At 41.6% G+C, this 288,358-nt stretch overlaps 2 protein-coding genes across 7 annotated transcripts; both read left to right on the top strand.

Moving 5' to 3' along the window:
• The first annotated feature begins 44,771 nt into the window (after positions 1-44,771).
• RAB2A (RAB2A, member RAS oncogene family) lies at positions 44,772-86,192 on the top strand. Of its 2 annotated transcripts, none has more exons than XM_082754024.1 (8): positions 44,772-44,867; positions 53,904-53,975; positions 57,511-57,578; positions 67,850-67,932; positions 68,390-68,482; positions 71,650-71,761; positions 82,720-82,788; positions 85,017-86,192. In XM_082754024.1, the coding sequence occupies exons 1-8, from the start codon at positions 44,822-44,824 to the stop codon at positions 85,110-85,112; spliced, it is 639 nt and encodes a 212-aa protein (XP_082610150.1). In that variant the 5' UTR covers positions 44,772-44,821; the 3' UTR covers positions 85,113-86,192. The 2 variants fall into 2 exon arrangements, with proteins under 2 accessions (XP_082610150.1, XP_082610151.1); XM_082754025.1 differs by lacking the exon at positions 44,772-44,867 and adding an exon at positions 49,981-50,105.
• Positions 86,193-102,027: 15,835 nt separating this feature from the next.
• Positions 102,028-230,788, top strand: CHD7 (chromodomain helicase DNA binding protein 7). 5 transcript variants are annotated; one of them, XM_082754275.1, is made up of 39 exons: positions 102,028-102,484; positions 104,681-104,784; positions 142,544-144,401; positions 172,425-172,846; positions 181,076-181,214; positions 184,216-184,353; positions 185,409-185,474; positions 190,303-190,358; positions 191,775-191,889; positions 193,598-193,681; positions 194,488-194,625; positions 194,722-194,843; positions 195,081-195,324; positions 201,043-201,219; positions 202,712-202,855; positions 205,028-205,283; positions 209,757-209,967; positions 210,510-210,705; positions 210,924-211,091; positions 211,793-211,972; positions 212,256-212,366; positions 212,451-212,656; positions 213,588-213,787; positions 214,385-214,544; positions 217,909-217,998; positions 218,510-218,613; positions 220,046-220,175; positions 220,462-220,534; positions 220,752-220,806; positions 221,531-221,759; positions 221,926-222,134; positions 222,275-222,952; positions 223,365-223,525; positions 225,174-225,401; positions 225,647-226,090; positions 226,687-226,908; positions 227,306-227,446; positions 227,898-228,002; positions 228,778-230,788. In XM_082754275.1, exons 3-39 carry the CDS (start codon positions 142,719-142,721, stop codon positions 229,729-229,731), a joined length of 9,039 nt encoding a protein of 3,012 aa, XP_082610401.1. In that variant the 5' UTR covers positions 102,028-102,484; positions 104,681-104,784; positions 142,544-142,718; the 3' UTR covers positions 229,732-230,788. The 5 variants fall into 5 exon arrangements, with proteins under 5 accessions (XP_082610401.1, XP_082610403.1, XP_082610404.1 ...); XM_082754277.1 differs by having other exon boundaries at positions 227,309-227,446; XM_082754278.1 differs by having other exon boundaries at positions 227,339-227,446.
• The last annotated feature ends 57,570 nt before the right edge of the window (positions 230,789-288,358 follow it).

Here is a 288,358-nt window from a genome sequence, read left to right on the forward strand (position 1 = left end):
ACACAGTGAGAAAGGGCAGTCTTCATTAGCCCCACTGCTGATCGCTGTGTATTCTCAGATGTCTGAGGTGGAAAGGTTGCAGCCACAGATTTCAGAGCATCTCCACCATGGGTCAGTCTACAACCACCCTCAATTATCCAGGGTTAGGAGGAGAAGAGGTTCAATGCTTTTCTGTGAAGTCTGTGTTTTTCCTGCTAACATTACAAAAAGACTCCAGTTTAAATCAAATTGCAAAAAGTAAGAACAGAATTACTTTAATTCAAGGGATGATATCATATGGTAACAGCCCTTCTTTTCCTTGAATATTTGGGCTTATCATGATATGCCAGTTGATCTTAAGAAGTGTTGAAAATCCCTCTTTTAAACAGTATTGGTCACTCTCCTTTAATGGGATTCCCCACATCCACACACATGCACACACACACACACCTAACTTTTTTGTTATGCACCAAAAGGCTGTAATGGAGCCCCAAGTCACAGCATTGCTGAAATCAAATACATTGGCATTTTGTGGAAGCTATCTTGCAAATTCTGGCAGAACAGATGTGCAATCCCAATTCAAGGCAAGCTCCTTGCAACCTGCCAGCTCTGCATACAAATTGAGAGTCTGAATCATACACAGTCCTCCTCCTTTATTTTGTTCTGGCCTAAAACGGCTCTCTGAGATCAACCTCATCCATGCAAACGTCCCAAAGAGAAATGCTAGATTTAGCTGACAGATGCATAAAGTCTCCTGTTGTCACAGAATTCCCCAGTGTCTGCTCAGCACCAGATGTCAAAGAATGCAAATCTACAGCTGGCTCTGGTGTTCATTTGTACTCCAAATTCCCTCCTTCACAGCTGTTGTTTTCTACTTCCATGTACACAGAGCCAAATTTTCAGAAGTAGGAGACAGACCATGGATCTGTATATTGATGTGAATATACGTGTTTGTTTACTTGCCTGGAAAATGCCTGTTTGAGCTGAACAGTAAGTGTATTGGTGAGGGTATATTTGAGCATGCTCAGCTGCCAGTGTTGGAAGTGACCCTTGCTCATCCTTCAAACGTAATCTCTTTTCAACAGGTGCTCTGGAACCAGTGCTGTCTCTCTGACTCTCTCTTTGCAGTTAAACAACAGGATTCCCAGCCTGGCTTGGCCCTCCCAGGCACCGTGGAAATAATAATCATAACCTCAGCCAGACAAAACAAAAGACGTGTAATCGTGAGGAAGCGGAGAGCAGTGTTTCTTCATTTATCTGTGGGAGCCTTTGCTGGCCACCCTACAAGCCCCTCAGGAAATGACTTGGCAATGTAATTATGGTTTTAAACTTTTGTTCTCCCTTGTGTAGATATTACCAGCCTGCACAGCTTTTTAAATATAGTCAGTGAGTGCCACTAAAATAATATGTCTGCAAGATATGAACTTTTTCTTATTTTGTATTTACACGGGGGAAAAAATCTGAAACAGCTGGTAAGGATGATTACAACAGGACACATTTGTTTTCCTGGGCTTCCTTTAAATGAGTTCAGGTTTGCAATGTTCACTTCTAGTGGCCTCAATTATAGTTTAGATTTCGTTAAATGAAGATAGCATACATATGGAGACATTTCCTTCCTCTCACCTATGTAACAATCTTCAAATCACAGAGTTCTCAGTTGTATAGACAGTAATCATAATCTTACCAAATATTTGTTTAAATTAACCTCTGATTTTCAGCCAAATCACTAATTTATATTGTTAAAAGTTCATTTGACCTAATGTTGAGACACCTGACTGTGAGTTTAAAAGGGGTGAGTCCTCACAGGATGGCTGAGGCTGAAGAGGACCTCTGGAGCCATTTGCTCCAACCCCCTACCCAAGCAAGGCCACCTCCAGGTGGCTTTTTGAAGATCTCCAAGGAGGAGACTCCACAACCTCTCTGGGCAACCTGTGCCAGTGCTCCATCACCCACACAGCACAGAAGTGCTGCCTGATGTTCAGAGGGAGCCTCATGTGTGCCAGTTTGTGCCCATGGCCTCTTGTCCTGGCACTGGGCACTACTGAACAGAGCCTGGCTCCGTCCTCTTTGCACCTTCTCATCTTAAATGAGGGGAGGGGAAGTACTCAAAACACAGGTTTGAATTTGAATATAAAGTCCAGATTGGACAACCACATAAAGATACATGATTTCTAAGGATTTCTATAGCTTGCACTGTACCGATGCAGCATGACCTGTATCAGATTCAGAATGTTTATCTTTTCCCAAACTCTTTCTGTTGCCTTCAGCTAGATGGGGATACTTTTGTTTTCGCTTTATGCCCCTTAATATTTCAATGCCTGCACCAAATGCTGCTCACCAATTCACTAATTCATCTATTCACAACAGCACTGTCTCCCCAGCTTCACTGAGTCCTCAGATGGTAAACCCACGCTGCAAACAGCAGTATTGTACATATGTCTCATCCAGTACCTGTAACCAATACACACCAGCCTCATGAGGATTACCACACATTTTTTCAAGTCTGGGCTGGGCTTGCATGCAGCTCCCCCATCTCCGTCTAAAACTGCTACCCAACACTTCCAGTGCAGGCCTTAGGGCAAGCAGAGCACAGCTGAGTATCTGAATTTGATATATTAATACATTTTTAAATCTTTCAATTGCCAATAAGATTGAATCAGATAAATTAATCTGATATAAAATACTGAAAAGATGACTCCTTGTAACGTTGGATAAGCCAACACCAGAATCCTATTTTGTCATATTTTAACATAACTTTAATGCCAGCTATCAAATACAGAAATTAAGCAGAACAGAGGTGTAATGAGAAGCCCCAGCTATTTCTGCATGTGGCCATGAGACAGAGCAATGGCTATGAAAATGTTAAGTATTAAATGCACTTTGGGGCTGGCTGGCAGTGTTTATTTACTAATACCATTATACATATTACAGGTAGCCATTGTATCCAGTTCTCAACACAGACAATTGTATCAACTTCGGAAAGCAGTGATTTAAGATGAAAGAACAAGAGATATGTGCTGGTTTTACAATATGCAATAGCAAAGATATCCACCTATCAGATAAGAAGAAAGGAGGGAGAAGAGTTTAAAATACTTTGTTTGAAGTGATATGACCTGGAACAAATAGCCTTGGTGACATTTTAAGATCAAATAGCCCCAGCATCAAGTACCTGTATTTCATATCATCAAGGGAAGCTGTGACAAGTTCAGCCTGATCTGCCCAAGCAAATGAGCTAGTGCCTGCAATAACAAAGGCTTGCATTTCATTCTGAGCTCCTGAAGTTAATCCTGTTTTGTTGTTGGTTTGTTGTTGTTGTTGTTTTCTACAAGTATCACCAGATTATGTACTTATGTATTTGAGTTCAAGTTACTTCCTTATGACAATATCCTAATGAAGTGTTTTATACAGTAATTAGAAATGCTTCTACCTCTTTACATTTTCAGGTTGGTGACTCTTTTCCTGAAAGAATGGAAGGGAATTACTACTAAGGCAAAATTAAATATTTCTGAAATTGATGATGAAATACAAGTTCAGGGGGTTAAAAAGCTCTCGAGAGATGACATTTAAAAATGAGATATTTTTTTAAAGGAATATTGAAAATGTTGAACAAATATTGAAGAAAGCAAGTGTGAGAAAGGTAGGGAAGCCAGGGAGATTTTCAAATTGTTTGTGCCATCAAAATTATGTTGAATCTGAGTCTGCAGAATGTTGAGACACAAGGTGTGAGAAATCAGCAGGAAAACAAAGTGTTAATTTGGCCCAGAGTAAAGCACAAGAGGTGCATGAGGAGGGAATTTATAAACTACTTGCGGTTATGTTTGGAAATTTGGGGAGAACAAGTATAGGCAGCTATTGCATCAAAACTAACTGGAGGGAAAAGCAATATAAGGATCACTGGAAAGCAAGATTAGAAGTTTCTCCCACTGCAAAGCCTTTGTTGTGTAGGAAACAAATAAAGGACGTTTGTGCAGAAAGAGCAGTCTATCAACACCTGCCCCTTACCAAACTCCACTTCTGTTAAAAAGGGAAGCTATATTTTCTAACAGTATCACTCTCAGAGAGTAAATACATAGCTGGAGATTGCTGTCTCTGCTGACCATGGAAAGCCCTGCTGCAAAGGGGGGACCCAAGCCCCATGGTGATGCTTTGGAGTCAGGCCACTACCGTCACTGCTCATTCAATACACACTGTGCACAATTGGGTTCCTTTGGGTTAATTATACTGTATGTCTGCTTTATGTTCATTATCGTAGAGATTTATCTCAGAAGCAATGCCTTCTGCTTGGAAAAATAAATGTTTCTACTTTGCTTCATTGCCTAATAGCTGGAGGAGTCCATTATCCTGGGAAAACATTTTTTCCACTTAGACCGACTCTTAAATACTTTATGAACGTTTTCCTTTCTAGCTTTCACAGTAAATAAAACAAATACATGACAGACACAGGATGTTAAATAGTCACCAATATGTATAATTTAGCATATACAATGAATTCTCACATATTTTCATTTTCTGTATGTTGCACTGTACTATATTGTTTCCTTTGGTTATTTTCATTTACTTTACCCTGTCAGTGCTTAGTCTGACTACCATTCACTCTGTATATTACATGGACTTCACAGTGGCCTTTGGGAGGCACAGCTTTTAAGTGATGCAGCTCCTGGATTCAGATCCTAGAGTGTGAAAAAGCATTCGGTTATTACTTCTTTTCTGTGAGGGTTGCTGCTGTTGACATTTCAACTCAGTACCTCTGCTGCAAATGGTAGAAGATGGTAGAAGACTTTTAATTATTAAATGTCATACATTTTATAGCTCTGCACATAGAGCCAAAACAGCTCACACAGTCCAGCTACATTGGTAGAAAGCAAAGAGAAAGGGAGGACTCAAAGCCATCTTAGCAACACGCTGATTGAACCTGTCACTGAAAACTCACTCCTAGGTTCTGTTTCATTTTGCCTCCTCTCTGTTCCAGGAGCACTGATGGAGGAATGATGGCAGTAAAATCACCTGCTTTCATTTGCATGCATTGGCTGTGTAGAAACACTCAGGTGTGTACAGGGAGATTAAGCCAAGACCTTTGCATGTAAGATCTAACACAGGACCAGGTTCTGCACTCTGTCCTGAACCACTTCAAAACGCATTATTAGTAACAGGTGTACACAAAGCACAGTGTGTGTGCGTGGCACCACACAAGTAAAGGGATGGTCATTGCAATAAGCATAAATGCTATGTGTTCCATTAAATAATGCCAACATTTTGTAACATTGTAGGAAATATATGTCTAGGCTTATCGTGGTCTGTTAAATCTGGTTGCAAAATCTGGCTTGGTTTTATTGAGTCTCAAATTGGAGACACTTTGAAGAGACATACTTCTCACTTTCTCAAATGGAAAAAAAAGGTAGGTCCCTTCCGTATATTATATCTTCTCTACCAGGGACATAAAAATAATTAATTTCTCTGGAAAAGCTCAGTTCTATCTGTAAAATCTCTCTTTTTGTTTCACTGGTCTGAAACACATATTGATATTGAATATAATGTTTCAGGTAATCCTCCAGCCTTTTTGAAACAGTTAAATCAACCATGTGCAGAATATAAATGACATCAATTTTCAGAGGTCAGGATATGAAATATTATGTTATTACAACATGCTAACTGTACTGACCATCACCATCTGTACACCACAGGCTGGGCATCACAGCATTAGCACTTCTTCTCTGGAAAAAGAAAGACAGAGAGAGAAAGAGAGAGAGAGACAGTATTTCAGCAAGCTACTCTCTGACTCTCACAAGCTTTAGCAATTTGGTCTCTTTCCAAGGCCCTGCTACAAAAAAGGTGAGATTTAAGGCTGGCATCAGAGCTGGGCAAATAAGCTTTTGTGTAAAGTAAATGAACACTGGGGGGACTGGAAGTGGGGAACCTGGGATAACATGAGCACATAAATTCACCCAGAAACAGGGAGTGGGGCAAATAAAAAGGTCACAACATTTAAGTTTCACATTTTCCTTTTTAATTAAATTCCTTAATTTGAAAGCATTGGCCATTTTCTTATGATATCTTTTAAATAAAACATTCAATATAATGTTTTTAAACACCACACTTAACTACCGATTTTTAATTTCAGTAAATTAATCAAGAAGTTTTAGCCCGTAATCTTAAAAAAGCTTCAAATTATGTATTTTTTCCCAATTGTTTAGTTTCTCCTCTAAATAAAAATGCTTGTTCTTCAGATGACTTTCTCATGGTGAAGCATAGGGCATGCAATCTGCTGAGCTGTAGCTTGCGTTGCAATTGGATTTACTTTTTAGAGCATTTTCTGAAATATGCTTTAAAGATCATTCATTTGACCTAAATTTTACCTAAATCCCTGGGACTGTTGTCTCCTATTGGCCAGCCCAAGGCCTTCAGAGACATCTTGTTAATAGAGAGCACTGCTGCTCACAAATTTACCTGGAGGTTAATCTGTTTGAAGGTGGTCCTAGATTTACTGCAATTCCTTACACTGACCTTTCCAAAATATATATAGTACCTAATACAATACTTGATGTATGGGTGGGTGGGTTTTTTTTGGCTGTTCGTTTATGTTTTCACTAAGCGAAGAGGAATATTTACAGGAGTATTTTCTGACTCTTATTGATGGTGGTTTATTGAACCACCATACTGTACATCATAAGCACACATTTCTTAAGTCACACTGAGAGACTTGACAGTGATGCTATTATAAAGAGGAATAGAACATATCCAAAGTTAATATTCAGCAAATGTGACAGAATACTTTTTTATGTATTTATTTATTTACTTATTTTTGCAAGCTTGGATAGACAACTAACTCTGTTTATAATGCTAGAACTTAAGGTGTTTAGGGACATGGTTTAGTGGGTGATATTGGTAGTAGGCTGATGGTTGGACCAGATGATCTTGGAGGTCTTTTCCAACCTTAATGATTCTGTGATTCTAGCAAAGAGTGACAACTTGCTTTATGACCTACCATGTTTGCATGACAGCTAAGTGACTGTAAAGTGCAGCCCCTGTGTGCCAGTTGCACCACTTATCTACCACATCATCCAGAGATAACATACCTGCATTACCACAAGTTTTAGCTGCTGTAGCTTCTGTGGCTAATGTATATCAAAGGTTCACACAATATAACAGGCAAACTCTACCTTGCTAAGGCAGAGAAAAATCAATGGTTTCTGTGTCATGGTGGAAAGATCTGGGAAGAGACATTCTTTTTGCTGTTGAGCTGCTACATGGAAAACATTGCCACACTAATTCAGAGTGAGGCAGTGGAATTTGCCATAAACTCAGTGAAAAATCAGTCAAAGAAATAACCTCAAAGTGGTATAATTTCCTTCCAGGTATTTCTTTCAGTATATATCATTTGTTCTTATTTATAGGAATTAATATGAACCCTATCTATCAATTTAGACATCCAAAACTACTTTTATTACTCCTTTCATCCCATACCCAGTAATCCTGACACAAAGACCAACCCATACTTCATTCTTGCTTTCCATCACTTTCCATCATGGTCCTCTCAGCCTGAACTGCTCCATCTTTGCTACATGCCCTCAGAACCCAGATGACAAACAGTGCTGTTACAAACAGAAGAAAACTATCTTGGCATAGTACAAAAGTCCTCTGACAGAGGACTCATCAAGACCTCTCTGCAGAAAGCATTATCCTCACTCTTATTGCCTACAAAATTTTTCCAGAATCAGATTGGTGTCTGTTCTCATAGAGCACTTGAAACAGAGATGTGCAAATGGCTCCAACCAGAATCACTTGAGGCAGGTGAAACAAGATGAATATCACCAGCCCATTTCCCTTTCTCTTTACATTAGTTTTCCCAAGTCTCACAGCTGGAACCTGCTTCATTAGATAGATACAGTTGTCAGGGATTTACAGAAAATGCGTAAGCACTGCATGGCATCACGTAATCTATACCAATTCTCTTGACATTTTTCAAACGGGGCAGAAACTTAGCTCTACCTCAGCACTAAAAGTGGCCTTCAGCTTTTGCAAGACATGCTTGGAGTGCCTGTGTCATACCAGAGTCCCCAGAGAGCATTTTAACTCCTTTCATCCTGTGATTTCCAGCTGGTATTCACTGCAGTTTAGCTTGCTGGAATCCCACCTGTCCGAATGCAATGACTACACTCTGAGAGCTTCAACTTACTTGTTTTTCTGCCTACTGAACACAGCTGTCAGACCTCTGTGTTTTATGCAAACACAAATGCATAAAGCAAAGCGTGTGTTCAGCATTGGCTTTGTTTATTTTCTGTCACTGTTTCACTGTAAATTTAGGATCTGAACACTCCACTTGAATCCAGGCAGACAGATGCATGCACTTACACATTTTTTATTACTAAAAAAAAAGTATTTTCCAACACTTAGATCCACTTACTAATCTTACAAAGCCTTCCTATGTAAAAGGTGTTTATTTTTAAGCTAAATTGCATCTACTTAACATAGAACGATATATCGTAAACATTAAGGATAAATCTGACATAGCTTAAGATAACTGGCAAACAAAAACATGTTAGCCCTCCTCTCAGAAACATAGAAATGTATCAGCAGTATATGTTGGCTTGCATTAAGATACGTGCACTTGCATCATTCCTTGCTGCCTGGTCCCCATTCCCAGACAGGATTTTTACCCTAGTTTTGCTGCCTTCCAGCAGTTCTGTTACATCTCAGCTGTAACCTACTCTTAACAGCGTTTGTTCTTTCTTTACTCCTTTACTGTACTCCTTTAGCTCTATTCACAACTGTCTTTACCCTTATTTACCTTATTTACTTTATGATGAACATTAAGAGTAGAGGTTGCACAAGTTTCTCCCAGTTTCCCCTTTCATGTCTGTTTGAACTGTTTTTGTGTGTGTGTGTTGTGTTTTGTTGTTAGCTTGCTTGCTTTTTAATAGAGGAAATTGAATCCAAAAGATCAGTTTCTAGGAATACTTCCAATTGGTAAAACATCTCAAACGTCCATATATCTCAAATTCTTGATCTAACTGGTAGTCTGCACTGTTATTTCTTTGCCTTTATTCAATAAATAAATAAATGAATAAATAAATAAATGAAAATCTACTTCTGGCTAAGAAAAAAACTCTTCTTCCTTGAGCATCTCTCCAAGTATGGCACCATTCCTCATCTGATCCACTGGAAACATGACAATGTCATTTATCAAAATATGTAGCATGGCTGGGAATGCCTTTCAGTGCTATTAGCGATTCTTTTATCCCAAGATTCCCATCTCATTATTTTGTTCCACTCCTGTTTTGTGAAAACCACCTTGCCAAGAAATCCCAAGGCCATGGATTTGTCTCACCCTTATTCATGTGTGGTCTTTTCTTTCAAACCGCGGATAAGAGAAACTTCTGAGAGAATGAACAGGAAATTTGTACCAACAGAAGTGTCTGAACAGTCTAACTCTCCTGGTGAAGCTCAGACAGGGTTCATTATGCAGACAGTATCAGCTATTAAAGCAGAAAAACAAAATTAGCTCTTATATCATTCAACAGTGCCTGTGCCAAAACAAGAAGTAAATCACTGAAACTGTGTATTATGCATGAGATATACAGCATTGCTGAAAATTGATTATTTTTTTTTAGTGATAAAAGGGAACTTGCACCAGAATGAGATGTGATTTTAAATTCTTAGCCTAATATCATTGCTAATTTTAATTGCTATTAGAAGAACCTTGTTTTCCTCTAAGGCATTATGTAAAGAATCATTCTAGCGCAAATAGGCATGGGAAATGTTTAAGGGCCATTACAGAGCAAACAATGAACATGAAAGCAACAGCAGCAAACTAGCAAATATCCCTGGCTGTGATGCCAGGATTTGGCTGTTTAGCTGTCAAGCAGACATTAACAGATGACAGATAAGTAATTATCCGACAAAGTTGGATGAAAAATGCTTAAATGCATCCAAAAAATAATGCAAAATAAAATCTGAAATTTGATGAATAGGAAAAATTATACATAACATAACAGCATAATTTCTGTGTAATATTCTTAATTATGAAATATTAACATTTCAGCATGTGAGGCTTTAATGAGAGTCTGGAATCCTATTTCCAACACCGAGTGCTGCACAGTTACATACAACGGGATCTGTACAAAAGTCTCCAGCCTGTGCTGAGACCAGACTTTGACACCCTGTACCTTGGGGGACAGCAGCACAAAGGCAGTCACATCCCACACCTTGCCCAGGAACTTCTCTGCAGAGTTGTCCAGTGCAACAATAGCAGCAGTGGAAGGCCCTTATCACTTCGCAGGAGGTGACTGTGGCAGGAAGGCAGAAAGGGGCTTTAGTGGCACACCCTTTTCCTCCCCTGACCTCAGGAAAACTCTGCTCATTCCTAAAGGGAGAGAAATGACACTGGTAAAGGACATCACAAGGGATCCCGAAAACAGTGCCTGGAAAAGGCAGTGGCACATGGATGAAATGGAGCATTTGGCAATAGATGGGGATTTTAACATATCTAACTAAAACATCTGAACTTTAGACAAAAAGGAAATCTTTTAAGTAGCATGGGAGTAGGTGTGATTTGCTGATGAAAAATATATTACATGACCAAACTAGGACGGGCTGAACATGCAGCTAAAACCAGGGGAGGGAAGCAACCAGAAAGATGTACGTACATTAATATTGTCAAAGATGTAAGCAAATTCCACATTCACTGAAAAAAAAAAAAAAGAAAAGAAAAAAAAAAAAAAAAAAGAACAGCAAACCTAATTATCTAATTTCCTAAGCACAGGTAGCTTTCTCATAAGGATGGAAAATGGAATAAACCCATGCAGGTGAATAAATCCATTATCAAAATCTTGATCATGGTGATGGCACAGACTGGAATGCCTTCTTCATAAGTATCTACTGTGATGTGTCTTATTAAATGAGGGAACAAGGAAGCAAAAAAAAAAAAAGAGCACAACACAGAGTACAGCCCGATAGCCAAAGCACTTCACGTGCCATGTGCCATGTTTGTGCCATCCTCTAATATAAACTCACAGAGAAACATCCAAGTAGACAGATTTTAGGACAATTTGCAGATCAATTACTTTCTTTTTAACATGGTTGTGAAGAACACTTTGGACATTACACAAACATTTGCCCCAAACAAAAACCCGTTTGGGTTCAATAGCTGAGAAGTGCCTGTAGCCAAACAAACAGGCTGGCCATATGCAGAACAATTTCACAAAACAAATAACAGCACCAAGTCAATTTATAATCAGTTAATATGAAGTAAAACTGTAGCTTAAAATATCCCAGGAGACAGGAAGGTGCTAGAATAGCTGCTGTTGCTCTGTGTTCTAACTGGCAGGAACAATTTGGTAATAACAATTACATTTTAATTAGTAACAAAACAAGATGTTGTAAAAACTTGTACAAAAGACATAACGACAAATAAGAATGACAAATCCTGGCACCACAGTCTGAAAATAAATAAGTGAAAACCAGAAAGTATTAGTCATAGTTGTTACAACACTTAATTTGAAATATTTGAAGGAGTGAGAACAAGGCTGAATATTGGGACAAATGTGTGTTTTTTTTTTTTCCAATTGGACAACAAAAATCTTTTTGTGAATAATAGGATAGAAAAAATATTTAGACTGGAATGCAATATTCTTAGGTCACCAAGAAGTCTGATTTACATTTTTTGTCATAAAACATTATCTGTGTATAAATAAGGGTTGAGATTGGCCGTGGATGGAAAAGGAGCCTATATGCTAACTCACTCATTAACTGTATATGAAGTATTCAGTCAGAACTGTAGCTAAGTATTTCAGAATGGTGCTAATGAAAAGTTATTTCCATTGTTTGCTGTGGACAGGCATATTTTCTGCCATCCTTCATTGCTTAGTGCTTTGCATTTTTCATAGGAATATAAGATTGCCCCCCTCCCCCTTTAATCACTAAATACTTTCCCTGCTGACAAAGACAACCATGCGAACAGTTTGCTGTCATTCAGTTATTATTAGATACATTAGACAGCTTCCTTTTACTTTTTTTTTTTTTTTAATAATAATATTGTCCAAGGAAGCTCTGTAAGTCTCATTATGTTGGGTTCATTGCCAAGGCTCATCAACAAAGGGGAAAGACATACAATAAAAACAAAACTAGTTATCTTTTAACCACATGTGAATTCCTGGCATGAGTGAAGTTGATGGGTGCCTTGCCATTTGTTTGGGATTTCACCCTGCAATTGTAGAAAGGGGGTGTTCCCGCTCTTTAAGGTTTTTCTCATGGAGCCATCAGAAGCACAGGAACACAGGATGTTGATATAAACCTGGATTCATACAAAGGGTCTGGGGTTTACATATCGAATCTGAAACTCATCTGCCTGAAGCCCTCACTCAGCAGCTCCTTGCTCCAGAAAGGCATGAAAAATTCAGATACCTAATTTTTGCTTATAAAATGGTTGGGGCACACGCAGAATTTCTTATGCCCTCAAAGGGAATTCACAAGTGATGGAAGTACCGTTGTCTTTTCTTCCTTGTGAGGCCTTGTGAGACTGGTTTTCTTGGACAAAGGAAAAAAAAATGTGTTTCTTCTGCAAAATTAAGAAACAAAATAATATATATTTTGTCCTTACCTTCTGATGTCCTTATCATTTATTCAAAATTTAGAGTTTAAATCTACATATATGAGACTTAAGGTTAAATCTGAACATGAATTGAACAACCTTGCCCACTACCCAAGGGAATTTATTACTATGTCTCAAGTAAGTTAGAGATAAATTCTCTCAACTAGTCCTCTTAAATTGCCTCCACTTTGCCTATAGTAATTCAAGAGGAGTTCAAAGCCTGGAGTGATCTGAACAGTTCAAAGTCCATTCAACTAGTTCATACAGCATGCAAAAATGCAGTAGAAGAAACTACAAAATCCACACGCAACTCCCCCTGCTCCGCCACCTCCAAAGATGGAAGAAACAGGTTTGAATACAGCAGCGAATGCTTCAAAACACTGAATAAGTTGTATTGGTCTGCCTTTTGTCTGCTTTTGGGATTTCTGAGAAAGGGACTCCAATTTCAGGAGATAGCTGCTGAAGGTGGAGAGCTATAGCTTTTTTTTAATGAACGAGGTTTATGCTTACATGGGATTTCTTATTATCGTTGCATATTGACAAGTAGCTCCATAGACTCCACTCTTGCACACCTAACTCTACATATACCTTGCATGATTGCCTAACTATTGATGTCTCCAGACTGAAAAGATGATCCCTGAAAAGTCTTCAACTGATGGAGGATACAGGCACAGAGAAAAATAGAAAATAGAATTTCTTCCTGTGGCTCCTGAGCTCCAGAATTATGATCTCACTGATCTAACGGGATGTAATAATGCCAGTGTGAAACTGGGCTGTTCAAATATTTTCCTGGGAAAGTCATACTTCTGGGACTTGCACAAATGTTCTTGCATTCTCAAGAACATAGATTTGATGAAGTACTTTTGGACAGAAAACCAGTATTTCCCTTACACAGAATAAGTCATGCAGAGTGCATGACTTGTAATTGCAAAATAAGCAAAAAATGTCATCTTGGAAACATGTTTGAATTGACAAGTTAAGGTTAGAGATGCTTGAATTTGCTGTCTTCTGGACACAAAATAAGGCTTACAGTTTTACCTGAGCAGATACTGAATTTTCTTATGTCTCTGTGTTGTGCATTGGCATTGCTGAGATCACTTTTACACAGCTGCCTTATGGCAAGAGGAAGGAGCTCACAATCTTCCTCCTTGTGGATTTTCACTTGTTCTACAGATATAACACTTAAAAACAAAAATCTCCTTCATTACACCTGTACTTTGTGTCCCATGACTTTATCTCTGACTGCGGACATATTGGCTCTTGATCTTTTGTTTCTACCTTAATTAAATGGAAAACAATTACTCAGAGGATCCAGTTATCTGGAAGTTTTCCATACAGAGATCTGAAAGCAGGAAGCTTTTTCTCAGTCTGGCTCTCACTTGTGTTGCTTCAAAGCACAACTGAGATAAATTATTTTCTGTTCTCTGTCCATCACATCATACTTGAGAGTATGACAGCCTCCCGTGGCATCACCTGCACTGGCACATGCAGACTGTTACAATGGTTACAAGAGCTGGCAGAGCAAAACGCGTGGTGAAAAATTGTCAAGAATGGAGAACAAAGTGCTAGGAACCAAGCAATTCTCAACATAGCAAAAAAGTTTGTTTGTTTGTTTGTTTAAAAAAAAAAAAAAAAAAAGCTTAACACTCTTGGAATTAGAGGATCTTTTGCTTTCCTGATCAAGTAATCCTTCTCAATTCTGTATATTAAAAAAACGAAAAAAAAAAAAAAAAAGTTACAGTTATTGATTTATTAAATGATAAGTCTTGATAGACTATTCCTTCAAAAAAAACCAGATACTGTGATTGAGGTGACTCGTAAGATATAAATACAATAGCATTCCTTAAGCCTGTCACAATAATTGGTACACTGACCTATGCCTCATTTAAACAACTCTGAACACTTTTAAGCACTTATGAAAAGAAACAAGATATGTTTTCTCAAAAAGAAAAAAAAAAAAAAAAAAAAAAAAAAAAAAAAAAGCTGAAAGATTACATTTCATTATTGCCAAACCAGAAGGTACAAAACTGGTACAGTGCAGCAGCCAGAAAAGTTGTTGTGATCTTGCCATCTGAGAAGGAGTCTGTGCATACCAGACCCTGACATGGGTAGGCCTGGACCTTTTTCCTGTAGTACTGACACTCCTTCTCTCCCCTCCCCCCAAAAAAAAACAACACTTTTAAACTCAAAGTCATGTTTCCCTAGAAAACTGAATCCTGCACTTTTTATACCCAGGAAACTCAAAGTGATTCAAGCATGTAGAACAGAGATGTTAAAAAGTTTATAAACAACTCTCCATTTGCCTTATACACTGCACATATAGACCTCCTTGTATGCAGGCTTAGTGACAGCCAGCTTTCCGGACTGAAGAAAACTGCTGTTTCTCGTGGATCCTGGGAAATGTCTCATTTCTTACCTGCAGATGTTCCCTACCCCTCTTAAAAGTCTCTGCCTGAGACTCCTTGCTCTTCTCCCCCATGCTCCAGTTTCTGGAACTGTTGCGCTCCAGCTGTGCCCAGATGTTTCCCCAGGAAGGATCCATCTTCCTGCTCCTCCAGGAAGTCTCTCCGGTTCTGTCGCCCTTTTACCTTTTACCCAACATGCAAGCAGAGAACAAACAGAGCAGGCATGCCCTGTGCGTAGCGGTCCACTGCCCTCTGTCAATACTTTCCAACTTGTACCGGAAAAAGAGAGAAAAGCATTACAGGAAATAAGTCATTAAAGGATGTTACAAGCTAAAAAGATAGCTGAGTATTAAATGGCCATGGATGCCTATTCATTTATCTGGCAGAGGACAGAGATGTCAGCCCTCGACAGTTTTTGCAGTACCTCCTATTCTGTGAGCGTTGCAGGTCAAGTGAAACAAAAGCTGTCCTGTCACTGTACAGCATACACATTCATCTCTACACTAGCACCAGTCCTGTCAATCCACAGTTTTGATTTGTCTGTTTCTTGGAAAAGCTGTGAGGCCTTTAAGTCGGCAACCTCTGGTATGTCTGCACCACCTTTGTGGATTCACCAGCAGCAGAAGTTTGGCCACCAACACAATCTGAGCAGACTTCTTATCCTCTTCTCCTTATTTTTTCCCTTTAGCACTGTTTGGCCTGCACCTCCTTTGGCACAGATATTCGACCAACAAACATAAAACATAAATCCTTTTTTTGGTTTTGTTTTGTTTTTTCAGTTCAAAGTGTCCAGAGCAATGAGATGGATTTACTCACCAGTACAATACCAGTGTCATGATGTGTGTCCTAGAGAATGCAAATCTGGGAACACAAATGGGTGGTGGATACATGTTCTGGCAGACAAAGCCAAATTCAGGGCAGTCCTCTGCCAAACTCTCTGGAAGTTACCCTAAAGCAAATTATCAACTGTGCTTGGATTTACATTTGGGTAAAATAATTGCCAGCTTCAGAAGGGAGGTGAATGAGATGGCTGATCAATCTCAATCCCACTTCAGCTGTGGCCAGGGAATAAATCCATACTTCAGAAGTGAATACAAAACACCACTACCAAAGGCAAAGTTTAACTCACCAGCAGCTATTTCTTAACATTGCAGCACTCCAGACTTCATCAATAACCAGAAATTTGGATGCCCTGATTCCAAAACCCCAGCCCCAAACCAAGTCCTAGCTTTAATATTGGGCAGCTGATGAATTCTGAAAACAAAAGAACAAAATTGGGAATGGCCAATACTGACATGAGCACCCGCCCTAAATCTGAAGCATTAGAGAAGACAAGCTCGAGGCTTTTAAATCAGGGTTTTAAGCACCCAGACACTAACCCTAGCCATATCCCTGCTCATAATCTTAATTACACCTTTGGGACTGACAATAACAGAAAAAAATAAACTGGCCTCTATCCCTTCCAATGCTTCTTCTAACTCTCTGGTCAACATAAAGATCAGCAATAAACTGAGCTTTTAAGGCCAACAAACCCTTACCCTGACTCTGGCTTTAATTACTGGCAGGAGTTCCCTTTCATCACTGAAAGAAAGACAACATGTTGCGCCCCAGTGATAAATTCCCCATTTCTACCTCAAAGTGCTCTATAAGGTGCCATACCAAACTGGGCTCCTGAAATACTTGTACTGGGTCTGGCTGGGATATAACCACCACAATAATGGGTTTCCAAATTAAAACCCCAGCCCTAAATTCAATTTCAATTATGCTTAGTTGGATATGGCCTCTAATTCCAGTAATATCTTGTTTCAAATTGCCTTTTCCACTATTTGGTAGACCTTACTAAAGATGACTATATACTATACTGTACTTTTGAAGCTTTAGATTTCTAAGTTCTAAATTCAATTCCAACTTGAACCTAAACTTAACTCTTAGGAGGAGCCCCTTCTAGTAGAACAGAGAATATGAGGAATTTCCCCCTATATTATTTAATAATTTTGAAGGTCATTATTTGATAGTAATTATTAATATAAATAAATATTAATAAGTTTTATTTATTGTTGTCTTTGTAAGTCATATAAAGTGCACGTCCTAATGTAAAATCTAGTTATATGGATGAATCAAAGGAAATCCAGAAGTAAAAGATAATATAAAACGCTGGTCCATCCAGTTGTCTCCCTTATTCATAATCACCTAAATCCTATAGAATGCAAAAAAAAAAAAAAAAAAAAAAAAAAAAAAAAAAAGGAGGTTCCCTTAATATTAAACCTCAAACTTTAACCGTAGCTCCAACACTAATATTGATATCAACACCTGCAGTGGATACAGCAATTTAGTTTTAAAGGAAAGCAAATTATCATGGAGAAATACGTCATCCCTGTATTTCCCTCGTTTCTGGAGAATCCAACGGTAAACTGGAGGGAGTGAACTTCAGATTCCTGATTCCTAACACTAACCCTAGCCAGTACACCTGTAAAAATCTAGCTTCTGCAAAACAACATAGAACCTTTATCCTATCCAAAAACTGCCCATTTCCAAATTGTTAGGAATAATAACGTGCAGCAATGATCTGGGCTGTTAGGAAGGACTGACAATAGGAGAGCATGCCTCATAACCTGAAGCCTAATCTCAGACCTAAATTCAAAGCAAGGTAGAGCCTTAACCTCATGCACAGGCCACTGCTAGCCCTAATCTTAATTATGACACTGTGCATCCCAACAATAAAACACACAGCATTTGCCTTTACCAACTCTGGTTGTCTTGTATTCTGAGTTCAGCAAGCCACAGAGAATATATTAAAAGATGAAATCTTGGAAATCCATTTCCAAACCCTATCTCTGACCTTAATTATTCGCAGGGTTAACCACATAACAGGAGTACATCCCACTTCTACCCTGTCATCACTAGCCGTCTTCCTAATTTTGCCAGGCCAACAGAATAAATAAATCACAAATGTCTTGAAGACTTGAATTCATGAATCCCAGATCTAACACTTGCACTAATTTAGCATATGTAATGAGTAAAGGAGGGCATAGAGCATTCACCCCTTTCAGATGCTGCCCTCTTCCTGATTCTTCACTCCCTTCAGAAAACAATCACTTTGTTCTTACATTTCCAAATCCTAGCTCTAAATCCATGTTGAAGCTTAATGTTAGTTAGTACACCCCAACAAGCACTGGTCCTGTAAGAATTGTCCCCTTCTGGAGCTGTGGGTCCCGGAAATTTCACATTCTGACTCTTAAACAAACATTATACCTCTTTTCAATTATTTCTAACAGACAAACATGCAGATTGCAAATTCCTAGCAGATTGTTTCCACAGATTAATGCCACTAGATTAAGAAAAATTGGCCCCACTAATCTTCATTCTCCTCCCACCTATATGGAACCTACAGAATATTACAATACCTGTAGCTCCTGAATCTGCAGAAACACCAAAATTAAACCAAGTCATGATTATACTCAGATTTATATCAAATACAAAAAGACACCTTAAAATATGCTCTTTTGTCAGCATTTGTCCCCTTCCTACTTCTGAGGAACTTGATAACTTAATATTGGCCATGTTTACAAAATCAGGGAAAAAAAAATAAAGTAATCCTTTTCTGAAGTTACTGGGATCAAGTTAAATATGACTTTTATTTTTTTTTCAAATATTTTTCATAGATTATTCCTTTGGAGAGTCCATGCAGTAAATACCTCATTAGAATGATCTGGATAGTGAAAAAAAAAATTTTTAAACACGTCAACTTCACAGAAAAGTTGATAACCTTTCTTTACCTAAAATATCAAGAAATATATGATAATACACATTATTTTTAAACATAATTTAATATAATATTCTAAAACCTCACCTAATTTCTATGCCAAAAATTTAAAAATGCTCTTCATCAGAACTGATAGAAGGAAAGTATACAAAAACTACACAGTTGTTAGAAATTTAGTTTTTGCAGCAGCAACTATGATTTCAGTGCTAACAATTTAGTTACATACTTGATGCAAGTTCCCCACCTAGTGGAGTAATTTTTAATGCTCTAAAGGATCGCAATTCCTAATGTCATTTTTATTTCTGATTCATTTAAGGAGTATTTGTAATAGTCTCCATATATGATATTTTATAAATATTTAAGCTATACAGTTAATTCTTCGAAAATTAAAATTCATTTCACACAGTGACTGAAATATTTATAATAGCTTCAGGAAACAAAGGGCCAAGAGAACTACAGCAGAAAACTCAGTCACAGTAATCACTGTATCAACAACATAATTTGAAAAAAGCAGTCCCAGCTATTTTTTCACCTTGGTCTTGGTAGCTGGGCAAGGTTTATTTTTAGGAAATCCTATCTGCTTTACAAATGTTAACAATGATCACATATTAAAGAGCATTTTAGAGCAGGCAAAATATTTGCCCATATTTCTGACCACATACCTATGTACATCACACAGAGATTCCAGTGGAAGGGAAGGATCATTGCCATGCTGAAAGTCAAACTAGATGATCATAGGCATGCATGCTATTTAAATGTATGCATCATCATCATATTCCTCCCTGTGCCTGCAAAAATGCACAGGTCACATCCCGGACCTATTAAAGGTTAAGCTGGCCCCCAGCTCCTGAACTTGTAATCACACGTATAGCACATGGCGTGGAGAAATTAATGTCCCTGCAGGTCAGCTGGCCCTGAGCCACCCAGGGAGGCAAAGGTCAAGGCAGAGGACATGAATTTCCCCTCCGTTCTAGCTGGTGACCGGCGTGCTCCCAAGGCAATGGGTGTAATGCACGGCGGTCCCAGCGTGACAAGTCACTTCATCACTGCATGGCCGCCTTTCAGGGCACCTGCAGTTCACAGCAGTGTTCAGCTGTGACTCGACAGCAAGAGTGGGGTTACAGTGCTCCTGCACTTGAGATAATGAAGGTATAGATTATAGCAGTGCCCACATCAGACAAAGGAGGTCACACGTCCTGACTCGATACAGATCAACGTTATAAATGTGGTCTCTCATAACACAAGCTTCAGCAAGGTGCCTTGACTCGTTTGGTGCACTTACCAGAACTCATTTCGCCTGTATCAGAGATCAGATTCCCCCCTGATGATGAAAGCTGCAGTTTAACCTCCTGTGCCATGCCACCAAGCACGAGGCCCTGCAGATAGCAGTGGGCTGACCTGGGAGATGGAGCTCCCCACCAGAGCACGGTCGCAGAATCACAGGACGGCTGAGGTTGGAAGGGACCTCAGGAGGTCACCTCGCCTTGCTCCTTCTTGGAGGACAAACTAAAATACAGAGCCACACAGCCTGTAGTTGTACAGCTCCTTTTTTTCAAAGTACTGAAAAACAACCTCAGCAACTCCAGTACACTTTTTACATGATTCTAAACAGAAAAGGATTACACTACAGACCTCCTCCAGCAACCCCAAAATGGAACGTGTAAGGAATCAAGTTCATATCAAAGGCTCAGTGTGGAGCTAGCAGGCCCTAAATGACCCTGCTGAGTAAAGGCCTCACTTCTTCAAAGAACCTTTGCTGCAAACCCGTCACTGTCACTTTGTTTTCACCACTCACAGGGTGAGTGTTGCAAACCCTCATACCCATGGGGCTGTTCAGATGGCTGGGGTTTAACTCGCTCCACAACTGAGCCAGCTGCTGCAGGTGGCCTCAGCCAACCTTCCAGCCCTTGGCACAGGCCTGTAAGCATTTCATGGCTCAACAAGGGCTGCCAAATACCGGAGTGCAAAAACCCCAAGCACAATGACAAGGAAGGATCAGCCTTAATTATTAAGTTAGACCATGCAAGCAATCTGGTCCTGGCCATCCAGTCAGAAACAGGAGGGCAAAATTCATAAGCCCTCTTCACCATTCTCCTGCTTGTAAAGGTGCCTTACACTCTTCAGCTGGAGCTACACAGGCCTTTTGCTGACACACTGCTTTTCATGTTTTTCTTTTTCAGTGTCAATAGTCTACTGATTTCATCTGCTGCTCTGCTTATAAGATCCCTTTATTTCTTCCTGAGAATCAATAAATATTACTGTCCTTCAGAGGCAGGAAGATAGACTGGGTAATGATGTTCCCTGCTTGCTAGGTTCCATCCACTGAGATTGCAACAGCAAGGCTTCTGGTAATGAGCTAGAAAAACTCTGCAATATTCTTCCATCCTGCTGGCCACAAAGGAGGCAGCTCATGTGCTCTCAGTATATATTCAATTAGGTGCTAAATTTTTGTAGTCTGACTGAAATTAGTTTGTTACCTGAATGAAAACTGACCTTCTCTTCCTTGACAAAATGCCAATAACCAGAAAGGGAAAAAAAATATAGAATGCTCTTAATAGAGGAGTATGCCTTGATTTTTATACTTGTTCACACAAGGATTACTGAGAAATCCCTTGATACTGAGAAGCTAGCCTTTTATAAGGATGTAGCTATAAGGCACTGCTTCAAGAGTAAGAACTAATGTAAGTTCACAGCTCTGACTCTTTTTTTAATTTCCCTTATGGAATTGCATGAAGCTCTCAGTACTCCAGCAACGCAAACTGAAGAAATCAAAATGAATTTTGGAAGCACACTTCAGAATTCCCACCCAGCCAAATGTCACCTTATTTGCCACCTACTTCATTGGTGTTAGGATTGTAACAAATTTTAAAGTAAATTATTATGGGAAAAAACATTTTTCACTTGGCATGGTGAGACAGAGAGAGTGAGGGAGAGAGAGAGAAAGCTGAACTCTTCCTTGAAATTTGTGGAAAAAGAACAAAAAAAGAAAAAGAAAAAAAAAACTGTGTTTGAATTAGAAAATATAACAGTGGTAAATGGAAGTTTCTAGAAGTGATGAGCACATGGAAATACTGACTAACAAAGAAGATATTCACACATTGCTAGTCAGAATTGCAACTGTGGCACTGGAGTATGCAAGCTTGCTATGTACTTTAATTTGGAATAAGGTCACAACCATCTATAATTCACACTAGTGGCAGTGCTAGTGCCCTTTTGGGCTTTGTGGTAGGGTTGTTGGTTTTGTGTTTTGCTTTGTTTTTTGATTTTTTTTGATTTTTTTTTTTGAGTTATATTAAATTAAGCTGGCATCTGGTTGTTACTTTGGGCTGCCTGGTGCTTTCTAACAGTATGAGAGATTCTCCTTTCTTAATCACAGTTCATGAAAGGATCCCTTAAAAAAACTTGTGCTGTTGTGAGAACACAGCTCACTGTTCGGAAACATAGATTCATATATCTACAGCTGAAGGCAATTTTCTGCAGATTGCCACTGTGCAGCTACAGGAAGAGATGGAACATTTCTTCATTATATTATCATTATAATTAGGGTCACACTGGACACAGAGTAAGTATCCCATGGGATTGGGTAGTGATTCCAAATTCTTTTTTTTTTTTTTTCCTAAAGATGATAAATGCAAAACATTTTAAGTAGCTGTTGTCCCTTTTTTATGTAGGGTACATGGGCAAAATCTGTCACATTGTTCTTTTATGAATTGACCATTTACTAAGTGCTTCAGAAATTCTAAAATGCCATTCACAGTCAAACATTGTTTGTTAGGAAGGATGATATTCAGAGTTATGATTGTGAATACTGTGGGAGACATGTACTCTATGTGTATATGCCTTGTTTTGTCTTCCTCTGATCTGTACCACAATTCTTAACTGTGGGTTTACAAGAGAGGTTTTAGAAAACTGGAACTTTCAGCTTTTAGTATATAGCACCACAGATTCATCACTTATTACCTACTAAAACAAAGCCCAGGACACAAAGAGGATGAGTTCATACTGCCCAAGCTAAAAATCATGGCTCTATATATAGTTCATGCAGCAAGACAGGTCAAATCGCTGTCTGAAGGAGCTCTCTGAATTGCTTTCAGGAGATGTCTGTCTTTCTCCATTGACTGAAGAGGGAAGGTAGAATGGCTGATGACTAAACCTAGACAGGAAAAGTCTTAGATGTTTTGGGGGAAGATTTTGATGTAAATTAGGATAACCTCAAGGACGTAACTACATTAAACTCTGAGTTTGTTATTGGCTCAACAGCAGATAAACATTTCTGATTGCAAGGTTAAGATCATCTTTCTTATGAAAACACCAATGGAAAGCTTCATTGGGCAAGGATGTGGTTGCTGCTGTCATCACATAAAGGTTGCGATATGCAGATCTTTGAGAGCTTTTTCCATTCAGAGCTTCTGTCTTACAGTTAAGCAAAGTAGATTGCCACCCTGTCCTTTGAATTGGCCTTTCAAATCCTTGTGTTTTCCTGCCTGCCAAAGATAGGAAGAGATTAAGGGTGACTGACAGCAGAAAAAAATTATGCAGCCACATATACGTTAATCTTGCCATCTTTTCTACAGGATTTGGAAGGAGAAGGATATTTTTAACTGCTCCTTTGTCTTGCTTTTGGACTAGCCACTGATTTCCCAGCACCCTAGAAAACAATTCTAAAGATCTGTCACAGAAAAAATAATTCTTTCAAGACAACTAATCTCTCCATTCAAGGCATTCATATGAAAGCAATTCTACATTCTTCATATTGGCCAGCATATTTGGTCTTGAGTCTCAGGCCAGGAAAAGACAGAGAGACTGATAAACATTTCCTTTATCACAGTCTTAACTAACCAAATATAACATAACATTTGAAATTAAATCAGTATACTTTCACATGTTAGCAAACTAGATCTATCAGCCTGTTTCTGGTCACAGGCTGCAAAGGGTTTTTTTTTGACCTCATACAAAACCAAAATCTTATCCAAAGGTCTCCTTAAGGGCAGGGGCTCAGAATCTTGACTTATATGATCTGGCTACATAACTTATATTAATTCAAAAATGTTAACCCAGTTAGTATATAGAAGCTGAGATCCAAATTATTTTTAATAAGATCTATTCATTTCTCAAACAAACAAACAAACAATGAAAAAAATACTCTAATATTCGTTCTACTCTCTGTATTTTCAGCATCATTAGGTCATGCTTTTCCAGAGCTTAACCTCTGAACATTGTTACCACTGCACCTCAAACAGGTCCTTGTCTTTGACTATTCAAGGCATCATTAGGTATCAAACCAAAAAAGTAATCTGCTACATTTCCCTAACCACCATCATTTGTTATTACTATTTTTTTGGCCATATTGGATACCATGACAACATATTCTGGACAGTGAATGTCTGAATGACGATACTTATAAGGAACATAAATGAATGTACTTTGTTCACTTACAACTAAGTATGATCACTTCAATTTTTCATTTTATTAATATTTTACATACATAAAGATCCTTTTGTCCTAATGGATTCCAAAGCAAACCATTAAAAAAAAAGGAATTGGGGTGATTTAGATATTACTTCCCATAATTGGATTATATGTTCCTTGCTTCTGTGTTAAATTACTGTAGCAGTTCAGCCTACAGATGACCAAAGTCTCTGATTTCTCAGTTGAGAAACAGCCTTCTCTTTGAGCAACAGACTTGTAATTGTAGAACAGAATTTGTCAAAAGATCCATTCTATCCTCAGCTGAATTAAACTCATAAAAGATGCAAGAACACATTTGTGCTGCTGATAGTGACAGTACCAGCTCTGCAGATGTCACTGTTGCTGTCAGTTTGCCCTACATAACTCAGGCAATCTTGGATATCTTTCCAGAAATTAGCACAAAGCCTGATTCAGTCCTTTGCTTTTATGCTTGGCCTTTATAGTACAGGGAATTATAGCAAGCAGGAAAAGAAGGATGCCATGTGGATAGCAATTTCTATTTAATTTATATTTTCAGTATCTGAACTACAGTTTCAGCAAGCTATTGGTCACTAATTTGGCCCTTTGGGGTTAAGTCCCTGTAGGTCTCTGGCTTTTGGAACACATTTGTAAACCAGGCTGAACATGAAGGTCTAACTGGTGCAGAACAAGATCTTTTGAAGGACCAATATTCAATTATATTTTCGAAGTTCTGCATTGTAAGAGGTTAGTGGGATATCCACAGGCTATCTAAGGTTAAGCTAAATTACACTTATAAAAGATCTATTTATTTTAGGATTTGAATTAAAAAAAAAAAAAAAAAAAAAAAAAAAAAAAAGTAAAAGAGACGAATCACCTGATTGTAACAGTCATGTTTTGTTTGTTTTCCAGAAACTCAACAGATAAGACAGGTACCCATGCAAGTTATGGTTTGGAATTTTTACATTCCTAAATTTAAAAGATCCTTAGTGTTAAAATTGCCTCATGTGACATCTAACTGGCCTGGAAAAAGAAGTTAAACTGTTAAGAGTCTCGCTTACCTGATGTAGATTGCTGTAGGAAAAGTTGCCACAGAAGATTTATTTACTCACAAGTATTATTAAAGAATGGTTAAAAGATTTTTGTATTGGGATAGGAGGGCTTTTACACCAGCTAAAGAAGGGATACCTACGAGAAGTCTGTGAGCATTATCTGGGGGGAAATGGCATAAAAAAACAATGGCATAAAACAGCCAAAATCCATGAAGAGAATTAAATATTAAATTACTTAAAGAAGAAGAGCTAGAAAAATTAAAATGAACTACAACAAGGAAAAATAAAAAAAAATAAAAAAAAAAAAGAGAGAGAGAGAGAGAGAAGGAAGAAATCAGAAACAGTATAAAGAAAAACTAAAAATGACAAACTGTTCTAAGAAAAGATGAAGGAAATTACATGCCAGTAGAAAATCTGTCAACTGTTAGTGACTAAAACCAGCACAACTAAAATAAAACAGTTTAAAATCATATCTCCCTGTGAGCTATGATAGATAAGTCAGCTTTAACCATTTTGGTTTACCTTAATATAAGAGAGATTTGATCACAGTATCCTGGATAACTGAAAGAAAAAAAAAAAAAAAAAAAAGTGTTAATTCTGTGAATGGTAGTAAGTGGTACCAGTAACTGAGATATAGGATTACGGAGTACTATCATCCAGAGGGCCATGCAGAAGAATAACAAGGGAAGAGACACAAAGAAGAAAATACTGGCACCTAAAATACTGCAAATAAATTAGAATTACTAATTTAGTTGGAAAGAGATTAGGAGGTTTTAGTGGGATGATTTTCTAAGGATGTGCCTTAGAGTGTTTGAACGGTAAGATGACTGTGCCTGCCTGTCAGTGGACATAAATTTATTAGAAAGGATGGGGGGAAATCTTATTTTAATTAAACAAAAAGACTACTGAGTTAGTCATTGATTGTCTCCAACTGGACTGATCAGTGGCAACAATGTTCCTCAAATTATAGCGCAGTAGGTAAATATGGCTGCAATTCACTGGTGTGGCATCAGAACTTACCTTGCTAAGAGTGTGGAGTACTTTCTTCATCAGGCTGATACTTATGGACATTATTATATCCCTATAATGTAGGCAAAGGAAAGAGAATTAATCCTGAAAAGGAAAGAGAATTAATCTTCTCCACAGAGAAAGGCCCTAGTGTATCATGTTGCACTCATGTGGACCTGGCTATTGAAAAATTAACGGCAGTATTTTGGAGAAATACTACTGCTCAGTAACTCAAGAAGAGAAAATAAAAGACACTAACCTAAGTATTATAAAAGATCATATTGGCATTGTTTTAAAAAGGCAAGACAGGTGGTAAGTTTACAGATATAAAACTACAGTGGACACTCAGCGTGTATAGGTGGAATCTATCTGGTAAAAGAAAGGGTTTATGTCTTATGTGTTTATGTCCTAGCCAACACAGAGAACAGCTGCTATGAATCAGCAGGAAGCCACTTATCAGACATGTACAGGAAAATACCCTACAAAATACTCAAAGAAGAGTATTGATACCTCTTTGAAAGTTTAGACTGGATCCCTAGACAGCGTGCATAAATTAAGGAATATAACCAGTACCCTATAGACAAGTCTTACCACTGTCTTGTCTAATACACAGAATGATTCAGGAATAGAAAAAGAAAGACAAAATTTAGAGAACATCAGGCTCTGAGAAGCTGGAGAAAAACACGCTAGTGTACAACAGATCTGTGAAACTCGAGCCATTCAGCTGGTAAATCTCACTGTTCACTTTTAGAGCAAGAAAAAGCCTACCATTAAGGTCAAACAAAGTTGAACAAAGCACAGTCTCCTGCAGGCACAAAAATCCTATTTGGTTGACCAAATATACATGAAGCTTATAACACTGAAGAAACATATCATGTATAACTTCAAGTTATATATTCCGAATGTGGAATAGCCTTATTGCTGTCATATCCCTACTGAGGTGTAAGAAAAATGTTGCAGCTATCACAAGAGCATAGAATTCATCTGGAAGTTGATGAGCCTTCAAAGAAACCTTGTTGCTTGATTAAAACTGTGCTGAAATTCATCCTCCTGGAAGGGATTTAATGTTCATTGGGATACTATTGATGCAAGTTGCTAAATTTTCTCATCTGCTTCAAGAAGCATAGTTGAAACCCTTTTCAAGTAGTAATGCATACAAAAATGCAAAAGGAAGGAAGGGAGAGCAAGGCTATATACTATAAAAATAGTCACCTGTGCTGAAAAACTTCACTGAATTTTAAGCCAACATTACTGCATGCTGCAGCTAATCAGTCTTTTTTTTTTTTTTTTTTTTTTTTTTTTTTTACTCTTTTGACTTGTCAGTAAAGGAATTAAGTGATGACTTGTACCAAATTTTAGGAAGTAAGCTCAGTAAATGATAATGGACCACTTACTACAGCTAAAAGCAATAATTACTTCTTTTCATGAAAGTTGGACTCTCTGAATGAGGCTGTAATTGGCAAGTGTTGTAACCGTCCACAACACAAATTCCTTCATGAGCTACAGCGATGGCAGCTCTTTAACATGTGCCTTCAGTTCTACAAGGCTGAAATTCAGCATGCAGTCAGCCAGCTTAGAGGTTAAAAGGGGATATATATCTGTCTACCAACGAGACAAGTGCTTTCTCCAGATTGTCTCTGATTATGAGAAAATGACAAGAAGCTAAAAAAAATGCAAGAAGTGATGGCTCTGTTTTGCAGTAAGTAGACAAGCAAAGAGATGGGAAGGTATTTTGGTTAGATGTTATTAATCTCTTGACAGAAGAAAACTTTTGCCTGATTTAAAATGTGATGCATGAGGAAAAATTTCACCACTTAGAAGACAATAACTTTTTCATTATAAGACATATGGTCAAAAATACTGTGAGTTTAAAACATACACGTAGTATGGGAAAAAAATAATATGGTGGTTAGGTTGCTTGTGGCTCAGTAAGCTTTTAAAAATTTTAATTATATACAAGCATAATTAAGTGCTTGTTTTTCTGAGGTATCTAAATCATTTTATTTCCACATTATTTTATTACAATACATTAATGAGAACATACGACTTGGAAGCAAACAATTCTTGATTTTCTTTCTTTCTTGACGAAAGCTGTTAATTTTAGCCAGTAATGAAATTATTCTTTTTCCAATTATGGAAAAAGAACAAGTACTTCTCCAGGAACTACTGGCCAGTCAGACTCACCTTTGTGCTGGTCAAGATCATGGAGCAGATCCTCCTGGAAACAATGCTAAGGCACATGGAGAACAGAGAGGTGGATGATGACACCTAACATGGCTTCACTAAGGGCAGATCGTGCCTGACAAAACTGATGGCCTTCTACAAAGGGGTTACAGGATTGGTGGACAGGGGAAGGGCAAATGACATCATCTACCTGGACTTGTGCAAAGCATTTGACACTGTCCCACATTATATACTTGTCTCTAAATTGGAGAGACATGGATTTGATGGATGGTGGGTAAGGAATTGGCTGGATGGTCACACTCAAAGTGTTGCAGTCAACAGCTCAATGTCCAGGTGGAGACCAGTGACAAGTGGTGTTCCTCAGAGGTCAGTACTGGGAGCAACACTGTATAAAATCTTTGTCAGTGACATGAAGAGTGGGATTGAGTGTACCCTCAGCAAGTTTGACAATGACTGCAAGCTGTGTGGTGCAGTTGATGTGCTGGAAGAAAGGGATGCCATCCAGAAGAACCTGGATAAGGTGGGCCTGTGGGAGCATCATGAGGTTCAACAAGGCCAAGTGCAAGATCCTACACCTGGGCTGGGGCAAACACAAGCATGAGTACAGGCTGAGATTGTGAGTAGCTCTGAGAAGGACTTGTAGGTACCAGTGTATGAGAACCTCGACGTGAGCCAGCAATGTGTACTTGCAGCCCAGAAAGCTAACCATATTCTGGGCTGTATCAAAAGAAGCATAGCTAGCAGGTTGAGGGAGGTCATTCTCCCCTTCTACTCCACTCTCACGAGACCCCACCAGGAGTATTGCATTCAGCTTTTGGGCCCACAATATAAGAAAGCCATGGACCTGTTGGAGCAGGCCCAGAGGAGGGCCATGAAGGGGTGGAGCTCCTCTCCTATGAAGAAAAACTGAGAAAGTTGGTATTATTTCGCCTAGAATAAAGAAGGCTCTAGGAAGACTTAATAGTGGCCTTCCAATATTTAAAGGGGGCCTACAGAAATGATGGGGAGACATTCTTTATCAGGGAGTGTAGTGACAGGAAAAGGGATAACAGCATTATATTAAAGGAGAGTATGTTTAGATTAGGTACAAAAAAGAAATTCTTCACCATGAGGGGGTGAGACACTGGAAAAATTTGCCCAGAGAAGTTGTGGTTGCCCCATCCTTAGAAGTGTTCAAGGCCAGGTTGGACGGGGCTTTGAGCAACCTGATCTAGTGGAAGGTGTCCTTGCCATGTCAGAGGGTCGGATCTTTAAGGTCCGTTCCAACCCAAACCATTCTTTGACTCCATTATTCCTTAAAAATAATTCCTTTTTTAAATTACTCTCAGCAGTTTTTCAGCTCAAGAATTATTTTGCACAGAGGTTCTTTCTGGATAAAAGGCTGGTGTGGTGTCCTAAATTACTTGAGGAAGATACATTTAAACATTAACTCAAAATAATTAGTAATTACTTCTAAGTTGTTAGGTATTCATTACTTATAACAAGAGTGATAATGTTTTAGAGAGGATAAGCTTAGTCACTGTTTTAAGTGAAAGACAGAATTCAGGAATTCAGTTCTGTTAAAGAGTTTCTGGTTACATTTCATAGTAAATTCAGAAAAATTGCTAATGTAGCTGTATCCATATGTAGAGGGTATTTATACAGACCATCCCAATGTCTGAGAACATTTATATAAACAAGTAACATAACATCAGTCTCTGGGATAATATTCTACAACAGTATAGTAAGACGTCTTCCTGAAGACCTAAATGATCTTAAGTCATCTAACCATGATCAAAACACCATCTCTAACCTGGCCCAAATATAAACAGACACTTGGTCATTTCAGCTAGGGAATCATAGTAGATAAGGATGGCTTTATCCTTCTGTATACACAGTTATGGAAGTAAATGCTTTCTAATGCATTGTATATTTTCAGTTGGCTACATATCTAATATGCTTGCATTACTTCCATTATTGTCATATATGAGCTCTTCTGTTATTCTTGATCTTCACAGGACTTGTGCAGTGTAAGAAAACGTTAACCACAATTTTTACCAAGGCAACAGCAAATCAGTGGTAGACCAGTAAATTCAGGTCACAAGGTGATGTCCCAGTTCTTAAGCCAACTTTACATAATATTGCCAAAGTAAATATAAACTTTGCATCCTAAAAATATCCTGTGTCCTCTTTGAACTGAGGTTTTGGTGAGCAAAAAGCTGACAGTAATAACACTCTTGGCTATTTCTACATTATCTAACCAGAAAGATGTGACTGGGGGAACGGTAAAAGTAACCTTGAAACTTATTTGCAAAAGTAAATTTTGTAACATAGCCCTCTCAATTAACATAGAATATTGCAAAAGAAACACTGACTTCAATAACCTATGCTAGTCTAAATTATTTATTTTGACAGTCACTCAAGAAAGTGATGTTTCAGCTATGACTGCTGACCTTCCTCAAGGTTTCTTCCAAATGAGTCAAAGCAAACTCTCCAAATATCTAGAGGAAATGCAATGTCAAAACACTGATCTTCAGAATAACTGTCAACATGTATGACTAAATTAAATTAACCTGAACTGAAGATTAAATGTTATTGTTCTGAAATGCGTATCAATCTTTATATTCATTGAGGGAACTGTACCAAGATAACCTTGATAATTTCTGTGGATTTGGGGAGGAGGATACAAACACTTGGCTCCTTAAATTGAGTGATCAGCAGTCAGCGTTGACCTGTGGAAACAATGTACGTGAAATGCCAACAGTTTCATTTCTAATATTTCATATCTGAGGTATTGACAATGTTGGATGCAATAAATCATGCTTTGGGAAGAAGAAGTTGTATGTTCTCACATATCAAATCACAATAGTTATTTAACAGCAGTAGTGTTATAGGGGTTTTTAACGGTTATGGCAGAGTTTCTGCAGTCAGTGAGAGTATCCAAAGAGAGCTTGTATGAAACAACTGCAGTGCATTTAGATTTTAAAAGCCAATTATTCTATTCATATCACTTCCACTGGTAAGAAAATAATTACAGTAAAGCAAGGAATAAGCTCCACCAAAGACTAAACTACAAGGGTTACTATAGCTGCTATTTACAGAAGCAAAGCTTGGAAAGATTTTATGTAGCTATTAGTCATACATACGATCATCTCAAACATGTAGGCTTCCTTAAGGGAGCTGGCGTTGCACTGCTTAGCCCTCAGTTAGTTATTTAAATCTAAACTGTCTACTTCTCATCTCTTTGAATTTAAATTCCTGGCAGGGTAACTGTGAGAGTATATGTGTGCAATTTTTTTAATTTATTTAACTGAAAATAGAAGCCATTGCAAATTGGAAAAAAAAAAAAAAAAAAAAACACACACCTGGACCAGGGCTGTTAGTTGTGAGACAGTCGTCACTGCTTAGCACATGCCAAGTCAAAACTGTTTTTTTTTTTTTTTCCCTTGATATTCACAGATAAACTTCTTGTTATTTGAAAGCTCAGCAATTCTTCATTTAAAGCTCCTGTATCTCTTAACACGCCAGGAAAAGTACATGAGCCAAAATGTGCCTTTGGGGAGGTTTTACACTGCTCTGCACGGTTGGCTGTTCCTACATGGAGGAGTCTACAGTTATATCATTTGATTCTAGCTGACATTTAAACCTTCTGGATCTGTGAGGTTTTGAGGGCAAATTCAGTCCAGTTAAGAAAGACATTATTCAAAAATTTTAAATGGTTTCTTTCCTTTGTTTCACAGTAGAGGCTGCTATCATATAAACTACTCCTCAGCCTATTCTTAACCTTCCTGTAGTAACTGCAGCTCTAGGAAATATTTGTATGCATAATCCATGCAGTTGAAGGAGCTAAATTATTCAGTGAAGAATCTTTTCCATCCTTCAAATCTTGGCAAAGCCTGCTACTGGACTATCACACTCTGATTCCAGTAGCTTCTCCTTCCTACGGTTACTAGCAATTTGCTAAAAAACAAAAAAACAAAAAACAAAACAAAAAAAAAAAACCCTGCTTAAGTTTGCAATTTCTTATGAGCATATATGATTTCTAACATCTCTTTCCTTTCTTGTTCAAAAGAGGACTGAGAAAATCCTGCTGACCTTGTTCCACCATTGGAAGAGTGCTCTGTACTGTCCTTTTCCTCCTCCCTCCATCGCTTCCCAAAGGCAGCCTTCTCTGCTGAGGGTCTCTGTTTGCCCTTCTGCTGCCTGCCTCTCAGCAGTGGCTCCCTAGTCACGGTCAGATGCAAAGACCATATTGTTTTAACCTGTTCATTTCAAATAAAGTCAAAGAGCTTGTCTTGTTTTCACACCTGGGGAAATGAGCCAGGGATTACCTAATTTACTTTAATTGATTCAGATTCTTAGTTAGTGTTCCAAATTGAAGGCTCGCTTACACTGTGAGCCAAGTTCATCAGCTGTAACTGCAATTTAAGTCCTTGGGCTGGTGCTTCTTGGCTCTTATAAGGCTCTTCATTCAGAATGTGCTTGTTTTCTGTAAGATATTTTCTCTGATGTTCATTTTATCTTAGATGCACTGTTCACTATCTATTCCACGAAGAGGCAACAGTTTGTGAGATGTGTTAGGGTAATACTGAAAATGCTTGTTCTTGAATAGTATTGAAAGTTAAAAACAGGATAAAAAGAAATATCAGATACAGTTAACTGAGTAACTTCCAAAGAACACAATAAAGAATGTGTATTTTTTTCTTAAAAAAAAAAAAAATCATAAATAAAGGATATAATGAACATGACAGAATGACAAAATTATGTTAAGGATCCTTTACTGCAGACAGCTGTGTTTATTTCCTGAAAACCATGAAAGTGTTTTTAACAATATTTCCTAGTGCTTCACACACATAATTTGAAGTAGGTTTGGGGAATGATTAATGTATTTCTCTTTGTATCAATTTTAAGTGTACCAAACTTGTGAAATGATGTTGCCTATTTCCATTTATTCCCAATACATAACGTGTGTTTCCAAAGTGTTTTAGTGCCAGATACCTTTTCTATCTCTTCCAATATTTTTTATAATCATATACTCACATAATATCATGAGTTGAAAGGGACCCACAAGGATAATCAAGTCCAACCCCAGATCTGCACAGGAGCACCCAAAAAAGAAGCCATGTGTCTGTGAGCATTGTTCAAACACTTCTTGAACTCCAACAGGCTCAGTGTTGTAACCACTGCCCTGGGGAGCCTGTCCCAGTGCCCAACTCTGATCAAGATAATTACTTTAAAACAAGACTGAGCAAAGTAATATTCCTTCCTGGTCAGTTTCAGTTCAAGCCTGCATTTCTCAAGCTCAGCTGAGATCACATGCATTACTGAGCATCGGTTAGACCTCTAATTCTCCTGTGTGAAAAAGCCAGGGACTAAGCTATATATACAAAAATGCATGGAATTTACTCACCTCAGGACATAAGGTCAAACATCTGCTTACTTTAAGCACGGTATTTGAATCTACTTGATCTTTATCTGAGGTGTAGGATAAAATGTTTGCATGGGATAAGTATGTTTTTGTCTTTTAAGAGACAATCGTAAGTTCAGGACTCATAAAGATGAACCACTGAACTACTACAACCCACGGGACAATTCTGTGTTCCAAAGTCATTTATGTAAAGTCAAATAAATAGGCCTGTTGTCATTACAACAAAATTCTTTTATAAAAAGAAAAAAAAAAAAAAGTACAATGAAATCATCACTATTGTTTTCATAATTTAAATGCTGGTAACTGGCAAAAAAATCAACTTCTTATGATGAAATCTAAATGAATGAGCCACCGGATGGATGGAATGTGCCACAGTCCCATTCAGGCCCCACAAGGTCCCAATTACATGTTTTTTCATTTCTGTAAAAGTAAAAGAAAAAAAAAAGAAAAAAAAAGAAAAAAAGAAAAAAAGAAAAAAAGAAAAAAAAAAAGCAGGCTTAATTCAAACAGATAAGGGATGAATTAACTTGGAAATATTAATAAACCTCTGTATAGCACCCTTGTTTTAGACATCAGTCCACTTGCAATTTGTCTCTATCTATCCTGTTTTGTTTGTTTTGTTTTTCTTTCAGTGTTTCCTGTGATCAATATACTTTTCCAAAATTGGTTGTTTTTATACAAGGTATACTACTTAAACTAGATATTGCACTATTGCTTTCATTTTGATTGGACATAAACATTATAATTGTCATAAGGTATCCTCAATCCTCTGTCTTTGTCTCAACTGACACTAAAACCAGATGAACTAGAAATTATTTTCACTTGAGGGAACAGTTTTAATATAGGTCTTTGAGTCATTAGGATACAAATATTTGTTCTCTACTTATTCTAACATAAATTCATTTAGTGCTGCCACAGCTTTCTGGGAAGGTTGGCTGTTTAGTTTCTTTCTGTACCAGGACAAGTCGCATTCCCAATACATTACAGAATTGTATCATGTACCTTCAGCATAGTAAGTTGGATGCAGCATGCTAGCACCCTATTTACTGAGTAACTATAGCCTGATTAGCTCTATGACACACAGAGTATAAACAACTGAGAGGATGGCTGTGGCAGGACTGCTAATACAGAAAGAATTTACACACTGTTTTTGTCTGGGACAGCTCTGATGTTCCCCATCACGTGGCTGGTTCATGTGCATGGCAAGAAGATCTACAGATAATTTCCACATTTCTATTGCTCCCAGAAAAAAATGCATTCAGTCTCCTCCCCATACGCTCCTGCATTGCTGCTGTCAAAGAAGACTACTAGAAGTAGGGTCCTAGCTTCTACAGGGCATCAGTTAACCCACTTGTCTCTTGTCGGCCTTGGCCAGTTTTAATATGGACAAAGATCTCCTAGAAGGAGCAAGCTGTTATATGCTTGATGATTTCCTAAAAGGAGAAAGTCCAAGTTTTATTTGTGAAACACAAAATTGTTTTTCATGGTTTGTGGACCATTCTAGGCTCATACTGGGGAGTGCAATGTGTTGTCTTTTTTTCCCTACAGTACCAAGGAGTTCTGCAAAGAGACTGGTTGTTTTACCATTTAAAAACATTGGAACAAAATATCATGACTGAAGTTGTTACCTGAAAAGCCATTTTTCAATGGTCTTTTTTTTTTTATTCCTTCATAGAAGAAAAGAAGGCCATTCTGAAGAAAATACAAACAAGAGTGAGAAATCTAGTAGGAAAACAAATGCTAAGTATTAGAACACTCAGGAGAAGAGGACTGTTAACATACCACAGAGCAAGCCTTATGGTGATGAGAGTTCTGCACTGCCACGAATTGCAAGTATTGTGTATGCAAAATAATTATGATGAGGTGAAGGTTGCAATAGCTAAAAAGGTTCACAGTTAAAAAGATATGATTACAGTGTCTAGTGAAATCCTCTGAGCTTAAGTTTTATCAGATGAGTTTCATTAAGTCAAGATGTGATATAACCCTTCTTCACATCTTTGGACAAGAAAAAAAAGAATTGAAAAATCCCTTTTTAAAGCGGCATGAAAGTAAATTATAGAACTATAATGGAAGAGACTCTCCATTAAAGAGAAGCCTCATGAAAAATAAACTGGACGTTGGAGCCAGAAGAATTAATTTCCTTCTGTAGTTATTGCCATGAAACATGTCTAGGGTTCTAAGGCAGAAGCCTAGACATCCAAAATGTTGTCCTACTTGGTATCACATGATAACAAGATAAACATGTAGAAATTTGTTATAGAGCGGTGTCGTGCTCATGAATCAAAAATATCATATGTTGAACATCTAATAATTTGCCACCTGAAATGAATGCAAGCTGACTTTTTTATTTTTTTCTTTCTTTTTTTCTTTCTAGGCTATACTGTTTACCTTTCTCAGCCAGTGTATGAATGGTTGACAGACAGTCATACAAGAACCTTAATGAAGAGAAAAAATTTGACTCTTGCCCACCTTCTCATCTATGGAATTAGACTCCCTGCCTTACAATGTGAGGCTACTGCAGGGCTCATGTGAGCAATAAAAGCTTCTGTGTGACCTTCACAGTCTAAGACAAGTGAGGGATGCTATGCTGAAATGACCTTAAAACAGTTTGAATTCTGAAAGATAGACTCAATCAAATGAAGGAAAATACATGCAGAAGCACGTGCTGTCCTCTACATCAACAATGGCTGAATACAAAAGGAGCCTACATACGTATTTGTTAAAGGAAAACATCTAGCTTAAAGTACTGAAGATGAATTCTGCATTCAGCGCAGCAAATATGTCCTTAAAGCACAAACAAACCTATCTGCTATTCACACTATTTTGGCTCATTAAAGTTTTAAATTATTTCAGCAGGACTTAAAAGAATTTTAACATCATCATAACTATGGTTTGGCTACAAGTGTTTTAGATAAAATTACCAGACATTTTAATTGCATACCTCAGAGTAGGGTGGGTTATCTGCTAATATCTTGGTAGAAAACAATCATTTCTGTGACTCTGACCCCAGCATTTCCTCACCTCAATTTTTTCAGCAAGTGTGCTGACTTCCAGAATCTTAGACAGTTCTTTATTTTCCACAGACACCAAAGGATGTCAGTAGAGGTATCTGAAAAAGAAAATCAGTACTATTTTGAGAGACAGAGAGAAAAAAAAAAAAAAAAAAGAAAGAAAAAAAAAAAAAAAGCCTTCTTTATATGGCTTTCAGACCAAAATGCTTACAATTTGAAAATCAAAAATGTGACCAGACTTGCTCACTCCTGTTCCTTTTTAACGAAACTAATTCTCTTAGAGTTGTCTTACTTTTTGATATGAGTAAACAGGAAGTTTTTTGTTTTTCACTTCCTTTGAGCCTGTGCTCTCTTTATCACCTTCCACTTTCTCTTTATTTAACCATTGCCAAAACAATTTTAAAAAGAGATCAAAAAAAAAAAAAATTATGCCTCTAAAGCCATACGATCTTGAAAATTTGCCTTGATGTCAGTTCAAGTAGACTTCTGCATCAATCTGATATTGCCTGTGTAGCACTAATACTCCATGCCCTTGTGAGTTTTGTTATGTGCACACATTTTCTAAAGCTTCTGAGAATAGAATAGAAAAAAAAAAAAATCAGCATATCTTTTCTGTTTGTTAGCCATTTCAAGGTTATTTCAAGGATCCTTTTGTTTTCCTAGTTTTTATGGGAAAAGAGCTGTTTTATCAAACTGTTTATGTCAAGGCAGTAAAACACAAGGTTATTTGCAAGGAAAAACAGGGTGCAATGATAACAGTGGCAAAGGCCGTTAGTAAATAAACAGGGATTAAGCAGAGTTCATGTGAATATTTCCATGGGTGCAAAAACCTAAATTTTGAATACAGCTGGGAAATTCAAGACCTATACGTCTTATTGCACTAGCTAGAAAACGCAGTCTCAATATTATATTTTGAAGACAGAAAATGCTATTAAATGCTAGATAGAAATGCTATTAAATGCTAGATAGAAAATGCTATTAAAATTATTTTTTTCATTCTGAAATACTTTTTTTATCCATGTAGTTGATACAGAATAAAACATTCAATAGCTGAAGTCATTGGGGATGTATGGTGTCTTTCAGAATGAACTACCATTATTTAATGTGTTTAGCTAACAGCATTATCTAAAGATATTATTTAAATACCAAACTATTCTAAATAAAGGTTTGAAAAATTAAACCAATTTCCAAACATTTTTTCACCAGATCAAAAGCAACAACTTAGCTTGTGGGGTTTTTGTTTGTTTGGCTTGGTTTTGGTTTTGTTGTTTGTTTTCGTTTGTTTGTTTGTTTGTTTGTTTGTTTGAAACGATACAAATTGGCCTCCACTAGGATTGCTGTTATCTCTGAAAGCAAAACAGTGGCCACAGGCGAGGATGGGGAAGCCTCTGTGCAGATGTTCCAGCCATTAACTGTAATCCTAGCAAGTGCAGTCTGGACTCTCAGAGCCCAACCTGTGCCTGTATCCCTCAAAGGCACATTTTTCTATGTGCTCTACTCAAAAAGCCAGTCTGCACTTCCCCACTTCTCCACTCCAAAGTTTGCTATGTCCTGAGTTACATACCTAGCAAAACAGTCAGTGTAAATATCTGCATCATACAAATGTTAAGCCATGCTCGCTTCCTCAGAAGCAAAAATCAGAGAAGCGGTGGAAGATAAGTCCATATTCCAGCTGCACAAGTGAGGAAACTATTGTGAAACTCAAGGTATGGAGGACTGGGAATTAAGAGACTAATTTGTTTCATTCTTTCTCAGCAAACAAGGAGTTTGCACAAAGTTGCATATTCAAGATTTACAACAACCTGTCAGATTGACTTAACTAGAGGATCACAGATTTCTGTCTGCAGGAGCTGAAGAGACACATCTCAGCCCTTGCTGAAGCTTCTGCAAGAGCCTGTCATAAAATGAGACCAAATGGAAACAAGAAATGAGAAACTCTCACTACCAAAATCCGGTATCCCAAGTCTTGTGTCTTGAAGGAAAAATGGAGTTCTGGACTCAGCTACAAAGTCAAGGATGTGACTTGATTTCTGTGTGACTCGTGACTTCCGTGGAGTGATCCACGTGAAGAATCAGCAATGAGTGGACCAGAAACCAAGGTGATTTCAGAAAGATAACACCTTTCACCAAAAGCTTTTGATCTTAAAGATAAATAAAATAAAATAAAATAAAATAAAATAAAATAAAATAAAATAAAATAAAATAAAATAAAATAAAATAAAATAAAATAAAATAAAATACAACAAGTAAATTCAGCAGCTCTCTGGCTACAAATGAGAACTGTGCCCACATCTCAAGGACACACCTGAGCATAGAAGATCCTTGTATCACCAGACATAGCAAATTTTGCATGAGAGCTTCAAAATAAATGAAAATGTAAATAAATATGGAATAGTGTTTCATCTAATTCATATTAAGGACAAAATAATTTTAAAATCTAGCCTCAGTGGTTGTTGTGATAATCCACTATGAAACTAAGATGTTTATGATTTCACAACAGACAAGAAAAAAAGTCAGCAAATACCACTGCTTGATGCTGCACATCAGAGCCATTGCATTGGCTTCTACCGTGCCTTCAGTTTACAAACCGGGGACAGAGCAAAGTGTTATGAACCTAAAATACAGTACTAGATTCTTGAAATCCTAGATTGGAAGGAATAAATACTACACTGATCATCTGACAGATCTTTCTCCATGCCATTAATACAATGATAATTTTACAGGAGTTCCAAAGTATTTATCATAAGGCCAAATCACCCCTATAATCTCTAATCTTAATAATATCTGAAAGGGATTCTATGATACAACTTAAAGGACCTGAAAATATCCTAGATCATCTACAAATAAAGGGAAAAATATGATGTCTTACAAGCTGCTGTTCACTTTTAATGCTTAACAGGTTGAAAATGTTTCAAAGGCAAAACTTTATTGAAATTTCTACATATTTAACTGTCTTCCTGCAGGATCTGCTCTATATATTTCTGCAGGAGGTGTTGTCCTATTCTCAACATTTATAACAAAATATGCTATATATTGCCATGTTATATATTTAAAATACAAACCTAATCTTCTAAAAATTGATAAATAAAAATCACAAATAAGGTGAAAAGTAGTATGAGATTAAAGTTCAAAAAAGGTATACACAGACAAATGCTAGACACTAGAAAATAACATTTTCTACTCAGCATCTGCATAGCACAAAGGAATGATTAACAACAACAACAAAAAAGCTAAATTGAATAGCAGGTAGAAAATTACTTCTAAAAATTACATGACAGTACAATGCAAATTATAATTAAAGTGTGGTTCTATTGAAATGTTATGCTAGTGTTCTGCTTTTGTGTTTTAGTTTCCAAAAAAAAGTCTTTTCTGATGCTTTGCTCTGCAGATTGTCTAGAGCTTTAGATGCCTCCATGGCTCTTCCTAAATGGTACCACTAGCAGTAAAGATCCTTCAAACCCTAAGGCTTTGGTACAAACCCCAGGTGAGTTTGCACAGTGATAAATGTCAAAAGTTTAGTAGAAAATTGACAGAAAAAAAAAGGAGCAAACTCTAGATTTCTCAGTTGTATTAAAATTGCCAGAACATAATTCTGATGCTGTCATATTAGTAAAATATTTCATCAGATTTCTAAAGAGCACGTTGTATAAAATCAATAACAGATAATATGTATTATTCAAGAGAGCATTAAAAAAATAACAAAAGCAAAGTAACTCTCTGCAAGCCCTATGCTTCAATATGGAATAAGTACTGCTTCTATTGTATCTCTTGGCTAATATTTTTTGCAGTTAGTGAGAATGAGTCCATGGTGGCCTTCTATTAAAATATTCATGCTTAATAAAATATCTGTTTATATTGTAAACAGAAATTTAGACAGGAGAGAGGTAAAAAATAATAAAAAACGATACTTATTTACTTACATGCCTCTTAATAGTATTCAAACAAATGTATGGTAAACATAACTTGGAGGAAAATCAATTTTGCATTAATCTCTAGTTGGAGGCATCTGAGATTTGTAGTACAGCTGATAAAACCCAGTAATTTAGGCATATAGTCTTCTTGTCCAGCAGCAAAGCAGCCTGTATTTACCATGGGATAGCATAAGTAACAAAGTCTTGTTTGTTATCCTTACAAGCCTCTCCAAACTGTGGTTCCATCAATACCCCAACAGCAATTTCATTTCATGACTAGATCTAATTCAGCCACTTCAGGCCAGTTTTGCTTGCACCAAAGTCTAGAAGACTGCAGGAACAGGGAATTGAGCCATCCCATCAGTGAGGTACACCAGAAAATTACTACACTGGGATGCTGAGGAGAGATTGCTCAGGCTTGACCAGCCCTCTAAGTAACACTCTTTGGGGTTCAGCCATGTAGGAGTCCATCAAACTACCAAAAGAGACTTGGAGCATATCATGAGTGGCTCTGAAGGAGAGGGTGAAGGTCACACAAACCCGCGCAGGTCCCCTTAATCCTGACAGCTAATGGAGAGGCTCCTGTACAAGAGGACCCATGCTAAGAGTCAAAACCTGCCTGCATGGCTGATGTCCAGAAGGAGCTTTAGCCTTCCAACCAGAGGACACTCCATGAGGCAGGTGTGAGGACTGCTGGGTGGAGGTGGGCTCCACCTGACAATTCTGCCAACACCTTACTGTTTGCACGCCTGTGGGACCAAGAATGGAACTGCCCAAAAGCTAACACAGAAAAATTAAAGTTTATCCACTCCAGTTCCATGATTGAGCAGATGGCTTGAGTAGTGCCAGATCAGGACCCATCCAAGGGCAGGATAGTGGGTGGCACATGTTAGTGGGTTAGCGGGTTAGTCGATGGCACAGCTGCACCATCTTCATCAGCAGCAACCTTTATTTACACCGGATGAAGTCTTATCTGCTGGTTTCCTGCAGCTTTGTTTCCTGTGGTCAATGGTCACAAACCAGCAAGAAGAGCATGAAGAGCAGCTGATGTTCTCACTTAGAGGTAGAGAGAGCACTGGTGAGGATTTGTTTCAGTGTGAATTCTGTATCAGATGCAACAGCTGGCCCCGGCTGCAACTTTTCTTTCAGCCAAGGCACTCGCCTCCATCCAGACGCCAGTTTTCACAGCAATTATTAGGAAAGAGAATATAGATGCAGACCTCCTACACACATGGATATATGAAAACAGAAGCCTAATTTTCACACAGAATGAGGCAAAACTGTTTTTCTGAGAAAATTCATTCTGGATAGGAATTGTAAATGAAAAGTTTTATCAGAACTTCGCTTCCTATACATAAAATAATGGGGAAGTGGCTTTCTGGGGAGTCCTCCAAAAGAAATGGGAGTTTTTTCATGGTGTGTTGTTCATTTCATGTCCTCAGGTGAAAGCAGAGTGCCTGGATATCCAAGATGGCAAATGCTTTAGATTTGCTCAAAAGTGACTTGCTGGCTGAGGAAAGATGAGTTATGTGGTATGATTAGCTTCATTACAAAGAATAAAAGCTTAATGTATTAGGTTCAACAAGTTGTACAAAGTGGTAAATAGACAAGGTGGATTTCCCAAGAATAAACACTGATCAAAGCAACACTACTGCCTCCTCTGACAAGCTACATGGCTTGAAAGAAGAAGTCAGTGTGACACAGATTCACTTCAGGAAGCCTTTTGATACTCTTCTCCATAATATTCTTGAAAATAAATTAAGAAAAATACAACAAATGAAATTACTGTGACATACACATATGGCTAAAACAACAATTGTTTCACATGTGGCTCTCCAGCACTCTATCCAGTCCAGACAAGACCTGTTCAGTATTTTCACAAACAGTCTGTGTAACAAAATGGCTGGGACAGAATAAAAAAGTCAGATATATTTGACAAACTAAGTAGCCGTGATCAAAACTATTGAAATTTACCAAATGGAAAAAGAGTACGTAATAAGGAGATAGCAAATGTACATGTATAGCTGCATTTGGGTAGTAACTGGCCATAATAGGGATATAGGTTGAAAAATAAATTTAAATGCTGCTGCGATAGAAACAAACCAACCACTTTCAGAGAGGAGCAAGACAGGAAGTACTCATATGACTTTGGTTTGAGGTGATGAGGGTGATGTTACAGACACATGAGCGCTGCTATTTCAGGCTCCAAACTTTACCAGTAATGTTGAGAAACAGGGAGAAGTACAGAGGAAAAACAAACAAACACACAAGGAGAAAAACGACTGACAAAGGGACACAGAACACCTGAATTTTTCATGTGGAGAAGGTAGGTATAACTTTTATTGTATATGAAGGAGCTCTTTTCCCTTTACAGCAATCATTTCTTTTGTATATCCCCATGGAAGAAAAGAACAAAAATTATATATATATATATATAAATACCTAGTTTGGAGAGAAATCTTTATTAGGAAAGTCATAAAATATGGAGACAGGGTTTGGTATATTGTGCAATCGGCTTTATTTATGTTTTTTGAAGAGTAAGTTAGAAGCACGCCTCTCAGAACCGGCCTAAGTCACTGCTGTCTGACTTCCTGACCTGCCGCACCACAAAAAAAAATCTTTATAAGGTTAAAAGCTACCAGACTGGTACAGCCGGAAAAGTTGACCTGTGAGGCCATATGAAGAAAATGACAGTGGCTCTTCAACAACCCGCAGCCAACAACACGAATTGTCATCAGCCTTAGCACCTGAAGGTGTCGCACCCCTACACAGTGCTCCTTCCCGCAGCATCTGAGGCAGCCTCGCCGTGAGGCTGGCCCTGGAGCCAAATGATCTGTGTAGGCTCAAGGGTCAAAGGTCTGGGTGCAAAGGTGCCTCTGTGGACTTGGGAATACCTTGAAGTTCATTCCAAGTCATCAGTCCCTCGTGAACTCTAGCCCTTACACTGCAGCTGTGAGCTTGGGACACTGTGCAGGCTTGTGGCTTCAAGACTGATGAGAAAAGACAGAAAAGGAGGGGAAAAACTGTGTTTTCTAAGCCAGCACTGAGACTAGAGGGAGGCAAAAGGAAGGTGTAGGGAGCTGGGGGGCAGCCTCTTCTCACAGGGAAGAAGTGATAGGACTGGAAGGAATGGCCCCAAGTTGTGCTGAGGGATGTTCAGGGTGGCAATGAGGAGACATTTCTGCTCAGAAAGAGCAGTCAGGCACTGGGACGGGTTCGCCGGGGAGGTGGTGGCGTAACCGTCCCTGGCGGTGTTCAAGGAGAGGTTGGACGTGGTGCTTGGGGACATGGTTTGTGGGTGACACTGGTGGTAGGGGATGGTTGGACCAGGTGATCTTGGGGGGCTTTTCCAACCCTGATGATTCTGTGAGATAAAGGAACCCTGTGTGGGGCTGAACTATAGTGTTTGTGTTTGGGAGCTTCGCCAGCTCAGAGCAGCCTTACACCCGGCTATTTTTATTTTACATCATTCTATTTTTATTGTTTAAAGAATCAAACAGCGAGGCACTTCCACCCTGCTCCCTCCCTGAGGGGCGACAGCGGGGAACCGCCTCAGGGCGAGCCCCATGGGCCTACGAGGGGGGGGGGGGGGGTCTCCCATCAGCGGGGGGCGGGGCGATGACAGAGGGGGCGTGGCCACACATGGAACGGGCGTGGTTTCCGCATAGGGGGCGTGGTTACCTGCGATGTGGGCGTGGATTACACGTAATGGGCGTGGTTCCCAGCGAAGTGGGCGTGGTTATCCAGAAAAGTGGGCGTTGTTATCCACAAAGTGGGCGTGTCCCCGCGGCTCGCCCCGCCCCTCCCGCCCCGCCGGCGGGGCGGAGCCGGGCGGCGCCTCCCGCAGCCCTTCCGGGTCGGCGCGGGGGGGCGGGGCGCTGCGTGACGCTGCCGGAGGCTGCGGGCCGCGGGCCGCCTGTCATTGTTCTCGCGCTGCCCGGCGCCGCGGGGCCGTTGCGGCCGTTGCCCTTTCCAACCGCTCCCAGGCGGCGGTTGAGGGAGGAAGGAAAGGGAGAGAGGGAGGGAGGCGAGGGAGGGGCGGGCGGGGGGGGCAGCGAGCGAGAGGGCGAGGCGGCAGCTGGGCGGCCATGGCCTACGCGTACCTCTTCAAGTACATCATCATCGGGGACACGGGTGAGTGCGTGCGTGCGGCGGCGGGGAGCGGAGGGGACGGGGAGGGGATGGGGGGGGGGAAGGCAGCGGCACCGAGGGCCGGGCCCCGCGGCCGTTTCCGCAGTGCTGGCGGCGTCGACGTGGTGGCGGCTGCGCGCCAGGGAGGCGGCTCCTCGGCCTCCGCCCCCGCTCGGCCCCGCGCTGCTGCTGCTGCTCCTCCTCCTGCTGCTCGCCCCCTTGCTCGCCCCGGGACCCGCAGCCCAACCGGGAGGGGGCTTGGGGGGGTAACGGAGGGATTTGGGGGGGGTGGGGGGGAGCAGGGCAGGGCGGGCTGCGGCAGCGCGACATGGCGGCGGGGCGGGGGGAGGCGCCGGCACTGCGGGGCCCGCAGCCGGCAGCGCCCCGCCTCGGCCCCCCCGCCGCTGCCGGCCCGAGGAGGCGGCCCCGCTTCGGGGGGGGGGGGGAGGTGTTAAAACGGGGTGGTTGAAAGCCTCGGGTCCTCCCCGGTTTAATGAGGCATCGTTCGGCGTTTCTGCCGGAGGCGCCTGCGGTCTCTCCCCCTCCCTCACCCGTTTGCTCACCCCTTGTATGCCTCCCCCCCCCCTCCCCCGTTTGCACCACATAGCGATGCTCGCAGACACCAAACGCGTTGTCAGGGCCAGGTGACTGCCCCAGTGACCTGCGGTGCTCGGGGGTGCTGCATCCTTGGCGTTGTTTTCCTCCTAGCTGGACGAGGAAACCTTCCTCAGGAGGGTTGATGACAGCTGTCGTTTCACGTGCTGCTGTTCCAGGGTAACTCCGTAATTGCACTTCATACCTGTGAACCAAATCATGCTGGGGTGTAATTATACGCTGCAGTTGCGTTGCACGTGAGGTCATTAAATACACTGGGTGCAGCCACTGTTGTGTTTTTATTTTTTTTTAAACCTACATTTAAACTCTGAGAGCTTTTCTAGGCTGCTGCAGTAGAAGCTGTAGTACAAATAACTATTAAGAGGTATCACAGTCTTAATGAGCCCCTTGGAAACATTAGGCTTTAGATGACAACTAAAAATCCTGTTTGTTTTTTTTCTGAGATTTTAGGTGGGTGGCAGCTCACCAAACCACAGGACAGGGGATTCTACCTGAGCAGTCAGAAGTGCGTCTGCCCAGGGTGATGCAAAATGGTAGTGCAGAACTCGGAGCGACGCTGCTCTGGAACACGTGGCCAGTTCTGGTGCAGCTCCAAAAACTCTGATTGTTAAAGAGGTAGAGAGGGCAGCAAACGATCGCTTTGGTACATTGATCGTGTACTGATTAAATTTTTACAATGAAACATCCTCAGTGTAATGGTCCGTGGTGCACTTCAGCATTTCAGTTGCTCGAAATGTGAAATGCAGAAGGGATGTGTGTCACTGCTGAAGTTGATTCAGCTGCTTAAGAGCCAAATAGGGGAATAGTAAGGTAGAGAAGGGAAACACAGAGGGAAAACAGTTCACAAATTTGCTATTTTGGTTTATTTATTTATAGTTCCCGTAGTTTTTGCTCAGAGTTGCTGCAAGAAGCTAATTAAAACCAGTGCGACGATCGTTCTTGAAGCAAACTAAACCTGCCAACAGTGGAAAGTTGATTTTGCTTTCATTTTAATTTCCTGTGAGCCCTTAAGTATTCTAACACAGCTAGCACCGAAGAGCCAGCTGACGTTGTGCACCGCTGTTTGCTGCCAGAAAGTCTGTGCTGGTTTTGGTGTTACTGCTGCTCCTCAGCCTCAGAGAGCTGAACTCACAACACTGGTGGTGGAAATCAAGAATGGATGGGGGCTGTCCCCGCCTGCTCCAGCGGTGTTTTGCCACAGCATTGCAACCAGTAAGGATGTGCCAGCGGCCTTGCATGCCATGTAGTTTTTGTAGCAATGAAGACATCTCTATCTCTGGAGCTTGATTGAGAGCCTTTGGAAGTGGATCAACTGCTTGGTGACTCAGCAGTTAGTTGTAAACAAACTGGAGGAGAAGAGTAAGGCGGCAGCAACCGAGGGCAGATGTTAGCATTTAGCTCCTCTTCTTTCCCAGCACTACAAAGCAAAGTGGGTTATGCAAGCCAAAAACAAAACAAGAAAACTTGCAGTTATACAAGACACCTGCACGTGTCTTCTCTGTACTGTGATTCCAAATGCTTCCACCTGCTTAAACACGGGAACGCAGTATGGTCTCAGTTTCTTAAAAGGACAGCCCCAGAAACTGACTGTGCAACACTGCCTCTTGCCCAGGAGATCTTGTCCCCTCACTGCATCATTGCTCATCAACATTCAGTGGCTTTTTCTTTTGCTGGTACTTCAGGCACTGTGGCTTTATCAACACGGGACTGATCCTATTGTTGTTATATTTTTATATATATATCTGTAAGAGATGTAAATATTTTTCCCCTGTAGTTGGAGAAGTTTCTTTTGGTTATGGAAGAGACCTAAAATACTGTGACTGTTTTTCAGGTCCTCAAACAACCTGGTTATAAATCTGTATGATTTTTGCATTGTGTCAGTGGGGCAGCAGCTGTTGGTATCTTTAAGAGAAATATACAAGTACTAAGGAACACTGACTGCTGTTAATCCAGAACAGTCTTCTGGTCTGGATATTTCCAAAACATTATATGAGTTTGCAAATGCATTCAGGAGCGCACATGGGGCGTTCTGCTGAGGGGTTTTCTCATGAGACCTTTGCCTGGGTGGCTGATAACATCATTTTCAGTTTGGGTGCCTGTAGGAGTCATGCAGCAAAGATCTGATGAGCACGCCATCTACGCTTGGCCACCGATTGAAGTCGAGGTGGACTTTGATCTGAGCCAGGGCAAACAGAGCACACGAGTATTGCCAGGTTTTGCAGTTAGTGGCTGGAAGTTCTTCTATTTTTCTTACAAGTTTTTCTATATGGTGGTGAAATCTTTACGTTTCTATTACTGGTGATGGGAATAAATACCATATGGGAATAAACTCATACATAAGACCTCTCTAAATGCTAGGGATGGATTTTCTTCCCCAGAGTATTTAAAATACATTAAATAGGGTTTTCCGTTACTGGAGTATGTTTAGTTCTTCTCATCAGAGACTGTTACAAAACTTCAGCATGCCTGAAAGACCAGTTTTGCAATGGTTAGGCTTCTTGTCACCATCGTAACTTGCCAGTTGTACTCCATCTACATGTCTGCGTGTGATCAGTGTTACTGCATCTCCCACGAGCAGGTCTGTCTTCCTCTCTTCTTCGATGTGTTAGTTCAGCAATCCTCAGAGTTTCTTGGGTAACGAGCTTTTACCTGCCTTCTGATTACAGCAAATAGCTGCTGCCTATTTGGTTTCTCCAAGTGCTTTCTAGGGGAAGATGAGAGAAAGTAGGATTGCTGGATGATCTCACTCTCCTGACAGCTTACTTTGCTCGAGAAAGTCAGCCTAGGATATTCTGAAATGAAGTAATAGAATTGGCTTTGGTTTCTGTCCTTGTGAAATGTTTCCAGTGCCACTGCACTTTGTTCTGGGACAGCTGTTATTAGCTGGCAACATGCATGGCAAGAGCCTGTTGCCCTTCTTTTCTACAAGAGTATAATAATAGTTCTTAACTAAAAAAGTTTTCATCCCGCTGGAGCTGGAATTACTGATTCATGATAGTTTTGAGAACTTTTTTGTACAGGATCAGGACCTGTGCTACTTACCTCTTGCCTTGAGAAGCCATGGATGATGCTTTGATCCCTAAAAGTGCAGGTATTAGGTGCTGTATAAGTGCATCTTAGTTTCATTGTAGTTTGTTGTGATCATCCAGAGCACTAATAGATTTTCTACAGCCTTGTGTAGTTTAATTTTGTTTGGAAAGAAATTTTATTTGTTTTTAAAGCCTATAGAGTTAGCAGTTGGGTACTGTTACACTAAATGCAGAGTGGTAAAGCTGCAAGCTCCTTCCAGTTCGCAAATCTGCTGAGTTTTACATAGAAATGAGAAGTTGCATTATTGCCTTCAGATGCATTGTTGTAAATCATTTACAGCAGTGTTTGTTTATTTAAGCATTGAAGCTGAATCATCTTCAAAAGAGTTAAAAAGCCATTCTTGCAATGTTGCTGTTCCCAAAGACAAGTAGCCAGCTTGAACAATTTCAAAGGTTATTTTACCTTCTTGTCCCTGCTCATATTGATATGTGAAATCCCTTTGCTCTCTAAGTAGCAGTTTGGAGCTTTGTAGTCTCTCCTTCCTATTGATTTTAATAACTTTTTGTTTGTTTGATGTCAGGGTTGTGTCTGACGGACACAACTCAATATGTAGCTCAACTTCACTGAGTTGCGCAAAGACACAGCCTTTGGAAAGGAAGGAAAGGAGGAAGGAGCTGCGGCCTGTGCTACGACAGGGGCTCACCAAACATCTGGAAGCTATCTAGGACAGTGCAGGCCACCATAAAGAGCTAGAAGTAGCTCATAAGCCAGGTTAGAGATCTGTATCTTGTGACAGTTTTACTATTTAATTATCTGCTTTAAATCTGATTGAGTTTTAAAGTCTGTTATTTGAGACTTGCCTGTTGTTTGAGACAGTCTTTAGCCTATTAGAAGGTCTGTTTTTGTTTTCTTAAGGGAGGTAAGAGAAGCCAGAAGCTTGTTTCATCTCAGCTGCTATTGGGGCCTTGGTTACGTGGGCATCTGAACCAATAGAGGTGATTATGGGTGAGAGGAGGAGGTCTGGCTCTCCTTATCTTGTGGGTAATTTTCATACTCTACCATGAGCTGATTCAACTCACTCATGCAGTAGAAAAGTCCCTGCTTTTAGGGTTAACACTCTACTGGGTGGATGAATCAGCTGCGTTGGCCCAGAGAAGTGCCTACCAAAGTCTGGAGTACTCTCAAGGGAGAAAAATGGCTCTAGGAGGCTGGGTGAGATGCCAAAAGGGGAGTAGGACTTCGTCTCTGTGCATGGTGAGCTCATTGGTCACCCTCTCTTGTGAAGCAACAAGGGAAAAATAGTTGTGTGATGTGCCTGAGCTAATCCAGTGTTCAGCTGCTGCCAAAGTGGGCGGACCTGGTTGCCACTCCTTGTCCTGCCTACAGGCTGCTGCTGCTTCCGAGCTGTCAGCATCGGTACTTCTCCAGCCCTTCAGAGAGACAAATCGTCTTTGTGAGCTGAACCAAAACCACCCAAACGAAGCAAATAGCAGGTACGATCAGAGAAGTGTAAGAGCCATCCTGAGCGAAGAGGTGGAACTGCGTGGGAAGAAGTGAGCCTGCCCGTCAGAGGCAGCTGGCGGTTTCACTGAAGAGGTTTGCCTTCACAGTTCAGTTTTAGTACCCAAGCTGGGATGAGTGCTGCTGTACTTCTTTTCCTCTGCCACCTTTCTTGGCATACAGCAGTGCTTACGTGAACGACTAAGGAAGTGACCTTGGCCCTTCCCTTCCCTGCTTCTTTTTGGCATTGTTAGTTTTGAGACAGATTAGCTTTCCGAGACACTCAGCCAAATACCAGTGCTGCAGAATTGTATCACAGCACCCGGTTAGCTTGGTTTCAGTTGTTGAGGATCAGTCTCTTCTGGCTGTAAAATGAGTAAATGAGTTCAGTGGTAAGAAAAGTCTGGAAATGTCCCTTGTGTGACAGCAGCGCACCTCTGACTGCAGCTGAAAGATGATCAAGGAAAAATAAAAGTTTATTCCCTTTCTTTTCCATGTGTTACTCAAAACAGAGGGGATCACAGGAGCTGGAAGGGGAGAAGGAACCACGTCTGCTTCCTTGGCAAAAGCCATTTAACTGGTGTAGCTGCATCATCACCTGTGCTGTGGTTCTGGGGCTGCTTTTTGAGTTGCCACAAGCTCAGGATGCTTCTTTGAGAAGCAACCTTTCTCTTTGCTGTTTATTTTCTAGCCCTAGACTCATGCACATACTAGTATTTTGGGTGGCTGTGGCTTTCTGCTGGATCAGCTTCTTGATACAGCTCACTGCATAACCTTCTGAGTGAGGAGGGAGAGCTTAGCCCTGCCACTTGGCCGCTCTGGCTGCTCTACCCAGGCTGATGGTTTCAAATGATGGAGAGAGGTAAAGCAGTACTGCAGCACACCTTAGGACCTGGATGGTGGTGTAGAAGAAGTGCTGGAGTGACCCTGGAACAGGTACCCGCAAAGAAGAATGCTGCACCCTTCTGAGCACGTGATCTGTTGGTTTCATTTGCTCCTAAGCAAAAGCTTTTGTTTGTTGTGTGTGTTGGTGAAGCGTATCCAAGATCTGCTCGTTTCTTGTTTTAAGATGCTATGTTTTTTTCTTTTTTTCCTCCTGGGGAAGGTTTGTCTGAACCAACTGCTCTAATAAAATGGAGAATGAGTTAAAAGAGACAGATTCAGTTATTTATTGTGTTCTACAAGTATCGTAAGACATGTTCAACTTCTCTTCCTAGGGTGTCTGCTTCATTCCAGGCCTAAGACTCACAGTGCTGAGTGAGTGAGGTACCTGGTAAACAGCTCAAGAGTCAACCAGTGTAGTTAGTGTAAAGCACTTGTACGCAGTTTAATTAGCTGCCACACAACTGTGAATTGATCTTTGCAGCATCTTAATGTCACACAAGACAAGTAAACTGCTCAGGAGCTCCTGTACAGTTCCTGTTGCTGGCTGGCTGTGATAGCACAGCCTGCTCGAGCTGCAGGAGTGTGTGGGTCACAAGCTATTCTCATCAGAAACGCCCTGTAACAAATGTGCAGTGTGTTAAGACTGAAATGAATACAAATGTTACTATTAAATGTAGGCAATAAAATATTTATGAATGTTATCTAAAAATGGATTAAAGCATAAATTTAAGAGGCGCTGCGGCTTTATTTGCAACTCTTTGAAACTTTTTCAGCCATCAAGAGCACGACACTCACTGACTGCCAGGGATTTTTTTTTGCTGGAAGGTTCAGAAGTACCAGGAATGGCACTGAACAGAAGCTGGTGCATTTCTTTGGTTTCTGTTGTGTGAACCCATCGGTCTGCTCCTAAAAGCTGTGCTGTGAGAAACTACAGGTGCAGGCATCGTGGCCACGTTGTGCCAGCTTGAGGCTGTGCGTGTGTCAAAGAGCTGTGCTTGTCTGTCATCCGGGCTGGGCTGGCCCCAGTTCATCTGAACCAAGGAGCTGGTCGCCAGCCTTACAAAAAGCAGAAATAGCAGATTGCCACATGAGAGCTGGGGCTGGGACACCTAATCAAGTGTCATTTCGATTGAATTTTAAAATCTTTCCTGATGTTCGTAAGATTTTTCTCATAGGTAATATTTAATAGTGTTGAGGTTCGGTTTTCTCCACTGATGCTGAAATTGTTTTTTCAGGTTAATGGCAAAAGCTACTCTGCATTCTGTTTCTGCATTGATTTATAGGCGGTTGTTTTTTTGTAAGTGGGGTGGTGATTAAGTTCTGTGGCAGCTGTAATTCAGTGGTGGTGGCATAGAAGTTATCTCGGTATGTAAACAGTGCTGTGTGAGCACAATAACTGCTGTTATTGGAAGGTTCCTTGGAGATTTGTGTTCTCTGCCCTTCCAGCCCTGCTATTCTGCTTGGCTTTCTCCCTGTTATTTTCTTACCTCCAGCGCTCTTTCCTATTCTTCCACTTTCATGTCCACTGATTTTGGGGGGAGGCTGGATGCAGCGTAACCTATACAGGTTTTCCAGCCGCTTTTGTTGTGACAGCTTCCTATCATAAGCCAGAGAGCTCCAGAGAAGTCTGATAAGGCCAACACTGTAAACTTTGCCTTGGGCTGTAGTTCCGTGCCACTCTAAGCTGTTGATCTGCTGCCTGCTGCATTTCTCTTCCCTCGTTTGACCCAACTCCCATGCTTGTCTGCCCTGCGTTATGCCCGTTCTGTTTTGTCACTTTGTCCCTCTCCTGGTCAGGTGATGCTGTAGGGACTAGAGGAGGGGCAGCACCACTGGCTTGGCCTGCTGGAATTGCTGCCTCGCTTGGGTTATTAATGTCAGAGTGGGATCTGACAGGAGCAGGAGACTTGCATTTGATTGCATTGAAACTGGCCACTGTTCTTCACTTTTAAGTGCTGCCCACCTGTCAGGTTGGTCTCAGGAGTGTGTAGGCTTTGTTTCCTTCTGAAACCATACTAAAAAAACTTGGGAAATGTTGAAGTTAGTAGAGGCAAGATCAATGTCACCGTATGCAAACCTCTGGTATGCATACCTCGTGTCTTACAGTATGGGTCTTCTTTTTCTTGTCCCTTTTTTTTTTTTTTTTTTTTTCTGTTTTATTACTAGATACATCACTCCTGATCAACTGTTGCTGACCTTTAATATGTGGCTGAAACAGCCTTATCTTGCTGTGCAGATAAAGCACTGCGGGAATGTGGATGCTACAGTATTGTATGGTTTGTGATACAGTTTGGAGTCTGAACGTATGTAAGTCAAGTGTATGCCTGCTGTGCTGTAAAAGGCTAAAAATAGAAAATTTGACTGAGCAGGCCTGGAAGATGTTCTTTATCTGAGAAGAACTTGTCTCAGTCTGAAATCAGGATGTCTGAGGGGTCAGTGTGTGTGTGTTACCTGTCTGGTTGTACGTGAACCAAGTTGGTGCCAGTTCTCCCTGAGCTATTTGTTGGCCTATGGGGCACCAGTGGGTAGCAGCACGTAATGGTCATAAGCAGATAAGCAATGCCTGCTGTTGCCTCTCCTGATAAATTAGTGAGTGAGATGTTATTGAGGATTTAATTACCTTAGCAGAAAGTAAAAACCTCTGAGTTGGACATAGAGTTGTGAGGGGTAGGGAGCCGTGTAGTTACAGTGGTGAGGCGACGTGGAATGGTCCTTTGAAAGTCTGTTAGGACACTTTATCCACATAACTTTAAAGGCAGAACTACTTTTAAAAAAAAAAAAAAAATGTTCAGTGTTTAAATAAAACTGCTTCAGCTTTAATACTTCTGGAACTTCTAAAGCTGTTGTATTGTGGAAGTTGCATATACTTGGGTGAGTGAAATTTGGTGTTTTCAGCTTCTAGTAATGAATTTTAAACAATATATGACATTGACTGAAATTAATCTATGTCAGTTCTTGACAGATTTTTTAATGCACTTGCCTAAAACTTTTTCCTTTCTTTTTTTTTAGGTGTTGGGAAATCATGTTTATTGTTACAGTTCACAGACAAGCGATTTCAGCCAGTCCATGATCTCACTATTGGTAGGTCTCTTTGGTTCCCCACAATGCTAATGTGCTGTTTTAAAACATATTTAAGGTTGATTTGTTTTGCCTTTTTTTTTTTTTAATGGTGTTAAGCAGCTAGGGTATCTCAGCATGCTTTTATGAGTTTATGCTGAGTTAGTGTTGGATTTTTTTCTGTATTAATGCAGTAGCAAATCTTTAGATGATTAGTATTTGTTTGCAGAGAAAGCCAAACAGAGGCCTGCTTCTTACTAGGAAAATAATAGAGAATCTGAAACAGTTTTTAAAAATTCATAACTATCTCAATCGTCTCTTCAGAAAAGCCCGGAAAAACTGTGTATGGAAACAGAATTGGTCAAGCCTGAAATGCAGTGAAGGTGATGCAAACAGCAGGCTTTTCGCTAGGGACCAGACTGTTAGCCTAGCCACAGAACCTTGAACACAAGTAGTAGATAAAGCCAAAGGAAAGTTAATCTTAAAGATGAATAAACACATCTGCTATTTGGAAAGAGTAACTTCTGGATAGAGAAGGATTGATGTGCATTCCTTCTGCTGTTTGGAAGGGAAAAGTGTTTTGTTTTTTCACAATTTCTCAATTGAATCAGGACCGTTTGTGTTAGGTAAAATTTGATATTCATACCACGGGAAATGCAGAAATGCTGTCCAAATGCATTGCCTCTGATCTGACTACAGTAAATTATATGAACTTTTATATTTCCACATAAAGTATGAGGAATAGTGTGTAGGACTGTGGGCAGGCTTAGTCTTCAGATCAGTTTCAGTGTTAAGCATAACAGACTCTAGCCTCCAGTAAGTTTGCAGAACCTTTGAACTTCTTGACGTTATTTCAAGGAACCTATTAAACTATCCCTCTAATCGTGCTGAGCCTGGCACAAAATGTATCCCTAGTCTCTGCTTAGCTTGTGGAAATAGGTAGGCTTCCTGTGTTCAGGAGTACTAAAATAGACACTTCAGACGTAAATATTCTTCATGTAACAGAACATATCGGGTTGTTTGGTTATGGCTTCCTTTTCTCACTTGGCAGTTCTCCTGCACCATGTGTGTGGCTATCTGATACAATTCAAATTATAAGGTTAACATTGGTTTTCAAGTATTTCTGAGGTCTTGACAGCAGGTAGGCTGGCTGAATAAAGAGCCTGAATTCTTTTAAGGAGGTATGACTTATTATCATCTCTTCTTCTTTAGGCCTGCCAAATATATGACACCTTATATATCACTTATGCCTGTGGCAGTCTGTCACATATTCCTGCTCCTCAGCAACTTGATATGCTGTGGGAAACAGCTTCACCTCAGCAGGAGGGTTGTAGCATGAGTTCTTTGGCTGGCATCTAGCTAGCTAAAATCTGGGAGCAGATACTGAAGGTAGTGGGATGAGGAGGTGAACCTAGATAGCAGTGCAGCGAGTGGTGTAGGAACAAAGCAGGGAAGTGGCTGGGAAGGGAGAAGAAAAGGTCTTGCCTGGGAGCTTCCTTTCGCTTTGCTGATAGGGCACGTGTGTGTTTTGGCTAGAATACTTCTCTCGCCTAACCCAACGGATTTACGAGGACAGAGATAAAGAAAGAACATTGTTTCACAGTGATAGGAATGCCCATGAAGGGTGAGGTAGGATGGGCTAAGGTTAACTAATGTGCTTCCAGCTGATGATGTTTAAACTTCTGAGAATCTGTAGATTTAAAAAAAAAATAAAGTGTTACATAGACTAACTTTTATTGATATAGTAGAATGATTTTAACAGGTGGGAGTGCAGTTTCCATTCCTGCTGCCAGCAAGCAACTCAGAAAAAAGAGAATTGAAACTAAAATTTGACACAGAAAAGATACTTCAAGTGTGCAAAATTCAACCTAAAAGTTTAGTATAACTAGCCTAAAATTTTGTTAACTTCAGAGAGAGATATTACCTTTAATGAAAACAAAAATAAAAATGAGAGAAAAGTATCTGTTTCCTGTCTTTTAGCCCCATTCAGAATTGTGTGTAATTAATAGGAGACTCTTAAGAACTTCAACACAACAGCTATCTCTGTATAGTTGGGGAATGGAAGTAGCTGTTGTTAAAAGTGTTGGAGGAGAGAGAAGCTGCATGGTGCAGCTAAGAGACAAACAAAACAAAGCTAAACCATGATATTTGTGGACAGATAGAGGTCGCAAGAACACCTGTAAGCTTCTGTTTTCTGTGACCATTGTGCTCAGGACATACCCTTAACTGCAAAGCTCAACAGCTTCTGTTCCTTCTTGAAGAGAACAAACGTTCTTTTAATTTTTCTGTGAGGTTGGATGTAGAAACTAAATATTTAGGAAGATTGTTGGATTTAAATCAGCAGCTCTGTATCTGTGTTTTGGGACTGAATAATACCTGTGATGGTGGCACTTGTGGAAGGACCTTGGGCTGTCTCAGGTGTTGCAGTCAACACCAGAGCACTGCCATCCCCTTTCTCCGTCCGTTCTATGCCTGACCCTCCCTGCCTTTATTTTGCACATAATTTGGATGCTAAAGGGAGCAGAGTGTTCTTTGGCCCACAGCTTTTACTTGACTGCAGTAATCTGGGGGAGAACGATTTGAGGTTTCTCCCTGCTTCTCCCTTCCCCACTTCCAGAAGTCATTACTTCTGCAGAAAGCAACACTGCCCTCACAGTCTCCTCAACAAGCTTTTGAAGAGATGCTTGGAATACTTCAAAATCGGGGCTAACTAATTTGATTGAAGACTTCGGTCTAGGCAGTTACTAGTTTTAGACAAAACTTAAGCTACCAGATCTTTTTTGCTGAAATAATGGATATGTGAAGCATAGCTTAATGGAATCTATGTTAAGCCTTATAAATATGTCCACTACCTCTAGGCCTTTGCCAGATTTTAACTACTGTAGTAATAGCCTGGAAATTATGCTTAATTTACTGTTATTGATCATAAAATTGCTTTATAAAACAGATTAAAAAAAAAAAAAAAAGGCTGATTTTTCCACTGAAGAAATTCATTTTTTTGTTAGGAAGTTCTTTCAGTTATTAAATTTGATCTTTAGCGAGATTATTGGAAGCACTTATTTTTTTTCATAAGGGCAGATGAATTCTAATTAATACAGTCATAGAATTTATCTTGTAGGTGACATTTGTATGATCACTTAATATGCTACTGATAAAGAATTGTAGGTTTAATTTCTTGTAAACGGCCTTCAGCAAACTAACACTGGTAGAGTGTTAAAAATGATGATGACTCTGTTCAATTTCCTGTGAGTACCCAAGCAAAGGTTTTTTTTCCTCTAAGCTAGAACTGCTAAATCGTTTGGAAAGCTCTGTAGGAAATACCTCCTTTGCACTTTTTCTAATTAGCTTATTTGTAAAGCCGTTGAAAAGTTACAATCTTCTTTCTAGAAAACTTTTTAGCTCTTTAAAGCAGCTAGAAAATTAAAAGCAAATGGTAAAAGACTGTCGACTACCATGAAAGCAAGAACATGAGTTTAAGCTAGTTCAGTATTGTGCTTGTAGGAAACATTCTTCTTTCTGATACATGCTGATAACGTATCCTTTTGTAAAATCTATTTAGGTGTAGAATTTGGGGCTCGAATGATAACTATCGATGGAAAACAGATAAAGCTTCAGATATGGGATACGGTAAGTAATAAAACAAATTGTTTAAGCAACATGGCTCCACTAACTTTCTCTTCTGATGTTTTGCTTAAGCTCTCCGTGATCTGCACCCATGTGAGAATATGTATTTTTGCTTTGTCTTGCAGCTTTCTTTAGTTTCACTGAAGATCAAAAACTTGCTTAAAATCTTCCTTTTTTGATGCAATATACTCATCTAGCAGTGCAAATTTCTGTTGCTTACATGGTAACTCAACTTCCTGAAGTAATTCTTTGTCAGATTTATGACTGGAATTAATGCTACTTTACTTTGAAGGAAAAAAAAAAAGTTGTTACATTATTAAGAACTTACATTTTTCTGTGTAGCCTATCTCTGTGTTCATGCAAGGCCTGGTTAATATAACTTCCTGTTGGGGAATTGTGGTATGTCTACTAGTTTTAATCAAGAGCTCTCTTGAGGAGGTGTTTGCGTTTTTGGTGTAGGATAAAAGATGCTGCTCTCTCTTTTTGTAAAAGACGAACTCAAGTTTATTCAAATCATGAATATAGTCAATACTTGGACAATTAAAGGATTGGGAAAGGAATAAAGTTTCAGAAAGCCTTCCAAAAAAGCCCAAAGACTTTTACTTTTTGAGGGGTGCGGATTTAAGAATGCAAAGTCAGGTGTTTTCTTCTTGTAGGTTGCTCTTACCACAGAGCAGTCAGCCTTTGTCTGTGCTTGTTGTGGTGCAGCATCTCTACAGTGCCTGTACCAATAGCTTTGTCTTCCTAATACGCTTGACTGTTTCATAAGGCACAGTCCTGTTTCCTCTTCCTAAAGCATTTTAGGATACTTTTAGAAACAGACAGATAGAGAAACAGCTGTAGCCTCGTGCTTGTGCTGTTTGTGGTGTAGCAAGTCAATGAAGGGAGATACATTTGTACATACGTGTATGTATAAAAATGTAAACAAATGCAGTATTTCAGCTAACTTCATAGTCTAATGTGCCTTATTTATTTAACAAGTTCATAATTTGAAATGGCATCTAACGTCTGTGCCTCCTTGGAAGTTGTCCAAGGTATAAATGAGCATGGTCAGATTGTGCTTGCTTCAGGCTTTTTCTAAGCCCAGGCATTTTTACTAATACAGTTGCAGATTGCTAACTACCAAGGTAGCTGATAATTTATAAGTTCAAAAGACAAGCAAATCTCAACAAAAACAGAAGCCTCAGGAGCAGAATTTTAGTATGTAGCACAACCATGTGAGGGCAAATCTGTATTGATCCTTGTTTCCTAAAATTGACAGATTCTCTGCAGAAAAAGTTACTAATTTGACTGCCAATGCAGCTGCTGTATTTCCCTGTCTTTCAGACTGTTTTTGTTGATGTGCTATTATCTGTTCCCTGAATGTGAGTGAACTTCATATGTTTACGAGTAGATTGTGTTTTCCTTTGTGTTCTGATTCAGTAGCTCTTCACAGTTTGGCTCCTTGTGTGCATGCAAAGAGTCCAGTACCTAAAACTTCAATGAAGCTGGTCTTTATTATAAATTATAAATTATTTTAGGCCCGGACTTTATCTGGCTAGATTCTTAACTAATATCATACATACATTAAAAATACTCATTGAAAGCTTTCATATGCTCTTAGTAGATTGTGCACTTGTTGTTAATAATTTATAAGATGTAAGCCATGAGCGACTTAAAATTTTAACTACAGCCAGTATGCTAACTGTATGCAATCTGATTTCAAAAACACAGGGTAAATAGTTTAATCCAGTCTTGGATTGTAAGAACAGAATTGAGCCAGTGAAATTTAGATATGTGTAGGTGCAAAGGAGTTGATGAAATAGTAAGATCATGAAATATACCTCATTATATTTCTTAACATATTTTATATACAAGTGCTGAGGTACACAGATATGTCCATGATGACCAAGGTTGCTGTGTCTGTGTTGTTTATCCAGGTTGAGCATTTACTGGATTTTTTTTGTTAGCAAAAGCTACTAGCTGTTGCTGGTGTTATCTCCATATTTATTAAGATAAAACAATTTCTGTTTGATAAAATTCATTTTACACATACAGCCTGGCAAACGCTTGAAGCATTTATGTTTCTAGTTGGTACTTCTTGAGACGCAGCAACAGCAGCACATCTCTGATTTAGTCCTAATTTTATATACCTCCTTTTAAACCACTGCTGAATGGGAAGCACCTTGAGCAGAGGCATAAGAAATAGAGAGTTAGATTCAGTTTGTTTCCAATGGTTAGCAATGAATATGGATTTGCTTTTGTTAGAAAATCAAACATTTAAATTTTGATATTTTTTTTTGCCAGAGGTGTCAGTGCCAGGGTGATTGGTTTGTTGTCCTCAGCAGATCAGTACAAGACAAGGTGTTCATCTCAGTCATGGGAGTGTATGGAAGCTGCAGGATACCTCACTGAAGGTTAACTTAGAGAGGGGCAGCTGAAGTTAACGCTGTTGTGTGTCAGTGACATGTGTTTTTGTGTTCTTTTCATGTCATAACTCCAGAATATTTGACTCTTTCATTAGCATCTTAGTTTGATTCAGGAGTCGGGCTACAGAAAGCAAGCAGCTCTGCTTACTGCGCTCTGGATTTCATGTGGGAGTACACAAACTGAATTCCTTTTGGATGAGGCCAAACTGTAAGATATGCTCCAGGAATGCATGCGTGCCCATTAACAATTGTAGTCCAGTGTTTGTTCCTGTGGGCTGATAGTCTAGTAAAACTAGTCTGAAGTAAAATAAAAAATAAATAATGAAAAAAAAAAACTTGCATGAAAGATAATCAGCATGGGCATTGTGTACTTAGTGATAGCTGTTGTGGTACATCAGTACTACTCCTGTTCATATGTCTGGACCAGCAAAACACTGCGTCCCCTCATCGTCTCCCAGCTGTAGGCTGCTCTTGGACAGGCTCTCCCTCCCGCCAGGTCCTGCAAGCCGGCTGCTCTGTATGATGTGCTTAGGTCTGCGACTCCTTCGATTTCACTTCGCTTCTGGATGCTTTTAGGTCAGGCCAAGTGTAGTGCAGGTATTGGACCAAATGATTCGTTTGTCGTGTCTGTCGTAGCCTCTGGATTATGTTTGTTGTGATTTTTATCTTAGTAATGATTTTCTTTACTTGTGTAGACAGAGAAATACTTTTTCAGAAGTGGTTAATTGATAATTTCCTAGTATAAGTAGCTTAGCTTCTCTTTTGTCTGATATTTGAGCCGCTGTCAGTTGCCATCACCCTTCCTAGGGAACTAGAAGTCTGTAGAAGCTGGTAAGGATCAAAATAACCATTCTGGGAGCTATTAAGCTTTCTGGGTTTAAAGAAGCTGTGTAGGTAAAGGTTGTTTGTCTTGTGGCAGTAGAAGAAATATAAAAAAAATAAGAAATATAAAAAAAAAAAAAAATCACTTCTCCCCAGAAAAAACTTCTTTGTTGAAGAGTACTGGGCTTGTTACCAGGCTGAGTCAGTATCCTTCATTTAGTTGTTGAGGGGGCTGTTCTGTCTTGTATTTATTGTTACTAAAAAGTCATTGTTGACGAGCAAAAATAAACAGCAGTTGAAAGAGGGAATTGAAGTTCTCTGAGATGCTGCAGGGGAAGAGATCAGTGATGATACTGAGCAATACTATTTGTTTTCTAGACTAAATTGTCATGAATGAGTTTTTTTTTTTCCTATGTGTTTGTACTGAAATGTATCCTGTGATACATTCCAATATTTCTGTTTCATTTCATGGAAATCTGTCATCAGAAGTTTATTTTATTCACTCTTATGCTTTACTCTTGCATTTATATGGTGTATTAAAAATAAACTTTGTTCTTACAGTTTTCTTCTTGAGTTTTTACAGATGTGGGGGATAGCAGTTTTAGATAGTAAGTCAATGTTTAAATAAACAACAAGAACAACCTTGTCTTTATCATTTGTTAAAGAAATATCTGAAACCTTATAGGCTAATTTCAAATACTTTCTTTGTTTCCATACAAGTGATATCTCCAGCTAAATTGACTTTTTTTTTTTTTTTAAGTAAGTGAGAGCTTGCACAAGTGTGTTTATGCAAGATGGAAAGCATAATTGTTGAAGGCTTACTGACACTATGATATGACACCTCTATCTGCTTTCAGATATTCAGACCGTACCAATCCTTTTTGGAAAGTCAGTTATCCTTAATGTATTTGTGAATACCTTGGGTCTAGTAGAACCAAGTAAAGTTCTCTTAATGCACTAAATGAATATTCATTTCATCTTATTGAGACTGAAAATCGTCAGGGTTGAGCGCCTTTCTCCCCTGCTCCCACCCAGCTTGTCTTGTTAATGGTCTACCTTATGACATTTTCTACTCACTTTGGTAGTTAGAGCATGGGGGGAATTTGTCCATTTGGATGTCATTGCAGTTTGTGTAATTAGGGCCATCATCTGAACCTCAGTGCCAGTTGCTAAGTTATTGTTCACATCCGTGATAGCAATTCAGGAAACCAGGGTAATCTGATCTACCTTCTAGCTTAGTGATCCTAAACCTTTGTCTGTAATGTGCTTAAATGTATGTGGTTATTGAAATACTATATTGGTATTTTATTTTCTCACTTTTTCTTTCTGACTCCTCTGCAGCTTTCCACAATAACAGAGAAAGATCTTGCTTAGAATAATGCCTGAGATGGGAGAAGAGCTAATCCTTCCTTTTGTCTGCAATGAAACTTGAGTTCTAGTGAGGATAGTTACTTAAAGGTTTCAAATATATTTATAAACTGAAATAATTCATGAGGGTACTTCTAATAATGGAGGGCTGAAGCTTTCTGTTTCTGTTGGTGTATTGGGAATTGCTTTGGATGTCTAAATTGGATGCATTCAACAGCATCAGAAAGGAAAGGCGTATGTACAGACGATCTGCATTTGTATGTATGTACAGTTGCACCCTTGGGCATCTTTATTCCCCTTGAAATTTCAGTTCTTAATAGGTTGCTGACAGGGTTGTTCTGAAGCAACATGTAACTTGGCTGAATTCTCCATATAAACTATGACACTTTTAAAAGTTATGAATTCATCTTCATAAGTGTCTTTTAGTTCTGTCTCTTCTACAGGAGGATCTTCCTACGGAACATTTTTGCTGGAAGGCAGCAGGGTGGTGTTCTTGTTTTTATACTACCTTTGTGCCTATTTCTTGTACTAATGCTAGTAAGTGACTTGAAAATTCTTGTTCCAGAGTGAGACACATGACTTCAAGACATTATTGCATTTATATCAACAAGTTGCCATGTGACTAAAAGGCTATTAACTTATTTATAACTTTCAAAACTACACTCAAGAGTGTGTATTGCACTTCTCTCTTTCTGGAACATTTTGTTCCAGGGATCAACTTCTTGTAGCTGTTCCCAACTGGCAGTTGTCATAAGTAGTCTGACGCTTGTGTGAACTGCTTGTTTCTTAGATGTCCGTTTCCTGTACAGCTTAGGAAACCATAAACTAGTTTAAATGAGCAATAATTCTCAAAGTGAAAGAGACGTTCAGTCACTGGGTATGAACACACCACACAAACAAGCGACTTATAGCTAGTAGCTGCAGATACCTTTTATACAGTACATGGTAGTTTTTCATTTTTCATGCAGGCGTGTACTATAAGGTATACAATAAAAAACTATTAGTCTTCTCATACATTGAAGACGTTCTGGGATGTACTCAAAAATTTTGTTCTTAAAGAAACTTTCCAAATACTTCACCATTGGAAATGGCGAATTCAGTAAAATTGATGGCCTGTTTTCCAGGGAGACATGCTGGTGAGGATTCTGTTGCATTACCTACACACTTTTTCTACTGCATCATAGCTCTTCTTAATGTTTTCTCAGTTTATAGATTCAAAGATGTGCAATTCAGGATCTTTTAAGGAACGCTTTCTGATAGCAAAGGCGTGTCTGTACATTTTGCAACTGAACCCTACCTGATTACATTGCACCCTTGGAAATGCTATTGAAATGTCCTATAGAAAAAGTAACACTCAGAGTCTTTTCTCTGATGTGCTACAGATATGCCAACTGCAACATGGTTACATGGCTTAAAAGTTCGTGAAAGCTTTAGCACAGGCCCTGAATCTCTGTACCTTATGACCTAAGGCGATGGATGATGCTTTGTGTTCTGTTTACGTCATTGTTTAGGAGTTGCATTTTGATCTATACACAGAAGTGTATTTTGAGAAGAGCGCGGAATATATCCACAGAGTTGTACAGTTCATGCAAGGATGAAGATTTGTAGTACTGTTTTGAAGACTTTTAACTCCAACTATGACTATTTAAGTCTCCTTCAGGAAGTTTTTATTCATTAGCCAATATGCTGTGAATTCTAAAAGCTTATATGATGTGAATTCTAGAAGCTTATGGTCCAGAAGACAAATGGAGTGTTTTTTTAATGCTTAAAGCCCCACTTGTTTATCAGAGGCCCGCCTTTTCTCGTTTTTGGTGAACTACTCATGTCAGAACTAGCACCTGCCCCTGAAGAGAAAGGAGGCGTGTTCAGGCCTCTTCAGTATCTGAGCATTGGTCCCTGTAGGCTGCACCATCTGAGCTGAGGTGTTTACACGTGAAATAGTTGCTGTCTTCTAGCTGTTACCAAAAAGAATCTCCATCTTCCCACTTCCTCTGAAATTCTGTGTAACTCCAAAAGTGGGTATAACCTGACATGGCCTGAGACCAAAGGCTTGTGTTATCTCTATTAGATGTAATATTGCCTTGAGAAATAGCTTGTTTAGCTTTTATTTTGTGGCTACCGTCACTACTACTTTTCCCCTACACTCCCCCTGCCCCCAATCACTCCCTCATTCAAGTCTCTGGCATACGTTGCTGAATTTATTCCTGACACAGCTATTAAATTACTTAATTAGTGTTGCCAGCAGGTTGAAGGAGGTGATTCCTCCCTGCGGCACTGAGGAGGTCCCACCTGGAGTGCTCTGTCCTGTTCTGGGCCTCCATTGCAGGAGAGACCTGAGCATAGAGAAGAGATTCCAGTGAAGGGCCACAAGATGGTGAAGGGGCTGGAGCACCTCTCCTGTGAGGTGAGGCTGAGAGCTGGGACTGCTCAGCCTGGAGGAGAGAAGAGAAGGTGCCAGGGGATCTCACCAGTGTCTCTAGATACCTGAAGGAAGGTGCGAAGAGGACGGAGCCAGGCTCTGCTCAGTGGTGCAACTGTGTGACAACTTGCCACAAGTGGTTGTGGGCAACTTACTCTAAGTGTCCCTGCTTGAGCTGGGGGGGGGGGGGGAGCAGAGCAGATCACTGCCAGTGGTCCCTTCCCAGTTCAAACATTATGTGGGGAAAAAGGAGAAATCTGGAATTTCCTTTTAGTGTGGAAGTGAAAAAAAATGCTATATTTTAGGGGAGAGTGGAGAAGATAGATGCTGCACATACTGTTAATACCACTTCACAGCATATAGTGCTTTTCTCTAATATCAAACCTGGTTTTCATTTTATATTGAGCTTCCTCACTGCTAGTTGTATCCATTGCTGCTTGAGCAAGTAGCTAAACTTTATTTGGTCTCTGTTTCCAAGACCGACGAAGTACAACTGTAACATACTTGTACTGAAAAACAATTATTAAAGAAATAATAATTACTATGCTTTGAAGTAATAGTCTACACTTAAAATCATAGAATCACGGAATCATAGAATGGCTTGGGTTGGAAGGGACCTCAAAGATCATCTAGTTCCAGCCCCTCTGCCTTGGGCAGGGATGCCACCCACTGAATCAGGTTGGTGAAGGCCAAGGCCCCATCCTGCCTGGCCTGCAAAACACACGTCTGTGTTTTATATTTGCCTGCCTTGAAATACGGGGAGTAGTAGGAAAAAGAGCAAGCAGGTGTAAAGTTCAAGTAATAATGACATTAAAAAGAAAAAAGCAGGGAATCTCTTCTACAAGCCTAACCCAGCTATTCTGACCTTATAGTTCTCTCATTGAGATTGATATGTAACTTACTGTCTGTTTCAAAAATAAATGTTCTTATTATTTTATAAGTTACATCATAGAGTTTCTCTACTGAAACTGTTTTGTTCTGCTTAGAATGAAAGGGGCTTCAGTTTCTGTTGTCTTCATATACTAAACACAAATTCATTCTTGCTAAATGGAAAATTGTATCTTTTTTGGGGAAGACAGGGTAACGTTTTCCAACCTTTTCTCAGCCTTTCCTTCAGGAAGCAATGATACTTAGGAAACTCCATAATAGGCAAGTAAAAAACATTAAATAATATTACGGTATTTTCACATTATAGGTACCAAACTTTTGTAAGGAAGTTATTCTTCTAAGAGCTCAATTCTTACATTCTTCTAAGAACTGGTAGAACCTTTGGCGATTATGGTTGACTTGGAATTGTTTGCTGTGGAGAACAAACAAATTGATGTGATACAGTGTAATTTAAGAAGGTGAAATAGGCAATCTTAATGTGGTGGGCTATGTCCAAATAACACATGATTTTTGGCAATATGTAGAACGCATTGGTGATAGGAACTTACTTTCCTCTTAACTGGGTAATAAATGTCTCAGGCATCTACCATGCACTTGAGCTAGTCACCATGTCAAGACAAAAAGGTAGACCTTTTTGGAGCTCCTGGCTAGGAAACCCGGTATTGAGCTAAACACTAGGGGTTTTGTATGTTTTTGTTTGGTTATTCCTTGGTGTGCTTTAGTGGACTCTCTGTATTTTGTTACTTTAGTTTCTGTAAAAATGGGCTGGGACTTCTGGCCAAGTGCATGTGCAAGTGTGTTCTGATTGTCTTAGTCACTCCACTGAGAAAAGTTACAAATGACAGAAAATACGTTCAGCAGTTTCAATACAAAGTGCTTTCTTAAACTGGAGTAACAGGATGATTTCTGAAGACTGAGCACATAGAAATGTGTTGTGCCAGTGTTACTCTTCAGTAGCAGAATCTAGATCAAGTTCTTGAATTCAAGAGGACCTTATACTAAGAAAAGTACAGTGACTATGGGAAGAGAAAGTTCTCTGTACGCGAATTCTGTAGGTCTGGCTGAAACACAGCTTGTGTTTGATAAATATTTCATTCTTGTTTTTCATGGTTTTAAATTAGAGTAATTTCCTATAGCTGTGCAGATAACTATCTTACTGCATATGCTCTTTTTTCAGCATTATTATTTCTTAATCATGTACTGTTCTATCTTTGAATTCAGCTAAAGCTTCTGTTAGCACTAAAGTAAGCATTTATTCTAACAACTTTCAGGTGCTAGGTAGCACTTCTGAAAAACATGAGCATGAGGAACTCAAGATCTATAAAGATTAATACATTTTTTTCAGGGCTTTACTTTTTTTTTTTTTTTTTTAAATGGGAAGAAAGGGTTATACCTCTGCCCTTTAAGTGGTCTTTATCCACGTAAACTGTGTTCTAACTGCTCTCCCCAAAAGCATTTTTATAAATGCAAAAGTTTGTTTTGTTTTGATGTTGCATGTTAGTGAGAGATCTCTCTTCTGAGTTAAAGAAGACTCAAAACAGCTGTGGGTTGTTTGAAGGTGATTAAAGTGTAAGTTGATGAGCATGTTCTTTTAAGTGCTGAGATTTTTACGGAATATTTTCCTATAAGAACTGTCTAATTTATCTAATATATGAAGTTTTTCACCAGTGAATATGAAGATGACTCTTGCATCCTGTAGCTGTTTGACACACGTTATTTATCAAGTACAGGGGAAATTGATTAACTGTGGAGCAGAATTGTGTAAAATTGAATTCAGAACGGTTTTCTGTTTTTTCATAATAAAATGATTACTGAAAGAATTCCATCTGAAGACTGTTGAAAGCTGGCTGCAGTTTATGATATAACGGATAAAATCTGCATCCTTGGCCTTCCAACAACCTTTACACCAGCAGATGGTGGGCGTAAAGATGTCATTCATCATTTATTTACAATGGGCTTTATTTATTCTAGTGTCAACAGCTGCCCCAGGGAGCGGGTTATTGAATTCAAATGTGAAGCTCTGGGTTATTTGCTTCCTTTCAAATTTGTCTTCAGAGCTTAGTTGCTAGGAGTCCATTCTGTGCTCTAATAATGATTCATGTATTGTGAAGCCATTCAGTAAATTGGGTTGTCAGGGATTGCCAAAAAAGGTTTAGAGGTCTTGTTCCGATTTTTTTTTTAACAGCGCTGTGCTGTAGTTGGTGTCTTCTCATTATGTGCCTTCTTTTGCCCGTGTAAGAGACTTTGTCCCCAGTTGTCCCCGCTCTGATTTCCCCTCCGTACACCTTCTTGCCCTCTCAAAAGTAGTAAATTTTTAGCAACAAAACATAAATGTGAGACATGAAATAATGCAACTTTGTCTTCTACAGGCAGGACAGGAGTCCTTCCGTTCCATTACAAGGTCATACTACAGAGGGGCAGCAGGGGCTTTACTAGTGTATGACATAACAAGGTGAGAATGTGGAGGAAGTTATAACTGGTTTAAAATTGTCTTTTCTGTATATCACAGTACAGTTCTACAGTGTAAAAATGTCTAATTTAGCATTTTTATAAATAGGTGCAATCTAATGTTTTACCATGTTCATTATGTGCTCAAAATCAAGATACAGCCTATGTTTAGTATATAAATACTTCAAATTTTCTCAGTATAATGGTTGAGAAAAAGTATATGTAAACTCTTTGGAAGAATGAGTCAAAATATTTTTGTAAACTCTTTGACCATGAACCTCTGAATTACCTTTATTGAGAAAGACCTTAAAGTATTTCATGAATTCTTTTCTTGTGGTTTTATTACCACGAACTGTATTTTTTCTTTCACTGTAGCGAACTTTTTACTGAAGTACCAATCTGGAGAGGGAAAATAAATAAATAAATAAATGCTTTTAATTTTCATTCTCTTCCATACTCAGGAGGGACACTTTCAACCACTTGACAACCTGGTTAGAAGATGCTCGTCAACATTCCAATTCCAACATGGTTATAATGCTTATTGGAAATAAAAGGTAAAATTCAATCAGTCATGATTTTGTAGATACTACAGATTTAAAGCTTGTTTTTTTCATTACCTTTTTTCTTTCTAAATGGTGATTCCATAAGTTAGCACCTAGATCTGTCCCTTAAAAAGGGAGTATGGCTCCTAATTTACGTGTTCTAAAGTGGTTTGCATTTTTGGTTAAGAATGACAGCAGAGAAAGTGTCATTAAACAAAGTGAAGCCCATACTACTGGATTCACTTCAAAATGTTTACGAAATATAAAACTTGCATACCTCAATAATTACATGAGATGCTTCTGAACTTCAAGCCTACTTTATGTTCTGTCTGTTTCAGCTAGGAGTGTGGTCAGAGAATGGTTTTTAACCATTTCCTTGTGAGTTCAGGCAGCTCTTAGACACTAAGTGATACAACTTCAAAAGGTTTGGAAGTTTGTTACCAAACTTAGAAAGGATTATCTACTTGGCCTTTTCATCTGCTAGAGTGTCCAGAGTTCTAAAATAGTTCCCTATTGATGCTGAGACTTGTTTTTTTTGTTTTTTTTTTTTTTAATATCAAAAGCATCATCTCAGAACTTAATAACCCATTAGTTGTGAGCCTTTACCTGAATGACATTAGCTTGTCTCCATGAAATTCTTGAAGGTAAAGATGCCAGTTGAAGTAACAGTATGCTTGTCCCCTGAATTTTAAAGAACAGCTGGATCACTTTTAGATGCTGCTGAGAAATAGCCTTGTAGTAAATACAGTCTAGTTTGGCCTGTTCACCTCTTGTTTCATTCTTTTTTTTTCCCGTTCCTTCCACTTCTTTTCCCTGTATTTGCCGCCATCCTTCCTCCAAAAAATCCCATTAAGCAATAAATGATTATGAAGCTTACCCACATTTTTATTTAAAATATGGAAAATGACTAGCAGAGCTCTTTTTAGTAGAGGGATGTGATAAGCATAGTCTTCACAAATTGTTACAAAAGGTAATCTAATTTATTAAATGAAGATTTGGTAAGCCCATTAAAGCAATGACCAACATTTTTTTTATGCTTATGTGAGTAAAGAAGTGGCACAGAAATAACGTGCACTGGTTTTTGTTTTTGTTTTGTTTTTGTTTTTTTTTTCAGAAAATACTGTGTAAATTCGTATACTTAGTTAAGACATCTGTAATTATTCCTGATTATTCTTAGCTGTTAAAGCAAAGTAAATTTTGATGTCTTGCAGACTATATACCATGTGGTTGTATGTTATATAATATGCTACTTGCAGCAAGTTCAGTAATTATCCCAGTTAAACTAGGGTTTATTCACACAATAAATTTACTTAGATTATGTATTCTAAGTTGCAGATTGTGGTGCCACAGGAAGCAAAAGTTCTTTAAGAAGCTTTTTAAAGGGTATTCTTTTCAAGCCTCAAAGAGGAGAATGGGAAGGAAACTCCTTCGTTTGCACTGCATTATACCAAAAGAATGTTACTGGAGCTCTTACAGTAAAGTGTACTGCTCTAAAGACTTATAGAAGGAAGAACACATATACTAGCATAAGATTTTTTAAAGAATAAATTGTATAGGTCCCGAAAGTGCACTTACAATACAATTAATTGTACTACTAACTTAATACAAGATTTGAAGGGTATTGAGAAATTAAGCTGAAATATAATAGCTGTTTTTTGAAAACATTACGTATACTCGAATTGAAACATGACAAATACTATACTTGATCTCCTTTCCAGAACAAAGCATAGCTATATTGATCTAGTAAGACCAAATGCTTCGAATTATTGGAATGGGATGTATGGAGAGAGGAAGACAACTGTGGTTAGTAGAAGCAGTTAAAGCTCTTATATGGATAAGTTTAGATATCAGTAGTGAGTACTGAGTGGGTTATCATTGCAGTTTCCAATGCAGCTGCACTATTTCAAATAAAAAACATGTTTATTTCTATTTTATCATGGAGATAACACTGTAGTGAATCAAGCTTTAGATAAGATATTTTGGAGTGTAGCGTGGTAGTAGCAATGAAGTTCAAGTTCAAAAATACAACGTCAAACAGCTACCTTGGGGACATGAGAAAGAGCACCTTGTTTATGTTATCTTAAGTCTGAGACTGAGATACTGGGAATGCTTACATAAAATTAACATCAACTTATTTTTTTCTATGAGAAGACATTTTTTGTATCCTTATCTCAAATGCTCTATGTTCAAATGACGTACTGAATTATCTTGACTCTATTACTTATCTGAGTTAGCATATAGTTGTAAAAACAACAAAAACCTACTTTGCTGCAAAATAGATGCCAAGTGAGTATGATTTCTGTTTCATATGTGTGTAATTGCAAGAGTGGCAGCCCAGTATTTAATGTTTTACTAGCACTCTGGCTATAAATTAAACCTCTGTATTTGCATGCTGTTTATTTTGAATTTGTATATATGAAAGTGTGTGTTTACATGCGTAATTTAAATACAAATTATATATATAAAATTATATTAAAAAAATACAGCATTATATTGTTCAGAATGTAATATACTTAGAAGGACAGAAATTGTGTATCACTGTATTTTTAACAACTAAAGAAGTTCTAAAAAGTAGGAGTGAAATACTTATGAGTCCATATGACTTAGGAGTGGTTTTGTCTTTCGTTGTCCAATCCAAGAAGGTTTTCTATGTTCTATTTTTGTAATATTTAACTTTCTTACAGACTGGAAAGCAGGAAGCAAGAAAATGTGTTACAGTCACTTTAAGTTCTGCTGCTGTTAAAAGGCTAGGTCCTGCATGGAGTTTCAAAACCTAAATGCTAGGTCATCAGGAGGGAGCAGCTAATATAGTTGAAAATAACACTTTGGTTCATAGATAATGATACTAGAAAAATGATATTTATCTAAAATGAGAATGTCTAAAGTTAGCATTTGAGGAGTAGCTAGCTAAGTATATACCTATTCTGTTGAAAGGCATTTCATGAACTCTTTAAGATCTGTGTCAGCTAGAACTGATAACTCAGGTGTGATGACTGTGGCTACTCCATATGTTGCAAGTGCAAAGCTTATAGTAATTCTACTTTATGTAAAGGTTTGAATAGATCTTTGTATGTACATAAGTTGTAATGGGGACTGTTGGCTTTTAAGTACATCTCTGAAGAATGATATTTACCTGGACAGGTTAGACCACAGGAATAACTTTTTTTTTTCCATCTTAGTGATTTAGAATCTAGACGAGAAGTCAAGAAAGAGGAAGGTGAAGCATTTGCACGAGAGCATGGACTTATCTTTATGGAGACGTCTGCCAAAACTGCTTCCAACGTAGAGGAGGTAACTTTGCTTAACATTGTCACTTCAGTAAAAACAGTTGTTTTCAAATGCATTCTGTAGTTTGTACAGATGTTATTCCTCTAGATTTTGGCTTTCTCCACTTGAATCAGCTACTCTTTAATTTGTAGTATGAGAAAGATGTTGTCTAAATTTAATCTGATTGCACAGCACCAAAGATATTGTTGAGATTCCATTAACTACTATGCTTATTTTTAAAAATGCATAATCAGTGAAATGGGTACACCTGTTTTGTAATCTGAAATTTGAAACTGGAATAGATTTGCTAGTGCAAAGCAAGAAAAACAATCAGTGTCTTTGACAAATGTCAATCTAACCAGTTCTTAAAGACCTCTTATCTTTCACGTGCTCTTCAGAGCAAGCTATTGCAATACTTTGGTATCCCAACTGTAAACAGTTTTCATCTTTCTCCACCACCACCTAGCAGGAATCTTCTTTGCTGCAGTTCACACACACAATTTCTGTCCTCCAGAGAGCTGTCAAAGAGGTCATTATTTTGGTTACTGTAGTCTGTTATGTATTCACGTGTTATGCTTTTCAGTCTTCACTATTTTAAAGAACTTAATTCCCTTGAAATTTGCATATAGTTCCTGTTCCTGGGTATATGTGAGTTCTTACCTATGTCACCTTGGTCTGCTACACATCTTTCTTGAAGGATGGTTGTGGTGGGTTGATCTGAGTCAGCAATTCAAAATCTACCCAGTTGCACACTTACACCACTTGTCCAGTGGCGTGGGGTAGAGAATCAGAAGAGTCAAAGCGAGAAGGACTTGTGGATCAACATAAAGAAAGCTTAGTAAGTGAAGGGAAGGAGGGGGAGAGTGATGGTAAGGCAGTCACTCCCAACTTCCCATAAACAGATCGATTCCCAGACAGTCTCTGAGCAGCAGCTGTTTAGAAAGGCTACCTCTTGGTTTTTATTGCTGAGCATTATAATTGTATAATATGAAATATCCCTCTGGCCAAGTCAGGTCATCCGTCTGGTTGTGTCTTCTGCAACTTCTTGCCTACCCCAAGCCTAATTGCTGAGGGAGTCGAAGCAGGGGAAAAAAAACAAACAAACAAAAAAAAACTTGACATTGTGCATGCAATCTTTAGAAGCAGCTAAAACATTGTGTTATCAATGCGGTTTTAATCACAGATCCAAAGCACAGCACCATATATGCCTTTATAAAGAAAATTAACTCCATCCCAGCCAGACCCAATACAGTGGTGGACAAAGAGCTCCAGATGACACATTAGTGCTGTGTAAAACAGAAAGATCACTTCATTTCAATTTCACTGAAATTCTTCTCTCAGAGGGCAGTGAGGCACTGGCACAGGTTGCCCAGAGAAGCTGTGGATGCTCTATCCCTGGACGTGTTCAAGGCCAGGTTGGGTGGGGCGCTGGGCAACCTGATCTAGTAGGAGGTGTCTCTGCCCATGCCCATGGTTGGAACTAGGTGATCTTTATGGTCCTTTCCAACCCAAACCATTCTGTGACTTGTATTTCAGACCTGTACTCAGTTCCTGCATCCAAGCTTATTAGCTTTTTTAAGTAGCATGCCATAGTTCAGTTTCTCATACTACATAATCTGTTCTTAATCTTTTCTAAAATAGTCCTAAATTCAAGATGGTGGGCAACCAGTTAGACACTGCTTTAGTAGTAATGCTCTCTAGTTTTGAAATTTTGAGAAGTTATAGTAGGAATAGCATACAGCCTTCAGTTATTTCATTCTGTTTTATTACTGTGTGGTTTTAACATTGTCACCTATTTCTGTGACAAAAAGTGAGTTCTAGGGGATGACTTGTCTGGCGCCTAATGCACCTATGACTATCAGAGGGAACATCAGCAGAGAGTTCATTCTTAAATAAGTTCAAATAGAATCCTCTCTTCCTGGTTCTCTGAGTGAGTAATTGTACTAACTTTAACTCCGATGGAAAAGCTTGAGGATTTAATTCTTTGTAGCAACAGTCAAATGCATTCCTTAAGCGGTACTCTCAATCAATACTAAAAGAGGTAGCATGATCTACTCTAGTTACAGCTGAAAGAGCAAAATCTTAACTTTTGAGTTAATAAGTGAGGAGAAGTAGTAGGCACAGGAAATTAAAGTTTATGATTTCATGGACAATCAAAGAGGCCACATACATTTTTGTCATTCTGCTGATTCTGGATTGTTCAGTATCAGAAAAAATCGTGAGGGGAACGAGGGAAGAAATTGTGTGAAATGGGCAGCATTAGAAGAAAGATCAAGAGGTATGCAGAACTGAGGCAGATGTAGAAAGCCTTCAGCACATGGCTTCAGGACTGGAAAGAAATTACAGTTTTCTGACTGGCTGAGGATGTAAAAACTAAACAAAGAATAGCATTTGAGGTAATTCAGTGAAAATTAGATGAAATTTTAAGCAGAAGAAATCCGTGGCCATGTGTTCACAAATCTTACCTTATGCAGTAGCAATGCAAAACATTTTTTTTTGTTTTTTTTTTTGGGGGGGGGGGAGACTAAGAAATTGAAGTTTTTGACTAGAAAGAGTATGTGTTTATACTGTTGAATTTTTTCATTTAACAAATCAAAAATGGATTAAAAAAAAAAATAGATTGGAAATAAATCTAAAAGGCTGTGCTTCTGTTATTTTTACCCCTCAGTAGGAAATATCCTTCAAAAAGAGTGATTTGGAGAAAAGACGTTATTACTGTAAGACTCGTGAACATATGGAAATGCATAGATAGAGCAGGCCAGAGCATTCATACATAACAACCAGTGTCTTGTTTCCTCTTTCCGTTCTCAGAAGAGGGATTTTGCCTTGCTGAGACTTTATAATTGACTAATAAAGCCTTGGCCTACTGCTTTTGTCCCAGTGCTACATTTGCTTTAGTGGCTGCTATATAAAACAAAGTAGTAATGGAAGTGTAAAGTGATGACAAAGAAGCTGCACAGTATCCAATAATAAGGCTTTAACTATTCTTCCACCCATTTGAAAAAAAACAGATCGAATTTTGAGGTGTCTGTCTGAAGTAGAATTGGGAAGGAAATCCATTTTTCCTGGCCAGATATGCTTTGTAGCTGCAGAGCTGATGCTCTAACCGGTTTCTGAATCTGAGGTTCGTACTCATGGCAAAAGAAGACTGTCAAGGGTTTAGAAATAATCATCACGGATTGTTCATACGTGCCCTTCTCCAAACCATCTTAAAAACATGTAATGATTGCTGTAATTCTCTAGAGCCTTATCCTCAATATATGGAAGCTGTTTGTATCATTATGAACATGTACAGCTTTCATTCCACTAGTGTAAAGAAAGTATAACAAGTAGTTTTTATCCATTTTAGTTATTCTTGAGACACTATTTGCTCTACAGGTACTTGTATTCTCAGATCTTTTGGTATCTAACCATATTCCACATTTTATGAACATCTACTTCAGCAGGGCATGCCATTGTACACTGATCTGTTCTGTCCGATTAGACAGAATGGGACAGAAGCTTAGACTGTTTGCCACATGAGCATTTCTGCACATCTAGTTTAAGACCTGGCATATTTTTCTTAACTTTATCTCTGGTCCAGACTAATACCTGGCCCTGAGACAACAGGGCTAATAACAGTGTGGCTCTTCTATGCTGAATACCAAGTTCTTGTTGCTGGGGGATTCAGGAGGAGCAGAGTGGCAGTACAGGCTGGTGATGCTACATGGGTTAGCAGATCTTCATCATGAAGCATAAGCTGTTCAAGTCCTGTGGTCCTAGTCAGTGCCATGCAGTATACAGACTACCCACGTTTCATGAGGATGCATTACTGAAACACAGCAGTACATGGATGTGTCTGCTGTCTTGTACCCGAAGCAGTTAAATGGCCAGAGGAAACTTATCTCTAACAGATTCCTTTTATCACTCTAGTTGAAAATACATTGTTGTTACAGAGTGATGAGGCAAGCCACCAGATAACGTGATCAGTTCAACATTGTTTTTGACCCAACGTCATCTTAACATGCCTCATAAACAACTACAATAGAGATTTGTAAGATAATGGTAGTCTTTGGCTGTTTCTTTAAATGAACAAACCAGCTCCTGTTATTAGTGTTATTTTTGTTTCCCTTCTCAAAACGCAGTTTCTGCCACTGTGTAGTGCCTTAGTCAGTTCCTAGCTGTAGCAGTGCATTGTCCTGCTCAGGTCTTAAGACAGTTTTAAAACATTCATTCTGTTCTTCAGTATGATCTGTTAAGCTACATCTTGGATGGCAACGTTTGGCAGCAGAGAATATCCTGTTAGCTGTTCATGTAGAGCAAGGCTGTTAATGGGATGTTTATATCCTGTTTGCACAATAGGCAATTAATAGCTGGGAGCAGGAAGTAGATGTAGGCTCTTCCTTCAGAGCTTCCATGGAGGCGTGTAAGAATTCAGTGTGGCCACAGAGTTAAATCATCACGTGTAATGTGGAATGTGATGAGGATAGGAGAGTTTCTGAATCACTGGGAGGGTAAAAGGACTGGGCGGGGGGTTATTTGACTGGCTATCATTTGGCTGCTGTCGCAAGACCAGTTATACTGCCTCTTCAGCCATATCATACTTGTAGAAAGAGTTTTTTGTTGTTATCAACTTCCCTTTAGCTTCTGTCTAAAGCCATCAAAATAGATAGCCTACTATCAACAGCCAACTGACTTTTTTAGCATTTTTCTTCAGTGTTTTCTGAGCTGTGTCAACATCAGTTGCTTTTTCACCTTGTATTAAAACTACGTGTAATACTCAAGATTTGTTTTCTCTCATTTGCAAGAGATATTAACAACTGTATCACACTTTCCATTGGTGGTTCAACAACAGCACATGACTGTTAGTTGTAGTCCTATCTGAAATGTGCAGTTCAGAGCTTGCTGTGTGATTTCTGCTGGGGCAGTGTCTAACGTGCACAGGTAGAATAGGGTCATCTGCGTGAACCGTAAAGTCTTCTACAGCACTCGGTAGTTATCTTTGCATCCCTGGAATATCATTTGAATCCACTTACAGGCACTGATTGTAAAGAAGTAAAGATGCCTAGCTGTATCTGGAAAGCTGGAGTAACTTCATGCCTTCCTCTTGTGCTCCATACTGCTAGTTCAGTAATGCCTAACACGATCAACCTTAAGCAAAAGAGTTTTCTGGATCTGGTCAGACCAGCACCAGACACCACCGCTGTTCAGAAGCTGATCTCGCCGAGCTCTACTAGCATGTCACTGACTCCTGGTGTGGCAGTTGGTTTCAGTAAGTTGTTTCCCAAACTGATGGGATTATATAGCCCTATGCCCAGCTTTCGTTTTAGACTACTGTCTTTGTTGTTCCAAGTCGTCTGCACATAAATAGAATGCATTAATGCATTCATTGTTCAGGATTAAATCTGAATGGACTAACTGCTTCAACCCAGCGTTTGAACATACAGCTGGATGGTCAATCGACAGTTTTGTTTCACTTGTAACTTAATTTTCTCTTCAGGCAGTTTCTTTCGTACTTCTGTTTAAACAGAGAGTGGAGACTCAAAACCCCTGTAGTTTCAACAGGGCTCAGCCACAGATAATGGAAGGATGATAGCCTTTGTAATATCCTAAAGGGCAAAAATGAAAATCCCACAGAAAGATGAGATTCTTACCAGTTCCAAATTAGAACTGATATTTTCTAGAACTTGTTTTTTCCCTTCCTTTTACCCTCTTTAAACATGACTAACTGCTGGTACACAAACAGCTGCTTGACGTGGTGATCTATTTAGCAAGGATTTAGTTGATACAACTTGAAGATACAACTTGAAACTTCAAGGTGTTAGTAGCTTTAACAGTGAAGTGACATAAAATGTAATCTGACTAGAACTTCCAGAACAGTAGGATTACTTGTATGTGAAAGGTGTGGTTTTTAAATTTTATTTGGTTTGCCTTAAGTTGTATCAAAACCAGGATTCCTTCAAGTTCATTGAAATCAAAACGACCCTTTGAGCTGAAGCGACCCTTCAGCTGTGTGAAGCTGATCCATTTTCTCCCATGAGGAAATAGGTGTAGGAAATCTGTAGGGGAGAGAAGGGGCAAGACACCTGACTTCAGTGAAGATTCCCAGTTTTTATCTCCTTGTGGGAAATCCTTGGACAGCGCCCCAATTCTGCTGTAAGGAATAGTGACTCTGCCATTGTTCTTGGGGCTTCTGGGCATCCTGAGGTGTAATCATAATAAAATTCTCAGTTAAGGGTTCCAGTCTTTAAATGACAGCATGAAAAGCATCATATGGCTGTCTGCCTGAGCCATAGATTTTGCTCTATAAGTAGTTCATGAGTTACGTGTTTATCTTTTCCTCAGGTGCACCATCTCTTGTAACTATTCAGCAGCAGCTGCAGCACTTCTTGAGAAGCTTCAAGCTAGTAATGTGCTTCTTCCCAATAAGTTTGTCAAAAACAGCACAAGCCAATTACTTGCAAGTTCTGTTTTGGGCCTGTGCACCTTGCCTTTATATTTAAAGCCACAAATGTGTAAGGGCACTTCTTGGGGTGTGGGTTCGTTATACAGCACTTCCCTGCTGCTTGATAACTAACCCCTCTGTAAGCCCTTTGGTGACCTGGGCTTCTTTCTGAAGGATCATTTAATTATAAAAAACATTGTATTTCTGTGCATAAAACAGCTGCTCAGAGCTTTGGGATCCCCCTCTGTAAGTGACTATCCAGCACTACTTACGCTCTGGGATGTTGAATGCCCTACTGAATAAATCCATTTGTGGTCTGTATCGTTACTGTTTCCAAATGTGTCCTTGAGTACTAGAATAATGAACTAATCTTACTGCTGGAGCATAGCAAATTGGGAGGAAGACAAACTTCTAGGTGTTGGCTGACCACAGAGGTGAAGGCCATGCTTCAAAATTTGAGATACGTTACAGTTAAGTGTTCTTGAGTTAAGAGTAGGAAAGCATTCAGAAATAATGAACTCGAACCAATTTGTGTTTCAAAGCACTAAATTTAATATAGCCACCAGAGGGCAGCATGTTACACGAACTGGAAATGCAGAACATGATATATTTTGGTTTTGAGCAAAGATGGACTTGTAAAATCTGAGTTTTGAAAAGCATCAGTGATCCATTTACAAGTTTGTTATGCTCAGCTTGGAGCTAAGTCATCAAATACTCATCACGGCAATAGCTTTAGTGTCTGCAAGACCTGATTTGCACATTTTGTCACATCTGCCAAATCTAAATATAATTGTTCTATAGCTTGTGTTCTGGTGCCTTCAGCTTATTATTACTCTTACATACAACTTGCATGTGACAGAGGTAACAGGAGCTTACTCCTTTACTTCCTGCATTTTTTTTTCTAGTAACAGAATTCATTCTTCCTGGTTTTGTCTCTAGGGCAGTAAACCTGTTATTTGTTTACTTTGATAAAATAGATGTCAAATTGCTTTTGTTTTATAGTCAGTGGTTTTAGGATTAATTTGTCTTGAGTGCAGCATCTGTGCTTTTCGGTTGTTGTTCTTTTGGGTTTGCTTGTTTGTTTTCTGAGGTGGACATTTTGAGACTTTGTGATTTCTGTAAAGCAATGTGACCTAGGAAACCCCTTATGTAAATATCCGAAGTGATATTTTACTCAGATATCGTGACTCAAAACCCTCCTTCGTTTGCTTTCCACTAGGTGCAGGTGTGACACAGCAGGCAGATCGCATCTTACAAGACTCAGTTTCCCTGTTTGCACAGTAATGTCATTTTCCTCAGCAGGGTGTTGCCGTTATCAGTGTTGGCAAACCTAGTTATAAGGTGAACGCAGTAGAAGAAGGTTATATTGAAAGAAATCATTAAATCAATGCACAACTTCTGTAGATTTTTTTTTAAGTGCTGTGGTGATAGATGCATTCAGTAGTCTCTTAGGCGTAAAAGCATCAGTAACTTGTGATTCAGGAAGATTAAAACCAGGAGTTAAACGTGAAGTGTAGACATTCCTAAAGATGCAGTGATTTCTTTAATTTTCCTCAAATGTAGCCTAGAATTTGTATATTTGGAAGTCTACACATAAAAGGAAGAGAGTTTTTTTGCAGACTTACGTTAACGTAGGAGCTGTGTAGCAGGGGCTTGCCATCTTTCAGGTGACTGCTTGTAGAGCCAGGCAGAACCCAGTGCTGCCTGTCTGGAGTTGGTGAGAGTAAACTGGGCTGGACTTGAGTTGGTCGGGGGTGGAGAGGCATCAGTGTCTTTGTATTGTGGTTTAATAACAGCTGCGTTACCAGGATCCACAGGGCAACTGCAGCAGGCTTGGTAGGCAGCCAGCCTGGGTCCGCGTGGGCTTACTGGTTGAAGTCTTGTGTTGTGTGGAAGTGGCTGAGCTGCACCTGGATCCAAGTTGGCATGTGAAGTGCTACAGCTGTGTTCTTGCAGTCCCCTGCACGTGGGCTAATAAATGCAAACTGGATTTGAGGGGAAACAGCTCTGTCTCTTTGCATCCGTGGCTCGGTTAATCTGCAAACAGGATAAACTGCCCATAAATAATTGAGAGTTTATAGTATACTGCATGTTCCAGATAAGAGTTAGAACATGCAGTATAAAAAGAAATTTTTAGAAGAAGCCAATTACACAGAGTTCACCTTCTTGTCCTTGCTATAATTGGGGCACTAGCATACAATGCCAAAATCTGATACGATATTCTTAAAGTGACTAAAGTGCTGTTTTTAGTAAGGTTCTCAGGTGGGTATTTTAGGTCCACTTACACTTTGAGGCATAAGCTAACTTAAAATACATGGATGGAGGTCTTTAAACAAATGGAGGTCTTTAGGGATGCAATTCTCTTTCCATGGCTGAACAGTAGTAATTTTTCAGAATCTGTGCTAACTGAAGAAAGCAAGGCATAGTTGTTTTTTTTAGATGATGTATTCTTGTGAAACCAGTGTTTTCAAATAGGAATTATTTATATGTGACCCAGTATAGCCTGGCACTTTGCCATGCAGAATACCTGTATGTGCTGTCCTAACGCTGATATTTGGTGTACCAGAATCACAACAGAAATTTGGTAATCAGATTATATCTTCAGACAAGTGAAATGATAGAACTGAGATGAGTTGGAATATTTTGATTTTCCAGATCAAGAATTTCTCAGGAAATGTACTTAGTGTTAAAATACACCGTTTGTACTGAAGGCAGCATGCTTTTATGCTTTGTACATTACATATGTAATAACCCTGTTGAATAGGGGGGTGCATTTTGTCATTTTTGTGAGTATAGATACATTCTCACAGTGATCTCTTCCTGAAAGTAGCATCCAGAAGATAATTTGTTAGTTTGGAGTTGGTAGTCTGGCAAAATTCTAGGTGGTTGGTCTAAAGTAATTTTTATAGATGTAATTTAATTCTCATGAAATTAATTCCAAGAGCCTAAGCGTACTTAGCCAGCTCTAGTTCCAGAATTGTTGGAAGTGCCAATTGTTAAGTGCTTGTTTACATGAAGTTATCATAACACGTTTTTAAGACTTCAAGTTCTGCTTAGTGTCCTACTTAAATGGGAACGAGCAAGCATCCTCACAGATCCCAGCTGTGACTCTGCAAAGTTTTTTGGCTTTTACCTTTCAACAGTCCCACATACGAGCCTATTACAATAATTATGTGTTATCAGAAACCAAGATAAGTACGAATGCTTTTTCTTGTATTGAAAACTTCAATTTCTGAGGAATTTGAATCAATTCATAGTTGGCTGAAAGCCAATTTTTCTCCTCAACTCCAGCGCATGTTTGAAAAACGAACTCACTTCCTAAGTGCCTTGTGAATCTGCAATGATTAATTCTTCTCATTATTTTGCTGCAAATTCTCATGACCCTCTGTGATGATTCGATCACCCACTTAGAGTTTATGCATATTCATATCTTTCTGCTCCTGCTGCAGCCGTTCAAGTCTCCTTCACTGGCTGTGGTGTGTGCTTGGTGCAGTAATTGAGCTGCAGTAGATTGATTACTCTGGGGAGCTGTAAGGCCTTTAAAGGTGAAAACATATCAGTCCTGTTAATTAGGAAACAAAGCTCTGGTGGCAAGTTCAGCAGTCAAATGCTTCCAGTGTAGAAATGAGGAAAGGTATGATTTGTTCCTCTCCATGAACCCTGTTTACTTTTTTATATTTGAATTAGATCTGTATTTGCTGTAACGGGCTTGAGCAGAAGATAGCATATCTTGTATGATCGTGTGCTGATGGTGTTTTAAAATAAAAAGAGCCACATATTTGAGTATTGCTTGTAATTATTAGCTGCTGTTAATCACCTCTTAAATTATACATTGTCTTAGGCATTGTTTGACCTATGAAGTTAAATGAGAGATGAAAAATGGAACCAATGATTGTGAACTTTAACCAAAAATATTTATTTATATCATTCACTCTTTCAGACCTAGCATCAAAAAGTCTTTTCTCAGAATTAACACAACACAATTTGAGAAATCATAATAAAACGTGGAGTATCTCTTTTCTACCATTAAGATGTCTATTGCTCATCATGTGCAAGATTAATTAAAGAGAATACATTCTTAAAATTAGGTGAATATTAAATGATAGCATAAGGTTTCATCCAGCAGACAGCATCCTTACATCATCATTGTAAGTACCCTGTGGTTTTATGTTGCTAAGCACTCTAATCTAGAGTGGCCTATTACAAAGATATTAAGGGTAGGGGAAACCATCTGCCACACAATCTATCCATAAGGGTCAGAAATAAATAATTTAAAAGTAATTTATATATCTTAAAAACCACTTTTTTCCCCCTGTAATTACTGGACAGCAGATTGTAGAATATATTTATTAGGAAAATGCCTCTCTTTTCTGTAAATAGCATGTGATCCATTGCTACTTGAGGGTAGGTTGTAGGATGCTGTTGGCATACCTGTTCCTCCTGAGGTAGGAAAGTCTTGCTGGAAAATATACACCAACTGGAGCCCAAACTCATGTATATCTTACACCAAGTGATATCACATCCACTTGTTTACTATTGTTTTCCTCCCTTGTTTTAGGCATTTATTAACACTGCAAAGGAGATCTACGAGAAAATCCAGGAAGGAGTTTTTGACATTAATAATGAGGTAAGTTTTAGTACTCAAAACGCTTTCTTCTTTTTTGTCTCACTTTATGTGCCAAATCCACCCTCCCTAGAAAGCTGGACAGTAAAATATTTGTCTGTTACGTTTAGATGTAGAATTGTCTGCCATTGTGGTAAAAATGGATTAAAATAAGTGACCCTATCCATCCATGAAGCATCACAAAATAATATAAATCCCCAAAAGAGAAGAAAATCCACTTTCATCCACTTCTCCATATGGTGTCATCTGTTTTCAAAGATAATTTTCCACTATGTAAATGGAGGACCATGTTGATATGCCAGATGCACTCCATGAGCTGTCCAGTGTAGGGGAGGGATTGCTTTGAGAGTTACATAAAAGACTTTTGAAATGTTCCTGGGTTAGGTGGCTGGATTCTGCAGGGAATAAAAGATTAGCCATTTTGTCTATGCACATTACTGAAATTACAGATTATCAGGGCCAGTCTCTTCAGCTTGTTTTTGTGAGGTCTGGGGTGTGGAGCAGGGAGCACTTCTGTAAAAGAAGAGTCTAAAAAGACAGACCTGTAATCTCTTAAATTTTGGAAGGATTGTGCTGTTGAAAAACCTGAGCAGCTAGGAGGTAGGTTCATGGCTGTAGAAAAAGCAAATTCACATTCAGTGGTAGTAGATAGAAATATGTTAAGATCATACAAGTTCTCAGTTATTGCTTACGTTAGAGGTAACAGCCCATAGAACAGTTCAGCTGTGACAGTGCAAAGCAGTCAGTCGTCTCTGGTTCACAAGCTTTGTACCCCGCATCCCTAAATATTGCTGCTGAGGTCCTTAGTAAAGCCACGTGGAAATGAGTATTGCCATAACTCTGGCCAGGACTGTGAGCCTGACGCTCCTTTGAAGCGCGATAGCCCTTGCAGAAGTGTTCGAAGAGCAGGGAGGAAACTGGCAGGACTCAGACTCATCTCTTTCCCCGTAACACATCTCAACATAAGAAAATGTTGACTAATAAAAATATTGCTGTTCTGACTCTGCAGCGGAAGTAATGAGAAACTTCAGTAGTACGAGGAGTATTTGCATTAGGAGACTTGCAGCTAAATAAGAGTGCAGTAGTAATCATTCAGACACTGATTCTGACTGAAAAACGGGTGTGCATAGGTGGTGTTTTGGTGAAACACCTTTTCTGCTCAGTCTGGTGACAAAAGTTAAAATTTTCTGTAGCATATTTTCTAAAGAAACGCACGCAGTGCGGTATAAATTGGATGGTAATCGGCGTCTGGAAAAGCGTGCTCATTGTATCTGTCGGGTTTCATATAGTAGCTGACTGCTTTACTGTGCCTTACGGAGCTTTGATTGCAATATGCTGTCAAGAGCCAACAGTCCGTGCTATTTATTTGGCTTTGGGCCAAGTCTGGCTCCTTGATTCCTCAAGAAGTTGCTACCAGCCCAGAGGGGGCAAAACCAATGAGCCATAGGGCATGCTTTTTATTAAAGAGGAGTCAAAGAGCGAAAAGAAACCACATCAGCTGCTGTCAATACTGAGCTAGTGCCAGAAACCCCAAGGCTACTACTGTTGCAGAACAACTGCCAAGCACTATAAATCTGAGATTTACTGTGACGCAAAGTTTCCTTAAGAGCTTAATTTCTGAAGCTACTGTATTACTTTTCTCAAAGTGCTGTATTTTTAGGTAAAATCCACTTGAGGGAGTGAGGGTTAAGATATAAGTGTGATTTTGATGAATGAAAGAGCTACGCTGTGTGTGGGTTCTTGGCAAGTAGCCACGTCTTTCGGGATCATAGAAATTATTGATGACACAGAACACTCGTATGCCCTTAGCCTGTACAGCTGATTCAACACAGAAAGAAACGCTGTCTGGAGAGGAAAAGTTTTATACTAAACTATTAAACCAGTGGAGGCTTTGGTGAGAGGGGGAGGTTTTACATTCCTAGCAAATGCTTAAAGCCTTGTGCCAAGCAGTACTCCTCAAATGCGATTCTCGCTTGGTGTTTTCAGGTTAGGAGTTTAAGGTACAGGATTTAACATGCACGTAACATTTAAATAAGGAAAGCATCTTTCCTTAAATTATATTTAATTGCCAAGGATGTTTGCTTTTTTTGTTGTTTTTTTTTTTTCTTTTTCTTTAAAAAAAAAAAGCGTATGTTAGGAGAACTTACCATACGATTGTCTTTTTTTAAAAAGCTTTTTGAGTGTATTTAGTTTTCTACAATAATCATACTGTGTATTGAACTTCATTTCAGGCAAACGGCATAAAAATTGGCCCTCAACATGCTGCTACTAATGCAACACTTGCAGGCAATCAGGGAGGACAACAAGCTGGTGGAGGCTGCTGTTGAGCCTGTTTTTACTTTCTAGCTGCCTGGATGGGGCCTACTAACTTGTTTGTTCACCCTTCCCTCCCTCCCCCTGCCCCGCTCGCCTCCACTGCAATTCAACTGAGACATGAAACTTGTAAGTTGGTTTCCTGTTGCAGAAGAAGACTTTATCCTTCAAATTCTTGTATAACTTTGAATAAATGGTTAATGTTCACTTAAAGACAGATTTTGGAGATTGTATTCATATCTATTTACATTTGATTTCTAGGTCAATTGATGTGATTATTTTTGTTAAATGTTGTCTTGTGCCCTTGACTACGAACTGAATTGTATTAAACACTACAAAGTCATCTGAGTATTTTAATCAGTTTGTGTAGTTAGGTTTCCCAGTTCCTGCGGTTACCTAATGTTTAATATTGTAGAGCTGTCCTCAAGTTTTTTGTCAATTTTCAAGGCTATAAAGAGCAGCAGAAGGACTCTTTTAATTCTGTATTTATCACTTTCTGTATATATAGTTTAATAACCTGCTTGGGTGTACTTGCCAAGCTAGAATTCTTTAATGCATTTGCATAAATTCTATACTACTTAGAGCTTGAAAACTACAGGAGCATTAATAGAAATTGCTTGGACGCTAAATTTTAAGCCTTTTTGACATTGTTAGCATGTTCATCCTCCCCTGTCATTATCCTGAAGTCCAAGAAGAAATGCTTAATGTATATTACTAGAGGCTACATACGTGCTATCTATTTTAATGCCAAATGTTTGCTGTTTGTCCACAATTTCCACAGCACCTCTTCAGAAATGGATTAGCTGTTTGCCTTAACGAGTACTATAGGTGAAAACAGAGTATGAATGAAAAGCAGAGGAGGAGTTGAAAACATTAAAATGGCACATTATAAACGCGTTAATCTTTTCTTAATGTTTTTTCTTGTTTACCACTTGATTTCTAGGTATATTTTTCATGCAAGGACAGTTTTTCAACCTAAATGTACAGTGGTTGTGTAAAGCTTTCTTTTAGTGACAACTTGTAATCCTAAATATATGGTAAGCATCTTGTCTATTGTGAAGAGGGTGTGAAAATAAAATCTGCCAGTTTGGAAATCTTGATGAAAATCAAAACTAGAAATGCTTTGGTACTTTTTATGGTGGGGAGGTTTGGGGGGGGAAGTTTTGCCTCAAATGAAAGGGATGCAACAGTACAAAACAAAATCCTGTGTTTAAGTGTTTATTATTAAGTACAGAATGTCATGTCACTTTTCCTACAAATGAGGGAACAACAGAGTTTCCACCTCATCCTGTTTATATAACTTGCAGATAAAAGGGTGACATTAATGCTAGGCCATGCTTCACATATCTTAAAAGAAAAAAGAAAAAAAAAAAGACTGCAAACTTTTTGTCTTACTGGACCAATACTGACTGCACCACACCACGGGGGGACGTGGATCCTTGTATCATCCATTCTTATTGTCAAAACTTTAACATCGGAACTTAATAAACTTCAGTCTGACAGGTGTAACGTAGCAGTGGTTCTGAGATTAAATAAAGTTTTGAAAATGTGTGGAACTTCTTGTTTGTGTATTGGGGGAAGGGACAACTGATCAGGATAGCTGTTGGTTGCCGACTTCACCTCTTTCTTGCACGTTCAGGAGCACGATAAGCAATGTGTTCAACTACTTACATTTTTAAGAGGGCTCTCTATTTACGTGTTGTTAACTGTTTATTATGTATTTGCATTTATAAAACACCAACACTGCTTCAACTGAAGTCTGAAATTTGTGTTGCATGATGGTAAAGCCATAGGGCTGCTTTGCATGGATGCTGGGAGAAAAATGGCTTGTATTGAGGAGGTGCTCACAAGAAAGAACAAATGAATGAGAGTACTTGCTTGAGTTAACTGCTTGAAGATGTTTTGGAACTGGTACCATTACAGAACTCAACTGCTTGACAGGAGTTGGGAGAAGAGTGTGCCTTTCTATAGCAGCCTCAGCTGTGTTATAAATGGCAATAAATTTATCTTAGACATAAAAAAATGCCACAGTTAAGAAAGCAAAGTAGGGGAATTTGTACCCTAATTCTGACAAGAACAAAAATGCATGGTTTAAGTGATGATGACTTAAAGCTAGGATATTCTGCTAAAGCTTCTGGCATCCACTCATTTTCTGAAAGCGTGGAAGGCATAGAACTGACCAGGAACTTACTACAGTGATTTTTTTTTTTTTTTTTTTTCTGGGGTGGGAGGATGAGGTAGGGGACAGGGGCAATGTGGCGTGACTTATAGTCACAGGTGGATAGTGGTTGTGATCCTGCTGGTTGGTCCTGCCTTACGTGCTAGTCGTACACAGTGCGTTATCTCAAGAATCTGGTACTTCCAAAGAGAAACAAGAATAGAACAAGTTTCCTCACACTCTGGCTGGCGCTTTGTCATGAGCTTTATGCGCACACAGTCCTTTTGTTGCCTGTCAGAAATCTGCATATTTTTGTGGGTTTTGAGAAACCACTGATCCTATTTCATCCTACTAGAATTTGAAAATTATATGGTACAGAACCCAGCAGGATTTACTTGCACAGCATGTGCTTTACAAGGTTATTGTGTTACAGGTTTCAGTTTTACTTTTACACGAGTGACTGATAACTAGCTTTCATGTTGCATTCCAGTTGCTTTTATTGATTGCGTTTTCATAACCAAAGAATTAAAATATTTCATTATTCCCCAGCAACTTGTAAAGCTGTAATTTAAGACTACTATCAATAGTGAAAAATCATACCCCGGTGACAGTTTCCCTATAGTCCCAATTTACCAAATGGTATAAACCACAGTTAACTCATAAAAGAGTAAATTTGGAGTGACAAATCCTCCGAGCATGACTTAAGACTTGTCGCTCCTATTTCTGCTGAGGATGAGAAGCTCCAGGTATTTTGGCAGTCAGTTAAAACAGACTAAACTCCCTCTCAATCTTCTACCTGTGTGTTTCTGTAGACTACAATCATTCTGATTTATTCTTGTGCAAGATTAGATTCAGCATTGACTTAGGGTAAATGACTGCCAAAACGCTCGCTGATAAGTTAAAATAATGAGAGGCTGCCTGCAGCCCCTAGCCAGCACTGCTCCAGAGATGTCTCCTTTCTGTTACGTTACGCTTTTTGTAATACTTGGTTCATTGTTTTGCTCTCTAGTTGGAGAGCCTTCAACCACAGTATTTGTATAGTGTGGGATTTTATTTTTTTTTTTTTTAGGAGGCCAGAGATTAGGCTAACGGGCGTGTGCTTAACTTGGGAAAAATATTTCTGCCTTAAGAGTCTAATGCTGTGTGTTATGGCACTAAAACTGTTCTTGGGATGGGGTAAAATGTGAACTTACCAGGCTCTAAGTTACAATTAATACGTTTTTTCATTCAAAGTTAACTTAAAATTGTCTTCTGATTTCTCTTTTTTTGTGTTGAAGGTCTTAATTCTTCTAAGTGACAGCACCACGATGTGCCTGTGCTTCCCTTGGGTGTTACGAGAGGGCATTGCTTTTGCAAATGTTTGAACCCATGGTGGCAGTTCCCATCGAAGGGCTGTTCTTTTGGCATGGTTGATGGTCCTACAGCTTTCTCAGTCTTCTCCTCAGTCCGGTTTCTCTCGTGTATTATCTCCTTTTTGTCTTGTCTCTTCTGGCATTCTTTCATCCAAGTTGACATCCAGTGAGAAAGGTGCTGCTCCCTCCCCATGCTTACTGCTCCACGTCCCTTACACCTACGCTTATGGGAATTTGCTCTGGGGGAAGGGGCGGGGGTGAGGCGGGTGTGTTGTGTCCCTGCAGGACTTAAAATCACAAGGAAAGTGTTGCATGGGTTCAGTTACACGCTGCACATGTTACATGTGGACTGTTTGGGGGGGGTGGGGGGCATATAATTTGCCTATTCCTCTACTGAGTGGGAGGAGGAAGAGGAGAAAGGAAGACTGACTGGTTTTATTTGGGTATCTTCAATTTGTTTGCTGATACCGCGCTTCTCATTTGTATATTCTTAACGCTCCTTCCCCTAGCGCAGCCTGTTCTTTTTCTGCCCTATTACTGCATTGTAACTTTAACAGCGTACAGTGGTGATTTATTTTAATATGGTACTGAAATCTCCATTTGTAAATAATCTGGGCTGCTGCTGTGTAAGTAGCTGATGAAATGTCTTTACTGGGTCTGCTGCGTATGAAAGAAACCACAACATTAGGCAATAAAAACTACTAACAGAATGTTACAAAACCAAGACCATGACAAAAAAGCAGCATGTTGTGGATCTATCATTTTTATTCTTGGGACAGATTTTATTATTTTTGGAACTATTACAAGACCTATGTTAAATATTGTGGATGATAAGAGGAAACAGACTCTTGGCAAACATGGAAAACCAATTACAGCGTATTACCCTATTCCCCTTCCAATAAAGGAGGGGCTAAACCAAAAGTTTATTCTTCACTTAGCAGCTGGAGAGAACCAAAAAAAAAGTGTTCCAGCATTAGGGTTGGCTCGAGGAGGGAAGCTCTTAGTGTAGCAGGCTCACTGCAGGCAATCGGAGCTTGGCAAGGCAGAACCAGCACGCTCCCGGGCAGTTCTTTATCCCAGTCTAAAGAAGCACACTTGTCGTGGGAGCTCTGATTAAAGAAATAACCACTTATACTGTCAGGTGTGCTGCTCACTTCCACAAAAAAAAAATAAAAAGTTTTGGTTTTGGTTGCAACTTTCAATGCTGCGAATCTCCCCTATCATAGCAGTGAGTATTTCTGAAGGCTTGTGTCGAGAAATCAGCTGGAGCACGTTCCTGGTGCTCAGGTTTAACTGCTGAGTGACGTACGGGTGAAATAAGGTGCAGTGGAAATCCACTCGACGGTTTATTCAGAGGCCAGCCCATGACGGTGTATGTGCATCCACGTGAGCTCCCGTCCCAAATTACAGCTCTTGTAGAACTGTCCGCGACAGAGCGAATGTACATGTAAATGAGCCGGTGCGTCAGCACGCGCTGTTCTGTGCTTTCCCTCCGAGAGGTGTTTTCCCTATAATTTTTAAAATTCATAAATAGAAGCTTTTATATTGGGCACAATCTTGATGACTGGTGAGAGAGCAGATTTGGTGTAAAGTGTAGCATGATCTAATTAGCCTTTCCTAAGTGAAGCTCAATACCACGTATCAAATTAAGTGGAAAGTGATTATTTACTTTTCCTAGGCTTGGACACATGATACGGGAAGAAAAATAAATCTTCAAGTGAGAGGATGGTTCAGAAGAGACCAACACACCTGTAACGAGGGTTAATTTGGGGGTAATGCTGTCCCAGTTGATGTAGTTATGAAAACAATGCGTTTTCAGATCATGACTTGGGAGAATATTTTTAGATGCAGGAAATGGTTGAAATACTGTGACTTACAGGACAGTGAAGTGCCAAGGGTTCTCAGAAGGACAAAACATGTGGAGTTGCTCACCACTTCCCAATACCATAGTGCAGGGAGAGACTTCAGGGCCTGGCAGGTGTTACCCAGCAGCTGAGCACTGCCTCCTGTGTCTCAGAAGTGGTGCTGCTGCTGAATCAGAATCATTATGGTTGGAAAAGACCAAGATTATCTGGTCCAACCATCCCCCTACCACCAATGTCACCCACTAAACCATGTCCCCAAGCACCACGCTCCGCCTCTCCTTCAACACCCCCAGGGATGGTGACACCACCACCTCCCTGGGCAACCCTTTCCAATGCCTGACTGCTCTTTCTGAGAAGAAATGTCTCCTCATTTCCAACCTGAAAGCAAAGCACCAGGCTGACTGTGGCAATGCAACTCTGGCATGGACACCCAGGTGCGAGCCGTGCACAGGTGACAACACTGAAACCAGAGGGGAGGCAGCCCCCAGGATGTGAAGGGGGGTAAGTACAGCTTAAGGAGAAGAGATGGTAGCAGAAGTGGTGGCAGAGGACTTGGGGCAAGTTAACCTGTAAAGAGGCTGGGATTGTTGCGGAAAAACACAGCACAGCTTTGTCTTGAACGTGTCTGGAAGCAGAAGCATTTTTCCCTGGCTTTTCTATTGGTTTTGTAAGGATGGGCTGACCTGACTTGGCGGTTAGGTTCATGTCAAAAGTACTTGAAAGTGAATACTGGCACAAAAAAAAAAAAAAAAAAAAAAAAAAAAAAAAAAAAAAGAGAGAGAGAGAGAAAAAAAGACTCCAGGTTTCTGGTGTCCTCGAGAGCCAAGTGAGACAAACAATGACTTAAAAAACAACTGGCCCAAAAATCCAGTGGACAGGTTGTGCAGTTTCTCCTTGCCTCACGTTGCTCACTCACAAGGAAAATGTGCCTGCACAGAAATTGAAATGCTTCTGGTGTCTCCCGTGGCATCGCTATGAAGCAGAAATGATGTTCGTGAAGTAACTTCAGAGGAGATGGCACCCTCACCTATGAACAAAATCTTGTGTGGACAGCCATGTCACGATATGGCCTGCAGAACTGGCCACCATGCATCGTAAAACACTTCGGGATTTTCGCTGAGATCCTACTTGGGACTGATTGGATTTTCTTTCCAGCTAGCAAAGTTCCACATGTTGTTTCTTGTGAGTTTCGCCACATCTTTGGTACCACACTTCTTCTTGTTACTTCTCCCACCTTGTCCTTTCTCTGCTTTTTGTGGGTGGGTGCCTAGGGGGGATGATCCAAGAAAAAAGGAGCAGCACGCTTCCAGTTCCATATACTTCGGGCAGACCTTTAATAGCTATCACTGGACGAACAAAAAAAAAAAAAAAAAAAAAATAGTTTATTTGGTTTGCTTTGTGGACAGGACCTCGTTTTTCTGCCCCTGGCAAAGAGGCGGGATGACTCTTGGGGAGAGAGGGCAGGGGGGCGGCACATGTCACCGGCCTGCACAGAGGCCACTCTCCTCGGGGCGAGGTGTCAATGTGTGTGTGTGGTATAAAAGGGGGGTTAGTAATCTAAAAAGGGGGAAAAATGGGGAAAAAAAGGGGGGGAAAAGGGGAAAAAAAAGGAGGGGGGGGAAGCCCCTTGTCCGCTCCGTCCTCGTGAGGTGGCGGCGCTTCCCATTGGCCGCCGGCCGCTGTCAATCATCGGCGGGGTAAACCCGCCCTCGGGGTGACGTCACGAGCGGAGTGGCCGTTGGGGGGGGGGGGGAGGGGCGGTGCTTGCCCGGGGCGGGGGGAGGGGGCGGGCAAGATTTTGGGGTGAAAAGGGCCCAAAAATGGTGGGGTGGGGGGAGAGGAGCCGGGGGGGGAGCCCCGCGGTGCCCCTGGGCCCGGCCCAGCCCGGCTCGGCGCTGCCATCGCCATGGCAACGGGGGGAGGGGCGCAGGTAGCCAGGGGCAGCCGTGATGGGGGGGGGGTCCCTGAGGCAGCCCTCCTGACAGGGCTCCCGCCGGCACCACCAGCAAGGCAGCTGCTTGGGGTGTTTCGGGCATCTCCCACAGCCATAATTTGCTTTTCGGACAGGTACCGCGCACCGCAGGCACGGCTGGTGGCAGCTAACCCGGCTGGAAGAAGGGTGAAGCCGCTTCAGCCACGCAGACGCACGCCTCTTTGCTGTTTTCGACCTCCCCTCACTCATGTGGGCATAAATAAGTGGAGAAATGCATGAAATGCACACTTCTAGGTACGCACCAATAGCACATACACGTCAAAAAAAACCCTATTTAATAGCAGGACAAGCAGCAGCATCTGAAAAGCACATAAGCTTAATTGATTCCAGGCGCAGCCGGCCTGGATTTTGTTTCCTCTTATTCCAACTTTCTGACCTTGTAAAAATTATCTTGATTGTGTTACGCTAAAACAAGGCCATGATCTTGCAAAAACTACCACGCGTGTTGCTGCTGAGCGGCGTTGGGTAAAGCGCGGTGGATGGGACAAATGTTGACAGCGTCAGGCCCCGAGTCGGTCTGTTTGCTCACCTTTGCTTACATCTAATCACAGTGAAGCAATAGTCCGACTTCTGCTAAAAGCTGGATCTGGGTTTTTGGTTTTAAAGAGGCAAAAAATGTGCAGCAAAACTTGATGATCTGAGGTGAAGGATAGGTTTAATGTTCTGGCAGTCGTTTAAGCTACTGGAATTCTTTGACATTTAGATTTGGAGATATAAAAAGGATTTAAAAAAATACTTATTGCCTATCATTTTTCCAGAACTTTTTCTTTTTTCCTTGTGTAGTTGAGATCTATGTTTTTCAAAAGATTATTTCTAGGGATTGGTATGAAAGTTTAAGGACTCACTGGCTTTGATGATACCTCTTACGATGACATTGTGCCTTTGTATAAATACATACATTAAAAAAAAAAAAAAAAAAAAAAGCCCAGGACAGTATAAAGTGTTTGATGTGCTGCTGTCTTTGGCACTGGAGAACTTCTGAGTATAATTGTATTTTCTGCCTGACAAAAATCCAAGGCCCACCTACGCTGATCCTTTTATTGCAATACCTGCTGCTGCTCCCGGTATTAGGGAATCTGCAGCTTGCTAGCCTTAAATCTCTGTGAAGACTTGCAACAAAACAAACAGAAAACAAAACAAAGATTAACTACAAAATAAATAAATAAATAAATCCAGTATTTGGACCAAGCATGTGATTCCTGTCTTTATTTCTCTGAAGGTTCTCCTCTTATTCTTTTTCAGGATCAAGAATAAACTGTGTATTTTTGTCTTTGTCGGAAAGGCTCCCATGGGGCAATCCTCCTAAGCTCTGGGATTGCCTGTTTGGCAGCAAGGAGGCTTATAAAAAGCAACTCCAGGTGGAAGTGGGCCTTTTCCTGCTCCTCCCTCCACACTGCTGCAATTCGTTGTCGTCGAGGCCCTGAGAACAGCCTGCCTTTGAGACTGAGCTGCAAGTGTAAGAAAGTGGTGGCTGCTGGATCAAGATGCAATACCTACCTTTATCTACATTGAATCAGGGACATTTAAATGTTGTGGGGAAGTTTCTTGTACACAATGTAGCACATCTGCTGCTGGTGACCATTCAGCAACAAATGTAACTTTATGAATTAAGCCTATCTCTAAAGAAAACAAGTAGCTTTTATGCATTATTATACTTGGTTTCTAGGAAGTCGGCATGAGTAAGGATGTCATCGTGTTTGAGCTTTTTAGCTCCCTTATAAACATTTCTTACTGTCTTACGGACTGAAGGATGGAAGCAGTAGATCATTTATTAAACAGAAAAAGACCTGACAGCACGTGCAGCCTTCTGACTGAAAAGTCACGTGGGCAACCTACTACACCAAAGATTAAACAGTGAACATTAGTGCTAATGCTGTGTATTAGTGCTAATGCCGTACCTCTTGCCTTCCAGTCACTGCTTTAGATCTTTTTTTTTTTCTGTTAAGTTGTAGAAGAGCAAGTGAAATCCTGCCTTCTGAGAAGCGGTGGAATAATCTGTGTGCTCAGTGCTAAAAATACGGCGTGTTCTGGCTTGCATTTTTTTCAGAGAGAAAACAATTGGTCCATTGCTTAAAAGTTGTGCCACTCGGCGCAGCGATGCTTACTGTGCAGCCTACTAAGTGTGACCTGTGGCATTACGGATGCAACGCACATCTCCTCCCTCTTCTGCAACCACAGGATGAAGACACGAGGGCTTATTGCCTTAACTGAAATAAGCAATTTCTGTTCATCTGTTGAGAATGTACGAGTAATATAATGATTGTGCAAGGTGCCGGCAATACACAAAGTATAAACAAACTTATGCATAGAGCAGATGAATTTCTGGCAGGTTTCCAGGGGAGTTCTCTCAGGGCTGCAGAGCTGAGGTATTTCTCTCTAAGCGTAGGACAAATTTTAGATGCAAGACAGCAACATTAAAGACGCAGGGTGGAGGGATACAAAATGAGGTGTTAGATGGTGGCAGTGCTTTTAACAGCGACCTGTGACTCTGGATTTATCTCTCCGTGATTGGCACTTACTGCTGTTGAACACCTCTACTTTCAAATAATGTCAGCAAGAATGACAAGCGCACAGCATCTCGTGGCATCAGATACAACATTTCTCCTATGAAATGTGCAGCTGGAGTGAGGCGTTCCTTTATCTGTGAGCCGGTATCATCAGAGTGTACTTTATTAAATTCAATTTTAAATGTAATGTTTGTAAAATGCAAGTTAACAGCGTATTGTTTTAAGCACCTTGATGATCAAACTCTACTTAGCCAGGTGGTTGTTTCTTTACTTCCAATGAAGTGCCGAGCAAGGAATATGCATTTGGCTGGATTGTGAGAAACTATGAAGATTGTACAAGTAAATTAAAGTCCTTATATGTTTGCTGAATGTATCTCACACTCTTTGAGTATCCCAGTACCCACTGTACCCGATGTGGGCTGCAGTGTGTGTGTGTTATCCTTGTCCTCCCCGTGATGCTGTTTCCATACAGTACTGATTCGTACTTGGAGCTTGTGCCCTTTCCTTCAAGCACTCTTTGTCGATGAAATGAAGATCGCAGCTGACAACATTGCTACTCTGTTTCCGCAGAAGTCTATGATAAACATTAAATGTAACCGTATATGAAACAGTTTTCTCAGGAATGGGTCCAAAGTGGAAGGAACAATGTCTTTTGTCTCCTCTACACAAATGTGTGGTGGTTTTATGTATGTCCCGATATCCTTCTGAAGCCAAACTCTCCATGCACACCCTTCTTGCGAGGGAGAGAGACAGAAGAGATGTCACCGATTGCTCTGCAGTAACGCACTGAGATACTACTGTGATAAAAGCAGTGTAAGAAAACGCAAAGGATGGTATGGATTGCTGTAATGCAGAGCATGTTTATGAAATGTATAAATTACACCAAACTGGGGCTGATGGTGACTGCTGCAGATGATCATTTCAGAAATCGAAATGAACTTAACAAACGGAAAAGTGAAATTCAATTAAAACAATCACCAATTTCTTGGAGAAAACAAGTTAGAGGGTTGTACGGGGTGTGTAGGGAATCGCTAGCAAAATAGCAAGAGGCAACGCAATGCTTTTGCAAAATACAATGCTCTCTTAGGATTTATCAATAGGTGGCATATGTAAGTCATAGAGTAAGAGGTAAAGATGACTCCACTAAGTACTGGTGAGGCCTCAGCTGTCCTATTGCATTCTGTTTCGTGCTCTCTGCTGAGAAATGAAGTTCAGGAGAGGGCAAGAAAAAAAGAGATGTAGAATATAAAAGGATGTGTTGAAAGAACTAAGTATACTGAGTCTGAAAAAGAGGTTTGAGAGGGGTTTGGATAAGTTTCCACTATGTGCAAAAGGCAAGAAGAGGGTTTTGAGTGCTGAGGGAGAGGTGGGCAAGAGGGAGATGTTTCGGACTGGCTGTGAGGAGGGTGGGAGGATGCTTTAGGTTGGCAAGAGTCACTTGTAGATTGTGGTAGTGAATGAAACACCAGAACAAGCCCCTCAGAAAGTTAGGGGATCTGTTTCCTCGACGGCGTCTAAGAACAGGTTGGACAAACATCCGATGGGGGTTGCCCAGGACTCCTTCACCCCATCTCTCTGTGGCCAGGAGGCACCAAACACTCTCTTCAGAGCCCACTCAGTCCTCTCGCCAGAGGTTTACCAAGCAGCGAGGGGACTGGACCTGAGTTTAACCATAAAACAGTATCATCTTATTAGGGAATCCTCTTTTGGGGTAGAAAAAGAATCGTCTAGCTGACTTGGATGAGCAAATGAATATTTTTTCATTGTTTCCAAAAACTAGATGGGAAAGTTATAAAACTTTACACATTCCTCTCTGCACTTTTAGTGCAATAATTTCAGGAAGCGATTTAAAACACACCTTTTTTGGGTGAACCTCAGTAGTAAAAATAACCAGTTTATTTTTGAAGGATACGGTAAATGCCTGTTTGGCTGTGGTTTTTGTTTGTTTGTTTGTTTGTTTTTAATTGCCTCCCATTTAAAATAAGTGACCACTGCTCGTGTAGGTATTTCTGACCGTGCCCTAGAATTTGGCACCTGGGTGCTTCTTGAATGTTTAAAGCTGGGAAAATAATAGTGACAAATCGCTCCTGCTCTCCAACCCATAGAAAGCACGAGTCATTCAGTACCTTGTCTGAAAAAAAATCATTCTGGAAGGAAAGCTGACGGGAAACGTGAAAGTCAACCTCTCACTTCCTTGGCAGGTGAACTCTGCGACTGCCGCGGCGTTTCCCACACTCACCAGCTCCCTCCCTCCCCCGGGCTGGGCGTGAGGAAGTTCCAACGAAACGTAGCTGCGGCGGAAAGTCCTGCTCACAGAGAGGAGACGTGATCTCTCGGCTCGTCAGATCCAATTTTACAGGCGGCTCTGAGTCAGGGTGGAGCCCTCGAGCTGAACTTTGCGTCGGAGAAGGAAGTGATGTTGGTGGCAGCTTGTGTGGCTCAGCAGAGGAGTTGCCGTATTTTTATGTCAGCTGATGCTTGCGCCGGGGTGTGTGTGACTTCATTCGGAGATATGATGTGTCCCGTTTATTAAGGACAAAGGTCAGAAGCCGGCGGCACCGTGACAGCCTTCATATATGATGAGGGATGAGGACGGGAGCCCTCAGCGCTGCTTCTGCGCGCTGCAAGCGGGGCTGGCGGCGAAACTGCCAGCTCACGTCACGGCCCGAGAGCACATGTCCTCGCAGGTGTTGTGGGGCAGGTCAGCTCCCCACAGTTGTTCCTGTAAGAACTCTCTGTCCTTGTCCCTCTAACCAAGCGTGTCCTCTCCAGGGGTGCTCGGAACCGGAGGGCTGTGGTGGGCGGTGGGGCACCGACTCACTGAATCTCAGAATTCAGAGGAAAAGGTGAGAAATCTTTCTATTTGAGGAGGAGAGAGAGGTTTTTATTGCCCTTGCGGCCCAGCCCTTGTGTCCTCTTGCTGTCTTCAGCAAGTGGCAGCACTCGGGAGGCTCACAGAGACATGCAGGCTCAGGGCATGTCCGCAACTCCTCCTTCACGGCCCTGAGTTGTCTGCTTCAGCCAGCCACAAGAAAGCCACTTCTTGTCCCTGTTCCCATGCCATTAGGACATCCGAAAGCTTCCCCAGCACAGACAGAGCACTACTCGCTGTTGCTGGACTTCCCCCAAGGGGCTTTGTCCCCGCGGGGCCAAGTGCCAGAGCTCGCTGCCCCCCTGCCCCTCCGCCCTGCAGCCCAGGCGTTCCCTGCCGTGACTGCGGCTGCTTGGGCCGGTTCCAGCCTGCGTGGCTCCTGCTGGCGTGACTTTCGAAAAGAAAAAAAAAAAATAAACCCCGTCTACCCTGACTTGCCCTCTGCTCCTTTAGCTTGCTGGTGCCACAGGGTGGCTCCTTGTAGCACTTGTATTTCTGACGCGCTCGGCTTTGTAGCTGAAATGGTTAGCGCTGCTCGTTCTGCTGCTGCCTGATACTAACCCAAGCCCGCGTGCTTTCAGTATTTCAGCGTGAGGTAAGGTGGTGAGCAATTTCCTCTAAAGAAAGGGATATTGTTTTCCTCCAGCGTATGGCACATCATTATCATCTGTGCCCTTTGGGCCACTTAGCCCTCTCAGTCTCGTGTGCTTCCATCGCTGCCTGATTTCTGAGAAGCTTTGAGTAAAACTTTCAGTTGTGAAAGAAAAAGAAACCATTTGTCTTTCTTACTTCTTCCCCATTTGGCTGAAATAATGTCCGGAGAGGAATAAAACGTGAGTGTGTTTTGGGGTCGTGCGATTTAGGAGCCACTTCCCGCCAATCACGGGACAAAACAAAAAGCCTCAGATTGTCTGCAGCGGGGGAATGGCATCCCAAATGCCGCCCCTCAAGTGCCTGAAGGGCAGCGACTCTGCAGCATGGGTCTTCTGGATCAGGAGCTTTGGCTCCTGGTGTGGCTTCAAATCTCTCCTGGCACAACCAGAAGAAAAAAAGGAAAAAAACAAAATAAAGATGAGAAGTCCCTGAGGTTTGTGCTCGTCTGTACAGAATTTCTTTGGGAACTACAAGTTCCTCCACCAACACCAAGCAGAAGTCACCTGGAGGCTGTGGAACAAGCACAAGCACTTTCTGTGGGATCTGACAAAGTCTGGACCACCGCAGTGCTGAGCAGCAAGGAGGCAGGAGTACTTGGCCGAGCTTTTCCACAGGCAGGGTCGCTCTGAGCTCGCTGTCTGCAGTCCTCAAAGAGGTGAAACCCCCAGACTGTGTTGCCAGAGATGAGGCATACGCTGCTGGGGCCCTGGAGGTCTAACTGTGCGCAGCTTGGCAGGGGACTCAGCGCCGTAGGATGTCATTCGGCCTTCTCCCAAAGCGACAGCATCTAGATCTCGAGATCACATTTCACCATACCTCCCTTTTAAAAGAGATGCTGGTTCTTCGAAGTCTACCAAACAAATAACCCCCCTTTGTGTTTTCATGTGATGCTAAATCATTTGCATTTCGTAATAGCGATGTTTTAAACCAGATGTAAATTCTGCCCCCTAATCTCCGTGCCTTACTTCTTACAGTGTACATTAACCTGCCTCTGCATAATTATGCCCGCCTTACAGGGTGACTGGCTCAGCTCTGTACACACCATCCCCACCTTGAAACTTTACCTAGCCAGGTAAAGTGTAGCAATGCATTTGGGTTTTGTTGGTACACATGCCCTTGCTCTGCAACTGCTGTTGAAATTCTCAGCCATTCATGCAAATTCCTCCTAATCTGCTAGCCAAATGGCTGCCTGCATCATATGGATTGCTCGGCTCCGGCAGCGTACGGAGGGTTGGGTGACTACAAGGGAATTTTCCTCCCTGTCATCTCTTGGATATTTTAATAGGCTGTTACCAATAAGGGTAATCACGAAGACTTCCACCTCGCTGTTTCTTAACTCTCCTATGGAGCTGCTTGTCGATAACTCGGGGCGTTACGACTTTCTCTTTGGGGACCGGCAGGCGAACGAGTTAAAGTTTCAAAATGCCTTCCTCCATAGCAGCTGTGCAATGATGTATTTCTCTAGGTCACGTACTACTGTGGAGTACTCATGTACGTTAACACAGGCCCCGTAAGGACCACGTTCCGCCTGTGAGCATTGAAACCTGTGCGGTGTTTCCCTAGCTCCCTATTTCCCGCTGTTGATGCAGAGCTGGAGAGCTGCCGTAATTCTCCCCTGTTTTGTGAAAGCACCATGCAGGGATTCTGTCTCTCCTAGCACTGGAAAGTGTTTGGGAAATCCCTTCGACTCCATCACCTCAGCAGTAAGCCAGCTGGTTTCACAGGCCACGGCTGACGGAGGTATGGTTTATGGGACCTGAGCTTCTGTGCCTGCGGAGAGAGGCACGCAGGAGGGACTCGGGCACTCTCTTTTTTCTTGGAATGCAATCTTTAACTAAGTCCCTATGCGTGTCCCCCCTCGTTGCTGGCGATGTTACACAGTTTTCAGAGAGATGCTGCGTTTCTTTGCTTGCCTGGTCCCGTCACTGCGGTGTTCTTGGAGCAATTTTTATGCTCGGAAGCTTTGCAATCTGATTTCTGCTCAACAAGAAACTGAAACAAGTTTCTAGGGGGAGCAGTGAGGCTGCTGGCAGTTGGTCTCAGAATGAGTTTCTCCTACTCCTAAATCTTGGAGAACTTAAATCTTTGAAAGCAAGGGGCGCTCCGGGTGAGTTTGTGCTGCACCGAGGTGCTGGGGTGCCGGAGTAGGGATGCGGCCAGGTGATACCTGCAGAAAACCAGACTTCCAGGTAAGTCAGTATTTCTGGGCTGTTTACTCCCTGGTCTGTCAACAACTGCAAGAGAAAACTGAAACTGATGACACTTGGTAAGTTGCGAGGATACCTCGGCATGCTTGTTTTCACATGGTGGAGAAACGCGCGTTAAAAATAGCATGATCGTAAACCCAGCAACTTTGGTGAAGGCATACTCGGGGCATATGCTGCTTTAAAGTTGGCGGGGTTTTTTTTAGACGCTATTTCCACTTGCTATTTTTAACTTTATGGAAGACCACTGCGAAGAAGAGGGAACGCACTGTGCTCTCGGCTCCTGGGAGAGTTTTTTGGTCAGAGGTGTGGGACAGCCCCCAGGAGGCCACGGCACCCGCAGTGTGGGGAGCAGGCCTGGATGCGGGCCCCATGTTCCTCGGGGTGGCCACAGCTGTGCTTTGGTGGCCACCTGGGGCAGCAGGGCAAAGATGAGATGTGAGCGGGGCTTTCGGCATTGCGTTGGCCAACGCGCGGTGAGGCGATGGGAGCCAACAAAGTGGCGGATGGGAACCCCAAGATGGTGCCATCTCCGCTGCTCCGACTGTGTCCCATAGCACAAGTAGAGTCCCCAAAAAGGCTCTGAGGGTGCGGGGCAAGCAGGGGACACCGCTCACCCCATTTCGGTGGGATGCGGGGCCATGCGGCCCCGGGGCGAGGCACGGCCTCAAATGGCCGCTGCGGCCCGGCCAAAGTCCGCCCGGGACGGCCCCACAGGGGGGGGGCAGGACCCCTCAGGGCTTTTCCTCCTCAAGTTTGAAGCCGCCCCCCCGCAGCCACACCGAGCGCACCCCTTTGGACGGGACGGGACCGGACTGTGCCCCCCCTCCCCCAAAATAACCCCCTCCGCCTCCGGGTCGGGGCACACGGGGGCGGGCCGGGGGCGGCCCCGGGGCATTTGCATGGGGTCGTCGCCGCTCCCCTCGACCCCGACCCCAAACCCGGGGGCTCCGCAGCCCCCCCCCGCTCCTCGTGGGACCCCCACGGGCCGCGGGGGGAGTGACCCCACGCCCTCCCCCCCCCCCCCCGCTGCGCGTTTTGCTTCTTCTTCTATTTTTTTTTTTAATTTAAATTTTTTTTTTGCTTTTTTTTTTCCTGGCTTCTTTTTTTTTGCCCTTTTTTCCCCTTTTTTTTTTTTTGCACCCCCCCCCCGTTGCATAAATTATGCCGGGCGGGGCGGTGACGTCGCGGCGGGGCGGGGCGCGCGGCCGCGCTCGCCCCCGGGGAGGGGGCGGTGTCGGGGGCGCGCCTTGTGGCGGCGGAGGGAGGGGAAGAGGAGGAGGAGGAGGAGGAGGAGGAGGAGGGAGAAGGGAGAGGGAGGGGGCGGCAGCCGCGGCAGCCGCCTGGCTGGCTGGTGTCTCGCTCGGCTCGGCTCCTGCGGGCGCGCTCGGGAACTATCGGATTAAACTTGAATCGAGTGAAATTACACAAAGGAGCGAAGCGGAGCCGGGACCCGGCGGAGAGCCCGAAACTGCCCGAGCCCCGCGCTGACCCTTCCTCTCTCCCTCCCCTCCCTTCCACCCCTCCTCTCGCCCGCCCGCCCCGGCCAGGGATCTCCCCCCCCCACCCCCCCCCTTCTCTTCTCCTCTCCTCTCCTCCCCTCTTAGCCCAGCCCCGGGCCGAGCGAGCAACTCCGTGTGCGTGTGCGAGCCCCCCCCGGCCAGCGGCACCAACTCCGGAGCGTGTCCCCTCCTCCTCCCCGGCCCCTCGGCGGAGGGCAGCGAGGGAGCGAGCGGGGGACACCGACCCCCGACGGCCCCCGACGGCCCCGCACCGGCCCGGTGAGTGACCGGGGATGCAGGTCCCCGGCGGGGCTAAGGCTTGGGGGGGGGGGGGTGGGTTGGTGGCGGTGTTGGGGGGGGTGCGAGGGGAATTAGGGGAATTAGGGGGCGTTTGGGGGAAAGGGGGCGTTTAGGGGAAGGGGGTCCCGGGGTGGGGGGGGAGGTTTGGGGTGCGTGTGGGGGATGCTGCGCCCCGTGGCGGCTCGGTGCGAGGCGGGGGGGCCGCGCTCAGCGGGGCACTTCCCCGGGTGTAAATGGCTTTTTGTTGTGCTGCGGCCGGCCGGCCGCCCGCCTGCCTCGGGGGAGGGGAGGGCACCGGGGAGCCGGAGCGGCGGCGCCCCTTCCCCTTCCCTTCCCTTCCCCTCCCCGCCTCGTTTTTCCTTCCCACCCCCCCACCCCCCCCCCCAACAAACACGCTCCGGTCCTCTCGGCAAGTTTGGAGGGCGGCTGAAAATCCGGGAAAAGTTGAGCGAAACTGGGCGGCGGGGCCGAGGGAGCGCTCCCACCTCCCCCCCCCCCCCCTTATTCCCCGTCCTCCCCGTCCCCAGCGCTGACCACGCTGCCGGGGCTGCCGAGCACAACAAGCAGCTAACAAAGTGAGGGCGCTTCCCGGCCCGGCTCGGCTCGGCTCGGCACGGCCCCGCCCGGCAGCACCGCGCTCCCGGCCGGCACATGGGGGCCGGGGCACCCCCAGGAAGGCGGGCGGGGAAGAAGAAGAAGGAGGAGGAGGAGGAGGAGGAAGGAGCACGCGGTGCCGCTCCGGTGTGCGCGATTGTCCTGCCCCGGCGGCGGCGGGAGGGTGGCACCGGGAGGGGGCGGCGAGGGCCGGGGAAAGAAAGGAGGGAGGGGACGGCAAGGGACCGGAGCCAGCCGGGGCGCTGCTGCTGCTGCTGCTGCCGCCGCTGCTGGGGGCGGCCGCATAATGGGGGCGAGCCCCGGAGGGTCACGCACATGGGGTCGGGGCGCATCTCATCCCCTCTCGTCCCCCCCCCCCCCACACACAGTCTTTCCTCCTCCCCTCCCCGGTTCTTTTCTCCCTTCTCTTTCCCTACCGCACGGGGAGCGGAAAAGGTGGTGCGAGGCCAGGCCGGGGGTGGCGGCTGCGTGTGTGTGTGTGCGTGTGCAAGGAGGGGGGGGGGCTCGGTGTGTGTTGGTGTGTGAGAAAGAGAGAGAGAGGAGAGAGAAGCGCGGGGTGGGGGGGGGGGGGGAACACGCAGCGCCCTGCCGCCGCCCCGCCGGGAGCCGCTGGAAGTGGGAAGCGGACGGGGCGTGCGGCCGGGTGTCCGTCCGTCCTGCCTGGCTGTCTGTCTGTGTGCCTGTGTGTGTGTGTGTGTGTACGGGGTGGGGGGGGGGGGGGATGGAGGAGGAGGGGGGCAGGGTTGTTAGCGAGTCTCAGGGAGAAGGAGCTGCAGGCGAGGAGCAGCCATCATTACATCGCGGGCATCCAGCCCGGTAGCGGCACGGAAGGGGGGACACGCTCCCACGCTGCGGGGGGACCCCCCCGAGCCTCCCCCCCCCTCCTCCTTTCCTCCTTTTTTTTTTTTCTTTTTATCATTCTTCCTATTATTTTTTTTTTCCCCTATATATATTCTTATAGGGGGGGCGCAGCGCTGGGAAAGGGGCGGCTTCGGGGCAGGGGCTGGGAATCGGAGCTGGGTTTCCTCCGCTCACTTCTCCGCAGCGCCCGGGTCCAAACTAGTTTTTTTTTAAACAGACAATGGACAAAAGAAAAGTAGCAATGCCCGGGGAGTTCCCTTTGAATTACTGAGGGATCGCTGGATGCACCGCGCAACTCTCCCCCTACTTGCCCACTTTCCGCCTTTGTTTTCGTTTGGGAAGGTACCGAGCGTGCCTTCCAACTACAGAAAGGGGCGATTTTTGCCTTTTGCGAGCAGCTTTCCCACTCCCTTGGATATTTATTTTTTTTTTTTCTGGCTCGGGGAATATCAGAATAACCTCAATGCAATAAGTTTGTTTCTGTGTGTCGATGTGCGCCTTGATTTTTTTTTTCCCCCTTACTTTCATCAAAGCAGATTGCAAGCTGTGTTTATACTAGAAGATGGCTTTCGGGAGAATGTGTTTGCCTTCCCCCCCTTATGTGCCCCCCCCCCTTTTTTTTTTCTCATGGTATATGGGACTAGCGGAGACACAAACAAGCAAGTTGAACAAAAAATGTTTCTGTTCATTTCCTCACAGATCATCCATTCTAACGACGGCAAAAAAATCTTAATGACTATGACCTTAGCAGCATGGGTAGCTGATTTATCCCAATTATAAATCCCGTTAGTTTGCGGTAATGTGTGAGTATCAATATATAATTCATATTAAAAAGCATGATCGGGATTTTTTTATTATTTTTTTTTTATAAAAGTTGAAATCCATCATTTTCCAATGAGAATGCTGCATCTGTCGCTTGGAGTGTTTTTGTCTCGCTGTTGCACAACAGAGGCTCTCTAGTCTTTAACCTAAAATGGCAGCTTTAATTTGACTGGGGCCCATTCATTGACAATGATAATAAAAAGGCTGAAAGCTAAATGTAGCTGGATGCTTGGGGCACGTTTGCAGGACTCTGCTCTGCATTGCTCGGCGCTGCTAAGGGAGGAACTTCTGAGCTCTCCAGCTTCTGTCCTGAAAGTTTCCAACGCATTTTTTTTCTTTTTCGTTTGAAAAGAAAGGGGGGGGGGAGGGAAATCATGTTGCTCTGCTTAAAACCCACGCTAGACAACGGGGCTGCTGACAAACTTAGCAGCGAGGAGATAGTTAGAGGGGGGATTCTTCCCAGAGCTCTGCCCTCGTAACGGCGGCGGAAAAATCCTCGTAATGCTTTTTAAAAACAAGCTGCAGTCCAGGGGAAAATTAACCGTTTGTTTCTGAGGTTTGTAACAGGTGATTAGGACAATTACGCTCTTAACATTTTCCTATCTCTAGCTACTAAAAGCGGGAGCGCTGCTTGTTTCCTCTTGTTCGGTGCTACAGCCGCTCAGGGTTTCGCAGAGATCCTTCAGATAGTGTGCGATTTTCCTCTAGGATAAAACCACAACTGCTTGGAAAAAGTAATTGTTTTTTCTACCAGGCATCACTCGAAGTTTGAAACAGTTGCACAAAACAAAATCTTCCCTGCTAGAGCACTGGAAAATGCCAGATTTTCACACGCAGTCTGTCCTGCTTTTCTGTTAACCTCAACTGCTTGTTTTCAGCCTCTTTAAGCTTTTTTTTTTTTTATTAAATAAGTAATACTTAAAAGATGATTTTGAAAGCTGTACAGCAGACTCTCCTCAGAGCTCTAAATGCTTGTGATTGCAAGTTTAACCGAATTAGTGACTTGCTGATTCTAATTGGATAATCGTATTTGACCAAATATCTTACTAAATATTTAACAATATAATGATATTTCTGTTATTACTTGTAAATCCCGGGTAGGTTGTTTAAACAATGGAAAAACTTGCTCAGATTTGAAATCTGAAACGATTTTATTGCCTCTTCAGCAATCAGGGGAAGTTTCAATGGTAGCAGAAGATCACACAGTCCTTTTAGGGAAAACAGTAATTTTTAGGGACGTGGTGTTGCAAAAATGTCGGTCAAAAATATGGATATAGTGGGACTGTACAGCCTATTGGGATCCAAACTGGACAATGGTGGGAGACCGGAGCTGTAACCACTTTCTTTTGAATTCGGTTGATGTGGAAACCTGAAGGGTTAGGTCAAAGGAGCACTGTAAAGACTTCCCATTTCATGTCGAGGGGTCGGTCAGCTATATTGCGGCTTTTTTTTTCAGGGGAGTTATTTGCTGTTTAGCACTGAAAAGCTTTTGATTAACGTCCACGGTATTTCTCGTTAGTGCTGAAGTAACGCTAGGCCCCGGCAGGACGTGAAGCTCACCGTCTGCACGTGGAGGTGCTGGGAGCCGCCAGCGAAGTTGCGGAGGGCTTGGCACCAGGCCCTGGCTTTTTGGGCAGGACCTGGCCCAGGCACCCTAAATCTGTGGGGTTTCTTACCCTAAGAATGTGATGTGGGCTCAGAGCCCTAACAGGAACCCAGGTGCGATGTCTGCCAAGGTGAAAGGCACGATGCGCAGGCGCTCTGCAGGTTTTGCTTAAAATCTCATGTTGGGGCTCCGGGGTTGGCTGTGTCCGTAGCTTCCTAGAGCATTTGGCTGCTTGCTTTTTGTTTTGTTTTTAGCACATGGTGTGGTGCATAAAGGTTGTTCAGATGGGAGGAGGAGGGAAAAAAAGTAACTAGGAAGGAAGAGTGGAAATAAACACGTGGGTTGCCTTAAATCCTGGGCCTTAGCTCCATCCCATATTTCCTCTTCATCTTATTTTTATATTAGTTTCTCAGATGGAAGGTGTTCAGAACCTGCTGGCTGGTGTTTGCTGTTGTGCACCTAGCATTATTCAAATAAATTTGCATGGCTAGCAAGGGCACGGACAACTGCCTGACGAGTCGCATGTGTCTGAACACCCCCTTCCCTCAGTTCCCTTAAATCCTGACTTCCAGCCCCTTTTGTATTTGTCTGCTGCAAACGGATCACTAACTGCTCAGATTTATGGGCTGCTTAGCTGATGCCTGTAAGTAACACGAATAATACTTTTATGTTCCCTATCTACATGAGAAAACTGCAAATTTTGGTAAATAATTAAACTGTCTCTTGTACAAATGAGTCTTTTGTGTGGAGGTGGGGCTTTAGATTTCACTTTTCCAACAGGAAAGTTACTGTATTAATTTACTGCTTCTATTTAGCCTCGTTGTTGAGACAGACGTTAACTTCATTGCTTCCCATCACTTATATTTCTGTGAATAACTCGTGTGCACAAATACAAGCTGCTCTGGATTTTGATGGAAGAAAGTCTCAAGCTTTGTCTGTATTTTGGAAACAATAAAAAAGCAGAAGAAAACTCCTAGTACAACTATTATTACTGACTTTTTTTTTTTCTTTTTTACAACTCTTTCAGAGGAAAGAGTAAGGCACATTACGCAGAAACATCTCAACTTGTTATTAGGATTCTGACAATATCTTAAAACCTGATGAAAGAGTTCTCCCTCCTGATTTCTTTCCATCTGTAGAACCTACCTGTAAGTCACAGTGGTTCCCGTCTTCACCCAGACCAGTGGCCGTGGAAATGCGGCATCATAGTTATTTTCCAAGTAAGAATTTCAATGCGTGAAATTGGAAGACATGATACTAAATAAATAAATAAATAAAAGACTCAGTCTGTGACCTAAAGGACACATTCCAGGAGCCTGAATATGACAACAAAGCTCTTAAGGATATTCTTAAGTATACAAAAGCTGATTAGCTCTTAGCTTCCAACATTGTGACTTTTCAAAGATGTAAACATGCACCTAGGAGAAGCCAAGTCCAACCCGATGATCTTCATGCTATTGGGTTCTCTTGTTTCACAAATGCTGCGCAGTTTCTAAACATCCTGGTTATTTTTCAGCTTTTCCACTAAATACGTTCTCCTTCCAAAAAAAAAAAAAAAAAAAAAAAAAGTAGTACTGCTTAATTTAACCATTCTAATTTAAAAGTTAAAATTCAGTAAAAGAGTGCTCGTTAGCAGATGAGCTTCATGTTACGATACCATACAAATGCAGTGACTTTGCAGGCTTATTGGCGTATAGGAGCTAACCAGAGGCCCTTGCTGGTGTGATGTAGGGATCCCTTTGCTTTGTAGTGACCTATATAGCTATGTTGGGTGTGGTTTTGCTGGGCTTTCATGGGAGCTGCATCCAACCTTCCTCTGACATAGACAATTGCTGTGACGAGAGGGCCTTGAGGGGAATGGTGGGGAATAAATAACTTTGAGAATCAATTGTCTGGAAAAAGTCATTGCAGCCAAAATGTCTGCCTTCATCCTAATGGTCCTGAGAGGAAAATTAAATTTCAGATATCCAGGCTTGATCCTAGAGGTTATTCTGGTCAGGCTTCATTTAAATAGGGGCTGGTTATCATAGCAAGTGGCACGGCAACTTACCTGCCTGGGAACAGGCATTGTGCTGGAGAGTTCAGTGCTGAATATTTTTGGAAGCTCTTTAATTTTTAACAGCTTGGAGCCACTTTTTAAGCTCTTCAGTTGAGCTTTCTGTTTACTGCTCTGACTTCAACAGGTAGCTGGCTTTAAAATTTCTTCTTAGAGATATTGAAAGAAATTGGCCTACCTTACAGTTTATTTTGATATCCATCTACAAAGTAAGCTTCCCTTCTAAAAGCATCTGATGGAGGTGTACATCAGATGTACAAAGTATGATTTCTTAGGTGCAGGTAAACCAGTCTTGCTCTGAAATCTAAATGTGTTTATTCCCCACCCCTCCACCCTCCACCTCCCTGCCCCAAGATCCCTTAGACTTTCCCCTTCAGATCGTGCCTTTCCACCAGCTTTTTAATCTTCTTTCCAATTTATGTTGCTCTTTGTTTGCTTAGCAGAGTTGCGTTTTTCTTTGTTAGCCTTAGATAATTAGGGTATGTTGCAAAATAAACACACATTTCCGTTCCTAATAGTATCATGGAGGATGCGTTGCTGGTGCGGGATGAGCTCAGTGGCTGCGCCCAGCCTGATGCGGTCCTGGCACGGGGCAGCTGGCACTGCAGCCTGCGGGTGGCTTTCTGAAGGCTTCTTTGCCAACTGTTGGGTAGTTTTGTCACTTTGACTTCTGCTTTTGTGACAGTAGCAGTCCTGTGTCGTTCAGTGTTAGGGCTGTAATGTTTTTTCTTCTTGTTCTCCATGGTGGCGTGTGGGAGAAGGCCGGCCCCATCACCCTTTCTGTGCACTGGAGGTAGCAGCTGTAGGATAACCATGTCCAAAGGATGAAATTTGGGGCATGGGGAGGAGCTTGCACGGGGGGCTGCGACACTTCTTGGAGCAGTGAGGAAGGTTCAGAGAACCAGAACTGTATGGACCAGTGGTGAAGGAGATTGGGACCTGGATCAAGCCCGAGGAAGACTTTAACAAAGGCACTTTTTTTTTTATCCTGGATCTTAATACAGGAAGTCTGTGGATTTATTTAGAGAGTAAACAACGTTTATTAAATGGGTAGTTTTTAGGTGCTAAGGAACAGTGGTCGTTCTTTCAGAGAGGATTCAAGGGAAATCTAACAGAAGCTGAGCTGAATGCCGTGCTTTTAGAAGTTTGGGGGTAGCGACAGAACAAAAAGAGGAGAAAAGGCTTCACTGGAGAAAGTGCTGGGGTAGTGCTCTTCTAGGAGAAATGTGACACAAACCCATGTGAGAGGAACAGAGAAACTCAGTTCAAGTCTTTGGTGCTGCCAACTTGGATGGGCTAGCGAGTTGGAAGTCTGTGTTGATGTTATATGAACATCTTTCTTGCTTCAGAGACAGTTTGCCGATGTAGCTATTGAGATAGAAATCTGAAGCTGAATGCTGCTTGGTAAAATGTCTTGTGGGAACGAGAATGTCATCCCGGACTGCAGCAAGCAGCAGTTTAGTGTTTCTTGGAGTTGAAAATAAGACTAACAGAAAGGTTGATACAACTTTGAAAGGTACAACTTTGTTTTTAATGCTTGCAATAAGGAGGATTAAAGAAAGGAAGGTAACGAAAGGGCTAACAGATGTTCAAAAATGACTCTGATAAGGCTGAGATAAAATTGCACATAGGTGAGAGAAAGCTTCAAGGATGCATCTTAATCAGTAGTTAGGGTATGGCAATTTTCAGAATCCTAAATATTCCTGGATAGGAGAGCATCTCTGAAGTCCACAAATCTGGCACTTTAGGTAACTGGTTTCTTTTAGTTTCATATTTGAATGTACCTTGTTTATAAGGGATTGGAAATACCTAAATAACCACAACTGCAGTTATTAGCTTGAAATGCAGTATATGAAATGATATTTTTGCATGAACTGCCTGGCATATTTCTAGGAAAGTCCTCTGGCTGTTTGAGGCTGCGCTCTGGTTTCTGCTGCTGCTGGGCTGGAGTAAGCTACCTGTTGGATTTTGTCATCTGCTTTTTGCCTGGCAATAAACAGGCCATCCTCTCCAGGTGTTGGTTTGAGAGGTATTCGGACTATTTTGCTAATTCCTGATGAGGATTTTGGCCCAGATTTCTTGCAGAGGTCACAGGGAGGTACGGTCCTGCCAGGGTGGTTCAGCAAAGGCCCGGTATCATTCTAGCCACTGCTTACCTGAGTCCAGAGATCCCTTTAAATTCTGAAGAGGGGACTCCTGCTAAGAGTGTAATTCTTGCCTCAAGTTGTTTTAACCATGACAAATTAAACTGAGAACTTAGAGCGAGCAATTTAATCTCTCTTGATTTAGGAAGGAATCATTCAGAAAGTGAGTTAAATAGGGGTTTCTTGACTGCCTCAGGAGGTAAGTCTGGGAGAGACCTGCTAAGTAATTCACTTTATTTATCAGTACTGTTATGAGGTGTCTGCTATGCTTTGCATTTGCTTAGCTCTGTGAATGGAGTACAGCCTGATTCATCTTTAGTTTAATCATTTGTTCTTCAGAGGGGAAGTGAACGAGCAGCTTCAGCTCTTGATCTCTGCAAAGGTGTGTTTCATTTTGGTTTGTTCATACAGAAGCAAGTGAAGGCAGTTACGGGATTCCCTAATTCCATCGTAATCTCAAGGAGGTCACTAGAAAAATTGCATTTCAGCTTTACTACAGTTCTGGAGTAATGTACAGCCTATGCCACCTTACTCACTTGAGTAACTCTTGGTGAACATACTTTAAAAAATATATTTATTTCTAGCAAGATTTGAGCTTTGTGACAGCCACACAGGGAAGGAAGGAGTTGTTTTGTGGAAATGGCTCTCCTGTTGGAAGAACTACCTTGTTAAAGGCAGCAGTAGAGCAAGAACACAGTTTCCAGCTTGGGTCTGATAATTATTGTAGTAGATGACAGTCCTAGAAGTCACGTGTGTTAGATGTTGCACTGAAACTAAAAAAAGAAAAATGGAAGGAGGGGAAGTGGTTTGTGTGCCTTTTCACTTAATCATGGTTAGATTTAAAGAAATGCTGTGTTTAAGGTGACCGAGTTAAATGGCTAGTTCTCCAGGAAATAAGCTAACACCTCATACCCTTGCTCTCCCCCCTCCCACCAACAAATGGTTACTTGGCTTTGGGGTATTGAAAAAGAAAACCTCGAAGACAGATGAAAGGAGCTGCTTCCATCTCTGTTCTCAGAAGAAGTTTCCCTACCGCAACAGAGACATTTTGATCTCTCCTCCCAGTGTATTTCTCACCTTCCACCACTTCTTCCCTTTCCCCTGGAGGAGGAAGACCAGGCCGTCAGCGGGCCTTGCTTCACCTCAACCTGCCATTTCCCAGCCAAGGCTGGCCCGTGACTCGCGGCACGACTGGACTGAGCAGCGTGGGGTGGTTGGGCAACCCGAATGCTTGCCCTGGGAGGAACCCAGCTGGTGGAGGCTGTTGTGGAGCAGCGGGGGTGCTGGCTGTGTGCCCAGTGTAATCCCCCATAGGGATGCCAGGGATCCGCTGCCCTCTTCCTTTGTGGCTTGTTCAAAGACATCTCCGTGGTGCTTGGGGATGTGTGGAGTGCTTCAAGGCTGCCTGGTGTTATGATTTTGGGGTGGGCGGCTGGTAGGGTTGAGAAGGCTGAAAACCCTCGTCTGACTTGATAAGACGTAACAACGACGGTGCTTTGGGCAGGGTGTTTTTTCTCTTAAGCGCAGGCCGAAATGAGTTTTTTCTGCACTGGGGGGGCCTGTGTGTGTGTGTGAGCTTCATCAGAGTAATTGGAGGCGTCCCACTCACTGCTGCTGTCACTTTGGGAGTGATGGATCTGGTCCTTGTTCGCTTCCCGAGCAAAGTGGCACGTCCAGTGTAGGTTGTGCATCACAGAGAGGCAGATGGATCCATAGAGAGAAACCACGGGTCAGAAAACCCAGGAGCATGCTGACACTGATCTGTGGTAAAATGCCTTGTTGGCTTGGCTGCCCACTTCCAGACTCTTTCTCTTGGAGTTTAAGGAATCAGGGATGTCAGCCTCCTGTAGTAGGTTTACGTGGATACTGGTGACAACTTCAAGAAAAAAGATAAAATCCTTCCTTTGTCCTCCTTACCAAAAATTCTTGTAGCTTCTCTCTGTCATGCGGCTTTTTGAGATTGGTGGTCACTTTCCAATGGCTATTTGTTTTTATTTTAACTGGGATATCTGCAAAGCTTTCTTTACCCTTCTCTTCTAATCGAGTTACGCTTATCTTACTGTTTATGATCTTTGCAAGAACTCAATGTATATATCTTTTTCCTGCTGGAGTGTTGTACCTAAATCTATACTGAGAATACATATTACAGTAAATTATGTTGTAGCTCTCAAGACAGCTGGAAAGTATTGCATGTCACCTTGTGGTCCACCTACTCCTTTGTAAGTCAGGGTATGGTCTGGGAAAGGCGGTGAGCTAATTTAACAGGACAGGGTTGTGAAAGGAGAAGTTTCCACGCAGTCTTTGTCCCCCCTCACCCTTCTTCCCCAGTGCCCAGCTCCGTAGCAGCAGTGCTTGTCAGGTCCTTCTGTGAACCCCTTTAGTTCACTAAAATGGCAGAAAAAATAACTCAGTAAAATGGAGAGCATTTTGCTGTTGTAATGAATCAAACTGGCTCATAAAAGGATCTGATGAACACCAGAGCTGGTACGAAGGACGAGGGGGGCCTGTGGCTTGGAGAGCAGCAAGCCCTTTTCATCTTTTCATTTTGGTGGCAGTGAGCAAGTGGATTGGATCAGTTGCCTGGGAACCTTCGTGGGAGAAATAGAAATGGAATAATCATTTGTGAAGCAAAGGACACCAAAAGAAAAATGTGCTGGCCTGAGTTCAAATTGATATTGAAATTTGTTTATTCTAGCAATGGTATGGATTGCGAGCTCTAAACAGTTTGTTAGAATTAATAAACCACTGTCTAGAAATCAGTTTTTCTTCTGAGGTAGCAGAACAAAAGCCTAGAAGATTTACTGATAGCTTGTCTGAGATTTCAAGTTTGAAGTATTTCATCTTTTAAACAATTTATTCACAAGAAAGTACATTGTTCTGTGCCTTTTTTTATTACTTTTACTGTGATTCTTGTTTTGTCAAGCTTAAAGTTCTACATTAGGTTCAACAACCTCCTGACTCAATTCATACATCTCAAATTTTATCAAATTAATGTTTAATTCAGTGGGCTGAGTTATTCATAACTTTATGCTAAGTATCTAGATCGTTCCTCTGTTAGTTTGAGGTAGTATGGGATTTCTTGTTCTTAGCGGATAGCTAAGACTACGTTGCCTCTGGTAACCTGAAGCTTTCTCACAGTGACTTAATCACAGTCTCATCACTCTTATTTGTTTGAAATGGGTGGAAAAACGCACTGCAAGTAAAATAACATGCTGTGTAGTTACTCCTGTTTTGCTATACTTGTGCTGCTCTTCAGAGAGGGAAATAGGCAGTTTACACTGTGTAGCTCACACGAGGAGTGAATACTTGATCGTAAGTCAGGAATTCTGATTGTAACTTCTGCTCTGGCTTCCTAAGGATTTTAGGTAACTTTCAGAGAAGCAGGAATGCAATATGAGAAACTGCTTGCTTTCTGAAAAGCCGTGGTTATTTGGAAAGTTATTGGTGTAAACTGCCTGCAGTGTGACAGAAAGGTGCCGAGTAGGTGAAATAATGGAATCTTGTTCTTTTTTTCCTTTTTTTTTTTTTTTTTTCTCTTTTCTCAAGATTTGGGCAATTGTGTGTGCCTTAGTGGAAGGTAAACACTTGCTGTGGTTATCAAAAAATAAATAAATAGTGGTGGACCATATAGATCCCTCTCTGCAGGTTTTACATCTGAAAAGTGCCCTTTCAGGAGCTGCAGGGGCTGGCAGGAGGAGCAGGAGAGGGGGCTTCCAAGTTTGAGCTCGGGACACCAAGGATGTTGCACATTTCTTTTGGTGCAAGCTCTACAAGGAGTGGTGGCTCTGACCCGCATTGTGTGTGTTCGGAGTGAATATTGTAGTTACTAAAAGCAGCTTGTTTACATTAGGAATTGTATGTGCTAGCTCTAATGGGCTTTAGGAAGCCCAAAGCACAGCTGTAAAACATCTGTCTCTGGGACCAGATCTTGTCTGTCTGATGAATTTTTGTCCTGCATTTCATGTTCAGATTTAAAAAAAGAAACAAAACTTTTTTCTTCTTTTTTTTTTTGATGGTTTTAAATATGAAAGTTCTTAGCCTTCCTGCTTGAAGGCTGGTTTACACTTGAAAGGCTATCGTGCTGTTGTCTTGAACGCAGAACTTAAAATAGTGACTCAGTATTAACTTAACTCCACTTCCTCTTTAATCCGATCATCTTGCTTGCTATATGACCTTATAACACCTTAATTTAAAGGCTGCTTATTCCAGTGGATTAAATTTGGAGGTGTCTGGAGTGGTGGGCATTGCTACAGGAAGTGCTTAAGAGGAACTGAGAAACAGCGCAGCCTAAAACAAAAAGAGGGGGGGGAAGGAAGGGAGGTATTTTCCCACTTGCTGATGCTGACTGGTGAATGAGTGTTGCTAACGCATGGTCCGTGCAGCAGCACAGGGCTTACTGAAAGGTCAGGAGGAGTTCTGAGCACGTAGTTCTGCTCTGCCACAGGAAAAAGTGCGTTCCTTTCCAGTGAGTACGTTCGATGCTCTTTGTCTGATGTATGCATCGACAGGATATAGGGCCAAGTACCTGTTCGGTGCGTGCACCTCCGAGTGCTTGGGTGGTTTTTCTTCTCTTCTCCTGTTTAGGGTACATGAGCTAAGCGATGACTGGGAGCCAGGGACTTCAGTGCTTCTCCAAACTGGTATACCAGGTTCCTAAGGATGTCTTTTGAGGTTTGCCATATCGGGGCTTGTAATAGTTGCTGTTTACGTATCAGCTCTCATCACATGATCTTGGTTATTTACCAAGTGTTAATTTGTCTCGATACTGCTCTCATGAAGTAGATGAATGCTGTCCTTAAACACCAGATCAGCTTTGCTCTTAGCACTTTTAAAAACCCATTCTAAGTATTCAGATTCTGTGTCTCGATAGCCTGTGATTTTTCAGAATTTGCATTGTTTAAATCTCTTTCTTAGGAGTATACTCTAAATAAGTTGTATTTTGTGTGTTGAGATCAGGTACTGCAAGCTTTCCCCTTGTCCTGTGTGGTTCCCTGAAAAAACTCTGCTAAATAGTCTGTGATTTTAACATCTTGAGCTTAGGTTTAGAAGTAGCCAGAGTACTTTCCATTAGCCGCTGTGTTGTTAGCCATTTTGACTCATGTTTTCTGTGAGGGTTTTCTTCCATCTGAAGTCCGGACTAAACCAAACAACCAAACAATCTCTGAACAGCTGCGTGGTCCCAGGGAAAGGCATGTCATTTGGGTGTGATCTGGGGCTTACGGTGAGTGTTTCCTGTGCCTGTGAAAACCTTGATTGCTACAAGGCTTTGAAAACAAACCTCGAGGCTGCTGGAGGGTTAGCAGAAGGCACTGGGCACACACCGCTGCCTTCGAGCTGGAGCTGTGCTCAGCATGGAGCAGGGGAGGAACTGGCAGTGGGCTGGGAGCTGCAGTGAGGCAGAGCTTGTCAGTGCCCCTGGCAGCACTGGTGGCATCTTCTGCATCTGGTGGGGGGAAAATTCACCCCCCCTGATTTAGGAAATGAGCTGTTCCCACTTCAGAGGTAGCAGAGGCTTTGTTTTCAGCAGCTAAGATGTCACACCATGACCTGCAAACAGAAGCAGGAGATTGAATTCAGTCTCCCAATAATTCCTTTAAGTGCTTAACCTAAATATGTTGTAGTTACTTTAAGTATCTTTTTATAACAGGAGTAAAACTTCAGGCCAGTGCTTTGAGCTGATATTATCTCTTACAGCTGCTGTTTAAAACAGAAAAAGTGTGACTATTTCTATTTTCAGCACTTTGTATTGTTTTTCATTCCTTCTCCTTCAGGCATGAAAAAAATATTTTCAATACAAGTTCGGTATGCCTAAAATTTCAGTATATAACTCAGTTTGGTTTTGAGTTATTCTGAAGCTGAACTTACGAACTGCTGTAGGTATGAGCAGCGTACAGAGAGGTACAGCCTGTGCTGCAGTGTCTGTGTTGCTGTTACTGCCTTTATCCACTCTTCCCACCCCTCCAGCCCCAAAGGGATAAAAACAGATTACAAACTTGTTTTGATTTTTTTTTTCTTGTTGTAGTAGGCTAGTCTTTTATGCAAAAATGGTGGAATTGCAGCAGTCTGGTCCTCATTAATGTGTGTGTCCTTGTCCGGTTCCTGCTGAGGTGCTCGCAGACGTTGTGATCTCCCTTGCACTGCCACAACAGGGCCCGAGATACAGTTTCTTCAGGGAAGGAAAGTGAAATGATACCCTGGAAGCTGGGTGGTATCAAAGTAGCATATTGCTGAGAGCCATTAAAACCAGGTTACAACCTTGCCTTTTGGGAGCAGCTGTCCCAGCCATACCGGGGGTCTGTCTCATCCCGAGTCCTGCTTAGTAGGGTGGAGGCTCTTGAGAAACAGAGCGAGCCCTGTAGCCCCCCAGCTTTGCAGCTCAGAATTTCCTCGGAAAAAGTGATGGGTAATGCTTAATGAATTTTTCTTGCATGAATTCGTCTAGTCTTTCTCGGTCTGCGTAAGCTCTTAGCTTCCATTGGGGACCGTGGCAATGAGTTCTGCAGCTTAAGTACACATTGTATGAAGAACTGCTTCCTTTTATTTGTTTTATTTTGAACCTACCACCTGCTAGTTTTGTTTGATGTTCTCTAGTTTCCTTGTTAAGAGAAAGGGAACAATGGTTCACTACTTACCTGCTCTATGCCGCTCGTGGTTTTGTAGGCTGCCTCCTACTCTCTCCCCAGCTGTCCCTTCTCTGGGCTGGAGAATGGAGGGTATCACATGCGTGTCACCCACGTTGCTCATTTCACTGCTGAAGTGGAGGTGGGCAGAGCAAACATGAGCTGCAGGATGACATGGGTACCTTGCAGACTTGGGCAGTAACTTAATGATCTTCTCTGCTACAATTCTCCCTCCACTTTTTTTTTTTTATTTTTTCCTGACATACTCTTAGTGTTCAGTGTTCTTAGACTCCAGTTTACTCTCCTGACAGGTATTGTCTTCCTAGATCTATCTGTTCTAGCTCCCAGGTCCCTGTCTTGAGTATGAGGCAGTTGGGTCTGAGCTCAGTGCAGTACATGTAAAGCAGCCAGGCTGTGTTTTCTCAGGTGCGTTGCATGCTGTTTACCCACACTGACTCTCATCTGCATTTTATTTCACCTTTGCTGGGTGTGATCAAGATCTGCTGCTTCCTGCATTTGATTTTCATTCTTAGCAAATTGAACTCATTGCTATTATCAGCAAACTTACTTTAAGGCTCATCTATTGATCATTTATGTGCATGCTAAACAGCGTGGGTCTCATCATAGCTCAGCTGACTCTTTTCCAGATCTTTTCTAACTTTTTATTTTCCTGGTTTGAACCACTGGCTTATGCATTTGCAGATCTTTCCTCTTTCACTGCTGTAGCCTAGTTTAAGATGTTTTGGTGGAGGTCTGTTGTTCTGAAGTTGGCGTGTAGTTTGAGCATCCAACTGAGCTCAGATGAATTCCTTGAAGCAATTGACAGGTGATCAAAATAAGTATTAGTAGTGAGAGAGAACTTTGCCATGGGAAGGTATCAACATCACTTTCATAGTCTGTATTTATCTATATGCCCACCTATGTTTCTTATACATAAAATAAGATGTATGTATCTTCTCCTTATTCACTGCACTGAGACATTGGCCTGCTGGTCTGTGGTTCTTGACCACCTGAAGGCGAGACCATGTTGCAAAACGTGAAAGCAGGGTTTGACACCAAGGTGTTACATGGTATGGTGAATAGACAAGCTGTTCTCTATCCTTGTGCTTGTCAGAACTCTTGGGTGAATATCACCTTTTGGGAACTTGTTACTGTCTGCTTTAATTTGATCCAAAACTACCTTTGAGGCTTTCTAGGAGGAAAAATTCCAAGGTAGAAGCTTCCCTTAGTCTGTCCAGGGACAGTGAATGCAAAAAAAAAACGCTTCAAATTTTGTTCGTTTTCTCAGTATTTCCTTCATATCTTGGCTATATGTTAACCCAGTGGGTTCTCTAGGAGGCTTTGTGTACCTGGAATGTGTGAAAGGACCTTTTATTACCTTGCCCCTTTATGCGTGTACTTTTTGTTTATGATTTTACTTGCTAGTTTTGTTGTTGTTGTTGTTTTTCACCTCTTTATGGTAAATGTTCTTCGGATGATCTCCCCAGCTTCTGGTTTCAATGTGATTAGTTTTGTTTTCTCTTTCTTGTGTCTCTGCATTTTTATTTCTTGTCTGTTGTCTTTAAACATTTTGTCCAACTGCATCATTTTGGTTCTTCTACCAAGCTTTCTGATTTGCATACGTTTTTCTCTTTCAAAGCAAGCACTCCAATAATACATTCTTGTTGCTGTTTCTTTTCAGGAATGCTAAGCTTAAATATATATTTAATGGATTTCATTAGTGGTGGCTGTGAGTCATGCTACAGTCAAGTCAAATGTGACATGGACAAATCTGAATGTAATATAATTTGTTGGATGTTGAAATAGTCCATAATCTAGTTCAAATGCTGCAGTGTAGCCCTGTGTACTTCACCATAACTTCAGAGAAGTTGTTAGAGAAGTATGGTTTAATTTGCTTTAAACCTGTTTTTTTTTTTTTTTTTTCTCTTGCCATCAAATCAGCCACCTTACCAACTTGTACAAGTAGCATGGAAATTTATTCTGAATGCTGCTGATTTATTTAAGAGTGAGACAAAGTATGTGACTGTGTCCTTCAATGGTAATTCCCCATCAATTGTAAATTGATGCATTTGTCTAAATATGCAGTATAAAACAGTATTATAATCAAGCTGTAGTTATCATGGGACCCATAACTTTGATTTTTTTTTTTCTTCTTAGCTTCCTATGTGAAAAACTCCAGTGTAGTTTATTATTTAATTGCTTAGCACTGAGGTCTCTCTGTTTTATCACAGTATGTGACAAGTTACAGTACCACTCTGTATAAAAACCTTTGGTGTTTGAAGCGCTGATGGAACAGTGAGAGTTTATTCATGTATAGATATGTGACTGCTGTATTTAGAAAAAACTTTGCAGAAATAATAGCTGTTTTGTGTTTTGTTTCGTTTTTGAGGGTTATGTTGCTTTGCTTATTATTCTGTGTTGCATTTGTTAATTTCTGTTAGAGAAGGGGCTATCTTGAAAGTTACTTAGACCTCCAAAGTAGCCTGAAATACGTGTGCACTCACTACTTAATAAACAAGTAATTTGGGGGAGTTTTGCACTTCGGTAATGGAAAAAAATGTTTGCTCTGTCAAGATTGTGAACTGTTTGAAACCCCAGACACATTGATTTTATAACGAAGGAGCACTCGTTTCAAAATGGATGCTCGATCGTGAGTTTGTAACAGGAAGAAATGAAATTTCAAGAGAGATCTGCAAAATGCTTCTGGTTCCTGCCAGGAGCACAGGTGTCATGAAGGGCCTGTGCCCATTCCAGTTGTGGAGGAGTCATGGTTGCACTTTGATAAGTTAATTTTTAAACTTTCCCATGAAATCTCCCTCAGCTCCTAGATAGCATGCCATATGTACAAGATAATCTCATTGGCCGCTTTTGTTTACTTCTTTAAAAAAAAAAAAAAAAAAAAAGTTAAATTGAAATTAACGTGCTTACAGGCCAGTTTGGGTTTGTAGAGGGTGACAGGGAAAGAAACTCTGTGTAGAAGTGTAGGGTTTTGGTTGAAGGAAGAACTGAAAGGAATTTTAGGAGGGTTATTTTTTGTGTGTGTGGCTAAAATAATGCTGGCAGAGAACCTGGCAGAAAGCAGAGGGGTGTTTTTTCGTCTGATGGCACAGTAAAGGTTGGTAACACGACTTGAAGTAAGGAGGGTTGAACCTGATCCAGCATGGACGCGATGAAAAGCAGCGTGTCGTGAGGTGGTAAATCTCTTAGGTGGTGTTTGATGGGGGAAGGAGCGAGTGGTGTCCTTTGTGCGTCTCTCCCCAAACTAATGCATTCTGTTCTCCTCCTAAGTAGCTTCCATGAGGAGTAGAGGAGAAACGTGGAGAAAAAAAAGCTGCCTGGTTGCTTCGCATTAGTGCGGTGCTTTTCTGCTACGGAAGATCACAGGCTATCACAGGCACATAGTGCCTGAGTTCAACTGGGATAGGGGTTTTACAGGCCTATTTCTTAGAAGGCATTGCTTACGGGCTAGTTTAAAAGTGACAGTAGCAAATCTGATATGTAAAAAAAAAAAAAAAAAAAAAGCATGAAGACAGTTCGAGAAAATTTCGTCATGGTCTATAAATAGACAATAAACAAAACGAGGTGCTGTGGTGCTGTCATTTCCTCCCCTGACCTCCTCGTCCCCATCCCCCCTCACACATGGGATTTTGAAAGTGGCACCGGGAGGAGGAAGCAAGCCTTAGTCTTGTTCGTGCAACCAGATTATGGACTGCAGGTATCTGCCTCTGTGCTCCTTGGTAAAGGCGTGGATCACTTTTGTTTCTCCCCATCCATAGGGCACTGTCTTTTCGGGCTAGCAGCATATAAGTCCTTAACAAAGTAGCTGGGTGGCAATTACTGACAGTTACTTATTAAATTGTAACTTTGAATTGCTGAAAACTGAGGCAATTGTATGTTAGGTTGTTCTGTTCTGAACTATTTTTGAAGCTCAGCTTTTTAAGGTTGAATGTTGTAAAAGAGATCAAGCTTAAAGGCAGGAGAACCTTTCTGTGGGCCAGAGAATTCTTTCAGATTAGTTTGGTGTCAGCATCCTCTCATTTCCTCTCATTTGTACTCAGAAGAGGCATGTTTGGCAATGGGAGGCATGAAATCACATACTGTAAGCTCCACATCTTCGTGTTAAAGGATCTGTAGAGTGTTAGAACTGCATCACAATGTAGTTTTTGTTGTAGGATAAAATCAAAACTGACTCTGACAGCAAGTTGTCAGTTTTCTCTTTTTCATAGGCTTATATGCATATTTGTTCCTTCTGGTCTACCCTGAAGTTTAACAGGAGGATAGGGCTCTTCGAGTTACCTAAATCAGCAAGATTTTGGAAATCTTGTGTGGAACATGCTTAAAACTGTTCATAAGGGCTAAATATTGTACAGTGGTTCTGATGCCTCCTTCCCTCCCATGTAATTATTGATATGAATCAGGCAGACATGATTGGAGCCCAGAGTGATTTACATTTGCTCATCGCTTAGCCTAATTTTCTTATTGAGATAGGTAAGGGTTAGTGGAAGGAAATAAACTGGTTGTTTCCGTTTTGGCACAGATTTCACGTGGTTGAGATGGCTGCTGTTCTCCTTCCTCTCTTCTTCTCCTTTTACCCATCTACATAAGAGACAGTCCAAGTACCACTTGGCAGTTTTTAGCTGGAGAAACAGAAGAATAATCCAGCCACTTAATGTATAGTAAAAGATAGATGCTTATCTGAATATTCAGCTAGGTGTTACTGTAATACAGAGATGATGCAAATTTGGAATAACTTCTGAAAAACATGCAATTTCAAGGAAAAAGAGAAAAGAAAACAAAATCAACACACCAATATGGCCAATTCTTGCGTGATTCTTGTTTTTTGTTTGTTTGTTTTTTAGGGGGGAGGGAAGGAGGTGTACAAGTCAGGGGCTTAAAGCAAATGTTCTGGATGGTTTAAGAATATGAAGTATAACTTTAGATAGTGACCTTGGAGACCTGGCTTGGAAGAAAAAGCTCAATTCCTATGTTAAAGTAGATGGACTTTTAGGGCTGGCAATACTAGTGACGCTGACCTTACAAACACCTTACATTTTCAAAGACTGAAGTCCATTTCATTGTCTCTGGCCTTTCCCCAAAATCAAGAGATCTAAAAACTGTTAGCGTCTTCTGTCTCGTGATAAGTCTGGTTTTATCTAGGTATTCTTGTCATAGACCATCATTTACCTTGCATGATTACAAAACTGTTCTGTGTTAACTATAGTATGTTTAATTTCATGCACAACTAGTGTCTCCTGCGTTAACTCCAAATTTTGTGTTGGTTTCCTTAAGTCATATAATATTTTGTTAAAATATTTGTGAAATTTGTAATTTAGATCTTCTGTGTGATTAACAGCATCTGTAAAAGTGACCTGTAAAGGAAAGATATTTTTTTTTCTTTTTGCAAATGAATAGAATTAAAACTCTATTGTGTATCTCAGATAGTCCGAGTTGGTTTCTGTAATGTGAAATGTCATCCACTGGTATTAAACTAATTTCACATTGAGGCTTCTGTTTTAAGATATAAGTATTTTCAGTAGTAGAAGGTTAAAAATGATATCTTGAAATATGTTCCTGTTATCTTGAAATATGTCTGGAGTCAGCGGCTAAGTCAAATTCTGGTTTTGAAACTTGATAGATCCTGGCCTCTGGTATTCTTTCAAATAAAACCACCTTTTGCTCAGATATTGAGCATTTGGAGTTAGTCATAGACGTGAGCTTTGTGAAGTAGCAAAAATGAGGCAACTCATTTAGAAGTTTAACTTGCTCATTCAAGAGATTTGGCATAGTCAAAGATAGAAATGTGCTCTCCAGAATGGCGTTTGCTTTCCCTGTGTCCATATATTTCACTTTTATATATTTCACTTTTTGTTGGCTAGCTAACTGACTGCAGTGACGTGATTGTGTGAGGTAAAGCAGAAAAATTACAGAAGAAAAAAATGCCCTCTTGCGCTAATCTTTGTATATTGATTAATGGCTGTTCTTCATCTATGACCCTTAAAAATTCACGTTTCCTACTACAGAACTACTAATTCTTTAGTGGATACGTTTTCTTTCTCTGGGCTATAATAAACATAGCCTATGATATTGCCCTACAAATATTGCCCTAGGCTTTAGAATCAGATTTTTGTCTGTCAGTCTCTAACTCACCATTTTTTCCTTATATGTTGGGTATAATTGAGATTCAGCTGATAATCACTGCATAATTGCACTCGGTAGACTGAGTAGGTACACTCTACATAAGTTTAGGTAAAAGATCACCTATTTAATGAGGTTGAGTGATAAAGCCCCCAGTAGTTTATTTTCCTTCAGCAAAAGTATTGCAGTTCTGTGATATCACGGTCAGTATCCCTTTAAAAATACTTCTAAATTGTTGGAGAAGCATCCTGTGTGATAGCTCTTGTGTTCAATGAGTTCTTAGGTGTTTCTGAAAGATTTATAGTGAAGTCCAAAGCGTTTCAAGGCCAAGTATAGCAGTCTTGTCAGATACAGCTTTACAGCCTAGTGACTTATAATGAGGGTAGAATGTAATTAGAAATTGTCCATGTCTTTACAGAGTACTGATGAAAACTATGGCTCAAAGGTTAATTCAAATAATAATTAATATTGGTTTCTGTCAGAACAGGGTGGTAATGAAATCTCTGTCGTATGATGACTGATTTTAAGAAGTGGATGCATAAGAAATGGAGGCTACCGTTTACCCTTTTCTGATTATATTCAGTTATCTTGCAATCAGCATGATAGCTTGATAAAGCATAATTTGAGGGCAATTTAAACATACTCAAAAATATTGCAACCTACAGCGAAAATCACCTAACAAGTTGCATCTGTTTAAGGAGATAGATGCATAGCTAGCTTGCTGAAGTAGATGGATTTACTATAAATACTCCTTAAGGAGCGTGTAAGAAATTTTATTTGTTAATAACTGAGCAGTGCCGTGTGTTTGTGGAAAGTAGTCTTAATAAGATTTGTTAGCATGAGAAATGTGGGATGTTGTATTGATGTTTGTTTAAATTGGACTAGTTTCAACGAAAGCGATAGACCAGGTTTTGCTGGCAACCAAAACAAATTCTGTTCAGTTTCTTTTCCTGAAATTTTCTATTAAAAAAAAAAGGCTGTTAGCTATTGCCTGAGCAAAAACATATTTATTTATTTTTTTCAGTTGCAAGTAGTCAGCTACTAGGCTTCTTCTTTTGAGAGGCTTTTCATGACTCCTTTGGTGTCTTCTGAGTTTCTGTACCTGCTCCGTCCTCTTAAAATCTGCCTGCCACAAAGCTTCTCCAAGCAATTACAGCTATAGCTGTTTTTTATGGGGTCCAAAGAGTTCTGTACAACATGCCTTTCTCAAACCTCTTTCTACGCAGTCTGTTTGTCTTACATGTTACTGGACTGCCTCCCGCAATTTCAAGCTTGCTGCTATTACCGGGCTGTTTCCTCTATCGTCAAAAAGGAAAGTTAAATGCCTCTAAATTAGATCTGACAAAGATCAGGCATTTTCATTCTTTTGCTTGTGAAAGTGATCACAAGGCTGATTTTTCAGTCATCTGGGTAATGCTTTCCATACAAACTGGTTCAATTCTTGGGAGGCAAAGAGGCTCTTCAATCAAGATCGGACCTCTCGGGGCCAGAGGCACCCAAGGGGAAACGGGATATACGGGGGGTGGGTGAGGAAGGGGGTGTGTGTATCTGTGTGTGGGGATATTTTAAAACGTTTGAGGTGAGAGAGATAAAGCAGCATGTTGATCTCTCAGCATTTCCTACTTGATTTTATGTCTTTCTTCATGTGTTTCTCAATGGCTGAGACCAGAGAGACTGCATGTGCTGCGCTGGAAGTTGTGCTAGGTGAGGTGGAAAAAAAAAAAAAGCCTGAATTTTAAGTGTAGCACTGAGGAAAAACTCACTGAAAGTTAAATGCCTAAGGTTTTCTCTGCCTTATTTTATTATCAGCAGAGAAAGATTGGCTTGGGAACTGAGCTGCACTTAAGAGTCTTACAGAGATGTCTGAAGCTACACCACTTGAACAATAGCAAACAAACTCCATCAGGAAGTACAGGCTTTTTATCTAAAATAAAATCTGCATACAGATTTTCAAAAGCTAACAAAAGAAAAATCTAAAGGACAGCTGAGATATTCTTAGTGTATTAAAGTTGTGTGTTTATGCTTAGTGACTTAATTCTTTAAGAGAATCTGTTGCTTGTAGAGGTGGTCCAGTTTCGATAGTAGGTCTGCTGTAGTGATACTGGTAAAAGTTTTTCTAAATCTGAAATACTGTGAGATTTACTGAAAAGTAAACTTAAAACACAAAAATGCTCCTTTTGTAGCAAGATTTAGGTGTGTCAAAATTTGTTCTGGTGCTCAAGGGAGTACAGATGTAAACAGGCAGAAATTTCAAGGGGTCTTGTTGTTGAACATCCCTAAAACCAATTTTTGTTTCTGTTTTTTTTTTTTTTCCCAAAATGGCACATTAAAGCACCTATCAGGTCATTCTCCGAGTCCCTTCCCGTGACAGGTCTGTATGTTGGACCAGAGGTCCCAATTAATTCTGCCCCCATTGAGCTAGGGGCGCGTGCAGTGGTGTGAATGTGCCATCTCCTAATGGATATGGGGCTGTGTGAGGGGGAGCAGGGGAAGAGAAAGGGAGGCTTGTCATTTCACTTCATCTTTTTTTTTTTTTTTTTTTTTTTTTTTTAATAGCCTAAGTGGCAAAATTGCTTGGGCTGGGTCTGCTTGAAATGTGCCATAGGCTGTCCTGTTGCTGGCTTTCTCCAACCACTTGAAATTCTTTGGGAAGGGAATCTTCCAGAGGGTTGTGTCTGCGCTGTGGAATAAACAGTTATCGTGTGAAACTGATGGGAGCCTTAGTTTTACTCTGCCTCCACTAAAATACACTTTTACGGTAGTTTGTGCAGGATCAGCACAGAGGAGTACAAAGAGGGAGCTTTTCAGTACAAAGGCTGCCTGTTTGGCCTGCCCAAACCACCGTGAATGTGTTTAAAGGGGACTTTTATTACCATGGAAACTCTCAGACAGGAAGGAATTTGTCCTGCCATATCTAGAAAATAGTCTGTAATGGTCAGCTCTTGGAACAAAAGTGTTTTAAATAGGGGGAAATATTTAAAAATTCTTGGGGTATGTCTTTTTTTTTTTTTTTTGTTAAGAATATGTAAAACCTAATCTTATGCTAATGGACTTTTAATACAGGGACTTAGGGAAGACTGCAGACAAGTACGAAGTGATCAAGGGAAGCGTTAGGAGAAATCTAAGAAAGTTTTACCTCTCTGCTTAGAGGGCTTCCTCGATATGGGATGGATATAGATGAAATATTCTCCCTTAAAGTAGCGTGTTTATCCAAAACAGCCATTTCTTAAGGGACTGTGCATGTGCTTGGATTGAACTGCTGGAGGTAGTCCTCTGAGCACCATGAATTAATTGCTTTTGGAAGGCCTTAACTAAAACCTGTTCTTTGAGTCTCATGACAAATAGCCTTAGTGTTCACAAATGGCCTTTATTTTCCTAAATCACGCTGAGATATAACATTTCTTGTCCAAAGGAAAGTTTAATGCCAGATCCCAGAATATCTGCACATCCTTCACTGGAGTTTTACGTTGGTTTGAAATAACTCAAAGTCAGCAATCTTCCCTTCCAGCCGGCAGGAGTGGTAGCTGCAAGATTTTCCTTGCTTGGAGTAGCATTCAGTGTTGATTTGATTGCATGGATGATCAGTTAAGTGCAAAATATTTTTTCACATATTTGATCAAATTAGAATTCCTTTTTTTTCTTTTTTTTTCTTCTGGAAGTCACAGCAGCAGATGCTGGTTTCTCTTGTTCTTCCCATACACCAAATGCCTGGCTTGTTTTACTGCCATGGTTTACAAGTTTGGTTGTCGAACCACCTGGCCGTGACGTGAGGGCAGTTTGGGTGGTATAGCCCTAAGCGAGTCCATGGGGTTGTGCTGCTGGAGCACAGCCATCCTGCTCTTGCTTCTCCCCTGGTGCTGTCATTGCTGCTCTGCTGCTGTCGTGGTGGTGCAGCTTCTGGTGGCAGCTGATGGTTGGATCAAGGTGTTTGGGGTAGGCAGATGAATGAAGGTATCTTGTTTGTGGTTAGGAACAGAAATAAGCGAGGAGGAAAAATTGTCGTGAAAACTTTCTGCTGCCGTGTCAGTTCTGCGCTTGCTTACAGCTGCTGATAATCAGTGTTCAAAGTCTAATTCTGCAAGGCAGGTCAGGTAAGGAACAGTTTTACATGTATATAATGGAGTATTTCTGTGTGCCTTTTGCAAGCATTGGGTGACCTTGTTTGCATTATCTAGGTTAACACTGTAATCTGGTGCTCTGATATGAGGACTTCCGTCTTACACATTGATCAGTTTAGTTGTCTCCTGACTTGAGGGGTTGAAAGGATTGCAGGATATGTTTCCATCCAGGATTAAAGGAAACAAATGGGGGGGAAAAAGCCATCCACCCCACTGCCTGTTTGCCTCACCTGGGGACTCGGTGTAGGCTACCTTCCAGGCGATGCCATGGGGCGTGCATCTTCATCTTGGACAGTCATTTGTCTTTCCAAGAGTGTGGAAACCCACGCTAGATGTTTTCCCCTAATAGCTAACTAAGTTGAGAAAGGAAATACTGGTGACATCATGTATGACATAATATGGTTATTAACAGTGCAGGTGTTGTAAAGCTGTGAATCTAAACTGCAGTGGAATAATTGTACCATATGTCAGTTTTTTCCTTCAATTTTTATCCTTCCTCCCCTGTCTCTGTTTGCATTTCTTCCTTCTCAAAACTATTTCTGTGACATTTTGGTACTATAATACTTCTTACTAAAAAAAAAAAAAAAAAAAAAAAAAAAAGCATCCTTTGAACTTTGGTAAGTTTTCATTTTAATCCATCTTCTGTTTCCTTATCCACTTCTCCAGTACACATGCATAGTTTTTGTCTCCTTCCTCACCATTTCCATTCTAGGCTTTCTCGAGCCATTGGTTCTTTATCTGCTGTATTTCTCACCAAGAAAACAAACACCGAGCTCCTTTCCCTCTGCTGCCCTCAAGGAGCTTGCACCCAGTGCTCACAGGTCCGTTTCCATGTGGCTCTGCGTTTCCGTGCCCATCCCCTGAGCGGGGAAGCTGGGAGGCACCCGGCCACGTACTGCCATCGTCCACCTTCCCCTGAGCAGAGCTGCTGGCGGTGCCTGCACACAGCTTGAGAGCTGGGCAGCAGGGCTGGGCTTCGTGCCCCCCCTCCGCCCAGCGCCACACAGACGTTTCCCTTCTCCTCAGCTGCTCTGGTTTCCATCTGTTACGGGGCCTGCTGGTGCGGCTGTTTCCTTCATCTGCCGGGCTGAGCAACGTGTCGAAGGACCAGACACCCTGCTGACCTGGGGAAGCAGGGGTTGTGGGTTTTGAGAAAATGGCTCGCATTCTTCTCCTTCCCTCCCAGAAACTTGGCCGCTAGCACACATCTGATATCTGAAAACATTGCTAGGTGTGATTTTGCTTCTTCAGAGTGACCGTACTTCCTTATCTCAGTTGTGTCAGCAACGCTGGAGGCCTGTCGTGCATGGCAGCTGCCCCGCCTGGGAGGGGTGCTGGGCTTTGGCCGGGCTTCCCAGTGTGCAGAAGCCCTGCAAAACCGAGATAATTATCCCTGCCGAAGTACATCAGTGTCAGATCGTGGTCCCTTGCTTCTCAAGTTGGCCGAGTAAGTGAGTGGGTTCCCTTTTTCTCATGATTTCATCTTGTTCCTTTTGGAAGCACTCCTTGTAGGCTTTTTCAGTCTGTTTAGGCACGGGCAAATTGGTTTGGGTTTCAGACTGATGTGTGGAAATGAGGAATGCACCCGTTTCTGTAACAGAGTGAAGCTTTTTGTTTCTACAACCTCGCTGCTTCTCCTCGTGTGGGAGAAGTGTGCTCTGACAGCTTGGGCTGCCTTTGTTGAGGACTTCTGTGATCTCACTGAAGCTTTTTAATATTAATTTATCCCCAGTGTTGTGGTTGTGTTTTGATGATAGTCACTTAGGTGGTGGGTGTTAGGCAACCAGTTGAAAATTACTGTAAAGTGATTTTTTTTTTTTTAAGCGATTCTTACATTCAACTTGAAATCCCCGAGCGCATTAAAAGTGCTAATGCTCATTCTCCTGAAAGCAAGGTTTCTACGTAGTCCTCAAATTAGCCCTCCCCAGTACCAGCTAACACGGTACGTGTAACTCGCTGATTTCTGTCTAGCTGGGGATCATGCATTTGTTAGCCTGATGCTGATGGAAATCGATAATGGAGAAATAACATATTAGGGAGTTGCTGATATGAGCAACTGCTTGCCTTTTGGGAGAATGGATGTACTACGTTATCGGAGGTGTAATTTACCTCTGGATGGTTTCCTGTGCAGGTGCATGGCTGTCCCTGCTGCTGTCGCACGTTGCTCTGGGCAGAGCGAAAAGAAGCTCTGTGCCCATGAGATGTGTTGCCTTCCTGAAAAATGTGGAGTGAAGGGAAGGGTGACCGAGGAGGAGAGGACTCAGTGACACAGGAGTGGTTTTATTGATGGGTGTCAGTTGTGTGACTCAGCATCTGAGTTGTGTGCTTGGTCTGGAGCAGCTACCATGTTGCTAACAGCTTAGCAATTCAGCTCAGCAATGACAGTGGATCTGGAGATGTCAGGTAAGGGGCTGTGCAATGTTTTGGGAAAAAAGCTTCCTCCCTTCCCACCACATCTTATGCGTTATTAGTGAATGTACAAAATCAGGGTCAAAGAGAAGCCAATTTGTGATTATTATTATTTATTTATTTATTTATTTTTAAAGTTTGGGAACAATACACAGTGGAGTGAGTGTCTACTGATGGTGTAAGAGTTAGGTTATTTGGTATGCTAGTCTGGCTAGCTAGCAAGCTCTCAGATTAATTAGCTACTGTATGGCACAGCAGAAATGAGAAACTGAATTATTAGTTATCTGGGTTTGAATTTAGTCAAAGCTTTGGATGTCTAGGTCCAAAACAAGTAGGGGAAACTGCGTAGTCATGGCTTCGGTGTAAAGTTTGATATACATTGACATCTTCAGTCTAGTTCTCAAAACTGTAAAAAAAGATTTTGGAGTGTGTTCTGTAACCCTGCTTCATTTGTAACAGTTGTCATAAAAGGCGGTATGTCTTTTGTGAAATAACAGATGGACGCTGCTTTCCTAACAAAATTAAAAAGCGGCAGTATAACTGATTGGACTATATTGCCGTCGTAGCTTTGAAATAGAGGCGCTACATAGATTTCTATCTTGTAGATGTCCCTTGCATCGCTGCTTTGTTGATGTATATTTTCTCCTTGCTTCTCGAACAAAACCCTGTCTTTAAACTTGTTTTGGTTGGCTTCAGCTCTGGAAAAAAGGCTTTTACGGTGCTGCTCTGGACCTGAGCTGTAAATTCACTACAGTTTTGATGACATTACTTCATTCAGTGTTTAGAAGGTGTGAGAGGAGGCTCAGTTTTGTCCTTGTTGTGAAGAAGACATAGAGGAATGGTTATGAGACATGAAAAATTAACTATACATCTTCAGGTAAAGTGGTATGTCATGGCTATATCAATAATCTTAAATTCCGAGATTGTCAACAAGGGCAATTTGTGGACCAGGCTGATAGCACGGAGCTGACTCTCCTGGTTTAAATGAACTGAGCTGAATTATGTGTTTATTGTAAACAGAAAAAGTGAGTTAGCCTGTTTCTTGGTAGAGTATCGTAATGTTGTGAAGAAATTGAATCATCCCTCCTGTATCTGACGCTGCTTACAATCTTGAGGTCCCTAAAGAATTAAGGGATTTTCCCCTTTTAAGCAGACAGATATTGAACATGAAGTGTTGCTTTTTTAACTTAATGCTTTACTAACTATTCACTGAAAATATTATATTCAGAAATAGTCCTGAAATATATTTATATTAGTCCTGAAATATATTCAGGACTAAGGTTTGGAATTTGTTCCACAAAACCTTCACTTAGCCTGCCCCTTGAAAGTTACTTTGTAAGTAGCCACAAACCAAGCACAAATGCAATCTTCCAGAGGTGAAAAAAAAAAAAAAAAAAAAAGATACCAGTATTCAATAAATATTGAATTTTTTGAAGTTTTTGATATCAGCAGCTTTTGAGAAAGTTGAGAAAGCAGCCTCTGCTCTCACCCAAGCTTGCAGTGAGAGGCATGGCTGACTAGTGGGAGGTGTTTTACAAAGGCAAGGTGGCAGCTAGCTTACCTGGATGCTCAGAACCATCCTCATGCAACCCTTGGGCACAAATCTGACTGACAGCTATTGCTATTGCTAATGCATTGCAGACATCTCTGTAGTAAGCTGGTCCCAGTAACCCCTGTGCTTAATTTTATTTTATTTTATTTTTTGAGTAGTGAGCAAAGCTGTGTTGGGTGCTATGGAGATGATAGGTTCAGTTGGTGATGCATCATCCTCTGTTAGCATCCATTACACAGTGAAATGAGAACTGGTTTTGAGGGAACTCTGAACAAGAGCTCCATTAACAGTTTTACAAAACCTGTATCCAGGTGGTATGAGGTCAGTCTATCAGGTTAAGTCTTCATGTATTTTATAGTGATAAGACACTGAAGTTTCTTTGATTTTTATTTATTTTTTACTAATTTTTTCAACAACACCTTCTTATCCAAGCTTGGCAGTGGTATACAGTGTCCAAGGGGTACTGAGGTGAGATGTTTCAGCTTGCTTTGCTCTGAAGCTGCAATTCCAGTTGAAGATATCATGTGATTTTTTTTTTTTTTTCCCCTGAGGTGATCTTCTCTCTTGATCCTACTTCAAGACTAAGTTCTGAGATCGTTGTTCTCTGAAAAACACAGAGGGTACATCCGGATTTAAGGTGCTAAGCAGGGTAGGAAAGGAAGAATCATGATCTTCTGTGCTTCAGGTTTTTGGATGATGCTTTGTCATCAGATACAATAATTAAAAAGGTGATGTTAAAAGTTGGTTGGAAAAGCTCGTTGTGGAGGTTTTATTAGTGGCAGCAGGCAGTTTATCATCCCTTTCAAGTAATTCTACATACTTTACTTTCATGGCCAGTCAAATAGTATATATAACTGGGGGATACTAGAACTAGATTTTATTTTATAGGCATCATTAATGAAACAGTTACCTGAATCTCAGCTGGTGGTCCAAATAGCTTTAGCTTATACAGCATAAACATAGCCACCATTTCCAGTGGTCCCTGAATCAATTGATCTCTAGCAGAGCCTCATCCATGCTTTTTTCCTCAGCTGTGCACTGTATGAGTTCAGAGTGATGCAAGTCTTTGCACACTAACTTAGAGAGACAGCCTGCTTCCTGATGTGCTAAGGATGCTATGATAATGCCATTTATTGTTTGCATCTTAAGTAAAACACAGCGGAGGGGTTCATGCTTTTGGTCTTTTGATGGGTGTTGTATTCTGAGGGAGTCTTTCTGTAGAGAGAAAACCAAGCTGGAATTTTTATTTACCATTGCCATCTAAAATTCTTTGTACCTGTTTTAATTTCTCTCTCTACATAGTTTGTAAGGTCAGGAATATGTTTTTAGCTGTCTGATATTATTGAGTCTGGAATTCTGTTGTTCTATAATCTTTGCTGCTTAAGTATTTTTGCCTAGTTTTTATAAACAATTTTATGAACCAGACTTTTCCTGACTTTTCAGACTTCTTCAATAGGTTGACCAAAAAATTAGAATATTTACCTCTCTCTTTTAATTTGTGTGCTTTTCCTACTTAAAAACAAACAAACAAACAAAAAAACCATCTACACTAAATTTTAACCTCACAGAAAGTTTTTAATGAGTAGAAAAAATGTCTTTTTTTTTTTGTTGAAGGGAGGACACTATGAGAATGCGTTTATTTTTAAAAGGTGTTGTATATTTACAATCCTTTGTAAATGATGTAGTAAGATTGATAAGCTTAAAGGGTTAATTTCAATGGAATGTGAATCATTAAGAACAGTAAAGATAAAGACGGTGGTTTCAGTTTTGAGTTTAGCCCTGCTTTTTGAGAGATGGAGCTACCTTCCATGAAACAGAACCTATTTCCAAGTTTGTTTCTCAGATGAGTAAAAATCTCCTTTTGCATTGTATACATGAGCAGATACGCAGCACTACTCTTGTATGCTCATCATCAGTCTCTGAAAAGCTTGTGGAGAATTGAAGGTAGCTCAAGAACTTTCCTGTTGGGCGTTGTAGATGAATGTCAGCTGCTTCTACTGCTTGCAATAGCTTGAATGACTATAGCTCTGGAGACTGGATCAGTAATTATCTTTCACTTGCAGACTACTTCCAAGTTCTTTAAAATCTCAATGAAAAGGGGAGTAAGTGGCATAGGTCTAAAACTTCATATGACAATTTTTTCCCGCGGAAGGCTTTGTTTTATGTTTGCTTTTTGAGTAGAAATACACTGGAGTCATTTAAAAGTGTGTCTCAATTAAACAACACATTTGACAGTACCCTAGTTTTTCTTCTTTGTAAAGAAGAAACTGGAGACTTATTAAAGTTCTGCACAAGGAGATTTAATTCTCTTCCTTTTGAATCTCCTCTGCTTTTAAAGAGGACAAGCATTCTAGCTCAGTTCTGCCTGGAAAGGAAAGCCACGCTGGACACAATGCCTGATTGCATTGATCTGGCAGTCCCCATTCCAATGTATAACTTCTGGCAGGATTGCTTATACTGTGTAGGCACCTTTTTCCCTGTCTGTATACTCACCTATGAACTGTAATGTAAAATATAGATGAAGTAAATGAGCCCAGGAAATATGTGAACTTGAAGGTAGCAGGTTTTTATTCTTTAGTATCTTAGCCTTGTACACAGGAAACTGTTGAGAGCTTCGAACTCTTTTCTTTTCAATGTTCTCTGTTGCAGAAAATAACTTGGTATAGTCACTTATAGTGTGACCTTAATAATCACTGGTCATCATTGAGGCAGGCATCATGTTCAAAAACAAAGTCAAACTTCATATATATATATACAAGAGCATGTTCCCAGTCCACAGGCCAAGAATAAACCACCTTTTTGGCATATCTTTCTTTAAGATTATCAAATAGAACATCCTATGTTTATTTTTCTTTATTTTGTCTTTTTTAAAAAGCAAAAACTTGAGCAGTCCAATTAAGAGCAGATGTGGAAGGTGTTTAGGTATTTGTCCTGTATCTCAGCTGCCATATTCTGTGGGAAATCAGTGGGCCTATTTAACAGTCCAGGCAGTAAATAAAGGTTCCTGAAATGTATTCTGTCCAGTGTACTATTTTTCTTGTCCCCTTGTTCCCTTTCCGGTTATGGTTGACTTCAAGTTAATGAAATAATTTAACACTGCTTTTTAAATAGACTATTGCATATCATAAATACAGAATTGCTATGTTTGTTAGTGAAAAGACCTGTCATACCCAAAAGCAAGACTTGTAAAATCCAATAGGCCATGTGTGATTTCATTTAAAATATTTACTTTATATAACATTGATGTTATTTTGGGGAGGGGAGGATAACTTGTAATCCTTTTCTAATGTAGTGTATAATTTTTTTATTTGTCGAAAGGTTCAAGGCAGTGTGCTAAATATATTGAGCAAAAATTACCATCAGTGCTGGATGCTGAGTAAGGGCTTAAGTTCAGATGTAGGATGATTCATCTTGCCACATGTAAAGAGCGTAAGGGAGAACTACCATTTTGTTCTGCGACCCTGAAATATGTTCTCTTTAGTTCTGTGAAAACTCTGGCTTTTCACTTTGGATGTATAAAGTGTATTTATCTTCACAGAAATGAGTGTGGATATGTGGTTCCTGTACAAATGCAGACTGTGATCTACCAGTATTTATGAAGAACACATGTACAGGAAAATGACTCTTAAGTACAAGTCATAAATTGAAATGATTATAGAATATACATGGACAAATATACCATGTGTGGTATGGGTAGACTGTAATTTCATCAAGTGGTTTTTCAGACTTCATAAACTATGAATGAAACATGATTGTATTGGCCTTTTAACAGGTAAAGTAAAATATAGGGTCTGGCTACTTTAAAGTGCTCATAATTCCCTAGCTGGAAATAGCCTTTTGGGATAATGATTAAGTTTAAAACCTGCCCATGATTAAAAAAATACATTTCACTGAAAATCACGTGCTTGGAAACCCTGGGAAACAGCCGCGTATCCACCTCATGAATTTTTACAGTTCCCAGCTCTCCAAACACCGCGAGCCGCTTCCAACCGCTCAGCCGAAGGGGAAGGCTGCGGGCCCTGCTCCTCCATCACCTGCCCATTATCGTTGTGTGATGGCGGCCGTGTGGGCGCTTCGTTGACCCTGGAGATGTCACCGTGTCCCACCACTGCCATTTTGCACCGCTTTGCACGCCGAAGAGGACGGGGGCAGCCATGCCTGCGGCATGCCCCGGCCCGCGCAAAGCCTCCCGCTCGCTGCCGTGACCTCTGGCCCTCGGTATCCTGTGACACCCCGCCTGTCTTTGTGCTCAAGTTTACTCGTGATGGATACGTTTCCCTCCCAATCGCAGATGCTGGGCTCTCGCAAAGCCAACAGATAAATTATTTTCAGCTGCAAGGCTCAAGTGGGGGGGAGGAGGGCGGCCGGAGCGGGGCCCCTGCGCCCTGGCCAGGCCTGGCTGCCGTCTCCAGCTCCTCCTGGAATATGAAAGGGGACGACTCTCAGCCCTCAGATCCTTTTTAAATGCAAAAGAATGTAGGAAATTGCCAGATCAGTTGGTTAATCAGTGACAACTGCAGTAGGTGCACAAAAAGCGCGGCCCTTAACAAGAGTCATCAGTTGCGCCGGGTGTTTTTTCAGCGCCTCAGCGGGTCGCCGCTGGCCCCACCTCTTGAATCCTCGGCTGGTTTAGTGTCAGCTTTATAAGGGGACGTAATTGCTAGGAGATTTCGTGGTGACTGATGGCAGCAATATATGGCTTCCCTCTGACGCCTCCCCCCTGGTCCCGCTCGGGCTTTTTGTTCCCGCTGTCCTCGCGTCGCCATGGCCCATGTCCGCAGTGGGGACCGAGCACTCAGCACCGGTGATGCTTCACCCTCTGGTTAAAGCTTAAAAATCACACACATCGCATGGGCTTTGCTTGGCGTCCAGGCGTCCTGTGCTCGCATGTCGTCCAGGCCGAGCATGGGGTTATGCTAAACCTGCCCCTGCTCCTCTTCAGAGGGCTATTTGCGAGATAACGCGGCTATCGAGTATTTTTAAAAGTATTCCTGACATATTTTTGTGACTGCAATTGTTTCTCTTACTTATCTAGGACTATTTTTAGATAAACCTCCTCCTTCTCCCATCTGTATTTTAAACTTATGTTGGGAGAGAGGGTGGTCGTATGACCAAAAAAGGCCTCTTAAAATTCCAAGCCACATAACACGAAAAACTGAAGTGTTTCTGGCTTAAACTTGTTCCTCCCCCTCTTGCCCTTTGTAATGTACTTATATGTAAAAACAAAATTTTTCCCCCCTTCTGATTACCTAATTAAAAGTATGCACTTGGGTTTTTCTAACAAAAGGAATAAACACGTTCCTCTTTTTCTTCTGGAAAGAAAAGACCACGTTTGCTTGTGGCTTCTTGCTTAACGCTGTAGGTGCTGATTTAAAATTAGCAGTGCCCCATGTTAGGAGGAGCGCTCGCAGCCCAGCTGGCGCTGTGAATGCAGAAGTCGCTTGCCGCCAGTGCGTGTGTTGTAACAGCCAGGCTGGGTGGGTTTGCATCATCCTCCTCCTAGATGATGCCGTTGTGGTTCTCGTATCAAAGCTCCTGTGAACTTGAATGACGTAGGATATTGTTTCCAAATGTGTGGCACAGGCTGAACTCTAGCTGGTCATTCCTGCATCAGCTGCTTGACAGCAGCGAGCTGCCAAATATTCTAAGGCTGTTGTGCCCTCAGTTGCCTCTGTAAAAGCCTGTTCTTTGCCAAAGTACATGATGTGTTAGGGAAATAAAACACAATCTGGTTTCTACTTGAAGATTGTGTGGGAAACTTAGGTTTGATGGATTTCTTGCCCCCCAAATGTTGTTGAATAACATTTGTGGTGTTTAGGTGACTCCACATATGCAAAAACTGATTTCTGAGGAAAGGCATGTGAGGTTTTTATTCCACCTCCCCCTCCTCGTTGGTTTAACAGGACATATTAAGTGCCTTAAATTTGCCAGTGTGAATTTCTGCAGGGATGTGTTTTCTGCAATGAGCTAATTAGCTGGATTTTACTAAGACAGATCTGAAATTAAACTTTTCAGAAATACTTACATTGTATTTGCTGTCTCTTGTCACTGAAGGCAGAAGAATATTCCTGAACCGTGTGAGTTCATTCTTTTTACCTTCACAAGTCCGTTCTCCCTTTCCCAGGGCAGGGGGGAACAAGATTCCTGCCATCCTTTGATCTGATACAAGCTATATGGACTTGATTTTTAACACAGCTGTACTTTCTGAAGTGTATTATGGCATTAAAAGAAAAAAGCATTATAGGAAAGCATTATAGATAGATATGAAGTGTCTTTTAGGCACTCAGATAACCATGTTTCTTTGGAAGTTACAGTTAAAAATCTTATTGTAATCAGTTTACAGATCTGTTTTTTCTTTTGGATAATCTATATGCGGGAGGAATGTACTATGCATGAAGAGTTGTCTGTGATAGAACGAGAACTAAGCATTAAATAAGCAGGAGACTATGCATGCTTCCTATGCGTATGGTATGGCACCTGCTTAAGTGTCCTGGCATCAGAAGTGCTGCTTGTTCCATAGGTAGATGAGCTGAAAAGTAGAAATCTCATCAGCTGTCTTCTATAGCAGTCATTTCTTGGCGTAATTTTTGTGAATTTACCAGGATATTTCTGGTGTTTATGGAGTTTTTGGTGAATGATTTCCTCCAACATAAAATGTATCTTTGGTTGTTGTCGTGTGTGCCATCTACTCCTATGTGGCAAATACTTAAATTACTACTCCTAGCAGCCAGGAGGAGCTTAGTGGTATTGAAAAGCAGTTTAAATATGCACTGTTTAAATGCAGATTTAGTAGCCTAATGTTTAATCCTACATTTTTGAGGCTTCAGTCTTAAAATGACCTTTGGCTTCTGTTTTTAGCTTGAGAGGTCTCTTTAGCCTAATTCTTCAAAGCAGCATGGTATTTGCAGTGCATATTGTATTGTATGGATGCACAGTTTCGTTATATAAGAAACTGTTTTGTTTGTGTCTGTCAAGTACTTATAGTTTTGTCTGAGATATCAACTGATAGTTGTATGTGTCATATACATGTATATGTCAGCTGCGTATGACACATCTCACTTGGAAGAAGAGCTTCGAGCAGTCAGTATTAGCAGCCTTTACACATTCTGTTGGTTTGTTTTTTTTTTTTTTTTGGTTTACTTGCTGTATAGCTATCAAGAAATAGTGTTAAATCTCTTGTGTAGAAGGACATAGAGGGACCTGCTGATTTACAAATAGCTCTTCTGAGCAGAAGAATGTGCAGATGGCTTAGCGGAGGGCAGGCACGTCTGTATGCTGCCCTTGCTGCTTCCTGTTCTTGAGGGCCGGGACCTGCTGCTTTCTGCTTTGGGAACCAGGCTAACGAAGTTCAGGTTTGAGTGTCTGCAGCGCTACATCAGGTTATGCTTATGCAGCAGCCAGTTCTGTTTCACTCATAAAAGTGGGGAGCTGCCCAAGGCTGCTGAACTCTGAAATACTAAGTCGAGCAATGGTTAACTACGACTTAAATGGGAGGTCTGGCTGTTTAGGACTGGAATGTTGCGGACTAGAGTAAACTTAAGCTTTGTCTGTTGAGACAACAGGGTTGTTAAGCAATCGACTGTCCTGGCGGTTGGGATCATACCATTGCTTTGAGCAGAAGTAGGTTGTCTAGGCAGCATTAAGGAAATATATCCATTGACTCTTGAGTTCAGTCTGCTCGGTACAAACTTTCATGTTCAGGAACAGAAAAAGTATAGAGTTTTATAGCAACGTCTGTGAGTTTGGTTAAGATTATGTTTAGAAAAAAATCACCATCTCTTCATACAGTCACGTTTATTCAGCAATCTGCTTGTTTAAGAATTCAGATATTCATTGTTTCATGAATGTATCTTGGTTGTAGCAAATGGGGTAGTAGAGAAGATGATGCATAAATATGTATTTTTAAGCTGTAAAAGCAAAAAAACCCACAACTTTAGGCTTCAATATATCATGGTCAGTCTTTGTCCAGCCTTGATGTTAGTATGCTTGCTTTCTTGGGGAAGTGAACGATACTGCTTAGTGAATGTCTTAGCTAGAATTACTCTTTGATGAAGGACCTAACCTTGTTTTATTTTGTCTGTGCCTTTTTTTTTTTTTGTCAAATAGAAAAAAAGCAGAACAGTAACAACAACTGAAAAACAACCTTGATCAGACTAAAGGATTTAAGCAGAGAAATTACATTGCTTGTAGTGAAAGAAGCAAATAAATGCCTGCAATTTATTGTAAAGCTGTGACTCCCGTGACTTGCTTAATTATCAAGAAGACTTTTGTCCTATTAACATAGAAGGTGGAGAGTTACAAGGAAATTTCAAGTGCTGACTTATTGGTTAAAAAAAAGTTGGTTAATTTGTTTTGATTAGGCTGTAGCTGCTACTGTCTTGCATTCTTAAACATGTGCCGTATATATAAGTCATATATCACATCAGAGGTGCAACTCTTGTTTGGGGAAGTAGAATAAGGTTGGTGAGAGTGCAGTTGACTGTAAATGACTGTGGTCATAGATTTAAGGCCAAACTTAAATCTGAAGAAATACTACCACAACTTGGAGGCAACTTCTCAAACACTTTTTCATGCCATGTTTCAAACCTTATAGCTTTAGCATTAACAGCACAAGCATGAAATCAATTGGCACTTCAGATAAAAATGCAGAGCTAAAATCATAAATAGTGGCAAACAGCATTTTCACTCTTAATTTAGATGATAGATCTGTTTGCGTGCAAAGCGTAGCATAAACTTAGAGGTTGCTTATCTTTTTAAAGGCCATGTGCTCAGGAAAACAGACGTGTTCTGGGTTCAATAGCACATCTCCTTCCATGCAAGTGATGGGTCGGAGTCCAGATCTGCAGAGCAGGACGGAGCCAGCTGAGCAAAATGGAGGTGTTTGTTTGAGCCAAACCCTTACATTATTTCAGTTTGGGTTTGTGGGTATAGTAGCAATTCCTAACTACTGTTTGCTGATGTTGGCTGTTGGTGGTGGCTGACTAGCACCTGAGTTTTATCGGAAGCTTGTCAGCTGATTTATGTAATAAAATCAGTGAAAATTCTTTCTGTCCGTAATTCTGTGGGTGTAAGTAGGCTGGGGAAGGAAGATCCTCAGTTTGGCTCAAGGTTGATATTGCCCAGGGTAGCTGTGCACTGTGCTGCTTAGCCTTTCCCAGCAAAGCAACTGCTCTATTAGAGGCCCTCTGTACATGATGGTGTTCAGCTTTGCCAGCTCCTGACTGCAGTGTGCAGCCTCAGAAGTCTTTGGGTGATCTTAAATCACTGGAGGGGTCTTCACCGTGACTGAACGGCTTGCTCTGGAGCAGACTAATGCTGAAAGCTTGTTTCAGCGAAGGAGGCTCCTTGCTTTGTTGGAGCTTTCTTATGCTGTGTTTTAGTAAACTGATTGAGGTGGGAAGCAGTACAGATGGCTCTTGCTTAATAAAGAAAATGAAATCAAAAGAAATAGATATTAAGAGACATGAAGGTGGCTTGTAGGAATTTACCCTCAAGTGATTTAGAAATATAAGTGTTAATATCCCAGCTGAGCACTAAAGAGATTTAAGAGTGTGGTTTTAAAGGTGACATTCAAATGCTATTTTAAGAGGAGTGATAAATGCTTGTGCTTTTCCTCTTGCCCTCTGCCTCATGCTGTAGAAGGTCCTCTTGACAATGGCTACCAGAAGTGTAACAAATGTGCCGATATTTTCTTCCTAAAACTTGTTTGGGGCAAATTGCCTCTGGTTAGAACAGTATGGCCTGGCATTTTGCATCCAAGGTGACTGAAAGTATCCCTCCTCTGCAATGAGATGTATGATGTGAAAGCACAAATTTGTAAATCTTGTTTTGAGTGATCACTGAAGTGCAGGTCAGTATCTGCAAGTACAGTTAATACTAAGTAATGGCAATGATGCAAAAATAGTTGTTTTGGTTTTATTTGCTATGTGGATGGGCTTCCTTGACCACAGCATTTAAAATTCTGGTCTTAAGAAGGGGAGAGAGTGTTGGAATAGCTTTGGTTGTAAGAAGACAAAGTCATTTGAGTCGTGAGGAAAGGGGGAGGTATTTCAGAACATGCTAGGCTTCCCTGTCAAAAAGCTAAACTCGAACTTCTCTGAAGCTGTTCTGTTAACATTAATTACATAATTTGCCAGCCTCCAAGTCCAAGTACATATGTTGTTGGGTGACTATTTTAATATTTAAATTCTTTTGCCATTGCTAGTTCTCCTTAGTGACTCGTGCGGAGCGTAATTTTCAAGAGAACAAAACTTCAGTGTGGCCTTCTGAATTAGTGTAGTTATGGCTAGTAGCATGATTGCTTGAAGGTGAATAATGAACTGCAGTGACAGTGTTCCCCGTAATCATCGTGAGGGAGATGGTGCTGGGGATTCAGATATCTGCCATGTATAAAATGAAGCTTTTGAAATTAATTTTCTTACACAAATTCAGTGTATAGTTTTGTTTAAACAAGGAGGAGTCATGTTGTCTTTCAGTTTGCAATTTGGTTTAATTAAGATAAGTTCTGTGTTTAAGAAAATAAATATATTTATTTCCCTAAATGTTGAATTAGGTCCTGGAGTTTGGTACGTTTTAGAGGGTCACTTCTGTGTGTGTTTGAAAAATCTGTTGTCTGTATAACTAACTTTAGTCTGTCGCAGGACTTGGTGCTTCTGCTTGCTCATCTGATTACGCAGCTCAAGGGAATAAGGTTAAGGACATGCTGTTGGTAACTAGAGCGTTTTCAGGGCTTTAGTTCGGCAGATGGGCTGCTTGGCTATATTCATACATCTGCCTACCTGCTGTGGCAGCTGCTGCTGCTGCATGTTGTGTTCTTTTGTTCTATTCCACCCAAGAAAGGAACACTAGGAAGTGTAGTGAATGGATTAATTTAAGGTTAAGGGTAGTGTTTTGCTTGCTTCCTAACTCTCTATCGTAATAAAGCTCCTGATAAAGCTAACGCAACCTTCTTAAAGTGAAATGCATTTTTAAGATGTGCTTCAGGGGCTGAAACTAGCTGCCGTTGTCTAAAAAAGAGTTAACTGTGTTTTGTTTATATTGCCCGATGTTATTTATTTCAACATTTTCCTTTCTTTCTCTCCCTTCCCCCGCTTCCTCTAGGAGCAGTAACCAGACTTTGCCTGACACTGCGTGGTCCAAAAGAATTAAGGAAATATGGAATGACATGAAGGAGATTAGTTGAGGATTAAAGGCTTTGAGGACAAAACACCTCACCGAGGTGAAGCACAGACTAGCTTTCTAGTTGTAGCTCCGAGGAGCTGTGTGCTGAAAAAAGATGGCAGATCCAGGAATGATGAGTCTGTTTGGAGAAGATGGGAATATTTTCAGCGAAGGGCTGGAAGGTCTTGGAGAATGTGGATATCCTGAAAACCCAGTGAATCCTATGGGGCAGCAAATGCCCATGGATCAAGGATTTCCCTCTTTACAGTCATCTCTTCATCACCCCCCCGCAAATCAAAACCAAGCAAAGTTGACCCATTTTGATCACTATAATCAATACGAACAGCAGAAAATGCACCTGATGGATCAGCCGAACAGGATGATAAGCAATGCCCCTGGGAACGGTATAGCGTCACCTCATTCGCAGTATCACAACCCCCCGGTTCCTCAGGTTCCTCACGGCAGTGGTGCCGGTGGTCAGATGGGAGTCTATCCTAGCATGCAGAACGAAAGACACGGGCAACCCTTCGTAGACAGTGGCTCCATGTGGGGGCCGCGGGCGGTTCAAGTGCCAGACCAGATCAGAGCACCCTACCAGCAGCAGCAGCAGCCGCAGCCGCAACCGACGCAGCCGCCTCAGGCACCCTCCGGACCCCCTGGGCAGGGCCACCCTCAGCACATGCAGCAGATGGGAAACTACATGGCTCGCGGCGATTTTTCAATGCAGCAGCACGGTCAGCCGCAACAGCAAAGGATGAACCAGTTTTCTCAAGGCCAGGAAGGCCTCAATCAGGGAAACCCTTTCATTGCCACCTCAGGACCTGGCCACTTGTCTCATGTGCCCCAGCAGAATCCCAGTATGGCACCTTCTTTGCGACACTCAGTCCAGCAATTTCACCACCATCCCCCCACTGCTCTCCATGGAGAATCAGTAGCCCACAGTCCCAGATTCTCCCCTAATCCTCCCCAGCAGGGTGCTGTTCGGCCGCAAACACTTAATTTTAGTTCTCGGAGCCAGACGGTACCCTCACCTACTATAAACAACTCAGGGCAGTATTCTCGATATCCTTACAGTAACCTTAATCAGGGATTAGTTAATAATACAGGGATGAATCAGAATTTAGGCCTTACAAATAACACTCCAATGAATCAGTCTGTACCAAGATACCCAAATGCTGTAGGATTTCCATCAAACAGTGGTCAAGGACTAATGCACCAGCAACCCATCCACCCTAGTGGCTCACTTAACCAAATGAACACGCAAACTATGCACCCTTCACAGCCTCAGGGAACTTATGCCTCTCCACCTCCCATGTCACCTATGAAAGCAATGAGTAATCCAGCAGGTACACCTCCTCCGCAGGTCAGACCCGGTAGCGCTGGAATACCAATGGAAGTTGGCAATTATCCAAATATACCCCATCCTCAGCCGTCACACCAGCCCCCTGGTGCCATGGGAATTGGACAAAGGAATATGGGCCCCCGAAACATGCAACAGAATCGGCCGTTTATGGGTATGTCTTCAACACCACGGGAGATGGGTGGGCACATGAGACCAAACGGTTGTCCAGGTGTTGGCCTTGCAGATCCACAAGCAATACAAGAGCGACTAATATCTGGCCAGCAGCTTCCTAGTCAACAGCAGTCTTTTCAACAGCAAATGCCAACCTGTCCTCCCATGCAGCCTCATCCAGGGATACATCATCAGTCTTCACCACCACCACATCCTCATCATCAGCCTTGGGCACAGCTTCACCAGTCACCACAAAACACACCGCAAAAAGTGCCTGTCCTTCAGGTAAGCTGCTTCCGATGAGTAAAAGATGAAATGCATTTGCAATAATTTCAGTATACACAAGGTCTGTGTTTTCAAAACAGTTGTTCGAGCTTGACTGCCCTGATTTTCACTGGTTACGTGGCTTTCTTGGTACACGGAAGCTGAAGGTAAAATGAGGTTCAGATAGCTTGCTAATGTACTTACAGTGATTATTACAGGGCAACATTATGGATAGACTGAAATATGATCCAGCGCCAGGACAAACTGAATACCTGCTTCTTTTTCCTTGTTGGTTCCTTTGAGGAGAAAATAGAAAGCATGTGTGAGAACTGTAATTTAAACTAGCATCTTGTATTTGCAACCTGCAAAAAGAAGTGTGTGTTGTAATGGGTTTGTCTTAGCAAAACTGAGCATTTTCTTTAAATGCTAAGCAAATGCTTTGTTTTCGTTTTGTTAAGTTCAAGCTGAAATTTTCATATGTGAAAAAATTCCAGGACAAACTTTGTTCAGCACAAAGTAATGCAGTTGGGAAGTGATGGGGCAACGGTTTATGCAACAGAAGATAGCAGATGTGAATCATAGTCTAAAATCAAATCTTCTGAGGCTTAAATGAAATCTCAAGTAAGATAGAAGTTTTATTTTACCGAGTCTCTGATCTGCTGGATTGCAGTGAAAATATATTGCTTCCATGTTGTTCTTCAATTAAAAACTAGAAATCTTAAAACATCTTGATCCCTCTGTAGCTTAGCAGGTTTGACTACGTGTTAGTAAGTTAAACCTGAGCTGAAAAGGTGCCTTTTGGGATCTTTGGCTTTGCCACCGCTTGCCTCTGGCTCTGTCAGTCAATCATTCAAGAGGTTTTGGTACCGAACGAATAGGTGGCCAAGATATTGGAGGTTTAATTATTTTTAAAGCCCCGCGGTAATTAATGCCAAGCAGCTCTGCCCATAAATATTTGGAGACAATTGTTGGAATGCAGTCCTAATGACACGACGCTACAATAAGCCCAATAAATCATAAAAACAGCTGTCCTAGCCAGCGTCCCAGGACTGCGTGGAAGGCAGCTGCTCGGCAGTCCCCTCCGCTGCTGCCTGCCGGCTGCTTCTGTTAGCTGCTCCGCACAGCATGAGGCGGCTCTGGGAATCAGATGTATGTGCTGCGGAGAGGCAGCTGACAAGGAGTGGTGGATGTAGCAGCTCAGCAGCTGGGAGAGGCTTCCACATTCTCCGAGGGGGGAGCGCTGGGTGTATGCCGTAGGGTGATGAAGCCCTGCAAGGGAGATAAGGGGCTAAGCCGGGGTGAGGGGAAGGCCGGACTCTTCATGGGTGGGAAGAGGAAGCTCTGCCCTTGGAAGGGTGTGTTCACGACCATCTTTCTCTCCTTTACTCCACTTAATTGGGCGGGGGGGAATTTTATTCGCATTGTGGCCATTCCTCTACCCCCACATCCAGGCTCACACTTTGGGGAATGTAAATTGCTGTTCTCGCGTGGATGTAGGGTTGTGCGGTCCTGGCTGAATGGGTGGCTCCTGGCAATGCGTCTTGTGTTATTGGTTGTGTGGCTAAGTGGGACAGAAAAGGAGAGAACTTCATGGAAAAAAAAAAAAAAAACATAAAAACAAACAAACAAAAAAACAAACGAGAATAAGCAGAAATTTTGAAAATTTGACGGACATGATGGCATGGAAAAATCTGTACAAAAAGATTGCAGATCAGAAAGAGGTATGAGATTGGAGACATTGCTTTTACCCTGAAGATGAGAGCTGACACATCTAGCGGGAAAAAAAAAATCTAGACATCGTAAAACAAGACTCATAAAGCTGTAAGGAGCAAAACCCAGCATTGCTGATACCTTTCGCAGCTAACGATGGTGGGGACGTAGGAATGGGAGACTTGAGATTGACCATGACAAAGGCTGAGCTCTAAAGCTGTGGTCTTCTCTAGCGGAGTTAATTCCATGTTTTCATCTGATCATCCAGTAAACTTCTTTTTCGCAGCAACAGATGGTTTGGGAGGAGAGCATCTCCTTGTAGAATAGAAGGGCTTTTTCAATGTTCTTGGGTTCCTTTCCCTTTAACTGAAAAGGTAAAATGCAGACAGCTCAACTCTTAAACGAGCTGTGCAGCCTATTACAAAGTTTTGAACAGCACATGAATAACTTGAACAAAGGTAAGTGCTGAAACTAAATAATTAGAGGAAAACCACATGATAAGTCAAGTTATTTGATTAAAATCAGTAATTCAAGCAGATGTAGCTAGCCAAGTAACTTCTGTTAGCCTACTTCTGTTAAGTTTTTATTTGGTAAAAGTTATTGCTAACATACCTTCCCATTAAGTAATTAGTTTGAGACCTGACTGTAGTAATGAAACACTTGACAGGCACTCATTTCCCCCTGGAAAACTGTTTGGATCAAATATAAATTGTTCGAGTCAATGAAAACTCAGCTCCTCCTCACCCCCTGGGGAAAAATGCAGATGTGTGAAAACCCTGCTCTTGAGCTTGAATGCAGAATTTGCAGCTATCCTGCCTCTGTCGTGGTTTTGCCTTCATGTCAGTTGGCAGAAGACTGTTCGCTGAGCAACAGTTATTTAAATGGCTGGTTTGTTTTTATTTGTATAAAATGAATCAACAAATGAATGCAGTTGGTGAAATGAAAATCACTATGTACTTTTAAATCAACAGAAGCCATCTTAGTAATTATTTTTCAGTGATTTGAAGCTAGCCTTATCATGGGAAGGCTGTAATACTTGTGGTTAACCAAATTACTGTTTTGTTTTTAGATATGTTGGAAGGAAAGTGAAATTCTTTTGCTTTTAACTCGAAAGAAATTGCTGTGTCGATTCTAGGGTTCTTTACTTTTTGTGTACAAAATTGCTAATTATTTTGGCTGGGAGGTACAGCTGGTGATTGACAGTTCATCTGGGCTGGATTAACAGATGAAAGCTAGATGTGGTTATGAAAGCTAGGACCTTGTTAGCAGTGACTTGCTGACTTCAGTTGAATTTTACAGCTATTATACACATCAGCATAGCATTGGGATGTGCAGTTGGTGTGTTTGATTTTCAAGCCCTGTTTTGGAAACGTTCCTTGGTAAAGGCTTTTGGAAGAGTTCAGTGGCCGTGGGGAGACAGGTTCTGAGGTGGCAGGATGGTTGGCCAAGGTACAAAGCAGAGGATGGGAGTAGCTTGTTTGTTTTCACAGCGGAGTAGGCATCTGTGTTGGGCTTACAAGCTTGTGCTCTCCAAAATATTCATAAATGTTGTGGAAAAGAGTGGAAAGTCAGATGACAAAGTTCACTGTTGTTGTTAATGTAGTCAAATAAAGCTGAGTGCCAAGTGCAGAACTGAGGAAGAGCCTACAGCAGTGAAGCTACTGTATTTCTAAATGGCTAGAAATGCAATAGGAACGTCAACCCTTTGGCTGTAAGCTGTATACATGAAGGCATGGTGCCTGGGCAATGGAATAGCAAACAAAAATCTCCGCTTAGGAACAGGATCTTGGTGTTGGATGGCTGTCTGAGACACGCTATGACAGTCACGGGAGTAAAATGGTAGGAAGTGCTGTGGAAGTAGTAGAGAGCAAAACAAAAACTGCTATCATGGTCATACCTATATGCATGGTATGCCTACGTGGCAAGTGCTGTGTAGTTTTTGGTCCTTCCTCAGGTCTCAGAAAATACAATAGCACATGAATAAAAGGATGGAAAGGAATGGTTAAAGGGGAGAAGGGAAGATACAGCCAAAAATCTGTAAAGTTCTGTGTGGTATGGGTACATGGAAATGGTGAATATGAAACAAATGTTGTTTGTCTCATGGTTTTGTCTCCCAAATAGTTTTAGGGCATTCGGCAAATTATCAGGTGGTGAGTGTAGAACACCACATTAAGATGCTGATCTCTGAGATGTACAGAAAAATGCACCAGTGTTGGATAAACATGAAGGCACCACATTTGCCTCATCAGATCTGTGCCACAAATAACAAGTGGCTGAGAGTTCGTTATCGGGATGCATCTACTGTGTACATGTTTACTTCTCATATTCTTCCCCAGACTTTATCAGAGGTGGGATATCAGGTTAGATAGGTCTTTGGGGGTCTGATGCCATGCAGTTTCTCTTACATTTTGATAGTAATTGAGTGTAAGAGTTTTCTCTGCCAAGAATAAACTATCCTGGGTGTGTTGTTCTACAGAACTTTTTATTTACAGTAGCTGCTGGCTCCTGTGTGGGCTGGAGTTTCGAGTCCTATTCATTAACCATGTTCCACAAACATGAAGCGATGTACATTATTTGTAGTCAAATACGGGAACACTTCAATGACAAATGGTTATGGTTAATGGCCTCCATGCTAGATTAAATGGTAGAACTCTACAGCAGCTCTGGCAGTGCTGAAAAATATTGGGTTGAGGTGCCCAACCTCTTTTGGAGGAGGTCTTTGTTTTGTGCTAGCAGTTTGCTACCAGATTTTTTTTTCTTCCGTCTTGTTTACCTGTGGGCATGTGACTTTGCTTTGCGTGGTAACTCTTGGCTCTCTTTGGCGTGAATGCACTCTTTTGAAATTTCCTGCCTTTCATTGTAGGGGAAGAGGCAGGGAAAGTCCAGCTGAGTCACCAGCAGAGTCATCCCTGTGACAGGACCTTTCTGACTTTAAACCTTCACGTTGCTGCCTCATCATAATTTATACTCGGATATACCACAACGGAGAGGGGTGTTAATGCAAACTGTTTTCAGCTTGGCTGTTTCAAAGTGAATTCTAACCCAGCAGAGTCCGTGTTAAGTTGGTACTGCTGGCACGCTCAAGTCAAGTTGACTTTCTCTTGGGTACTTAAATATTTTTAATGCTTGGGAATAGTAGGAAGAGGCAGCCGCCTCATCTCCTTCCTGTCTTTTCACAACCAGTTACCTTTCAGTGTGTATACTGGAACTTTATTTAGTAAGAAATGTTATAACTTCAAATGGTTAGGATTGTTCCTATAAATGAATATTCGTAAGCAAAAACCCACTGTTCCAGAAAACACGTGACTCATCTGTTAAGTATTTAGATTCTTGACCATTTTCCTGTAAATAAGTAGAACAACTCAAAAAAAAAATAATAATTTCTAAACACTGTAGGATACTTCTTCGTTTGATTCAGAGGCTCTTTCACGTTAACTGCTAGCTGGTCTCTTGGGGTACTGCATGTGCTGCACGTTCAGCAAAGTCACATGGCTGCCCTGGAAATTCTAGTTTTGTTCTTCAACTGTTTGTCAACCAGCAAAATGATGTGTGTTGGCAAGATTGGTGAGGGTGCTAGGCTACACGGAACAAATTAAACACTAATGTTCAACCTTGATTGATTACAGTTGTGTGGTGTTTACATGTAGAGAAATATGCATACATATATATGTATGATCATATGACCATGCAAACTATAAATGCACATGCACATATAAAAATATATGTAAAAAATTTAGGCCAGGTCAGAAGTTGTGACGAATGATGAATGAAAATCTGAGAAGGTTCAGGTTCTGCTGTGAGCTAGTTCACATCCAGGTCTCTCTAAGGATATAGTAACTGATATCAAATACTTTTGTCAAGACACAAACATTCATGTTATGAAACTCCTTAGGTACATTCCAGTCTAGTAATTGACATTAAGAGACCTAAAGTCTTATTTGCTCCTCAGCTTTGAGAAGGCTGTGTGTACACTTGTAAATAAGAGGTTAGAGTGATTCTGGAGTGAGTAGGCCTTTGGGCCAAAGATTTGTAGTTTTGAGGTAGTTTTACTATGCTCTTTTTTAAGTATTAAGGAGGTACAAGCAATTTCAAGAATAGCTCTTCCCTCGGGTGCCGTGATTTGACTGCAATGAAAATAATTCGTGTCATTAAATTATCTGCTCCGGAGTTTTGGGTAAAGTCAGTTTGCAGCATTAGCATAAAAATACAAGTCTGCATCAGCATACCAATTTTGGAGGCTTAAGAGTTACCAGACTTGTTCTTCAACATGACTATGTGGAAAGTTCCTATGATATGTTGGTGGCCTGAATGTATTTTCTTGAAATCATTTGAATTATCTGAGGAATCGCCCAGCTAGAAATATTTTTAACTGACGCTGCTGTTCCGTACTTCGTTATAGTGTCTTGATCTGCTGGTGGGATTTGGCAATCATCTTATTTTTCCATGACTGAACACATCCTCATGTTTTGTATTTATCTGAGCAAATTTAAATCTGTTGTTTTGGGGAAGCTTTTTTCATGACTGAAAGCTGATACTGGTATTGCAAACCCTGATGTCTGTATCATCAGCAGCCCACATAACTGAAGGGCTGAAAATTGGAGCGAATGAAAGGAGAAACACTGGACTTGCTTTTTTTCTTTCTTTTATTATCTTCCTTTAATTACATCAACAGCCTTAGTAACGAACAGGTTACAACTGAATTAATAAATTCCTGTCTTTTGTTATGGATCTTCTTCCTGGTCTTCCATCCTACTCTTGCATGTGGAATTTGAGGCATCCATTGGTTTTAAACTTATCAGCCCTTGCTTGTACCGTGAATGTGGGTGTTACAAACTTGCGTAAGCGTCCTCCTCTTTCTTTCCTCTGAGGACAGTAAGTGAACCAGCTTCCACTCTGATAGAGCACCATGGCTTTGAGGTTTGCTTTTTAACTTTGTCTGCAAAGGGTATTTCCTCCTTCAGTTCAGTGGTGCCAGTGCTGCTGACTTTTGAATGTTCAAAATTGAAATATAGTGAAAGAAATGATAATTTAGTCAGCTATGAAGCTAACGTATTGGATTGGTACTTTAAAAAAAAGGGATTGTCTTACCTGAACATCGTATCAGAATTACACCAAATACGATGTATTTGTACCTTCTGTTCCATTTCTTTTCTATTCCTTCTACTCCATTCCTCCCTGCTCTTTGAGAGATTTCTTTCCCGGATGTCTGTTCCTTTAGTGGTATGGGGGTATATTTTATAGGTGCTAGTGGATTTGGGGAACAAAGTTTTGGGTTTTTCTTCAGAAATGTGATGTATAAATATTTGATGCCTTTTTTTGTCACCAGTTCTAAAGTTGAGTAGCTCAGGAGAGAGGGAAACACCCTTGAATTTTTTTTTTTTTTTTTTCCCCCTCCAGTGATTAAAGTATCTCTGCGTGCAAGTCTTTCTTCTGACTAATTCTCAGGCTTGCGGGGAGGGGTTGAAGGACGGCAAGGCCGATTCTCAGGAGCGGAGTAGGAAACGTGGGCAGGAAGCAGCCCTCGGGGAGGGGGGAGTGAAACGCAGCTGACCTGATGGAGCAGCGCCGAGGAGGAGGAACAGAGAGGAAATGGCCAACAGCCAGGGTTAAAAAGGGGATAGAGAAGTTCAGGGAGTCACTGCCGTGCTAGCTGCTCGAGTCACCTGCCTCCAAGCCCTAGCGAGCGGTAGCCATTTGGCCCGCTGGTGCCCCTTAGTGCCCTGCACGCTGCTTGGGCTGCACCTCCTTGCCAGTGCAAGCAGCTTGGAAACTGGAAACTGGAGCATTCAGCCTGCAACCTGAGGCGTGTGGGGGCTGGAGAGGGAGAACTGGAGAGCGGCCGGGCTGTACCGGTGCTAGACCAGGTGCTGTCTTCTGCCCCACCACTTTTCCAGCAGCTGAAGCTCAAAATGCCTAGTCAGTGCTGGGGAAAAAAAAATAAAACCCATGCAAATTAAGCTAGATGAAGCCTGAGATGCTATGTATATTAACCCTTCCCTCGCACACGCTATTGTTGGGTGAACCCTTGTGCTGTTAAGGATACTTCTCTGGCCGGTTTGCTTCTGTCTAGGTCACGTCCCAGCATCTGTTTGTGGTGTGACCTCAGGATCACCCAGGTGGTGGTGTGGGAATGGGAATGCTTGGTGGGGAAGACAGGGACAGCCTCCTCCTCTGAGGATCAATGATCCTATAATACCCTTACACAAGCTCAAGATTCTGTAGAACCTGCCCTCAGTTACCAGCCCTGGAGTCTTCCCTCAAGTTTTGATAAGTTAAAATCTCCATTAGAAGCCAAAGTTTTGTCCTGTTTTATTGAATTAGAGAGATGGTCAAATTCCAACTTCTCCCATTTTTTTTTTTTTTAACTCTCACCTTTTGTTCCCTTTTTCACACAAATGTAAGTGATTTAATTTCAGACGTGTGTTTTCCTTTTTTCCTTTTTTTTCCCTGTAGAACAGAAGGACTTATTTCCTCTTCCAGTTGAGATATTTGCAGGTGTTTTCTTACTGAAGACACAAAAGAACATCATCTTTCCAGCAAAGAGAGCTTAGAACAATTTTATTAGATGTGTGTTACGTGTGTTAAAAACGAGGGACAATGCCTCCAATATCCATGAATTATTTTTTCTTGAGCATGAATGTATTGCTTTTTTTTCCTTCGACATAAAGAATTATTTAAAAGCAATAAAACTTAGAAGTAAAACTTGCATTAATTTTAAAGTCCTCTTTATGAAGATACATAACTGATAGATTGGATGGCTTAGTGTCTGAGTAGAGGATTGATTTACAAACCATTGAATCAGCACTCTTTCTGCATTTTTTTAAAAACTCCTGATTCAGATTCTTGCTCAGGCATCCAGTACTTGAAAACGTGTCATCTCCCTGCTTTTATTGTAGCTCCTACCAGTATTGCTCTTGCTTGAGTGCAGCTCAAGAGGACAGGGCCAGCCAGTGTAACAGCTCGGAGCAGGGAATCCCACTCCCCACTGCTCAGACTGTTGTTTAGTCTCCTCAGAGCTGACTCTCTCACTAACCTGGCATAAATGATAGCCAGAAGAGAAAAAAAATAACAGTAAGTAAAAAGATGTACACAAATGCACACAGTTTTCAATTCACTAACCTAGCAGAATAACCTGTGGAAGAAATATGCCGGGGAGGAGTGAGATTTCCACCTTTAAGAAGAAGCTGGAATCAAATTAATGCAACAAAATGTCAGTGCATCTTGTCCAGGAATCCAGCAATCATAGAGGTTAACCTAGGAGCAGAGAAGATAAAAAAAGATGTGGAGGAAAATGGGAAGCAAGTGGATCTCTCTGAGCTTCCACTGTTGCAAGGAATTGTTTTTTTGCTTCTGTTGCTCCATCACCTGTGCATCCCTGAATCAGTACCTAGGGTCTGTTTCCTCTGCTTCTTCAGCTTGGTTATATTTAATTTTCGTTAGCCAAGCTTAGGAGACAGCAGCTTATCCTGAACAAGCATACAATCTAAGAACTTCTGGGAGTGGGTTCACATTGTGTGGGTTGACATTGTAGAAAGGAAACATTGAGAACTGTTAACTTCTGGAGTGCGGCAAGTTTCTGTGGAATGCTGTGAACCTCTTGATTTTGGACAACTGCAAGTGTTTCAGTATACAACACAAAATCTGTCTTTGCTGTATTGTTTCAGGGAACATGCTAAAGTGTTTCAGGGAAAACCAAGCACTGAATTAAATTTCATCGTTCCCTTTTTTCTATTTTGTTAAATATAAACTTGTTTTCATCAGAGGAGAAATTTTCACATATAGTACAAGTTTCCGAAAGCAATGTATGCCCACTTACAAAAGATCTTTTTTTGTAAAATGGACTGAATAATTTAATCAGTCGTATCAGTTGAATTAGAAAAGTATTAGTCGATTTCAATCATTCTTAAATAGTTTTATTATGTCTTATATGACTCACATAACCAAAAGAATGTAATGACTGTAGTAATTAAGAAGTTAATGGTTCCGTAGATTTTGAATTTAGTGTTCTTGTAAGAAAAGAGGGAGAGCGAATTTGCGACAAGCTTCATAACTAACTTCCTAAAATCTAGGTGTCAATATGAACTTCGTTTTTTCCACTCTCCTTTTACGTCTCTCTCCCTCTCCAGATGGCCCTCCATCCACTTGCATTCTGGTACTTCCTATCTTTTTTGGCCCTGCAAGACTCTGATAACTGTGATAATGGCGTAATTTTCCTTACATGTGAGCACCGAATGATATGAAGTGCTTTATTTTATTTTTGGAATAAATCTTTCTGTACCAGCCAATTGTTGCTAAATATAGTGAGAGGCTTATAACATACAGTGCATGTTTGAATTTAAAGCAATACTTGCTGTAAAAAGGTGACCTCTCCAGTTACATACGCAACCATACATGAAGCACAGTAGTCATTGAAACTATGCTAGGACTTTGAGCTTTATAGTTGTTATTTATATCCCAGTTTATTAATGGAATATTGTAAATGTTTATGGGGACAAGGATTGTCACTTGTGGAAATACAGATAATATTAGATGACTACTTAGTTCTTAAGTCTTTCTCTCTGCTATCCTCCCTTGGAATGTATCAAGAAAACATGTTGGAAAACAGATATTTCTGTAACTAAGGCATTGTACTGGGATTTGGGGAGTTTTTGCTATTTGACACAGTTTGCTTGTTAACAGTTTCTTTCATGGTTGTATTGCTAATATTCCTGTGCATGTTCATGTTCCTGGGTGTTTGTAAGGTGCTCTGTAGCAGTGCTAAGGGGCTGCAGGGCAGTTCCTGAAATTCCCTGCTCGAATATCCAGTGCCACGCAGATCAAGACAGATCAAGAACTTCTCTGTGTCGCCTAACACAGAAATGCTTCGCTTGCCTGCACTTTGTCAGCAGTATGCATCTGGATAGGATAATGGAGGAGGAGACGCGCGGTAGCAGCCACAAACTGTCACAACAGCCACAAACTGCAGACTAAAGCTCAGCTTACCATTAGCTATTTCTGCTGCTAGTTCATGCTGCTGAATGGCAAAGGTTGCGTGGTTGGGAGCGGGGGTGTAATCAATATGTGGCTGTGGCAGCTTACAGAGAGTAACCCTACTGGGCTCAATCCTAAAAGCAGGGATCTCTGCTCCTCGCTGCGCCTCACTTCTGGTGGTGGTGAGGGGCAGGCTGTAATGGGTCGCTTTAGACACACCTCTAGTTATAATATATAAAACAAAATTAAAACCTGATATTGCTGTAGGCACATCGGATTTGAGACCCGCTGCATATAGGGATTTTTACATTTTATTATAGGTTTGGTAAAGAACAGCTGGAGCTCATTAGGTGGTCCTTTACTAAAGATAAGGTGCTTAATGTTTCATAGAACAATGTTAATCAGACTGGCTGGATAACTAAAATATGATTTAGACACTATAATTAAGAGTTATCTCAATTGGTACCTCTAAATGAGGTGTTTGTCCGCAGAAAAGGAAGAGTGGTTTGGTGTTGTTTTTTTTTTTTTTTTTTTTTTTTTTTGAAGGTGGGGGAGTGAGTTTAGTCCTAATGACATTTTCTGATTTAATTGTTGGTTTAGTTCAATTACTACAGGAGCTGGGAAAAGGCCCGGCTATGACATGTCATAATATGCATATTAGGTAACGTATTCAAAGGCTTTCTTTATTTGTTGCTGTGACTAAAGAGCGAGAGCTTGAGGAGTATCTTGGGCTCTTTGACATAAATGGATCTTGGGCAGCATATATAACATCAAAGGATTTTTAACAAGTCTGTGATTTCAAGCCCACTTTGTCATGCTGAAGTTAATAAAATACTGCGATGGCAAGGCCATTCGGGGAGCTGCTATCTCCCCACCTCAAGAGAAAAATAGAATTGATTACTGCTGATCTCTCTGGGCTTTGTGTCTCACGTGCATCCATTAAGGTCTCTTTGAGGCGGTGGTCCCATCCTGTGGCCTGCGTACCTCCAGTCCCCCGTGGACCTGGGAAAGGTGATGAAGGCAGGCAGGTTATACACTAAACAACAACATTTGTAGGGGAGGTTTGTTACACTGCTGCTCTAGAGGCTTACAACAACAAAAAATAAAGCACACAGCAAAAAACTTCTAGCAGAGAGTTGGATGCCGTAGCGTAAACCTCACTTCAGGCTCGATCTGGTTAGGCCGGTGTCTGAAACGAGAGGGGTTAGAGCTCAGTGTAAAGCAGGATGTAGCATGGAGGAAGCTGTGGAGGTGGATGTGGTGCTGGCTGATGGAGGCGTCGCCTTCCCAGTCCACCTGGAAGCAGCGGGTTGCCCCCGTCCTCTTTGGAGAGGGTGTGGAAAGATGTGAGAAATGTTGTATTTGCCTTTGGGTTTCGAGGGAAGCAGGCATCGCTGAGCCTTTCTGTGAAGCTGGAAATCTTGTAGTGGGAAGTGACGGCGTGAGGCCGCCACCATTCCCTGAATTGCCGGCAGGTTAGTGTCAGCAAGCCATCTAGAAAAGATGCCTTTAGCCTGCGACACGTCCCCGCCACGTCTGCTAACTTCTTCCACTGGGGTATGTGTGAGCAATTGGAGGGAGCGGGGATGTGCTGGCGGGGCAGGCAAGCCCTCTCTCGCTGTTTCCATTCCCCAGGGTGGAAATGTGCCGCTGGGGGCACGCCTGGGGTTACGCAGGCAGCCACAAACCTCCGCCCTCTTCCGCCCCCGGCTGCCACCGCTCTGTGGGTCGGGCTCCAAGGAGAGCCCTGATGGCAGGAGGTGGGAGGCAGGAGGTAATACTGCTCCAGCCTCGGTGCTGGCACCCACACTGGGGTGCCAGGTTGTTTGTTCTGCCTACACCTCCCTGTACGGCCTTCAGCAGACAACAGGGCTGCAGAGATGGTCCAACAATGTGCTTTGTCTCTTCACGTGTCCAAAATGCAAAGCTTCAGAACATAACCTTCTGCTTTTGAAGGACTTTTACTGTGTCTAAATTGGGTAGTCAAAGATCCTTGTGTGGAATTGTAGGGGCTGATACACAAAGGGTATATTGTCATTGCACACGAAACTATCCACCTTACTTCAGTTCCTGGTCTGGAACATCACTAACAAGGAGTTGCTGAAATCTCAATCAGCATATTGTCCTTTTAGCTCACGGACACTTTCTCTTTGAGTTGTGAAAGCTGAAGCAGTATGTGCTTGTATTTGTGACTTAAGCAAAGAAAAAGTTGTGGGGAAAAAATATACATTACGAGCTGGACTGTGAGTAGCTGAAGTATGACTTTCTCTCGCTCTGTCGTTACCTGCTTGGCTCTCATGTGCCTGCTGGTAGGTGCAAGTGATGAAACTCTTGCTTTTCTCCATCTCTTCCAAGTGTCTTTACACAGACTTGTACGGACTTAGCCCAAAACAAAGCACTCCTGTGAACCATCTAACTGCCTCCCTGGGTGGGGACGGGAGCGGGGCTTAGATAGTAAATTAACTGGTCTGGAGAGCCGTCAAAGCAGGTCCGCTTTGACAGGTCCGGGGCTCCCATCTGGGAGCTCTGGAGTAGTTTCTATGGAAGGCAATTTTAAAGGAAGAATTTGTTCCTACCGCCTTTTATGCTCATTGATTCACCTCTCCTGTGTTAGGGACATTGTGTGTAGGAAGCTCTTGAGGAGGAACAAGGTTGCCAGCAGAACATGAGAAAGGAAGCAATGAAATTCTCCCTGTAGCCTTTCTGGTTATATTCCTGGCACAAATTAAGACATGCAGCAGTTGGATACCAGCATCTCCTACACCAACCCACTCCTTAAAAGTGTATCCCTCGTATTAAAATATAACTGTGTAAACCAGAAACTGATGAGCAGCAATTTCATACATTGCTTACTTCTACTTTTCGCAAACCTTTATCATCTAGAGCATCTAAAAATAAAAAATGACTTCTGCATTGTTTGGGGAAAGTTGTGCAAACAAGGAATAGAAAAGCCATTGCACACGGACACTGGAACTGTGGCATCATTATTTTAAAAGTAACCCTTTCTAGGATAGCCATGGTATGAACAAAAGCATTTACTAGTCAAAGAAAGATGTAATAAATACAAATGTCTGAAATCACTGGGGTTTTCCATATGGTATTTGAGTAGCCCTATTTATAGCTTTGAGGCTTTAAGGGTGTGAGCAAAGTAAGGCTTATAAAAGAGGCAATAGATTTTTTTTTTTTTTTTTTCAGATTGAATCAGGTAGTCTAATTAGAGGCAATCAGCCCTTTTTTCAGGTTTGGAGGTGTAAAACTTACATGATGAAAAAGCTTGGCTTACCCACTGTACTGGTTTGCTTAATATTTAGTTCCCCATGAATATTAACCGTAAATGGGTGCTCTAAGCATATTTAACTAATTTCTGAACTAGAATGCCCAGTATTTGCCACATTCCAAATTACATTTGTTAAAATAAATGTAATTTTTAAATCTAAACAAGGTCTTGCTGTTGATTTTTGGCTGTCAGTAGTCATTAGGAGCAAAGTACTTGTGAAGATTGTCTGGCCATTGAGTTCTGCCTCCAGCTGTCACATGTAGCATCTTATGAAGTACTTTTCATAACCTTATCAAACTTCAATTTAAAGAGCACTTGGCTTTTGCTCTCAGTACTCCTTTTTGAAATCGTGACCCAAATCTAATTAGTCTGATTGTTGGAACATGCATCAGACTTTGTATCCTAAATTTATTAGTGGCTCGTTTCATACCCAATTTGTTCTTGTGCCAATTTTACCTTTCATCTCAGTTTTCTTTCTTTCCTCTACTAGGACCTGCTGATGTTTTCTTAAATAGCAATCTGGCTAAAGTAAGTTAAATTCCCTCTAGCCTTCTCCTTCAGGATAATCTGTACCTGTATCTGTTTGAAGTCTAATTGTTGTTGATGCGTGTGATCAGACTTGTATACAGAATTGTGCTATTGCACAAATACTTCTCTGGATTCAGTGGGAGTCATCTTGAGATGCACTTTAACATTTAATTTTCTCCTCCTCGCTGTTCCGTCACAGCGGTAGTTTATAGACATCCTGTGGTTAGGTACAAATTTCTTTAGTCTTCAGCTATGCCGCCTTACCTTGTTTTCTGTAAACATAAATGAACACCCAAAATCAGGGCTGATAACAAAAACTGGAAATACTGAAGCATTTCAAGTTTGAAATGGGGAGGGCTTTACAGTGATGGGCTTAATTTTTGTCGAAGTGTTTTGCAGTTGTGAGGTGTCCACACATTTCTGAACATCTCATTTAAAATTAGGAATCTGGGTAAGTGCAAGCTGCTGTACTGCTGCTGGAGTCACAACTGCGTAATGCTTAAAGGACACCTTCCTTTGCAATAACATTTAAAAATACAAATTCCTCTTACTCATCTGCAATCCTCTTCCCACAGCTTGAGCTCAGGGCTATAATGGAACCTATTATAGGCAAAAGGTCTGTGACTCAGCCATCGAGCCATTCAAACTCTTGGCTTTTTTAATTGGCACCATTAAATCTTTAGTAGCTTTTCTCTCATAAAATGGGTACCGTTGGTGTAAAATGCATCGCTGCTAAAGATATATTGTACCTTTTGCCCTCGGATTTCTGTGAGTTGATCAACTGCAGGTGTTGAAGGTTGGTTAGATTTTTTGATATCAGAGAGGCTTTTCTAGAATTACTGCTGAATTACTGCTTTTCCTTCATTTTTAGGAGTGTGTCTAAAATTAAATGTACGAAAGCCATTTCGCAAGTCACTATGTTTGAAGGCTTTTTTCTATTTAGAGACAGGAGAAGAAAGATCTGCCTTTCCATCATGTCTTGGTTTATCTCCTTACAACTTTTTTAACTGGAGGACTGGGTAAGTTCTATGTGACAGGATGAAATTTATGTTTTCCAAACAAAAATTCTTGAGTATGTAACCAGGAGGAACCCCCATCATTCAGCTGAATTTTCCCGTTCTTTTTTTGGATGTTTTGGGAAGTGAAAATGGAAAAAACAGTAGTTTTGGGAAGGGGGTCTGAAATCAGGAGAGGAAATTTAAAGAACACAGTGAAATTTAAATGTTTGTATACATCTATACATATATATGTATTATGAAAAAAAAAAAAGGTAGCTTTTAACTCTCATTTTGTTGTCTTCCCACATACTTAATGTGTGATACTTTGTTGGTATGTACAGTTAGCAAGAAGTCTTTGGTTCTTTTGTTTGCATATGCTTTAGGTGTCTGCTGGAAGTAAGTATTGCAAAACAACAAAGTAAGCTGTAGAAAATGTGAATGTAATTTAATATACATATTTTAGCTGATTGCATTTACAGAATGGGAGCTAGGAAAGGTCAGAATTGGTGATGCTGTCCTGGTGCCTGTGAGGCAGGGTGCAATACGTGTATGCAGCCAGGTTCTCTATTCCCTTTCTTCCACCTGCAGAAAATATAAAATATAAGATAGAAGTAGCTGTTTCATTCATTTGCTCCTATTACCTGAGCGATTACCTGATAATTTTATTTATTATCCAGCCAACTTTATTGTGAATATCACTGTATCTCATGAAGCAGGCAGACTCTTCCTACAAACACTGTCTCTTTTCATGTCTTGGTAAAGAATTAATCGCTAACTGAGCTTTTAAAACGGTAATTTTAATCCAAATATGGAAAAACCTCAACAACCACTAGTGCATTCATCTTCCAAACTCTCCTGCAATATGTTTTCTGCATTTTACATATGAGAAAGCCAAGACAGACGGACAGGGAGTTGCCTCAGGCGAAAGAGTGATAGACGTGGGATTTGGGGCTTCTTAGTGTATGTTGCGCCAGGCTGTGTTGCCTTAAAGCTGAAGCCAGTAGTTATCCAAGGAGATGCTTGCAGTCGTGATTGGTGAGTACTTCTCAAGAAGAAGGGTCCATGGCAAGTCCTCTGCTGGAGATCTATGTTTAGAAGAAAATCTGTATGTCAATGTACAAAACAAAGCAACAACAAAAAAAAGTGTGGGGAAAAAAAAATTAGAAAAGTGCCACAGTGAGTTGAGGCTGGTGGAAAAAATGGACAGAAAATTAGCTTTCCTGATGTTCACTGCTCTGAGCACAGATCATCTCCTTGCAGTCTGTACGTAAGTATTCAAGGTAACATGAGTCTTCTCTTTAGGATATTATCTTAGTCATTCAGATCTGATTTAATCTAAGAGTCCCATCCACCCTGTGTGCTGAACAAGGCAGCAATTCTAGAAGTAACTAGGGAGGAGCCGGTCTGTGCATTTGAGATACTGCTGTAAAAAGTGCTGGGAAGTCGAACTTGTTTCATAAGTGACATGAACTAGGGGAGTTCTTGGTTTTCAAGGATTTGAAATAATAATTTAGACTGCAATTTAGAAATTTAAAGGATGTTTATAATTTGTAATAGTTTTTCCTAGGGTTACAGTGGACTATTTTATTCTTTCTTCAAGACAGCAGTGCATGTTTACTACTTCGCTTGCAGGGTGATTCACTTGGGTAATGTCTGAAGAAACCTTCTGAATTTCTGCTGGAGAAGAGTAGTTTAATGCTAGATAAATGGGTTAGAAAAGTTACTCCAACTTACTAAAAAACAACTAATAGAAATAAAAGTGCTAGTGGGTTTGGGGATTTTCTTTTTCTCTTCTGAGGTGAAACTTCTTTGTAACTAAGGAAATGGCATTTTGAACATCAAAACAAAATGTTAGCTTTTAGATCATTTTAAACAGAGAATCTCCTCCTAGTAAGCACGCTCACATGTGCTGTGAGATTGGAATAGCAGCAAGTAAAACATCTTGAAATTTGGAGTAGACATAAACACTACAGACAGGATGATTGAGTTACTGTGGATATCATCATATATCAGAGAACATTTACCAAATATGGCCTTTTTTGGGAAATTCTGAGATCAGAACCTTCTCATCAGAACAAGTCAGCAAACGAGAAGATGAAAATCAAGAGGAAAAAGTGTTTTAACTTCATTGCCTTGGTGATGCCTTCTGTACTGTAATGTATCAGAGGTCCATGGGGTTGGAGAATTCTGTGGGTTTTTATTTGTTTGTTGTTATTTTTAAATTCATAGTACAAAAGCCTTGAGTACAAGTTGTAGTATAAAAAAAAAAAAAAAAATTGCATTAGCTCAAACAATGAATCAAGAAGATTTTGTCTTTTGGTTGTGGATAAAGTGCACCTCCCCCTTGGGGAAGGGGGCAATGGCAAGGGGAAGAAAAGGGGTATTTTATTATCTGTCTAGTGGGGTCTGTTGCAAATCATCCAAATGAAATATTGATGAACCAGAAGTTTTTCAGCCCCAAACTGAAACCAAATTGTAGCGTGTGTGGTTTCTTTTAATGCTTTAAGATCACTTTCCTTAAGTTAGTAAGTCTTATCTGCAAGACATCCTGGCAAAACTGAAAAATCTTGCTGCAAATAGTGGAAGAATTCCATAAAGGAAGATGCTTTATTATTTAATGAAAACAGTTATGGATGGCATTGTGGAAGTATGGTGGCGCTTAAGTGGGACTTCCTTTTTATGTACAGCAATAAAACTCATGTTTGAGTCCTTTGTTGTGTCTGGTAGGCTCTTAAGCACCTAAGGACATTTTCTTTTTCTTGGGCTTCTATAACATGACAAATATTTATACCTTTGGGGAAAACTTGTTCTTTTTTTCATCACTTCTACCTGCAACCTCTTATGAACTTCTCGTTAAAAGTTCTCTACGGATTTTATCAAAGTGATTATTGTTACATTTTTGATATGTGCAGGCTTCTTAAAAATGCATGTTTCACATGTCTAGAATCTGATGGTGGGGCTTAAATTAACTCTAAAACAAAAATGTTGGGCTTCAGCTTTCCTACGTAAGCGAGGGACTAGGAAAGTGACAGACATCTTTTATCTGAACTAAAGTCTTACTAATATATTGGGACAAACACAACGTGTAATTTTCTAAAAACATATTTGAAACCATTTTGCTCGTGGTTGCTGTATTTTATTACTTTACGAACGTGTCAGCAACAGTTGTATCAACAAGCACTCAGTTGCTGCCCTCATTCATTTCCAGGAGAGAAGGTGTGGTGGGCAGGGGAACCCCCCACCTGCCTCCCAAGACCTGGGCATCCCCTGAGGTTGGCTAGAGTAAAAAGGTTGGCTGAGTATGAGGACTTCTCGCATGCTGGGGAGAAAAAAAACCAAAAAACAAAAAACTTCAGTTTATCAGAGATTTTACAAATCAAAGACACAGCTTTTAAATTTATATATGCACTTCATATACATATTATCTATACGCTTTGTATGTGCCTCTCAGATTGGAAACGAGGAGACATTTCTTCTCAGAAAGAGCAGTCAGGCATTGGAAAGGGTCACCCAGGCAGGTGGTGGAGTCACCATCCCCGGGGGGAGTTCAAGGAAAGCTTGGATGTGGTGCTTAGGGACATGGTTCAGTGGTGACATTGGTGGTAGGGGGATGGTTGGACCAGACGATCTTGGAAGTCTTTTCCAACCTTAATAATTCTCTGATTCTATTGATACATTTATATATATATTTCTATCGTATGGAAATAAATATGGTACATATGATTACCTTACATGCATAATTCATAATTTACATATATAGCCTGTTAAATAGGTTTTCCTGTAAGTTTCCCTTTTCTGGGGGGTTAGAAGGGGTAGGGAGAAAAAAGCAGCAGGCCAGAACCTCTTGTGCTGGTGTGGCATGTAATGCTTTTATTATTACTGTGCTTGTCACAACAAAAATCCCAGGCAGATCTTCTTTGTTTGTCCATTGCGGCCAGAAGCAGCAGCGCTTGCACCAGGCAGGCTGCTCTTCGGTTTCCCCCCAAGTCATAAATCCGAAGCCGTTTGCTCTGTGTCACACTCATTCGGGTTTCAGTAACGCTTTGGGAACATGCTGACCAAAGGGGCTGTGAGCCAGGTAAGGTCCCTCTAAGCAGGAGACTTTTTTTAAAAAAAAAAAAAATATATATATATATATATCTCCTGAGATAGATATATATATATATATCTCCTGCTAATATATATATATATATATATATATATATATATATATATTAGGGGACATTTATTGTTTTGATTACTGTCTCCAGTCTGTAAGCACTTAATACACAAGTCAGGAGCGTGTTGTTGGGTTTTCTTTATCTGGACAGGGGGTGTTAGGGAGGATTCATAGCTGATACCAGAGACACGTAACCTGTGGAGTGCAGCATGATGGAGGAACTGGTTACTTGGAAGAGGGGACAAATTGCTGCGTATTTGACATGCAGTACCTGCCTCGAAGGAAATCGGCTGGAGGCGATGGTGTGTGCAGGGCAGTACGCATCTCATCTTCCTGCGGGAACCTGGATTTCAAAGTGTGGCTGGGAAATGTGCCTGAGGGAGGGAGGAGGATGTGCTCGTTTTACAGAGGAACTGCTTCATTTTCACAGTGAAGCTGAATGGCTTTTGGGAACATGGAGGCAAGCCCAAGAACAACAACTCTGCTGGTACATACACTGAAACATTAAGTTAGTCTGTATAAGGCTGGTGTGTTCAGTAATAGCAGTTTCACTATTATTGTTTTGGTTGAATATTTGAGAGTGTTTCCTCTCCTATTCCCCCCTGTTCTGGAGGAGCTGAAGCATAATACGAGGTGTTCTGGATACCATTTCATCCCAGCATGGTCTTAGTGTACAGCATGACTTCTCTCTTGCCTGCAGTTGTACAGCCACCACCTCATTTTAGAGGGGTTGGAAAAGACCTGTGATAAACCTTGTGGAAGACCTACTACAAGGAGTCCTCTAGTAAGCATTAAGTATCTTGGTAGTTGTGCTTGGGCAGTGAATACGCACAATTTTGTAAGGAAAATAACTAAATTTTTAAATACAGGTCCTACTTGGCAGCATTGAGGTGTTAAGAAAAAGATGTTTATGGGCCAGTAGGACTTTTGCTGGTCTACCTCTTATTTACCCACCTGTGGTGTAGCTGACACAGTACAACCTCTGCAAAACTTGTGTAGTTGAACTCCTGTTGGCACGTTTCTGGTATGTTTTACTGCTTGATAGTGGAGCCTGCACAAAAGTGAAGCCTCCTTTGGTGTGGCTGTGCAGGGAAGAGCACAAGTTGTCAATGTCAGCAACCTGGGTTTCACTGCCAGACTTCAATGCCTCGTTGTCCCACCCAGTGTGTGCCACCGCAGCCAAAGCTGGGGAAAAAATTGCCAAAATCCTAAGTCTATGCAAGGATGCCGGAGAGCAGAGAGTCAGACTTGTGCTGGTTACTGCTGTGTAATACTTAGTGCCTGCCCTGCTTGCACTGGGAGCAATCCTACACTTCTGTCTAAGCTAGGATATATTACAAAGTAATGTGTAACATTAAAGTATTGAAATGTTCATCTTGCAGGCCATCACATTAGCGGTTGTATGCAATCAGTATGGTAGCTGTTGTAGTTTCTGATGTGGAGGGCCTGGAGGTTGTCTGGTGCTGTCTGTTCAACGTTGATGCTGGTTCTGACCCATGGTGAGCAGCAGGAAGGGATCTTGTAGGCGAAGTTGGTTATTCGGGAGCTGTGGACGAGCTCATCAGTGCTCCCTGCATGTGTAATCTCTCCCAGTTTACAAGAGCACAAAACAACATTGCTAAATGCGATTACTGTAAAATACAATGTGATGTTTGCTTTTTTGGATGGCCGCATTAGTGTCATTCATCTTTTGTAATCTGTGTTGCTCCACGGAAGGGCATGACCAGAAAATAATTCTAATACCATGGTTGTGCTGAGACTCAATTAAAGAACTCTGCATTTTGTATAGCATGTTTTTATTCTTCCACACACGGTAATGGGTTGATATTTTCAGCTCCACCAAAGCAGCAATGATTGTGCTCTTGCAGTGGTGGCTGAGGGCATGAAGATTGGTTTTAAACATTTCTATTCCACTCTTAGGGTGGAGAATTGCAGTTGTCTTGATTCAGAGTTCTTCCAAAAACTTTACAGCATCAGCAAGTTTTAACTTTTCAGTAGTTGTATCTGTTTTTTAAAAAAAAGGTCTCAGTCCATAATAACAGAGTAGGAAAACTGCTTAAGAAATAAAATTATATTGCAGTAGCACTTCACTGAAACATGAACTTTTTTGACACAAGCTGATATTTAACTGTCGAGTTACTTCTTGATAAGGAGGTGTTAATCAACTTCTCTTTACCATACTTTCTTCACCCATATTTTGTAGAAGTATGAGAGATTTAGTAAGCTACAAGATTCCTGCCTGGTCTATTTGCAAAATAGACTCATTCCATTCTCATCTGGTGTGATATCTTTCCCGTATTACAGAAAAGATCACTGACGGTGTTGGTAGGTCTATACATGCAAGTTGTCACCTTGGAACTACCATTTTTTTTAGAAGGGTTTCTGAACTATTGCTGTACCAATGTTTCAGCATCATGCTGCCCGAAATACTTTAAAGTCTACTGAGTATTTTCATACAGTAAAATTAAAAAAAAAAAAAAAAAAAAAAAAAAGACTTACACATCTTCACTTCAAGACAGACATTTCACACAGAAGGGAAGGGACCATCACTCATGGTAAAGGAGTAAAGAAACCTGCCAGTGCAACAGATCTTGGAAACAATTACAGGTATGAGCATGTTCTTGAGGATATTTGTGGATTTTAGCTACTATAGGAATTACTACGCAGTTTCTGAGGCCGTGTCGATTTCTGTTTACTCTGGAGTTTTTACTGATATGTGAAATTCACAGGAGGACAATGCTGGGCTAGAGAAGCCAAAGCATGCTTCAGATGGAGGGAGCAGCAGGGCAGGCCTGGTGCTGGAGGCGTCGAAGGGACAAGTTGAGAACTGCAGGGACAAAGCGGTGTATGGAGAAGTGATGGGGAAACTTTCCAGGTGATTTGTTTAGAGGACAGTCAGGGATGAGTAGTTTGCTCTAAATAATCCAGAGAGATGATGAATCCTTTCATTAACTTCTGAAAGAAGGAGTTACGGGGCAATTTATACATGCAATGGCCTTTAAACACCCTGTGGACAGTGCTGTCAGGAAGGATACGCAGTCAGTGTAGAATTGCGTAGAGCTGCTGTAGTCCCTCTTCTGTTTTAAAGAGCTTTCTTTGGTCACAGGTTGCTGATGTGTTTTTCCAAAGAGAAGGTGAGAACTTAACAGGAATGTAATTGCTACGAAATGGAATATTCAGCAATAATTTACCTGACATGAAATTTGCTGCTGCATGGAGCAGGTGGGAATTGATTGGGTGCTTACTCTGCTCTTGCACAACTCGGTTAATAAACCAAAGTCCAGGAAAACATGAATAAAGTGTGGTTACAGTAGATCTCTCTCAAAAAGTTGGAAGAGACCAGGGAGACTGGAAATACCCTGTCTGGCAATTAAAATAGTCCTGATAAAAAAGAAACAGGAACTTTTTTTTTCTGTTTCGGGCTGACGTTTAAATTTCACCAGGTTAGCTGAGTCACGTCGCACACTTCACTGCTCTTGCTTCAGAGCCCTCCCAGCTCAATATTGGCTCAACTTGCTGCTCCGCTGGGGAGCTGCCACTCATCTGCTTTCAGCACTTAAGCGCGGTTGATTGTGGTTCAATCCTTGTTCAAGCAACAGAAAGATTCTCCTTAGCCTCCCTCCCTGCCACCAGCCCTCCCTGGGTTAATCCTGCATCCTGTCCGTCCTGCTGCTTTACGTAACAGGCCTGCTCGGAGACATCTCTCGCTTCTCTGGGCTGCGGGGAGTGAGCTCAGATCCGAACATGGAAGCAGCCATGAAATGCAGGCAGTTGAATTCTTAATTTATCAAATCTGGGCTGTTTGGAAGTTTACAAATAAGTTTGCAATCCAGAAAAGGGAGGTTCTGCCCTCCAAAAACTACCATTTTCATGTAAAACTTGCTCCAATATTGTTGGCTTTGAACAGTAAAGCAGAAGCGTGTTACTCTGCTGGGCAACCTGTTGAGCTGCAAATTATTTCAAATGCTCGGAGTTGGTGAAGAATTTGCCGTTTTGCTCTAATAAGCCGCGATCTTTAGGAGTGTCCTGCATTGTGATATTGCATGTTAATAGCATTGATCAACTGTCAGGCGCGGGGAATTGATGAGCAAACGTCCATTGTAAAATTAAATGGTATTACTGAAGGCTGTACCGAGCTGCCGGTTAGGGAGGTGACTAGACCCAGTAGTCTGTGGTAGGAGTATTAATGTGAGCTCCAGGTTTTTTCGCATGATTAAAACAGGCCATCTGTTCTTTGTTAAATGTTTACAAAAACAGTTTTTCTCTAAAAGATTTAAAGAGATGTGGGTCTAGTAAACACACCAGTGTTTTTGAGCACCTTTTGCACCTTATTTCGAATAATGGCAAAAATAATTCTGCTGCAATAGCAAATAGGATTAATACCTATTTGTGTTTAATCTTCAATGGGTTCTCTCCTGTGGAAGATTAAATTCTGTACCAACATGCTAAATTATGGCTTTGTTATGGCTAAAAACAGCAGGGGAAGTGATTTATGTGAAATACACAGATAGTTTTTTCAGTCTTGTGTATTATAAATTTTTACCAATCTTTTACTAATTTGTAAATGGAAAATGGGGTCCTTTCATTAGAAATTATGACCCTGTAACTAGAGTTAATCCTTTGTCGATCTACAGAAGTAGAACTGTTTGAAATAATTCCCTGTGGTAGGCTTAAACTAATATTTACTAGTGAAAGCCTATTCTTCTTCCTCTTCTACCCTCCTAAGAAAGAGTGGACAACAGGGTTTGGGTAAGAAAATGCATCCCTCGTGCTGCTTCAAGTCTCCTCTGCTCACCAGACTTGTGCTGCTCCTACACAGCTTCACACTAGGGAGCAATGTGGGGTTGTCAGTAAGGGATGCACTGGTTTAGAATATCGCAAAAAGCGCAGGCACAGACTTCCTAGAAAAATGATGTTAATCACACCCCATTCTTTGAAAGAATGCTCTGGTTTACAAGGTCACCTATAAGTGAATTATAAAACACGCAAACTGCAAAGGGAGTTGCATGTGGCAAAAACAGTGTATTTTTAAATGAAAGGAAACTTGACCAAAGCCTAATTAAGGAAAAGTGGGCTTTCTGTAGCTTTGTGTTTGGGGTTGTGAATGATGTGAAACAAAATCACGGCATTTTAATTTGTATGCTTGGTTATACACACACCTTGGCACTGCAACTAAAAGGGAGTAAGTGTTTCATTTTTATTTCATATGTAAGGTTTGCATGTAATACATAGATAACGTGGCTTTAAGAGTAGGTTGAGAATGACTCTTGTGGATAACCTTCTTGAGGTAGTAAGAATCTGAATTTTCATGAGGTAACATTTTACAGAATTGCACTGAGCACAGTTTTGCAGATTACTGAGTACTGCGGTGTGGAAGCATCTGCTACTGTTTTTGGTGTGTAACCCGATGGCCAGACCTTGCACTAAAGCTGCAAATGTCAAATCATAAAGGGCTGACATTGCTGCTGTAGAGACTCAGAAAGCTATCTGTCTTATGATCAAATTTGCTGGGGAATGTTCTGAAAGTTGTTTAGAGTTCTTAAAATAAATACATAAATAACAATACTAGAAAGGAGACAATGAATACTTTTTAAAGTTAGATTAAAAAGGTAATTGGACTACTCAAGCTTATATAAAACTTTGTATTGACTTCAGTGACATGGTCATATCACTAGTGTAGGTGCAACCTTGCAAGTTTTATAGAACTATATTTAGGCAGCGTTACTGTATTTCTTGCAGTTTGTAATGCTTTTTGGCTTGGCTGTTTTACATGCTTTAAAGGACAAATTACAAAATGATGAAACAGCCAACTCTGATTTATTCTAAAAAGTTGTGCCTCATACATGAGTCATAGACAGCAAACAAATAGTGTGTTACCAAACATAAAGTACTTGCTAAATACACATTTTATAAGTGATAGAAAGGAAAACTTGGATTTCTTGGATGTTAGATACAGCAAGTGAGCAGTATTTAGAAAGAGGACAGCTCAGTGAAGACATTGATGAAATTGAGACTTGAAATCTCTGAAAAATTCAGAATGCTTGAGATATGAAATGACACAAAACAGAGAATTGTAGTGTCTTCATTGGGAAAATGTAGGTTAAAAGTACAGATCTGAAAACCTAAGAATAAAAAGTGTTATAGGTGATCTGTGTGGTATTCCTGTGTTTTCTAACCTAAAAACCAACATTAGGCAGTACAAATATATAATGATGTGAGGGGCTGAGAAGAAGGTTTTGTTCTATGTCACAGAACAAATCTGAGGAGGTATCCAACTCAGTCAACAAAATTCAAAGACAAATAGAAAATTTTATATCATCTCTGTTTTCTGTAATGCATAGTTGGACTGCAGGACCCACTGGCATCACTGATTTCCTGAGGCCAGCTTTTTCAGTACAGATATGCAGTCTCTGTGAACTTTCCAGCATGAAGTTATCCAAGTATCGTTGTGACCATAAGGTTTCTAGAAGAGGTGCTGATTCAGGATGCCTACCGTGACATTGCCTTGGGGTGGGGCTGATGGATGTGGTGGTAATGAATTAGATGCATCAGGTTTGAAGTGATTTTCACTGTGACTAAGGCCCTGTTGCACTAAGAAGTATCTTAAACAGGTGGAGGATGGGAAGGAACATGCAGAAGTCACCCTGGAAGTTTTTTGATGAAGCCAAGCAGACCCAGACCTTTGGTCAGCCTCGGGTTTTCCCTCTGTCCTGGAGTCTCCTCCATAAAGAACTGTGGTGTCTTGCTCATACTATTCGAAACTCTCCCAGACAGAAAAAGGGCTGTCTTCACTTCTTGATGGCCTTGGTCCTTCTGCTTGGGTAGCTTCTGAGCATGTTGGTGTTTTCGGGGTATAGTGAATGGTTGGAATTTTTTTTTTGCTGCTTGGAGAAATGTTGAAAATAGGACTGCACTAGTTCACTTTGCTTACATTCAGAAAGCTATATTAATATGTCTTTAAAAATACACGTGTATTCACTTTCTCACACAGTGGTATTAAGAATTTTATTTCTTAAGTCTAGGTGTGCTGTTTTTCAGATTGAGGTGGTCAAACTGTATGTCTGTGTATGTGCATCAGTTTCACGTGTGCTCAGAGGCTGGGTCTGTAGTCATTCATTACACGCTTGCCACTACTAAATGCTGTTTGGAGAAAAAAAAAAAAAAAAAAAGAGGAAATGAGATGAAATGAAATGCAAATAATATTACAAGCAGGTACTCCTGTTTCTGAAAGTAAAATTCTGATTTGCTATAAACCTTTCTTTTCCCCAGTTCAGTGGATCAAACACCTCAAATGGCTAGCCTTCGTGACCACAGCTAATGGGGAGCTCTGCCACCTAGAATCATGCCGACTTAACTTCTAGGGAAGTGAAAAGTAGGAGAAAAACGGAGATAAAGAGGATGGGAAAATGTTCTGACCCTATATTTAGTTGTAAGAAAAGCATCAGTACGGTGTCATGCTATTACTTCTCTTCTTGAAAAGCGCTGTAGTCCTGAGTTTGTAGCTGCAGGCAGGCAGTGAGGAGAAGCAGGTCAGGGCTTTGATACGCTGCAAAGTCATGGTAGGGCTTAGACATCTTTTCATTGCAGACTCATGGATCTTTGGGCAGAACAGAACCGTTAAAGAGAGAATAATTGCAAATGTGTTCGGTGTGCTTAGTCCAGGCGCTTGGCAGAGGTTTCCTTTTATGAAGTACAAGTGTGATATGAGGCTGATGCACCACTTGGACTTTGAAAAAGAGATACTTTTGCAGCTTCACAAATGCTTAAAATGCTACTCTGTCCAGTCTGTAGCAGCTACAAATCTGTTTCGGTTATGTGCAGGGAGCTGGGATTCTTTCACATAAAATGTAACAACATATTACACTCTAAAGTGGCTTAATCCTTCACGTGCTGATCAAAATACCTCCTGTCACATCCTGAACCAACGTAAATTGCCCTGATTGATTTTGTATAAATACAGTCTGTGAATATATTCATTTCCTTGTTGCATGGCAAGAAAGAAAGTTATTTTTTTCTCCCAAAGGACAAGTTCCCTGTATAACAGAATGACTTGCAACAAGTTATTCTACCAGCAACTACTCTGAATATAGAAATGTCTGAAATAACAATTGCTTTCCTTTTGTATCTAAGTGTTGAAGAGCCTAAATATTTCCTATCCTTCCACTTTGTATGAAAGCCTTATTATAGAATAATTTTACCCTTGCCACATCAAGAATTTCTGGTGATTTTGCCACTGTTTTAACTGCAGAAAGCTTCTTCTTAACACTGGTTTACTGTGTAGTATTTCAGATGTTTAATCTTCTCCATAGTATTTTCTCCCTCTATAACCTCCTGCTCCAAAAGAGCAAAGTTGTAGAAATCCAAGCTGCAAATGTAAAATTTTATTTCTGTTTCTCTCTCAGCATTCTCCGTCGGAACCCTTTTTAGAGAAACCAGTGCCGGATATGACTCAGGTTAGTGGACCGAATACCCAGCTAGTGAAAAGTGATGATTATCTGCCATCGATTGAGCCGCAGCCACAGCAAAAGAAAAAGAAAAAGAAAAACAATCACATTGCTGCCGAAGGTCCCAGTAAAAGTTTTGGTAAGGAAGACTTTCCTGGGGGACTTGATAGCCAGAATCTAACCAGGAACTCAGTGGATTGCTCCCAAGAAGAGAAGAAGAAAAAGAAAAAGCCCAAGGCAAAAAAAGAACCGAAGGATCCGAAAGAACCCAAGGAAAAGAAGGAACCCAAGACCCCCAAAGTCCCTAAGACCCCTAAAGAGCCAAAGGAAAAGAAAGCAAAAAATACCACGCCAAAACCCAAGACCAGCAAAAAGAATAGGTAAGTCTGGAAACTTCTATATGTTTAGAGAAAAAGAACATGCTTGTGGGATTTCTAGAATATCTGCGCTAAATGGAGTGGGTGGAGAGGAAATCTTTTGTCATTTGACCTCAATCATCTGCAATACCATGTTTTTGAGGAACTTCTCAAGTATGTTTCTCTTGTATGGCTTTCCTGTTTATGGCTACGCAGTCATTCTAAATAAGCTGGAAAGGCAGAAGTATTTGCCATACCCAGCGAGGTTAATTTTTCTTTTCAAGGCATAAACATTTCTGGATCTGTTAGGTTTCAAAACTAACTCCATTTCTTCCAATGCTGATCTGTCCTTGTGTGTGGTTTGTGTATTAAGAAATTAAATTGCTTCAACAGTAATTTAGGTTTGACCAAAATCCAGACGTGAAGGGCTTAGAGAAAAAAAAAATAATTAAAAAAAAGGTTTGATGATGTTTTTGTCTAAATAAAGAAGTAAGTTAGGTACTTAGTGTTGTTACAAGTTGTATGGCACTATTTTATACTGACACAACCCATGAGTTATAAGCTTTGCAGTTAAAAAGGCATTTTTATATGGATATCAATATACGTTAGTGTGTCCTTTGCTCTAGGGATTATACCCATTTTAATGTTTCGTGTAAAGACAATTTTTCTAGCACAGAGCCTTTGTGGGAGGACCAGATGCTTCAACCCTGTTTCTTAGCTGTTTTCACTTGGCATTGTGTCCCTTTATGAGGATAGGCTTAAAATGCTACGGAGTAGTATGAGAAAGAGCAAACCGCTGTTACACATGAGTAAATACGTCATAGATAATAATGCAGATTCTTTCCTTACCCCTCAACTCCCTAAACACCACGATTATAAATGCTCACTTGAAAGAAAGCTGAGAGGAAAAAGACATTAAAGTTCAATTTTTTTTTCATTTGTACCTAGAATTTCTTACAACTGTTCTGAATTTGTTCCAAACATCTGAATCTGTTTTTCAAGATGTGGCTAGTGTTATAAAATATAACTTCCAGATGGAAGCACAGCCAGACTTGGTTAATCCGAATCAGTTTGCAAAATCCATTTGTATCAGGGTTTAAAAACTGCAGTTAATGAATCAGCTTTGCATATATTCTGCAAGACTGACTATTGGGTAGTTTTGATACGGCTAAATGAGGCACAGATAGTATGAAGCTACTTGTTCCTTTGGCAAGATAGGGATTTGTATTTATTTATTTATTTATTTTAGATTAACAGAGACAGTGTTTCCTAAAGAATATATAAACACTGGTTTGTAAAAATCAAATGTTGTTCTGACCGCCTGTGTGAACCATTCAATAAATTACGGTTGATTAGCCTATCCTCTTGCTGCAGTTACACAGGCTATGTTCCAGCCCGTCCTAAGGTTGGGTTTTATATACAGAATAAATCGCAGCTTAGAAAAACTCTTTAAGCTGTATCTCTCAGCACACGTTAGTGAAGCTGAAATACTGTATCAGCTAAAGTAACCTTTTTGTTCCATTTCCATACATTCACTGGTTTGAAGGCCGAACAGGCCGTATTATTGTGTAGTATAGAGCATCTCCTCCCAGCAATTTTTGCACCGAGTAATAAAAAAAGCTTTTACTGTAGGACTTCTCAAGTAGTGCAGTTTTACAAGGTCCTGACTGCAATGAAGCTTTGTTTAATAAGCAATGGTTAGAAGGAGTGTGGTGTGGGTTCCTGTGGCTGTGCTGCGTGTCAGACCTCAGAACTTGTCTGTCCTCTCCACTCAATCCTAACACCTCTTTGCATGTCTTCTCTAATATGTCTTGGGATATGTCGTGCAGATTAAAGGAACAGCATTTCCTTTGAAGGAACAAATCACTGCTCTCTCAGTTGTATTTGTAGAAAGGCTTTATCTTCTTTCCCACGCAATAACTCTTGTAGATAGGTAGCTAGATGACTACATTCTGGTATTCTGGTAGCTACTTAGCCCTGTTGTTTTACCTGTGAGAGAAAAGTGTTTGGAGCAGCATTAAAGAGCAGGTGTTGTTCCTTATGCTTGCGTAGAGGTGTCGAGAAAGTCTACTTTTTCCCTTAATGGACTTGTCTCGCTGCTACCAACTGCTCTTTTGAAAACGACGTTGTTATCATTTTGTGGTCTTGTCAGCTTCGGTATCAAACTTCTTTGAAGAGCTCTGATGCTGTGTTGGGATGCTGTGCCACTGAAGAATTTTAAATCAGTGAAAGAAATGTGCTTGCTTTGGCAGTATCACGAATGGGGGAGTTGGTCCAGTGACATATAATTGATAAAGTTTTTAAATGAATCAACGGCCTAAAAGATGAATCGACTGGGCTGCAGTGTTTCAGCAGTGCTAACTCCACAAAGGAGATATTACAGTTGCTGAGATGAGTAAGATTCATGCAGCTTCACGTAGATTACGGTATGATTATGTAAAAGTAAAATATTATGATGAAAGTTAATAAGATGGCTAGCAAGTGATTACTTCTAATGTTGCTAAGTATTTTTGCTTGTAAGCATTGGAAAGAGTAGTATGATTTAGATGTCTAAATGCTGTGCAAAACAAATGGTTTTCTTTCCTGAATGAGGAAATCAATTTTAATAGAAGAGCAGTCTTGCACTCATGGAAAATTCAGGTAAAGTCAGACATGGGAAATGGATTTATCAAAGAACCTTATTGTTTATTTATTTATTTTGGCTAGAACAGATCAAGTCCCAGATAACCAATTTTGACATATGCTGTATCTTAACCATTTTGTAATGAAATATAGCTCAAAACTTAACCCTGTCATTTCAGTTTAAGTTTTGACCAACAGTATAATCCTCTTACTAAATGGACAGAATCAAAAAATAGAGAGAAACTTTGTCCTTCATGTTTCTTCTGTGTTTGGTGTAAGTTTTGACAAAGTGAGCAGCCTGTCTCACTGAAAAGCATCTTAATGTGACGGAGAGGTCAGACTGGAGAATGGAAGAAGCTGATTAGTTTCATGCTAGTTTGAATTGTGTGTCCCATGATGTGTTAAAAAGAAAGAAAACACTAAAGTTGGGAGCTAGTATGTTGCCCTGTCTACTTGGTGATTTTGAAAGAAAGATCCTGTTACTGTGGTATTACTACACTTGCAATCAATATTGGTCTAATCCTGCTAACACTGAAGACTAAATACAGTGGTTGCTGGTAAAAAGCCATTTGCAAAACAAATATTTTGTAAACCAAACTAGTCAGGTTCAAAAATTAAAACACAGGTATACCTAAGGTCACAAACGAAGGGCTTTCATTAACTTGTTCGGATGCAGAGTATTACACCGGCTTTACACATTATTGAGCTGGCTTCAGGCACGTGCAAAGCAAGCAGAGTTTTTTTTTCTGAAAGTAGATGGACAGGGAAAGGCAAGGAGTCCTACTAAATTGCAAAGTCATGGCTCAGATGTCTGTTCCTCCTGTGCCTGTCCCTGGAGGAGATGCGGACCACCTGTTTGAGAAGATCATGCTGCTGCACAGCTGATAGCTCTCCCGCTGCTTCCTGTGAAACCCTAGAGAGTAGCCACTGATTAAGGTGGGAGAAGCAGGAACTACTTGAAAGGGCCAAATGGCAGCTCCTTGCTGGAGCTCGTCTCTTTCCCCATCTCCTCAGAACAGTGCGCTGTGCTTTGCAGAGCTGCTCTTATCTTGCTTTCTCCTCTCCAGGAGAAGCTCGTGTCCTTCCCACACGTGCAGCAGCAGCCTGGGGTGGAGGGTAGGGTGTGTGGGTTGCTGCTCTCATGGGGAGTGCTAGCTCTGGTGTAATTATCTCTGTTAGAGGGAGGTGGAGACTGACCCTTTTGGCGCGCAAATTAGCTATTTGTTGTGTAGGAAAGGGGATGGCTTCTGGCTGCGGAAGTGGGAAAAGGCTGCTGCACAGGGGGAGTGGTGCGAGCAGCAGGATGCAGTACCTTAGGGAGCCAGGGGACAGGAAGAGAGGTCCCTAGGTGGTACTGGTAGTTTCCACTCCGAAGCTCACATCATCCTGAGAAAGGCAGGAAGGGGCTGCCTGTGGGAGAGGACAGGAAACAGTGCAAGATTTCCATGCGCACGTCCACTGAGGCTGTGGCTTTTCACACCTGTCCTCATCTCCCTTTTGAACTAGCCCAGCTGCCAAATATTTACCTTTGCCTGCCCCACAGACAGTCCTTGCAGGCTTCACTGTTACCAAAGCTTATGTTTTAGTGATTTGGCTGAGTTGTCAGGCTGGAATAAACCTTGTCATCCTATTGTTTTTCCTACTTCTGTGACATGTTAAAACAGATTTATGTGTATGTATGTGGTTTTTTTTTTTTTAAAGGGGTTTTGATTAGAATAGAAGCTTTAAAAAAATAAATGTTTACTGTAGATAAGGCAATGCAGAAAGACTGTTGGTCCTAGCCTGTTGAGAGGGTGGTATTTGGGATGTATTTGGGGGTTTTGGGGAGGTTTGTGGATTTGTTGCTCTGCAGTGGATGTACAACATATTTCTAATCCCATATCCTCTCAGAAATTTATTATAGGATAGTGTTCCCAGGTGGAAGAATAGGGATCAATAGTGTCTGACTTATTTTGAATGTTTATATGACAGAAAAGAAGCATCACCCAAATCCTGAGAGCCATCATAAATTACACTAATAAACAGACCTGTCAGTCACCCAGTTCAGGTGAAATGGTTGCACACTGTAAATATGAGGGCTAATTACTTACCCTATTAATTCTGCTAAGCATCCCATGCTTTTGGGGGTATTTTTAGGTCAGACGGTTAGGCCCTCTGAGATCCTGGAGTTTGACCTCTCCCTGTAGGTGGCTGCTGGCTATGTGACACAAAACATGGTTTGTTAAAGTTTGCATACTTGTTCTCAAATTGTAATTTGTGCTTCCTTCTCTGTTATCCTACTCACTGTTTTCCTCTTCAGACCCTGTTTTTATTTGTTGTTCTCTCATCTGACCTTCTGCAGGTTGTCTTCTTGCTCATCCCCTAACTGTTAGAAAGTATTTTAGTGTTTTGTATGCATGCAAATACCTCCTGAGTAAGGTACTATGAGATGTGCATCCCAAGTTAAGGATTGACACGCAGACCCTAAATATAATGCCAGAGCCTCTAAAAAGAGATTTTTACCTGCCTGTACTTACAGTGAGGAAAAGTCATTCTGGTCCAGCCAGACACTGTTCCTCAAGGGCATGAGTCACCGCTGGGAGGTGAGACAGGCTGAGTCAAAAACGGGTACAGCTCATTGTTAGGAACAAATTACATGGGATTTGTGGCAAAGCAGGCAGCAGCAAGGCTTGCTGGCGTTTCAAGGCAGCCGATGGTCCCACAGGCCAGGTAAAGCTGCCAGGTCACAAAGCCTCACCTCGCTCCAAGAGACAGTGCTCTTTTTCTTTGCTTTATTTATTCTTTACTTCCTTACTTTTCATGAAAGGAACTGGGGCTACATATTTAAAAATGGCAAAACTTAAAATTCTCAGTGAAATCTGCTCGTGGCCTTTGTTCTCCCCAAGTTGGTGGCTTGTTTTTTGCGTGTCTGCTTTTAACCAGCCTGTCAGGGGGGTGATTTGAAATGGTGTCCGACTGACTTAGCGTGCAGCTCTCTCACCGAGCGTGACTCAGTCTGCCGAAGCACAACCCGTGGGTATATATAGGTCACGAAATACTCCTAGGAAGACGTTTAGCTCGGAGTCTCTGTCACCAGGAGCGGGGGAAGGTCTGACAGGCATTAGAAAGAAATCTTTGTCAGGGTGGATCTGACGGGAGCGCTCAAGCCTCCGGCGGGGCCTTTGTCTGGGCCGTGCCGGGATGTGCGTGGCCCAGCGCTCCCGAGGCCGGCCGGCCGGCATTAGGGCTTTCCTGCCTTTCAGCAGGCGGATATTTTATCCAACCCAGGCCACGCTATTCTTCCAGACTTTAAGCCTGTTATTCATATGCGCTAGTGCACCCAGGGCACGGTAACTACTACTAAACTTAATTGCGCGCTTTGCTCTGATTTATGGAGGTCGCCGGCGAAAAGCGCCAGCCTGTCAACTCGCTTCACCTGGCAGCCGGCCAGCCCCCTGACAGGCCCACCTTTGATTTAAACAAATCCGAGAAATATGTAAAGTTTGCTGTGGGGTTTGGTGTTCGGGGTTTGGTGTTTTTTGCTGTTGTTGTTTGTTTGTTTTTATTTTTGGAAGCGGCTTTGCCGTGATTTGATAAAAAGGGACCGCAAAAAAAAAAAAAGAGAGAAACCAAAAAAAAAAAAAAAAAGACAAAAAAAAATATATAAAAAAAATAAAAATAAAAAAAACCCGCGGCCGCGCAGGTGTCGGGAGCGTTGGGGCGCTGATTGAGAGAAGCAGATGGCTGCAGTCGGTGGCCGCCAGCCAGCGGAGCAGGTGCTGGTCACGTGGCCGCGGGTTGCCAGGGCGATGCGAGCGCTCTCGGCGCGCAGATGAAAGGCCGGGGGCCCCGCTTCAGCTGTAGCATTGTGTAATTTGTGGCAGTTAGAGCGGAAATAAACGCTGGAAATGGAGCCGCATAGTAGGGGAGACTCCTGGCCATGTGCGGCCTGCGCGCCGGGGCGGCCGCGGGAGGCAGGGGTGGCTGGCCGCGCTCTGTGCCTCTCCTCCCGCTGGTGGCTCGCTTCCCCTCGGCGGTGTCAAACTTTTCCCTTCCTTTTTTTTTTGGTCAAAAATTGTCCCACTTTGAGGTGTTTCCTTTCTAAAAGGCTCCCTGTAATCTCACCATAGTAAAAATGTCTTTTCAAAACTCCCGTTTCCACGTTTGAACTTTCCTCTTTTTTAACTTGATATTAGTTTAAATACAGGCTGCGGAAGAGGCCGTGCTGTGTCTCACAACCAAAGCACTATATGTATTTATAACTGTAGTCAGAAAATTAAAATTGCAGCTCCAAAACATGCCTCCGGTTGACGAATGCGCTAATCAATGTGAATAAGCGCAAAGCTGCTATTTGTTTGGGAAGCTACAAGCCTGGGAATTATACAGGAAAAACAAACCCCAGACGGTGTCCTGGGTGTGAAATTAAAACACGAAGGGAGCAGAAGCCGTGTAGAAGCAACTGAAATAATGTCTGGCGATCAGTAATTCCCATTCGCCAAATACCAGTGAGCGACTCTATGTGAGCAGATTTCTTCTCAACAATTCGGTGACTCTGTAAGAAATGGTGCCTCAGAGCAGTGCCAGGCCTGAGGGGCAGACCGCAGAGGGGTAAACATGCTAGCAAAAGCCCACACCAGTCTCAGAGACTAAATGTGTTGAAGATTTCTAGCTTTTACCATCAGTTCTTCCTCTTTGCCATTTCAAAATTTTATCTCTGCGCTGCTGAAAGTCATCTCTGTGTTTGACTTGGTGGCGATGTGTTTTAAAGCTGGGCTTTGATACAGGCACCCTGAGCTACACTCAAGGTCTTGGTGCAGTTAGAGAGATACAGTTCCACCTCCTGAGGTAAATGTTTTCATAAGGGGTGGACGGAACCAACCCCCAAAACCTTTCTGTGCCAGCAGTGCAAATAGCTTGCAAATATCATGCAGATGCTGAGATACCGAGGTTTTTCCCCCTCTCACCAGAAATACAAAGGTAGAAAACCTGTGAGAAGTGTCAAGGTGAGGTAGCCAGTCCAGGTAGCTGCAGCTGACGACCACAAACCTGGTCTGGTAAAGTGCCTTGAATCCTTCCTGGAGGCACTGCTCCAGCGCCATGCACTGCTGTCACGCATGTTGAGTCTCCACATCTGCACTCAGAGCTGACACAAAAGCATCTTTCCTGTCCCACTGCTTGGAAGTAACAGGGACCCTGAACTAAAATGAAGAATTTTCACCATTGGTCCCTTGTGTTGGTAATGATTCCTCTGTTTTTACTTGCCTCATCCACATGGAATAGCAAGAAAAGTGCACTTGTAACCCTCTTTCTCTTCACGTGTGTCAGGTTGTGCAGATAGTGCAGGTTTTGAGCAGAGCAGCTCTTCTTAACCGGTCTCGTTTTCAGTTTCTCGTTGAAGACACGTTCACTGTCACTATCTAAGATACCAAAGGGAGGATATTTCCCCATTCCACTGTTAAGGAATGGGAAACACATAGCAATGGCCCATGCATCATTGGTTTTTACAGTTATGCTTAAATACTTTAATAAAAAGCAAGGCAGTTGAAAATAATGAAGTCACTGAGAATAAACATCTTGCCGATTAACTGTTCTGTTAAGTGCTTTTTGCTTACATTTTACTACAAATATTGATTAAAAATACCTCTCTTCTAGTAACAAGAAAACAGATTCTGAAACTAGTGCTGCGAAGAAAAAGGTTAACAAGGGAAAGGAAGGTTCTGAAAACTCAGATTTGGAAAAAACTCCACCACCGTCACCTCATCCAGAAGATGAAGATGACCCAGGGGTTCAGGTAATGCTACCTTTCAAGTTCGCTGTAGTCTTTGTCAATTTAGATGTGAGAAAGGTAGTTCTCATGGTCTTTGTTATGAGGACAGAGATTATGGTGTTGAATCTTCTGGTCTGCCTACTTCATACAGCATTATGGGGTCTTGCTTATAATAAGCCTCTTGTTTCTTTTTTGCATTGGCGTTAGAAACCTGAAATCAAAAATAAAATGTGACAAAGCAGGATGAAGGAAGTCTGCATGTCAGGGACTTGTTACTGCACCACTTTAATATGTTAAGGGCCCTTTTCCAGGACTGGCAGTCATCAGCTAATGCTATTTTTTCTCCAACACTGCCCACCTGTCAATTTCTCTCTAAACTTTCTTTCACATGAAGACAATCTGGAAATAGGAATAGAGCATATATAAGAACTTTCACGTGTTCTGCTGCTAGTCATGTTAAAAGTACTCAGCTCCTGGCTTGCTTCTGCTGGCAGTGCTTAGAGTGGGCATTAAAAATAAGAATTCCCTCATGAAAGGATACAGGCAAATTATGATGGAAAAAGCATGAAATTCCTAAACTCATGGTACTACTACTGGAGTCTATTGCATTCAGCAATTGCGTATCAGCTTGCTTCTAGTTAGATAGCTGTTGAGACCAATGATTGGTGGTCGAAGTAGCTTGGTGAAAAGGTTGCCAAATAGTGATGTCCTAACAAGACACAGTTTATGCCTTCGTTCTTAGCATTTTCCAGAATAGATCTAGAGGATAATAAAATGTAAGTGGTCTGGAGTATTCCAGATAGAAAAAAAAATAAAATACAGCAACAGAGCAAACAGTATTTCTGGTTCATGAAAGCCATTTATTCTAAATGAGAACAGTTGAGATATACCATAGCTTTAAAACGTTTGAAGAACAAGTTTTCCATCCTGTGTCACAAGTCTCTTAGCCTGATTAACAGCACTAACAAAAGTTGTAGAAGAATCCTGGGGGCTGATTTTGGGGGGGGTTATTTTGCAAGTCACTATATACTCATTATATACTATCTACAAGTTAAAATATATGCATGTCTTTTGTTTTCAATTTAGTGCGACAAAACTTTCTCTTTTTGCAGTTCACCTGGGTGATAAATTTTACATTTAAAACACAACTCTTAGGGTCTTTGCATTATGTATTTTTTTCTTAATATGTTTTTCCTCACACTCTGCATGTTATATATCCCCCCACTTCTTCATGTAAATTTAGGGAAGGTTTGCAACCATATACACTACGACAGGTAGGATTAATAAACATGTTATGAATTTCCCAACTGAGGTAGTTACGTGGTTGTCTGAAACTCCATTGTGTTCTTAAATACTGAGTCACCTATAAAGATCTTGCTTAGTAATGCAGAAAATGATGCATTAGTATCTTCAGAGAGGAATATTTACTTTTGTTGAGTTGCCATACAGATTTTTAGCATTGCTAACAAGCCTTTCCACATATAGATCAATTAAGGAGTAAAAGATAATCTGATGCAAGTACATGTATGCACAGTTTCTGACAGAGATGCATAAGCATTGCAAAGCCTCATGTGTACACCAGAGGAAACAGGAAGCTAACCAAGTCAATAAACATCAGAGAGGGTTGCCATTATGTCTGAGGTCTCCTTTCTATCAGGGAAATGGAAGAAGAGATATTTGGCACGAAGAATAGTGGTAAGACTTACCTATTGAGCCAAAAGAAGATGGATGTTTTCCCAGCAGTGATTATGGAAATGAGGGTGTAAATTTGCCAAGTAACATCTATTTTCAAGTATAAAAATATCGCTATCATATTACAGTTATGTGGAAAACCCCATAAGTTACCGTGTTAAAGGTAGAAACCACATCAGCGTTGTTTAAAAGATGTCTTTGCTCAAAAATTGCATTTTCAGTTTAAGACAATTTCCTATTTTCTAAAGTGCATCAAATATTTGTGCTTAAAGAGCTAAGTAAATTTTAAACTTCATTTATTTGGATTTAGACAGACAGATCTGTTGAACAAGCTCTATAAGTGTTTGCATGTACCAGAGAAGATGCGTGTTAAGCTGAGAAAGATGTAAAAAATAATTAATATATCAGTTCATAAAAATGGATTTTTAGCAGTTGAAATTCAGTATCTTTTTTTAAATATGTATGTGAGCCCATTGAGATATTTAATGATGACTTAACAGCTTCCCTCAACAGCATATGCTATCAGCTTCTGAAAATGTATAACCTGATGCAGACTATCTGGGAATTTGAATTTTATTGTTGCAGAAAGTGATGACTGACACTGAGTGATATGTCGCAAATTCTGCCAAATGAGTGCTTGTATATTTTGCAGATTTTCTGCAGCTTCTCTGAATCTTTCTCTCACCCTGGAGATGAGGGTATGGGGGAGACAAGAACTACGTTTTCACTTGGGGTGGTTCAATTTTTTCATTCTACTCTATTCGTGTTTGGGGTCTTTTCCTATGCTCTGCTCCAGGATGGTTTTCTCAACAGTGGTGTGTCAGTGGAGTGAGGAAATCATATTTCATTGTATTTCCCCTCCAAGATAATCTGGGTACAACTGGGGAGATGGGGAGACTGCAAAAGTGTGTTGTCACTGCTCACCAACACTGTGAGCCATGCTGTGGAAAGGTGGGATTTGGTTCCTGCGCTGGCCAACTGTCAAAGTTTGTAGTAGACATGGTGTAACTTCTTGCTTTTGATTTGTTTTCTGAGATATGCCTTTTACTTTTCTACTGTTTTTCTTGGAATGCTAAAATCAAACAAACCTTATCAATTTAGGTCTCAGAGCAAGCGTGAAGTATTGTGGTTTATGTTCTATTTTTACAAAAGTTAAGAGCAGCCGACAGGCACGGACTTAGAATGGTACTGTCTTGATTCCTACCATGATGCTGAAAAAAAAATAGTGTTCACTACACACAAGTGTATTTGAGAAGTATGAAGAACCTTTCTCAGTTACTGTGCAATTTATCAGTTTCATTTGTCATGAAAAACATCAATGCTTTCCATGTAGAAGCGACGCTCCAGCAGACAGGTGAAAAGGAAGCGCTACACAGAAGACCTGGAGTTCAAGATTTCAGATGAGGAGGCAGATGATGCTGATGCTGCTGGAAGAGACTCTCCTTCAAACACTTCTCAGTCAGAGCAACAGGTCAGATTTGAATGGGCTGGAAAGGTGGACGTAACTGCAAAATTCAGAGTTCAAATATGGGTTCTTTTTCTGAATGATACTCATCCTTGGTTGGCACAGTGTGCCAGAAGGCATTAGCTTTTTACCTTCTTAAGAATATATTCATTCATGACTTTGTTTACAAGCTGGTGATATGCAATTTGACACAGTTCTTTGAAATTAATAGTTTCGACCTAAAGGGAGCCTAAACTGGACTGCTAGGAGTCTGAATTTACGTCCCTGAATTCAGTGGTCTGGCTTCTGTGACTTTAATAAACCACTCAAGCTTGTCCCCTGCTGCTAGGCACCATAAGAACCCCTTTATGAAATTACTGCCTTGTAGTACCCAGCAGGGTACACTTTATTCTCTGTGCAATGTAAATGATGGATAAAATAGTTTGAGTAAGATGAGGGGTAATAATGTAGGAATGACTGTTGTAACAATCTCATTGTTTTGTAGTGCTTTTTCAAAGAACTCCTTCACTTAACTAACTGATAACCTATTGGCGAATATAGACGTGTTCTTTGGTATTTCATTTGGCAATTTGTTAAGCCCTCTGAAATACTGTATGTGATCCTCGTTGTTAATTGTGCCTTATCAGAAGGAGAATTTGCTAGGTTCGCCTGCTGTTGTGTCAGTGGGAATCACATGCAATGTTGATAGTTATCATGTGGACATTTACACAGCCAACCAGCGTTCCTGAATGTCTTCTAATATTTAGACTGTTTGGTGCTGACAGCATATATAATTTTAGGAGAGGTGAACTGATCTCTCTGTGTGCATGCCAGCCTTTGTGAGAAAGCTGGAGTTCCATTAGCTCTTAAAGATGTGTTTAAACAAGTATCCTTCGATCTTTTATTATGGCATTAAATGTATTTGAATCTTCTCAGTTCTCTTGCTGAGAGGAAAAAAAACACTTCTGTGTATTAAACTCCTGTTAGAAAAAAATATTTGAAGTTTTCTAATGAAGGAAGTATGTAAGAATCAAAACCACTATATGCACAGCCATAATTCTTGTATGGTATTTGTGATGTAGGAATCTGCTGATGCTGAAGGTCCTGTTGTGGAGAAAATCATGAGTAGCCGTTCAGTCAAGAAAAAGGTAAAACAAACACAACCTCTTCCCTCCACATTTTTAAACAAGCTAAGCATATTTCTGCTAAACCCCCATTAAGTTCTCAAAAATGCTTAGATAATTCTAAGTAAAAAATTGTTTTACTGGATAGAGTTGGTTCCCTAAGAATGTCTTTAGATACTATTTATAATGCTTTTGGATAGGCATATAGAAAAGAGATTGCTTGTTTAGTCTTCTGGTCTTTTCTTGCATCTTTTCAAATGAGAAATTTGTTTTTTCCACATGCATACACCTGGACAAAAATTGCTGTGCTCTTCACTTAGAGTAATGTTTCACGGGAGTTTGAGGAGTGAGAGAACCCTTCTGCATCCTAGGATTTTTGTAGTCTTAGCCTTTTGTAGTTTAAAACAAAAAAGTTCTTGCCCATAACTTTTGATGTTTTGACAGTTGTACTTAGCAGCCCATATAAGTTTACTTGAGATCAAGAACATTACATACAGAGGTGTTTTAGTGTGCTCCATGTTGTCCATGTTGCTGTGCTAAGATGGTGAAGAAAATATTGTTTGATTAAATGTGGTTCTTTTTTAATTCTGCCCTGATCACTAATTATGTTCTTATTTTGCTACAGACTCCCCTAATCTACTTGAGAATTTGATTGGCCTTTGTAGTTCCAAATTATTAAACTCTGAGTAGAGTTTAATAATTTTATTTTATAGACTCTTTTGTGTAGTTAGTTCTCTGACTGATCTTACAGATGGACAAAAAAAAAAAGCTTTGATTAGATATATAGATATAAAGCTCATGGTGGTCTTAGTTAACCAAAATATTTATTCTCCTCAAAGTGTTAATTTTTCAAATTCGATGAGGACAAGTTGTGTTTATTCATATATTTTTTGTTATGGGTTCATGTTTTATTTTGTTTTATTTTTATTTTATTAGTACTGCCACAACATCATTAATGGCTTTGTAAACCTAAATTCATGCAGTGTCATGACTGGCTTTGATTGAATTTGGTTCTACATCTTTTACAGCACAAACTCTAGGGCTTGTGTTTTTTTGAAGTCTAGTGCTCTATTTTGTGTTTTAAACCACAGGCTTATTTTTTCAGATAAACTTCAAGTAGTATAAACTTAATAATTAGTTGTCCTGATGGTCTACCAGGTAGGGAGAGGAGAATGTGATCTTTTCATAAATGTCTTTACATTTGAAGCTGTTTTTCACCAATTATGCTTCTCTTCTTCCTCTCCCCTGCAAACAAAGGTGTGATTACTCATGGGGAGTGTGTATTTTGCTGCAGTTTGTGGGAAGTGGTTGGTCTGCTGCCTACATGTCTTTGATTGCAAGCTCTGCTGGAGGCAAGCTCTATTTTGAGCTCTTTCTTTAATGTTTTTTATGGATTGTATTTGCAGGTTTGAGGGGTGTCTCTTGTTTCCTGCTCTTCCTCCCAACACTCCTCTCTATCCCCAAAAAATGGATTTCAGGATGTTAATATTTAACATCTGAAGCATCCAACTGTGCTTTTATTAAAGGTCTTTTACACTCTTACTAACATCATCAAAACCCCAGTTGTTAGATTACTAATCAAAGTAAAATTGCTGCGATCAGGACCAACGCATAAAATAAACATGAGGAAAGGCTTCGCTAGGAAACCTTTCAGTGAATTAGGTTGTAACAAAGATGTTTCGTTCAAATAAAGGACATTAGATAATGAGTACGCTCTTGAAACAGTATTCTTATCTTAAAATTATGCTGCTTTTCTCAAAAATCGCCTTAGTCTAGTTTAGAAGTTACCAGATCCAAAGCAGTACTGTATAGTGTACTTCGGGTATAACAGACAATGTTTTTCCCTGTTGTCCTTAACATGGAATTTTTAATTCTTTTGAACACTCTTACCTCTTGCAGAAAGTGCTAAGCACATGCCTCATACTCTCTTTCTAAACTGTGTCAGTCCTGATGCATTCAGTTCGTACGTGGAAATCTTCCATTTCTCCAATTCTTTCCTTAACCAACTTCATCTCCCTTTGGATTTCTGACACCTGACTTTGAAAAGGCATGGCTGGAACTAAATATGCTATTCAGCACAACAGCATGTGTTTTGGAAAGATGTGGAGTTTGTGGAGCATTGTACCTGCATATTACACATCTGAATTTCTCTTTATGCCTACCAATACATGTCAAGAATTATATCTAGAACTGTATACAAAGGCATACATCTCATCCACAAACTGGTTAGTTTAAAACCAGTTAGTTAGTACTGTGTATCTCTGATTGGTTTCAATATGTATGGCTTCCCATCTTTCATTAATGTGTTCTGTCTGATATTTTTCTAGCAGGTGATCTTCCTGTGTATTTTTTTTTTTTTTTTGGTAGCCCTTACTTGCCTTTACACTTGAGTGACTTGCTCAAATAACTTTTGTATTAGGAAGGGATCATTTATTTCTTCTTCAATTATCTGCAAAGAGTGTGGATAAGATTGTCAATTATGTCACACCTGGGCAATGATCATTTGAAGAATCCTGTGTTGCCCATGTCTGACGTGCTCTTTTAGGATGTCTGCATAACCAGTTTTGGGGGAATTTTGCATAAACGTTCTGTCTCACCTTTTTACTTGGTTAATGCAAACATGAGTTGTGAGGGTTAGACAGTGATGTAAAGAGCATAATCTCTCTCATTCATGATATACTCATGTATTTGTACACACTATTTGAGCACTGGAGATTGTAACTTGATTGGAATTTAGTGTTTTTTCTTTTTTTTTTTTTTTTTTTTTTTTTTTTTTTTTTTTCATTTTCCAAACAGCATGAATGCTAGAATAAGATCTTTAAAAGATTTTTTTTTTTTCCTGAAATACTCTTTCTTTAGTCAAATCTTTGAATCACACTCGCAGAACATATAATAACATAGACCAGTTATTACCTACTACACGACACAATAGCACATTTGACTTGTGAGAGTTACAGGATTTATCAAGATTTACATTGTAAATTATTGTTACTATATTGGCAGATGACAAAAAATACACTTGACTGAAATGCTACAGAGAGGAGTTAAATAGGCTAATACAAAACCTTTATATAAAGGTGTTTAACCACATTGTCACTCTAAGATTGATGAATCTCAAAGGTTCCTGATTTAAAAGTAATAAAGAGATTTGGCCATAATACATTTCAGGGAAAAAAAAGAAGGCAGAATCTTAAAATTAGAGATGACTTCTTAAAGAGTGATTTTGCCTCAGGGAATGGATAGATTCAGATAATAGGATCTTCATTTTTTTATACTTCAGTTTTGACCTCTAATTATGAATACCTTCTTGAGAGATACTCCATTTTATTTATTTATTTATTTTAATTACTATTCTTCAAATTCTTTCCTTTGATGGTGTCTTTGTAAGTGACTGAAAGGCTCATCCCTGCGTATAGGGTTAAAGGATAGCTTATCTTCTTCAGTAGAGGATGCAAGAAGATCAAGAAGTAGTTCCAGTTCCAGGAATAGCTTGTTGCCTTCCATTTCTCCAGGGAGATCTAGGTGGAAGCTGGTATCACTTCTCTCTCAAGAGATGAACATAAACTGTACCAGAGTGATATAAACCCTAAAATGATAAAACCCCTTGTTGGTCTGGAAGAGAAGGGATACTTCATAAACTGAGATTAGGAGTGCATTAACCTGTGATCTAGCACAGTAAAGAAAAAGTTAATGCAGCTACTAGTGTTGCTTTTTAATAGTGCTGCTATTTCGCCAGCAACTTTTCCTTTGAGAGAGAATTCGAAAGATGACAATTCATCCTCTAGTTTTAGAGTACTCTCTCTTTTTCTTTCCTTTTTTTTTTTTTTTTTTTTGATAGGTATAGATATATAGATATAAAATGGAGGGCATTGATTTATACAGGGGTCAACAGTTTCATCTGTTTTGTGTTACATACGATGTTGCAGATGTTGGCTGTCCCTGAAGAAGTATGTAAAACAAAAAATCCTCTTCTATTTAAAACTGTCTCAAAGTTCATTAGCAAACATAAACCGTTAATGTTGTGACAAAAACTGAATTCTAAGTGTGTGCCTGGTGCACTGTCCTTAGTTTGTCCTATGGCTAGGTTCAGGAGTAATACTTTGTTGAATTACATGCCATATGTTATGCAATACTTTGGCACTAGGGATGAGTTAAGAGTAGTCTCAACCCTTAGCACCGAATGCCCTTGGTTTTGCTGGTTTATATCACAACTTTAACCTTGCTTTAAATGTAGTTTTTGGGTGTTAATTTAATTTGGCTGCTCTGTATGTGAGACATCTTGCCTGAGTGAATTTAATTGCACCATTGAGTAAAACTAAAGCCATGAACACTGATGCACTAAAATTCTAGCAGAGGTATAAGGTTTAGTTTTATATGGCTTCTTGTTTGGAGTTATTAACTATATGGAGGAATAAACCCCCTTTAAAACTCTTTTTTAAAACATTACAAAACCCACAATGTAAAGTTGCCATGAGCCAGCCAAAAATAATACATATGGCATTCAGGAGTGCAGTTGCTAATTGGCTGCTGCCTGAGAAAATGGTACACTTGGCTTCTACTTAACACTGTGGGTTTGGCAGAAAGCCAGATTTGGGGTGAGGTTGTGAATGAAGCTGCATGTGGTTAGGGAGGAGTTCAAATGATTCATGTCTTGGAAGTTGTAGTAAGCAGTGCAGTATGTACTTGGGTAAGCTGCTGGGGGAAACTCCTTACCCATGTCCTCCTCCCACCTACATTTTCCTACCCCTCCACTTGTCTCTGTATGTGGGCATCATGTTGTTTGTTTTAATCAATAATTTAATCGGGGCTGCTCAGTGTTTTAATTCATGTTTCAACAATTCTTTTCTTCTAGACGGAGAATGGAGAGGAGGTAGAAGTAGAGGAATTCTATGTAAAGTACAAAAACTTGTAAGTAATGTTACAGGTTTGATTCATGTTTTTGAGTTCACGTAGTAGTTGTTAAAAACTGGATTTGTTAACAACATAGCTTACTATCAAGCTTCAAACATGGCTAATGTTTAATCCAAACCAGTAGCAACTACATAAGGAAGTAGTTGCATTGGTGGTAGCAGGCCTAGTAATGTCTCCTTAATTTGTATTCTCTCTAAAATGAAATACATACGTAAAATTGCTCTACTATTAAACTTTAATTTAAGGCTCATTATCCATGTGCAGTTTCCTGAGCACGTTTATTTATCTGTATTGATCTAATTGCAACTATAGAGTTTTAATCTCATAATGTGCGTGCAAACTAATCAAAAATAACCCATAATGTTGCTTCAAAAACAAGATTTGCGTTCAAGAAAATGTACTATGAAAACAACGAGATAGCTGCCGCTCCATAACAGGGATGTTACAGGGGTGCAAACAGCATGTTCCTTACTTCTGGTCTTTGAAACTGCAGTGCCATCAGTATTTAAAATAACATACTTCACAGCTGGATAAGCTCATTTTTCTTTAAGGTGAATAGTATGGCTTCTTTAATTTCAGAAACTTTTCTACCTGAGGGGCAGAAATTCACTTAACGTGAGTTTCTCACAGTTAGCTGACTTCACTTTAAATACACTGCCACCTTCATACCCTTTGTGCTACATTGATGGTTGCATGATGTTTAATAGCTTAATGATGGTTTGTTAGTTTTATTACATTGGAATATATTTGTTGTATTAACTATTTGTGTGGTACGCTTCTTAGACTGTCAAAAGCTCTATTGCTTCATTTATCAAGTAGGACAAGTCATTTTGGCAGAGATGCTGTTTCTCAGTTGAAACTTTGTGTTCTTAAAGATCAACTGCCATGGAACTGGGTTTTTCAACCTTTTTACAAGGGTTTTTCTTTTACTTCTGGAAATGCTTAAACTTAAATTGACTGGTATGCAACTTCTAATTATAGTGCTGTTCTCAAAAAATATAGTGTATATCATGTTAGTGTATGAAATGTTTACACATATTCTTATTAACTTCTTAAAATCTTACTATCTGCTAGAGTATGACATTAACTGGTGACGTACGTCTTGTACAGTAATTATATTTGAGTGTGACCAATAAAAATCATCTTAGTGTGAAACACTAAATGTATGGGGTATGTATATAAATTTTATTGGGGTGGGAGTTGTTTTTATTTACTGACCAGTTTCTCCATTAGTAAGTATAAGTGCTCCCAGTAAAGGTGATTTGTTCATACCTTGTATTATGAAGAGGGTAGTGTCTGGATTCCAAATGCAGCACTACAATGGGCTGAAAAGGTGTAGCTGAACTAGTGGTATACACAGGAATATGCAATAGAAGTGCAGTTTTGAGTAAGATTTTCTGTTTTGTCTTCTAGTTCTTACCTTCATTGCCAGTGGGCATCTGTGGAAGAGCTGGACAAAGACAAGAGAATTCAGCAGAAGATTAAGCGGTTTAAGGCAAAACAGGGCCAGAACAAATTCCTTTCAGAAGTATGTTTGTTTGGTTCTTTTAGATATTTAAGGGATGTTCTTATGAATTCTTTTTTCATATAGAAGCAGAAGATTTTGAACAACTGCAATATATCAGTGGCATTTATTCTGATATAAAATACAACTGTATTTGATCCAAGTCTAGCAAATTTATGAAGTTCAAGTGATCCATCCTGACTTTATAGCTTTTACTATATATTTTTTTTCTTAAAGCGAATGGTTAGTTGTTCATCTTGTAAGCATGACTCTTACTGAATCAGTGCCAGGTCTGTCTTCTCGGGAGCCGATTATGCCAGAAAAATGCATCACATTTTTCTGTGTTATGGACTGCTGCTCACTAGGGATTCTAAGCTTTTTATCATCAATTTAATTTCACTTAGAGCCATAAGCAGTAGTGTGGCAGGGGTCCTGTCAATAAAAGACCAGATCTGCTGGTTTGTGTTTCTAAAAGCTTACCTTTCAGTAAAATGCTATCCTTTGAGAAAAAACAGGTTCATGTGGTACCCTATTTATTTATTTATATTTGTTATTACTGTATAGTTCAAGTTAAACAAAACCTGTTTGAAATTGAAAACTTTCACAGAGTCACCACAGGTTTCTGATTAAGTGCATCCGATTGATATATTCTGATAAAATTTACAGGAATTTGGGGGAGGAGGGATCAATATCATATACTTCTAGGGCAGAGTATAGGAAGTCTATGAACATGATGTCGAAACATCCAAAAAATACTTTGATATTATTATAAAATGGGGTGGCAACTACAAAGAATTAGCTGCATCATATAATGTTAATACCTAAAGAATTAAAATAAATTAACTTTCAAGACTCCTGATATTTCTGTCTTTAAAGAAGTTAATAAATATGTGGAAATTTAGAGGAGCAGTCAATACAGTATATCAAGCCATTAAGCAGCATAATTGTAGAATTTAACATCTGTTTTAAGTGAAGAAACCCACAAATGCTTCTTTTTAAACTTTTTTTATATCTATTTCCAAGTGTGTAACAAATTATTTTAAGTACCTGCAACTTGTGTTTGTTTTTAGAAAAAGCTATCAAAATGTACCTAGTCTTTACTACTTTTGTCTGTTTTTTTTTTTCATTGGAGATCTTGAAAGTGTAAAGTGAAACATACTGCTTTTGTACTCTAGTGAATCCTGTAAGTTCTTGAAGGGATAAGAAAGGATATAACAAACGGTGATTTTTGGTGAAACTGTAAACACGCAGTGCTTTTTCTGTGTTTCTGAAATAATAATCTTTGAATCTTGCTTATAAAGCAGTCAGACAATTTCTGTAGTTAAAATAATCCAAAGGCACTTAGTGTACAAGGCTCTAATTTCTTTATTGCAAGCTGTAGTTTTCAAGAATGCTAAATGCATTGCATGCCATAAGCCTTTTCGATTGCTCATTAGTGAATTGTAATTTCACACTTCATTTAAAATATTCTTAAACATTCTCTCACAGTAAAAGGTTTCACACAGTAATTAAGAGGCCCAGTTAACAAAGTCTGAGAAGTCTGATTCCCTCACGGGGAATGATCTTGCTGAATTGTAGCATTTCAATTAACATGTTGAAGTTTGCCAAATATAAATTCTATGTCACCGTGACCCAAAATATTATTGCCTGGTGAAATATATAATAATTTTTCCTCTCAGGAAGAGCTAATAAAGATATCTTGTATATTTTTTTTGACTGTTTCCTTGAACAGATTGATGATGAGCTTTTTAATCCAGATTATGTGGAAGTTGATCGAATCATGGATTTTTCACGTAGCACAGATGATAATGGAGAGGTAAACAGAACTTCTAATGTATTTGTGGTCATGTAGACATTGTGTTTAGAATTTGTTCTTTATTTGAATATATTAAGCACTTTCTGAAGCTAAATATGTATGCATGCAGAAAATAGGAAGGCATTTCAGAAAACATTCACTAATATAGTGATTTCCCTGGAATAAAGGGGCCTTAATTCCATACTTCTGTGTTACCTATATTTGATACAAAGCAAAGCAAAAAACCTTCTATATAGGTAGAAGTATGATTTCCATGCCGGTAATACGGAACTTAAATCAAGTGTGCAAGTCATTGCTAAATGGGTGTTAATATTGTAAATAATAATTTAAACTATGCAGAAGAGGTCCTGGGTTTACTGTTTCTTACTTTTTATGACCTGTTCTGCACAGCAAGATCACTTTGTTTTCTCAGAGACTCCTTTTTGGTCTTGGGAGAATAGAAAGTTTCACTGTCTGCATCAGTGTTTCCATACTGCTTGTTCTGTGAATGGTGGATTTTGGGTTGCTTGAAATTGTAAAAATTGGAAAATGAATATTGTTTTACTTTAAAATTTCAGTTTAATATTAGTGATTTCAAATATAGTGTTGTGCTCCTTTCGGTGGTGAACCTGCATTCCCTCCATTCTAATGTGACTTCATTAGGTCGTTAAGACGTCAACCTGCTGTTTGCTTATCCTTTTGGCTGATTCAGACTTTTAGGTCTGGTAATGCTCTTTGAATTTATCTAGCCTGCAGATCTCCTGTAAAAATGATTATGTTTTTATTGTTTTAAATTGTGTTCTGATCTTATTTTTATCTTAACAAAGCCTGTAACGCATTATCTGGTGAAATGGTGTTCGCTTCCTTACGAAGACAGCACTTGGGAGCTCAAACAAGACATCGACCAAGCTAAGATTGAAGAATTTGAGAAACTGATGTCTAGGGAGCCAGAAATGGAGCGTGTGGTAAGAATTGGCTCTGTACAGAGGATTTTATTTGAAAATAGTAAAGTAATGTGGTCTTTCAGAAACCACTAATGGGATTTGCTGTATTTGAAACAGGAGCGACCTCCTGCTGATGACTGGAAGAAATCGGAGAGTTCCAGGGAGTATAAAAACAATAACAAACTCAGGGAATACCAGTTGGAGGGAGTAAACTGGCTTCTTTTCAATTGGTACAACACGTACGTAAAATATTGCTTACTACTGAATCCTGCTTGGAAAAGCTATTATAGATTATATGCAATGATAACATTTTAAAGTAGCCTTCTCAAATGAGCTTTTAGAATTATTTACATCTTTCATTTTATACTGCAGGAGTTGTGTACAAACTATTTTGGGGGGCATGACATAATGTTACGTAAAACATTAAGCGTTAAGTTAGGAAGAAAACATTAAGACTGTTTTTGTTATATTTTCAGACGAAACTGCATTTTAGCAGATGAAATGGGGTTGGGAAAGACTATCCAGTCCATTACGTTTCTCTATGAGATATATTTGAAAGGAATCCATGGTCCTTTCTTGGTTATTGCACCGTTGTCCACAATTCCCAACTGGGAAAGGGAGTTCCGCACCTGGACAGAATTGAATGTGGTTGTGTATCATGGGAGTCAAGCAAGCCGGCGGACCATTCAGTTGTATGAAATGTATTTCAAAGATCCACAGGTAAAAGTGGTGTGTTTTTTTTTTTTCTTTCCCCCTGTGTATGCTTTACTGTTACTAATTAATCTTGGGTTACAAGCGTCAATTAAGTTTTCAGTACTGATATGGTAGGTTTCAACTAATAATAAGGGCGTATGTATTATGGAAGCGACAGGATTTTTTAATAGTAGCCAGGAGATTGGCTGGAAATTAGAGCAGGACCAAGAGTTACTGCGATGGTGACTCTTGTTCAGGTTTTCATTATTTCATGTGAGGGTTACATTGTTTTGCATTCCTGAGGAGGAAGCAGGCAGAAGAGATTCTTAATGGAGAAACTGCTTTAATTGCAACTAAGCTTAAAAATCAATCTTTGCCTACCATTCCAGGAAAAGACTAGCTTGCAGAAATTAAACTTGTTGATGCTTCTTTATCAAATTTTGTAAGTCAGATGCATTTTGAATCTGTTACTACATTCTTGTTGAATAGTCCTTATGAGAGAAGGAGACAAATAAAAAAAAAAAAAAAGTAAAAAAGAGGATTGGAAGCAGAAAATTATTTCCAAAAAGGAAACTATAAAGAACAACAGCTCTCCACATTTAAACACGTGGCTTTGCTCAGAGTAAGTAAACAGGACTGGGAAAAATAATGTGCATACATTGAATCTTTTTGCAAAGCAACATAAGCCTCCTTACTTAAGAGGAAGGAAAAAAAAAGTGGAAGTTCAACCTGATTTGATATATTGTGGAGTATTATTTCCAACAGAGTTTAAGAAGTGATAGTGGTGAATTCATATATTTAGATTTTCTGTAAAGCATTTGATTTTATGCCACCAGATATTTTGATTAATAAACTAGAATGATATAAAATCAATATGGCACACATTAAGTGGATTTAAAACTGGCTAACTGATATTTCTCAATGTAATTGTAAATGAGAAATGATTTACATTTCCAGCATAGTTCTTCAGGGATTGGTTCTTGTCCATGAGCTATATAACACTTTTATCAATGATCTGAAAGAAAACATAAAATCATTACTGAGGAATTTTTCAAATTGCACAAAGATGGGGAGAGTGGTAAATAACTAAGACAGTTCAGGGATAGAGAGTAAACTGTGTTACTTAGTAAATTGGATCCAAACTAACAACATTCAGACTAGCTACATATAAGGCTATCTGTGAATAAGGCACGGAGATCGTTCCTACAGCAGGGAGAGCTCTGTTATGGAAAGGCTGTAAGACAAATGCACATCCTTTTGTGTCATGACGCACAACCGGTTAAACACAAGTTCATACTGCAAGGCAGTGGTTAAAAGATAAGTCTAATGCAAGTATGTAGGAGGAAAAATGTTTATTACAAGTGAAAACATTACAACATTGTTCTGTTTGTCACTAATGTAGTGAGTGGTCTGGTTCTGCCTAGTTCTCATGCACTTTCTTCAAAAAGTGTTGAAAAACTAGAGCCCTTAAAGAAAAGCTGTGAGGATGGTTGCAAGGTAGAAAACACTTTTACAGGGAAAGATCTGAGTAAAAACTATTTTAAAGATGATGACTATGGTACAACTTGACATGCCAACAGGGCAAACAGAAGCAGGTACTTAAATCTAGTGGAAAAACATAGTAATTTATAGTAGCTACAGGTTAGATCTGTTTGGCCTAGAAAATATTGTATTTTCTCAGCAATTTATCAAAGAAACTTCCAAAACAAAATCAGATACAGTGCTGTAAAAGATGATTGATTTGAATAACAGTTGCTGCACTGAGGTATAATGACTTGCATTACTTAGGATTAATAATTGCATTTAGCTTCTTACCTAGATGTATAATGAACTGGAATTAAGTGATTTATATTTTGGGATAATAATCGCATTTGACTTTGTGCCTAAATGTATAATACACAAATGAACCAGAATTAATTGATTTGTATTTTTATCTGTTTCAAATATTATTTATAATCAAGGAGAAATGATATTTTGTATCAATTTTTTTAAATGGTTTTATACAAATATTGTCTCTGTTTTACTGAAGTATTTCCTGATATTAAAAATTAGGTTTGTTTCTTTGGTTATTTAAATGGCACTTCTTTCAGTGTGTCCATCCCCATAGGATGCAGCAGTTGACATAGCCTGAAACCTGAGGGACTGTCGTCAGAAAATTCCCACATCCTGTGCATGTTCTCAGTGTAATTTTGACAATATTGTTTTGTTCATCTAAGGTCTAGTTGCTGCAGGAAATTCTGTTTGTCCTGTCGCCATGTTCTTCACTCTTCTTGCAATAACCACGTAGCGAGTAATGGCACAGAACAAATGAACCAGTTCCTGCTAGCTTTGCTCTATCAACTGGCTTGAGTCAGACAATTGCCATGGTTGGGCATAAAGCAGGAATGGAGGCAACTCTTCCTTTTGGTGACAGCTTAGATGTATCGTGAAATCACATTCTGTCTTCGGTTCTCCGTAGGATTCTGTCTGCTGTGAAATGCACGGTAGAAACTGAATTACAGGGGAAAAAAATCTCTTCGTTTTCTGACAAAACGAATCGGCATGTAGTGTTCAGTCTGTCATCCTTTAAATCCCCATCAGCAGGCATATGATGGGGAATGAGGAGGGAGCGAAGGCAAGGCAAGCTTTGGCACTATCATTTCTGGTCCCCTTGCCAAACACATCAACTCAAACATTGGCATCTTTGGCTTTTTAGGTCTTAACATGAAAGAGGCCTCTCAAGCTGAGCAGATTCTCAAAAAGACAGCTGAATGTTGTGAAAATCTGTCTTTGAAGGGCAATAAAAAAAAAAAAAAAAAAAAAAAAGCCTAAGAAGCTCCTAACCCATCTGCAGTAGTTTGGTTTTCAGAAGCACCACCAGTAATCAGAGTCAAGTTGTAATGAAAACATTGTAGAGAGTGGTTGATAATGAAATAATTTTTTTCAGTGGTGTGACTTTGAAACTAAGGACAGCTGCCTTCTGCCTTGCTGTTTGTGAGGGTCACTGTGAGAAGCCTCTTTGGGTATTCCTGAGCAGTACAACAGAGAGGCCCTTCTGGAGGCCTTCCCTGCTTGGAACACCAAACCCTTTTCTGTAGTATCCTACCTCTGAGAAAGTCCTGTTGTAAGATCAGGAAAACTATACATGCCAAATAAAAATAAGGGCAGAGCCCTGCAAAAGAGTTGATGTGTTTGAGGGAAATTTGCTTTGCAGTGTAATGACTAAGAAGAGAAGCCACCTGGCCCATGTGTAGAGACAGGATACCTTTACCTGGTTGATTTTAACTGAAAATAATGCCATTAATATTCAGGACTCTTTCTGGCTTGTGTGGTTTGTTCCTTTTGGACTCAGTGGGTGTTGATTTAACAGAGTATTTACTTGTTTGCGTTGTTTTCTTCCTTGCTGAGAAGCCACAGAGCTATGGTTAGCACACAGCACTGTAAGGCAGTATTTCACCAACAGGAACTCTGTCTTTCACCAAAGATGTCAAGTTGTGTTTTACAGAGTGGGTGAGACTTTGTTTTCCAGACGCCTTTCTGCTATAATTAGTAAATATGTGTGTTCCTCGCATCTGTTCTCTGCTTCATCAACACGGAGGCTGAGGCTGGTGGGAGAAGATCGTGTTAATCTTTCCAAGTTCCCACTGGTGGAATGTGCATCTTTTTAGTAGTCTGGTCCTTATACATATCCACTGGTCCTCTCAATTTGTATCTGCTAAGAGGTAGTGCCCCCAAGCTTTATGCTCATATCTAATTATTGCACCTTGTGGGCTGCCTCTGTTGCTTTAGTTACTTCCAGAAGAATTTCCTGTACAGAACAGAAAACTATTTCCCATGAGGAGGACTGACTTCCTCAAATGGAAAAAGTTCTCTGAGTACGTTGATGCGAAATTGCTGTGTTTCCAGCATCAGAGAACTTCATTTGGATGCCACACTGAAACACAGTAAACTGATATCCTGGCTGTCTAAGTCACCTGTGAAAGCACTGTAGGTCACTTTCCTGATAATTTCTACATTTACATTTCTCAAATGTGAGAGGAATAGGATTACTTAGGATTCTTTCCCATACTTTCCTGAGTCTTTGAGGCCCAAAGCAGCTGAATAACTTCATCATTCACCTTCAGAAGCTCTTGGAGCTTCTGTTTAATTCTCTCCTATGTTCACTCACTTCAGCACAGCATTTGACTCTTCTGGACAACCATTGCTGTAGCTCTGAAATGTGAGCTGTTGTGTCAAAACCACCCTTCGTAATTTAATGTGAGATTTAGACAGCTCTAAATATATAATCCAGGGTGGTTCTGATGATTTTTGCTTCACCTGGATGAACTGCTTTACGTAGGGATCATTTTTGTAGAGCGCTGCTTGCCAAACACTATACATGCACTCGCTCATGGAAGTGTTTCCTACTACTTGGAAAGAATCGCCTCGGCTGCGTTCTCATATCTTCAAAGTTCTTGAAAAGATCTGGTTCTTGAAAAGATCACAGTGTTTCAGCTTACTGGCTTTCTAGTTACTTGGTGTATCTTCATCCGCTGTTTGTTAGGTAACAACTGTGTATCTCCTGAGAAGGTCAATGTTTCTGGAATATGCTATGGGGAAGGCACTGTCGAGCAGGTCATTACTTCCTATGAAGTGCTCTTGATATGCATATACAGAATTAGTGCTGAGCTCAAGGCACAAGATTTCCAACCATTTCCAAGAGTGGGTAGCCAATTCTGATCCCCACAGTTTGGAGAGGATTATATGCATGTCACTTACAAAAGCATTCAGACTTGTGTGTATTTGAAGGAAGTGAAGGCCATCTTCCTGTGAAATACCTTTCTTTTGAAATGTTCTCAGTATAGAACCCACAACATACTGTTCTCAAAGCAGGACACACTTTGAACTTGGATGGTGCTTATCCTAGCAGAGATGGGGTTCCTGTGAAGACAAAGTACCACTTGAGATATTCAGTTACATATTTCTTTGAACAAGATTAGGCAGCAATATGGCACAGTGTCAGAAAGATGTTCATTTTATGGTTTTGTGTAGAGTTTTTTCAGGGTTTTTCTGAAACAGGCTTTTAGTATCAACCCTGAAAATAACACCTTTAATTAAACAAAGAAATAGCAAAGATGAAGCCAAACATCATCCTGTTGAACTTTCCTTAACACAAGATTACCAAAGTATCAGAGAAAAGTGTGTGAAGATGTACATTCCCCATTTACAAGTTCAGCAATTTGCTTCTTTTCAAAGTTGCTTACTGTAATTGTAGGTGGTTTAGTTATCTAATGACCATCAGAAAAAAATGTACTGTTTACTGAGAGCAAAATATACTAACAGAAAATGAATCCCTTCATATAATTCTTGGTTATTTGGATGGTTTGGGAGGACTGTTATATAGCTCCTTGATTTAAAAGGAAAAGATTTCTCTTGAGAAAGTCTGAAACCTTATTTGAATATTGCAGCAATACATTAATGCTTCCAGGCATTAATATAATCCATACAAATTATGGCTGAAGTAATTGTATAACATCTTTGTAATGAATATGCAGTGACGCTGTGAGCCTTTTTACAGGATAAAAAGACAGAGCTTGCATGATACCAGTAGTAAACTTAGGCATTTGTGTTCCTTCAATGAGTCACTGATAATGACTTCATGTACTTAAAATAATTTGCCCATTGTACTGCTCTGTGTTTTCTTTAAAGAGGGAATTCTGAAGATGAAACAAATTTACTTCCTTGCTTTGCCAATCGGTTTACTCTAACTTTTGGTATTCTTTTTAGGGTCGCGTGATAAAGGGGTCCTACAAGTTCCATGCCATTATCACGACATTTGAAATGATTTTGACTGACTGCCCAGAGCTGCGTAACATTCCATGGCGTTGTGTGGTAATCGATGAGGCCCACAGGCTGAAAAACAGGAATTGTAAGCTTTTGGAAGGACTCAAGATGATGGACCTGGTCAGTGTGTGCCTATTGTTTTCTTTTCTTTTCTGATTGTTTTTACTTCTGCATGTTCTGTATTTAATCATTCCTGATTTGCGGTTTCATAAATAAGTAAAAAAAAAAAAAAAATTCTCAACTGAAAGTAGTAAATATTAAGAAGAATGAGGGAAAGCAGCTTGCAGTCTTTAAAACATCTGCAAGTGTATGCATACCTTGAATTCTGGTGTGCTGATGTTTCATCAGGCTCTACATTAATTCAAACCTAGAATAATGTGGATTATTTTAAGAGAATCAAGATTTTTTTTCCCCCTTTCTCTATCTTCATGTGACGTACTTTTATAATCCTCCATAGTTCCTTCTTTACATAGACATTTATTTAAAGGTATAATGTGGACAGGTGACCAAATACTGCCCTGAGAGTTAAATTGCTCTGAATTAAAGTCAACTCTAATGTTAATTTGTTGCAAGGCAATAAGGAAGTTCTTTCAGACCAGTTAAGGAAGGGAAATGTGAGTTTGGTTTCTGATGTTTGCATAAATACATATATATTATATGCTCAAAATATGTAATATTTAACACAGAGAAAAAAAATAAGAAGATGGTTTTAAAGCTATTTAGTGTTTTTTAGGTCAGGAGATTCTTTAAAAATGCAGTAGGAACACAGACCAAGTTAATACCTGGAACTCAAAACCACCTATTTCCGATGATAATGCAGTGGGATAAACATTAGCTTATACAAGCACTGGTGACCTGTAGGTCACTTTTAGATTCTGTTTCCCTGTTTTTTAAATAATACTTTTCTTGAAGGAATCTTGAAGCTTAATGGATGAACGTTTGTAAAAATACTGCATATAGTCTGTTTATTTTTTTAATACGGTTGCTGTTAAAGGAAAGCAGAGCTTACAGCCGTGGCTATAGATGGGAAGATAGGGGACTTCCCACTTCAGTTCTTGTTCAACTACTAAATTCATGTTTGAATTTGAGCAAGCTGCTTAACCTCTCTGGGCACCTACTCAAAAGAAACATGCAACAAGAAGCATGCAACTTTTCCTCTCATCTCCGTCAGCCTCTTGCTCTGTTGTGTGTAGTTAGAAAGTAGGACTCTGCTTCAGGTTCTCTCTGTTATAAATGTATACCTGCACTGAAGGGATTCATGTACCGAGATATGCTAGAGTTACAGCAAATCAGTGGTTTTATACTGGAAGTATAAGTTCAGCTGTTACTTTGCCACTTAAAATCCATTGTATTTGTGAAAGAACTGGAATGTTATGGGTCAGTAAAATCTCTTTTATCTGGAGGACTTTTGAAGATCTTTTTAAGAGGTGAAGTATTTTTTGGAGCTAGCTGGAGGAAGGCCAGAACACTACTTACAAATATTTTGAAAAGAACTATATGTAAGTAGTTGGAGCAAAAAGAAAGCACAGATGAAAGATACGTATAGGGAAAAAACATTGTATTGAAAGTGAATTTAGATGGATTCCTAGACAACTGTTTCTTAATCTTTCAGGAACATAAAGTGCTGCTTACAGGAACTCCTTTGCAAAATACAGTAGAAGAGCTATTTAGCTTGCTTCACTTTTTGGAACCAGGTCGTTTCCCATCAGAAACCACATTCATGCAAGAATTTGGGGATCTGAAAACTGAAGAACAGGTAATCTGCTCCTGCACACTTACTTCTCTCTTTACATATTGTGAATTCAACCCCTTTGCTATATCTGAACTTTATTACTTGCTTTTACAAGTAATACCTGTTTTTCTTCTTAGAAGTCCAGAGTGGATTTATCCTTAGGGTTCTTTTTTTGTTGTTGTTGATTCTTACACCTTTGACCGAAAGTCAGTTTGCCTTATCATTGTTTTGTTTCTTTGTCAACTGGTCATGCAGAAACATGTTTTATGCTCTTCTTTGAGCATCAGTAGCAGAGTGAGGAGACCGTAATTTCTGTGGAGTTAATGTCCAGGAGTTTTATAAATGCTTTCTGTGCAAATGGGAACGTATTTGAAAGAAGCAGCCAAATGGAGGGAGGTTCTTTTTTGACTGACTCAAAAATGGATTTCTCAAGCTGCCCAATGAGAGAAATGCATAAATCAAAGCAGAATGAAAACCGCTTAATGCAACATCCTAGATCTCAAACGTAAAAGATACTGATGATAAAATATAAATATAAAACTTAAGAGATTTTTGTATGTATGAAACATTTTAAAAAGTCAGGAGGTAACAGTCAAACCACCTTAAAAATAAGGATTTAATTAAAACAGAACACCTTAATTTAGGCACCCTAATTTGGCTCTTTAACTTTGTGACTGCGTGCATTTTTGTGTGCAACTCAACTTGGTTCTGTCTGAAAATTCCAATTTCTTGTATTTCTAACTTTTTGAGTGCTTGAAGTGGTTAACATTGAGATTATCTCTATCATAGGTAATAGTCTAAATAAATAAATAAATAAATAAATACAGTTCTCCTCCAGCCCCCCACCACCTGGACAATCACAGTGTGTCCTGCGGGAATCATAGGGTATGTTTCCACACAGATTGTGCATGCAGTTGCATGTCAGTCAGCCTGGACTCTGACCTGATTGGAAGTGAGCCAACTATGATCCAGAAGCCATGTACTCCTGTTAATACAGTGTTTGAACTGGAGTTAATATATCCTAACTCTCATCATAGCTTCTGTTTGGCCAGCTCAAAATGTCAGCAGGGCAGGACTGGAAGTGATGCTATGTATGGAAATATAACTTAAATACGCCATCGGTTGTCAGCAGATATGGATTGTTTGGGCCAAAAAGTTTTGGAAGAAGTGCCTTCTTGCGAATACACCATTAGATGTTTTGAAATTTGATTTTTTGTCTTTCAAATGTTAGATGAGATTATATGCTATTGATTTAGGTTTTCTCCTCCATTCCTTGCAGTCCTACTCCATGTGTTTTTTTTTCATTGTTCATCCTTCTGTACTAATTTGTTGCCTTTCACTTGAAGTCATCTTATTAATAAGGGAATTATGTGAATTCAGAAGAAAGTGTCTTTTATTCTTGTTTCTGCTACACAGCACCCTAGCAGGAGATGATGACCAATTTCAGGATATATTGTCAACTTTTTGACACTGAGCTGGTTTGTACTTTGATGAGAGACAGAACCTAAAACCAACAGAAATGCCAATCTTGTTATATATGGAGTATGCCTGAGTTTTTATATAAAGGGCTTTACAATGGTTTGATCTAACTAGGCTGACTTTGTTAGAGGAAAATGGGTGCTTTCCCCCTGCCTCATAAAGTATATGTTGCAAAACCTGGAGTAAAAAAAAATAATTTAGCATTAAAAATATTACAGCATTACAATGTTTTGAGAACAGGCCTACGTAGTTCTCTATGTTGGTGAATGTGAAAACTAAGGAAGTAAGAAACGAATTAGAAGCAGACATTTGGAGGGTAAAAATAGCCTATTTCACTGTGGTTAGTGGTTAGAAGTTACTGCAAAGCTTGATCTTACAGTCAGATTTGGTTATGTATTTGTTTGTGCTTACCTGGGGTTAGCTTTGCATGATGGGTGTGTGGTACTGCCCTTGTCTGGAGAGACAGTTCTAAGTGAGGTCATCTAACAACATTCTCTAAACAGAGGTGGAGCGTGCTAAAAATGACTTCAGAAGTTTACATCACGTTGTTGGTAAGGAAATTTCAGTCTCTAGGTCTTTGAGGAAAGACTTTTTACAAATGCTGTCTACCTGTGATCTGAAGTAGAAATTTTAGAATTAAGAAAACTTTACAAAATAGAAAAATAAATGTGCAGCCCTACAGCTTTAATTGTTATTTATATCACATATGTTTTCTAGGTGCAAAAACTGCAAGCTATTTTGAAGCCGATGATGCTGAGACGTCTCAAGGAGGATGTAGAAAAGAACCTGGCCCCCAAAGAGGAAACTATTATTGAAGTTGAGCTGACAAATATTCAGAAGAAATATTATCGTGCTATTCTTGAAAAGAATTTCACATTTCTTTCTAAGGGTGGAGGTCAGGCAAACGTACCTAATCTTTTAAACACTATGATGGAACTAAGAAAATGTTGCAATCATCCGTACCTTATTAATGGTAGGCCTTATATTTTTCTTCTCATTCAGAAAGCATTTGTAAGAAAGCTCAGCATGTTAAAAATTCTGTTCTGATGTCTCCAGACAGATAGTCATTTATTCATATTTTTCCTGAAATACCTATGGTGAAAGTAGTGTAGAAGACTTTATTTATTTATTTATAAAGTGGAATAGTGGCATAAATTTTTAGGTTCTCTTCTGTTTTGATATCTGCTAGTCAGGACAGTGTTCCTTTTGAAAACACCTGCACTGCTTTTTCAAGGCTTGCTTGGTCCTGACAGAGTTGTTGTTAATATTATCAAGTTTGTGTTACCAGGTTTTTCTTTCTGTTATTTCTGACAAAGAAGATTTCAATATCATGCAGGTTGTTGGATGCTGGTGTAAAGATGACAATATTTTTTTTCACAGTTCCAGTTAGCTGCTACTTCTTTTCTTGCCACAGAGATAGTAACTGTTTCTGAATAAAAGTTGTGGGGTAGGAAGTGATTGAGACATGCTTTTTCGGACATGTGTAGTCAGTTCATTTTCCTCTTTTTTTGGACCAGTTAAATGATTTGTATGAATGTCATATTAGATTTTAATGACAAATCCTGTTTCATTGTGATATTGTTGCATTTAGATCAGGGTTACCTACAGCAAATAGATGTTGAACCAGCTAACTGCATCAGTCTGAAGTATGCTAACCTGTATGCATTGGTGAAATCAGATCTTCCCTTTGAGGGTTTAATGCAAGCCTCCAGTTCCTTGTTTCCCAACTCCTTTTCGTCACTGTATATGACTTATGATATTGCTGGTTTAATGCTGCCTATAAGCTTCACAGAACATGTTGTGAAAGATTGTTTTTTTCCAGAGCTATATTTCAGCTTTTCAGATTCAGTGATTTCTGCATTCTGCTGTATGACCTCAAAACTGCAGTGCTTGTTTTCTTTCTTGACATATTTTGTTCTGATCCACCAAATGACATCTCGTTATATTTCATGCGCAAGTAATTATTGCAAAGACATGATACAGAGTTACTCCAAAGTACTTGAACCCAGCCGTGCTAGTTGGCTGCTCAGTTTCTAAACTCTGATGAGCATACAGTAAAGGAGCTTTGTGGTTCCAGTAGGGCTTTCTGTTGTTTGTTGGTTCTGTGTTTGAAGTTGATCCATTACATAAATAGGTTTAGCAGAAAGTAGTTCAGGATGTTCAGGTTACGAGCTTCTGAACCTGATGCTTTATACGTTCCTTGTTTTTCTGCTTGTTTAAACCTATTGATTACTTTTCCTCATTTCTTAGTTGTTACAAGGAGTAAAGTGCATGTTTTGCTCCTATCTAGTTTTGTCAAATAGAGTTCATAAGCAATGCTGCAAACACTAGTTACAATGATTTCTTTTCCTCACAAGTCTTGTATCATTTAATGTCTGTTAGACGCTGCTGCAATCCAGGTAGCTGTGTGGAAAGTTTCAAGTATTTTTGGATGACTTTCCCTTAACCCTAATAAAGAGAGGTGGGGATGTCTCTTGAGAGCTTTTTCCTTTTTAACATTTTAGTGACTTCTGAACGTTTGGGCTTGCTTGGCATGCAGCAAAACGGCAGGTGGGTCAAGCCATCAGATTCGATGGGAGGGGTAAAATAAATGAATGCTGACTATTATCAGTGTGGAAGATGGAACCAAGCAACCGAGTTCTAGGAGAGAAAGTACTCGGAACATCCTGTAGTTGTCTGAGCCTGAGGTTTTACCTTGTTGATCAGTGATTAACATCTTTGTATTTGCATTGATGATGCAAGTTTGTTCTAGTTCTGTCAAGAGGTCTTGCAGTAGCACCAGGACAACACCGTGCAACCTTAAGGGCTGTTAGAGTAGCAAGATCTTGAGACTTAACCACTTTTATAAAGAGGTCTCTGAACCCTTCTCATTTTCTTCTACATTTACAGGTTTGTAAGCTAGCAGCAAGGCATGGGTATTTGAATATAGAGCCCAGGCAGAACACTATTTTTTTTTTGTTTTGCATAAAAGTTGTGAGCAACTCTTCTAGATAATCTTCAGTTAAGAGCCATAGGAGATTATATATGATAAATAGCATGGTAGGAGTTGAACGTGGTGGTTTTTGTTTGTTTCTTGATGGCAGATCTGCTCTTGTGGTAGTGAGGGGAGAGTGGCTCTCTGCTGAAACTGACCTTGAGTAGACTTCTAGAGAGAGCAGCTGCATGTTGTGTGATCTCCAACCAAGCTGGACTAGCATTGTCTGTTGGTTTCCTCAGGGCTGGACTCCTTGCTTTCTCCCTAGCAACCACCCTCAAGTATTCATCCATCATACTTCTTTCTCTGGCTCCAAGATGCAGCAGCAGGGAGTGCCTCTGCTTGCACATGCTACAAAGCAGAGTGGAAAACACTGGAAAGGTTTCTTTTTCTGTTCCTTGTGCTCTCTTGAGCCCTCCAAGTCTCTCTTAATTAGGAGTGGAAGTAGGGGATTTCCTGATGGACCAGGCACACATTCAGATTGCTTTCTTTCAGCCACTAATAAAAAACCAGGTAGAATAGAACTGTTACAGGCACCCAGGTACTACATCAAATATCTTGGGTAACAAGTACTCAGTGTTTATCGCTTACTTGCAATTGAAGTAGAAGTGAAATGGTCAGCACAGACCTTTACAGGGCTTAGGTAGGATAGGATTACTGGACTAGCAGTTTTTCGGCGGTCATGGGCTGTTATTGAAGTGTGTCTTGCTGAGACCAAATGCTGATGCTGAGAATCCTTCATTCATTAGACCAGTTTGTTGTTTTGTTGTCGTATAGTTGGCCTAACCACTTTGCTTCTGAAGGCAGTGAGTTTGTGTGCTGGTTTACTGGTAGCTGGTTTACTGGTGCTGGTTTACTGAAGCTTACATGTGTGTATCACAGCTGATTCAGAAGTAAGTCATGTAATGAAGAAAGATCATTACAGCTACTATATATGAGCTACCAGACAGCCTGTTAAGTTCTGAAATTGCATAAACTTAGTACAGAATCTAAGATTTACTACCTACTACCCCAAACTCTCCTAGTTTACAAAAGAGGAAGTAATATGATTGAAGGGAGCTTGAAGGAGTTTCTAACTCTATTTTCACATGGCTTTCTTTCTCGTAGAGGCAAACTGTTGGGATCAGTAATAATTGGAGTAGGGCAAGAAAAGAAAGAAAATTTTTAAGAAAGATTCAGCATTGTAAAACTATATTTAAATGTGGTCACATCTTGAACCTGTTAAATGTTGTGAAAGCTAGCAGTGCAAGTATTTTGTGTAATGTGAAGCTGCCAGCCTGCATAGGGTGGCATCTAGTTGAGACACCATGTAACAGTAGGCACTGAACCAGTGATCACACAGTGAAGGGTTTGTTTGCATGTGTGTTTACTTCCATCTAGTTACAGCTAGGGTTTGAGAAAGATGCTCTTTGGAAGCCTGGCAATAAGTTTTTTCTCCCCTGCCTCAGCCCTCCCACCCTTCCTTGTGTTCCTCCAAAACGATGTTGAAATTGGATGTTATGAACTCTTTTTTTTTTTTTTTTTTTTTTTTTTTTTTTTTAAAGAAATTCAGAGGTACTGAAAAAGACAGCCCCCAGAAGGTTTCTGTGGGTGTGAAATAAGCTTAGGATGAAGATTCCTAGACTTTTACTTAGGCAAGAATAGTCAACTGATAATGCTTTGAATAGTAAATTATTTGTAGAAGGGACATGAAAATGGGATAAAAGCATCAGAAAGGTTGGAGAATAAAGATAAAACTTGAACTTGGTCTGTAGTCATTGGGTAATGAGCAGTATAAGGAAATATTTGTTGCTATGCTTTTGGTTCATAGAGGGAATGGCAAGAAAGAACTTTTGACTAGTTCTGGAAAGAACATATCCATTGGGTAGCTTCACCAAACTGAGGAAAAAACACATTCATTGAGAAAAGAAAGCTAAATAGAGGATAAATTATTTCACACAGCTTATTTTTTCCAGTGTTTTTTTTCATTGTTTGTATTTTGATTTTGTAATTAATAATAATGGAAGGAGCAGGTCTATATCATGATTGTTTAAGCCTGGTTTTGGTTTTAAATGCACAGGTATCAATGTGATTTATATTCCTTGTATTTTCCTCTAAAAACAAGATATTTTTCTTCCATGTTGCATTTAGAAAAGGACAGAAAATCCACTTAGTCAATTGGAATATGGTTTATTTATTTTTTTCTTAATTTCTCATTAAATTGTTTGCATTAAATAGTTGTATGAATATGTGTAGAAAAGATTATACTCCTTTTAAAAAAAAAGAAATTGAATGAATGCTCAAAGTTACTTTTTATTTATGCTGTATTTGTGTATATGTTTGCTTTAAATTTAAGATTAATATTTTTTATAAATGTTTATTCACATAATGCTTAAAACATTCCTGCGGTCTCTATAGGGTATTGAAGGCAAGCTCATTGTTTATTAATAAAACCCTTTGCAGTGTTCATGTATTGCTGTCCAATCTTTGCAGGTGCTGAAGAGAAAATTTTGGAAGAGTTTAAAGAAACACACAATGCCGACTCTCCAGATTTTCAGCTCCAGGCAATGATCCAGGCTGCTGGCAAGCTAGTACTGATTGACAAGCTGCTGCCAAAACTGAAGGCTGGTGGCCACAGGGTGCTTATCTTTTCCCAGATGGTGCGCTGCTTGGACATACTGGAAGACTACCTCATTCAAAGACGGTGAGAGCAACAATATAATACAATTCTAAATAAACTGTGCTTTCCTCAGTGGCCACAGTATTTAACCTGTGAGAGATCCATATTGTAATGGGATGAAATTCAAATGCGTTACAGTATTTTCTGTAGGAATCTTGATTAAAGGAGAAAAGCATACCTGTAAGGTGCAAGTACTGAAGTTTTTCTTTTCAGTGAGTATAAAGTGACCTTACAAGAGCTTTGATGAGTCCTCTTAGTTTTCTACTCAGTGAAATATTTCAGTTTCGCTGGAGTTTTTTCATTTAATCTTGAATATTTATTTTATTCCTTGGAGTGAAAGTCTGCTCTTTACTGAAAGGCATGAAACCAGAGACAAGATAGTACGTCTTCCACTGATGAAGGTGGTGGATACAAGAACAGTCACTCAGTTTGTTTAGCTATTTTGATGCTATAGTAACATCTTCCTTTAAAAACAAAACAAAACAATATATTCTTAAAAGAAACAATGACACAGAAGTTAAGAACGTTTTCAGTAAAATTCTCTTTATAACACATCTTTATTTCAGGTACCCATATGAACGAATTGATGGCCGAGTAAGAGGCAACTTGCGTCAGGCAGCTATTGACAGGTTTTCAAGACCTGATTCTGATAGGTTTGTTTTCCTGCTGTGTACAAGGGCAGGAGGTTTGGGCATTAATCTTACTGCTGCTGATACCTGCATCATTTTTGATTCAGACTGGAATCCCCAAAATGACCTACAGGTAATATTACAAGAGGTGATTCAATTGAAAACTTTTTTTTTCCTGTTTGCTGTGTCTTGTAGGCAAATAAAATTCCAAAGTATGTGTTGTCCATGTCTTAAAAACATAAGGATTATTGTTTATATTGAGAGCAATAACTTCTAAAGTAAGATTTCTGTATTGATTTTTTTTCCTTATCTTTTGTCACCTGTAACTGAGTATCTGTCTTATTTCATCAGGCTCAAGCACGATGTCACAGAATTGGACAGAGCAAATCAGTGAAAATTTACAGGTTGATAACAAGGAATTCTTACGAAAGGGAAATGTTTGACAAAGCTAGCTTGAAGCTTGGCCTCGATAAGGCTGTGCTACAATCTATGAGTGGAAGAGAAAATGCTACAAATGGGGTAAGAATTAATATAAGGTGCATGATCAACAAATGCTTGGAATGGGTAACTCCTTCCTTATGCTTTAGCTGGAGAACAATAGTTTTCAGATAGAGTATGGCATGTATGTTAAAGCGGGGTTAATTAAGGGCAAGGCTACATGAACTGTCTCAGACTATCTGATGTATCATTAATTGCCCAAAGTAGGCAGGTAGAGTCATATTCCCTCAATCCTCATTCACTCTCATCATTCATCCTTTTACATGGGGTTGATCCTAGCACCTTTTGTACTTCTTACAGTCCCTTCCCATACCTTGTCATTCCCCCCCCCCCCCAATACCCCCTCTTCCCCCTTTTTTTATTTGCTTTAACCTTTTTCCTTTGGACTTCTTTGCTTTAGCTTTTTGTCAGGTTGGTAAGTCTGGTAAGTCAAATGTGCTCTCAGGAGGAGCTTAGCAGTCATCAGAGCTAAAGTAAAGGGATTCAGTGACAATGAATTATTAAATTGTTTGAACCACTCATATAACTTCACCCTGAGAATGTTGTTGTTTGCATTCTACTTTCAAAGGTGACTTCAGCATGAATATTTAATTGACCAACACGCCATTATCTTAAAAGTTCATTTCCTAAAATGCTAAATAAAAATACAATCAATCTGATTATGCTGTTGGATATAAACATTGACTGGTGTCAAAAAAGCCCACCTCTCTTATACGTTACAGGTGCAACAGCTTTCTAAGAAAGAAATAGAAGATCTTCTTCGAAAGGGGGCATATGGTGCTCTGATGGACGAGGAAGATGAAGGGTCTAAGTTTTGTGAAGAGGATATCGATCAGATTCTCTTAAGGCGAACGCACACAATTACTATTGAATCTGAAGGAAAAGGCTCAACGTTTGCAAAGGTGTGCACCGATATTCAGAGGAAAAATAATAAAATGTGACCAGGATAGATGAAGTAGTATAAAATTTCATTATGTGTCAGTTTAATTTTTCAATGTACTTTTGTGGGACTTCTTGCAATAGTTGGAACATCTGTATTTTCACTTATGATGGTTTATGTGCTTAACTTTTTTTTTCTTGAAAAAGTCATTTTGTAAGTCCTTAATATTATATTTACCAGTGAAAATAGACATTCTTTGTAGCATGTAGTTAAGAAACCAATGCATGTGTTTTGACGTTTACTAGGCTAGTTTTGTTGCATCTGGGAACAGGACAGACATTTCTTTGGATGACCCTAATTTTTGGCAGAAGTGGGCAAAGAAGGCTGAGCTGGATATTGATGCTTTAAATGGAAGGGTAAGAGCTTTATGACAGTACCCAGTTCCATTAAATTGAAGATTTTTCTCCTCCTAAATTTTTACATTTCCACTTTCATTTTAGAATAACCTAGTCATTGATACACCAAGAGTAAGAAAGCAAACTAGACTCTACAGTGCAGTCAAAGAGGACGAACTGATGGAGTTTTCAGACCTGGAAAGTGATTCTGAAGAAAAGCCTAGCACAAAGCCCCGTAGGCCTCAGGACAAATCACAGGGATATGCAAGAAGTGAATGTTTCAGGGTAGAGAAGAACTTGTTGGTTTATGGGTAAGGATATACAGATTAAATGTTCTGGTTGTGACTAAAAACTGAAAATATGGAAATGATACTTGGTAAATAACTCTTCTTTCTCTTTTTTATGTTCACGTACCTTCTGGGTAACCTTTACCTCATTACACTATATGTTTGCCAGTGAGATTTTAAATTGCTATATATATAAGTTGCTTAAACATGTCTTATTTAGCTTAAAGTATCTGAGTGTCTTACAGATGGATATGAACTCATTGGTAAAATATGTGGTTTTGTTCTGGTTTCTCACAGTGTAAAGAATGCCTGAATTATCAAGGTTAATCTCACTTTTCTAAGCATTGTGGAGATTAACAAAGTATATTTGTAAAGAAATATGTGGTTGTGAAATCAAGTCAGTCCAGAGCTTTTTGGTGTAGATTCTGGTATTTTGGTATGACTTGAATTGAGCAAGATGAGGCTTTGTGTTTTTCCCCATCGGATTTATCAATCTGAATTTTATCTCTTTGCAAGCAAGTAGCTGTATTTGACTGCTAGCACAATGGGCTTCAGAAAAAGTGGCTTTATTTCTAGGAAGTTGTGTACAACAGTTGCTAATAATGAATTTCAGGATCAAAATAAAACTGATTCCCCAAATCCCATGATTGTAGGAATTGGTTGTTTCCTGTTCAGAGCTTACTGGGACTATTAGAGTTAAACATATGTACTTTATTATTTTGAGTATAGTTCAATTGCAGCTTTACGAGCAGTGAACTTATTGCCTGTTCTGTAAAATAAACATTCTTAACTCTTTGGTGCTGGAATTTGGATTCCCTGATGTAACCTGCAAAGGCAAAATGCATTAGAGCTAATACAGGAGGTCCCAACTTGCTTGGCACCAAGAATTAAATTGAAAGTCACAAATTAAAATACCAGTGCCCTGGCTGTTGTATTGAACATATTTTTCTTGTAGCTGGGGTCGGTGGACTGACATCCTCTCACATGGGCGCTATAAACGTCAGCTAACAGAACAAGATGTGGAAACCATCTGCCGGACTATCCTTGTATATTGTCTTAATCATTATAAAGGGGATGAAAATATCAAAAGTTTCATCTGGGATCTGATCACTCCAACTGCAGATGGGCAAACTCGAGCTTTGGTTAATCATTCCGGTATGTCTACCACAATCAAATAATGATGCTAGTAAATAGGAAAGAATTGCTTCAGTCATGCTATGTATTTAGTTCAAACTATAGCTGTTCTGACATGTAGTAGGATCTTGTCAGATTTTATGAGTAAGGTGGGCTTTGACTGAGTCGGTACTTAAAGGGGAACTCTCCCTCAGACACCTCGTTGGATGCAGTGCTCTTTGTCTTAAACTGGTTCTGAACAAATATTCTAGCCTAATTTTAAAGATATCTTCTACTGGAGTTAATCTCTTTCAAATGGCCATAAATCATAAAGCTTGTTTCCTTATGGCCATTCAGATGCATGAGAGTTTTTTAAAGAAATATTTATATAACACCATTTTCTGGCTAGCTCTCTGCATTTTTGAAATCTTCACACCTAAATTTGCATGAAAGTTTTGGTTGATTTTGTTATTTACAATTTTCTAGCTAAATTACATTCCTGTTCAGTTTTTGGTTATTTCGTTGCCCACAAGGGAATTAATATACCAGCAATCCTTAGCTGTAAATGTGTTTGTAATGCAGTTTGGGGTGAGAGCTTTTCTATTGAGACTGTATAAAAAATATTGGGCATTTGTGTAGGTCTGTCTGCACCAGTGCCCAGAGGGAGGAAAGGCAAGAAAGTAAAAGCCCAGAGTTCACAACCAATGCTTCAAGATGCTGATTGGCTCACAACCTGTAATCCAGATGTATTATTTCAAGAAGACAGCTATAGGAAACATCTCAAACATCATTGTAATAAGTAAGTATTAATAAATATTTCACTTACACTTCTCAAAGCATATAGTAAAAAGCATTACAGCTTCTTTGGGTATGTTTTAAATAGAGCTTTGGGGCTATTTAATAGGATGTAAAGAAGATTATTGTTTTTAATTTGGGGTTAATCAACCTATCGGATATCTGGATAGTTCTGTAAGTTCTTTATGACTTATCTGGGCTTAAAACTCAGTTATGAAGAGTTGTTTTGTACTTAACAAATGAGAATGGAATCAAAAATGTGGTTATTCTTATTAGTATACAAAGGACAACATTATTTAAGTCTGTTTCTCTTCATAAATGGCCATCCCAATCTGCTCTGCATTGGTGTGGCCTAACCTCACCTGTGTGCTGTTTTGGGTGCCACGATATAATCGGGACATAATTGTTAGAGAATGTCTAAAGATGGTGAAGGGTCTAGAGGGCAAGCCAAATGAAGAGCATCTGAGGCCCCTTGGTTTGTTCAGCCCAGAGCAGAGCAGGCCGAGGGGAGGCCTCATGGCGGCCTGCAGCTCCCTCATGAGAGGGGGAGGCGCTGAGCTCTGCTCTCTGGGGACAGTGACAGGACCCGAGGGGATGGCATGGAGCTGGGACAGGGGAGGGGCAGGCTGGGTGTGAGGGAAAGGTTCTGCACCCAGAGGGTGGTCGGGCACTGGGACAGGCTCCCCAGGGCAGTGGTCATGGCACTCAGTCTGCCAGACTTCAAGAAGTGTTAGAACAATGCTCTCTGACACCTGGTCTGATTTTTAGGGGGAACTGTGGGAAGCCAGGAGTTGGACTCCATGATCCTTGTGGATCCCTTCCAACTCAAGATATTCTATTTGTTTATCCCAACTTGTTGCGGGGTCTACCAGGTTAACATCCTCTTCCTTAGTTGTCTTCCTTAGATGTTAAATATCCAGTTCTTAGATTCCTGAGTTTCATGAAGTAATTCACCTATCCATGGGTATATCTCATCTCTTTGTTATTTTGAATCATTGCACTGATTTGATTTTTGCAATTCTAAATATGTTACTAAAGCTTATGGGAATAAAGATCATTCTGTTTTGATTTGAGTGTTTGCTTAATTGTTGAACAAATGTCTCTTAAGAGCATCTCTTACTTTTTGTTTTTGCTTTTATTTTGTAATATCTTAGTTATTTTTGTCAGCTTTTTTCAACAGTGTTCTGCTTCTCCATCTCAGTTTTGCTTTATATTCTCCATTATAGACAAACATAACCCTTGCCCCAATTCTTTTTGTTTTTAATTTAGGCTCTTAATTGGATATGCACCATGCAAATATAATGCATTGCTACTGAAAAGCCATCATTACTTTGTGTTTTTAATATTCATTGTGTCTTATTAATACTGTTTATTGGAAAGAATTATTGATTTGAAAAGTACCTGTGGCCTGTCAATAGGGGGTGTGATGTGAAGGAGGAAAGTCATTTAAGGGGTTTATTAGCTCATTTCCAGATGCTAACCAAGCTTAATTCTCAGCTGACAAAAACAGATACTTATGGAATTATACTAGCGAGTCTACATCCAAATAAACTCCCTTTTGACTTTTTTTTTCTAAACTGTTAGTCAGATCTGTTATTACATTTCACTTGCTGTTAAAGTAATTAATTTTATTTCTGTAACATGTCCTCATTAGTTGTTATATCAGTTTGCAGATCAGACTTCAACTCATTTTTAAAATACTGCTTATGTTATAATACAATAGAAAAATTACCAGGATCAGGAAGGCTGTTAATTCACCGTGGAAGAGTGTTTTCAGGTGCTACCTTTTTCCTTCACTTCCCTGATCCACCAGGAGTAAGTGAATTTTAGAAACAATATGTTTAGCCCAGGTAAAATAAAGCAGAGGTGGAAGCCAATTAATAAGTAATTTCTTTCAAAAGATAGTAGCACCAGTTGGCTTTGTAAGAGCTGGTGTCCTTTTCTCATGTGTAACATTTATGCTGTTCTAATGTAGAGGACTCCTAAAAGGTGCAAAGACCCTCTGCTTTTTGGATTTGTTTTTTGTTTTTCTCTCCTCCTCTTCTTTGGCTCGCTGTAACAGCTGTTATTGCTTAATACAAAGATGATAGAGACCCTCAGCAGCTTATTTACATAGCCACACAGGGAGCGGGGACACCTTACTGGTCCCAGTTATCACACATACAAAAAGAAGCATGTCTGACATGTTTCGAATTGTAGACATGACCTTGATCCAAATCCCTGCTCTTCCAAGGACTGCTTGAATAACACGTGCAAAACTGGGTATTGCTCCTATTGCATCAGATCTCTAACGAGGAGCTCTCAAAACTGGTGGTCTAAATTTTTCATGCAACTGGGCGATCAGGTTACTGCCTCCCCGGTCACCCTCGCTGTTCCAGGAGCAGCAGCAATTCAACAGTTGCTGTGATGGATTTGGATACAGGGAGAGGGCAGGCTGAATAATCTCCATTTTAGCTGGTACTGATTCTACTTCATGAACTAGGCAGCAGGGGGTGCCCTGAATTGGGTAAACATGGGAGAATATGATGATTTTGAGGTAGATTTTTTTTTTTTCTGCAAAGATGACCTCTTTTCTAGTCTCCTTGAGAATCCAGAGTCTGCCATTCTCTCTTCTGCCAGCTTACGCTGTGGCCACACCACCTAACAGCGGTTTCAGAAACGTGGTGTAGCAGAAATGGGGAAAACAAAGATGGGCAAGGAAGGTTTTTCACTTCCTAATAGCACTTAGGTTGTGCACAAGTAAAATTAAATAGCAGTTTGAACTATAAAGAGTAAAAATAGTTAATATCTCCTAAGGGAAATGGGGGATTATTTTTTCCTCCCATTCTCGGAAGCAAAAAGTTGTATAATCTGAAAAACCTGACATTCCATATTGAGGGTTTATTGTAAGGTAGTAAAACCAGATTTTATATCTCGTTTATTCCTACAACTTCTGATGTGCTTCCAAAAATGGTATTAAGGCAGCAGCTGAGGAAATTTTATGAGATAATGAAGCAGAACAGTTACTGAAAGCCATCTGCTCAGTTGTTTACAAACTTGCTTCAATACTTCAGAGGCAGTGGTAGAGTACGTGTCTAAACTTCACAAGCTGCACTAGGTAGAACTAAATGAAATGCGCCGGGGCTGGGCTGCGCTCGGTCCCTCTCTGTGCAGTGTAAGCGGTTGCCAGGCAGGCCTGTTGGAAGCCAGCAGAAAGCACCACACAGAGGTGATTATGTGCCACCATCTGTCACGCTTCAAGCCTACCATACAGCATGGCTAATCAGCCTTGGCAGGATGATGGATGAACAGCAGCAGCTGCCAAAAGCCACTGTTGGCAAACAGTCCTGAAGTTAAGAACTTTTTCCCCCCTCTGCCTTCCTCTCCAGGGTCCTGCTGCGTGTCCGCATGCTGTACTATCTACGACAAGAAGTTATAGGGGACCAAGCAGACAAGATCTTAGAGGGTGCTGACTCAAGGTTAGTGCAAGTGCAGGTTGATTTTTTTGCTTTCTGCTTCTGGCTTATATTAAAGCACATGTACTATAATAATTGCAGCATTTGAAGGTTGTTCTACTTCCTGTTAAATGTCTGTTCTCAAGCAGCCTTATTGTTTTATCAAGCAAAGGGGGTAATTTTCTTCGGGGAGGGAATAGTGTGGGAAATGACAAAAGCAGATTTTCAGTTTTGCTAATGTTGAAGGATTATTCTATCTCAATTTTAAAAATTAAAAAAAAAATATATAAATACTAAGACCTTAAATGAGTCACGGATGGAAAACCATTGGCATTCTACTCCCAAAATAGCCTAATGTTGTTTTGATGTTGTTTTAACCATCCTAATTATTTTTCTACATGTTTCAGATTGTGTGTTGTTTTTTTTTTTTTTTTTCCCCCTGCATCAAAACGCATATTTAAAAAACAGCATGAACTACTTTAACATCTTTGTCTTAGTAGCGTTTTTGAGAATGTGTATAATGCTGTCTTTGCAGTGAAGTAGATGTGTGGATACCTGAGCCATTCCATGCTGAAGTTCCTGCAGACTGGTGGGATAAGGAGGCGGATAAATCCCTTTTAATTGGAGTATTCAAACACGGTAAGTGATGTCTCACTCTGAACAAAACTCAGTTGTAAAGCTTTCTGTGTGTAGGACTGTTCAGTCATAATATTAACAAGTATTGTTCCAAAGAACTGTTGGCTTGTATCTCCCTTTTTTTTTTCTTGCCTGCATTAAAAACCTAATATGAGCTGTAAATATCAGATGCTGTTTTTAAATGTTTGCAGAACATTTGAGAAGAAAACATTACTTTCTTGGCTGTAAATAAAACAAAACCATATTTGTTTAAATAATAGCCAAATAGTAAGATAGATCTCCATAAACTTTGCTTCCAGCACTGCTTCACTTGCTAACTCTGCCAACCAGTGTCAAAGTGGACGGTGGGCTTAACCTCTGCTATTAATCTGTACAAGTGCCTCCTGGGCTTTGTTCCAAGCAATATTTCACAAATGTCAGTGTTGAGAACTCCCGGCTCCCTTGAGTGGGATGCAGCCTTGTTAACTTTGAAAGGCTGGGGATGCAGAGCTGGCATGATATATACAGTGAGCGATTCCTGATTATAATCCCAATTCTCTGGAGGTCGCAGAGGTATTCTCAGCAGCCCAGCCTGACTAAAGGGGAGAATGATGGCTTATAAAACCTTTCATGATTACAGTTTGGCTTGAGGCTCTACAGCAGTTAGGAGCAGTGTGTTGTAGTACAAATCCTAATTGAATTGTGCTGTTCTGCCTATGTACAGCAGCTCTGTTTTGTGGGCTCAGCTGAGGCAAGTCTAGTCTAAAAATCATTTTCCTGCAGTGCACTGTTGGGATCTGCCATTTTCCATCTAGTCAACTTGGGCAGTAAAAAAGCAAACAGCAGTTTGAAAACCATAGAGGGAACAGTGTCATCTTACTGACATGCATCATCCTAAACCTAATAAGACAGGTTCGTTGGCCTTACGTATAACCTATGTATACAGCGTTTTTGCAGCCTGCATTGAGGGTTCCAGCAGTGCTGCAGCTATAAATGTGTGTGTGTTGGGGGGGGTGGGGTGTGTGTGTGTGTTTCCATTCACATCTGCATGTTAGCAGTAGGGAGTTGCTGAATGTGGAGAACCACTGCAAAAGTCATATAGGAACCTTAAACAAGTTTTTCTTGTGAAAGATTTTCACTTTGCCGTATAGAGAGATGACACGGAAGAAAGTTTATACTTTCAATTTATACTATTTGCTAATATTATCGATGTCAAAATGTTTCTTAACTGATGAAATTTGCCAATATGAAAAATTTCAATACACAAATGAAATGTTTTTTTCCCCAGTATCTTTCTTCTTTTAATAAACAGATCCTTTAAAATCACGGTGACAGCTCCTTAGTTTTATTTAAAAATAAATAAATGAATCCAGAATATTATACTTCGCTACCTAAGCCGTTGTATTTACAGTTGATCATAGCTTTAAAAAAAAATTGTTTCCCATTCTACATGCAGGTTATGAGAAGTACAATTCCATGAGAGCTGATTCTGCACTGTGCTTTCTGGAACGGGTTGGCATGCCTGATGCAAAGGCCATAGCAGCTGAACAGAGAGGGACAGACATGTTAGCAGATGGCGGTGATGGGTAAGGACGACATGAAAAAATTAATAAACTTTATCAGCATTGTATATGTTGGCATGGATTCATATGTCATATTCTGCTTACATCTCGTCTGAGGACCTGAAGGGATCATATAATGTAAAAAGTATGTAAAATTGTTTACACAGTTGAGCACAAAATATAAATGTGTAACTGGGTATACCATACTGATGGCTTTTGTAGCTTTTTTTGCCTTTTTTTTTTTTTCACAGAAAAATAGCCTCCTCTCAAAAACAACACATTTAAAATATCTGTTTTAAATATTTTATAGAGGTGAATTTGACAGAGAGGATGAAGACCCAGAATATAAGCCAACCAGAACTCCCTTCAAGGATGAAATTGATGTAAGAACTCCACATTTATGTAATTACTAGTATATATAGTCATAACTGATACTCCATGTTTATCTTAATGTGTAATTCTTAAGTTTGTAAGCTACCAGATAAACATACCTTACAAACATGCTTTTCTGCTGTGTTTGAAAGATAACATATTTTTCTTCTCACATGATAACATATGGTCAAAACTCTAAACTAAAATAACTTCTGTCTTCTCTTAAAGGAATTTGCAAACTCACCTCCAGAAGACAAAGAAGAGTCCATAGAAATGCACCCAAGTAAGATTATATCAAAGACATTTTAAAAAGGCACAAATAGACCATTTAGGAAAAGGTGGACTGCTTGTAATACCACGTGAGGAAATAGGTTGTGTTTTGAGAAAACATCACAGTAAACTTTTTAGTGCCAAATCTTTTCATGCTTCACATCTTTCAAAAACAATTATTTACTATGTTTGAATAATCCCACATTATGGTTTTCTGGGTTTCTAATTACATAGGAGGAATTGTGATGATAAAGACCGGATATTTCATAATGCTGCCGTTGATGTTTTTGCTGAGATAATCTTGAAGTTATTGTAGATATGTTCCTCAGTATGGAGGAAAATTGCCAAGTCTAAGTGAAAATAATAAAGTGGGAAATCATAAGCATAGGTGTTTTCACAGAGGTAGAGTGATATTTCTTAGTAACATATTTAAAGCTACTGCATTAATTTAAATACTTAAAGTATTCATAATATGTTTGCATTCATAACATTGAATAATAACACTTGATAGTTATCTCTAAATGCTTCAAAAGCATTTCGGAGTTCTTGGAGTTGGATGGTTTTATTCTATTTTTTATTTCCTACCAATGTAGTTATCCTGTTTCTAATTTGTTCTGCACCAATATTAATGAGGCATATGTTCTTATCTGATTAAACAGGATTCCAGTCTTAGCCATAGAAACATTGAAATGTTTAGTGGTGGTTTTGCAGTGCACAAATACTTCTCTATTCTCTAGACAAGCACAGTGAAAGCAATGCAGAGTTAGGCCAACTCTACTGGCCCAACACTTCAACCCTGACTACCCGTCTGCGTCGCCTCATTACTGCCTATCAGCGCAGCTATAAAAGGCAACAAATGAGGCAAGAGGCACTAATGAAGACTGACCGCAGGAGACGTCGGCCTCGGGAAGAAGTGAGGGCACTAGAAGCAGAAAGGGAAGCTATAATAACTGAAAAACGACAAAAGTGAGTTTTTCAGTGATTGTTTTTTTTTTTTTTAATCTTCTTTAAGCTTGCGTGTTACCAGTACTTCTGTTTTGAAAGAATAAACTAGAGGGTCTCGGGGGCATTCAAACTGTTTGGGCTGTCCTTTACCCAGCAGCCTCACTTTTCTTGTTTCTTCTTTGACTAGATGGACAAGAAGAGAAGAAGCTGATTTTTATCGTGTGGTATCTACTTTTGGAATTATTTTTGACCCTATAAAACATCAATTTGACTGGAATCAGTTCAGAGCGTTTGCCAGGCTTGATAAAAAGTCCGATGAAAGTTTGGAAAAGTATTTTAATGGCTTTGTGAATATGTGTAGACGAGTGTGCCGGATGCCAGTCAAGCCAGATGATGGTAAGTTTTACTAACTGTAGAAATCAATGTGACTTTTAAGGGGACAGTAGGATTGTTGGAACTTGATTCCTAGATGCAGTGATTTAGAAATGGGCATACATGTGATTGATGTTAAACTATACAAGTTGCTGTCATTGCAGAACCTCCTGATCTTTCTACTCTGATTGAGCCGATCACAGAAGAACGTGCTTCCAGAACTTTATATCGCATAGAACTGTTACGGAAAATCCGTGAACAGGTTCTTCATCACCCGCAGTTGGGAGAGAGGCTAAAACTTTGCCAACCAAGCTTGGACCTGCCAGAGTGGTGGGAGTGTGGTAAACATGACAAAGACTTACTGATTGGTGCTGCTAAACATGGAGTCAGTAGGACAGATTATCACATTCTTAATGATCCGGAGCTCTCTTTTCTTGAGGCCCACAAAAACTTTGCTCAGAACAGAGGGACGGGTAATGCAAATACTGTCTCTTCTCTAAACCCTCTGGGTGCTGGCTGCAGTCAAACACCACCTATTGTCCCATCCACACCAGTACAAGAAGAAAAGACTACAGAACAAACAGAGTCTAAAGTTGAAGGGTCTGAAAATCCAGCAGCCAAAGAAAAGTCTGATATCAAAGAAGAGACAGAAGTTGCAGATAAGGACACTAAACAGGACTGTGATGCTGAGGCTGAGCCTGGCTCTGTTAAATGTGAATTGAAAGACATCGAAACAAGTACAGATGTAGACCCCAAATCTATTTCAGAAAAAGGCTCAGAAGAAGATGAAGAAGAGAAACTGGATGATGATGACAAATCAGAAGAATCCTCCCAACCTGAAGGTAACTCACTGATCAGATCAACTCTGTGTGCTTACCATGAGCCCCACAGCTGTTCTAATTTGGGCGAGCTGATAAGTAGCATGCAAGGAGTCATTTTGGAGCTTAGGTTGGGGTACAGGTTAGCAGTTCTTCCTTTCCATGTATTGGGTGGCCTGATAAGCTTTCAAAAAAGCTATCCAGCATCAGTGGGGTTTTCTCCCACAAGGGAAGATTTCCAAGATAGCTTATTGATCCAATAAGCACGGTCTCTGTGCCAAGTGCAGAAGGCTATGGCTCTGTCATAATAATGACTGAACAAAAGCCTGAGTTAGAAATGTAGTGTCAAGCATGGTTGTCTTAACCTATTTAGTTAGGTTGACATGGGGTGGTTGGGAAGTTTAGTAGTTAATGCCTGGTCATGATTGTTATTCAGCAGGAGCAGTTTCTCAGGGTAAGAATTTTGATGAAGAAAGCAATGCCTCTATGAGTACTGCAAGGGATGAAACACGCGATGGATTCTACATGGAAGATGGGGATCCTTCTGTGGTTCAGCTTCTTCATGAGAGAACGTTTGCCTTTTCTTTCTGGCCTAAGGTTGGTTGGGGGTAGAATGGGATGCATCTTTTTCAAGACAGTTAAAATATGGGAAACGTGTTCTGCAAAGTAACAGAGTGCTTTATACAATTCTGCACTTCTAGTGGACGTGGGACTATTCTCTGTGAATGATTTGTGAAATGGCATTTTATTCTTCAATTCTGTACAAATTAGCAGAAGAAATGAATGGAATTGCTTTATGGTAAATGGTATCATTTAGTAAAACAACAAACTGCTGACAGACATGAGTTCCACAGAGGCTTCAGAGCTGTATGACCGCAGGATCATACCTCTCACACCTCCATTGACAGAAGCAAATTTATGATTTTGAATTATGGATTTCATCTGCAGAGCAGTCTGCAGTGTTGAGAGCAGAGATTTTGTAAGATCACCTTTTCGTTTTGGGGTGGGGAGACTGTAGAGAAGGGTACTGGTGACCTACATGATCTAAGCCATTATGTAATGTTGACAGATGTAATTGTATTAAGGTGCCCTGCAAATATAAGCAGCGGTTTTACATAGCATAAAGCTATATCTTATTTTGGTAACAATGCAGAAATGTATCTAATACTTTTTTTTTTAATATGAAACTTTAACCTCTTAATAAATGCATACATAATTTAGTACTCTACTTTGCAGAAAGGGTAGAGAGAGAAATAAAGTAGTAATAGTCTTAAGCTTACTAATCACCATAACAGGGCCATCTGGTTTGGGAGGGAGGGGTATGGAGGGGGGGGGACCTTGCTCTTAATAGGCTTATTCCTGGAGAAAGCAAGCAGTCTGTTGCAGCTGCTGAGATTTGCTAGTGTCTTTTGCACTGTTTTGCTGTTCAGGAAGCTAACTGATGCTCATGTTCCCTAAGCAGCAGTATTTCTCGTAGTTCTGAAGTTTCTTCTACTTCAGGCAGGTTAGCATAGAACCTGCTTGAATGCTGAAACAAATAAAAGTGATATTCATCTTCACTACTTTCAGTATGTATTTTGGAAACGTGAACTAACATCTTATTTCAGGCACAGTGTAAAAATAAAACAAAAAATCCCTAATCTATATAGATTCAGCATAAGTAGACTAATAAACATAATTAGAGATTTTTAGTGTACACGCTTCAGTGAAATTTGAAGTGATAATGGGCGTGGAATGAAAATTGACATTCATTAGATGTCCCTAGGTTGGTGCCCGTTTCATAATGTTGAACTTTATTAATAGTGACGCTAATGAGGATCCACTTCCTAGGACAGAATTGCAGATCCAGCCTCTTGGATCTCAACAACTGCAGCTTTAAGATACCGCTTACAGATGTTTTGATTTTTCCCTTCCTAACTGTTGATTTTGCTAACAACTGAAGTTTAGCAGTGTAAAATAATGTCGAGTTTCTGTTAAATCTGCCAATTGGTACGTTGTCAAGAAAATTTGGTCTGTCTTCCTCTTTCGCCGTAATATAAATGCTTCTTTTAAACGCTAGTGATACTAAATTTTGCAAAATTCACTGTGCATTAGCTTCTGAGAAGGCGATCAGTTAATACTGACCTGCAAGAATAGTTGGTTTTCAGTGTACTTCTTAAGCTTTGCAAGCCGGACTGTGTAGGTACACTCGCTTAACAGGCCACTTTTGCACTAAAGGTTCATTATGTACTTTTCCTTTATGCAGGACCGAGTAATGATCAACCGATTAGACAACATCTGTGAAGCAGTGCTGAAAGGGAAGTGGCCAGTAAATAGGCGCCAGATGTTTGATTTCCAGGGGCTCATACCTGGGTATACTCCAACAGCTGTGGACAGCCCTCTACAAAAAAGGAGCTTTGCAGAGCTCTCCATGGTTGGTCAAGCCAGCATCAGTGGCAGTGAAGATATCACTGCTTCTCCTCAGTTATCAAAGGCAAGGCTGCATCTTTCTCATTCTTATATTTTATCTTGTATGCATTTAGGTACTACTTTTGCATAATAGGAAAAAATAGCATTTCTATTTCTTATCCTATTTAATTTAAAATAGGAAAAATAAATAGTATTACTTTGAATACAATGAAGGCTTTGTTTTCTGAGTTATATGTTTGGACTTCTATTTTTAAACCAGTATACTAAACAGAGCGTTGTTAATGTTTGGAAATCCTTACATTTCATTAGGAAGATGCACTGAATTTATCGGTTCCACGTCAGAGGAGGAGGAGACGAAGAAAGATTGAAATTGAGGCTGAGAGAGCTGCTAAGAGGAGAAATCTTATGGAAATGGTTGCCCAGTTACGTGAGTCTCAGGTGGTCTCAGAAAATGGACAAGAAAAGGTTGTAGATTTATCAAAGGCCTCACGAGAGGCGACAAGTTCTACCTCAAATTTTTCATCTGTTACTTCAAAGTTTATCTTGCCTAATGTCTCCACACCCGTGTCTGATGCCTTTAAAACTCAAATGGAGCTGCTGCAAGCAGGTCTTTCACGCACACCCACAAGGCATCTACTAAATGGCTCTTTAATAGATGGAGAACCGCCCATGAAGAGGAGGAGAGGAAGGAGGAAAAATGTAGAAGGGCTTGATCTGTTATTTATGAGCAACAAACGGACATCATTGACTGTAGTAAGACAGCAACCTTTTTGTCTCCTATTTGTTCTTCTGTGTCTAGTACTGTCTGAATGTGAGTTTAAAGTGTTGTTATACTCTTGCTAATAGTAATGTACAGTTCTTATCCAACCAGTTTTTGCTTTGTGTTTAGAGCTATTATTTCTTTTTGAACCCGATAAAATGTTGTTTGCATCAAGTTTTTATTGTAGCAGTTTGTGCCTGAGATTTTAGTAGCTTCTACCTTCAAAAAGACAAACACAATTTTCATATTTTTTAAAATTTTTATTGCAAAGTGTATCATATTATAGCACACATTTTGAAGATTAAATTCATCTTTCTTTACCCTGTAGAAGGGGAAGGTTTGGGGTCCATTAACTGGGAATGCATGAAAACTACTCTGTCTTTAACTATGGTCTTTAATGTACAAGGCTGATAAATTTACAAAATTCCCTAATGTGGCAGTATTGCTTCACAGAGTATGAACATTTAAACCCAATTAACTCTTGCCTATTCAGAATCTCCTTCAGCCTTTAACTTTAGACCCTGAAATTATTTCTCCCAGGTAACTGTTGCCTTAACGTGAGACTTAATACTGGTGTTAATGTTTTCAGGAGGATGCAGAAGTGACCAAAGCTTTTGAAGAAGATATGGAGTCCCTACCAGCAAGGAACATTCCATCTCCTGGTCAGCTAGACCCAGACACTCGCATCCCTGTAATCAATCTAGAGGATGGGACCAGGCTGGTGGGAGAGGATGCTCCCAAAAACAAGGATTTAGTTGAATGGCTTAAACTGCATCCCACTTACACTGTAGATATGCCAAGTTATGTACCAGTAAGTATGCGATTCTAGAAGTGTGCTTCTGTTAAGTAAGTTTTACAGATACTGAAACAAATTTCTTCATACAGGATGCAGTCATTGGATTTTGTATCTGGCTGGATTTCAGTGGAGGTTTTCTCTTTAAGCTACACTTACTATAATATCTAAACACCCAAGAGGCACCAGAATACTAGGGCTAATTTTCTTTTTTTTTTAATATTTATATTTAACAATACGTTAAAACAGTATTTGTGTCAAGTTGTGCAGAATTTCTTCATCTGCTAATAAGATTTTTCTGAGGATAGAATAATTGGGTGCTTCTTAAAATGTTTGTTAGAAGAAGGTTTCTTAATGGATGATTTTTGTCAAGAAAATGAGAAACTAAAAAGCAATACATTTCTCTTATTTCCAGAAGAGTGCAGATGTGCTGTTTTCCCCATTTCAGAAGCCGAAACAAAAACGACACAGATGTCGAAACCCTAATAAACTGGATATAAACACCTTGACAGGAGAAGAAAGGGTACCTGTTGTAAATAAGCGAAATGGGAAGAAGGTAAAAATTAAGTTAGTTCAGCAGAGTTGTTTAATACTGTCTTTGCATGCGGAAAGCAGGCTTTCTATTCCAAGCTTTCTTTTTAAGAAAAGTTTAATAGTTTGGCACGGGTATTTATTCTTACTGGAATCTACCACTCCCTTTAATCCTCCCTTTGCTCTTCTGATATGTTCATATCATTTAAGTTGAGAAAATAACTCCTACTTTTTGAAACTGTATAATTTATTTCCTCATATCAGATAAGAATTTCATTACTAGTACTGCCTAAACTGCAGCATTTGACTGTATTTTTTTTAGCACCGTCTTCTCAATCCTAGTATCTTTAGCTAGTTTCCATTTAGTTTTCCACAATCTGAATTGAAAGTCTTCATTGTCATCCTACCTCGATGAAAGTGCATAGGTGGAAAATGTTTGTTTGTGTTTTTAAGTATTACCTTATCTTTTGCATTAGATGGGTGGAGCTATGGCCCCTCCAATGAAGGACTTGCCAAGATGGTTGGAAGAAAATCCTGAATTTGCTGTTGCTCCAGATTGGACTGACATTGTTAAACAGTCTGTAAGTGAAACTTTAATTCCATGCTTCACTGTAGATTACAGCATGGAAAAGTTGAAGGCCGTGTACATTTTTCCGTGCAAGTACTGATGATGATTAAGTCTTTATCTCATAGCTAGTTCTGAGCTGAGGAAATGGTAGCATTAGGAGGGGAGTTACCCAGCTAGGAGAAAATGATGATAGAAGGTTGCTCTGGAGTTAGATTGCAGTACATTGGAAAAATCAGGTACGGTAAAGCAACCTTCAGAATTTGTTTTGTTGTTTTTTTATATTTTATGTATACAAAAATATAAAGCAAGCAGCAATGAATTCTTCGTCTTGGTTTGGTAGCTAGCAGTACCCAAGGACTGGCTTTTCTGCCTGCCTTTTACTTGAAAACTGGTGTCTGAAAATAGAGGGTACAATTCTTCAAATACTTATTTTAATAAAATACCACTTGGCATACTGGAGTTCCTTGGAAAGTACAAGCCATGGACTCGTAACTGTAGTATATCAATCTTTTTAATGAAGTTACAGAGTTTCAGCATGTTTTGTTCTTCTGTGTTTAAATAAGCAAAAGGTGTGACTTTGCTTTCTTCAGCTTCTCTTACGTGTTCTAGTGTCATTCAGTTTAGAAGTAGCTAGTCAGCCCCTGCTTTGCCAGGATTGAAAAACAAATCACTTTTGGAATATCCAAATAAGATAATGGAAGAAGTAGGAAGGATTTTTATCTTCAATTAATTGCTGAAATGTATAAAAGATGAGAATAAAACTCTTTTTTTCTGCAACCCCTTTTCAGGGTTTTGTTCCAGAGTCCATGTTTGACCGTCTTCTCACTGGACCTGTTGTGAGGGAGGAAGGAGCAAGCAGAAGAGGAAGAAGGCCAAAAAGTGAAATTGCCAAAGCAGCTGCAGCAGCTGCTGCTGTAGCATCAACTTCGGGAATCAACCCACTACTAATGAACAGTCTGTTTGCTGGAATGGACCTCACCAGCCTCCAGAATCTACAGAACCTGCAGTCTCTCCAGCTCGCAGGCCTCATGGGCTTCCCGCCAGGGCTAGCAACAGCTGCGGCTGCTGGGGGGGATGCTAAAAATCCGGCTGCCATGTTGCCTCTGATGCTGCCAGGGATGGCAGGGTTGCCCAATATGTTTGGACTAAGCGGATTGTTGAATAACCCAATAACGGCTACTACTGGAAATGCCACTACTGCTTCCGGTCAAGGAGAGACTGAGGATGGCGCTTCAAAAGCTGAAGAGAAGAAAAATGAGAATGAAGAGGAGAACAAAGACTCTGAGAAAAGCACAGACACTGTTTCTGCTACTGACTCTGCAAATGGATCTGTCAGTGCTGCTACTGCGGCGACTACCGCCACTGCCACCACTACCACCACCACCAACACTGGATTGCCCACAAACCCTCTGGCCTTCAATCCCTTCCTGCTGTCTACCATGGCTCCTGGCCTGTTCTATCCATCTATGTTTCTACCTCCAGGACTGGGAGGATTGACTCTGCCTGGTTTCCCAGCACTAGCAGGACTTCAGAATGCAGTGGGCTCCAACGAAGAGAAGGCTACTGACAAAACTGAAGGAACTGCCTTTAAAGATGAAGAAAACCTAGAAGGCAGTGATGCAGAGGAGAGCCTTGATAAAACTGCAGATTCCTCCGTTTTAGAAGATGAAATAGCACAGGGTGAAGAATTAGACTCACTTGATGGGGGGGAAGAAATAGAAAACAATGAAAATGATGAATAACCAGTACCAGTTACAGTTAAAGTGTTTTAAACTTTTGACAAGTGGTAGTCCTACTGTTTACACTCACAGTTAATGTCCATACTTAGTTTTTATAAGCTGTTCTGTAACATAGTGTAGCAAAAAAAAAAAAGTTCAAGTCATGTTATACAGATGTGTCAAAAGGTATCTTGGTCATTAAGTATTGTGCAGTGCATTATTTATTATCCCTAGGAGAGATGAAATTTGAGAGGTGATCATGTCTTTTTAAGGAAATTGACATAATGCTCTGCTTTTTTTTTTCTTTTGGTACCATTGGTATTATGAAAAGCAGCAATTTGTAACCGAGTGGCACTAATAGAAGGAAGTGCTGCTTAAAGGAAGGATGAAGTTATATATTTAATTTTTTTTATTTTTATTTTTTTTTGCTGTGAAGGTCAAGATGAAATTTACCATACATATCGTACTTGCGCTTCATTTTGACTGTATGGGAGTTCACCCACTCACATGCGCGCACACACCCACACACACACTCTCTCTCTGACAATCTTCATGATAGTGTGAATGTCTCTGTCTTGAGACGCAGCAATAATAAGGCAGCTGTTGAATGTGAAGAGTACCTTTTGGAAATTTACCCGCGGAGAAGGTTCTTACAGGATAAAGCTACAGTTTAATCGTCTCGTGATCTTGTAATGCACTGGTATAAACAAAAAGAAAAAAATCAGGTACCTTTTTTAAATTAAAGGACTTTGTTACTTTAGCCACAAAGCTAAACAGCATTACCTCAACTCTAAACTAGCCTTGAAGTTTACAGACATGACTTTGTAAATGTATTGTTTTTCTTTGTTGTGATGTCTTTTTATTTTTTTTTTCTTTGGAAACTGCTATCATGTAAGATAAGATGTAAATTGCTGCCAACTGTAGTAATGATGCTTTTAATAAAAGTGACCCATGATATGCAGAGATGTAATTATAGAATGCAGTGTTTAGGGACATCACAACTGGTGTTCGCTTTTTGTATTTGCATTGTGGCTTTCTAAAGCATTTTCTGCTCTCTTCTTTAATAGATTAGTGGCTGTAAATGCCGAACTGATTGTCTTCACGGGACTAGGCAGGAAGAGAAACCTTGAATTACCTTCATATTTTCCACTCTAAGTAACTCTACAGAGAGGCACACTAAAAACCCTACTTTACTCCTTCAAAGGGGCATGAGAGACTGAGAATACTTTAAAATGTGTTCAGCATGTGATAATATGGTACACTAAAGAACAAAAGGGCAAAAGAAAAATGAGGCTTTAATAGGCACAATATCTAGGTCATTTATCCTTGGTTAATGGGTAGAAAAACACAATGCTGTAGTGACAGCAAGGGATACAAAGGCTCTGTGGTATCCTGTAGACCGGAGCTTGTGATGCCAGAAACCACTGTGTCAAACAACCTACATGAAACTAAAACTGACCCACTTTTCATAAAAACCAGTGTCTCTTCTGGAGAGCTACTGATTTGTACCCTTTTGTGACCTTTGATATTTGAGATAATGTACCATTGGAGAAGTTCTGTTTTCACAGTGTTGTCACCTTGACACACACATACACAACCGTCTCAATGGTGAGGAGAAAAGGTTAGATTTTCAGTGGAGTACATGAAAAATTAGCTATTTGAGTAGCCAGCTGTGGGTGGACCCCTGTCTTATGATTAATTTTACCTGTGCTTTTGGAAAGCTGGAGAGCTGCAAACCTCGCCCTTGCATCCGCTGTGATTTTGCCCAAGAGCTCAAATGGAGGAGTACTGCAAGGCCAGAACTCAGTCACGAGGAGGACGCATGAAAAGGGGTGAACTCGCCCTGAAAGGAGCATTTCACGAACAATGAAAGTAGATGAGAAATGAAAGCTCAGGAAGTGAGTTTTGTGTGAATGAATCACAGACACGCACTGCTGAAATGAATAGATGTCAGGATGTCTTGTACTGCCACTTAAATATATCATACGCAGTTAATGAAGGTCAGGAAGGAGCTTCTCCCCCCACGTACATCACTGAACAGTTGACGAGGTGTGTTATTCCTGCCTCTTTCGAAAGCATCACACGCAGACCACGACAACAAGTGAGAGGCTGAAAGCCAAGGTACATTAACTTGATCGGGAGCGTTGAATTCACGTTGGCTGTTATTGAAGTTTCTGAGCGGCTGGTGTCTTATTTTTTCATCTACTTAGAGAATTTCCCCTGTAAAAGTTGCTAGGTGCTTCCTGTTGTATTCCACCTACTGATATAAAATAGCCCTCTTTTTTTTTTTTTAATTCAGTTTTATAATTCCCAGCAAAGATTTAAACACTAATGATATCCCTTGGGAGGCCTCTTTTTAATTGGCAAGGACAGAAATTATATTGTTAAATGCCACACTAACCCTTTTTATTCTCCTAACCCCCTTCCTATGCTGAAATGAGGAGGAAATTTGGGTAACTGCCTATTTCTGCCTATGGGTTCTTGGCATGGAAACTTCCAAGTCATGGCATAGGGTGTCCCAGGGACAAATAGGTAAATCTTACCCCTTTTTCAAGTGTTCCTCAGTCTGAGTATTACTCGTCTGCGTTTCGTAGTCAAAGGAAAACTGAAACTGATGAAGTGTTGCAGCAGAGCAAGTGCCGCAGTGATGGGGGAGTCTCTGTACTCGCAGTGTGCTTTGCCAACAGCCTCGCTTGCTACGGGCCAAACGGGCTGCTCAGCTGTTGAAAAGAAGGTGGCATTTGATTTTTGGAAGGGATACGGGCCCCTGGTATGAAAAATGAAGTGGGGGGATTGCCATCTAATGTCCAAGAAATGTATTACATGAAAATATGAAGGGTTTTCTTTGATATGACATAGAGTTACTAACATGTTAATTATTGCAAAGATCCTTAAAGTTATGAAGTGTCTAAGTGAGTAAAAGTTAGGTGCGTGAGATGATTAGAACAGGTACTACTCTGAACTCAATTCCTTTTTGCTTTTTTGCCTTGCACCCTTTCTGCCCATCTCCCTTTGAAGCCTTTTTCTGCCAGCAACCGTTTCTTGTTGGACCCCTCCCTCATGGTCACAGAGCTGTTAGTGGGGTGCCAAGGAGTACAAGGGACTTTCTTGTTGCTTTGGAGAAGAATATGTCTGTGTCATAGCAGTGGTCTGCGTGCTAACACTACATGGCGTGCAGTCCTGAAAAGAGAAGCAACAAAATGACAACAAACCCGCTCAGCTAAAGGGCAGATTTTTTAGGACCTTGCCATAGAAGTCTTATGGGCTTGTTTCCTAAATCTGAACTGTTGAGGAGAGATGGTTGAGAGATGTCACTGATGAAATGGCAGACAAATCCCTAAACTGGTCCTAAGTATCTTCTGTCAGCTGTGGTTTCTTGTTTCATATCAGTGTCAAGCAGCGTGCCATGTACAAGCGTACCGCAGGTTGGCACAGCGCATGGCTTTCCCCCGTTGAGGACCTTTGCCATTCAGTATAGCAAAATAAGAATTTTCCATTGAAGAGAAACCTAAGATTTAGGGGGATGGGGGGAGGAAATCGATTGTATTTCTAGTACCAAGCCTTCTGTTGAGTTTCACATTGCATGCAAAACTGCTGGGATGTACAGAATGGCTGTGGACCTGCACCATGCACTTCAGCTACCTCCAAATCCTCGATGTCGGGCTGGGAATGGCAGGGGGCACTGAGGGCTCTTGGTCCTCCTGCCCCATGCTCTTCCCTGGGGGCCTGAGAGCCCCATCAATGCTTTCTGGCTCCGTTCAAAGGAAGAGAGCATTGGCTGGAGGCTTTGCTGCGCACGCTGTGTAAATAAGCTGTTGTATTCCTCTGGCTGGAAGCGATGCCTTCGTGAGACCTCAACTTGGCTGCTTAAATAGGCAGGTGGTGCTTTGGGCGTATATTCTAATCTTAAGTTGGCAGTTCTGATGAAAACAAGTGAGGGAAGTGAAATGTTAAGAACTGGAGATTGCTGTGATCAAAGCTTGATGAGTTTTGGAAGCGATAAAAAATCTTCTAAATGTAAGGTGAATGTGCTGGCTCAGTCTGAGTGCAATCTTAGGTAATGGATTTGGTGCAAAATGGCAAATATTTAGGATAATGTGATCTATACTGCAAAAATATATTTTCTAAAGGGGAACAAATCCCTGCCACTAAATAGTTCAGGTTTTACAGCTTTTATAAATCGCTGTCAACACTGGTAAAACCATTGCATTTACCTTGTTTGAGCCGTTTGTGTTGCCTCAACTTAATGCTGATAGTTTACAATCTGTCATTTGTACTCAGCCTTTGCTTAAAAATGTAGATACCAGTGAGATTTGCAAGTCAGATATTTTATTACAATCCTGGTAATTGCAGCCTGCTTTAAAAGTGAAAACCAAACCCACCCATTTAGGAAGTTTGCTCAGAGCATGTAGATGCAAGAACATATCGAGGCATCAAGCTATTTTTTTTTTCCCTTTGTTCCAGCTTTCCTAAGTGAGCCTCTTCCCCCAGGTGGCTATGCACAGACTTCGAACTTTGGATTCATTGATCTGTTGGGCATTTGAGTCCATAAACCGAATGGTGGGCAAAAATGGTGTTCACAGCCCTGGTAATGGCAGCAATGGCTTGCTCTGTGGACGAAGCACGGCCGGCTCCGCTCTCGGGGCTCTTGCAGCCCTTCCCGTCTCGGACCCTGCTTCCACCTTTCGGGTGGAGGTGAGTGGGCACCTGTGGGCTGTGCACCAGTGGGAGCTGGGGCAGCAGCAGCTCGGCTCCGCTGCTATCAGCCTCCTCCCACAGGGCTCCTGCTATTGTTGGGCCCGAGGCAGGATTTGCATATCTGTGCCTGCAGAGCTAATGGCGCTCCCTCTGCTCTGAGGCCCTGCAAGGAAACTCCACGAGCCTTCCCTTCCCTTCTCTCTCTCTCTCTCTCTCTTTTTTTTTTTTTTTTTTTTTTCTAAGGGCTAGTAGAAAATAAGAGACGGCCATTGTATTTCACTGCGGAGGCATTGTTCTGCACCAGACAAAGATGGCATATTTCTGCGATCCATAGTTTCTGCTCCTTCAGCCATGGCTGGCTACTGATGAGCAGCTGTGCAGACTCTGAATAGCCTAAGGCATTTCCTAAAACCATTAAAAATATGAATTTTCCCCAAACATGTGCCAAACCCCTCCCAAAAATATGTAGCAGAAGGGGGGAAGCGAAGCCTTTGCTCTTTGTCCAGAACGTGTTTTCCTAAAATCAAACTTTTAAGGCATGCCTGCTTTCAGAGAAAGCCTGTAAGTTCTCTCAAATGTTATCAGCTGTTTCCGGGATGGCTCATAGAAGTGCTGTTTAGAAGAATATTTTTAAAGAAGTGGGTTTTGATTTTTTTTCTTTAATGATTTTTGTAAAGGAAAGAGGTGAAAGGTTTAAACCGAGCTTATATAATTTTGCTTTATGAGCTAGGCAGGTGCTCATAATAAATTGTGGGGACTGGAGAAAATATTAAAAATCCGTCCTGTTCCTCATCTGCCGTGCATCTGACATTTCTGAGATATCACTGGGGGCTGTCACAGTGAGGACGTGCTTTTTCTTCCCAGCCTTCTTCAAGTTCTCCTCGACCAGACTGGCCATCTTCTGCTGTCTCCGTCTGCAGCAGGCTTGCCATCTGCTATATGGCTAATCAATTCACAAAGGTGCTGCTGGGCAGTGCAGACTCCCTGTCCTCTGCCAATATTTTCTGGAAGTTGTCAAACATAGCTGAATTTGTTCTCAGCTGTCACAATCATCACATTGATTCCAGCTTGTAGCACTCCAGTGACCGGTAGGGTATGTGCTTTGTTTTGCAAGCAACGCTTGCTCTTTTGTGCCCACTTTATTAGGCTGGAGATCTCACCGAAGCCTGGGCCAGCGTGCCTCTCCTTCCTTCCTAATTTCCGTGGGCTGCAGGTGCTGGGTGCCGTTTGACTTCTAAAGTCGCATATTCACGATTTTGGAGGGTGAGCTCACAGCAGAGCAGCAGGGCAGGATTCCCGATTCACTTCCCAATTCTGCCGGTTTCCCCAAGGCCGGTGCTTTCATTGCGCCCCGGTCCCTGCTCCTCCTCTGGCCAACACTGCAGCCACCTGCTCAGATGCTGGATTCGAGGGGCAGGATCCATGCACTTACAGCTCCCTGCATCGAGACAACTTCTGTGCCGTGCTACGCACTGCCCTGATGGTGTGCAGGGCTGAGATTCGGGCTGGAGAGGGCTGAAGCTTTGGTGCAAGAGCCAAACTGACAGACCGCAAGTATTGGTTAGCTAGTTAACTGTTTCCAACCTCTGCTGCTCTTTTAGCAGAATCCATAGCTTTTATTATTATTTATTTTTTTTAATAAAAGGCCTTACCTCCAGCTTTCCAAGTACCAGTTGCTACCAAGGAGCACCTTCTGTCGTTGGCGCTGTACAACTGCACTAAAAAGGAGCATTCGGGGAAAGAAAAAGGCATCTGCTGGCGTTAAACCACTCCACGTTTCACTTGAGCAAGCTTTTTCATTGCCCTATTAGTTTCCCTTGCCACATGAAGAGCTGCCATCATTTCTTACCTACAGTATATTTATATTTAATCCAAAGGAAAAAAAAAAAAAAAGCAATTTTCGAGAAGCCGCAAGAGGCAAGCACCAAAAGATCTTTCAGCCTGTTTTCAGCACATGCTGCTAAATACCTCATGTTTGTCAGCTCCTCTTGGCATCCTTTCCACATAACAGCCTCTAATGAATTTGGATCGGCTTCTCTGCTGTGGCTAGTAGGGATCATGCTATGCAGTGACAGCATTTGAATACGTGTGGCATTTGACTGCAACTATTGCATAGGAGGATGTTTTCGTACCTGGCTTTGGATAGGGTTTGGGAAACTGTTTTCATCACTAGATTTCATTGTGCACAGGCTAAAAGGCAAGAGAGCTTTCTTACACGCTGTTTAATAAAGTCTTCCTAGAGCAGGTTCAAGTTGGCGTGCCAAGAGGATCTTAACTAAATCGGAACAAATTATGCTTCTCCGCCATGTGCTTCATTTATTCCTCATGGAGAGGTTGCTTTTCAGATCTCTTGCGCCTGTGGTGACCCAAGCTACATTTGCGTGCAGCGATATCAGGTTTTCTTGCTGAGCCTTTGCTGTTTGCACTACAGAAATAATCTGGAAGCTATTGTGGAACATTTTTTAATGTTTGCCTTCGCTCTTTCTGATAGGTAAGGTAGAATATGCTGTGGGCAGGGAAAAGCAAATTAAATCTGCGCTGATCTCATTGATGACCAATGTGCAATAGGGTTGCATGCGAACGTCTCTGTGTCTGCTGCTTGCAGCTGACAAAAATCACCAGGGGGAAAAACAGAGCCGGGAATTCAGGGAGCAATGAGGAGATTTTTGTGGGAATCCTGCAATTTGCCTTCCTTGTTCAAGGTGGTCACGGTGCCCTTCTGGCACAGGGTGGAGATGGAAAGGTCCATGGCTCATGCAGTAAAGGCCTGATAGAGTCCTGCTTGCATTGGTGCACTTTGTCTGCAGTGATGCATTGGAGACTGGAGCAGGAAGAGCTTCTCTTTTTGACTCTGTAATCCCTAGGAAAATGTGTGTGCTGGCACAGGGAAGCTCTCCCCCATCCCATCCTAGGCATACTTTAAGCGTTCTGACAGAGGAACGTGGGAAGGGAGCCAGAGGTGACAAAAGCCTCTCGTAACTTATCAGAAAATAATGGTTTCATTTGCAAGATGATAAATTGCTGGTATGAATCAGTAGCAAAACACAGAGCTTTTCCCTCGTGATTCCCATCACCACTCACCCTTGGACTCGGGCAGTTAGAGCATCCCTGCAAAATGCACGTAGGATGGGAACGTGTCGTGGGCTTGCTGGTGCTCACTAGATAGGTGCTGGTCAGATTTGAACCACAGAGCCCGTTTCCAGCTGGCGCAGGCTGTGTCTGTGTGCTTGGCTGTTGAGAGGATGGGACAGGTGAGGATGCTGTCCTGAAGACTAAAATGCCACCAGGTGAGCCAGTCCCTCTGGACTCCCATGTTCCTAGGGGTCCCGTCCTGTGGATTTTACTCCAGTGGTTTTTACAAGTTCACCTTCCAGTCCCATTTTATGGTATGTTTATTCCCTTTGCTCTTATTACTGGTTTCCAGTTGCACCATTCTTTTTTTTTTTTACTGGCACTGAACCTCGTGTGACTCTGCAGCTACCATCCCCACAGGTAAAATGCTGAAGGCAGCTACTGAAACCCAAGCAGCGATGGATGCAACACCAGGTGTTGCAGTGGAATCTCCAGCTGAGAAAAATCCTTCATCCATTTGATATTCTGGCAAATCTGAGTCCTGGCCCCCATAGAAATGAAAGACACGGAGCTATGGAGCTAAAGATGAAAATCTCACCCTGAAGTACAGGCAAACTGACCGGTCTAAATTTGTTTAGGAATCACATTTGACTCAGCCAAGCTATGCACAAGCAATTCAGGAGATATAAATGGATACGTTATAATGAGCAGACACCTATTTTAAGCATGATCTATGTTTTTAAGAAAATTCATTACAATAAGTCCTACAATACCAAGCTCTTCAATGAATTTTTCATGTCTGCATACCAAGATATATATAAAATGATCGTAATCATACACCTTTGGGGCAATGCTGAGCACCAGCTGTTTCACTGATGATTTATAGGTTGCCATGTTCAAGGTTAATAATCGGGAGAAACAGGTTACAGTATGCAATGTATTTATGTCAGGTTAGAAGTTCAGTAGCGAGGATATGATGTTAGGATAATATGTGCTGTTTTAATTAGCAGCATCCTGGCTTTCTGGAAAATCAAAAGCAACCACTCTCCAAAGGTAAAACCTGTGCTAATTTTTATTTTCAACTCAGCTGGAATTAAAACAGCAAAATATCCTCTTCGCCTTGCTTGAAATCTGCATGCAAACTGCCTAAGGTGTCACTTGCTACATCCACGGGTCCTCCTGTAAGAGGCCCACCATGACTGTAACCACCAGGACCTGCTCTTCTGTCTGTGGGATGGGACATCTGCAAGATGTTTACTCTAAGCAAGCAAAAAGAAAGGCTTGGGGTCAACAACTGGAGCCACTGCCTTTTTTATTTTTATGTTTCTTGACTAGTTCTCCCTTGGTTCAACTAGGAAACTGCTTGCAAACCGACAAGCTCAGGGACCAGCAACATGGAAAAAAAAGACTTGCCTCCACTTCAGCAGAGAAATTTTCAGAACCGGAGTTTTCTGACACAATCCAAAGGTGGAAACTTTTCTACCAAGGGCTGTGAAGCTTCAGCTGCTTGCAGACACCAGAGTCCCTGAGCAGGGCCTTGGTGTATTGTCATTGTATTGCATGCTTTGCAAAAACCTTTGCTTCCACCATTCTGCTTTTCTGAGCTCCTTCAAAGCAGAATGCTCATTCCCAGAAGCCAACAGCTTTCTCCACACATTGCTGTGATTATGTTCACCGTGGGGAACTTCAAACAAGATGAGAAAAGGGGCTAATTCATCGCACAGGGATGGCTTTAAATCTGAACAGACTCAGCTGTAGCGGACTCTTGTTCGGGTGAAAATTGTTGCTCCTTCCCTTCCTTGTGTTTCAGCGGTGCTGCCCAGCAGGCTGGGACTGCTGGGAGGTGCCTGGGGTGGGCATGCTGCATGCAATCAGCGTCTCCTCCAGGACTGAGCTGGGGCTTCATGGGTTTTGAGTCTTGGACCATAGATTTCCTTGGTGTTGAGGTGCTATCCGCGGCAATATCCTCACCCTCAGGCCTCAACTGTTAGACGTCGTGCTTTCAAGCCCTGTCCCCGCATCTAGCTGTGTGCTGGTGTCTGCTGAACAACCTGTTGTTGAATTTACAATAACGAACGTAGCCTGCCCTCTAAACGAATGGGAAGAGGCACCCTGGCATAATAAAAGCACCAGAGAGAGGGCACAGATGAGATTTCATTCTCATAAATTGCCTCTCTATTACACTTGGAGTGCATTCACAATAGGGAGCTCCAAATATGATGAGGAAAGGGGCTAATTCATTTCATGAGGATGGCTTTAAATCTCAGTTCATACCTGTGCTAGAAAATTAAATATGGCCATGATGAATGAAAGGAGGAGTTACACCAGTAATGAACATCACCATATCTTGCTTTCCTAGCCCAATAAAATCTTCTTTAACTGAGCAGTGGCATTCATAAATGTCAGCAAAGCACAACGTGAACACAACAGAGCACACTGACCAGGGGGCAGGCTGCAGAGCCTGGGGGTACGCAAAAACTGTTGGAGCCTTTACATGTTTGTATGCAATTTTTAAAGGCCAGGCAAAGGCTTAGGCATTTCACAGAACAACTGAGCAGGCAGTGGAGAAATAGCTAATAAAAACGGGCATTATAAGCATTATTGGTGAGAGCTGTGCTTGATGGTGGATTGAGTTGGAATCTCAGGGCAAACACCTGGCCGTATCAAAGCTAGTAGTAAAACTCATCCCAGCTCTGGATTCTGATCTTACAGCATCCATGCCCTAAACAAAATACCCTAGATTGTCCTATTAAATTATTAGTTTGTTTATTCTGAGTGATTACTGAAGGGCTGATGCTCAAGCACGTCACTGTATTACTACATCAGTGTATTTTTGCCACTCTGTGCAGAAGTGCACACACAGATATATGCATTTATACAATTTTTAAATAGTTTGTTTTCTTCTGGTTTCCCACTGTTGGGATTTATCCCTTCTCAGTGATTGTCCTGTAGCCATTCGTGAATACTGAGTAAAAATGCACTCAGATAAAGCTGTATGGTTTGTTATCCTTGCAAAGCACAGCATATTTCAGTAAAAACAGAAGGCCTGCTTTTTTCATAGCTCCAAATTATACCCACAGACTTTGGCTGTATGCCTTGGATACACACTGGGCTGGTGGGGGCCAGACAGCTGTGACAGATTACATTAAAAAATTTGAATAATTAGTGACACAGGGAAAAATCTTTCAGATGGGTACCTTCCGCAGGCCCTGCTGCCCACAACACCAATATCGTCTTCTCCTTTTCCTCCTCCTCTGTTGAAAAAGAAAACATTGGCCTGGCAGCAGCCTTTGGATGTCTAACAAATCTGTTGCCCTAAAAGAGGGCCCCTTTGGGCTCTTCTGGTTTTATTTGCTCAGCTTGTTCTCAAAGACCTTGAGACGGGGATCCCACAAACCGTGCCATGCTTCACTTCTAATTTGACTTATTCTCCATGCTGTAATTTTTGCCTATTACTGTTACTTGCATGCTCCATGAACCAAATCTTCCTTTTTTCTTCACAGCAGCATTTTCTACACTGGAAATCACTGATTCTATTCCCTCTTGGTCTTCTTGTCTGTAGACTGACCCATGGTTTGCCAGGTCTTTCCTGATGGATTGGCCTTTCCAGATTGATCCCTTTGGGCCTGGCACTGGCTGTGCTGTTTGGTCCACGTGCATTGTGCTGCTTCTCACTGAGCTCTTTGAGCATTTCCCCACTTCATCATGTCAAGGTCTTCTTAAGCATGAGTGTTGCCATTCAATGTATTTGAAGGCTGTCCATGAAGGCCTGGTCTCTATGGCCCACCAAGTGCTGCTTGCACCAGGTCCTGGGAGGCCTCGCAGCGTCTGTTTTTAACCATAAACTAAATCCTTTCCTACAGTTTCCAATTTGATTTTCAGTTGCATTGCAGGAGTTCGAGCTAGAGTTTGCTTCCCCAATTTACTTAGGAGGATGTTATGGAAGACTGTGTCAAAAGCCTTGCTAACCTCAAGTATATCCACGAAGCCTATTACTTTACCACACAAAAGAATTAATTTGATTTGATGCAATATGTTCTTGACAAACCCGTCTTGGCTGAATCTCATCTCCTTGTTCTCATCCATGTGCCTACAAATAGTTTTTTTATTTTCCTGGGAAATGAAATTAAGCTGACAGTGGTTTATACTCCCCAGCCCTCCTTCCCCCTTGCCCCCACCCCTGTGCATCCTCTTCCTTTCTCCAGCCACACTAGAGCCTCTGTGTGTTACTGCTGCCACAGTCTCGGGCCTTTTGCTGAAATTTCCGTCCATGCTTTCCTGTCCTGTTTTGTTTTGTTGTTTTCTTTCTTTCTGTTTGTTTTGTTTCATTTTTTATATTCCTCTGATGCGGTAACCCTCCCTCCCCAGCTAAACCCCTTGCTCCTGGGCTCCCACAGGGGATGGAGAGCTGCTGTTTTCCCTCACGTGTCGTGACATTTGACCACTTCACCCTCAGCCAAAGAGCCAGTGGCTCGCTGCTTAATTTCAGGATCCAAAATACAATTGCTTTTTAAACTCCCTATGGACTCTTTCCAGGCTACTGCACAAATTAAGCCTGCTTCTCCTCCTTTCCCCACCACTTCCTTTCCTTACAGAGCAGTGGCCTCTTCCTTCTTTTTCAACTTTTATATAGGGCTATAAATTCGCAGAGAGATTTACAGCCACTAGATAAGACACCCCGGCTGCCCAGCAGTTTGCAGGCTGCTCCTTCACATCACCTCCCCTTGCTGCTGAGTGAGCATCTCGGCAGCCAAGCGGGAGCCAGGCGAGTCCCTCCTGCCAAGGTGTCTTCGGCACATAATGCCACCACGTCAAAAATTATTGCAGCCTTCTGCTGCTCTGCCAGGGTCTGGGTCGCACGGGGATTTGTGCATCTTCTGCGTGGCATTATCATCTCCAGGTCTGCACCTACAGCAGGCCAGGAGCTGCAGCTTCCTTGTCCTTTACATGCTAATGAGTGCAGCTGCTCTGGCAGCAGCAGGGCTGGGTGGTGAGCTCTATCCAGAACACCAGGGATGGCCTTGCCACAAGGACGGGTGGAAACCAACCCTTCCTGGCTCAGCCTCTGAGAGCTGCAGCCATCCTCTGCGGCAGCCAGGGTGATGCCTCTCTGCTTTGCAGGGCATCCCTCAAACATCCCCTCCTTTCCCCTCTGCACACTGGGGAGCCTTCATGAACCTCATGCCCCTGTGCCCCACCATGGTAAAGGACCAGCAAAGTATGCTCAATGACCTGGGGAGACCAGTGGTGCTGCTTCCCTCTGTCCATGCTGCCCTACCCTGCAGTTGTTCACAGCTCAGCCCCAGGTCGTGTGTCTGAGCTGGGCTCCCAGCTCCATTTCTCTTGGACGTCTGCGAGAATCGTTTCATCTTTGAGTCTAAATACATGTGCTAACCAAGCCAAGCTTTGTATGGTTTTGTCCTTCATGCCCACTGTTGTTGCTCCGTTGTCTTGCTCAGCATCTAACACCGATTTTTGCTGTGGGAATGTGCCTGTGAATAACCCCTGGTTAATGCACATTAAAAGTCTTCTGGAGACATTGTTTGTTATGTACGTTATAGCAAAAAATACCTCACGATCAGTAGCAAGTGAAAAATAACTGCTGGTGTACTCACGCTTTAGTGCTTAATACTACATGCCTAAATGCTTATGAAAATATCAGCACTGACAATGCAGTGTAATATGGATTTCACATTTTACAGAGGTCTGGTTATCTCATCAAGGCTGAGGCAGCTGGCTTGTAACACTTGCCTACTGCCTTGACAAACCTTCAGCAAGCCATGTTGGACAGCCGCTACTTTGGTTTCCAGTAGTTCTTAGCTTAAAAAAAAAAAAAACACACCACAAAACAAAACAAAACAAAACAAAATCTCCAGCATACTCTCAGAAGCATCTTCGTGTGGCCACACCATGTGTGGTGCCATTCTCACTGCCTGGTCTGCTCCCGGTGCTTATCCCAAAGCCCAGACCCATGCTGGCGAGCAGCAGCTCTTTGCGGGGCTGGGTGCGGGCCTGGCTCAGGCTTCCCGTACCTGCCCCGGCCGTGCTGTGTGAACCTGAACTTGTGCATTTCCTGCCTTTGTGTTGTTTTGTTTTGCTCCATTGTTGGCGTGCCTGGCCTCCCCCCTCGCCTCGGCAGCGGATGCACCGTTAATTCAATGTCTTCCTATTCGCAGAAACCCTCCCTTATTTTCTCCTCGTCGGGTGAGAGTGGGCTGCGAGCAAACTTTTGTGCCTTTTGCGTGTTTTGCTCGATTTTTTTTTTCCAGCAGCTGAGTCAGCATCTCCCTTTCTCTACGAGACAGCAGTCCTCTAAAGCCTCTGTTATCTAGCAAGCTTGCCGTTTGCTACAGCCACCACCTAGAGCGGCTGAGATAAGTGAAGCAGTTGAGGGAGGACCCATCCCTCCGCAGCCCGTGAATGCTTCCAGTCAGCCTGGGAAATAATAGAAATATTTATTCTCTGGAAAAGCCTCCAGCAGCTGCTCTTGCTCCCTCTTTGTTTTACCCGGTGCTGCCTATCTCAGTGACGAACAGAGATGGGGACAGAAAGGCCTGAGCCCAGCTCTGCAAAGCTCATCTCTGCTCCTCCCTAGCAGGATTTTCGGTGAGCATCAAATCCAGCATGGAGCAGCTTTGTCCCCTGTCCCCTGTGATGTCCTCATCCCCCAGCATGTGCCCTCAGGGCTCTTCCTGCTGCTCCTGGGTTTTGGGGGCCTTGAGGGCCACCTTTTTGCCAGATATGTGTGATGGAGAGAAGGCAGAGGCAGAGGGGTGGAGAACACCATGAGGTTTCGTGCTGAAGAAGACAGCCAAGCCATGCAAAGACCAGCCCACATGGAAAGGTTGTGAGAGCAGAGGGGAACAAACATACGTGTTACGCTTGTACACTTTTCAGTATCCCGTGTAACTTCTCACATAACCCTCAGGGTATGAACTTAAAACATGGAGGAAAACTCCTCTCCGTGCAGCAGAAACATCCACTGTAACCGCGAGCTTATTTTGTACCCTCTTCTATAGTATCCCTGAAAAGCTCATGCCCACGTTAGGTAGAAAACTCCTTTAATCTGCTCTTCTGTCTGGAAATACCTGTCCTGTGGCCAGCTCCTGCAGCTTGGAGATGACTTCTTGCTGGTCACAGACCCAGCTCCCACTGGTAGGCTGCTGCAGGGAGATCTTCCACTTCTATTTCAGAGCAGCAACTTCTACATCAGCTGTTTGTTGTTAACCTTTTTCTCTTTCTCTCTTTGCAAACTGACTGGAGATCAAAGCCTCAAAGCCAGAGCTCCACGTTTATCTCAATATGTTGTGTCTGAGCCAGGGTTTTTTACAGCTTAGGGGTGGCTTTATGGGATCTGGGCAGCAGTTGCTCTGTCCCATTTTTGCACCGGTTTCTGTAAGGGCTAACTCGGGAGCAGCCAGAGGTGTTTTGAGAGGCCAGGTACCGCAGGCAGTGGGTGAGGTTTGGGGGGTTAAACAAGACATGCCACATTTCTCATCTATCAGATGAGAAGTGCTATCAGAGGAAGGCTGCATGCTACCTGCCCTTGTCTGATGCCAACGCCTTTGTACCAATACGTATTTGTAGCTGCTCCCCTGAAAAGCACAGGGTGTTACTAACAGGTGGAGCCGTCCTTCCCAGGGGCTGCATCGCCCTAGGGAGGGCAGAAATCCCCCTGGCCACCCACATACCAGCCCATAGCCTGCTGTGTTTTTTTTTTTTCCTGCTCATCCCCACTTTGCAGGCTTGCTGCAAGAGACGGGCACCCCAGGGCGAGCCACATCCAGCTCCCAGGGCCACCTCTCCGGCCCTCTTGTACCAGGTGGAAGCAGCTGGGCCTCGAGCAGTTTTTAATTACCAGCACACCGATTGAAACGGTGGCGATGGCAGCTACCTGGAGGCAGGAGGAACCGGCTCCTGTTGTGCGGCGGGTCGGATACGCTCTCACCGTGACCCTGCGGTGGGAGTGGTGCCAGGAAAGGCAGATCAGAGGCCTGGGGTTTTGGAGGCGGTGAGAGCCTGCAGCTCCTGCCGTCTGCACTGAGCACCCTGACTTCTCCGTGCCCCTGGCCCCAGCCAGCACTTGTGTGTGTGAAACCACCACCAGATAGCATCGTCGCATGGCATACTGTGTTCTCAAATAAAGAGAGGAAGGAAAAGGATTTGAGTAAACAAGAACGGAGCGACAAGCAGAGCTGCTGCCAGGCAGCCTTGTCAATAGCTTGCATACTTGCCTCGGACGGCAGATTATTTCAATGTCAGCACAGATGCCATTTGTGGAAACTCCCTGCAGACCAAGGACATCGAGGAGCCATTTTACAGCACTCAATAGGCGAGTGCAGGAGGCAGAGGTTAATAAGACCAGCACCACACACAGAACATGCCGAATAAAAGACACAGAGTGAAAAGTTTGCATGAAAAGTGTTTCCTTTCCTCTAAGCATGCTCAAGAAAAGGACATCATTTCCTCCAATTCCTGTTTTTGGATGAACACCCCTGATTTTTACAGCTGCCGACATGTGCAGTGCAGCACTGTAACTCTCCTGAGCATACGAGTTCTCACCTAATAGGCACGTACTTAGCTGCCTCTGACCCTCATTTATCTACACCAGCTACTTCCACATGCCCTAGCACAAAGTAGTTCTGCACCAAAGCCGTGTTTGTATTCTTATGTGCAACGCCACCTCATGAGGTGATTCTGTGCTGTGCTGTGAGGTCTGTTCCTGCGCACGAGCCACCTTTAGCTGTAGACATGAGGAAGTGCTCCCACGCGCTCTGGCTTTGGAAAGAGATTTGAAAAAAAAAAAAAAAAAAAGCAAGTCTGTAGTTTGAATGCTGTGTAAATTTAGGAAAATATGCTAGAATATTTTCCTGGATGCGTTCAAAAATACTTGAGAGCACAAGAAGGTTTGGGACTGTATTTTCAGATGCACTCCCCTGCAGTTGTGAGGTGCTTTACCACCGTGCAAGTTTCAAGCAGCGTGCCACTTTCAAGGCATCTCCTGCTGAGTACAGGGACAGCAAAGTGTCCAAAAGCACCAGGAGTGCTGCCCACACCGTGGGGCTGCTGGCTTCACTGCTCCCTGTGGGGTAGTCTTCATCTCCCAGGGTGCAGTTGTGCCTGTGAGAACTAAATAAGGAGCACCTGCATCATTCCTAAATCGGGGATTCCTAAATAATTCCTAGACATGACTTGCCGTGCCTTTCAAGGAGTCATGCAAATGCAAAAAGGAAAGGAAAAGGGCTGCCTGTTGTTAACCCGGGTGCCTTGGCTGCACCTTGAAGGCAAAGTTCAGGGAAAAATGAGGAGGGGAGGGTCTGAGGTGACGGGGCAGCATCACACAGCCCGTACGAAATGTACAGCTGTGGATGTGTGAGGCCACCCAGCCCAGGCTCAGCGGGGACCAAAAAGCAAAGCGCTGGTGATTTGTGGGATGAAGCCACAGGCAAGTAGGTGGCCAGCTCTCAAAATATGAAGAGTTCGTCCGTATTCATCCACAGACAGACAGACGGGACTGAAGCAGCGACCACAGCAGGGACAGGGCTGTTATGTCCAAGGACTCGTGGCCACACACGGGGCAGCCGCGACTGCTTACAGAGACAAAACACGAACGCGTCCGCTGGCTAAACACGGAGTGCTCGGCGAATGCTGAGAAAGCACAGGGGCTCGGGCTGTTCTGAAGGAAACAAATCCAGACAAAAGCTGCAGCGAAGCCGGCCGCAGCAGCATATGCCACAAGAAGTTAGCTGGTCGCCCTTTGTCGGCAGGACGGGCTGCAGCTGCAGCGGGGGCAGGCGGAGGGGGGCTGAGCAGGAGCGCAGCTGCTCCCCCAGCACGGGGGGAGAGCCCACGCGGCACCTCCTGCGGTCAGTGGGGAATGGGAGGGCTGCCCCCAGGTCTGGTGGGGTGCTGATGGAGGCAGCAGATAGGGCAGATGAGGGTCAGACAGTGCTGGGATGCATGCAAGGTGCTCCATGCACTTGGCAAGGGGAAAAAAAAAAAACACAATGGAGGGCTTGAGGGTGACAAAGGTGGAAGATACCTCTGCTGTCCTTGAAGCCTGGAGAGATTTTTTGTTTGTTTAGAAAATGCAATGCTTTTATTAAGACTGTTGATTTACCACCAGTTGAGCGGGAAGAATAATGGATGGATAAAGTAGGCTTTTTTTTTTATCCCCCAGATGGTTAATAAATGTATTCCCCAACAGACAAGCATATATTTTATAAATGCAGATGGGACAGTTGGGAGCAGCGAGTAAATCTGGATGAAGAATCCTCCGTATTTCATCCTCGAAGCTATTTTGCAGATTTCAGAGATGTTATCCATCGGGGCTCAGCACACAGCAGGGCTATAGGCCAGGAGTGATGTTCGTGAAGAATTCAAGCACATAAAGTTAATGATGTGAGAACAGGTGTTCACTACCGTAGTTGATGGGGAGGAGTCTGGTGTAGCATCTATATAAGGACAGCATGAGTGGTGAGAGATTAAAATGCGTAGCAACAGAGAGGGAGAATACCAAATAGCTGGGATATCATATGAGTGCCACAAGGTAATTCATTAAAAAGTTAGAAAAAAAAAAAAAGTGATGCCACAATGGTTAAAGCTGTAACCGTGAAGTATATATTATATATATATATATAAAAAAAAAAAAAAAAAAAAAAAAAAAAAAAAGTTTAAATTCAAGTGATGGATGCGATCAGGTTCCTAGCTTCTTGTATGTCACTAGAACGAGGGACAACATACACTGCCTGGAGACAGGTATGACACAAAGCACCAGGGTGGTGGTGATGGCACGTTGGACCTTGCAGCACCCAGGTGAAGCCCTCGCTGCCGTGACTGTCCCCATGCTGGGAGCGACCTCCTGCCTCAACCCATCAGTGGGTGTTGTGGGGAGCACAACAGCACCAGATGATGGCTTCTTAACACTGGGATTGCAATAATAGTGGATCAGAGCACTCAAGTTAATGCAATGTCCATTACTAGACCTTTTCCTCATTCCCTGTAAGTTTCTCAAATTAATTCTAGGTTTCCTTGCTTGAGCTTTTCTCGTGAGTGACTTTTTGTTGCTGTTTGAAGGGTTGGGGGAGGGAAAAAGGCAGAAATGCAACCAGAAGTCTGGTCTCTTTTTTGATTCTTATGGAGGGTTTAAATCGCATAAAACCTTTTTACCTGAATATTCCAAAAACATCACACAGATTTTATTCAGCCATAACATCATCTCATATATATCTGTAGAACAATTTGAATTCTAAGGAAATTGAAGTAATTTGTTTCATATAGACATGATAAAATTGGATTAATAGGCTGGGGAGTAGCTAGCATACAGCTGTGCATGTGTTCATCTCCTGATGACCTTCTTAATTTTTTCCCCATCTTCTCCTGGAGTGTCGCCTAGCATGATGAAGTTCACCAAAATGCAAAAGTGTAAACTCCATGGAAATGTCCAGTGCTCTTGCAAATGGGTTGGGGGATGCAAAACCTCCAAATATCACAGTAGAGGACACCTGCTGTGAACATATTCCAAGAAGCTGAAGAGAGGATAAAGAGTACAGGCTTCTGGAATTTTAGTCCTTTTCTGCCCACTGATGGGTCTTATTAATTGGTATTCATCAAATTATTAGTCTAACTTTCTATGAAGGCAAGCATTGTTTATAGTGAGCATGGGACTGGGATAAGAATTCCAATCTGGCATTACTTTAAAAAAGGGAAGTAAATAACAATACAGAAAAATTTGATGGAAAGGGAACTGATGCTGTTGAGAAGTTGCAACTAGAGACAGGGGAAAAATGAGCTTGAACGTGCCGAACCTGCTGCCCAACAGGACTGCAGCATCTTGGAGAGCTGTGTTTCTCCTCAAGGAATGCTAAGCATTTTTTTGTGTATTAAATGTTTTGGTGCATTAAAAACACCACCCATGTGCTACATGTATTACTGAAAAATACCTATGGCTTCTGACTACAGCCTGGTGTCAAGCAAAATCTACAAAAAGTACACAGTGCCTGAAGCGCTACAGGATGTGATGTTAGGCTGAGAATCTGCAGAAAACATAAAAGACCAAGGCAAATTCTGCAACTCGCAGCTCAAGTGTTTTAGCTGAGGGATTAAAACAATAGCAGAAAGAGAAAGATGGAGCAGATGCAGCATCTCCATGGGGCTTCTTCTGGCAGCCCCCTTCCTCTTCCTTCACTGAGCTGCCTCCTCCTCTGGAGCGACGCGGCAGTCCCGGCTCCTAAAGCGGCACATGGCAGCACCGTGGTGTGCCGGACGGGTGCCCGCTGAGGGGAGTGGGAGGATGGATGCAACCCGAGGCAATTCAGAGAGACACTTGTGTCTTCCTTGGAGGACACGGGACCGCCCCACTTGGGGGCACAGAGCCATCTGCTCTTGGATATAGAGACTCCCGGCTTTCCGCTGCAAGACGGCCTCCGAGCTCCTCCTGGAGAAGCAGAGGGGGGGGGTCCTGTTCAGGCTGGGCCCCCTCCACACCGTTCACCTTGGAGCTGGGGCTGAGGGCAGCTGTGATGCCACAGCAGGGACTGCCACCTCCACCAGCTCGAAATGTGAAAATGCCACCGGCCTGCGTGCTCACGGCTAAAACTGTGATTCTCCTCCCCCAGGGGAGATTTCTGAGACACTCTGTGTGCATTTGGTGACTTCCCTCTTGATATTTGGGCTCCCCAGGCTGGCACTGGGGGAAGACAGCCAGGCAGGATAGGGACACCTGGCTCTCCCTCTTATGTAAATTCAAGAACAACAACAACTAAAAAGGTTTCACTGAAGTGGAAAAAATTGCTCATCATTTCAAGATGTATTTAAAGATTAATTTCACTCCAAAGAAGGCCATTTAATTTTGTTTTACCTGGTAACCTTAAATAATTTTCAAAGTGAAACCTCATTTTAAAATGAAGTGTTATGTATTTCAGTTTAAAATCTGAGATATCTGGAAACCCCAAATTAAATGGTGGAGGTTTTTTTTTTTACCTTTTTTTTTTTTTTTTTTTTCTATTTTCAAAACCATGCACCAAAACCACAGTGAGCTTGGAAAACACTTTTAGTTGCCCAGCACTTGCATTTTTTTTCCCAAATTAATTACTCACTTGAAAAAACTGTCCCATCACAAACCAAGAGCACAGACATGGCCCTTCAGCACACAGAAAACCTTTATTTCCATTCATTGCTCCCTAATGTGCATTAAAAATTATACATAAGATATAACTATTGAGCTGTGTAAACTGTATGTAGTGGGAAAGAAAAGAATAATGAGGTACATCAGCCAGACACAGTCCACATCAGTCATTGGCTTCCTGGGCAAAGTCCTTGCCAGACTGATACGAAAAGCATCAAGAGTTTTATTTTATTTTATTTTATTTTATTTTATTTTATTTATTTTATTTTATTTTATTTTATTTTATTTTATTTTATTTTATTTTATATTTTATTTTATTTTATTTTATTTTATTTTATTTTATTTTATTTTATTTTATTTATTTTATTATTTTCCTTGCCAAAATACCTACTATCAAAGCACCAATTTTTGCCCTGAAACCTTGGAAGGAAAGCAGCACCCTGACACTCCTCAGTAAGCCGGTGCACTTCGAAGGCCACGGCGTTGTATCCCAATGCTGCATGTGTGGGGGCTTCCAGCCCACGGGTACCTGCTGCTGCTTTGATGAGCAGCTGACAGCATCACACCAGCTCCAGAGTGTGCATATTCATGTGTACACACTTGCACACATATATGTGTGCACACATCCACGCAATCTTCCCACACACATATAACAAAGAAACCCAGTGCCCTCTTGGAAGCCCTGTCTTCCTCGGGCCTCCTAAGCACCCTGCTGCCTCCCACCCCACAGCTCCCACCCCAAACTTGGACTATCTATGGGGACGTATTTACAGGTTTAAAATAATTCCACTATGGCCTCTGGCTTTATTACAGATTTATTTATTTATTTATTTTCTGCCTATACAATGGCTATTCTCTTATTGCAGAAGGTTTTTCTCTCCCATTTTTTTTTTCTGGTTGGAAGCCGCTAATTAACCCTTCACAAAACAGGGCTTCTGGCACAAATTGCCACCCAGTGAAGGTGGAGCTCGGAGGAGGAGGAGGAGGGGGCAGGGGTAGCGAGGAAGATGACACAACAAGCATGAGCCAGAGCAGCCGGCTCCAGACACAACATCTGCAGAATGAGGCCATTTTTCTGTAACTCTAATCTCATAATTCATTGTTTGTGTGGTGTTGGTTACAGTAGCTGAAAGGGGGGATAACAGCAGGTCAATTTGGCACAGAGTTGTGCCTGAATCTGAAATGAGGAACTAGCCCACCTTCTGACGAGCTGTTGAGATGTTGCCAGAAAAACAGAAAATAAGTGGGAAAGCGGCTTAAAAGTGAAAGGGGGGCCCTTAAAAACTGTATAGCCCCGCTAGAAACATTTCCCACATTGTGCAGGGGTACTGGGTGCTTGCAGGCACCAGGGCAATACCATACCGGTCCCTCATGGCTGCCACTCATTTGTTTTTTGGGCACTTGGGCAGGGTAGCTGCTGGCTTCGCTTGGGCCATGGGGCTGCATCCGTCTTCTCTCCTCTGTCTGGGCTTTTCCTTTTAGTATGAAAAAAAACAACACTCAAATCTTGTTTTTGGTTGAAAAAAAGGCCAGTGAGTGCAGCTCTAGGGAAGGTGTGCTGGTTAATGTTAGCAGTTGATCTCTAAACTTCTCGTTTTAGACCACAAAACCTAGTCTGTCAGCCTAAATTAGCTAACAGCAAGGGAGTGTCCTTCTCGCTTTGCAGGCCGCGGCACATCTGCTCTTTGAAGACAGAGAATGAACAAAATAGAAAAATAGGGTGGCTTTTTTCTTTTTTTTTTTTTTTCATTATTTTTTTTCCCCCCCACCAGCCTCCCATTTGTGCACATGTGTTCATAAATATCCTGACGAGATGCTGGCGTGTGGGCAGGGGGGAATGAAGGGTGGATGAGGAGCGATTCCCTGGCGGTGTCGTGCAGGGGACACCCTTTCTCCCCCTGCTGCTTCCTCCTCCTCCTCCTCCTCCTCCTCCTCCTCCTCCTCCTTCTCCTCCTTCCCTCCCCACTGACCTTGAGTTCGTTCCTGCTCCCTCTCCCTCCCCCTACCCTGCTGCATCTGGCATCCATGGTGGGCTAGCAGGGGACCAAACCCACTCCACACAGCCCTTAACCCATGCTGCTCCAGGCAGGGCACCCTGTATGTCCCCCAGCACCTCCCCAGAGTATCGGGGCAGCCCCCTCAGCCTCCATGTGCGGCTGCCTGGCACTTAGGCCCTCTGCCTATCCAGTTATCATCCTTCACTGATGAACAATGGACAGCCTTGTGCGGGCCTGGCCTTGTTGCTGGTACAGCCCTTGCCCACCTACGGCCACACTGCCCGATGTTGTCCCCGAGGGCTCTCCCAGCCGCCACCATTACACAAAACACTGGGGTGTTGAGGGGCTGTCGGGGCTGCACAGCTGAGGGCGATCCCCCGGGGGAAGATCCTGCCCGGCGCTAGTTGGCAACAGTTTTGCCCGCACAGGGAAGTACAATGGAGACGGATCGCACGCAGCGACAGGCTGCCAGCGGCTCCAGGGGATCCATAATTTATGATGTTTTTCTTACCGATCCGGTTTTGGATTTCACAAGCAGGCCGGTTTCCTTCCCATTTGTTGCTTCCTTCCGTCCTCACTTTGAGAAAACGAACCCCGGGTTTAAAACGAGCCCAAATTGCGCGGGTGGCTGAGTTTGCACAGGGCAGGTGGGGGTTCCCCGGCCTCACCTCGCTGCTTTTAATTTATTACAGGGCAAGGAGCCGGCGCTGACGCACACCTCGCCCCACCTGAGCTTCCTGACCCACTGCCATGGCTGCAGCCTGCCTACCATGGCCCCGAGCCCACACGGGTTCAGTGGGTCAGCCTGTAAAAGCAGTGCTCCCAAGGCTCCCAGCAATGGGCAGCCTGAAGGCAAGGAGGTTAATAGTGGCTTTTAAGGATTGTCCTTCCTCAAATAAAAAAGGAATCAAAGCTTAATCTGCTCGATCCCCAGCCGTTGAGCTCCCTGGATGGGCGTAGGCACACCACAGCATGTGTGCCATCAAGCGCAGACACACACGGAGGCACAGGGCTCTGATTTTTTTTTTATTTTATTTTTTTTTTCCAGTGGGCCAAACCTCAACCCCTGATTTCAGATCCGGAGCTGGATGTCTGGCAGTAGCCACCAGCCCTGCCTGCTGTGCGGCCGTGCTCCTGGCCTCAAGGACAGGGACGGGGACGGAGCTGCTGCGAGGTGCCACCGCCCGGCGCCGCAGCCCCCTGCCTTGCTGCAGATGGCTGGGTCGTCCGGGTGGTTTGCAAATGACCAAGTAAGGTTAAAACCACAGTCACTGTGGTTACCAGCGGCTGTGATTAGTCACACAGTAAGTGATCCAATTATAGTCTCCCCCCCCCCACCCCACTTCATCTGTTTAAAAGGAAAAGCCCAGGCCTCCCATAACTCGATTTCAGAACGGGTTTATATATGAAAGGAAAAGGGGCCTGAAGTTAGGAGGTGCCTGGTGGGGGCACCAACAAGGATTTTATCTGAAATTGTCATGGGCTGCACAGCAAGGATGTGGGTGCCTAGGGAAAGCCCTGTTTGTCCCCATCTCAGTGCCTTGAACAGGGCATTGGATGAAATTAGGGACTTTTAGGAGGTGCGGACCCCCACAGCTGCCAGGGGGTGGGAGAAGGTCTCAGCGGGTATCAGCTGGTTCAGTGCTGTCTGCCACGTAGCCCTGGCAGGTCAGTCCATCTCCTGCCACCACAGCTTAGTGACCAGTGAGACCAATCTGCTGCTTCCCACCTGGATTGTTATGCAGCTCGGCTGGCTATTTTATTTTAAAAAGGATTTCAAGGACCCCACCTGATTCCCCTTGCAAAGGGCTGAGGCTTTCAGGAATACGCTTCCCCCTTCTGCCAGGTCCTGTGTTCAAGCAGGGGACAGGGTGAAGCCGTCCTTCCCCAGCCTTCTCTCCTCCAGCTGGTGTGGGCAGGGGGAGCAGGTGACGGGCACCTGCGTCCCTGCGCCCTGGCCCCCTCCCCAGTGGCCACCACAGTGGTGTGAGGAGCGGGTGGGAGGGAGAAGGGGAGGAGGGAGGGGAAACATTAATTTGCTGCAGTTGAAGGCTGTGGTGCCTGCCTGCAGAGCATGGAACTGGGTGCTGCCGTCCCTCACCACCTGGGTGCCCCAAACCAGGGTCCTGCCTGCAGGAACCTTCGTCTCCCACATCCCACTGGCATCCCCCTGAGGGAGCCCTCTGGAAGGGTGCACTGTTACTGCTATCTGTTATTACTATTTATTGTCTTTCCAGTGCAGAGCAATCCCTGGGGCACAAGAAGGCTCAGTAACACAAATGGATCCTTCACCACCTCTACTTTTATTCATATTTTTGACCATGCAGTGCTTAAACCTCAGCTAAGAACACATTTACTTTCCTTTAGCAGGGTGTGGTTTAAAAAATGTCCAAGCCAAATTTGCAGATGAGCAGTGACACCACAATTTTTCTCCCATGTTGCTGAGTTTCTCCCCAGTGCACAGTTTTATGCCTGAGCTGTAAATCCCGGGGAAAGTCTGATGGAGACCCTGGGCCCTTGGTGCTGCAGCATTCATGAGGTGAGCGGTCATAGCCCTGGTCCTCTTGCTCCTCGCGAGTACAATTATTTTTCTCTGGGGGCTTGGAGGGCCATCAAGACCCCTCCAGGAAAAATCTCCCCCCTTTGAGGGGCATCTGTGTCTCTTGTCATGGCCATCACTGATAAACCACTACTGGCTGAGGGCATCACTATCCTGGGGGGTCACAAAGCAATTTGGAGTATGTTTCTTGGAGCACGTTTTACCCTTTCAGGGTAATTGCTATCAGACACTTTCTAAAGTATTTCTGAGGGCGAGATATGCAGACACCTCCCTCTCCACCCACCAGATATATTTCACAATACACGTTGACTCAACAAATTCTTGACTCCCTGGATAACCGGGAGATTTCCTGGAGCTTTTCCAGCAGGTGCCCTCTGTTATGTTGTTTGGCTGTTGGTGCCACTTTCCCATTCATCTCATCTACCCACTCCCCTACCTGCCCTGGGAGCTTCTTCACCTCTGCCTCCAGCCCTCCCAAGCCAGGCAGCTCTCAGCTGAGGCCCCCAAACTTTTCCTTCCTTCTGAGCTCCTTGAAGAGCCTGCTTGCCTCTTCTTCCCTTAAAGTGAGGGAAGTGTGAATCCTTCATCTGCCCTCTCCTGCCAGAGCAGGGGTCATGAATGACAGTTTCAGTGTGAGCCCGTGATCAGGCAATGGATTACAGGGGCATGCCTGGGGGGCTGGTGGGGAGATGTGTGGGTGAGGATGGAGGGGTTGTCTGCATCGAGTGGGGGATGAGTTTGGTCCTCAGTGCTGGGCAAGGTGGGGGGCTCTGGAGGCAAGGAAAATGTCCTCTCCCCCCTCTCCACTAACAATGCAACAGTAAAATCCTGCTGTCCCCTCTTGAACTGGTGCCAACTGCAATACCAGCATTGCAGCCCAGGTGAGCAGCTGCAGATGCCCAGGGCCTCAGAGAGCCGTCTTCCAGCGGGGGAGAAATGAATGACATGACATCTAGGTCAAGGAGCTCCAGCTCCAGGCCGGTGCCTGTAGATCAGGCTGAGCATCAACCTCTGTGAGTACTAAGGTGACAGTGTCTGAGGGGGCTGACCTGCCTGTCACACGTCCCCTCAGGCCAGGCACTCACTCCTGAGGACACCACTTTTGCTGCAGCCTAGAGCATCCACGGCTGGACCCTAGTACGGGCACCCTAGCAGGTCAAAACATGCTGAGTTAAACATATTCTGAGTGCCATTTTTTTTCTGTTTGCAAATGTGATAGTCTAGGGGAAGTGTTAGACAGCACTGGGAACGCCCACTTCTTGCCCTGCCAGTGCCTGTTCCTTGTTCAGTGCCAGGTGTGGTCCCCCAGCAAGGCTAACTGTGCTGCACAAGCCCTTTTTCACCACACAGCTCATCCCTGCCCTAGGAGCTGCTTGTGACTGGGACAGGGAGCATCCAACACACTCCACCAGCCTTGGCCAGCATCCTCTTCAGGTAATCCTGCCTCTGCACAGAGCCACACGCAGCAAAAATGCCAGTTTCGGCATCCCAAGCATGAGCATTTACTTGCATGTGGAGCAGTAGGACACAGACAGCAATGTGTAACAGGCACCTGGCATACGGGGGCTGTCAGAAACATCACTGTTATTGTTTATTGTTTGCACACTGGTGAGATACAGCAGCAACTACTGAGAATAAGGATGGTATTTTCCCCACATCTTGGCAGAGCCGGTTCCTGCCAGCAACTGGTCTCCACTTTAAAGTGTGACCCAAAACCCATCAGAGCCCCACAAGCCTTGACAGGCTGCAGTGCAACCTCCTCATGAGTAAAGGAGTGGAACTAGGAAAAAAAATATTTTTCTTTAATGAATAGTGAGAAGGGAAGAAGTTCCCAAATAATTATGTGTGTTTGCAGTGACTCCCACTGTTTTACGCTTGTGACCCCAGGTCACATGTGGGGTTTTGTTTAGATCCATCCATAAGTACATAATACACTTGTCATAGATGAGATCAGCTCTGGTCTATTTTTCTGGCAGCTTAGAAGCCGTCATATTTTCAATGTTTTGTCCAGTCAATCACATCTCAGATCGTGGGGTTTTCATCTTCCCTCTACCACGTCGCAGGAGCTCTTTGTTAGAACTCTTTCCCAGAGCTTGCAGTAACTCTCCGAGTCGAGGAAGACGAGCCTCATTTGCAATACACGTAGAGGCGCCTCGTTTTCTTTGTATCGACTGGATGCAAAATGAACTCCCTTGCACTTCTCCCTGGCTGTTATCAGCCTGACTTGCACGGGCCAAGGAGCACATACCTACATGGCTGAGCAGGATGCTGTGCAGAGCTTCCCCAGGCAGGCCTGAGCAGCCATCCTCGCTACCCGAAGGCAATAAGCCTCTGCTTGCTAACTACCCCTGCCGGGAGCATTAGCCAGGGATGAGCGAGGCACCTATGCTGCAGCCAGCACTGAATGTGGCTCCTGGGGAGCCCGCTGGCGTGTCTCCATGCGGTGCCAGCAGGCACCCACCTCTCCTGCTGTAAATTAGTCTGGGCACTTTGCTGGCAAATTTATATCGTGGGGTATCAGACCCTAATTGTGGATTTTGGTGCCTGAGCCCTAGCTGAGAGGCTGCCTAGGATAGTGCTTGTGTGCCAGCGTACCAGTGACACCAAATGTCTCTACCAGTTTCCCTAGGATGAGCCTGTACTGCAGCGGGGTCATCACAGCAAAGGGGAGAATTTCTCATCTGCAGCACGATACACATTTTGCCAAGCCTCTCCTGACTGCATAATCCCTCCGTGGGGTTTAAGCACAGGGCATTCTTGTTTTCCTTCCCTTGTTTGCCTTTCCAGGGCCAGGTCCTGCACGTCAGGCGCCAAATCAGCCTCACATCCGTGCAGTTGCTCATCACTGCAGCTGCAGAAGGAAAACCAGAAGCCAGCCTGGGGCTGAAAATTGAATTGCACTTTGTGAATCGCTGTGAGCACAGAGCCAGGGAAGATGGGGTGAAGGCCGTCAGGGTGTGACAGGGAATGGAGAACATCCCTTTAATGGCGTATTCAGCCCAGCACGAGGCTTGCTTTTGTGAGGACAACCTTCTCCAACACAAAATTTGCCTGTTTTTTTCCCCTTGTGAAGCGTGTGCCATCAGCACGACACCCACAACAGCTGGATGCGTCCCCACTCCACTCATCTATTGGCTGCGTGGAGTAGCTGCGGGTCAATTATCTCCCCAGCGATCGACAGAGGCTGAGGACTGCCAGAAAAGTGACATTGTCCCCCAGCCACGGCCACCGCCACCCCCACCCCAGCACAACCCAGGCCACTGCTTCCCCTTGCCCGAGGCCTGGCATAACTGTGTCAGCGGGTCCGCGGGAGGGCACGTGCGACACAGGGGCAGAGCATCCTCATCCACCATGAAGGAGCACAGGGTCACCCTGAGGAGCTCTGGGCACTTTTCTAGCCTTCCCCATGACCAACAAGGACAGCCCAGTGCCTCCCCCAGGAGCAGCCTGGGCCCTGGGGGTTTATCTAGCCCGGAGCTAAATAATTAATTGGCGTTAGATTACTTGCTGATGATTCGCATCTTGTCTGTCTGCTGTCTCCTCAGACATGTGCAAAGCCGCTTAAAAAAAAAACAGAAAGTTTGAAAAGATTCCTGTTGTTGCTGCTGCTGTTTTCAATTATTCCCTCTCCTTTGCACACATGCATGCTCCCAGCATAGCCTCAGCAGCTGCTCTTATTTATTCCCTCTATTTTAGGCTAGGCTGCGGTGCCCATCATGCCTGGGGCTGTGAGGGGGGGGGGGGGGGTTCAGAGAGGGATGTGCAGGGCTGCGGGCAGGTGCTGAGCAGGGCTTTCATCACCTCCCTCCCAACTTCCATAGGGGTGAGGCACGCTGGCACCTTTTCTATCCCCATCTGCATCTTTTGTGCTGAACGCTGCATGTAAGCAGGGATCACGGTGGTGTCCTCACCCTGCTTGCCTCCTGAATCACCGAGGTGCACGCCAGCTCCTATCTGTGGCAAAACCACAGGGCAGTGTTAGCAGTTAGCGCCCAGCCTGGGCAAACACACCCTGCCCCTGAGCTGGGCTTGCTCGCCTGGCTTGGCTCCGTGCTAACCATGCTCAATCCCTGGTGAGCTTGGCGGGCTCCTATCTGCTGTTAATGTCTTACTGGAACAATGTCTTACTGTCTTACCCGGGCAATTTATATCAGCCTAAGATACGTCCTTGCTGGTCTCGGTGGCATGGCATGCACTGTACAGAGCAAATGTTTGCTCTGTGATTCACCATTTGGGAAAGCACAAATGGTATGCTCAGAAAGAGCCCCTCCCCTGCACTACCCGGTTCATTTCCCTGTTGCATTTATTTACTTTTTTGTCCGTTTCTTAATTATTATTTCAGTGCTTTCAAGGGTATTGAGAATCTCACAATATTTGGGGTCAGCATTTAGTGTCTCACATCCTGGAGTCCTGCGAATGCACAGGAACTGCTGCTTTCAGTGCAAGAGCAAACAAAGCAAGAATGATTTTTTGCTTTCTCCAGCCACAAAGACAGGACCGAGCACTAAGTACCCCTCAGTAATCCAAAATGTCAGCAAAGAGAAAGCCAGCGAGGTGTGATTAAAAACCACACGTCCTCCTTCTCACCTCACTTGGGAGGGCTGAGCGGCTGACTCATGCTTTGTGTGTGCTTCTGGCTGGTGACGCAGCACTTGCCCAAATTTTGGAGTGTGAAGAGGGGCCTGCCATGAGCAGCAAGGAGGTAGCCCTGGAGAAGTGAGGAGCTGGGCACGGAGCAGTGAGGAGGTGGCCATGGAGCAAGGAGGAGATGGCCCTGGTGTGATGCAGAGGCTGGGGCTGATTCCTGGGCAGGGAGGAAGGAAAGGACCCCTCCTCCTAATGGATTCCTTCAGATAAAAGAGTCCCAGCTACCCTTCTTCCCTGTAATGGCCCCTGAGGCTAATGTCTAAGAGAGGAGACAAAAGGATTGCTTTACATCACACAAGTGGGGCAGGAGCTCAGTGGGGACAGAGGCACTTGAGTGATGGGGCATGGCCAGGGCTCCTGCAGCAGGAGGAGGCCAGGGGGAGGGGTGCAGCTGGCCCTAACCTGGGCTTTGCTGCTGGCCTCTTGGTGGTAAACCCTTTGTTAACCTCTTCTCTGCTGCTGTGGTGCCCACATGCTCGGGTCCGGGGACATCCATCCCAGTGTGGGCATCAAGGCAAGCCAGGTAAGCATTTTGTGTTAGGTGGGCATGCCCAGCAAGGAAGCCATGAGGTCTGTGGTGGCAAAACCTGCCTCAGTTAGTGAAAAATAATACTAAAATAAAGGAATCCTGCTACAAGGCCTTAGAATGATGGCACAAACACAGCGGAGCTCAGAGAGGTTCACCCATGGGGCTGCAGGAGAGGGCTTCCCACAGGAGAAGGGCACTTGGCAGCATCAGGAGCATGGCACAGAACCCAGCACCGGGTAGTGTGCAGCTTCCAGCGGCTTACAGCTGTGTGCTCGTCCTTTGTCTGCTCTCTCCTCTGGCAGCTTTCCGAGGGGTGGGCAGAGCAGGTGTGTGACAGGCACCCGGGGAGCCCGAGCACAGGCAAAACCAGGCGGGCGGGAGGCAGCTGGAGGCTGCAGGATGCAGCAGCTCTGCTCCTCTGAGGATGCTGCTGCTGCTGCTGCTGCTCGCTGCCCGGCGTGACCGCTGCGGTCAGGAGAGCCATTGTGTCCCTCCGGCTTTACGTGGCCGTGACTCGATAAACCACCCGCTTTGGCAGCTGCAATTCTCCACGCTCGGTCCCCACAGAGCTCCTTCGCTGTATCTGTTTTTTGGCAGGGGGCTTGTGCGGGAGAGATTGCTGTAGGGGGAATAAACTGGCAAGCAAAGTAAAAGAGACACCTTTGATTAGCAGCTAATAGGAGAAAATCGACTCTTTTTGGACCATCATCACCCTTGCCACATTGGATCAGAACAATGCTCTGTCAGTGCCCTGGTTTTGACCCTGCCCTATGCCGATCTCCTCACAGGAGGATGCAGGGAAGTGGGCTAATCTGCACCTCCTCCAAGAGCATCCTTCTCCCTCCCAAGAGCACAGCTTTGCCAAGTCCCTGGAGCGCGACTTCCCTCTGCCTTCCCCAAACTCATTCTGAGCCTCCTGTGCTCGCAGGGCTGAATCTAGCTAGGGAAAAGCGGGCGATGTTTGAAACTTGTCCTGATGCGCTTTCCTTTGACTGGAAATGTTTTGCTTGGCTGAATTTGAAACAGCTGAAAAAATGCTCTTTGTGGCTGGCTGATGTGGTCTGCTAAGACCTTCAGCCTTCTAGGGAAAGTCCGTCCCTGCTGTGACTACTGAGCGTTCAACCCTCATTTACGTCTGGGTAGCACCTGAGCTGCTCTTAGGAATGCTTGTCCAAAGCAGGCTCTGATCCTGCCATTGAAATGCATACGGATCACACACACACACACACACAAAAAAAAAAAAAAGCAAGAAAAATAATAAATAAATAATTTTGTAAAATAAATAAAACCTTATCCTATTTGAACAGGAGGGTCAAGGGAGAATACTGCGTGCTGAAAATGGCATCTCCCCCAGGAATGAGCTGCAGCTTTTTCAAAGGTGCAATTCTCACAGAAGCAATAGGAGCAGCATCTGTGCTTGCAGCTTTTAAGTTAGTGATTTGTCTGTAATTTCTCTGCAATCACCAATATTCTGCGGGGATTCTAGGGCTTGTTTTTAATGTGTGTTTTCTTTTCCATTGCAAAGGCCCAGCTATCTCTCTGAAAGCCCATATGCTCCTGTCCTGTTTGACTTTATCGCGCAGGAAATGGCCTCTGTCCAATTAGCAGCATGGGAATTAGCAGTGCTAGAAATTCACTGCTCCCCACTGTATTCCCTTCTGAGAGTGCTGAACTTCAGCGTTAAATTTTCTCCCTTTCCCTTTCTCTCTCCTTTTAAACAGCACACAGCAGACTGAATGCATAGGCAGCTATTAGAAAAGCACCGTTAATAACAAAGTCAGGAAACGCAGCTGTTAAATTCCAAGCCAGACATATTTCAGGTAAGTTGTGTTTTCAGGATCCACTTTTTCTGGTTTAGTATGCATCACTTATATTGTAAGATGTTAATAGTGGTGGCAGTTCTCGGAGTTTATTGTAACATTTGATCTGTTATTTAAGCCCAAGCCTCCGGAGTCCTGTGAATAACAGAAAAATCTGTTTTAGCACCCTCATGTTTGGGAAAAGCACATTAAGCATCATTCAGATGCAAATGAAAAAGGTGAAATAAAGAAACAAACACAATTCCATACGTACACGTATATACATAAGCGTATACAGCTACGCCTAAGTTGTCATTTTTTTAAACCAACCGTGTGGTGTTTTGCTGAGGTGGGGGGAAAGCAACACATGCTCTTTGTATGCTCGGGATTGACATTTCTGCCTGAACACCATGAGTCATAAAAAGGAGGAATTCATCTGAGATAACATTATTACAATACCTTATTTCTAATGTCCTGTGCTCAAGCTTTTACCAATGTGACTTTAATGGGATACATTTCTATGACTGCGCGTATTTACTGTGTAAAAGAGAGAGCTCTCTTTTGTGATGAATGCAAAGAATGCAAAGGAAACTTTTTATTTAGGCTGCTGGACACAGACCAAAGCTGTGGTTTTTCCTAGCTGTCTAGCTCCCAGACTGACTCTCACAGTGGGTGCCTAGTGTCACCGTAATGGGTTTTTCGAAGTCCTGGCCTGGATTAGGCAGCCACAGATCAGAGTGAGATGCCGAATACCCTTGGTGTGGCTTACCTTTTTCCATAGCAATTTTGAAAAATTTCATGCGTCCTTCAAAGCACACCTTTAGAAAGTTGCTTTGGCCAGTGCAGTTAGTGGGTGAGGCAGCGAGTCCCCGCTGGAGCCTTTTCTGCCTATTTGTTCACCATCACAGACAGGATTAAAAGTTATCACTACTATTATTTAATTACCTGGTGCCAAGAAACCTCTGCTAAGGCCAGGCTCCAGTTACACTGGACATTCTACAAAATTATCTTCAAGTGTAAGGCCTAAAATGCAAGTTATAAACCACAGCTATTGGGAAAAATGAATTGAAAGGCAGCAAGGCATCTGTGCAGCCCAAGAACAAATGACCCTGGCGTGGGGGGATCGAGCTCCCCTCTCCTCCTCTGCCGGGAAGTTGTCGAAAGTGTCTGGTGTATTGGACACTTTTAAGGATTCAAATTTCTTTCCTGTATTGACTGCAACAGAGACATATGAGGCCCTGTACATCTGTATTACCAAATGCCGGTAACAGGCTCTGTCTTAGGTCTAGATGCAAAGCTCAGCTGAGCCTACATGGGCACAAACCAAGGGAAGAGCACCGGGGAGCTGCCAAAGGAGTCAAGATGTCGAGGTGCCTTTTCATTCTGGGCTGGAACAAAACAAAAATCTTTTGCCAGAATAGGGGAGAATAAATAGAAGAGAGGGCTGATTTTTGTTACCAAAGCCGTGTGTTACTCTTAAGAGTAACACAACTGGCCTGTGAGGGGCAAACAGGGTTGAACTGGGAAGAGCTTGGTCACACAGCAGCGTGCGATGGGGGGAAGGTGGCTGGATGGCAGGACTAAACTGATGACCTCCGCGGTGGTCTGGAGGCAGCCTGGGGGGTCATTTTCCATGACGAATGTGAGGAACTCCTGCTCTATCATTCAGCAGTGGGAAATTAGATAAAGGAGCCCTAGGAAAGGGTCTGAACTAAAATGCTGCTACACAGGGCTGAGGGACACAAGCAGCCTTTGGAACAGCACCGTTTTCCTTAATTAACACCATTTTCCTCAATTTTCAGGAGAGAATTTTCATAGGTAGGTATTATCCAAGATGTGTAAAACAGGAAACATATTTACTGGGGTCCCTGACAGTGTATTGCTTTACCTCAGTGGCTGATGTGCAAAATTTCTTGGTCAGTGTAATTGTATCACACTTGTATGGGGGCTTGAACTGCTAATTTATGCAAGTAGTGTGGATCTATATCTGTGGTGTCCTTTTCAAGGAAGACTTCTCCTTGTTTATTGCAGGAATTAGTTATTATAAGCTAACCCGGGTTATAGCTCAGCAGCTGTGGAAGAGTCGTAGAATCACAGAATGGTTTGGGTTGGAAGGGACCTTAAAGATCACCTAATTTCAACCCCCTGCCATGGGCAGGGACACCTCCCACCAGACCAGGTTGCTCAAAGAGGCGGTGATGCTGCTGTTTGTATATGAAGGCAGCCAGGGTGCTGGCATGAGGGGCAGGATTGCTCCCATGGCACCCCCGTGGGGTGGGCGGCTCAGCTTCAGCCCTGATCCCCCACCCGCACGGCAACGCTGAGTCCTCCCTTAATTAGCCCTGGCCTGCGGTCGCTGACAGGCTGTGGGCCATTTTAATGAAAAGCCATGTTCCAGCGGTGACCTTGGTCTAACCGGGAAGTGCCAATCACAGCCACAACACTGTCACAGCAATCACCGCCGCATGCCGGGGGCCGCAGGACCCACACGGAGGCAGGCAGCACTGTGCACGGCCTCCACCACCATCCCGCAGCAGGTGAGAGGAACCCCCCCCGGCTTGCAGCAAGGGAATCAGCCTTTTCCCTTCCCTCCATGTGCTCGGGCACTGCGCTGAGGGGTTATCTGCGCCGTGACATCGGTGACAAGCCCTTCCCCGGGCTTCGGTGGTTAACAACCATGCAAATAAATGTCCCCATCTCTCCCAGACCCATTCCTCCTCAGCTTGGGCTGGCTGTGTGCAGGATCTGTGCAGCCTGGCCGACAGCCACAGCACCCCAGGCCACCTCTCCAGGATGCCCCGGCTGTCGGGGACCGGCGTGGGGTCTTCTTCTCCCTCTCCCCCAAACCCCTTCTTTGTTCTGTGCCTTCATTCGCTATTCATGTGATCACCTCGGTGCGATGCCGCCTCTCTCCTTCCCTGACTCTGCAGGAATCAGCGGTAGCTCCCGTCTCCATCTGCCGCTGCAGAAGGCTCCTGGGCTGTGCGCTGCCCTTCCCCCAGTATTTGTACGCCTCTCCCTCCCTCCTCGCCTCCCTCTTCCCCCCGCTGCCTGCAAAAGTCCTCCCGAGTCAGCTGTCACTTGTTTTTATTTTCTCATGGCTCCGGCGCGCGGTCACATCTGACTCGCCGCTGCTGTTCCTCCGCGGCTTGGGGAAAACACGGCCAACTTTTGCCTGGTGTCAGCTTCACAGTCCTGGCCTCCTCTTCCTCCTCCTCCTCCTCCTCCTCCCTGGGGGTGGTGGGAGCTGTTACCGCTCTGTCTCCCCTCCTTTCTCATCGCAGCTCCACTGCAGCTGGCGTGACTGGTCTGCGCAAAGCTGGGGCCCCCCGCGAAGCTGCTCAATGGAGTTGGCTTCCCCCTCCCTTCCCCCTGCCCTTCCAGCCTCAAGGAGTGACTCTCTGACTTCTCCCCCCTTCCCCCTCCTCTCCGTGGTGAGGAAGGCCACCTCACTCAGGGGCTGGCGATGTAGACGGAGATGCTTGCTTTGTGGGTGAATTTGGGACTCACGGCAATTTTGGGGGGCACACGCTAAGTAGAGGGTTTCCTGAGGACCCCTTGCTAAAGCCTCCTGGCTTTGGGGAGGCTCTGCCAGAGCAAAGCACCAGCGGCTCCACCAGCGCACCAAGGGCTCCAGCACGCCTCCGCCCATCCCACACCCCCATCCCATGCTGCCGACAGGGCTGCCATCCCCGCTCTGTAATGAATTGACCCTTTCCTGCTTTCCTGCTTGTCCTTGTGTGGTTGCCCTGGGGCACGGTTCATTTTACTCCCTTCTTTAATGAGTCAAAGGGGTCCAGTTGGAGGCTTTCCAAGACTAAGCTTCCTGCGTTTCTTTACCCTTTCTACGAGCTTAATGACTATGCCACCAAAAAAGCTCATTAGATGTAATGTCAGTTCTATTTCTGACACTCCCTCTTGGAGAAACTGCGTCCTGAGCTGGCAGGGAGGTGAACCTGATGAGAGCCACAAATAAATAACAAGCACCTCCTGCCTCTTCTTGTCTGTCCTTCCCTTTTTCTTGCTTAAACAGGAGAAAGGGATGTGCACAGGAGGAGGGAGGATCCACGAGCCTTCCTAACTTCTGCTCTCACCATCCATTTACCCAGTACCAAGGTTTCCTTTCCTCTCCACTCCTCACAGCTAAAACTAAAAGCCCAACAGCTGCATCTTTTTTCCCCTTGCTGCTGCCCTTGCTGCTGCTGCAGTGGGGCAGCTGTGATGGTTTGTGGCCAGGAGGAAGCTGAGCCTTTAACCAGGGGTGCACACACGGGTGCTTCTGGGAGGCAATCTTCCCTGTTTACTGCAGGTGAATCAGAGCTCCATGACTGGTGAATCACTGGAGTATTTGACATGTCAGAGTGGTGGAAAATGATTCACCTGAGGTTTGATGTCTGGAGAGTACTTTTTTTTTTTCCCCCTGCCCAGGAAATTTGGGATTGTTTCAGGGTTTGTTTGAGTCCCCCTGCTCCCTTCCAGGGAAGCGGGTATTCATTGAGGAAGAGAGAAAGGCAGACAGGCAGGATGGAAGGGAAGAAACAGAGCTTTAAAAATTCAGCTAGCTGGCTGGGAACAGTTCCCTCGTGCTGCCTGTCCTTCGCTATCGCTCGTCACATACGTGTGAGCTGCAACTAGGTGCCAGGAAGGGAGAAGCAGCTGAACAAAGAGGATGTGGTTACCCTGCAGTTTATTCTGCCTCTGCTAGAAAGTTGCAGAATGCATCCTACCTACCCTGTGAGCCCCTTGAGCCCTGCAGAAAGGTGTGGGAGAAAAGTTCTTCTTCTGCCTTTGCGTTTCACTTTCTACAGCTGTATTATTCAATGTAACATCACTTTGTCACCTGCATTAAGATCATCTGGTGAGGAGGCCTTCTATTTTGGGCATGAGTATTCTCAGCCCTAGGAATCGTAAAATGTAATACGGCTTTTGATGCAGCAGGAGTACTAACGTCCTCATAAAAATCCTATTTATGTTTGAATTTGAACAAGGTATTACAATGATTTAAAGGGTACAAGGCAGAAGTGTGCCAAGATTAGTAGCCTCCTATTGGTCTTAATCTCATTCCCTTACCATTTTCAAAGATATATTAATAGCTTAAATTTTTAATTTGAATTTTTCTTCCCTGTAAGGTATCATTAAGTTGAAAGGTGCAAATGAATGACAATGGTAATTTGGTCTGCTCGAATGTCTGTGCCTGCTAGTGGAGGGTCAGATGTTTCCAGATTGGTTCCCCATGTGGATGTTGGTGGTAGACTGTGTCCTGTACCTCCTGGGGCGTGGAGAAGATGGTGGTGGCTCAAGTCATCTTTAAGTCTTCCTCTTTTCAGGATGCACCAGGGCTGGAGCATTCCCCTGTTACGTACTTTTGACCACTTTCTCCAGCACACATCTCAGGAGACAGCAACTGCTGAGTACGGCCCCTTGGTGTGGGTCACAGGATGGGTCCCTGGTTCACTGAATGATGCTGCACATCATGAGCATATGCAAGCAGAGGTGTTCTCTACTACTCATGTGCAAAATACCTTTAGAAATGGTGCTGCCTAGAAACTAACAACTGCTTCTTTTTATATTTTGTGGCATAATTATTTTATTCTAATTAATACTGTGATGTGTAAAAGCCTCTTGCACAATTAAAATGATGAAGTAATAACACAGAAGATGGGGATCTCTAGATCTAATTGACATAGGGAAGCAGCAATTAGTGGAGCTATCTTTAGCTCTTTGGCCCTTTGTGAGGACAACAGAGAACTATTTAATATGGGGTTGAGAAATTGCTGTTTAAAAAAATCTGCTAGGAAAACACTCACGCACTAAATTGCTTAGTTCTCCCTTGTTTGCCCTAACATCTATTCACCTCTAAAATTGTCTCTTCTTTCTATTTTTTTTTTTTTTTTTTGTCCAGAAGAAACTGCCTTACATCCCTTAACCTCATCTCCTCTGGGGGAGATAGAAATTCTGCCAGGAAGCCCCTGTAGAGATCCGCGCTGCCGGCACACTAACCACCCTGACTGCCACCTCCTTGTAGGGCTAGGAGCATGCTGTGCCCGGCAGCTGGTGCAAAAATAAATAAATAAGCTGCAGGAATCAAATTGCTGAGGAATCTGGTCATTTCAAGGTTCCTCTATAGATTCACAGATTTTAAAGGCCAGGAGGGACAATTATGTTCTGACCCCTGGTGCAACACAATCCATTGAATTTCTCCTAGTGTTGCCGGCGCTCAGCCATATGAAATGAGTTTGTGCTCTTTAACATGCTCTCCTCAGCTCTGGTCTCTTTTCTCAAACAATCCCCTCTTCCCCCTTACCATCTCCTGTTCAGTACTGCCTGTCTGCATGAGTACATTCTCAGGTTTTCTAGAAGAAGCATCCCAAGAGCAGTGCGTAATTCCCACAGCTGTCCATGCCTGCATAGGCTTATGGACTGGCTCCTTGCTGGGTGGGGGGTCTGGCAGTGTTGGACCATCCCGGAGCATCCCAACCATTATAGCCATGAAAGATGTGGTGCTCTCGAGTGTTTTCATTGCAACTTGCCTTGCATTATGGTGCAGTGCATAGTCAGGGAGTGGAAAGCCTCCTCTGAGCCTGGAGAGGGTAGAGCAGAAACCCTGACACAAGGAGAGATGAAGCCTGCTCTACGTCTGCCCTAGGCTGTGTAGGTTTTTGGAAATAAATCTGCATCAGCTGAGGATTTGCCCCTCTACCAACCTGAAAGTGTTGGAGCTCCACCAATGTTACCTGGAGTCTACAAACATGCATTGCCTCCAAGTTAAAACCGCACCTCTCAGAGCCAAGCTCTCACAAGGGGCTGTTCCTTTTTTTTTTTTTTTTTTTTTTTTTTTTTTGGTCTGTTTATTTCCATACCTACTTGTTTAGGGCAGATGTCTTCTAGCTGTTCTAGCTGGGCAGTAAAGCTTGAAGACTCAGGCCAAGGAGCAAATAAAAAGAACCTCCTCTGTATTATTTCAAAAAAATAAAAAATAAATCTCATGATCTGTTAAGCATGTCTCTCTCTCTGCTGAGGGCCTGGCTGGTGCTGTCGGGCTGATTGGTTGGCAATGCTGCCATTTCCAACAGTTTTCTAGGCTTCCCACAGGAGCGGTGAGATGGTTTGTATATCTCAGGCTGTGCTTCAGCCTGCTGCTGCCTTTAAAATGGCTGAAAGTCCTCAGCATAGGGAGCCCCTGTGCCTAAAACATTCCCTTCATGTGCCCTCTTTTCTGCAGCTGCAGTTCACTCACCATTATAAACAACGCGATAACTTAATTCTGATGGGCTGACTATGCAGCTTTAATGTGCTATAAAACACAAATTTAGGCAGCACGTAAAATAAGCTTTTCCTGCCATATGACACAAACCACAACTGTCTGGCATGGACACACAAGCCAGAACCTGAAAGGAAGCAAAGCACAAAGCCAGACACGATCTTTGATCATATGTTGTTTAAAATTAACAGCACAGATCATAACCACACTTAAATAACACATCTGTCTGGGGGGTTAGATAGTACCGCACAATATGTTTTTTTAATTCATTATGCATTTGAATCCCTCCCAAGTAACAGGTGGTTTTCTGACAACGCGGCTTGCCAAAAAAGCGCTTGAGAAAGGGCTGGCTGATTGTTATCCTCCGAGGTGAGGAAGCACAGGTTCCTGGAGAGCAATGAGCCCTGGCTCTCTTAACTCCTTTGCTGCTGGCTCTCCACTGACTCCTGCTGTAATTAGTGCCCTGCCTGGATTACGGTGCCTGCCTTTGCCTCTCTGGGTTTGCTCTTGGTTCTCAGACTGGGCTGTGGGAGGAGAAGCCATGTCCTAAGGCAGCATGGCAGTGGTTGCCTGCTCACATTAGGTGCAGGAGCGTGTGGCAGTGGCTGGATCTGTGCCCCCAGGCCAAGGCTGCTGGACATGGGTTCAAAGGGTGGGACTGACCAAGCATGTGCTCCTTCAGAGCAGGCATCTCATGAGCTTAGAGACCCTTCGTGGCCACCAGGGCGGGCATGGCACCTTTGAGGCATGGTTCTTCCTTGGCCATAACTATCTATCTCAAACATGGCTTGTTTGTCCCCATGAACCATGTAGAGGGGTGATGAGTTCAGATGCTGATTTCACCCTGCAGGCAGGTTTTGGAGGGGTGCATCCCCTGTGAGCAGCTCATGTGCTTCTCAGGACTGTGTGTGATGTGGTTGGGCATTGCCCCCTGCCCAGAACATGTCTAAGCAGCATAGAGGGTATGTGGGCAAGAGCTTGGGGTCCCCTTCCCCTGTCCCTCCATATGGTGTCCCACTGAGCAGTGACCAACATGTGGAGGAGAGACTGCCAAATGAGCCAACCATGGCATGAGGCACGGACATGATTAACTGCACCTCATTACACATGACAGCAACTGCTAAAGCTTACAAAGTTAGCCACATTGTTTAAAAAACCAGCTATAGAGTGGGGAGGCCAACACCCTGCACTGGTGAATTCATGGGCTGGATGCATGCTGTGGCCTCACCTGGGCTGAGGTAGAGCCCGGGTGCACAGAGCAGTCATGCCACAGAGGTGTACGTGTGTGTGTGAAGGAGACATCCTACCACATTGCCCCTCCAGAGGTTTCTGCTCCAAGCCTGCTGTCTCTCTATGCTGGTATGGAAGGAGTGGTTCTGCTTGTCCCCTAGCTTCTTTTGGTCCCCTCTGAGTGGGCTTTAGGAGATATGTCTGGCTGGCTGGCAGTCTCATGAAGCCAAGCTGGGAGAAGAGTCCTGGCTTCAGCCCTAGTGTGGTGAGGTAAATTCAACTCTGACAGTAGGAGACTTGTGTCCCTTTATATACTCAAGTAATGGATGACTCAACAGTCATTCATTTTGACCTCTTCTTTGTATAAGCTGCCCCAGGAGGTGGGGGAAGGAAGGACATGACTTCCTCCAGGGCCTGCTGATGTTGGCCAAATAAACTCACCACAGGGTGATGGAAAACCTTTCCTTCTCTCTGGGAGTCTTTTGATCCTCACACCCCATGGTCCAAGGGGAACTGCTTCCTTCAGGTGCTTGACACAGGCGTGCCACCTCACCTTGGTGGGACTTCCTCCAGCTGAGCTTTGTAACCTGGGAGCTGAGCAGAGCAGCTCAGTCTGGGTGCTTTCCCACATCTAATGACACATCAGCCCTCAGGGTCCTCCTGGGTCACTTGTCACATGCTGTTTGGGTTGAGGTCTGCCCAGAACAGATTTCCAGATCAGTGGTTCAGGTTCATTAAAACAAACTTCTCAAACACACGTTGTGAGGTTAAACTGAGCCTGTGGAGGCACAGGTAGTTCCTGACGGTTGCAGTACAGTTTGGTCCTGGCTGCTCTGTTAGTCACAGGGAGGCTCTGAGAAAAACCTGGCACTGAGCAGGCTGCAGAGACGTCCTGGGCTTGTACCCCACTCTTATTTTTTTGCTGTGGATTCCTCCTCCATCTGATGTGTTCATTACACTAGTCTGCTTTGCCTAGCACTTGAGTAGGGATTAGCATTGGTTCTGTGCTCTGTGATCAGGGCTCCTAGGCTACGCCGCAGAGTAAATAATAATGGCACAACACCCTGAAAACAAGGTGTTTGGGTTTGGGGCTCTGCTTGAGCTGTTTGCCTGCTGGACCACCTGAGCCTGCAGATCCTCTGATGCATATGGTTATAGCTGGGAGAGGTGCAGTCGGTGGTGTTGCCTAACCACAAGAGTCACTTTTCTCACTGCTTGCAAATTAGGGGACTTTCTAAGAACGGCACCTGTGCAAAGCACAGATACGCAACGTTGGCGCTGACAGACCGAAGCGGTGGGGACTGCCCGAGCAGCCGCTCTGCTGCCCCCGCTCCCCAGCCTGCGGATGGAGGGGTTTCCCCCCATGGCTCACGCTTCCAACCACAGGAGGAAGTCGTTCCCCAGCGCTTGATGAAGAAATGACTCGCCTCACCCGGGTGTGAGAAGGCACATGGGTTCAGAGGCCGTGGTGCAGCGAAGGAAAGAGCAGCCCGAGCTGGGGACCTGGCTGCAGAGTGATGGAGGAGAAGCAGGGTGGCATGGGGCTGGGTGAGGACCTCTGCGGCAGAAAACCGGTCTGAGGACAATGTCCTTGTCCATTTCTTCTGGACAAGGGTTTCATTTCTGTTCCCCTGGGTGGCAGAGCCCAGCTGTCAGCCGGTGTCTGGGGGGCCGGGGCTGCGTGTTTACATGAGTGATCATATGGTAACCTCTTCCAGCTCGTGGGCAACTTGCAGGGTTACCTCATCGGCAGTCAGATTACCTCATCGGTGTGAAATGTGGCAAGTGCAAGGCAGGAGCAAGGCAGGCGGCTCTCTGGGGTACGGCTCCCTTGTTAGCAGGCTGCGGAGGAGCCATCCTCCGCCTGGCCGCGCAGGAAGCAAACTCGAAATCTGCTAGTGCTGTAATTATCTCAGTGCAAGAGGTTCTTCATAAATCAGCCGGGTTTGCTCGGCGGCGTGGGAGGGCCACGTGGGGGTGTTTGTGCCTGTGCCCGTGGGATTTCCGCCGAGCCCCGTGCTGCGGGACATCCTCCCTGTGCTGACCCCATGGCCAGCTCTTCACAGGGTCTGTGCAAGGAGCAGCAGTCATGCTGTCCTCCTCCTCCATGGGCTACGGATAGGAGAGCGGGGCTCTGCATCCTCTGGCTTAAGCATATTCCTTGACCCTCATTGCCCTCCTTCACCTCTTTTAAAGCAAAACAACAAACAATACATGTATAAATAAAAAATTGCATGTGATGGCTAGGAATATGTAATAAATTATCGGTGCCATAGGCAGCGGAGTTTATTAGCCCCTGTCAAGCTATTCACAATGTAAAGGACATACTGACCTAGAATGATCTCTTCCTTCCAATCAGCATTTACACTGTAACAGGAGGAGAGCCAGCATTTGTGCATTTGTAAGGTTAACCCTTTGGGCTACCCTTGCAGATATTTACCCTAGGATTTTATTTACAATCCCAACCCTGGCAGGCCAAATCCCAACCCTGGCAGGCCACATTTATTTCTAATCAACACTTTTATTAATCAAGGAAGGTGTGAGCTGAAGGCCAGCACTTCTGAAAACAAACATATTTTAAATTCCTTAGAGCTTGCATGTGCGTATGTATTTGTGTGTATGTGTGTATATATTTTTTCTCTTTCTCCCTAGCTATTTATCATGTCCGGCTGGACACATTGTGCGAGCCCAGCTGCTCTTATCTGGCATGAGGTAGCATATTAAAAGGAAGATTAAGATTACCATTTTGCTTTTTTTTTTGTTTGTTTCTCAGAGCTTGACATGCATAGCCAGAACTTGTGTGTGTGTGTGCAGAACAGCAGTTGTATGCAGCGTTTGCCTGTGGTGTCTCCAGGCAGTAGGTGAGGCACATCTGGAGTTCACAGCGTCCTGGAGATGGCTGCTCAAATCCCAGGAGCGTGGGTCGCACTGGGAATGGGGGCCCGGTATCCATGGTGAGGCTCCCTATCTCGCAGAGCCAGGTGTGTGCATCTGCGCTGCTTCTTGGAAGGGCTATCCTCAAGGGGGAAGGGGGAAAACAGGAGAGAGGTAATTAGGGGCTACCTCGCACAACTGAGCCAGCTCTTCAGGGATGGGTATGGGAAGGACAGTGCTGGAAGCAGGTGACACGTGCAGAGGTTTCATGCAGCCTGCCAGCAGCCATGCTGGTTCTTTTCTTTTCTTTTCTTTTCTTTTCTTTTCTTTTCTTTTCTTTTCTTTTCTTTTCTTTTCTTTTCTTTTCTTTTCTTTTCTTTTCTTTTCTTTTCTTTTCTTTTCTTTTCTTTTCTTTTCTTTTCTTTTCTTTTCTTTTCTTTTCTCTTTTCTTTTCTTTTCTCTTTTCTTTTCTTTTCTTTTCTTTTCTTTTCTTTTCTTTTCTTTTCTTTTCTTTTCTTTTCTTTTCTTTTCTTTTCTTTTCTTTTCTTTTCTTTTCTTTTCTTTTCTTTTCTTTTTTCTTTTCTTTTCTTTTCTGTTCTTTTCTGTTCTTTTCTTTTCTTTTCTTTTCTTTTCTTTTCTTTTCTTTTCTTTTCTTTTCTTTTCTTTTCTTTTTCTTTTCTTTTTTCTTTTCTTTTCTTTTCTTTTCTTTTCTTTTCTTTTCTTTTCTTTTCTTTTCTTTTCTTTTCTTTTCTTTTCTTTTCTTTTCTTTTCTTTTTTCTTTTCTTTTCTTTTCTTTTCTTTTCTTTTCTTTTCTTTTCTTTTCTTTTCTTTTCTTTTCTTTTCTTTTCTTTTCTTTTCTCTTTTCTTTTCTTTTCTTTTCTTTTCTTTTCTTTTCTTTTCTTTTCTTTTCTTTTCTTTTCTTTTCTTTTCTTTTCTTTTCTTTTCTTTTCTTTTCTTTGTTTTCTCTCATTCTCTCTCTCTCTTTCTCTTTCTTTCTCTTTCTCTCTTTCTCTTTCTCTCTTTTGCTCTCTTGCTCTCTTTCTCTCTCTCTCTCTTTTGCTTTCTTGCTCTCTTGCTTGCTCTCTTGCTCTCTTTCTTTCTCTCTTTCTTTTCTCTCTCTCTTTCTCTCTCTCTTTTTTTCTCTCTTTCTCTTCCTCTTTCTTTTTCTGTTTCTTTCTCTCTTTTCTCTCTTTCTCTCTCATGGTCTCTCCCTGCTTTCTCTTTCTCTCCCTAGTTCTTGTTAGTCTCTCTTACTTTCTCCTTCTCCTCTTTTTTCTCCCTCTCTCTCTTCCCCCATTTCCCTCCCTCCCTGGACTCCCTTTCTCTCTCTGTCTATATTAGCAGGATGAGAAAGAGGCATAAGGGTGGAAAATTGAGCTTCTGAACTAATTCCAGAAGGCTCTGTTTGACAGTATCAGTGCTAGTTGTTCTCTGTCTTGAAACAAGATCCATATTCGGATCAATAGAGATATGTGCGGGGGGAAGTGTTCCCTTTTATTTCTTTGTCAACTCAACGTGGCAGAGCTGCTGAAAAAAACATGCCATGGAACCTACTTGCACAAAACTAGTTAAAACAAACCCTTTCCGGCTGCACTGTGTGTACGCTTCATGTACTTCCATACATAGACCCAGAGTGTGGCTGAGCACAGACCTACACTGTTCAGGTCCTACATGTTTAAGAGTGCTCTCCTTTTGCTTGTGGAAATTTGGAGCCTCTCAAACCATGCCCCAGCCTCCCAGCACCCTACAGCCCCAATGGCAACATGGTTCTGTCTTAAGATCCCTGCAAAAGCTGGTGAATATGGCTCATAATCCCAATTTTAGTGGATTTATAGGGTGAAGAGGCAATCCTCCTTCTGTTTCATGGTGCTGTTTGGAAAGGAAACATGCATAATTATAGTAAACCTTCGCTTCACTCCAAGCCCTACATCACTAGTCCTAGGCACCACAGGCACTAGCACTAGGCACCATCTAAGATCAAAATCTGACACAATCAGACTGGGAAAGGTTTCTCTGAACTAAATTTCCTATTTAAGTAATGTTAGCTAGTAGTTTTCTCTTGAGCTCTGCTACTGTCTTCAAGGTCAGTAAGGTGACAACTCTATGGGCTGGGGTACGCATGAGCCACCATTTGGCAGTAAGATTTTTGAACTCGAGGAATTATGAGAGGAACCTGCAATTCTCTTGTGCAGGTGAAATTAGAGAGAGAAAGATATGACTCATTTGTGGGGCAAATTGAGCCTGCCAGCTGGGCTTCATTCAGCTGAAAAATATACCCCTGTGGCTGCAGAGAAACCAACCAGAACTAACCAGAGGGGTGCAAATCTTCCAGTCAAACTGCAAATTGGGAACAACAAAGCAAATCATTCAGGTAGAAGGCATGCAAAATGCAATTGGTTCTCTTGCACTTTACCTTGAATGGATTAAATCTGGCACTCAATGCGCAAACCCACAAGCGCTTGAACGGTAGTAAGCTGGCATAAGGTTGGCTATAATTAGAAGTGATATCTGCTCAGAATTAAAGTGCCAAATGTGCCTTCAGGTGTATTCATTCTCCATCTTGCTTTTTAGTCCAGGCCTGACACATTTGGGATTCTTGCCACAGGAACCGTACCAAATGACTCATTCACAGTGGTGGTCGTGTGCTGAAGACTGCATCCTACAGAATCAGTGGGCCTGGAGTTTAACATGACAGGCAAAACCTCAGGAGACTGGCATATGGTCACTTGGCTCAAATAAACTCCTTCAGACTCGAAAATTTATCTAGCCTTTGTCTAAATTCTTGTCTTCTTTCTTACTGATGTTTCTACAGTCATTCCTTTTCTTGACCAGTTCATGCTGTATTTTCTTCTTCTCTGTCCTCTCTTTCTTCCACCTGCTTTTGTCTCAGTGTACTCAGTCCCTTGGACAGTCCCTGTTCTCAAATTTCTCTTTCTTATTAACAGCAGGCACCACAAGGTCTCTGTTTTCTCTTGACTCCCCAATAGCATCTGAGGTTTTACAGCCCCTCCGGAGGCTCAGCTGTAAAGACTGGAATGCTCTCTGCACATTTCTTCTGGTTGCTCTCTTGGTTGCTGGTGTAATAAGGCACAGATCTGCAAAACCACTTAGAGGCTGCAGAGCCTGGCTTCTAGGTCTTCTGGCAGAGGGCATAGCCCAACAGCAGAGCTGGGGCTGTGATCAAACATGGAGGAGGGCATTAGCCATTTGGGCTAATCTGCTGGGGCGGGTATTAGAAGGGAGCACAACACCTCCTGCCTCATTGGAGAGGCTAGATTTTATTTTCCAGAAAAATAAAACCAAACTAAAACCAAAAACAAAAGCCAGGCCAACATGATTTTAGTGTGTTAGGCAAGGAAGAATGCCAGTCTTCTGTGTTTTTAAGTCCAGGCATCTTTTGACACCTGTTGATCTTTTAGACAGCATTTCATGGGTTTTGTATCATCTCGTGCTTGGCAAGTCAAGAGCAGAAAGGAAGACCTACTCTTCGCACAAATCCTGTCAGATCAGATTGATAATATATATTGAATGTTGTTGCTCAAATCAATGCAAATTGATTGAGGGCCTCAGAGCATCTGGAAGATAAGAGCAGAAGAGAGGCCAATTTCCTAAAGGGATGTTCATGGCCATTTTTATAGTTGCCGCACAACTTCTGCCCAAACGAAAAAACTCACAGGTTATTTGAGAGGATGACGTGCTTTGGCTTGAAATTGAGAGCCTGTGAAAAATAAATAATGATGCTTCCCGAGTACTGTTAGCCCTCCTATTTCTTTTAACTCCTGAAACTGCAGATAAATTATGTTGACCATTGGAGTATGGTCAGCAGGGAATCTTAAAGAAAAAAATTTGGATTGTCTTAATGAGGAAGCAGGGAGGGGGGAGAAGAAGGTGGGGGATTTTAATGGAGAAAACAAACATCACCACAACATGGGGCTGTTGATTTTGCAGCTGGATTGTATGCAAAACCGGGGAACCTGAAGAGCCAAGCTGCCTCTACTGAATTTCTGTCCATCTCCTCCACTCTGCTCAGAGGCAGCTCACATAGCTGTCTTTGTGATAAAGCTTACAAGCAAATTGGACAGGGTGTCAGGCTGGCTATGAAATATGACAAATTAACAGCCGAGGCTGCTACTGCCCTGGTTACAGACACTTCATTTAGAAGTTATCATGTTACTGGATGCTTTGTGTAATTTGTGATGATACTGATTGTGATAAATTGCAATATTCAGGTAAAAATTTCACCAGCCATTCCTGAAGCAGAATATTAAGGGAGGAAATGGTTGTCAATACCGCACCACTTAACTTCAGGCCCCAAATGAGAAAAGATCTCACAATAACAATAAAATTCTCAGTCACTGAGCAATGTAATTAAATTAAGCTAATTACGTTACAATTAGCAAATCTTTAATTTATTTTTAATGCACTGATTAAACCTTATGTGGTAACCATAAAGCTTCCTGAACAGTAATCCTGTTGGGTAACCATTGACACCAACCTGGGGTCATCACTTGATGCTAGAGTATTTCCTGAAGTAATAAATAATTGCTTTTTATACAAAGCTTGAAAAAAAGTTTCCATACAAATATCTCAGGCACATAATTTATTTACTTCCTTCCCTTTACCTTGATGGCCGATAATGAAAAAATTAATGCTCCACATTCCAGCCTGCTCTGTTTGTACCATGGATTATTTGCATGTTCATTGCGTTGTTTGTTTTTTAAAGCCGGCAGTTATCTCAGAGGACCCACAGAAGTCCTTATCAAGTGATTCACTAGTGCTTTATCAGGCATTCTTCCCCATTTCCTTAGGGGTCCCTGTGAGAAGGGCTGGGGAACATGGCTCATGGCAAGCTCTGAATCCCAAGTGAAGCTGCATCTCACACCAGATGGAAAAGAGGAATTAGGCACATTAAATGTAACTGGAAGAAAATTAGGTGCCTAAGTGTAAAGCTCCTGTCTGGTCTTAAAGGCACTTAGACTGTGCTGATCCTTCAGTCTTTGACATTAAAGCTCCCAAGGCATCTAACACTGTTTTGGAGCATGCCTAACCATTGCTCCTGCCTTGACCAGGCTGTACAATGGGGTACTTATCTGACATTTAGGTCGGATTAGAAACAACAAACTATGTGTTCATCTGCTTATCTTCTGTCAGGCTCGGTCTCACAAGGACACTTCCAAACCACCCGCTGTGCTCTGCTGGATCTGGTCCCCCAAGAACATCTGTGGTGACCATCGCTTTCTTTCAAAGTCCTGCCTGAGAGAGGCTCCAGGCAAAGAAAGGGACAGAGCACTTCGTGTGGGACTTCTTCTCTGTAAGGAAAAATGGAGGATGTGAGAGACACAGTTCCTTTTTCTGGAACAAAATTGGGACCCTGCTCAATTCTGCTGGAAAAAGGCATCCGAAGTGAATAAGTGCTATGTAAAATATCCAGTCTCTAGACAGAAGTGGAATTTTAAGTGTACCCCTAACTCCCATCCTCAGGGCTTTCCTACAGGCAGGCTCCAGATGGCTGCTTGCTCAGCATGCTGGTTTTTGTAGCGCAGGCTTGGGGGTGTGTGGATCAGGGCCAAATGCCAGAATCTTAAAAAGCACTTGCCCCAGCTGTGCACTTCCCCTGTCTGCTGGACAAGGTGAGGGTGAAGGAGGTGTAGGACATCCCCAAACCTCACTTACCCTGCACAGCTGATCCCTGCTGAAGCAGAGCCGGGCTGGTACCAGGTCCGCCCCTGTAAGAAGACTGGCTTTTTGCCCTTTGTCAGCTTTACTGATGTAAAGCACCTATCCGCCTCCTGGGATGTGAGCTATTATCTCCACAGGGCTCTCTGCAGTAGATGTATCTGCTCCCCTGCTGCTATCTCAAGACCTTCTCGTATTGCAGGCACCAAGCACAATGTGGTCATGGCATAGCTTGGTTTTGGATCTGATCCTTGCTGCTTAGGGACCACATGTAATTTGCTGATGCACCTTGAGCTCTGCGGGTGAGTCGGGAGTGTGGGGCTGGCCTCTGCTTTCTCTCAGCATCAGGGAGAGGCAGCCTTTCCCTGCAGAGTGACATGTTGCCATGCTAAACACACCACAAGGAAATGGCTGAGAACAGAGGGGACTTAAAACTGTGCATGCTTGGGGCTTCTTTTCCAGTTTAAAAATTTGTAAAATTGCTCTTCCAGCACCAAATAATTATTTTAAAAGAAGAGTTGAAAAATGTGTTATTTGACATCCTATAAGTAAACAGAGCAATGGCTCAGTGCTGTGTGTGGAGTGGCCTGCAGTCCTTGTTTTGCTTGTGTGGGACCTTGAACAACTGCTGTGTTTATTTTTTCCTGATAATCTCCCTAATAGCATGGAAAAAGAAGGCATTTTCTGTGTGTTTTTTTATTTTTTTTGGGGGTGGTGGTGGTGGTGGTGGTGCAGAATTGAAATAATTCATGTTTCTCTTCTGTGGAATGAATTTCCAAACCATAATACCGCACGTTGAGTGTATCTGGAAAGGATGCTGCCTTGTTCGATGAACTGAATTGTGCACACAGTTGGAGACTCTGACAGTGCCAGCATCAGTGAATGCAAGTTGCATAAAAAGGAGGCAGCATCATTCATGACACTAATGAACAGTCCTTCCTCGTCTATCAGAGAAATCTTTCCCAGGGATAACGATTCTCTTAGCATTTTCTTAGCCATAAAAGAAGAGATTGTGTTGGTTCTTTGGGTCTGTATGAGACTATCAGGAAGATTCTTAGGCTGGGAACAGAAATCAATGTTTCTGTGATACTGTATTGGCTAAATACTTAGACCACAGTAAAAAGATTTTGTTCTGACTGCACATTGAACTTCTTGTTTTGCTTTGCTGTTACAAGATTGTGAAAATAGTGTGAAATTAAAGGGGGCATACTTGATTCTGAGCAAGTCTGCCAGCAAGCACTAGTCATTTACTGCAACATGATGTACCTGGTTCACCCATATAATGCTACAGCTTTAAGTAACTGCAACTTCATTGATTTCAGTGGCATCTCAAGAGTAAAAGGGAAAAACTGGCATGACACAGCAGTGATTCAGCTTTAATGTATTTCCTCATTCTTCTTCAGGTATTTATTATCCTTTAACAGACCTTCATTTTAAATATTTCTTAGTACTTAAAAAAAGTCTTATAAGGTATAAGCAAAACCAATGCACACAGCAGAAGAGTCTCTGGGATCTACTCTACAAAATGACAATTAGACAAGATCTAAACTAGGAGATTGACAAGGGATATGACTATAACATAGATAAGGGGCATGACTCTTTCTTTAAAATAAGATTTTTATTGAAATTAAAGGTAAAGTGTAGATGCAGTTTTATCCAAAATGTATGATTTGCCTTGTATAGCTTTATTAGAATTGTAGAATAAATGGGAGCTGTACGTGCATATTAACTTATTTATCAGTGTATGTTGCATCAGTCCTAGGAAATCTTGCCAGTGTGACTCTACCACTGCAGACTGGACCTCAATACACAATTCCAGCTTTTGTATTTTGTTTACTGAGTCAATTAAATATCTTGCACTCTGCTTCCTGTCCTTCATGTGTGTTTCTGTGCAAATCTAAATGATACTTAATAGGCTTCAGCTTCCTTCATTCTTAAATGGTCTGATTTCCCAATACTTTGAAAATGGCTCCAGTACTGTGAACTTAGTTCCTGATCCATGTTTGTTTGTTGGTGATCACACTAGTTTCAACAGCCTGTGTTTGCCCTAAGTTATAAATGAATATATAATGGATTTTGGGTAAGGAAACTCATACAGATAGATTTGTCTTGGAGATTGTATTCATGCTTATGATAGTGACCACTATGACAGGATATAGCAGAAAATGAGAGCTTGAAGCTTGCCTTTAGGATAGAAAGGAAAAATCAGATCTTTTACCATTGACAGCATGTAGTTACCTATCATCTAGCTTTCTCCACTTCCTCAAAACCTGGTTGCATCTTCAACAGTGATGGATCTAAATTTATAAAAAAAAAAAAAAAAAAGAAAAAAAAGAGAGAGAGAGAGATGTATGTTATGACTGAAGCATTTGATATGAGTCATTTAAAGTATATTTTAGGACTGCCTATGATTAGGTTATAGGCTACTTTTCTTTAAAGTAAATTAGCTACATACTGTGCATTAGTATCAGGCACAAGGCTTTTGTCACTGGAGGAAACCTCTTTAAATGACCAGAGTAAATCCCTCACATTGGTGAAGTATCTGTAATTCCTGATCTCCCACGCATGACTGATTTCCACAGGAGTGAAGCTTTTGTGATCCATGCATTAGCAAGAACCAGCTACAGCTACAGTAATTAAACGTTTTAAACCTACCGTCCTATATAGATCCATTTTGATTGCTTTCTTTCTTACTGTTCTTGTTAGTGGGCACCAGAAATTAACGCTTTGGTAGACATGGAGAAACAACACATGTTGTGTTTTTGCCAACTACCCGCTGTAAAACGAACACCATTGGATAACAAGCCACTTACTGGCGTTGAATTTGCATTAACACAGCAATGATATTTATGCTTTCAGTAGTTGTGAATTGCAAAGTGTAATGACAATCCACACAGAGATACTATTTTGTGCTATTTTGATGGCAAGTTTTTGTTAGTTATTTAGGTTTAACAAAATTATGGGTGCTGTAAGGAAAAGTATGAGGCATCTTCTGGTGGGTGGCATACATTGGTAGAATATCAGGTTGTTTCTAGTCTTGCCTTCATGTGCTCACCAGTAAAGGTAGCTGATACAACTGGAAGAATATTGACTTGTGACATGGGGCATTTTTGTTGAATGCAGCCCTTGAGATTTTGTCTGATCTGTCATGTCATAAAAGAAAACGAAAATTGCTGACACCTCCCTACAGGTCAGACAGTTTTGTAGATCAGCTTCATATCTGGAGGGAGAAATCAAGTGTCCGGTCTGTACTGTGTCTTTTGTAAATGAACATATAAGTCTCATCTTTCTCAGTCTCTCACAGGAATGTGAAAGCTTAAAAAACACTTTTTTTTTTTTTTTTTCTTTGTTCCCAATCCCTGAGCTTTTCACCTGGGAAGCCCTTCTAGGTCAAAGCTCCTCCTCTGAGACCATATGACCTTTAAAGGTGGGCCTGAACCTTTTTTTTTTTTTTTTTTTTTTTTTTTTTGCAGCTGCTCTGCAATACAAATGAACCTCAAAGCCTCAGCAGCCAGACAAAGAAGAGGTCTTTAACCCACACAGTCTCTGTAAGGGGGGGGTCATTTATGCTTAAATGACCCCTAATGGGCAAGTGATGAGTACTGTTCAGCACGACAATATTAATGGGCAGGCAGGAACATAGAGCAAGGGGTAGGGTGGACGTTTGCATGTTTCGATACCTTACAAAGCAAAAAGGGGTGGGCAAACTTACCAACTCCTTTCCCAAAGGACAGCCAATAGCCTCTGCATACTTCAAAACCAATGTTGCTTTTGTCAGTTTATATCAATGAAAGAAAGGATCTGTAAAATCACATTTAATTAGATAAGTTCAGATTTATTTGGATTGTATAGCCCAGCTAATATTAAGGTGAGGGGAAGTAGCAAATTTACTTTATTCCCAATGATCTGATGTCCATTTCCATGGAAACAGAAATGGAAGTAGGAACCAAACATAAGCAGTTGCAGCCCTGGTTAATTGCCCATGGCTGCTTTCTGTTTCCACTTCTATAGTGCTGAACTCTACGCTCGCTGCTGACCCCGTTGCTATCAAGCAGTGCGTGTGAGAGGGGTCTGCTGTGGGGAGCCCGGGCACGGCAAGGCAAGGAGGGGAAGGAAGGATGCAAGAGGCAGTACGCAGGCTCTCCGGGCTGGCCATTGAAGAAATCTCCTTTAAGGTTTGTTGACTGGAAAAATCGAGGAGTAACATCGGCAAAAGTAATTTTAATTAAGTCATTTCTATGAGTCCGGTGGTAAAACAACTCTTAATGATGATCAGTGTAAATCTGGAATTGCTTGGTGGAAGTCAACAGCACTCTAGCAGGGATTAGGAACAGACTCCGGCTATTTATGAGAAACACAAAAATATATTAACAGAAATTATGTTTCTGTGGTTGCTGGGGCAGTAACAAAAGTAACACTAAAACAATATTTTCATGAATTAAAAAGCTCCATTAGGTCTACCATGCAACAGAGATCTATCTAGAGGTAGGCCGCTGTATTCAACGATACAAAGATCAAGTATAGAATACAAACCACAAACAAATCTATTTCCAGGCTGCAAAACTGTTGTATTTTCTCATTAAAGTAATTTAGCACCTCTGCTCTCCCAATTTTGGCCTAAAACCAGCAGCAGAAAATAATATTAAAAGCAATAATCCCTGTTCTTGTTATTTCCAAATCCAGACCCCCAAACAGGAAGCACTGATTCCCAGAGGTTCAGTTTCATGGAAACCAAACCAGACCTTAAACTTTTTGAACTTTATCCATCTCTTGCAATCATGCTGGGTCTGTCCCATAGCAGATTTCTTGCTGATATAGGACTGCTTGTTCTAACCTAAATAAACCAGCAAAAGACCGCTGTTTGGAAGAACTTGAGAAAGCTTACATAAAAGCATTTTTTTCCTCTTTTCAAATTTTCTGTGGACAAAATATTCAAACCAGAATTTGGTTTCAAACTTCTCTTCAAAGAGAAAACAAAAGGGGGAAAAAAAGTCAGTACTATTAAGTGGACATTAAGCTTTATGACAAGGTACATTCAGAGCATAGCAACTTCTCCTGGTCTCATGTCCCACCACTATTCATTGGCAGCTTGTAAACACTCAATGCCTACCACACAAGCACTCCTTACACTAATCTCCCTTCCTGCTATGCTGGCAGTGTTGATTGTCTAATTTTATATTGCTTGATAGATTGAGCGAGAATTGTTTCAGGTGTGCTGAGTCAAAAGATCAGGTGTAAGTGGCGAGGGAAGCCTGACTGCAGCTGGAGTGTGGTTAGACCAGATGGCTGTTAAGGAAAAAGGTGGAAACCCAGGGAATTGCAATGATGTGAAGCTTTGAAACAGTTTTGGGATGCAGAAAAGCTAACATTTCTGGGAGATTTAGTGGTCATCCTCCGTGTGGCTAGCACAGGATGTTCTTGCACATATGATTTAATTTTATGGTGTGGTAGAGCCTTGCAATCTGTGGCACATGTGTGAAATTAAAGTTGGAGCAAAAATGTCAACTCCAAAACAGTGCATGTATTTTAAAATCACCCTGAATAAAGGCTGATTGAGGGAAAGAATACTGTTTGCACTGATTTCCATCACTTCTAAAACACCCATTTAAAAATCACAGATTAGTAAGATCTACCCCAAAGTCTGTATTTATAGGGAAAAACAAAACAAACAAACAAACAAAAACATAAAACAAACAAAAAATAACAACAAAAAACACAAGATAGAAAAAAAATGTAGATTGTGCTACAAACCTCATTTTCTGTTTTCTTGCACTTTACATTATCATGCTGACTTTGTCATTTTTTTGCCCAAATGTAAAGGACTGTCCATGGTGTTGGATAAGGAAAGTTAGCCTCAGTGTGTAAAAAACTACACCACACCACACAACAGAGAAACATCAGTTGCATATTGCTTTCTGCAGATTTTGGTTATTTAAGTACTACCAATAATCCTAGGCAGAGTGAGCAGAGATGGGCTCTGACAAATCATGGCAGTCACTTTCCCATCTCCCGTGAGATGGAGATAAGGATTGTGCTCTGTGCACCACAAGCCCCCTGCAACTGACACTGTCAGATGCATCTAACCCATTTTTGCCTATTTTATTTGCCCATTTTTGCTTTGCTCAACACACACATTCACAGAGTAGCAGTCCAAAGCTGAGGCATGTGATGCATTCACTGTGGTCAGATGCGTGTTGCACTTCAAGTGTCAAGCACCATAGCTGTAGCCTTGGGGTTTATTATGCCTAGAAGAGATTGGGCTTCACTGCCCATGCACAGTCTTTTCTCACACGTTCAATGGCTATTTTGTATGGATATTGCAGGTAAGAGCCTGCTTAGTCACACTCACTGCTTCACTCTCACATGTTTCAACTTCTGTTGATAAACAAATTCCTCTGTTTTTCTACTTCAGCACAAATCCTGAAAGCCAAGAAAAAGAAATTAAAAAAAAAAAAAAAGAAGAAGAAAAAAAAAAGGAAAAAGTAGGATTAGCAAACATTAGAGCATTCTGAAAGAAGCTACAGAGCATCAGGTGCCTAATCTGAAAAGCACAGCGAGGTACATAATCTGATTGAGTTTCTGGAAATGAGAATTACACCAGAAATAAATGCACTCAGGTTGCAAAGTCTAAACCCTGGAAGTTGTATGAGTGAGACTGTATAACTTAGAGTCTAACTTGACTTCATACATACTCGCCAAATATTAGAGTCCTAAAATAGCCTGTCTCTTAGTGGCCAAGCAGTTAAGATGTTATTGAACTTTAGACAGTAATACTCAAATGTATAGTAAGAGGCCATATGGAATGAGCCTGTGTTTTCATTTTTTCACAGGAGCTGCTTCTGCTTTGTTCTATCATATTAAAGAACAGGAAGGCTTTCAGAGCAGTAGAGCTCCCAAAACAGGAGAGTGACTTGATTTCAAAGCAAAGAGCAGGTAACTGCCAGTACAGGAACCTGCAGGTTAATTGGGTATCCTGACCCAGACAAAACTCAAAAGAGAGAGCAGTTCAATTCTTTCATTTTGTTCATGAAAAATCACTGTTTGTGTTGCACAGAGTTCAGTTTAATCAGCCCTGTGAGCTACTGTCATATCATGAAGTGGATCACCCCTTCCCAGGAAGGAGGAGGAGAACTGTAGAAGAGACCCATGAGAATTAAAAGATGGTAACTTTTCAAAAAGTGAAGTTAGTGGTTTTGAAAGGCACCAGATTAGCAGCACAGGAAATGGCCTCCTTTATTTAATCATACCTAAGTGCTTTGAGATAGATTCTTATTCCTTTTATCTTGATGAGTAGCACATCCACACGATGGGCACAGCATCTGCTGGGGGCAGCTGTGCAGGAGAGATAGGGGTCAAACCTCAGGTAGACCCAGGCAGACCCAGCAATAGCAGGAAGCGGACGAGTGCAGTGTTGTTCCTTTGCCACAGTTTCTCCCATCTATGCATCTTGAGGTTGGTCTAGGAAATAAAAAACAAAGGAAAAAAAAAAAGTGTTTTAAGTGTCATGCTGTGGTATACTTGCAGGTGAAGAGCTGAAATAAACCTGGGATTAGTGCTACCAGCGTGCTTTGAGATGAATGCTGATGGCCTTTCTTTGGACTAGGCAGTTTCAGAGGACTGTGAAGAGATCTGGGCTGCCATAAACATGGCCCATGCTGTATCCCATACACCTACTATCACCATAGCCATCTTGTGGATGGTTTGTTATGACCAAGTGCCTCTCTGGTATTTGAGTCTCAGCATCCTTTGGAGAGTACACTTTGGCCATGCCCAGAGATGTGCCTTCAGACTTGTGGTCCCAGGATATGGCGGGGACTCCAGCTGGCATTCTGAATCAGTTGGTAGGATCACAAATAACAGCCTGTTGTCAGATGTCTTAACTCTGGGCATCCTTCTGGTAGAGTTAGATGGCAATGGGTCACTCTGAGTGAGGTTGCTAGAACCTGATCCTGGATCAAATCACACTGTTAATTCTCAGAGAGCAGCTCAGAAGTAGTGCCAGGGTGGCATCTGCCACTGTGCCACTGAGACTACAGATGAAGGCCTGCAGGACGAGATAGAAGGAAAGACTTAGATGGGTATAAGAAGGCTCTGAATTACTTCCATTCTTCAGTCCCATGGAGATAAATTCAGGGACAGTGTGCATTTCTTGGCTCCACTGAAGTGAAGACATTTTCCATTAATCGAGTATTTTGCTGTTATTATTTTTTCCCTACAAATGGGTTAGCATAAGAAAGGAGAGGGGGATAACACTGGAGGATAATAAGAGAGCTAGAGTCCTAGGCATGCTTTACAAAGCCAGATATGTAGGAAAACATATTTATGCAGAGGAAAAGTACGATGTCAACCCTTTATCTCCCAGGAGTGTTTAATGGTTCTTACCTGCACATTCTCTTCAAAGGATCTTGCTGATGGATTTGCTTTTGGCAGAAGCTGCTCAGCACTTGGAAGAACACCTGTTTGTTCCTCTCTGCTGTTCCACTTTGCCTTGTTGGCATCCTTGTGAACTGCCTCCAGCCCCCTGTTCCTGGAGCAGGTCAGAACATGTTGCCTCTCATTTTTCCTCTCCCAGGAAGCTTGAGGAGCAGCTGTAAGCATGTTATTGTTCTTCAGGTCACTATTAGAGTGCATCTCACTTAAGGTGCATATATCCAAGTGTGGATTCTATCAAAAAAGCAACAGCTCCGGGCTGTCTTTCTGTAGCTACTCAAGTACAAAAAAAAAAGTTTAGGGATGTTTGTGGCTCTTGCTTGGTTTCCTCACCCTTGATGGTTAGTGTGGCATGAAAACAAAAAAAGAGCAGTGTAGACTGGAGGCAGTCTGTTGGATTAAAGAGGATCAAACAATTTTAAGCACAAAATCCTGCTGCTTTCCCCCCTCATAAGCAGGAATGTCTTCATGAAATGCCCAGCAATAGTTGTTACTCATCTAAAAATTCAGGGCATTCAGATCATATAAATACATACATCTCATTGCATCCCATTAGTTGTTGCTAATTCTTTCTCAGCCTATGGGGCTAATCACTAACTCCAGATCAGTAAAATCCCAGTTTCCTGTTGGCACATTTCCTTTATTACAAGTGCTTCTATTCCTGTGGGTATCAAAATGATTCCAACACCCCATAATTAGATCTCATGTCAGCTTAATATATGTGAATTTGCCTTATGGATTTAGTCTGCAAC

Source organism: Aythya marila (assembly GCF_965140915.1).
Source record: "Aythya marila genome assembly, chromosome: 2".
Lineage (NCBI taxonomy): Eukaryota > Metazoa > Chordata > Aves > Anseriformes > Anatidae > Aythya > Aythya marila.

What these genes read in the sequence shown, in the direction of transcription:
- RAB2A (XM_082754024.1), top strand. Translation starts at nt 44,822, where the DNA reads ATGGCCTACGCGTACCTCTTCAAGTACATCATCATCGGGGACACGG. An exon ending in CTAGTGTATGACATAACAAG is followed by an intron (nt 67,933 to 68,389) that starts GTGAGAATGTGG and finishes TTCCATACTCAG; the next exon opens with GAGGGACACTTTCAACCACT. An exon ending in TTTTTGACATTAATAATGAG is followed by an intron (nt 82,789 to 85,016) that starts GTAAGTTTTAGT and finishes ACTTCATTTCAG; the next exon opens with GCAAACGGCATAAAAATTGG.
- CHD7 (XM_082754275.1), top strand. Translation starts at nt 142,719, where the DNA reads ATGGCAGATCCAGGAATGATGAGTCTGTTTGGAGAAGATGGGAATATT. An exon ending in AAAAAGTGCCTGTCCTTCAG is followed by an intron (nt 144,402 to 172,424) that starts GTAAGCTGCTTC and finishes TTTCTCTCTCAG; the next exon opens with CATTCTCCGTCGGAACCCTT. An exon ending in AAGACCAGCAAAAAGAATAG is followed by an intron (nt 172,847 to 181,075) that starts GTAAGTCTGGAA and finishes CCTCTCTTCTAG; the next exon opens with TAACAAGAAAACAGATTCTG.